Source organism: Lontra canadensis, unplaced genomic scaffold (genome assembly GCF_010015895.1).
Source record: "Lontra canadensis isolate GAN:19392208 unplaced genomic scaffold, GSC_riverotter_1.0 scaffold125, whole genome shotgun sequence".
Lineage (NCBI taxonomy): Eukaryota > Metazoa > Chordata > Mammalia > Carnivora > Mustelidae > Lontra > Lontra canadensis.
In genome coordinates, this window is record NW_022631119.1 from 2,747,789 (window position 1) to 2,992,226 (window position 244,438).

At 38.9% G+C, this 244,438-nt stretch overlaps 3 protein-coding genes, 2 long non-coding RNA genes, 1 other non-coding gene and 1 pseudogene across 9 annotated transcripts; 5 read left to right on the forward strand and 2 right to left on the reverse strand.

The window, feature by feature from the left end:
* The first annotated feature begins 11,227 nt into the window (after positions 1–11,227).
* On the forward strand, positions 11,228–108,554 carry ZNF529 (zinc finger protein 529). 3 transcript variants are annotated; one of them, XM_032842121.1, is made up of 7 exons: positions 11,228–11,342; positions 12,429–12,488; positions 47,104–47,198; positions 48,117–48,243; positions 54,710–56,077; positions 105,932–106,044; positions 106,204–108,554. In XM_032842121.1, exons 3-7 carry the CDS (start codon positions 47,145–47,147, stop codon positions 107,083–107,085), a joined length of 2,544 nt encoding a protein of 847 aa, XP_032698012.1. In that variant the 5' UTR covers positions 11,228–11,342; positions 12,429–12,488; positions 47,104–47,144; the 3' UTR covers positions 107,086–108,554. The 3 variants fall into 3 exon arrangements, with proteins under 3 accessions (XP_032698012.1, XP_032698011.1, XP_032698010.1); XM_032842120.1 differs by lacking the exons at positions 11,228–11,342; positions 12,429–12,488; positions 105,932–106,044; positions 106,204–108,554 and adding an exon at positions 35,462–35,481 and having other exon boundaries at positions 54,710–56,468; XM_032842119.1 differs by lacking the exons at positions 11,228–11,342; positions 12,429–12,488; positions 105,932–106,044; positions 106,204–108,554 and adding an exon at positions 38,589–38,737 and having other exon boundaries at positions 54,710–56,468.
* Positions 59,298–60,090, forward strand: LOC116857750 (annotated as a pseudogene).
* On the reverse strand, positions 70,105–70,213 carry LOC116857794. Its single transcript, XR_004380802.1, has one exon. It is a non-coding gene; the product is annotated as a U6 spliceosomal RNA (small nuclear RNA).
* Positions 93,227–105,604, forward strand: LOC116857754. Its single transcript, XR_004380795.1, has 3 exons — positions 93,227–93,418; positions 96,268–96,476; positions 105,396–105,604. It is a non-coding gene; the product is annotated as an uncharacterized LOC116857754 (long non-coding RNA).
* LOC116857755 lies at positions 108,359–135,813 on the reverse strand. Its single transcript, XR_004380796.1, has 2 exons — positions 135,747–135,813; positions 108,359–108,402 (listed from the first exon to the last, which is right to left on the reverse strand). It is a non-coding gene; the product is annotated as an uncharacterized LOC116857755 (long non-coding RNA).
* Positions 135,814–135,915: 102 nt separating this feature from the next.
* On the forward strand, positions 135,916–163,759 carry ZNF566 (zinc finger protein 566). 2 transcript variants are annotated; one of them, XM_032842132.1, is made up of 5 exons: positions 135,916–135,992; positions 144,824–144,894; positions 147,828–147,954; positions 148,248–148,346; positions 161,706–163,759. In XM_032842132.1, exons 1-5 carry the CDS (start codon positions 135,977–135,979, stop codon positions 162,728–162,730), a joined length of 1,338 nt encoding a protein of 445 aa, XP_032698023.1. In that variant the 5' UTR covers positions 135,916–135,976; the 3' UTR covers positions 162,731–163,759. The 2 variants fall into 2 exon arrangements, with proteins under 2 accessions (XP_032698023.1, XP_032698024.1); XM_032842133.1 differs by having other exon boundaries at positions 148,251–148,346.
* Positions 163,760–170,428: 6,669 nt separating this feature from the next.
* LOC116857594 (zinc finger protein 574-like) lies at positions 170,429–228,242 on the forward strand. Its single transcript, XM_032841838.1, has 10 exons — positions 170,429–170,514; positions 177,580–177,665; positions 178,752–179,117; positions 181,037–181,129; positions 185,343–186,698; positions 211,679–211,935; positions 217,197–217,277; positions 220,957–221,083; positions 222,410–222,508; positions 226,561–228,242. The coding sequence occupies exons 3-10, from the start codon at positions 178,907–178,909 to the stop codon at positions 227,925–227,927; spliced, it is 3,591 nt and encodes a 1,196-aa protein (XP_032697729.1). The 5' UTR covers positions 170,429–170,514; positions 177,580–177,665; positions 178,752–178,906; the 3' UTR covers positions 227,928–228,242.
* Positions 228,243–244,438: the final 16,196 nt, after the last annotated feature.

Genomic DNA, 244,438 nt, shown 5'->3' on the forward strand with positions numbered 1-244,438 from the left:
TAATTTGTTGAAACACTTTTCACTATTACAAAATTTTTGTTACTATTATATTTGTCCTCCTCTTTTATGTAAGTAGAATTTTCTCTGAGGTATATACATAAGGTAGGCATAAATCTAGAAATATGAATATACATAGCAAATGGTTTATTGATATTACAATAAAATACATATTTGATGACATTGCATACATTTAATGAGTTATGTTTCATTACCAATATATAGTTCCAGGTGCTGTACAGAATTGTACTATAACTTAATAGCAGCATTTCCATCAATCCCTTCATGTACCTCTAGTATTTGTTACATTGTCATGGAGGATTTGTGTACCTGATTTTCACTGAGAAAACGTGCACCTTTAGCCTATCACAAAAGTAAAGGATGCAGTTCAGTTTCCAAAAATTATCTGCATTTTTTTCCTTATTGCCATTCTTTACACAGAAGTAGAGTTACCTAATGATAGGGAATAGATACATTAGACTGTATCTATCTGTATCATTCGATTGCTGGTTGGTGCTGTGGTTTCATCTGGAGGTAGAGATTCTTCTAAGCTTACTAGGGTAGTTAGTGCAATTCAGTTCCCTGAAGGTGTGTGACTGAGGTCCCATTTTCTTGCTTCTTGTTGGCTGAGGGTCACTTTCATCTCCTAGAGGCCACTAGCCGCCAACACCCAACCCTAGTCACAACATGGCTGTGTGCTTTTTTTGAGGACAGCGGGCAGTGTCTGCTTCTGATTCTTATCTCTTTTTGAAAACCTCCCCAGTTAGGTGAGAGCCACTGGGATAGCGTTGACATGGTTGAATTCATGTCTGTCATTGTACATTTGGTTTTCTATATGTGTCATGTCCTTTTTCTTCCTCTAATTTACCACATTCTTTTATGTGAATATTTTCTAATATCTTAATGTAACTAATGATTTCTTGCTATATTGTTATAGTTTATTTTTATTTTTATTTAAGATTTTATTTACTTATTTGACAGAGAGAGACACGTTGAGAGAGAGAACACAAGCAGGGGGAGTGGGAGAGAGAGAAGCAGGCTTCCTGCTGAGCAGGGAGCCCAATGCGGGGCTTGATCTCAGGATCCTGGGATCATGACCCAAGCTGAAGGCAGCCGCTTAACAACTGAGCCACCCAGGCACCCCATATATTGTTATAGTTACTTGAGTTATTTCCTTCAATAATCTTCTGGGGCTTATCAGAAACAGCTTCAGATTTATGCTAACTTAAATCCAATAAGAGAACTGTTACTCCTATGTGTTTATTCCCTTTTCTCCATTTTTGAGGTATTATTATTATACATACTCCATCTGTGTTATAAACTCTACAGTACTTTCCTATGACTATTACTTTCTATAACTATACAGGTTTTAAAGCTAATAGAATAAGTATGTATTTACAGATTTTGTTATATTAATTTTATTATTCTGGTTCTCATTTGTTTCTACGGTTTTGAGTAACCATCTGGCGTCATTTCCTTACCTCCCTACGGTATTATTTTCTCCCAACTCTTTCGTTCTTTTGTGCTGTTACTAGTATAGCAGTATTACATATTAACATTTTGCATTATTTTTCCAACACTTTATATACATGTTTTTTTATACAGTTGCTTTTAAAATAGGACAGTAAAGTAGAAAAATGTGATTTGTACTGTATAATTACATAATTGCTTTCACAGATGCTCCTTGTTTTTAATGTAGATGAAAATTAGAGTCATGGCTCATTTGCTTTCAGCTGGAACTAATTACTTTAGTAGTCTCTTAAAGTGGATTTGCTGGCTACAAATTCTCTCAGTTGTTGTTTATCTTGGAATGTCTTTCTTTAACCCTAATTTTTAAAAAAGATTTAATATTTTATTTAGTTTTTTAAAAAAGATGTTATTTATTTGATAGAGATCACAAGTAGGCAGAGAGGCAGGCAGGGTTGGGGTAGGGGGGAAGCAAGCGCTCTGCTGAGCAGACAGCCCTATGCAGGGCTTGATCCCAGGACCTTGAGATCATGACTTGAGCCGAAGGCGGAGGCTTAACCCACTGAGCCACTCAGGCACCATATTTTATTTATTTGGAGTGTGAGTGAGGAGAGACTCCTAAGCAGACTCCCTGTTGAGCTCAGAGTCAGCCACAAGGCCCATCTCATGACATCTGAGCTTGTGACCTGTGCCAAAAGAAAGACGCTTAGCCAAATGAGCCTCCGAGATGCCCCTAGCCTTCATTTTTGAAAGCTGCTCTTTTATAGGATTCTTGACTAAAGGATTTTTCTTTCAGGATTTGAATTTGTTTCCCCACTCCCTTCTGGCCTCCGTTGTTTCTGATATGAAGTCACCTGTTAATCTAATTTGGGTTCCCTTTTAAGTGATGAGTTCTTTTCTCTTGGTGTTTTTAAGATGTGATGTTCTTGCCTTTGTTTTCAGCATTTTTACTCTGATACGTTTGTGGATTTCTTTGTGTTTCTACTACTTTAATTTGCTGAACTTCCTGGATGCATAAATTGTTATGATTGTTAAAATAACCTTTGTTAATTGAAGCACAGAATGCTAGTGAGTTGTGGTTTGACAACAGAACACAAGAGAAGTTGAAATAGAGAAGTATATTACTCACAGGTCTTGGAGGAAGTATACAGCATGCCTTGAGAGGCCAGATGGTAAGGTCAAGGCAGAGTGCAGACAGAGAGAGGTAGTACCTGGGGTACAGGTCTTTATTAGAATCCATGGATGGAGTGTGTTAGGGTTCCTGGGTAGGACTGGCTTGGTCAATACAAACTGAGAGTGGCGTTTTAGTAAGGCCCACAGGGGTCTTATTTCAGGAGCACATAAGGCACACAGATGCTGGGAGGCAGGGGAGACTTGATCAGAAGGCTTTTGGGAAATCGTATCAGGAGCTTCCACTTGCTGTACCTCTACAGACTGCTATGTAGGGCATGTGCTTTTATGAGGGGCTTAGTGTCAGTTTAATATTTTGGCAAGGCACTTAGCCAGACAAAATGTATGCCAAAGCAGCAATACCATGAAGTAGTATAGCTAAACTCTCATCATTGCTGTCAATAAATTTGGGGAGTTTTGAAGTTAAGCCCTTTTTTCCCTCTCTGCTTATGCTGGTATTCCCATTATGCACATGATGGCACACTTCACTGGTGCCCCACATTTCTCTGAAGCTCACTTTTCTTATTTTTTCTGTCCTTCAACATGTATACTCTCTAATGACCTATTTTTTAGGTTGCTAATTCTTTCCTCTGCTAGTTCAAATATATCGTTGAGCCTTTCTAACGAAATTTCCATTTGGTTCTGAAGGAATTTCTATCTCTTTTTTTAAAAGATTTTATTTATTTGACAGACAGATCACAAGTAGGCAGAGAGGCAGACAGAGAGAGAAAGGAGGAAGCAGGCTCCCTAGTGAGCAGAGAGCCCTAGCCCAATGCAGGGCTCAATCCCAGGACCCTGGGATCATGACCTGAGTCCAAGGCAGAGGCTTTAACCCACTGAGCTACCCAGGCGCCCCAGGAATTTCTATCTTTTTTGAGATACCTTATTTGATATAGCATTGTCATCATGCTTTTATTTCTTTAATATGATTCCCTTTAGTTCTTTGAATATATTTACAATGGTTTCTTTGATGTCTTTGTGTGTTAAATCTGACATCAGGTTGCTCTAACAGGCAGATTTTCTTTTTGCCAAGGTATGGCTCATACTCTGCAGTTTCTATGCATGTCTTACACATTTTCTGTTGGCAGATAGACATTTTATTTGTCAAAGATTTTATTTATTTATTTGAGAGAAGGAGAGCACAAGGAGGGGGAGAAGCAGACTCCCCACCAAGCGGGGAGCCTGACGCAGGGCTTAGTGCCAGGACCCTGGGATCATTACCTGAGCAAAGGTAGATGCTTAACTGAGACATCCAGGTGGCCCACAAATAGACTTTTTAGATAAGATACTGTTATTTCTGCACTTACCAGCTTAGGAAAATGTCAGAGGAAAATGATTTTTCAAGAGGAGATGGAGGAAGGGCCTGAACTGGCCACAAAAACCAGTTAAGGGGTATAAATGGAGCAAAACCAAACCAAATCGAACCAAACCAAAAAAAAAAAAAAAAAAAAAGAGAGATTTTTTTTTTTTTTTTTTACAAAGTTTGATTCTGGGAAACTGTTTGGTTTAAAACTTGCTGAAAAGAACAACATTAGTTTGGTCTTTGTAAGAGTATCTGTTGTATACTGCGCTTTCTTTCTGACCTCAATATGGAAATTAAAGAGGGAGGAATAGGTAAGCCGGGAATATAGAAGGGCTAATCCAATCCATCTCTAAACACTGTCACCCTTAGCTGGTGGGAAAAAGAGAGCAAGGGAAGGGAAAATAGTTTTAAATGTTTGGTCTTAAGTCTACTTTGCAACTTCTCATTATTTTACTGTATTTTAGGGCTTTTTGATATAAAATTTGTATATACTGTATACATAGGTATGAAAGATACCAACTGACCTTATTAAGTACCCCTCAATATGCTCTAGTCCTAGGCAACATTAATTCACTTTGTCTATTTATTTGCCTTTTCTGGACATCTCATATAGATGGAATTATACAACACGTGGTCCTTTGTGACTAGCTTCTTTTATTTACTATAGAGTTTTGAAGGTTCGTGTTGTATATAGCATGTATCAGTATTAATTTCTTTTTATTGTGTGGATATGCCACACTTTGTTTATTCCTTTATCAGCTGATGGATCTTTGGGCTGTTTTTAGTTTGGGGCTATCGTGAGTAATGCTATCATGAACATTCATGTACAAGGTTTTCATTGAATATATGCTTTAATTCTCCTAGATATATATGGAAGAGTAGAACTGGTGGGTCATATGGTAATTCTATGTTTCACTTTCTGAGGAGCTGTTATGAATAATGCTGCTATGAACATATGTGTATGTTTTCGTGGACATATACTTTCATTTCTCTTGTGTATATACATGGGAGTAGAACTGTGGATCTATGTTTAACCATCTGAGGAACTGCTAGGTTATTTTCCACAGTAACTCACCATTTTATATTCTGCCCAGCAGTGTATGAGTTTTTGCTTTCCCATGTCCTTGCCAATACTCATTATCTTTATTTTTGATTATAGCCATCCTTGTGGGTGTGTACTATTTTATTATTATTTTGCTTTGCATAATAGTAGGGCCTGAACTATAACTTTAGCCTGTTGGCTAAAGGAGGTCATGGGATTTTATTATACCTTTATGTATACAGAAAGTAAACAATTCCCTTAACATAAAATCTTATATTTATGGCATTCAGTAAAACACCAATGACAGTTTAAATATTATTACCAGGCTAGCAAACAATGAAATAAACAACTAATTAGGTTTACAGGTTTAGAAGGTAAGGGAAAGGAGAATGAGGCCAATATTCATTTACTGTTCTCAGTTCAACACCTTATTTTATCAGGTTCTTTGAAATAAATTAAGCCTTAGGCTAAGATGTTTACTTTGTAAGATGAAACAGGACTTAAAAGCTCAAAATATAATAGAAAATGCAGAAGAAATTTTTTAAAGACACAATATAATGTAGAGCATCTGATGTTCTGTAGTCAGGATGACATTTCATGTTCCATCTTACACAATCCTGTCTTTGCCTGATTTCTCACTGTTTCATCTTCTGCCTCATGATGAATATGTGAGCCACCTAAACAATGTAGCATGTACATCAAGAAACCATATATACTCATACTCACAAGACGTAAGGTTAAATGTACGACGTTGCTTACAGATCCACAGTTACTGACCCATTTCGGAACTGGGTTGTCTGTACCATTAGCCATCACCAGCCAGGGATGGATTCAGTAAGGATCAAGGCTGTCATTACCTCCTGTCCCACCAAAACTCAACCTCCCATGTTGACACTGCTGAAGGAAAGAGGGCATATCAATACGATTTACTTAGCTAATTAACAAGAATTCATAGCAATCTCTTTTGGTGTGCATAGTGCCTTACATTATACAACTTTCCAGCTGTTTTTTAGTTTTGTGACATACAGGTAGAAAAACACTCATCTACTGAATGATTACACTGCAGGCACTTTATATTCTTTATAACTACCCTTTCATTTACAGAGAATGGGCAGAGCAGCAGCACGTCTATCTTCATTTTTTTTTTTTTAAAGATTTTATTTATTTATTTGACAGACAGAGATCACAAGTAGGCAGAGAGGCAGGCAGAGAGAGAGAGGAGGAAGCAGGCTCCCCGCGGAGCAGAGAGCCCGATGTGGGGCTCGATCCCAGGACCCTGGGATCATGACCTGAGCCGAAGGCAGAGGCTTTAACCCACTGAGCCACCCAGGCGCCCCCTATCTTCATTTTTTATCTGAAGAGAATGAGTCTCAGTGATATTAAAGGATGTATTAATGAAAAATGCTGCAGGTGGGGACTGGAATCTAGATGTGTTTGACCCCAGAACTCATGAACATTAACCTGTATCTGACTCTCTCCACACGAGGTTGGATCTGGGAATACCTGCTGGTCAGGAGGCAGCCCATTTTACTCAAATGATTAAAAAAACTTCACACTCCTACTTTAGCCCCCATAAACCTCTAAACTGGAAGTAATGGGAGGGCAGGGAGTGCAAAGTGATAGGCTTGAATCTTTAACCAATACTTTTTCTTCCTGCAGTCAGCAGGGTTCATTTTCCCAAATACGCAGACTGAGAAAAGCAATGACACTGAACGTTAGCCTTAACAACTGACCTGTTATCCTGCTGAGCCTTCATCTTCCAAGAGCTGTTGCTCAAGCCTCCTTTTAGCACCACATCCCACCTCCCTAATATCTTGTTATTCAAGCTTATACTTGGTTCTTCTGTTAGACTTTGAATTCTACTGGATCTATCAAGTTTTCTTTATTCTTCTTTTTCCTCAACTGGATTAAAAAATATTCTATCGCTTTTAGAGATTACCCTTAAATTTTTAATTTGTATCTTTGATTCGTAATTAGTTGGCATCTCGAGAAACACCTTAGAATGCTTTAAGTACTGGCATGCCTGGGTGGCGCAGTTGGTTAAGCATTCAGCTCTTGGTTTGGGCTCAGGTCAGATTATCTTGGGGTCCTGGGAATGGGACTGCACTGGGTTCTGCGCTCAGCCTGGCCTCTGCTTGGGACTCTTTCTCCTTCTCCTTCTGCCTCTCCCCCTTGCGCTCTTTCTCTCAAATAAATCTCAAAAAAAAAAAAAAAAAAAAAAAAAAGAAGAAGAAGAAAAAAAAAAGGAGAATGCTTTAAGTACATTCTTTGTATTGTTAACTTGTGATTTTAATCTAATTTGTTTTGAAATCCCATTAATCATTGTTACTTAGTATATGCTTAGACTTCACAACATATTTACTAATTTTATCTCATTCTGTCTTTCCAGGTTTAGTTTACTTCTTACTACCATACATCCTTTAGAAATTCCCTAGTGAGTCTATGAAAGAAAAAAGTGGACAGTATTGAATTTATATCCAAAGGCAGGCTTAGGACCCCATTTCCTCTTTTACTGAGATTCAAGGCCTACTCTGTTCCTAGGCACTTGTCATCATGAACCTGCCCCTCTTGTCCTGTTTTTTGTTTTCAGTATTTTGTGTATAGAAAGTAGGCTTTCCGGGCGCCTGGGTGGCTCAGTTGGTTAAGCAACTGCCTTTGGCTCGGGTCATGATTCCTGATTACCAGGATTGAGTTCTGCATCGGGCTCCCACCTCCATGGGGAGTCTGCTTCTCCCTCTGTCTCCTCTCTCATGCTCTCTCTCAAATAAAATCTTAAAAAAAAATAAAAAAGTGGGGAAGAAAAAAATAAAGTAGGCTTTCCCATCTGCTCTTTTAACCATAGACTACTTCCATGCCTTTGGTGTCTATTACCGAGTGGAGGCATATAAACAAGACAAGGCATTCTTGGGATGTTACTACAAGGGAGAGATGCAGAAACATGATCCAGAAAGGTGAGCTGGAAAAGGAAGAAGGACACAGTGTGAAATGGGACCTCCCTTCTCGCCATATACTAATATAGTAATCTGATTTTACCTCTGCCTTTACTTACTGGAAAACCAGGGTCTGTGGACATGAGGAACTCTTTCCTTTGTACGGGTTCTCCTAAATACTCACTACTTAGATATCAAATCACTGTCTAGACAGGACAAGAAGTTTAGAGTTATTTAATTCAAGAGAATATTTTTATGTTTGTGGGGATGAGAAAGGAGATACTAAATGAAATACCCAATTAATAAGTGAACATTATTTAAAATTAGAAGAACATGGAGAAGGCACAGGTTTATCTGGTGAGAATAAAAGGAAATGACCAGTTATGTGAAGGGGAATCATATCTCCACGAAGTTTCAAGATGGGAAAATGCTCATATATTCTAGAGGGAAAAAGAGTATTTCAGAAAAGAGAGAAGAAACATCTTACCTGAGGCATGGCTTTAAGATTTGCAAGAAAGGACCTTTTGCTCTTTCGGATTTTTTATTAGAAAAGTGAACAAGGGAGCGACAAGAGAGGTAAAATAAGCAGTGTTAAACCCTACTTACCATAAGAACTTCCATAATAACTTGGTTAAATCTGCCTAGTTAAGTAGTAAACATTTACTATTAAGAATCACTGTGTTAAAAATTCAGTAATACAGGTCTGAGTAATAGAGAAGAAACTGATTATGTACTTCTCTGCACTGCAGGCTCATCATACAGAATAAATTTTTCCTTTAAATAAAGTTTCAAATATTAATTTCTACAGCAAATTTTTTTTAGAGAATAAGACTGTGACTAGAAGTATTGCAGAGTATTTAGAGTGTCTGAAAAATTATTAAATCACCATGATTTCATCTAGGAAAAGGGGGGGGAAACCTCTCAAATCTGTTAAAAGCACATAGTGATAAAAAATAGTTTAAAAAGTGTTTATCCTGTGTGCTACTACTGAATCCTGGTCATTTCTTTATTATTATTACTATTGTTATTTAAAAATTTTCCTAGTCAGTTCAACACATTAGGATTTGCTAATAGTGTTCCAAGTATGTAATCCTCTCATCTGTAATTTAACCTCTTACTTTCCTATTCTGTTTAAAAAAATAACATGTGTAAGTTCAATGTTTACAATGTGATGATTTGAAACATGTATATATTATGAAATGATTACCACTATAAGGTTAGTTAACACTTCTATCCTCTCATATAATTATCTTTTTTGTTTTTGTGGTGATAATGTTTAAGATCTAATCTCTTAACTTTCAAGTGTATAATATACAGTATTGTTAATTATAGTCACCATTTGTACATTAGATTCTTTAGAACTTACTCATCTTTTGTATCCTTTGACTAGTATCTCTTCATTTCTCCCACCCTTCTAACCCTTCGGCAATTACCAGTTTGGTTTTTTAGATTTCACATGTAAGGGAGATCATACAATATTTGTCTTTCTCTCACTTATTTCACTTAGCATATGACCTCAAGGTCGATCCGTGTTGTCACAAATGGCATGATGTACTTCATTTTAAAGGCTGAATAATATTCTGTTGCATATATATACACATTTGCTTCATTGATTCATCCATCAGTGGATACTTAGATTGTTTCCGTGTCTTGGCTATTGTGAAGAATGTTGCAGTGAGTATGGGACTGCAGATATTTCTTCAATATCTTGTTTTCATTTCATTTGGATAGCTCTATACTGCTATTTTACTTGATTAGAAACAGTCATAATTCCGCAAGCAGAATCAAGATGACACATACCTGACTAGACACAGTGCTCCTCAATTATTCATTAATACCATGTACACAGTTATCTCATTTCACAGTCACCATGGAATATACAAAATCATGATAAATAAGAGTTTGTACAGACACCTTCAGTTTCCTATCTCATCCACTTCACAAAACCACAATCCCACGGACCTTACATAACTCCACTAAGCCCATCTCATAATTCCATACAAGAATACCAAATTTTTGAAACCACTTACTGCATAGACACAATGAGCTTCAAACACACATCACTAACAGTTATTCTGCAAGGTTTATCAACTTCTTAGAAAGCTAAATATAGGGGCACCTGGGTGGCTTAGTGGGTTAAGGCCTCTGCCTTGGGTCCGGTCGTGATCCCAGAGTCCTGGGTTCCAGCCCCGCCATCCAGCCCCTCTCGGGGCACTCTGCTCCGCGGGCAGCCTGCTTCCCCCACTCTCTCTGCCTGCTTGTGACCTCTCTCTCTGTCAAATAAATAAATAAATAAAATCTCAAAAAGGTTAAATATAAACTGACCTATTACCCAGCATTTTTTTTTTCTAGGTATTTACCCAGGAGAAATGGAAACGTGCCAGCTTTATTCATAATATATAAAACCTGGAAATACAACAAGTGTTCACCAAGAGAAAAACGAATAAACAAACTGTGGCATATTCACACAACTGAATGCTATCCATAAATAAAAAGAATGAACCACACAACATTAATAAACCTTACAAAACTGGGATGTGCAAAAGGAGACATATGTAATTGCAGAACTGACAAAACTAAATTACGGCGTCGTATCTCATAACTATGGCTGTTTCTGTTGTGAGACTGACTGGAAAAGGACACCAGAGAACTTCCTGGCAGTGATGGTATAAAACCCGCACCAGGGCAGGAATACACATACGTAGCCTCTGCTGTGTGCCAGATGCCATTCTGGGTGCTAGGGCTTTCTCAAGGGGCAAAACCGACAACAAAACTCGGCACCCTCTAATTCACGACCCCGGACCTGCGGTACCGCAACATGTAGGCCTGAGGGAAGAGAAACCTCCACAGGCTCCCCGTTCTCGTCTCAGCCATTTCCGCCCAAACTGCGGTACCCATTCAGCCTTTCTTGGCCCGATCGCGCTCAGCACGGATTCCCAATTCCTTCCTGGTTCTCCTACGCCAGGTTTCGGATTCTTTCCTTTCTCCTCAACGCTCCGGGATTGGGGAGTCCGCTTCTCTCCTGGTCCTCCCGGACGCAGGTTTCTTCCATCATCCTCTTCGCCCCGCCTCCGCTGGCTTCCGCTTCCCTTTTCCTTATTTCCCCAACCAGGTTTCCAGTTACTTCCTCGGCTGGGGCTCTGGTTCAACCCTGGACCCCACCTCGCTCTCAAAGAATCAGCCGGCTCTTCGGCGTCTGAGGGGCCGCCCGTGGCAACCGTCCTCCGCCCAGGAGGAGCGACCCGCGCACCCTGTAACTCCCAGGACTCTCCCGGGGGTAGCGCGGACTTTGCGACCGTTGCCCTCCCGGCTGCGCTCGAAAACCGGGACATTTTCAGTGTTGGACTACGTTTCCCACAGGCCCCAGGGACACGAATGAACTTCGACTTTTGGTTCCCCTTCCGGTATCGTCGTGGTTATTGGAGTATGCCTGGTGAGTTGAGCTGACCCAGGTTGCGTTGCGGGAGCGGCTCTCGGTGTGGAGGACCTAAGCTCCGTGGGCGCGGGGGGTGGGGCGGGTGGAGCCAGGGGGCGGGGCGGGTGGAGCCAGGGGCCTCGTCCCGGGCGTGAACCCGGGAGGACGTTGGTTTACGGTGTTATTGTCTGTGACGAGTTCATTGTGGGGCGTTAGTGCACGCGCGCGCACGCGTGTGAGTGAGAGTGTGTGACGGGCCCTGAAGTGCCCGGACTGGTATACGATTGGGCTAGTGGGACTATCAGTACATAGTCTCCGGTGATGTGGGTGTCTGATACTGGGACCGAGTGATCTGTGACAGCTCGGTTGTACTCAGTTTGAACGAAGTGGGTGTGGGTTTTTGTTTTCCCCAGTAAACCTGTAGGAGTTTGAAGTTTTGTTGTTGTCGTTGTTGTTTGATGAGCTTGTAAGAGTGTGTAAAATAGTTTTTTTTTTTTTAACATACATATATTACCTTGTCCTCAGTACCCAGCCTGGTGCTCAACACAGAGGAGACATTGGTGAAGTGAGTGTTGCCCACCCAGGATCCACTCTTAAGTTCCATGGTTCCTTGGAACGTGTTTCCCTGGATTCTCCTCTGTTCTTACACCCTAGGGCCAGTTTGATCTAGCTGTAGAGAACTAGGTATCAGGGGAAGTCATTGATTTCATGCCTAGAATGAAAGTTCCAAGCAGGACAGTACATCTGAAGTCATGGGATGAGAATTTAGCCTTGCGCTTGACTTCAAGACAGACTTCTGGAAGACATGAGGGGAGGGGCACAGGGTAAAGGATTTCTTCCTGAGCAAACCTCTTTTGACACACCGGAGGGCATTTACATGTTTCAGAACCACACGTGTGCCCCCTAGAAACTGCTGTGAACTTAGATTCCAGCACTGGTTACAGGTGATGTTGACCTGTTTTTCTGATATTGGTAAAAGCAGTATCCTAGTTACCTCTTACTTCCACCTGGGCGTATGATGGGTAATGGATTATGTCTGATGGTGGACAGTGTGTTCTTACGTAGCCTGTCCAGGGTCTCAAGAGTTTCTTCTTGGTCCTGTAGTTCTGCAAGAGAAGCCCCCTGAAGTGGAGGAGAGCGCTGCCACTTAAAAGCCGGTTCAAGGTCAGTTCATGTTTATTTTTCTGTCATGTATATTTATTTTACAGAACGTTAAATATTTGCTATCGTTCTAAATGTGAAGACCTAATTGTGAGCTGTCCATTTACCTGGTCCCTAGGTTGCTCCTTCCCAATTAATAACAGGACCATAGAGATGAGTCCCCTTCTCTTCTAGTGCCTTTGCAAATGCTTTTTTCCTTCTCAGTTAATATTCACATTGCTGTTGGTTTACTCAATTTCCCCATGTGCTCTTTTCTTTCCAAAGGATGGTACAGAAATAGAACTAGTTGAACTCTTCAAGGATAAACTAAGGAGTTATTTTAGAATGTGTGTTGTCAAGGAAGAGACTGGTGGTTAGGTAGAATAAAACACCAGATAACCTTAGATTTTATTCATAGACTTGATTTTCAAAGTCAGGAAGACATTTTAGGAGTAGGAATATGATTGGAGTTTTGTGAAGAGTGGTTCGTGTGAAGAAGGGCAGGGAGTTTTTCCTGAGAGTCCATGAGATAAGAATGGTGATGATTATGTCTTGAGATTTGGCAGTATGACTCTCTTTCAGACCGCAAAGTGGTATAGACTGCGAGAGGCAGCATCTTCTGATGGAAATACAATGCAGGCCACTTGTGTAATTTAAACATTTTCTTCTGCACACATTTGAGAAAGTTAAAAGAAACAGTTGAAATTAAGTTGGATAATATAACTTATTTTAACCAATATATCTAAAATATCATTTCAACATGTAATAATATAAGTAAGTGGAAATATTTTAAATTCCTATCTTCATACTAAGTTTTCAAGGTCTGATACATATTTTACTGTTATAGCACTTCTCAGTTTGAATGCTAAATTTTCAGTGGTTATGGTAAAGTGTAGTTTTATCAAAACAAGACCAGTGCTCTAACCCCTGAGCTATGGAGCCCAGTTTTATCAAAACAAGTTTTATCAAAACAAAACAAAAAAATAAAGTTGTGTTTAATTGAAAAACATTTTATACTGCTTTTGTATTTGAATTAAAAATTAAAATGGAAAATTCAGTTCCTTGTTCACTCTAGCCACATTTCAAGGAGGTCAGTAGTTATTATTCTTTATGTTTTATAATTTTATGTTGTAAAATGTAGATAATAATCATATTAATGCCTGTTTTTGTAAAGATTGGATACATTGATCTGGGCACAGCCCTAGAGCACTTAATAACAGTCTTGCACTTAACAAGTACTCAAGAAACAAAACTGTTGTTATGTGAAGATTCTAAGTATTCACTGTAAATTTTCTATAAATCAAGAACAGTGAAAATATAAAATTAATTTTGATGAGCATTTATTTATTTTTAAAGGTTTTATTTATTTGACAGAGAGAGAGAGAGAACGAGAGCAGGAATACAAGCATGGGGAGTGGGAAAGGGAGAAGCAGGCTTCCCACCAGGTAGGGAGCCCAATGTGGGGCCTGATCCCAGGACCCTGGGATCATGACCTGAGCTGAAGGCAGATGCTTAACGACTGAGCCACTCCGGCACCCTTGATGAGCATTTAAAAGAATCTTTGAAAATCACATTTGCTGATGTCCTACAGTCGAATTTAACCTAGGGACACCTGGGTGGCTCAGTCCGTTAAGGGAATGCCTTTAGCTCAGGTCATGATCCCAGGGAGCATGGAACTCCCTCCTCAGTGGGAAGTCTGCTTCTCCCTCTCCACTCTCCCCCAGCTCCTGTTCGCTCACTTTCTCTCAAAAATAAATTGGGGGAAAAAAACCAAAAAACAAAGTACTTCTTAACCTAAGGCAAATTGATTCTATTTTTGTTCTCACGGGGACCATAAATCTCTTGAAATTCTATTCAAAATAATTCAATATAATGCCTAACACTTTTTTTTTTGGTTTGTTTTATTTGCAGAGTATCCTTAATTTCTTGGGGTTACATGAAACATATATGAAAGTTAAAAACTAAGTTAATCACATTCCATAAATGTGATATAATACCATATAGGTAAGAAAAACTATGTAGTCTTAAAAAGGAAAATGATGTTAATATTATACAATATATTTACATAGGAAGAAGAATACTCCAAATGGCTAATATTGTATATGAATCAGTTTTACTAAGATTGCATTTGTAAGCAATCTTGTAAAAATATATCTAAAATATCACTCATTGAATAATAAAGGAATGAAGGCATGTATAAGCACATACTCTGTACGAAACACATTTTTGCCTCATTTACACACGTTTTTGTTAGCCTTTTTAATAAAATTCAGGAAAACTGAACCAGAATTCAAGTAAATTTGAAGACCTAATTGGCTTTACTGATTTCATGAATCAGGCAGCATCCCATTTAACAAATAGTAGGGAGCTCCACTGAGCTGAACAAAAGGAAGGTTTTAAAAGGCAGAGAGGGCATTAAAAAAAAATTTATTAGCAAGGAATGCATTGTTTAAGCAGGGTTAACCTCCTCAAGAGAGCTGACGGGGTCCATCAGTAAATTTCATAGTTTTGACCAGAAAATTCCATGTTGACTGGTTAAAGGTTACATTTCTTGGGGGTTGAAATTGCAGTTAGGTTAGGTATTAAGTCTCACTTTACTGACTTAGGGCCTAACCTATGTGATGCTATTTTGGGTCTGTGGCTTTCTTTTTAACAATTCCCCTCCTTTGATCAGCTTAACTGAGAGATCAGAATTTAACACGTTAGCACAATTCGCTACCACTTGTTAGTTCTTGCCGCTTTTGGTGATTCTTTGTGCCGCATTCACAGGTCCTGACTTTTGGCTTTATCTCTGATATTCATAGGTTACAACTGTAGGTTCACAGTTTTTAAGTCAGTCATCCTCTTTTTTCCTTTGTGATATTCATTTGGTTAGTGGTTAGTGGCTGCAAACGTGCACCTAATGCTTTTGAGAGAATATAAAGCATCAAGGAGATTATTATGATGACTGTAAGTGGGATAATTCTCAATGTTAGGGGTGCACTTTGAAGCCATGATCCCCAAGACCCAGACAAATCAAACTCAAATAAGTCAAAGATAGGGACGCCTGAGTGGTTCAGCTGGTTAAGCAGCTGCTTTCGGCTCAGGTCATGATCCCAGCGTCCTGGGATCGAGTCCCACATCGGGCTCCTTGCTCGGCAGGGAGCCTGCTTCTCCCTCTGACTCTGCCTGCCACTCTGTCTGCCTGTGCTCACTCTCATTCTCTCTCTCTGACAAATAAATAAATAAAATCTTAAAAAAAAAAAAAGTCAAAGATAAACTCCTGTGGAGGGGCGCCTAGGTGGCGCAGTGGGTTAAAGCCTCTGCCTTGGGCTCAGGTTATGATCCCACAGTCCTGGGATCGAGCCCCGCATCGGGCTCTCTGCTCCACGGGGAGCCTGCTTCCTCCTCTCTCTGCCTGCCTCTCTGCCTACTTGTGATCTCTGTCTGTCAAATGAATAAATAAAATATTTAAAAAAAACAAAAAAATAAACTCCTGTGGAAGGCATCATCTTTTTAAGTGGCTTTTTTGGTGATCTTATGTAATTGATTTCTACCTCCCCAGGAGTGTTAATCCACGTGTAGCAGGTGGTGTTGTACACAGCACAGATACCTCCTTGCTCAGCTAAAAGATAATTGAGTTATGCCGTTATCGAGAACAACTTTGTCTAGGCCAGCCCTCTCAGGTCCCCTTCCTTTTTGGGAGCTTTTTACTATCACTTTGCTATCCCTCAATAAACCTTGCTTTGCTGCCTGCCTCCCCTCAAAAAAAAAAAAAAAAAAAAAAGAACTTTTTTCTTGAGAGTCTAAAGGTTTTTTTTGGACAGTTACTGCTTTAGCAGCAGATTGTGCAAAAATTTCAAGAACTAAGAAGTTAGCTTCATTTATATCAATCCCTAACCACTAAGGATAGGAACCTGCCAAAACAAGTGAATCTTGAATCATGAGTGCCTCCTTGTAGATCCTTTATAACTTGATGATGGAAATTCAGATGTCTTATTTTACTTATGAAAAGTTAGGGGCACAGTTAGATTTTCTCCTCACCTGAAATAAAAGGGTCTAAATTCCAAAGGTTACCCCTTCTGCCCCCAGTAATGGCCTGGAGATAAAGATGAGGGTGTTCTCTTTCTAGGCCAAAGCCAAAGAAAAGAAAAGGAACAGAAGGAGAAAGGGTTTCATATGTAAAGTATGAAGTATTGATCTGTAGTCTTGGGTGAAAGCAGTCTACCTTGATCTCAGCTACTTCTCTTCCTTGTCAATTTGATTTATAAATCTCCAGCATCTGTATGCCATCAAGTGTCATGTGGAACCTTCTTTAGTTGTGTGATGTATACCCAAGGCTCAGTACCTTCTAGTTTTGCAGCAGTGTTAGTGGTTAGGAGCACTTGGTAAGTAACGCCCTCTTTACAACTGTCTCAGGGCTGTCTTTTTCTGGTGATTGTTGGAGAATACCCAATTACCAGGCTCTGTACTGACAAACCACACCCTTTGAACTGGGATCCAGGAAGGCTTCTTTACCTATAGATGATAAGTGTGAGCCTAAGACATTAGAGACATTAGAATAGCTGGTCATACTAGCATGAGACAATAAAGGATCAGCAGAAGGTTGTATACTGATAGGATTTCAAGAAGTTTATAAGGTCTGGGGTGCCTGGGTGGCTCAGTGGGTTAAGCCTCTGCCTTCAGCTCGGGTCGTGATCTCAGGGTCCTGGGATTGAGTCCCACATCGGGCTCTCTGCTCTGCAGGGAGCCTGCTTCCTCCTCTCTCTCTCTCTGCTTGCCTCTCTGCCCACTTGTGATCTCTCTCTGTCAAATAAATAAAATCTTAAAAAAAAAAAAGTTTATAAGGTCTTTGTTAAGGCTTGTATGATTTGTCCAATGAAGTGGGTGTCTCGATCACTGCAGATCGTGGATTGTATATACCCCAAATGGGAAACACACTTGTTAATAATATTTTTCTTTGCCACTTTGAGACCTTGTGACGTGTGAAGGCTTTAAGGGAAAACACACGTACAATAACAATCCGTACTGACTGGCAGCAGAATGACAGTTACTTGCAGGTGTTGAAAGGGTCCAGAGGGAGGGCATCTGAGGCCTCTGGGGACAAAAATCGTTTTTCAGGATTATGGACCTGACGGATCAGGCATTGACAGACTGTTTTTGCAGTTTTACAGATGTGTCCCCGCCAGTGTCTTATTAATAATGAGTCATCCTAAGTGCCCTGTGGGAGGTAAAGGAAAGCAAAAGACAAAATACAGGGTTTGCCAAGGATTGGGGAAAAACTAAGCAGCTGTTGTGGGTTTCCCATACCACTGAGTGCTCTTTTAATTTATAGCCATTGTGTATCCATCTTGAGTTCTTTGATTTGGGGGAAACTGTTGCTGTGTTTCAGGTACCTCAGGATGGAAAAAGTATGGCAATGAGGGGCCATTTTTGCAAAAGCAGAATTGATTTTTATCCACATGTGTCACAATCTTTATGATGCATTGCTGCTATCTTTGACGAAAGCCAGCTTGAGCACATTATAAAATTTCTTTCCAAGGATTCTTTCCCAACAAATCTATCACTTTGTTTTTTACAGCACTTTGTTTTTTAGATTTTGCCTTATGTTTTCCTTCTTTAAATAACCAGCCTCACTTTAGGACAACTTCTTTTCCTTAACAAAAATGTATTTCCATTACTCATGCTTTTTCTTAGCAAAAACACACGTCTTACTTTCTTTGCATGCAGAGTTGTTGCCCTTATTCTTTCTAGTAGTCTTAATTACATTTATTAGCATTCTTAACTCTTAGAAACCTTAATTTCTAGTGAAAATTAAGTAGTAAGCAAATATGAACTGTCTGGTATACCAGCAATCTTTAGATTTGCAAATTTATGAACGTATTACATAAATTCTCGAGGCATACGCCTTTTAAAATTTTCCAGTGTAGCATTAACACATCCATAGATCTTTTAGTTTCCCCGTAATAAGAAGCCAAAAGTAGCTAAATCTGTTAAGTGATTAATATTTCAGTATTTTATCTTATTTAGAAATGATCTAGATATTTAGTGAATTAAACTTCACTCATTTAACCTAACTAAGCAAAACTTTAATTTTTAGGTTACCATAAAGACTTAAAAACTAACTAGACATTAATATTATTGAAAACTGCATTTATGGGGCGCCTGGGTGGCTCGGTCGGTTTCGTGTCTGCCTTGAGCTCCGGTTGTGGTCCCGGGGGCGTGGGATCGAGCCCCATGTCGGGCTCCCTGCTCGGCTGCAGGCCTGCTTCTCTCTCTCCCACTCCCCCTGCTTGTGGTCTCTCTCTCACTCACTCTCTCTCTCTCTGTGTCAAATAAATAAATAAAATCTAAAAAAAAAAAAAAAAAGCTGCATTTACGAAGTTTATCTTGCTTCCATGTTTAATTCACATGTTTAATTGTTTTTAACTATTATGTTTAGATTACCTACAAAAACTTTATTAAACATTAGACAAAGCCACTGTCTCGAGCTATTATTGTTTTTTATTGTTTTGTATTTTACTTCCGGTAATAGTAACATAGTTAACTATAAAGTGACATATTAATTTCAGGTATACAGTATAGTGATTCAGCAGTTTTGTACATTGCTCAGTGCTCATCCTGGCAAGTGGTACTCTTTAATGCCCATCACCTATTTCACCCATCCCCTCCCTCCCACGTCCCCTCTGGTAACCATCAGTTCTCTGTAGTAAGGAGTTTGTTTCTTGGTTTGTCTCTTAATCTTTTTTTTTTAATTCCTTTGCTCATTTGTTTCTTAAATTCCACATATGAGTGAAATTGTCTTTCTCTTATTTCTTTATCCATTCATCTGCTGATGAATGTTTCCATAATTTGGCTATTATAAATACTGTTGGAGTAACCATCGGGGTGCATGGATCCCTTTGAATTCGTGTTTTTATTTGACAGACAGAGATCACAAGTAGACAGAGAGGCAGGCAGAGGAGGGGCGGGGGAAGCAGGCTCCCTGCTGAGCAGAGAGCCTGATGCTAGACGCCATCCCAGGACCCTGAGATCATGACTTGAGCCGAAGGCAGAGGTTTAACCTACTGAGCTACTCAGGTGCCCCTGATCACTAGTTTTAATCTTTTGAGGAACCTCCATATGGTTTTCCACAGTGGCTGCACCAGTCTGCACTCCCAGCGCAAGAGGAAGGATTCCTTTTTCTCCACATCCTCACCAACACTTACTGTGTTTTTGATTTTAGCTATTCTGCCCAGTATGAGTTGATATCCCATTATAATTTATTGGATTTACATTTCCCTGATGGTCAGTGATGTTGAGCATCCTTTCATGTGTCTGTAGGCCATCTGTAAGTCTTTGAAGAAATGTCTGTTCATGTCTTCTGCCGTTTTTTAATTGGATTATTTATTTTTTGGGTATTGAGCTGTATAAGTTCTTTATATATTTGGGATACTAACCTTTTATACATATGTCATTTGCAAATATCTTCTCCCATTCAATTGTCTTTTACTTTTGTTGATTATTTCTTTTGCTGTGCAGAAGCTTTTTATTTTGATGGAGTTTATGCCTCAAGAGACATATTTCTATTATGATGGCGTTTATGCCTCAGGAGCGGCATTCGATCCTAGAAAAATGTTGCTACAGCACACGTCAGAGAAATTACCGCTTATACTCTTTTCTAGGATTTTTATGGTTTCAGGTTTCACATTTAGGTCTTTAATCCATTTTGAGTTTATTTTTTGTATGGTGTAAGAAGTGGCCTCGTTTCTTTCATTCGCATGTTGCTGTCCAGTTTTCCCAACACCATTTGTTGAAAAGACTATCTTTGTCTCATTGGATAGTCTCTTTTCTCTTGTCGAAGATTAAGTGATCATATAGTTATGGGTTTATTTCTGACTTTCTATTATGTTTCACTGATCATTGTCTGTTTTTAAGCAAGACCATACTGTTTTGAATACTATAGCTTTATAATATAACTTGAAGTCTGGAATTGTGATACTTCCAGTCTGTTGTTCTTTTTCAAGATTACTTTGGCTATTTAGGGTCTTTTGTGCTTCCATTCAAATTTTAGGATTGTTTGTTCTAGTTCTGTGAAAAATGCTGTTGGTATTTTGGATAGGGATTGCATTAAATCTGTAAATTCCTTTGGGTAGTATAGACATTTTAACAGTAATTGTTTTTCCATCATGAGCAAGGAATGCCTTTACATTTCTTTGTGTCATCTTCAGTTTCTTGTATCATTGTTTTCTACTTTTCAGAGTACAAGTATTTTACCTCTATACTTAAGTTTATTACTAGTATTTTTCTTCTTTTCATTGCAGTTGTAAATAGGATTATTTTTAAAATTTCTTTCTCCTGAGTGTAGAGAAGAGTAGCAGATTTCTGTCCATTGATTTTGTATTCAGTTCTGGTAGTTTTTTTGGTGGAGTCTTTAGGGTTATCTATATATAGTATCATGTCATCTGCAAATAGTGAAAGTTATACTCTTTTCCTTACTGATTTGGATGCTTTTTATTCCTTTGTCTGATTGCTATGGCTAAGCCTTCTGTACTATATTGAATAAAAGTGGTGAGAGTGGACATCCTTATCTTGTTTCTGATCTTAGAAAAGCTTTCAGTTTTTTCCTACTGAGTGTGATGTTAGCTATGGGTTTTTCATGGCCTTTATTATGTTGAAGTATTTTTCCTAAACCTAGTTTGTGGAAGGTTATCACGAATGGATATTGTACTTTGTCAGGTGTTTTTTTTAGCATCTGTTGAAATGATCATATGATTTTTATTCTTTCTCTTATTGATGTGATATACCACACTGATTGATTTGCAAATATGGAACCACCTTTGCAGCCCAGGACTAAATCCCCCTTCATCATGGTGAATTATCTGTAATGTATTGTTGGAGTTGGTTTGTTAATATTTTGTTGATGATTTTTGCATGTACGTTCATCAGAGATAATTGGCCTATAGTCCTCTTTTTGTGGTGTCTGGTTTTGGTATCAGGGTAATGCTGGCCTCATAGAAAGAATTTGGATGTTTTCCTTCCTTGTCCATGTTTTGAAATAGTTTGAGAAGTGTATTAACTCTTCCCTAAATGTTTGGTCGAATTTGCCTATGAAGCCATCTGGTCCTGGACTTCTGTTTGTTGGGAGGTTTTTTTCATTCCTGATCCAATTTCATTGCTAGTTATTGTTTTGTTCAGATTTTCTATTTCTTCCTGCTTCAGTTTTGGTAGGTTATATATTTCTAGGAATTTATCCATTTCTTGTAGGTTATCCAATTCGTTGGCATATAACTTTTCATAATATTCTGTTACAATTGTTTGTATTTCTGTGCCATGGGTTGTTATTTCTCTACTTTTATTTGTGTTTGTTTTTTCTTTCTTTCTTTCTTTCTTTTTTTTTTTTTTGAGTCCCTTTTTTTGGATGATTCTTCCTAGAGACTTATCAATTTTATTGATCTTTTCAAAGAAACAGCTCCTGGTTTCACTAATCTGTCTTTTGGTTTTGTTTCTGATTTTAGTTTCTAGATAACTGATTTCTGCCCTAATCTTCATTTCTTCATTATTCTTTCCTCTGTGGGTTTCGGATTTTGTTTGTTCTTTTCCTAGCTCCTTTCGATGTAAGGTTAGGTTATTATTTGGGATTTTTCTTATTTCTCAAGGTAGGCTTGTATTGCTTTAAACTTCCCTCTTAAAACTGCATTTCCTGAATCCCCCAAATTTTGGATCATTGTATTTTTATTTTCATTTGTTCCTATATAATTTTGATTTCTTCTTTGGTTTTTTGCTTGACCCTTTCATTGTTCAGTAGCATGTTATTTAGCCTCTGTGTATTTGTGCTCTTTCCTGATTTTTTTCTTGTGGTTGATTTCCAGTTTCATAGTTTTGTGGTCAGAAAAGATGCATGGTATGACTTCAGTTTTTGTGAAATTGTTGAAACATGTTTTGTGTCCTAATATGTGATCTGTTCCAGAGATTGTTCCATGAGCACTTGAAAAGAATGTGTATTCTTGTGTTTCAGGATGGAATGTTCTGAATATTTCTGTTAAAACCATCCACTCTCCAGGGCATCATTCAAAGCTGTGTTTCCTTTTTGATTTTCTCTTTGGATGATCTGTCCATTGACGTAACTGGGGTGTTAAAGTTCCCTACTATTACTGTATTACTATCAGTTCCTTTATGTTTGTTTTTAGCTGTTTTATGTATTTGGATGCTAACATGTTGGATGCATATTTATAGTTATTATATCCTTTTGCTGAATGGTTCCCTTTATTATTATATAGGTCCTTCTTTGTCTCTTGTTGCAGTCTTTATTTTAAAGTCTGTTTTGTCGATAAGTATTTGTACCTTGGCTTTCTGTTGACATCCATTTACATGATAAATATTTCTCCATACCCTCACTTTCAATCTGCAGGTGACTTTCGGTCTGAAATGAGTCTTGGGGTGCCTGGGTAGCTCAGTGGGTTAAGCCTTTGTCTTCAGTTCAGGTCATGATCTCAGGGTCCTGGGATTGAGCCCCGCATCGGGCTCTCTGCTCAGCAGGGAGCCTGCTTACCCTTCTCTCTCTGCCTGCCAGCTTCTCTGCCTACTTGTGATCTCTCAGATAAATAAATAAAATCTTTATAAAAAATAAAAAATAAAAAAAATAAAATGAGTCTTGTAGGCATATAAATGGGCCTTTTTTTTTTAATTCCATTACCCTATGTCTTTTGATTGGAGCATTTACTCCATTTACATTCAAAGTAATTACTGATAGATATGTATTTGTTGCTATTTTGTTACTTGTTTTGTGGTTATTTCTGTAGGTTTTCTCTGATCCTTCTCTTGCCCTCTTTCATGGTTTGCTGGCTTTCTTTAATGATATACTTAGGTTCCTTTCTCTTTATTCTTTGCCTATCTATTACTAGTTTTTGATTTGTTGTTATCATTTGGTTTGTACATAACATCTTCTGCAAAAAGAAGTCTCTCTAAAGTTGATGATCACTTAAGTTTGAAACTATTTACTCCTCTCCTTCCTATCCCGACATTTTAGGTATATGATGTAATATTTTACATTCTTTTATTTTATAAATCCATTGACTGATTTTTTATAGATATACTTTTACAGCTTTTGTGTTTCATGCTTTTCATACTCTTACTTATGGTCTTCTTTTCCACTCAAAGAGTCCCTTTAATATTTCTTGTAGAGCTGGTTTAGTGGTCATGAACTCCTTTAGTTTTTGTTTTTCTGAGAAACTATCTCGCTTCCATTCTGAATGATAGCCTTGCTAGGTAGAGTATTCTTGGCTGCCGGTTTTTTCCCTCTCTGCACTTTGAATATTATCATGCCAGTCCCTTCTAGCCTAGAATATTTCTGCTGAGAAACCCACTGATAGCCTTATAGGGTTTCCCTTGTATGTAATTGTCATCTTTTCTCTTGCTGCTTTTAATTTTTTTTTTTTTCTTATCACTACTTTTTGCCATTTTAAATATTTTGTGTCTTGGTGTGAATCTCCTTGTGGTGATTTTGTTGGGGGAATCTCTGTGCCTCCTAGATCTGGATATCTGTTTCCTTACTGAGAATAAGGAATTTTTCTGCTCCCTTTTCTCTTCTTCTGGGATTCCTATAATGTGAATGTTATTACACTTCGTGGAGTTGCTGAGCTCCCTTATCTATTCTCATTGCACTGATTTTTCTCTCACTTGCTTAGCTTGATTTCTTTCCATTACCCTATCTTCCAGGTCATTAATTCATCTCTCTTCTTCCTGTAGCCTACTATTTATTCCATCAAATGTATTTTTAATTTCAGTTACTGTGTTTTTCATCTCTGATTTTTTTTTTCTTTAAAGATTTTATTTATTTATTTGAGAGAGAGAGACAGAGTGAGAGAGAATGAGAGGGGAGGTCAGAAGGAGAAGCAGACTCCCCATGGAGCTGGGAGCCTGATGTGGGACTCAATCCCAGGACTCCGGGATCATGACCTGAGCTAAAGGCAGTCGCTTAACCAACTGAGCCACCCAGGCACCCTGATTGTTTCTTTTTTATTTCTGTATTAAGTCTTGTTGAAGTCCTGGATTCTTCTCAAGTGCAGTGAGTCTTTATGATCCTTACTTTAAATTTTCTAAATATCTCCATTTTGCTTAGGTTTATTGGTGTACTTTTTAAAAAAGATTTTATTTATTTGACAGAGATCACAAGTAGGCAGAGAGGCAGGCAGAGAGAGAGGGGGAAGCAGGCTCCTTGCTGAGCAGGGAGCAAGGCTTGATCCTAGGACCCTGAGATCATGACCTGAGCTAAAGGTAGAGGCTTTAACCCACTGAGCCACCCAGGCGCCCCACTATACTTTTTTTTTTGGTTCTTTCATTTGGGACATACTCCTCCGTGTGCTCATTTTGCCCAACTCTCTATGTCTGTTTTGTGTGTTATGAAAGTCAGCTATGTTGCTTTCTCTTGAAAGTAGTGGGTGAAGCATGCATTTTTAAACAAAGTGGTGCTGGTCCTCTTCCAGGGGGTACTTGCAGCCACTCTAGAGACCAGGGAAGCTGGAGTACCCTGCAAGGTCACTCAGGTCAGGGGTGCAGTTGTACCAAGGTGCCCACATCCTCCACAAGAGGTGAGAAGATGCAGTATTGGCAAGGTTTGTGTCAGTCTCTTGGGGAGGGGACCCACAGTTCAGGGACTGAGAGAGACCTGGCTGGAGCGGGCAGGACATAGTGTAAGCAAATTAGGTAGTGAACCTGCACTGCCTGGGTTCCCACAATGCTGGGGCCGGGGGAGGGAAATGGTATCTGCCGGCTCCTTTGTTCCTGGAAAAGTCCCCCAGTGACCCCTGAGATTAGTAACTTGCTCTCCCTCACGTACTGCCCAGGCTTTTCAAACTGCTGCTTCTAGGCTGCACCACAGTGGGCCTGTCTGTGAAACTGACTCTTTAGGGGCAGGGACTCTGCTTTGTATCACCCTCTGGCCTTTCCCAGAGCTGAGCCTGCTGATTTTTGAAGTTCTAGGCTTTAAGTTCTTCTGGATGTGAGAACTCACGATAGTTGGCCCCCTGACTTTCAAAGCCAAATGTTGTGGGGATTCCTCTTCCCTGTGCAGGCCCCCCAGTGTGACAGTATGTTTCTTGCCCTTCTCCGCATCTGCAGCTCCCTCCTTCCTGCGTCCGTCCTGCAGGATTTATCTTCCCACTGTATCTCTGCACTCCCTGCCTTCTTCAGTGTGGCCTCTTCTCTACATTTAGTCATGGAATTTGTTCCGCCAACATTCAGGTCGTTTTCTGGGTTATTTGCACTGTTACCAGTTGTATCCATGGGCTGAGGTGACTTTAGGATCCTCCTGCTCCACGATCTTTCCTGGAAGTCTTCCCCGAACTGTTACTTTCTGTTGATGGAGTTTGTAAGAGTAATATGAACTTACTTGGCTAGTAAACCAGGTAGAATAAAAGTTTTATATTTAATGCTAACTCTATAAAGACTTGCCTATTTTAATTAAACATCAACCTTAAATTAGCTTTCATATAGACTGTTTCCCCAGATAACATAAACTTGAAAAACATTTGGGTTAGTTTTTATCTTTCTGAGAGTTACAGAATGGCCCATACTTTCAAGTGCTTCACTTGAATAGGGCTTTTACAAATTAATTTTAGTAATACCATCTGGAGGTAGACTATCTCATATACATCCATATACATTTACAACTGTATATAGACATAGACACAAACACACAGATGCAAAGACTGTATAGTTACTAATATTTGTGGAGAAAAATTTTAAGATTTGTTTTTGTCCCTGGAACTAATCTTAAAGAGGTTGTACTAAAGTTTGGGTACAAGAGCCCTTTTAGCAGTCTGTATTTTTAAAAGGCCTCTTTCCCTTTTTCTTTCTTTCAGTCGCAGGTTTACATTTCAAAAACATGGTAAGAGATGTAACTTTTAGGGACAGAGAAAGAATATAAATGCTTCCAAGAAGGCCTTTGGTTTCCTAAGGCCAATAATCTACAAGCCTTTTGAGATAAACCAGGGAAGTTTTGGAATTGGTAAAGGATTAGGTGAATTTTGAATTGCCTTTAAAGCTGACTTTTGGGGCACCAGGGTGGCTCTATGGGTTAAAGCCTCTGCCTTCAGCTCAGGTCATGATCCCAGGGTCCTGAGATCCAGCCCTGCATCAGGCTCCATCCTCCCCATCCCCCTCTCCCATGCTCATGCTCTCTCTCTCTCTCAAATAAAATCTAAAAAAAAAAAAAAAAAAAAAAAAGGCTGACTTTTATTGTCCAAAGGATTTGTAAGGATAGTTGCTCTCAGTTCCTTAGAGAATTGGGTTGTAACTTAAATTGACATTGTAGGTTGATCCACCTATCCAACTATATTATCCTCAATTTGCTTCTTTCTTCATGGGTAAATAGTGCCAATTTTAAATATATCTGGCAGTATTGAATAACCTGTCTTCGGTCTAAGACGGTCCACAAAGAGCGTATAAAGGATAGTACCTTCCCCAAATCCAGAGTTACTCCCAAAGATAGCCAATAGTAAGAACTAGCAACTTGCTCATCCCAGGCAGGCATCAAGTGAAGCACTTGAAAGTATGGGCCATTCTGTAACTCTCAGAAAGATAGAAACTAACCCAAATGTTTTTCAAGTTTATGTTATCTGGGGAAACAGTCTATATGAAAGCTAATTCTCAAGCCAAGTCTAGTCACACACAACCAGATAAGCAAGAGGGCAGTAGCTATCCCTGGGAGACAAAGGATCAATATGGATTTGGAAAGAAGGAGACGATGTGAAATTTTATTTTCCTTTCAACTGGGCATTACAGATAGAGACTCAAAAGAACTGATTCTGGTAAGAATTTCCCCCCTTTACTGGCTTCTGCCAGTTTTTCTAGGATCAACTCTGTAGGCTCTGATATCTACCAGAGTTTCCCCTTAAGTGTTTAAAGGAAAGTGTATAAGTTTACCAGAAAATCCCTCACTTCTGTCAACTCTGGCAGGGGCCCTCCTTTGAAGGTGGTAATGGGGTGCCTCTAAGGCCACTAACTTGGCTGACTTTTACTTAGTTATGTAATCTTCACAGTGGATAAACAATTCAGAGGATTGGTAGAATGAGCGCTCAAAGGAGGTTAGAGGGGAGCAGGAGAAGTTAATTTAAGTCTTACAGTCTTTTGTTGTAGGTACCTCTTCCATATTTAATTTTTTCCAGCCTTCTTCAGCCTAATCTTTAAATGACACTATTTTGGAATTTTTAAACTTTTGGGAGGCTTCTGCTTGCCAGTTCTGTTTAATTTGGAAAGCCTTGCTTTCAAGTGCACTTAAATGATCTTCTGCGATTGGATTGTTTCTTGCCATGACCACTGTATTTCTACATTGTATTATTTCCCATGAGGGCTGGCAGAAGTTTGATAGGACCCTAACCACAAATGGAATTAACCCACATTTCTGCCAAACCATGTCTAGATGCAAATGGGGTACAACTCCCATTTCTGTCCAGCCTTATTCTGGGGTTCCCAACTGGATGGTTACCAAGCAGTTCTTTAGGACTCAAACCAAGCTGGTAGATTTTTATAGCTTCCAGGGCCATAGATCTTAGATATAGAATAAGCAAGTGTGCCAGAAGGTAGAATGCTGAACTCTTTGGAATTTAAAGATCCCATTAGCTAAGCCTTTATTTCCATAAACAAGACAAACAAGTGTGTACCTTAACATACCAACAGTAACCAAGAGATGTCATGGTGGATGGGCCAAGAGAAAGTTGTGTGTACCACCAGCAATTCCAGCATGGACTAAACTAGCAGACAGCATATTAGAAATGGAGAAATGTAGTAAATGGGGACTGTGGACTGGAACTGGGGAAGAGAGTCCGACATGGAATTGCAGACTGAACCAAGGACTAAGGAATAGCTCTGTTAGAGCCTCATGTCAGTCTAGACTGACCTATTCAACCTGGATTAAAAGCCAATTAGAGGGGCGCCTGGGTGGCTCAGTGGGCTAAAGCCTCTGCCTTCGGCTCAGGTCATGATCCCAGGTCCTGGGATCGAGCCCCGCATCGGGCTCTCTGCTCCGCGGAGGGCCTGCTTCCTCCTCTCTCTCTGCCTGCCTCCCTGCCTGCTTGTGATCTCTCTCTCTGTCAAATGAATAAATAAAATCTTTAAAAAAAAAAAAAAAGCCAATTAGATCGGTTGCTCAAAAGCAAAAAGAGCAGAGCTCAAACTAAGAAGGGACTTAACCGGCAGGCTTTGGAAATGGCAAGACAGTGAATTTAGGCGGGTTCAGTGCTGCCGCACCTGCGTTCCTTATTTTCCCCAAATGCCAGCAGTTCTCTTTGGACTCGACTGCTGCCACCAAATGCGTTGAAAAAAAACCCCACAAAATTCAAACAAGTAAACCTTGAAGATTTAATTGGCTTTTTTATTATTTATTTTTTATTATTTTTTAAAGATTTTGTTTATTTATTTGACAGATCACAAGTAGGCAGAGCGGCAGGCAGAGAGGGAGGGGGGGAAGCAGGCTCCCCGCTGAGCAGAGAGCCCAACACGGGGCTCAATTCCAGGACCCTGAGATCATGACCTGAGCCGAAGGCAGAGGCTTAACCCACTGAGCCACCCAGGTGCCCCATTATTAATTATTTTTATTAACATATAATGTATTATTTGCAGTACAGGTACAGGTCTGTGAATCATCAGGCTTACACACTTCACCATTTTACATACCCTCCCCGGTGTCCATAACCCAACCACCCTCTCCATACGATTTAATTGTCTTCGTTGAACAATTCATGCATCTGGCAGCATTCCGTCTAGTAAGTAGAGGGGAGCTCTGCTAAGCTAAACAGTTTTTTAAAGGCAGAGAGTGAATTAAAGAAAAGGAAGTAATTCCTTTAATGATTTTTAATATTTTATTTATTTATTTGACAGACAGAGATCACAAGTAGGCAGAGAGGCAGGCAGATAGAGAAGGGGAAGCAGGCTCCCTGCCGAGCAGAGAGACCGATGCGGGGCTCAATCCCAGGATCTGAGATCATGACCTGAGCCGAAGGCAGAGGCTTTAACCCACTGAGCCACCCAGGAGCCCCTCCTTTAATGATTCTTAACTGATAATTTGTCAAGCAGTTCACGCAAGGAATGTACTGTTATGTAAGGTTGCTCTCCTAAGGGGTGAAGGAGGAGTGTATCAGTAAGTGTCCTAGTCCTAGTCCTGGCGAGGAAGTTCCATGTTGACTGGCTGAAGTTGACTTGTTGCGGGGCTAAAACTGCAGTGTGGTTAGGTATTAAGTCTTGGTTTATTGACCGTGGGCCTGAACTAACGTCTAAACTAAACAGACGTCTCTCTGGGCCTGTGTTTTTCTTTTTAACAGTCCAAAATGCTATCTCCCTGAATTTTGTTTGTGAAGAGTCAATGTGCCCTATTGCACTGCTGAGGTTTAGCAAGGGACTTGATCACAGGACCCTGGGATCATGACCTGAGCCGAAGGCAGATGCTTAACTCATTGAGCCACCCAGGCATCCCTGTAATCTAGATATTTTAAAAACTATTTTTCTGGGGCACCTGCTTAGTCAGTTAAGCATCTGCCTTCTGCTGAGGTCATGATCTCGGGGTCCTGGGATCAACCCCCAAATCGGGTTTTCCACTCAGCAGGGAGTCTGCTTCTCCCTCTCACTCTCCCTCTGTGCTTTCTCTCTCAAATCAAATCAAAGCAAACCAAAACAGTATTCTTCCAATCCATGAGCATGGATTACCTTTCCATTTATCTGTGTCTTTCTCAATTTCTTTCATCAGTGTCTTATAGTTTTCAGTGTAGAGTTCCTTCACCTTTTTGGTTAAATTTATTCCTAGGTATTTTATTATTTTTCATGCAATTGTAAATAGGATTGTTTTTAAAATTTCTCTCTGGTCATTATTAGAATATAAAAATGCAAGATTTATGTATGTTAATTTTGTATTCTGCACCTTTACTGAATTTATTAATTCTAAGAGTTTTGTTTTGGTGTGATCTTTAGAGTTTCCTATGTATAGTAGCATGTCTCTGCAAATAGTGACAGTTTGAGGTCTTCCTTTCTGATTTGGATGCCTTTAGTTTTTCTCTTACCTGATTGCTCTGGCTAGAACTTCTAATACTGAATGAAAGTGGTAAGAGTGGGCATCCTTTCTTGTTCCTGATCTTAGAGGAAAAGCTTTCAGATTTTCACCACTGAGTGTGATCTTAGCTATGTGTTTGTCATATATGACATTTATGTTGAAGTGTGTTCTGCCAGTATCCACTTTGTTGCATTTTTAACAAACTGATGTTGAATTTTGTCAAATGTCTTTTTCTGCATCTGTTGAGATGATCATGTGGCTTTAATCCTTTTTTATCCTTTTACCCTTCCTTTTGTTGATCCTTCATTGTGTGTGAGTCATTAATTTGTAGATATGGAAGCATCCTAGCTAGCATCCTTGGAATAAATCTCATTTGATCATGGTATATGATCCTTTTAATATATTATTGAATTCATTTTGCTGTTTTATTGAGGGTATTTGCATCTGGATATGTTTTTTATTTTGTTGCTGCCAACAGGAAATTTGGCACATGGATTTGCCACATAAAAGAGACAAAGTTACAGTTCTATCATATTTCTAGGCAAGTAGTTATAAGTCGAGACTGGCAATGGTCACCGTGTGATTTGACACATCCAAGTATTCAAAACTTTTGGAATTTCAGTTACCAGGGTAAAAAATAGGAATTAAGACTGCTATTCAGAATTTCACATTTTTTAAAGATTGTGGTTTCTTTCATAGGACATAGGAATGATCTGGGAGATCCAAGTGTCATACATACATCATTATACACATTATACTTGAAAGGACAGATTTATAGGAACAGAAATAAGTATGCAATGACTCCTGGGTTGGACATAGGAACAAGATTGAGCCTTTTATTATTATGCTCGAGTTGTTATTAGATCACATTCTTTGAGCTAGTTATATGTGTGCAGCCTTTTGTGGAGGGCAAGAGTATATGTCTTCCTTTGCTTTTTGACAGTCTTTGTGACAAATATTAATGAGGAAGAACTGAAATCTGAAGACTGGACACTGAAATGAGTTAACATGACATGGAAGCACAGACTTAAGAATTTCAAATTTTACTGTAAGAAAAAGAAGCACAAAGGGAATTTTAAAAGATAATGAAACAAGGGACATGAAATATTCTTTACAAGTTCATTAATTAATAGGCAACTTTTACTTGGTGTAATTTGGTGTTTATTATATGCCACTGACAGTGCTTTATGTTTTATTTCATTTGATACATACAGGAATACTTTGAGGTATGTCTCTTGTTTTTCCCATTTTGCTGATGAGGAAATAAAGTCAGTTAAGTATTGTAGTAAAAAGCTACACAGTAACAACCAAAGATAAAGTTAACAACCTGAATTTTGGATGACAGATGCTATGTTCTTCATTATGACAGTATCCAACCTCCAATCTCTTTTTAAATCTGATGTCTAATTCATCAAAAAACATTTTTCATCAACATTTAATATGGATCAATGTCAGAGATCCATAGAGTGATAACATATAGCTCACCATATTTTATTTAACCTATTGCCTAATCTTAGATATTTAGAATTATCATAAACTACTTTGTAATATATATAGATCTTTATAATAGAATTTAATCTGTTTCTTAAGAATTTCTAGAAGTTGCATTTATAAGTCAAACATCAGTGGGCGCCTGGGTGGCTCAGTAGGTTAATAAGCCTCTGCCTTTGGCTCAGGGCATGATCTCAGGGTCCTGGGATCGAGTCCTGCATCGGGCTTTGTGCTCGGCAGGGAGCCTGCTTCCCCCGCCTCCCCGCCTGCCTCTCTGCCCACTTGTGATCTCTCTCTGTCAAATAAATAAATAAATTCTTAAAAATAAAAATAAGTCAAACATCAGGTATTTATTAAGTGCCTACATTAAAGAGACGTAGCTTCCATCCCTTGTTTATACTTGGTTGTGTAAATATAAACTATGAATAGGACTAAGACTCTGCTAGGGCATGGTAAGAACTATTTAAAAAATGAGGCAGTGCACCTTTGTAGTTCTTGAGGAAAGATATCATGGAGACAAACCCAAAGCTGTAAGGTCTTGACTAGGTTACACCAAAGCCATGGTTTGTCAGAGTTCTCCAAAACCATCCTTAAATTTGATGATGTGCTAGGGCTTACAAAGTTAGGAAAAGTGGTGGTTATGAAAGGATATAGTTTCATGTCAGTGAGGAGAAAATTCACATAGGCTGAAGAGCAGGAAAACCCACATGCGAGCTTCCACAGGAGTCACAGTCGTGCTTAATTCTCCCAGAAACAGTTTGTAAGAACACATGTGAAGTTAGCCATGGAATCTCAGCTGAGCTTTGGTGTCCCTGGTTTTTACTGAGGGTCAGAAGCATAGGCAGGGAGCAGCTATGTGGTGTAATTGAGCTATTCCCTTTCAAGCCCCTCTAGAGGTCACATCGAGACAGTGTGGCCCGGGGCACCTGGCAAACTTCTCTTCCCTATTGCCCTCCAGAGGAAATGTCTTTAGACATGGTTTTTTTTCCTAATTGAGTACCCCTATGACAGTTTAGAACCACAGATACATATACCCTGTGTATCTCTTTATGTGTTGTATGTATATTTGTGCTTTATACATAAAAGGAGTAAGACTCTCCCCCCTCCATCAATTTTCACTTATTTGGGGCAATTTTATTCTGATTGAGTGTACATGCTTGAGTGTAAGTAACCACTTAAAAAAATTATATGAGGATGTATAGTGGGAATTTTAATAGTGGAAAGGAATGGGATAATAAATTTGATTAATCCAAAAAAGTTGAGAAAAGAAGAGAGTACTAAGTACAGATGGGACAGATAGAAAACCAAAAGTGTAACAGGCTTATTAAATCCTGTGAAAAGCACTTCAGGGGCGTCTGGGCAGCTCAGTGGGTTAAGCCTCTGCCTTTGGCTCGGGTCATGATCCCGGGGTCCTGGGATTGAGCCCCACATCAGGCTCTCTGCTCATCAGGGAGCCTGCTTCCTCCTCTCTCTCTGCCTTCTTCTCTGCCTGCTTGTGATCTGTCAAATAAATAAATAAAATCTTTTTTTTTAAAAAGCACTTTAAAGGTAAAAGGACTAAATACTTCAAACTAAAGACAGTGTCAGATTGGAATTTTTTTTAAAGCCATTTGCTATTTACAATAAGACTATTTACAATAAGAGAGATGTTTTAAATAAAAGGATTCTGATATATTGAAGTTTAAAAAATAGAAAGGAGCTGCCAGGGTGTCTCAGTTAAGTGTCTGCCTTTAGCTCAGGTCATGATCTCAGGGTCCTGGGATTAAGACCCACATTGGGCTGCTTATGGAGGAGCCTGCTTCACCCTCTCACTCTCCCCTTGTGCCCTTTCTCTCAAATAAATAAAGTCTTTAAAAAGAAAAAATTTTAAAAAATAATAGATATAGTAAACTAATACTGTGAGAAAATTGGTAAAAGTATATTGGTATCTCCAAAGTACATTTTGAAACCAGAGTGTTATGAATGATAAAGGAGCGTATTTCATAATAATAAAGGGATTATTTTTAGAGGAAGATAAAATATTTTGTTTTGACAGAAACTTAACTTCAGAGTATATAAAGCAAACATTAATAAAATTAAGAAGAAAAAATACCAATCCATTTTCATACTTGAAGATCACACCTCTTTCAGGAATATATACAAGGAGTCTGAGAGTCTGTGTGGGGCTTGCATGGTTAGTTCTGTTTTCTACTTTCTGCCTGTGGTAGCCAGGCAAGAGGTTCTACTGTGAATGATGTCATTCCTCCTCAGCTCTAGGTGTTGGAAGAGGGAGGAAGATCTGCCCAGGGCACGTTTGAGTGTCACAATCCCACGTCCAATCTACATCAACCAGATGATGGATTGGCTAGAAACCTTCCTGCTGCATTGTCTGTTACCTACATCAATGCAGAAGGTCCTCTGCTCTGAATCCATTACTGGAGAACTCTGTTCCTAGAGGTCTGTCCGTTGTCCCCTTACTGAATATATTTTGTGTGTGAGTTCAGCAAGAGGAGTTTGAAAGCAGGAAGATAGAAGGAGAAAAAGAATTGTGTCAATTCAAGTAAATTTGGTAGCTGTAAGGCATGTTCAGTGTAATAGTCTCCTTTATCTCCTAGCTCTGGCTTCTTTGGAATCTGCTTCTTCCATCAGTGAACCACTGATGGACTTTTTCCTGCTGTTTCATTTTTTTTTTAATTGATGTATAATTGACATACCATACAATTAACCAGTATACTGTTGTGTTTTTTCAGTATATTCAGATATTTGCACATATCACCACAACCAATATTAGAACTTTCATCACCCCAAAAAGAAACTCCTTACCCCTCTATTTTCCACCTCACACCTGAGCCCCCAGAGAACACTAATCTCTATTTTTATTTTTCTAGACTTTTCATATAAATGCAGTCATCTGATATGCTGCCTTTTGTGTCTGCTGTCTTTCAGTTAACAGGTTTTCGAGGATCACGCATGTTGTAACACGTTATCAGTGCTTCCTCTGCTTCATGGCCAAGTAACATTCCACTGTAGGGCTATACCACATTACATTGATCCATTCATGATATTAAGGACATCTGGGTGTTTTCTACCTTTTGATTATTATGAATAATGCTGCAAAGAATATTGTGTTTGAGTTTTTGTGTAGATGTACATTTTTGTTTTTCTTTTCTGTATCCCTACCATTTGAACTGCTGTATCACATGGTAACTATTATTTTGAACATTTTGGAAAACTGCCAGACTGTTTTCCAGAGTTTTAAAATTTCAGTCAACAACGTATGAAGGTTCTGATTTGCCCACATCCTCCCAACACTTATCTTTTTTTTTTAAGATTTTATTTGAGAGAGAGAAAGCAGAGCAAGAGAGAGAGAGAGAGATGAGGCAGGAGAAGGGACAGAGGGAGAGGGAGAAGCAGACTTTCCACTGAGCAGGGAGCCTGACACAGGACTTTATCCCAGGACCCTGGGATCATGACCCGAACCAAAGGCAGACACTCAACTGACTGGACCACTCAGGTTCCCCATCTAACTTTTTCTTTGTAGACAACCTAGTAAGTATAAAGTAGTATCTCATTGTAGTGTTTTACTCTGCTAAAATATATTTAAATAAGATTTATCATATTAATCATTTTTTAAAAGATTTATTTATTTATTTATTTGACAGAGAGAGAGAGAAAGAGAGAGATCACAAGTAGGCAGAGAGGCAGGCAGAGAGAGAGGAGGAAACAGGCTCCCTGCTGAGCAGAGAGCCCGATTGTGGGGCTCCATCTCAGGACCTGAGATCATGACCTGAGCCGAAGGCAGAGGCTTAACCCACTGAGCCACCCAGGTGCCCCATATTAATCATTTAAGGTTACAGTTCAGTGGCATTAAGTACACTTACATTGTTATGCAATCATTACCACCCATCTCCAGAACTTTCTCACCTTCCTAAACTGAAGCTCTGTACCCATAATGACCCTTTTTGATTTCCTTTTGTTTTCCTTTTGCATATGTTCTATAGTTATCTTGGTTGTGGTTACCGTGGGAAGTATGTATAATATCCAAAGTTTAAAAAATCTATTTTAAATTGACATCAACTTTGATCGTATACAAAATCTGTACTCCTTTTCAGTTCTGCTTTCACCCACTTTAGAATAATGAAGTCGTAAGTTAACATTTTTATGTATTTGTACCCACTAATGTAGATATGACTATTTTTTATTGATATATCTTTTATATTCTGTTGGAAAAAAATGATTACAAACCAAGATTACAAAAATACTGGCTTTTATATTTTCCCCATGTATTTTCCTATATCTCCATATAGCTTTGAGTTACTGTGTAGCTTCTTTTCATTTCGACCTGAAATTCTCCCTTTGGGATTTCTTGTACAGAATGTCTAGTGATAATGAACTCCCTAAGTTTTTCTTTATCTGGGGACAGTCTTAATTTCTCCTTCATTATTCTGAACAACAGTTTTGCCACATATAAAATCCTCAGTTGACAGGGTGTCTTTTAGCATTTTAATTTTTTTTTTTTTTAAGTAGGCTCCAGACCTGAGCTGAGATCAAGAGTCAGAAGCTTAACTTACTGAGCCACCCAGATCCCTTTAATTTTTTTTTTTTTTTTTTAAGATTTATTTGTCAGAGAGAGAGCAAGAGTGAGCACAGGCAGATAGAATGGCAGGCAGAGGCAGAGGGAGAAGCAGGCTCCCCGCTGTGCAAGGAGCCCGATGTGGGACTCGATCCCAGGACGCCGGGATCATGACCTGAGCCGAAGGCAGCCGCTTAACCAACTGAGCCACCCAGGCGTCCCTTTTCTTTTTCTTTTTTTTTTTTAAAGTAATGTCTGTGCCCCATATGGGGCTTGAACTCACAATGGTAAGTTCAAGAGTCACATGTTCTACTGAGTCAGCCACTGCCCTTCTTTTAGCATTTTAAGTGTATCATTCCACTGCCTTCTGGACTTCAGAGTTTCCACTGCAAAATCTGCTATGGAGGATCCTTTGTACAAGATCAATGTCTTTTCTCTTGCTGCTTTTAATATTCTTTGTTTTTCAACATTTTGATGTTAATGTATTTTGCTGTGTGTCTCTTGGGGTTTATGCTATTAGTTCATTGAGGTTCATGGATCTGTAAATCCTTGTCTTTCCTCACACTTGGGAAGTTTTTCCTATTATTTCTTCAGAAAATCACACTGTTCATTTCTCTCTCTCTTTTCCTTTTGTGGATCCCATACTGCAGGTGTTAATCTGCAAGGTCCCATAAGTCCCTGATGCTTAATTGACTTTTATTCATATTTTTCCTTTTCACTCCTCAGACTTGATAATTTCCAGTGAGCTGTTTTCACGTGTGCCAACTCATTCATCAACTTTTTTTTTTTAAGATTTTATGTATTTATTTGACACAGAGAGAGAGAGCTCAAGTAGGCAGAGCAGCAGACAGAGGGAGAAGCAGACTCCTCACTGAGCAGGGAGCCCCATGTGGGGCTCAATTCCAGGACCCTGGGATCACGACCTGAGCTGAAGGCAGACGATTAGCCGACTGAGCCACCCAGGCGCCCCTCATTTATCAACTTTTTTTTTTTTTTTAAAGATTTTATTTATTTGACAGAGACAGCGAGAGAGGGAACACAAGCAGGGGGAGTGGGAGAGGGAGACGCAGGCCTCCCGCTGAGCAAGGAGCCTGATGTGGGGCTCAATCCCAGGATACTGGGATCATGACCTGAGCTGAAGGCAGCCGCTTAACTACTAAGCCACTCAGGCGCCATTTATCAACTTTTTTGAGTGAGCTGTGGAATTTCAAAATTCAGTTATTGGATTTGTCAGGTCCAGAATTTGTTCAATTCTTTATTTTTTGAATTTCTCTTTGAGGATACTCTCATTTTGCTCATGTCATTTTTCTAATTTCCTTTACTCTTTTGTCTATTTTCCTTTAGTTAGCTGAATGTATATAAGACAATCATTTTAAACTCCTTGCCTAGTGATTCTAATATTTCTTCAGTAATGGTTTCAGGGTATTTATTTTGTTCCATTGATTGGATCAGGTTTTCCTGTTTCTTTGCATGCCATATGAATTTTGTTGAAAACTGGGCATTTAATAAAACTGTCTGTGAGTCTTTGCAGACTGGCGGGGTAGGCCTTCACTTATTAGTAGGGTGTGTTCTGAGCCTTGTGTCAGCCCCGGGTGAAAACACAAGGTCTTCTTCGTACCACCACCCACCCCCACGCATTTACTGTGCCTGTATCTGTGCTTTTTGCTCAGTGTTCCTCATACACCACCTGCTTAATTTCTAGAGGCACCTGGGTGGCACAGGCAATTCCCCAAGCATTCAACCTGGTTTCCCTTCAGGTTGTGATCTCTGGGTCCTGGGATTGAGCCCCGCATCAGGCTCTGCCCTCAGTGCAGAAGTCAGCTAAAGTTTCTCCCTCTCTCTTTCTCTCTCTCAAATAAATAAATAATCTTTTTAAAAATAGCAAATATCTTAATTTCTAAAGAATCTTACCCCATCTTCTGTGGGCCTTACAGGTTCTATTGCATTTCTCTCCCTGTGATCTTCTGCCCTAGGCATCCACAGGTCTACAGTCCCCCTGCAGATTTTGTGAACCATGATGCCTGCCACTGACTTCTGTGGTCCGTCCATTACAGCATAACAACTGAACTGTGCCACTACATGTCCAAACTCCAATTCAGGTAGAAGACAGAAAAGTCGATTAGGCAGCCCAAAGACAAACTGGAATGTTGCAAATGAATTGTGTTGCTACTTTCAGCCCAAAGGGGGGAACTGTGAAATAGGACAGTTCTTCCTGATCGTGCCAGCATTGGAGTAAGGGGAAGTAAAAGCCTCACAAAATTTCCTACTTCTTCGGTGTCATTTTACTTGATTGAGCATTTACTTGTTGCTGTAGGTTTTAGATTTCTAAAACGCGTATGAAAATTATTTTGGCCAATTCCTAGAATTTTGTTTTTAGTTTTTATTCTTTGATTCTATAAGGGAATATGGATGGAACCTTCCAAGTCTGACATCCTGCCGCTGTCACTCTTATTGCAGTTCTGATATGCCTTTCCCTGATCATGACTTTTAGAATTTTTGCCCACGTGCTTATGTGTATCTTCTTTGGAGGAATGTTTGTTGAAATCTTTTGCCAGGTATCTTTCTGTTCCTGAGCTGTAGGGGTGTTTACAAAATGTGGCTTTGATACAAATTTTCAGTTTTGATGAAGCCCAGTTTTTCCTTTTCTCTTGTTATATGTGTTTTGGTATCCTATGAATCCATTGCCAAATTGAAGGTCATGATGATTTATTCCTATATTTTCTCCTAAGTTTCGTATTTTTAGGTTTACCTTTGGGTCGTTGATCAATTTTTAGTTAATTCTTGTATATATTGTGAGGAAAGGGTCTAATTTCATTCTTTTTGTATGTGGATATCCAGTTTTCTTAGCACCATTTGTTGAAAAGACTATTCTTTTCCCATTGAAAGATCTTTGTGTGTTTGTCAAAAATCATTTGGGGCACGTGGATGGCTCAGTCAGTTAGGCATCTCTGATTTCAGCTCAGGTCATGATCTCGGTGTTGTGAGATCCCAGCAGGAGTCAGGCTCCCCCCACAGCAGGGTGTCTGCTTGAGAGTCTTGCTCTCCCTGTCCCTCTGTGCCCCCCCATAAATATATAAATAAATCTCAAACAAATCAATTGACTAGAGAGACATGGGTTTAATTTCCAATCAGTTCCATTCTGTTGATTGATGTATCTAACTTTATGGCAATGTTCAGTTGCTTTGATTAGGTTAGAAAATGCTAGTCTTCCAATTTTTTGTTTTTTTTCCAAACTGTTCTTACTATTCTGAATCACTTACAATCTCATATGAATTTTAAAGTCAGCATGTCAGTTTCTACAAAGAAGCCAACTGGGACTCTGATAAGGGTTACCCTGAATGTGTAGATTGTTTTGAGGAATATTACGATCTTACTGTCTAGTAGTCCAGTTCATCAATGTGGGATGACTTTCAACTTAAGTTCACTAGTGTTTTTTTTAAGTACACAGTTTGCATTTTTATTAAATATTTTATTCTTTTGGATACTGTTACAAGTGGAATTATTATTATTATTATTATTTTTTAAAGATTTTATTTATTTATTTGATAGAGAGATCACAAGCAGGCAGAGAGGCAGGCAGAGAGAGAGGAGGAAGCAGGCTCCCTGCTGAGCAGAGAGCCCGATGCGGTGCTCGATCCCAGGACTCCGAGATCATGACCTGAGACGAAGGCAGCGGCCCAACCCACTGAGCCACCCAGGCGCCCCACAAGTGGAATTATTTTTTTAAAGATTTATTTTAGAGAGTGCACATGTGCACAAGTGTGAGTGGGGGTAAGGGACAGAGGGAGAAAGAGTCTCAAGCAGACTTCCTGTTGAGTGTGGAGCAGGAGGCTTGATCCCACAACCCCAAGACCATGACCTGAGCTGAAATCAAGAGTCGGTCGCTTAACCAACTGAGCCACCCAGGCAACTTGGAATTATTTTAATTCAGATTATTATTTCACTGTATAAAAATATAATTGATTTTTGCATATTTATTTGCATCATGTGATCTTGGTGAGTTCTAACAATGTTACAGTCAGTTTTGTAGGGTTTTCTTTATACAAGGTCATGTCATCTATTAATGGAGATTATTTTCCTTCCATCTTTTTACTATTTTTTTTTTAATTTCCTATTTGTCCTTGCTAGACCTAAAGAACAACATTGATTAGAAGAAGCAAGAGGAAGCGGGGAAGTCCACCTGGGTTGCACAGTTGGTTGTGTGTCCAAATCTTGGTTTTGGCTCGGGTTGTGATCTTGGGGTTATGAGATTGAGCCTCCAGTAGGGCTCCGTGCTCAGCCGGAGTCTGCTTAAGATTCTCTCTCCCTCTGCTTCTCCCACTTGTGCGTAGTCTTTCTCTCTCAAATAAAATGTTTTTGAAAGATGCAATAAGGTATATATATCCTCATCCTGTTCTGATATTAGGGGTAAGCATCACTAAGTCTAATGGTAGCTGGCAGTTTTAAAATGTGGATGTAGTTCCCTTTTATTCCTAAATTTACTCTTTTGTCATGAAAGGGTTTTGGATTTTGTCAAATCCTTATTTTTCATGTGTGAAGATGGTCATGTAGTTTTTTTTTTTTATTATAGTGATATAGTGATTTTTTATTATAGTGATATAGTGATATTATATTAGATTAACAATCTAATTTTTAATTCCAGGGATAAATCCCACTTAGTCATATGTTCCCAGGTTCAGGTACTTTGTTTTGTTTAGATTTTTGCATCTATTTTCATAAAAGATATTAGTGATAGTTGCCCCTTTTTTGTAGTGTCTTTTTCTGATATTACTATCAAGTTAATATTGGCTTCATAAAAGGAGTTGGAAGTTTTCTTTCCTTTTCTCTCCTTTTTAGCATCTTGAAAAGTTTGTGGAATTAATATTCTGCTTTAAATGTTTCATAGAATTTAACAGTGAAGCTGTGTAGACCTGGGCTTTTCTTTGTGGATAGTTTTTTAAATAACTAATTCAATTTATTTGTTATGAGATTATTCAAATATTCTGTCTTCATGAGTAAGTTTGAAAGTTTGTGTGTTTCTATGAATTTATCCAGTTCATTTGGGTTTTCTGATTTCTTGTGTAATTGTTCATCTTATTCCTTTGTAATCAATTTTTATTTCTGTAAGGTTGCTAGTACTGTCCCCTCTTTCACTTATGATTATAGTAATGGGAGTCCTGTCTCTCTTTAGTCATTCTAGATTATCTAAACATTTATGAACTTATAAAAACTTTTCATAGAACTAGCTTTCAGTTTTATTTATTTTGGAGTATTTTTCCTATTTGATATCTTTAATCTTTTCCCAGTGACTTGAGGGAGGTTGGATTTGACCTAGATATTTACTTTTAATTATATGCACCTTAAGCTTTAAAAGTTTTCCTCTAATCATTAATTGCATGTCATAAATTTTGATATGTTGTGTTAGTCACAAGATATTTCCAGTTTCCCTTTTCATTTTTGATAACATTATTTAGGAGTGTTTTGTTTAAATTCCACATGTTTTTGAGTTTCCCATTTTTCTTTCTGTTATTTCTAATTTTATTATGGATAGACCAAAAAAAAAATTTATCTGAGAGGGAGAACATTGTGTGTGAGCATGAGAAGCGGCAGAGGGAGGGAGAGAGAATCTCAGACTTCAACTGAGCACAGAGCCAGATGCAGGGCTCAGTCTCACAACCCTGAGATTATGACCTGAGTCAAAATCAAGAGTCAGCCACTTAACTAACTGAGCCATCCATGTGCCCCAATAAATATGTAAGTATTAAAAAAATAAAGAACTTTCTGTTTTGCCCCCTCAGTCCTATCAATTGTTGCTTCATATGTTTTGGGGCTTTGTTTAAGGCATATATGTTCATAGTTGTGTCTTTTTATAGGCAGACCCTTTTATCAACATATGAAAGGTTTCTTTGTCCTTGTAAGACTTAAAGCCTGGTTGGTCTCATATTAGTATAGCCCTCAAGCTCTTTGGTGACTACTTGGATGCAATATACTTTTCCATCCTTTTATTTTCAACCTATTTATATACTGGATTTATCATGTTTGTTGTAGGTTGAGTACAGTTAAACCATATTTTCTATTTATCCTGCCAATTTCTGCCTTTTAGTTGAAAAGTCTAATCAATTTACGTTTAATATGTAGTAACTGAAGACTTGCTTCTACCATTTTTCTACTGTTTTCTATGTACACTCTCTTACTTTCTGTCCCTTATTGGCTTTATGTTCCATTGATTTTTTTGTAGTTTACCATTTCACTCCTTTATTTCCTATTCATTATACCGGTTAGTTATTTTCTTAGCATTTATCCTATAGATTTCAATTAAAAATTTGTATTTATGATGAACTAGATTGAAGTAAAACAGACTTCATTCAAGGGTCCCAAGACCACTCTCAGGTTCAATGATTTGCTAGAAGGACTCCTGTCAGAAAAGGTGTTGTACTCATTCCCCCCACCGCCCCAGTAACAGGATACAGATTAAAATCATTAAGTACCAGATATTAAAATCATTAAGTACCAGATATTCCAGGGACTAGAGGTAATCTACTAGGAGCTGGTTAAGGGCCTAACTTTTGTTTGGAATGGGCAAGGATTAAACATTTCAGATCTACTGAATCAAACCTTGCAATTTAACTTTAATAGTATAGAAAAGTTTAGTTCCAGCCTTCTTTTCCAATGCTGTTTTAGACCCAGATTATATCTTTATACATTGTGTACCCTTTAAATAGGTTTATAATTATATTTTATGCAGGTCTTTAAAGACATTTGAAAAAAGGAGGAACAACAAACACAAAATACAATATTATTGGATTACATATTTGCCTTTCAGTTGCCTTCACCATTGTTCTTTATTTCTCTTAGCTTTATTGAGATATAATTGACATGTAACACATTAGTTTTAGGTGTACAACAGGATTTAATATATGCATATATTGCAAAGTGATTACCAAAATAAATTCTATTAACATCCATCACCTTCTTCTGAGAACTTTTTATTCTCATGGTAACTTTTAAGCTTCACCATCTTAGCCACTTTCAAACATACAATACAGCATCAAGTATAATTACTATGCTCTACATTAACATCCCCTTGACTGTTATACTTGGAAATTTGTACATTTCTTGACCATATTCATCCATTTTGCCCACCCACATCCCCTCTCCCCCCACCCCCCACCCTGGAAACCACCACTATATTGTATCTGTGAAGTTGTTTTGTTTTTTAAATCTTAATTCCAGATATAAGTGAGATCATTGAGTATTTTCCTTTCTCTTATTTCAGCTAGCATAATACCCTCAAGGCTAATCAATTGCAAATGGCATGATTTCCTTACTTTTTATGGCAGAATACTACTCTATTCTGTGTACACATCAAATATTCTTTAACCATTCGTGCATCAGTGAACATTTAGTTTGTTTCCATGCCTGTGTGTTGTCCATAATGCTGCAATGAACATAGGGGGTGCAGAAATCTTTTCAAGAGCTTTCATCTCCTTCAGATAAATACCCAGACGTGGAATTGCTTAGATCATGTGGTGGTTCTATTTTTAATTTTTTGAGGAACCTCCATAGTGTTTTCCATAGCAGCTGCACCAGTTTACATTCCCAACAGTGCAGCAGGCTCCCTTTTCTTCACATCTCACCAACACTTGTTATTCATTGTCTTTTTGATAACAGCCATTCTAACAGGTGTAAGGCAATATCTCGTTGTGGTTTTGAATTGCATTTCTCTGATGATTAATGATATGCGACACCTTTTCATGTATTTGTTTACAATTAGTATTTTTGGGGAAAGTGTCTATTCAGATCCTCTGCCCATTTTTAACTGGATTGTATCTTTTTTTATACTGAATTGAGGAGTCATTTATGTATTTTGGGTATTTAAGCCCTTATGAGATATATGATTCGCACCTGTTTAGTGGTTGATCCAGAGCTTAATGTATACATCTAATGAGAAACAGCTTCCTATATATACTAAAATCCAGTGAGACAGGGAAGTGGTACTTGTCTTTTAAAAAGTATGTGAACAGGGGCACCTGGGTGGCTCAGTTGTTTAAGCATCTGCCTTCGGCTCAGGTCATAATCCCGGGGTCCTGAGATGGAGCCCCGCGTCGGGAAGCCTGCTTCTCTCTTTCCCGCTCACCCTGCTTGTGTTCCCTCTCTGGCTGTCTCTCTCTGTCAAATAAATAAAATCTTTAAATAAATAAAGCATGTGAACAAAAAGGGGAATCCTCCTGCACTGTTGGTGGGAATGCAAGTTTGTGCAGCCACTCTGGAAAACAGCATGAAGGTTCCTCAAAAAGGTGAAAATGGAGCTACCCTACGACCCAGCAATCACACTACTGGGAATTTACCGTAATGATACAAAGGTAGTGATCTGAGGGGGACCTGCATCCCAATGCTTATAGCAGCAGTATCCACAAGAGCCAAACTATGGAAAGAGTCCAGATGTCCCCTGACAAATGAATGGATAAAGAAGATGTGGTGTATATATATATAATGGAATATTACACAGCCATCCAAAAAATGAAAGCTTGCCATTTGCAACGATGTGGATGGGACTAGAGGGTGTTACGCTGAGTGGAATAAGTCAGAGAGATGTATGATCTCATGAATATGTGGAAATTAGGAAATGAAACAGGATCATAGGGGAAGGGAGGAAAAAATGAAGACGAAACCAGAGAGGGCGACAAACCATAAGAGACTCTTAATCATAGGAAACAATCTGAGGGTTGCTGGAAGTGGAGCGGTGGGGGTGGAAGGATGGGATAACTGGGCGATGGACACTGAAGAGGGTATGTGATGTAATGAACACTGGGTATTATATAAGACTGATGAATTACAGGCCTGTACCTCTGAAACCAATAATTTTTTTTTAATTTTTTATAAACATATTTTTATCCCCAGGGGTACATGTCTGTGAATCGCCAGGTTTACACACTTCACAGCACTCACCATAGCACATACCCTCCCCAATGTCCATAACCCCACCCCCCTCTCCCAACCCCCCCTCCCCCCATCAACCCTCAGTTTGTTTTGTGAGATTAAGAGTCACTTATGGTTTGTCTCCCTCCCAATAATATATGTTAATTGAATTTAAAAATTTTTTTAAATTTAAATTTTTTTAAAAAGTATGAGAACAGGGGCGCCTGGGTGGCTCAGTGGGTTAAAGCCTCTGCCTTGGGCTCAGGTCATGATCCCAGGGTCCTGGGATCGAGCCCTGCATCGAGCTCCCTGTTCAGCAAGAAACCTGCTTCCTCCTTTCTCTCTGCCTACTTGTGATCTGTCAAATAAATAAAATCTTTTTTTAAAAAAAGTATGGGAAGAAAAGAAAGCCTGCATATGTCTATAGCTATTGTTACATTAATCTTATGTATAATTTTCAGTAAGCTCTACACCCAACATGGGGCTGGAACTCACAACCCTAAGATCAAAAGTCACATGCTATGCGTACTGAGCCAGCCAGGTGCCCTTTATTTACTGTTTGTTTTGATTTGATATTGTGGATCTGAAGTACCATTTATATTCATTTACTTAGTCCAATTTGGCTTTGCTTTTACCTATCTCCTTTACATTATTAGTGGAAATATTATACTTTTATATGTTATAGGCCCAACAGTACATTATTTTATACAGCTGATATTCAGAATGGTTAAGAGAAAAGTAAAAAAAAAAAAAGTATATACTGCCTGTGAAAATCAAATACTCACCTCCAGTGAGCACTTTCAGTCTTCTCCTAATAGTCTTTTACCAAAATGTCCCTGTTTTTGAGAATGCCCTTAGGCTTAAACTTTTCCATCATAATTTCCTTTGGAGAGGGATATAGAGCACTCTTGTCTGTGGCCTGCTTCTCCCCCTGGACAAAATCCTGAGCCACAGATCTATTACTGCAGTTAGGGGTATTAGCATGCTTCCCTCTGAGTCATACCTCTGCTTTTAAGAACTGAGTGCTTGGGGGCGCCTGGGTGGCTCAGAGGGTTAAGCCTCTGCCTTCGGCTCAGTTCATGATCCCAGGGTCCTGGGATCGAGCCCCACATCAGGCTCTCTGCTCAGCGGGGAGCCTGCTTCTCTTCCTCTCTCTGCCTGCCTCTCTGCCTACTTGTGATCTCTGTCTGTCAAATAAATAAATAAAATCTTAAAAAAACAAAACAAAACTGAGTGCTTGGTAGATTGGCTGCGGGGGGGGAGATGCTTCAGTCAGGGGTCGCAGTTTGCTCTCAGCATGATCCACGATCTTCTCCCATGATCCAAGGCAGACAACTGAACCCCGGTATTCTTACCAGTGCCACATCCAGGGTATATATTTTGTTTGTGGCTCCTAGACAGAAGAAAATCTATCCCTTGGCTGCATTTTCCTGAGCAACAGACAGGTGGGGGAAGGATGAGAAATGTTGATGTCCTGCTCCTCCATGGAGGATGGCCATCTATCTGGGAGCAAGAGCTGACGAGTGGTGAGGAAGTCTTGACTGTACCAGTATAGAGTAATTTTGTCACTAAGATGGGATGAACAAGGAAGGGTTTGGTTCAGATACTGCAGAATTTCAGCTTGTAATAAGTTTTAGTAGATTTTCTTGAACAAATGTTTTTTTCATTTACTATATATTTTTATATATAATTCTCACCAGTTTTGACAGAGGAACATGTCAGCAGAGTTCCTCACACTGTCATGGCAGAAATGGAATTCCCGGACCAATTCTTCACAGTTCTAAGCATGGACCATGTAAGTTGCTGAATCTGTTTCCTTTGTGAACATTTCCTTTTTCTGAACCTTCCTACCAAATAGAGCCCGCCCCACATTCCCATAGTTTTTCACTTTCTAGTGAGAGTTGGAACCATACATAAACAGTATAACTCCTATGTGCCTATCTATTCTCCAGATAATGTTCAGCACTCTTATGTGTTCATTCTTTTGTCAACAGCAACTAGGGTAGAAATGGAATCCCTAGATGGAGGGATTTACCATCCTTTTTCATATTCTTGGATAGTGAAAATGATCAACTATATCCATTTGGGCAAACTCTATACTTCTCCTGAAGAGACAGGAGTTTCTGGGTAGACTGGATTTGATCTTGACTGGTTTCCATTATACATAAACAGATGATTATAGAGTTCCAGAATCCAAGAAGACCTTATCCGATATCAGTGTCTAAATACAGTTAAGCCAATATTTTTTTTCACCAAATAGACTACTCTATAGCCACTAAAAGTTACTTAGTTTATCATTAGAAGTAAAAATTCTGATCCTATCATGTTAAATAATACTTAACATAGTGCTGAATTTGGGGCTGCAAAAAATTAGAGAGTAGTGTTCACATCTCATTTTCGAAGTTAGATATTTCTAACTTCAAGGATGTAGAAACTCACCTTTATTAATTCATGCAGCAGGCATGTAGTATGTATGCAATGTGCATGAATACACTTTGAAATTTTAAAAAATCCACTTTCTGGAAATAAAATGAATTTACAAAGATATGTAGATAGTCTTATATCAAAGCACTAATTTTCTTACTTCTCATACCATAACCTTCTACCCCGGCCTACTAGTTTACTGTTTAGTCTACTTCCCATAATGTAAATTCTTTTCTTTTTTCTCAAAATATTTCCTTCAATTTCACCTATATATGGTTTGTTCTTTCAGGAGCTGGTGACATTCAGGGATGTGGTCATCACCTTCTCTCCAGAGGAATGGGAATATCTGGATTCAGCTCAGAGGAACTTGTATTGGGATGTGATGATGGAGAACTATAGCAACTTGGTCTCACTGGGTAAGTTTATCTGCTTCATATAATTTAGAATACACTGTATTGAATATCAGGTGCTTTTTAGTAAACCCAAGGCTATCTTGAAAGAAAATAGGTACATTTCTTTTTCCTGTTTCCAGAGGCATGGAACTTTGAGTTGGAGAGGATGCCTCCATTAAGCACATTCATTGTTCTTCACGATGTCTGTATCTTCTCAGTCCCTTCATATTTCTACTTTCCCTGATACGCAGGGAGTTTAATTTGAATTTTAGAAGACATACAGCACATCCTTTGAGATAGCTCTTATATTGTGATTGAAAGTCAGAATTGCTATAAATGCTTTGCTATTTTCTATCCCACCTTCTTGAAGAATAGCTAAGAACCTGTGTCTTGATTTATGATTATTAAAAGAATCTACATAATTTATATGTTAGATGGATAAACAGAATTCATGTTCATTGCCTCACATCTGTTGTCTTATACCTGTTCTGTGGTTAAAGAATGTTGCATTTAACATTGTCCGTATTCCAGCAAGGATCTCTTAATGTTTTAGAAAGCTACCTGTTTTCCTGTCAGATCACATAGTTCTTGCCAGGTATCAGGCCCTGTTCTGAGCACTTTTAATCTATTTAATCTTAATTCCTCATCAGCTCTATGCATGAATATTTGTATTATTTTGCTAAGATAAAGAGTATTTAGGCAGCTTCTCCGGGGTTACACAGTTCATCAGTGTCAAAAGGAGGTTTTCTTTTTCTTTTCTTTTTTTTTTTTTTAAGATTTTATTTATTTATTTGACAGACAGAGATCACAAGTAGGCAGAGAGGCAGGCAGAGAGAGGGGGGAGCAGGCTCCCCGCTGAGCAGGGAGCCCGATGCGGGGTTTGATCCCAGGACCCTGGGATCATGACCCGAGCCCAAGGCAGAGGCTTTAACCCACTGAGCCACCCAGGCGCCCCCAAAGGAGGTTTTCTACCCAAAGAGTCTGACGCAAAAGCTGATGTTGTTAACTGGTACAATAAATTGCCTCACAAGACAAAGAGTTGAAATGGGTTTGAGTAAAGAACTCTGTATACTTTGTAATTCTGTAATCACTCTAAGGTGAATGGTTTTTCAGTCTCCTCACATTTCTCTTCTCTGAAATCTATCAGTATTATTTCAACTTTATTTATCAAAACTTAACCAATTCTCTTAAGTGTTTTATATAATTGTAGTTCTTTTTTTAATCCCTTAGGTTACATTTCTTTGTTGTAAGCAGATTGTTCCATTTTTAAGCCATTTCCGATCACCTTACTGGAGGAAGGGAAGTTGTTCTGGAGGGTTGGGAGGGATAGGACAAGAACGGAGGGTCAGGTGAGTGAGGGCTGGTAAGAGAGGAAAAGCCATCACCAGAATAAAAAGCCCAGGTTTTCTGGGAAGAAGTGGGTCCCTGTGATGTTTTTGGAAAACTCCATTCAAAGCCCTGTGGAAAAAAGCTCAACACTTGGGGAAGCCAATTAAGATCTTCCCCCGTACAACCAATGTTTTTTCCATGTTGCTATTTGGATTTCTATAAATTCTCAACAAAAAACCATGTGCACTGAGATAAATACTGTGGTAGCCCTATCAGTACGAGGTGAGAAAAATTGATACTTATTATGGAATTGACTCACTAGTGAGATGTATAATAATAAACAGGAAAACAAATAATTAGGAAATGTATCCCATACAGTGATAAGTGCTATAAAGAAAGGTAAAAATAACAGCAAAGGAATAAAGAATGAGGGAGAAAGTGAATTCACACAGTATGGTCAGAAGGCAATCTCCGTAAGTGGCTGGGTGGTTCAGTTGGTTAAGCATCCTACTCTTGATCTCAGCTCATGTTTGGATCTCAAGGTTGTGAGTGCAAGCACTGCAGTGGTGTACTTAAAAAAAGAAATCTCTGTGGTCTTAGTTGGTCTTTCTATGAATATATAGTTCCTTATTAATAATTTGCCTAATGACTTTTACAATTAAAAATTTTCATTTATCATGCACCTGGGTGGCTCAGTGGGTTAAAGCCTCTGTCTTCAGCTCAGGTCCTGGGATCGAGCCCCGCATCAGGCTCTCTGCTCAGCGGGGAGCCTGCTTCCCACCCGCTGTCTGCCTCTCTGCCTACTTGTGATCTCTGTCTAAATAAATCTTAAAAAAAATTTTTTTTTTCATTTATATCAGTGTTTTCTTCTATCATTCCTTCTTCACTTATTAGTTGCCCTGTTGTTCTGTTACCAGCAAGAGTGTTTATGTTCTTCCTATGATTATAACTAATTAGTGACTTAAAATGGTGCATCTGAAATTTTCTGACTTTCTCTTGTTTGTGTCTCATTATGGAATTATTGATTTTTTATTGCTTCAGTTTATTTTAGCTCACCAGTCTTAATTCTTGATGCCCAGTTGTATGGCTCTTTCTTATGGTGATTTTCGAGTATCTCTGACTCAGTCCTTTTTTTTTTTTTTAAGATTTTATTTATTTGAGAGAGAGAGAGCACGAGATGGGGTAGGGTCAGAGGGAGCCTGATGTGGGACTCAATCCTGGGACTCTAGGATCATGACCTGAGCCAAAGACAGTCAGTCACCCAACCAACTGAGCCACCCAGGCACCCTGACTCAGTACTTGAAATTTATTCTTGCTTTTTGAGACTTTCCCAGGCCCACCCTATACCTTCCCTATCCTAGACCAGACACCTGAATTGGTAAAAAGTGTGTTGTTCTGGTCTAAGTTTTGTAGTTTCTGTTGTATTTTTAAAAAATCAGTACTAGGAGGGCATCGGGTGACTCAGTCATTGAGCATCTGCCTTTGGCTCAGGTCATGATCTCGGGGTCCGGGATCGAGCCCCCGCATTGGACTCCCTGCTCAGCTGGGAGGCCTACTTCTCCCTCTCCCGCTGCTTGTGTTCCCTCTCTCACTGTGTATCTGTCAAATAAATAAAATCTCAATACAAAGTATTAATTTTACTTATTTACTTAACATATTTTAGTTAAGTTTTTTCCCCTTTCTTTGATTTTTGTATTGTCAGATGGTAGTCTCCCTTATCTCCTCCAGGTGTTTTGTGTGTCCCCATGCCTTCCACCCTCACACCGCAGTAGTGTGTATATATTCAGATTTCTTGATTTCTGTCACAATAATCAAGGGCACACGTCCCTTCCCTATACCACATCATGACTTGAATCTTTTAGAAGCCCTAGTTTGTTACTTGTTTTACTACCACAACCTGAGCAATAGGCATGCTTTTGATTTTTTATTTCATGGGAGGTGAGTCAGTTTTCTGTCTCGCAACTTGGTCTTTTTCAATTTTATTTTGGCTTCTGGGGTTTCTAATATCTATTTCCCTGGAAAATAATTCACCCTAAGACAACATTTTCAAATTGATTAGCATAGCAGTCTTAAAACAGTTTAGAAAATACCTTCTCTGGTGGTTTTCTTTCATCATTTTTTAATATTTTTTACTTACTTTTATAGGATTTCTAGCTACATCTGCTTCTGTATTTATTGAATTCACCCTTCACCTTTTCTTAGGTCACTATGTTGTTTCCCATCTTCTTGATTGGGATGTACACCTTATGTTAATAAGGAAAAATGAAAATAAGTAAACATTTAAATCCTTACTTTTTGTGTGACTAATGATGACTTCCATAGACTTTAATATGTAATGCAGTTGACCCTTCAACAGCACAGGTTTGAACTGTGTGGGTCCACTTTCACGTGAATTTTTTGATTAAGGTAGTATAATATGTGAATGTATTTTTTCTTTTTTTAAAGACTATAATTGATTTGACAGAGCGCACAAGCAAGGGGTGCAGCAGGCAGAGGGGGAGAAGCAGGCTCTCCCCAGGCTAGGGAGTCAGATGCGGGGCTTGATCCCACCCTTGGATCATGACTTGAGCCAAAGGCAGACACTCAACCAACTGAACGACCCAGGTGCCCTTCTTACATTTTTAACATTTTCTTTTCTTTAGCTTACTTTATTGTATGAGTACAAGTATATAATATATAAGCATATAAAATATGTATTAATCAACTGTTCTTGGAAAGGTTTCCTCTGTCAATAGTAGGCTATTAATAGTTTGGGGTGAGTCAAAAGTTATATAATGGTTTTTGATGGTGCAGGGCATTGGCACCCTAACCCCAGTTTCGGGGTCAGCTGCATTTTCAATGTGGTCACTCTCTGAAATTATTGTAATTTCAATTACATTTCCACATTTGGTGGAAAGTCATTTTTAGGTAGAAGCATTTTGATTTACTGATACTGGCATTCATTTATAATTTTATTCTAATCAAATAATGGTTGCATTATTATACCTTATTCCTTACAACATAATTCAGTCACAGGAAGTTATTATCGCCCTGTATCATCCAGTGTTTATCATTCATTTTAGATTTCCCTCCGGTTATCTCATCTAATTGCCAGTCTCTAGCCACTGTTCAACAAATTCTTTTTTACAGAGTTCCTTCCATTCTTGCTCACCTATACCACCTTTTCCACATCATTCTATTAGCTTCTTCCCTTTTCAGAATTGCATAAGCCTTATGGTATGATTTATACCTACTGTAATATCTAAAATATTCTGAAACTGCCTTGCAGAGCATAACAATGGTTGACTTTGAGTACAAGAAAATGAAAGAGCATGAAGGAAAGAGAATATCTGGGAAAAAGCATGAAGGAAACATTTAAATACAGACTAGGATTTCAGTAGGATAGATGTGTCACAGTGAAAAAGCTAAATAAAAAAAAAGCTAAACAAAAAAGCTAAATAAAAAAGCTAAAAAAAAAGTAAATAAAATTCTTCATCTTTATTGACATGTAGGGTAAAGAAAATCATGGTTATGCAGAGCAGGAAATGAATAACAGTGATGGAGACAGTATATGTAAGTAAAGAGTCAATTAGAAAAAAATCATTCATAAACACTCACTACTCGTGTGTGTGAATATAGATCACTGCAGTGTAGTGTGAGGGTTGGAAGGCATGGAGACAAATGACTGCATTATTCTTATATGTACCTAACTTTTTTTTTTTTTTTTAAGATTTTATTTGAGAGAGAGAGTCAGAGATAGTGACAGAGCACAAGCTGGGAGGAGAGGGAGACTCTGGCTCCTCACTGAGCAAGGAGCCCCGTGCAGACTCGATCCCAAGATGCTGGGATCATGTCCTGAGCCAAGGGAATACCCTTAACCAACTGAGCCATCCAGATGCCCTTGTACATAATTGTTTTGGTGATCAATTGTGTTACCCAGTGACTGATCCTTATAATATTTTCTTTTTGTCTTATTTAGATTCTTTTCATTCAGTGATTTAATTTCCCTATAACTATCAACTTGTCCTTGGGGCTTGTCATTCAGTGGCATATAATGATTACATCTCTCCGTCTGGAATTTAAGGAATAAGGCTAAACACCCTAACAACAGAAAGTTACCCAATACACAACTGAAAAAAAAATGAAGAGTGTGAGGGCGTGCAGCTAGATACTGGAACAGAAACATAAATATGAACTTAGTCAGTTCGAACCTCATTTCTGAGGGTAGTAACTTTTAGATCTGAATAATAAAATGTGGGTGGTATGTAAAGAACCCATTTCTGAGCCGCGAAACATGTGTGTGGAAATTACGTTTTTTTTAAGAGGTCAGAAAAAGGGCGCCTGGGTAGCTCAGTGGGTTAAGCCTCTGCCTTCAGCTCAGGTCATGATCCCAGGGTCCTGGGATCAAGCCCCACATCAGGCTCTCTGCTCAGCAGGGAGCCTGCTTCCTCCTCTCCCTCTCTCTGCCTGCCTCTCTGCCTACTTGTGATCTCTGTCAAATAAAAATAAATTAATTAATTAAAAAAAAAAAGGTCAGAAAAAGATTAGGTGAAAGGGGATAATGGATTAAGATAGTCTTATAAGCACCTTGTTTCCACAGTAAAGTATTTGGATTCTACTGTTAAAGAAAAAAAAAAAAAAAAAAAAAACCATACCTGGGGTGCCTGGGTGGCTCAGTCAGGTAAGTGTCCGACACTTGATCTCAGTTCAGGTCTTGATCACAGGGTCATGCATTCAGGTCCTGCACTGGGCTCCACGTTGGGCTTGGAGCCTACTTAAAAACAAAAACAAAATTGCTAGTTTGTATAGATTATCAAATTATGATCTGCATTAGCTAGATCTGTACATGATACGGACTCGTTCTGCATCTTTAGATGTTGATCAGTATACCTGGATTGGTTCCCAAACATTAGCACTCTCAACAAGCTTACTAAGTGATGATCAACGCTTAAATGTTAGACCCACTGACTTTATCTGTTTCCCTTATCACAAACGTCACAATTTTACATTATGCTTTCATTATTTTCTGATTTTTCTTAAAACTTCATTGAGGTATTTTAATCACTCACTTGTATCACTTGTATTGTTTGTATTCGCAGTTTTTCTCCTCTGCATTGCATAAATGTTTCATTTTTATGGCACACGAAAACAACAACTGTGTTTCTTTTCCCCTCTCTTCCAGATTTGGAGTCTAACTATGACCCAAAGTGTTCGTCTACTAGAAAGGACATCACTGAAAACAATGGGTCTCAGTGCAAAGTAACAGAAAGTAAATTCATTGGTCTCGAGAGCTCCATTTTCAGAAATGACCAGCAAAGCAAAGACAAGTCTGAAGTACAAAGACCTGAAGTGGGATATTTCAGTCAAATGAAAATCAATTCTGAAAAACTGCCCAATTACAAACATCATAAGTCTCTTATATCACATCACACAACTCATGATAGCCAAAACCCCCATGCATATAAGAAATATGGGAAGGTCCTTAACTGTGACTTAAATTTTGATGAATATGAGAGAATACATACCGGTGAGAAAACATATCATCAATATAATGCATATTGGAAGACCTTTGGAGATAACCCACATACCCTACAACTGAAAATACATAGTGGTGTGAAACCTTGTAAATATATGGAATCTGAGAATGCATTTAGTTTTTATGAAGACCTTAGTATACAGAAAATGCATGATGACCAGAAGTGCTATAAATGTAAGAAATATGAAAGGACCATTAGAAGAGTTGAAGAAATACCTCCACTACAAGTAATTCATGATGCTGAGAAACCCTATGAATGCACTTTCTGTGGTAAATCCTTTAGGGTGCATACGCAACTTACTCGACACCAGAAAATCCATACTGATGAGAAACCTTACAAATGTATGGAATGTGGCAAGGACTTTAGGTTCCATTCACAGCTCACTGAACATCAGAGAATTCATACTGGTGAGAAACCATACAAATGTATACAATGTGAGAAAGTCTTTAGAATTAGTTCACAGCTTATTGAACATCAGAGAATTCATACAGGTGAGAAGCCTTATGCATGTAAAGAATGTGGGAAGACCTTTGGAGTCTGTAGAGAACTTGCTCGACATCAGAGAATTCATACTGGAAAGAAACCCTATGAATGCAAGGCATGTGGAAAGGTCTTTAGAAACAGTTCATCGCTGACTAGACATCAGAGAATTCATACTGGTGAGAAACCCTATAAATGCAAGGAATGTGGGAAAGCTTTTGGAGTAGGCAGTGAACTTACTCGACATCAGAGAATTCACAGTGGTCAGAAACCTTATGAATGTAAAGAGTGTGGAAAGTTCTTTAGACTTACTTCAGCACTTATTCAACATCAGAGGATTCACAGTGGTGAAAAACCTTACGAATGTAAGGTGTGTGGGAAGGCTTTCAGACATAGTTCAGCCCTTACTGAGCATCAGAGAATTCATACTGGAGAGAAACCTTATGAATGCAAGGCCTGTGGGAAGGCCTTTAGACACAGTTCCTCCTTTACAAAACATCAGAGAATTCATACTGGTAAGAAACCCTATGAATGTAAGGAATGCGGGAGTGCCTTTAGTGTGGGTAAGCACCTTACTTGACATAAAAAAAAGTTGAACTGGTGTTTTGTCTTTTGAATGAAAGACATGTACAAAAGCCTTCTGCTTCTGAGTTTCACTAGGGAAGTCCATTCATTGTAATAAGAAGTTACCAAGGGGATTATGTTGCTCTTACTGTTTCCAGACTTCCGGGCAACTCTATTTAGCAGAATTACTCAGTGACAGGTGGTGTATACTTTTTTTGTTAGATATTGCCAAATATTTGTTTTTATTTCCCCTTTTCATACCAGTTAACATTCTGAATATCTGTTTAGATAGGATGGTCCCTATTCATTTCTAATAATTAGTAAAACACATTTTCCACACCTAGTAATTAGAGTCAGTTTCATGTGAATTTCTTTTCCAGACATGTTTTGTTTACAGTTATTTTTCATGTTTGTGTTTTTGTTCTTCTGTCTGTTCATTGTTTTTGGCTTATTAATTTGTACTATTATTCAAATAAATCTTTTGCATTCTAACTTTTTGTTACATATGATGTACTTTTCTTCCTCCAGAGAGTTAAAACTTCTAGTCGCATACTATGTATGTGGTTTAAGATTTTATTTACTTGACAGGCAGAGAGAGAGGGGGAAGCCGGCTCCCCACTGAGAAGAGAGCCCAATGTGGGGCTTGGTCCTAGGACCCTGAGATCATGACCCAAGCTGAAGGTAGAAGCTTAACCCACTGAGCCATCTAGGCGGCCCTATGTATGTGGTTTTAAAGTCTTAAGGCCCTGCCTGATATTTTTGTAGATTTGTTTTTAATTTTCTATTGTTTTTAATGTTAGATAAGTAATTTCCTTTCCATTGCCATCAAGTGATTGATTTCTTTTAAAATTTCTGTTTTGGGGGCACCTGGGTGGCTCAGTGGGTTAAAGCCTCTGCCTTCGGCTCAGGTCATGATCCTGGGGTCCTGGGATCGAGCCCCACGTCAGGCTCTCTGCTCAGCAGGAAGCCTGCTTCCTTCTCTCTTTCTGCCTCTCTGCCTCCTTGTGATCTTTCTCTCTCTGTTAGATGGATAAGATCTTAAAAAAAAAAATTGTTTTGACATGACAGACTTGCCTGCCTACCTACCTACCACAACACAATTCCTTTAAAGAGCCTTTGACATCTAGGCAGTAAGGGCATCCAAAGGAAAGGGGCACTTTTAAATCTTTTGTAAAATTTACTAAGACATTCGTATCTGTCTCTTAAGATTAAAGGAGGAGAAAATCTACAACTATTGTAATGATTATAAACTTAGTAAACTTATATTTGGAGGGTCTACAACTCTATTATTACCATGGCTTCAATTGGGTTTTATGTATTTATACTTTTTGTTCCCTGTTAGTGTTGCCTTGCTGGGTTGTGGCAGCTTAACAATCAATAGAACTTTGATTTTAGAAAGGCAAGGAAAAACAAAAGAAAAAAATTAGTGTACAGAGATAAAATTGCAATTCTTAATTATCCATCATCTCCTTCTTTAGTCAGGAGAGTTGACCTGGTTATGCAATTAATGTTAATTATGAGCTACTGGTTATTAGATGTTTGTAAGAAAATTTACCTATTGTTAGGTACAGTTATATCACCATTAGGGAGATTTTAGTTTTTCAAACTGGTCTTCCCCAGAATTTTTGGACTCTAAAGTTTTTGCATGACCCAGCAATATTCTTATTGGATACACTGAGTTGTTTTGCTTTAAATATTCCTAATTTGTATTTTATTTAAATTAGCAATTTTAAAAAATATATACTTAGGGGTGCCTGGGTGGCTCAGTTAGTTAAGCATCTGCCTTTGGCTCAGGTCAGGATCTCAGGGTCCTGGGATTGGGCTCCTTGCTCAGTGGGGAATCTGCTTCTTCTCCCCAGTGCTTTCTCTCTTGCTTACTCACTCTTTCTCAAATAAGTAAATAAAATATTTAAACTATATATATAAAGATAGATATACACACACACACATAGACACACATATGTACACACACATATATACATAATATACATATATACATAAAGTATGTGTGTATACACACACACACACATTTGGTAGATATATCATGCTACAAAATAAGAATGAGTCTCTGTTGTTAATCTTTTTATTAGGATATATGCTATTTAATGTCTTTAAATAGTTCAACTCTATTTAAGGTTTAAAAAAAAATTTACTCATGAGAGACAGAGAGAGGCAAAGGGGAAGCAGGCTCACCCATGGAGCAGGGAGTCCAATGTGGGACTCGTTCCCAGGACCCTAGGATCATGACCTGAGCTAAGGGCAGATGCTTAACGGACTGAGCCACCCAGGCACCAGTTCAACTCTATTCTATTACAATCCTATTTACTGGGCTATAATGTGATCACACTGCTGATTTGCTCTTTGATCCCATTTTATTTGGTTATTCTGAGTTACCATCAATGCTGATTTCTTTCTCTCTTATTAATACTTTAGAACTACTTGCCTTACACGCCTTTGTGTATTTTATAATTTTCCTTTTCGCTGACCTGAACAAATTACATATACATATACACTTAAAAATTGACAGAAACAAAATAACCATGTACCTTGGCACTTACCTTTTGAAATGATTAATAAGTAAATGAAAATTTGATAAATACAAGATACCCTTATTATGTCTTATTTGTAATTACAGCTGTATTTTTGTCACATTACATTAACATTTTTCTTTGGACTTTGTTAAGAACTCCTGTCATTTCACAGAGTGCTAATACAATAAACCATAATGTAATTATTGCTATTAACTTTTTTTTTTTTTTGGCTACTTCTCTTCGGTGCTCAAATTATTAAAACATCATTCCTTTCCATTTTCATGTGGTACTTTATCCTTTCCACATTTTCTCTAATCTACATACAAGTTTTTGGTTTTTTTCCCCCCAAATATAAGAGATTGTTCCACCCACTATCTTGTTTACTGTTGCAGTGAACCCTGAAATTAGCTTCCAATAATGGAATCCTTTTTCCGTTTAGTGGTGAAGAATTCTAATTAATAAATGTAAAAGGAATGAGGAAGATAGGAAAACACTGTAATAATAGTAATAATTACATACAAAATTCGTTGATGGATACTAAAACATAAAGGCAAAAGTTTAAAGAGAAACAAGCCATTAGAATGATATCAAAGTGTCTACCCCAAATATATATATATATTGGAATATATATATATGGGATATATTACAAGGAGAAAACATTCCATATACCACCTTTTTGAAATGATCACCAGTAGTAAGACATGGGCATATATACTACCCAGAGTGAGGCACTAAGAAGGGCTTACTGTGGGAGTAGTAGTCTGACTTAAGTACGAAAAAAAAAAAAAAGACCCGCTGGAGCAAGTGAGAGCCAGACAGGCACTGGGTGACTCTTGTGCCTCACTGAGGAAAGTAAACATGGGCAAAGGAGATCCTAAGAGGGAAAACATCATCATATGCATTCTTTGTGCCAACTTGCCGAGAGGAGCACTAAAAGAAGCACCCAGATGCTTCAGTCAGCTTCTCAAAGTTTTCTAAGAAGTGCTCAGAAAGGTGGAAGGGAAAGGAAAATTTGAAGAGATGGCAAAGGCGGACAAGGCCTGTTATGAAAGAGAAATGAAAACTTCTGTTCCCCCTCCAGGGGAAACAAGAAGTTCAAGGATTCCAATGCACCCAAGAGGCCTCCATCGGCCTTTTTCTTGTTTTGTTCTGAGGACCGCCCAGAAATAAAAGGAGAACATCCTGGCCTATCCAGTGGTGATGCTGCAAAGAAACTGAGAGAAATGTGGAATGACGCTGCTGCAGAGAACGAGCAGCCTTAGGACAAGAAGGCTGCTAAGCTGAAGGAAAAACATGAAAAAGACATCGCTGCATACGGAGCTAAAGGAAAGCCTGATGCGGCAAAGAAGGGAGTTGTCCAGGCTGAAAAGAGCAAGAAAAAGAAGGAAGATGAGGAAGATGAGGAGGAGGAGGAGGAGGGGGCAAATGAAGAAGATGATAATGATGAGTAAGGCGGCTCTAGCAGGTTTTTTGGTCTATAAAGCATTTAACTCCCCCGTATACAACTCAGTCCTTTAAAAAAAATTTTAACATAGGGCTGTGTAAGATTTGTTTTTAAACTGTACAGTGTCTTTTTTTATATAGTTAACACACTACCGAATGTGTCTTTAGATAGCCCTGTCCTGATGGTATTTTTAATAGCCACTAACCTTGCCTGTTACAGTGTGGGGGTTGTAAATCGGCATGGAAACTTAAAGCAGGTTCTTGTTGGCACACAGCACCAATTAGTTATATATGGGGATGGTAGTTTTTCGTCTTCAGTTGTCTCTGATGCAGCTTCTACGAAATAATTATTGTTCTGTTAACTGAACACTACTTTAATTCCAAAAAAAAAAAAAAAAAGTTGCAGCTGTTTTGTTGACATTCTGAATGCTTCTAAGTAAATACGATTTTTTTTAAAGATTTTATTTATTTATTTGACAGAGATCACAGGTAGGTAGAGAGGCAGGCAGAGAGAGGAAGGGAAGCAGGCTCCCACTGAGCAGAGAGCCCGATGCGGGGCTTGATCCCAGGACCCTGAGATCACGACCCGAGCCGAAGGCAGAGGCTTAACCCACTGAGCCACCCAGGCGCCCCAAGAACAGAACTTTAAAAAAAAATACCGTTTGTGGGGCACCTGGGTGGCTCGGTGGGTTAAAGCCTCTGCCTTTGGCTCAGGTCGTGATCCCAGGGTCCTAGGATCAAGCCCCATATCGGGCTCTCTGCTCGGTGGGGAGCCTGCCTCCTCCTCTCTCTCTCTCTGTCTGCCTGCCTTTCTGCCTAATTGTGATCTCTGTCAAATAAATAAATAAAATCTTTTAAAAAAAATACTATTTGCAGTCAAAATGGAAGAATAGACTGGATTTACCTTCCTGCCCAAAGTAACACAGATAAAATACAAGCAGCAACTGTTTTCAGATACTGAACAATGGACAGCAGAAACCCCTAACCAAGTGTAAACAAATGTGATATCTATATTTTTGACTCTACTTACTTCCTAGTAGATATTTCTACATCTCAGCACAGGAAGGAGGAATACAGGGGGAGCATCGTGATGCCAAGATGGAGATGAGAGTCCAGGGAGGCACAGAAAGCTAGTTTGCAGGCATGACTACTAGAGCAAGTCTTGATCAGTGCATGGAGGTAACCACCTGAAGCCAGCAAAAGAAATGCTTAGAAAAAGCACAGATAACCCTTGGGAGCTCACACAGCCAGGAACAGTTTGTGTCCCCGTCATCCAGAGCAATAAATTTCATGATATAAAGGGCACTGGTTAGATTACTTGAAAAGTTACTGCCTCAATAGAGAAGCAAGTTAGTACTAAAGGCTCTCTGGTCCCACCTAATCAAGTTTAAAGACAATCTTAATAGGAAAAAACTGTTACCAGGTAACATATATATTCCAGAACAAAGCTTCAGTATATTTCTAGAACCATAAAAATACCAACCACATAGAAAGCATATTTTACGATGTGTGTCTGATAGGAAATAAAACAGGAGTGTAAAATTGCAGGAATACATGAGTACAATAAGAAAAATCAATAGAAACATCCAGAAATGACAAAATGATTTTATAATTGATTTGCTAGATTTTATATTTGGCAATAGATACTGTCACTACAACCATCTATTTCATATGCCCAACAAGGAAGAAGAGATTATGTTAAGAAGTGGACAATATTAAAAAGACCTAAACAAAATTCTAGAGGTTAAAAAATATTTAAGATTGAAAAATACAGTCAACGAGATAGAGTAGACACTACGAAAAAACAGTAAGCTTGAGAACACAGCATCAAAAACTACAAGTTGAAACAGAAAATCAGACTTTAAATTGGGTAACAAAACTATGGAATAATTGCAATCAACCTCTTTATTGTAATCGGGGTCTCTGGAAGAGAGCAAATAGAATGAGCAGGACCAAAAAAGAAATTTAAAGAAATTTTCCAAATTTGGTGAAAACTATAAACCCGCACACCCAGGAAGTTCAACTCATCCAAGCAAATCACAGTAAAGGAATCACAACCAAACGGATTAAAATCAGTAATAACAATCTTTTTTTTTTTTTTTAAAGATTTTCTGTATATTTGACAGACAAGATGGGGGAGTAAGAGAGGGAGAAGCAGGCTCCCTGTGAGGCTTGATCCCAGGAACCCAGGATCATGACTTGAGCCAAAGGCAGACACAATGACTGAGTCACCCAGGTGCCCCCATAACAGAAGAATCTTAACATCAGGAGGAAAAAAACCCCAAAAATCCTATGTGCAAAAGAGTAAAGATAGCAAAACATTCTGAAGATGGAGTCAACATATTTTGCCCCATTCCTCCCTACTTATTAGACAAAGTCCATGAGGATAAGTACATGAAACAAACCTAAGAAGAATCTGAAACAGAACTGGGGGCAAACTGTTTATGGACTTTGGGACTCAAGGAACAACCCAGCCCAGTGGTAACTTCCTTGGAGGAGAGTTGGGTTTTGTTTTTGTTTTTTGGCTTCAGACCTGATTACCAGAGAACCCTGCAAATTGGTAAGGTCACCAGATGTAAATAATTACCAAAAAAACAAATCACGCCCTAGTAACAAGAAAACAAAAAACATCCATGATATGACTGTTTTCCTCAGACAAGGGTTGAAAAGGTTGTGGCCTCCAGAACAAAAAGCCCTTTTGACGATGCCAACTCTGTGTTACCTGAATGGTACAAAGAGAAATGCTCCCTGTCTCCCACACCGTTCTGCACACCAACCAGGAGCACCACTCCCTTGCCAGTAAGTTATCTGTCAGCGCTATCATCCCAGCCCAGGAATAAAGACACAATGTCCCTTCTCCCCAACAATGGGTACATTGAGTTGCTGTATGAGCAGAAACCCGACTGCCAATCCTGGCACATCAATAATGTGGGCCCTACAAAGATGTGAGTGGAACACTGACATCATAGCCCAGAAATAAAACCCACCTCATCTTCTCCTGGTGGACAGGTGCACTGGGAAGGTGTGAGTGTGATTAGGGCCTTGACTATCATTGTGACCTGGCACTTACTAGCTGGTGTTCCACCTTCTACTAGTTGACAGGCATCTAAAGAGGCAGTGTATAATCAGAAACTATGACTATTAACACAGCAGGAACAAAGGCCTTTTCCCCTTCCACCGAGTGGTGGCCTCCACAAACTGTGTGTGTGAATAGAGCCATGACTAAATTCCAGCTCATCTACGTAGAAACCAGAATGTCAACACCAAATTACCAGAGTACAATAAAAACTTACTCATCCTAGCAAGAATGAGGAATATTCAACTTAAATGAGAAAAGACCACTAGGGGCGCCTGGGTGGCTCAGTGGGTTAACCCTCTGCCTTCGGCTCAGGTCATGATCTTAGGGTCCTGGGATCGAGCCCCACATCCTGCTCTCTGCTCAGCGGGGAGCCTGCTTCCTCCTGCCTCTCTGCCTACTTGTGATCTCTGTCAAATAAGTAAATAAAAATCTTAAAAAAAATAAAAGACCACCAAAAAACACTAACAAGATGTACAAAGATGTTAGAATTATCTTACAAGTATTTTAAAGCTACTATCATAAAACTGCTTCAGTGACTAAGAATGCACCTAAAAACATAGTTACAAAATACATGAAGTAACAACTGACAATTTAACAGTACTAAGAACATTCAAGCCACTTTCAGTAATGGCTAGAAGAACTAGGAAGATGTTCAACAAAAAGCAGAAGACATGAACAAGACTATAAACTGCCCAGATCAAAGACCTCAATAAAAACGCTAATCTATAATAGCAAAATACACATTCTTCTCAAGTATACAACACATTCTCCAGGATAGAATACATCTTAGAACATGTCTTAGGCCATGTCTCAATAAGTTTACAGAAATTAAAACCACACAAAGTATATTCTAATAATGAATTAGAAGTCAATAACAAAAATGTGAAAAAAATATCACAACTATGTGGAACGTATACAACTTACTTTTTAAAAAGATTTATTTATTTTTGGGGCACCTGGGTGGCTCAGAGGGTTAGGCCTCTGCCTTCAGCTCAGATCATGTTAGACATTTATGGGTCCCAGGATCAAGCCCCACATCAGGCTCTCTGCTTAGCGGGGAGCCTGCTTCCCGCTTTCTCTCTGCCTGCTGCTCTGCCTACTTGTGATCTCTCTGTGTCAAATAAATGAATAAAATATTTAGAAAAATTTTTTAGAGAGCAGGTACTGGGGGAGGTATAGAGGGAGAGTGAGACTCCCAAGCAAATTCCCCACTGAGTGCAGAGTGAGAGCAGGGCTTGATCCCACAACCCTGAGATCATGACCTGGGGCAAAACCAAGAGTCAGATGCTTAACTGACTGAGCCACTTAGGTGACCCTACAACTCACTCTTAACTAACTAAAATGTCAAAGAAAAAATCATGAGGAAAATTAGAATACTTTCAGATGAATGAAAGTGAACATAAGAGATGCATATAAAGCATTGCATAAAGGTATATTTATACCTGTAACTGCCAATATTTTTAAAAGATCTCAAAAGAATAACCTTACTTTGCACCTTAAGAAACTCAGGAGAAAAACTTGAAACAAAAGGAATTAAAGAAATAAATAATAGGTGAAAAATAAGTGAGAGAATAGGGAAAAAAATAGAGAACATACATAAAATGAAACGATGTTTCTTTAAAAGACCAACAAAATTAGAAATGTTTATCTGAAATCATGAAAATAAAAAAGGAAAAGGTTAAAATTACTAAAATCCATAATGAAAAAGTACCTGACTACTGACATCACAGAAATTAGAAGTATTATAAGAAAATGCTATGAAGGGGTACCTGGGTGGCTCAGTGGGTTAAAGCCTCTGCCTTCGGGTCAGGTCATGATCCTAGGGTCCTGGGATCGAGCCCCATGTCGGGTTCTCTGCTCGGCAGGGAGCCTGCTTCCCCCTCTCTCTCTGCCTGCCTCTCTGCCTACTTGTGATCTCTGTCAAATAAATAAATAAAATCTTTTTTAAAAATTGCTATGAACAACTGTATGAAAGCAAATTAGATAACTTAGATTAAACAAAGTCTTAAAAAGTCAAAATTAGTAAAACACACACAAAAAGAAAGATAACCTATGACTGTACCTGTTAAACTGAATCCCTTAAAACCTAAAACAGAAAGCATCAGGCGCAGATGATTTCATCTGGTGAATTCTACCCACCATTTAAATAGGAAGTAATTACAATACTCTATAGTATCTTCCAGAAAATAGAACAAGAAAGAGTTCGTAAGTCATTTTATGAGGCTAACAATACCTTACTACCAAAATTACCTAAAGACATTATAAGAAAGAAAATTACATAGTAATATCTCTCGTGAACATAAAAGCAAACATCTTCAACAAAACAATATCAAATGTAACAATGCATAGAATTATACAACATAATCAACTGAGATTTATCCTACACATGCAAAGCTATCTCAACACTGCGAAATCAAGTAATGTGATCCATTACACATCAACAGGCTAAAGGAAGAAAAGTCGTATTATCATGTCAACAGATGTGGAAAAAGTATTCTTTTAAAAAGAGTCAGTACACATTTATGATTAAAAATCTCACAGCAAACTAGGAATAGAAGGAACTTACTCGTCTTGATAAGAATATCTACCAAAACCTATCCGTTCTCACCACTATTTTCAATATTGTGCTGGAAGTCCTAGCTAATGGAACAAGTCAAGAAAAATAACTAAAAGGAAGACAGATTTAAAAGGAAGAAATAAAACCATCTTTGTTTGCAGACAGCATGGTTGACAATGCAAAACTCCAAAAGAATCAACACAAAGAACTCCTGGAATTAATAAGTGATTATAGCCAAGGTTGCAGGCTACAAGGTTAACATACAAATGTCAAGTTCTTTTCTACATACAAGCAATGAGTATATAAAATTAAAATTAAAAACATATAACCATTTAGCACATTAAAAAGGACAGAATAAATCTTTAAAAATATGTATAACAGAACTAAAAAACTGATGAAAGAAATCAAAGAACTAAATAAATGAAGCAATATTCCATATTCATAGGTAGGAACACTCAATATTGTTAAGATGACAGTTATTCCAACTTGAGCTACAGAATCATTACTATATCGTCCAAATCTCAGCATGTTATTATGTAGATGTTGACTGATTCTGAAGTTCATATGGAAAGGCAAATGACCCAAAATAAGTCCACACTATACTGAAGATAAAGAAGTTGGAGCACTAACACTGATTTCATGATTTACTACAAGGATAAAGTAATCAAGACTATGTACGGTCAAAAGAACAGAAAATCAATGAAACAGAACAGAGTGCTCGGAAATAAATCCGTACAAATAGAGCCAACTGATCTTTTACGAAGGAACAAATACAATTCAATGAGGAAACGTGTCATTCAACAAAAGCAGATGGAAAACTGGATATCCACATTAAGAACATGAATCTTGGGACAGCCTTCAAATTTCTTAAAAAAACTCAAAATTCATTACAAACCTAAATGTATAGTGCAAAACTAAAGGACCTCTAGAAGAGAAAACAGAGGAAAATCTAGGTAACTAGGTAGCTCGGGAATGATTTCTTAAGAAACCAAAAGCATAATCCATGAAAAATAAAACCTCTTAAGTCAGTTGTCATTAAAAATTTCTGCTGTGCAAAAAACATTTTAAAGATTTTATTTATTTATTTGACAGAGAGAGAGAGATCACAGGCAGGCAAGAGGCAGGCAGAGAAACAGGAGGAAGCAGGCTCCCCGCCGAGCAGAGAGCCCGATGTGGGGCTCGATCCCGGGACCGTGGGATCACGACCTGAGCCGAAGGTAGAGGCTTAACCCGCCACAGGGTAGGAGAAAATTATTTGGAAAATATATATATGATAAATGACTTGAATCTAAAATATACAAAGAACTCTTTAGAACCTAACAGAAAGCAAACAATCCAAATGGAAAAAAAAGAAAAGATCTGAACAGAGTGCTCTTGGAAGATTTACAGATAGCACAGGGTGCCTGCGTGGCTCAGACCTTGAAGTGGCTGCATTCCGCTCAGGTCCTGATCCCAAGGTCCTAGGATGGAGCCCCGCATGGGGCTCCCTGCTCAGAAGACAGCCTGCTTCTCCCTCTCTCTCTGCCTGCCACTCTGCCTACTTGTGCTCTCTATTTCTCCATCAAATAAATAAATAAAATATTTTAGAAGTATATACAGATAGCAAATAAGCTTAAGCAAAGATGCTCACCATCTTAGCGCAATTAGGAAATTGCAAATTAAAATAATGAACTACCACTATACCCCTATCTAAATGGCAAAAGTCCAAAATGCTGACAAAGATGTCTAGCAAAACAACACTTATTCATTGCTGGTAGGAATGAAAAGTGGAACCACCACTCTTCCAACCACCTTGGAAGAGAATTTGGCAGTTTTTCACAAAACTAAACTTACTCTTACCATATGAACTAGCAATCTTTCTCCCATATACTTACCCAAATAAGCAGAAAACTTATGTCCACAAAAATCCACACTTGGATGTTCACAGTATTCTTAATTTTCTCTAACTGGAAGCAACCAAGAGGTCCTTAAAAGGTCTTCAAAAGATGAAGACAAACTGTGATACATCTATACAGTGGATTTTTGTGCAGTGATTTAAAAAAAGAAAGTGGGGCGCCTGGGTGGCTCAGTGGGTTAAGCCGCTGCCTTCGGCTCGGGTCATGATCTCAGGGTCCTGGGATCGAGTCCCGTATCGGGCTCTCTGCTCGGCAGGGAGCCTGCTTCCCTCTCTCTCTCTCTCTCTCTCTGCCTGCCTCTCTGTCTACTTGTGATCTCTCTCTGTCAAATAAATAAATAAAATCTTTAAAAAAAAAAATAAAGAAAGAAAGAAAGAAAGTAAACTACTAAGTCACAAATACACATAGAGGAAGCTTAAATGCATACTGTGTAGTGAATGAATAAGTGCCTTTTTATTTTCTGTATTTCTGATTCTTTCATACCAGGAGATTTACGGACTCTGGAGAGTGTGTGTCTCTGTGGCTACCTGTGTCTCCTAGGGCAACCAATTCCTTACAGATAAAAAATTTAAAAATTCACCAGATAAAAATTTACCTGGGAGTATGCCTTTCACATGCAAACCAACCAACCAGAGCACAAACTTGAACCTCCTTTACTAGGCTCATACTCAGGGCCACTATTCCCTTGCCCTAATCACATACACTAGCAACTAGGGACAACGCTTTGCCATAAAGCCTTCTGAGATTGTTCAAACTAATCAATCCTAAGCCCGCTTACCCCATCCCACCCATTCCTTTCTGCAGAAATCAGTGAAGTCTCGTCCTTTTTTTTCCCTTGTTCTACCTCAAAACAGAGGCTGGTGCTTCCCCATGTAAGCCTATGTTGCACACTGTACCTCCTGTAAGTATGAAAACAACTCCCTTCCTGACGGTCATCTCTGTGGCTGTGTCTTACCACAGCTGATTAAAACAAATCCTGGGACAATTTTTTATAAAGCCACTCTGAAGAGGATTCATACTGTATGGTTCCAACTACATGACACTGTGTAAAAACAGAACTGTAAAGACAACGAAATTATCAATGGAGGCCCTGGAATAGGAGGGAGAGATGAACAGTTGGAGCACAGGGGATATTTAGGGCAGTAAAACTATTCTGTGTGATCTTCTAATGGAGTAACATGATGCTGTCTGACACATGACATTATGCATTTTATAAACGCATACAACTATACAACACTAAGAGTGATTCCAAATGTAAATTATGAGCCTCAATTAATAATGTATCAACATTGCTTCATTAATTATAACAAAAGTATCATACACCTATACAAGATACTAATTATAGGGGAAACTGAAAGAAGGGGGTCCACTTCTTCTAAAGGATAGTTCAAGTTCAGTGTTTCCTTGCTGATTTTCTATCTGGATGATCTATCCATGTTGAAAAAGAGGTAATGAAGTCCATTACTATTATTGTATATCCATCTATTTCTCCAGTCATATCTGCTATTCTTTTAATACACTGAGAAGCTCCAATGTTGCATGTATATTTACAATTATTATGCCTTGATGAACTGACCTTCAGTTGATGTCAATTGATGAACTGACCTTCTCTTGTTAAAGCTTTCCACTTAAAGTGTATTTTTTCTAATATAAGTACAGTTACCCTATATTTTGGTTTTCACTTGCATGGAACATCTTCCATTCCTTCACTTTTATCCTATATAGGGGGTATAGCTCAGTTGTAGAGCATTTGACTGCACTTTTATCCTATATATGTCCTTAATACTGAGATGAGTCTCTCATAAGCAGCATATAATTAGGTCTTATTCTTACAATCTTTCAGCAACACTATGCCTTCAATTTGAGAATTTAATCCACTTATATTTAAAGTAATTATTGATTAGATAAGGTCTTATTATTGCCATTTTATTGTTTTCTGGCTGTTTGTAGTACCCTTGTTCCTTTCTTCCTTTTTGGCAGTGTTCCTTTGTGAATTGACAATTTTCTGTGGTGCTATGCTTTGACTCCCTTCACTTTATCTTTTCTGTATCTACTATTGGTTTTGCTGTTTGGTTACCACGAGGTTTACATAAACCAACTTACAGATATAATAGTATCTTTTACACTGATAAATCAATTTAGAATGCATACAAACTCTACTTTTTTTTTTTAAAGATTTTTTATTTATTTATTTGACAGAAAGATCACAAGTAGGCAGAGAGGCAGGCAGAGAGAGAGGAGAAAGCAGGCTCCCTGCTAAGCAGAGAGCCCGATGCGGGGCTCGATCCCAGGACCCCAGGATCATGACCTGAGCCGAAGGCAGAGGCTTTAACCCACTGAGCCACCCAGGTGCCCCAAGAGAGAAGCAGGCCCCCCGCTGAGCAGAGAGCCCGATATGGGGCTTGATCCCAGGACCCTGGGATCATGACCTGAGCTGAAGGCAGAGGCTTAACCCACTGAGCCACCCAGGCACCCCCAAACTCTACTCTTTTATCCCCATGCACACATTTCATTTTTCGTGTCATCCTTTGTGCAGGGGCCATTATAATCTTCTCTGAATCATGCCAATTTTTAAGTATAAGTGTTGCAAAAGTGAGCACACACATTTCATTTTTCAGGTCACCATTTACCATTTTTTAATGTGCATCCATTAACAAATGATTGTAGCCATGGTTATTTTTTAATACTTTTGTCCTTTAACAGTTGTACTAAAAACAAATGGTTATAACAGCACCATATTACAATATTCAAGTAATGGAATTTGAGTGTATATGTACATATACTAATGTGTTTTACATTTTCGTTTTTCATATTATTAGTGCCATTTTATTTAAGCTTGAGTAACTCCTTCTAGCATTGCTTGTAAGGCGGGTGAAGTGGTAATGAACTCCCTCAGCTGTTCATCTGGGAAAGTCTCTCTCTTCCATTTCTGAAGCAAAGCTTGGCTAGAGAACATATTCTTATTGGCAGCTTATTTCTTTCAGCACTAGAATATATACACCCACTCTTTCCTGGCCTACAAGGTTAAATCCACTGATAGCCTCATGTATGTTTCCTTGTAGATGAGGGTTTTTTCTTTTTTTTGTCTTCCTGCTTTAAAATTTTCTTTGTCTTTGTTATTAGACCTTTTTACTATAATGCATCTTGGAGAAGATCTCTTTGGGTTAAATCTAGGGACCTATGAGCTTCCTAAACTTGACTGTCCAAATTGTTCCTCAGATTTGGGGAGTTCTCAGTCATTATTTCTCTAAATAAGCTTTCTGTCCCTTTCTCCATCTCTTCTCCTTCCAGGAGTCCACTAGATATATAAATTGCTTTTCTTCATGGTCTCCCTTAATTCATATAGGCTTTCTTAACCATTTTAATTTCTTTATTTGTTCTTCTTTAACTAAATGGTTTGAAATGGCATGTCTTCGAGTTTACAGTTTATCTCCTTTGGTTGGTCAAGTCTACTGCTGATCTCTGTATTTCACTTTTTATTACTTAATTGTATTCTTAAGTTCCAGTATTTCTCTTTGATTCTTATTTCTAACTCTCTGAAGTAAGTGTCTTTTGTTTGCATATCATTTTATTAATTTCATTGCACTCTATCTGTATTTTCTTGCAGTTTCCTCCTTGCATGTATTTTGAATTCTTCATCAGGGAAAACATAGATCTCTAATTCTTTAGAGTCAGATTCTGGAAAATTGTATTCCTTGGTGGGGGGGGGCGGATCATGTTTCCTTGATTTTTCCGAAGATGTACTCAGAAGACTTACATTGCTTGGTGGGGAGAGACAAAAGAGTCACTGGAGAGAGTGGTGAGTGGATAGAGGAGCAGCAATGGAAATGTTTGAGAACTGACTGGTGTGCTGCTGAATGAAAAGAAAAGTTCTAAATGTTATTCAAAATCCAGATGGATAAAAGAAAAAATTTTAATTTCATTGTGAAGCCATGATGAAAATGGGCATAGTCTTAGAAACAGAGTCTAAAAAATTCCCCAAAAGAAAAGCCTAGGGCTACATGGCTTCTTTGGTGAGATGTTTGTTTGTTTTAATAATACCAATTCTTCACAATCTCCTTCAGAAAATAAAGGGGGGAATATTTCTCAATTCATTCAATGAAGCCAGTATTGCCCCAGTATTAAAACTAGACAAAGTCACCATAAAAGTTAGAGACCAAAATACCCAGGAACATAGAGGTACAAATCTTTAAACAAACAAACAAACAAACAAACAAACAAATGGTGCAAACCAGGAGACCCTGGCTGGCTCAGTCAATAGAGCATGCAACTTTTTATCTCAGGGTCATGAGTGAGTTCTAGCCCCATGTTGGGCACAGAGGTCACTAAAGAAAAAGAAAAAAAAAAAGCAAATCAGGGGCACCCGCTGGCTCAGTCAGTGAAGCATGTGACTTGATCTTGGTGTCATTGGTGCAAGCCCCAGGTTGGGATAGAGTTTACTTAAAAAAAACTGCAAACCATATTTAGCAACTAACAAAAAAGATTATAAAACATGACCAAAGGGATTTATCCCAAGAATGCAAGACTGGTTTATAGCTAAAGGCCAATTAATATAATATTCCTTATTAAAAGAACAAAGGACAAAAATCTCATGATGATGTTTTATCATAAATGATAAAAAAGCACTTAACAAACATTTGAGATTTTTTAAAAATATTCAACAATGGGAGATTAGAAGAGAACTTCCTTATCGTGATAAAGAGTGTTTACAAAAGATTCTACAGTTAACATTATTCTTAACAGTGAAATGTTGAATTCTTTATCCCTAAGATAAGGAGTAAGACAAAGATTTCTGATTCTACACTATTCATTTATCTTCTACAATATTTTCTATCCAATGTTAAAAGACAACAAGATATGAAAGGATTATAAACTGAAACACACACACAAATGGTGTTTATTTGTAAATGACATAACTACGTATATAAAACAGGGATTAGAGAACTACAGCCTGCGGTTTGCCTACAAAATACAAAGAGTACGTAAATTTGTAAATAAAGTACTGATTCACACCCCTGCCCATTCATTTATGTAGTATTGCTGAATAATGCTTTCATGTCAGAGTCGAACAACTGTGCTGACTCTTGCACAGTTGAAAAGCTGTGTGTAACTATGGACTCTCTCCAAACGAATACTAATAACCTACTGTTGACTGGAAGACTTACTGATAAGATGCAATTGATTAACATGTTTGGTATGTTTTATATATAAAATGTACTGTATTCTTACAATAAAGTAAGCTAGAGAAAAAATGTTATTGAGAAAATCATAAGAGAAAATACATTTACAGTACTGTACAGTATTTATTGGGGGGGAGGAATATAAGTGTACCCATGAAGGTTAAACCATTTTGTTCAAGGGTCAACTGTACTTGCAAAGGATACCACATGGCCACAGTCTTGAGATCATCACTATTTGATCTTTTAAGAAAAAGTCTGACAATTGGATGCAGAAAATACAAAGCGACTTACAAAATATTATAAGGCTAAATATTATAAAATTGATAAGCAGGTTTGGGAAGGTCACTGATACAAAGCTAATACACAAAAGTCAATGCTATTTCTATATACTATATGCAGACTATGAAAATGAAAACACTAATCAAACACTGATTTACAACAGAATGAAAAACAATACACCTAGAAATAAATTTAACAACATAGACCTGGGGATCTGGGTGGCTCAGTAGGTTGAGCATCTGCCTTCAGGTCATGATCTCAGGGTCCTGGGATTAGAGCACCACATCAGGCTCCCTGCTCAGTGGGGAGTCTACTTCTCCTTCTGACCCTTGCCCCCACTCTTACACTCTCTCTCAAATAAATAAATTTTTTTTAAAAAATAGTATAAGACTGTACAAGAAAAGCCAAAAAAGGATGCTGAGAGAAAATAAGGATCCAAATAAGTGGAGGGATAGTAGACTTAATATTGTTAAGAAGGCATTTCGACCCAAATTGATATACGGATCCAACAAAAATTCCAGTAAAATCCCAGCAGGCTTTCTTGTAAAAAATGACAAAAGAATCCTAAATTTTATGGGGAAATATAAAGAACCTATAATAGCCAAACACTTCTGAAAGATAATAGAGAACCTACACTACAAGATTTCAAAATTTATAAACTACGGTAATTCAGATAGTCTGGTATTGGCATAAGGACTGCCATATATCTCAATGAAATAGAAAGTTCAAAAAGAAACCCTTGTATTTATGGTAAACTGATTCTTTTTTTCTTTTTAAGATTTTATTTATTTGACAGAGAGAGAGGTCACAAGTAGGCAGAGCATCGGGCAGAGATAGAGGGGGAGGCAGGCTCCCTGCTGAGCAGAGAGCCCGATGTGGGGCTCCATCCCAGGACCCTGAGATCACGACCTGAGAGGAAGGCAGAGGATTAAACCACTGAGCCACCCAGGCGCCCTGGTAAACTGATTCTTGACAAATGTGCCAATGTAACTTAATGGGGAAAGTCTAGTCTTTTTAAAAACTTGTACTCCTACATTTACACATCCACATACAAAAAGAAAAAGAACTAAGATCCATGCCTAATATGATATGTAATAAAACTTAAATAAAATGGATCACTACAAAAGTATAATAGCCAAAACAATAGAAATCTTCTAAGGAAACACAGGACAAAATCTTTGTGACTTGGGATTGAGCAAAAATTTCTTAGTTTGACATCAAAAACAAACATTAAATGAAAAAAATTCCTAAACTGTACTTCATTATAACTCAAAAACCTTGCTATGCAAAAGACATTTTTAAGAAAATGAAAACACAGGGGCGCCTGGGTGGCTCAGTGGGTTAAGCCTCTGTCTTTTGCTCTGGTCATGATCTCTGGGGTCCTGGGGCTCTCTGCTCAGCAGGGAGCCTACTTCCTTCTCTTTCTCTCTCTGCCTACCTGTCTGCCTACTTGTGATCTCTGTCAAATAAATAAATAAATATATTTTTAAAAAAAAGAACAGAAAATGAAAAGACATTCCAAAATAATTACATTGGGAGAAAATATTTACAAATTATAAATCTGATAAAGGACTTCTAACAAACATAAAAGACTCTCATAACTTAGTACTCAATATTAGGAAGGCAAATAACTCAGTTATAAAAATTAGCAAAAGCTGGGGTGCCTGGGTGGCTCAGTGGGTTAAAGCCTCTGTCTTCAGCTCAGGTCATGATCCCAGAGTCCTGGGATTGAGCCCAGCATCAGATGCCCTGCTCAGCGGGGAGCCTGTTTTCCCCACCCTGTCTGCCTGCCTCTCTGCCTACTTGTGATCTCTGTCAAATAAATATATAAAATCTTTAAAAAAAAAATCATAAACAGCCCAACAATGAAAACAGCCCAAATACTTATTAAGTGGAGAATGGATAAACAACATGGGGTAAAACTATATAATGGAATACAATTCAGGAATAAAAAGGAACTACTGATTAGTGATACAACACAGATTTACCTCAAAAACATTATGCTAAGTTGAAGAAACCAAACAAAAGAAGAATATACATTACATTCTCATATACATCAAATTTCTAGAAAAGGGAAATCTACACATATACAATGCACTTCAGGTACTGCCTCTGTGAGAGTGTGAGCAAGGACTGACTGTAAACAGCACATGGATCTTTTTAGGATAATAAAAACGTTTTAAAATCCAATTATGGTAATGGTTACACAACTAATAAATTTACTAAAAATGACTGAAATGGTGTACTTGTGTGTCTCAGTCAGTTAATCATCTGCCTTTCGCTCAGGTCATGATCCTGGAGTCCCAGGATCAAGCCCTGCATCAGGCTCCCCGATGGGGGGGGCGGGGGGGGCAGTCTGTTTCTCCCTCTGATCTTCCTCTCCCACATGTTCTGTCTCTCTCAATAAATAAAATCTTTAAAAGAAAATAAAGCTCCATCGTTATTTTTAATTTTTTTAAAGATTTTATTTATTTGACAGGGAGATCACAAGTAGGCAGAGAGGCAGGCAGAGATCGAGGGGGAAGCAGGCCTCCCGCCGAGCAGAGAGCCCCATGGGGGCTCAATCCCAGGACCCTGGGATCATGACCTGAGGCGAAGGAAGAGCCTTAACCCACTGAGCCACCCAGGCGCCCCCACTGTTATTTTTTAAAAAATGATTGTTATACATTTATAATGGGTGAACTATATTATGTAAATTGTATTTCAAAAACTTTCATTAAGCGTTCATTTTTTTCTTTTCTTTTTATTTATTTGACAGAGATCACAAGTAGGCAGAGAGGCCGGTAGAGAAGGGGGGGAAGCAGGCTCCCCGCCGAGCAGAGAGCCCGATGCAGGGCTCGATCGCAGGACCCTGGGATCATGACCTGAACTAAAGACAGAGGCTTTAACCCACTGAGCCACCCAGGTGCCCCTAAGGGTTCATTTTAATGTTGACGCATATTACTGAACTGCCCTTCAGAAAGCATATACCAATTAACATGAACACCAGTAATGTATGAAAATATTTTCCCTCACCTTGACAAATCCAGTTGATACTAAACTTTTGCTAGGTAAAAATTTTAAGTTTAATTAACATTTTATCCTTATCAGTGAGGATATCTTTTCACAATTTTATGGACTAAGTTGTTTTGCCAAAATTCACATGTTGAAGCCCTAACACCAAAATAACTATTTGGAGACCAAGCCTTAAAGGGGTAATTAAAGTTAAATAATTCAAAAGGGTAATGTCCATAAAAAAGTAGTAAGAGACACCAAACCCCACTCTGCTCTGAGAATGCAAATAATATATATAGTATATATATAATATAGACCATGTGAAGACACAGAAAGAAAGCAGTCAAAAGAGTTCTGGGGGCTCTAGTCTGTGATGGCAAAATAGGAGGCTCCTGAAACAATAACCTCTGGAAGAAATCCAGAAACCAGCTGAGCCATTCCTATACATCAGATTGACAAGAAAATCACACACTGGAAGTAAGGGTCTCAGCACACACAACTACTGGGAGCCACAGTGAACAATAACAAAAACGCTACATGAATAATCAAAAAGGTTTGGAAGATCCGAGAGCTGAAGCAGGATTCAACAGTAAGTTTCATCTCTTCAGTGAGGCCTCTCCTTTAAAACTGGGAGAGGTAACTGTTTTATCTAACGCAAAGAAACTAATAAGGTAAAAGAAAAATGAAGAAAACAAAAGAATATGATTCAAAATAAAGAAGGTAAAACCTGATTAAAAGAACTCAATGTAACAGAAATAACCTATTTATCTCACTAAAAGATAAAAGTAATGGTCATAAAGATGCTCAGTAAGATTAGGAGAGGATACATGAGCAGAGTGAGAGTTTCAGAGGTGCCTGAGTGGCTCAGTGGGTTAAGCCTCTGCCTTCACTCAGGTCATGATCTCAGGGTCCTGGGATCAAGCCCCCATTGGGCGCTCTGCTCAGCGGGGAGCCTGCTTCCCCAGACCCCTCTCTCTGACTGCCTCTCTGCCTGCTTGTGATCTCTCTCTCTGTGTCAAATAAATAAATAAAATCTTTAAAAAAAAAAGGCACTCCTGGGTGGCTCAGTGGGTTAAAGCCTCTGCCTTTGGCTCAGGTCATGATCTCTGGGTCCTGGGATCGAACCCCGCATCGGGCTCTCTGCTCAGCGGGGAGCCTGCTTCCGCCTCTCTCTCTGCCTGCCTCTCTGCCTACTTCTGAACTCTGTCAAATAAATAAAATCTTAAAAAAAAAACAAAAACCAATAGCTGGGGTCTGAAAGAAACGGAGCTCCTGCCCTAAAACACACACCATAACAAACAGCCACACTGAAATACAGCATACAAGCAGTGGTGTGAGGCACCTGGGGTATTTGCTAAGGATTTATTGGTTAATTTTGGAAGGCGTGTTGGAGGGGAGGGATTTTCAGACTTCTCCAGGAACAAAGAAGCTGGCAGCCATCATTTACCTTCCCTGACCCCTGACCTAGATACATGGACACCTGTGGGACCCAATGTAAACACTCTCCACCTAGCATGTGAACAGTGCCTTCCCCCTCACGGCTCTCCTATGGATCTGCCCACTCCAACCTGAGGAGAGAAGCTAACCACACATATCAGTTCAACTGCGGGCCCAGCAGTAGGCTGGGGGCAGACATCTGGTCTGACTGCAGGTTTTGCCCACCAAAAAAGCTTCTCGGGGATCATCACAGGGAGAGTCCCCTGAATTTGGGGCTACCACAGCTCCGGCAAATGCCTGGTGTGCCCAACTCAAGCCCAAGGCAGCCCCAATCTGGCCCATTTACACAGGGACCAAACCCTGCTCACAACAGAGCCATTCCAGATGACTAGATTGAAGGCAAACATGGCTCAGCTACAAGAGTAGGGCACACACAACTAAAGTGTCCATGAACTGAATTCCCCTGAACTTTACTCCCCTGCAGTGCCAGATTCTAATGAACAGGGATGTTATACGGCAGGACTCTACAGCTCTTCTTCATAAGGCCACCACTTTCAAAGGCAGAAGACATAGCTAACTTTCCTAACACAGAGAAACAAACACGGAGTGAGACAAAATGAGGAGACAGAGGAATGAAATGAATGAACATGACAAAACCATAGTAAATGAATGAACATGACAAAACCATAGTAAGAGCTAATGAAGATAAGTAAAACACCTAAGAATTTAAAGTGGTGGTCATAAAGATACTAACTGGACTTGAGAAAAGAATGGAGGACTTCAGTGAGACACTCAACTAAGAGAGAAAACATAAAAAAGAACGAATCAAAGATGAAGAACCTAATAACGGATATTAAAAATACATTACATGATGGGGCGCCTGGGTGGCTCAGAGGGTTGAGCCTCTGCCTTTGGCTCAGGTCATGATCCCGGGGTCCTAGGATTGAGGCCCGCATTGGGCTCTCTGCTCAGCAGGGAGCCGCTTTCCACCCCACCCTGCCGCCTGCCTCTCTGCCTGCTTGTGATCTCTCACTCTCTCTGTCAAATAAATAAATAAAATATTAAAAAAAAAATACACTACGTGGAATAAATAGTAGACTAGGGGAAGCAGAAGAGTGGATCAGCAACCTGGAGTAATGGAAAGCAATAAAGCTGAATAAGAAGAAAAATAATAATAAATAAAAATACACTAAGGAAACTCAGCAACATTATCAAGCATAATAACATTTGCAGTATAGGGATCCGAGAAGGGGAAGAGATAAAGAAAGGAGAAAATTGACTTTAAGAAATAATAGCTGAAAAATTTCTGAATCTGGGAAAGGAAATAAAAATACAGATCCAGGAGGCACAAAGATTCCCCCAGCAAAATCAACCCAAGGAGATCCACACCAAAACACATAATTTAAATGCAAAAGAAGTAGTCAAGAAGAGAGACTCTTAAAAGTAGCAAGAGAAAACAGTTACATACAAGGGAAACCTCTAAGACAATTAGCAGATTTTCAACAGAATCTATGCAGGCCAGGAGGGAATGGCATGATATATTCAAAGTACTAAAAGAAAAAACCTGCAGCCCCAAATATTCTATTCAGTAAGGCTATCATTCAAAATAAAAGGAGAAATAAACTTTCCCAGACAAACGTTAAAGAAATTCATCACCACTAAACCTGCCTTACAGGAAATGTTAAAGAGGATTCTGAGCAGAAAGGAAAGACCATTAACAGGAATAAGAAAAGTAGGAAGCACAAAAGCAGTAAAATTAAGTATATCTACGAAAATCAGTCAAGGGATTTACAAAATAAAAAGATGTAAAATATGACATCATTACCTAAAACATGAGGGGGGGTGGAGATAAGAAAAAATTTAGTAATTTTAGAATGGGTTCAAAGTTAAGTGACTATCAACTTTATATAGACTGCTATACACAATGATGTTATATATAAATCTAACGGTAATCAAAAATTAAAAACTGGTAATAAATATGCAAAAAAAAAAACAAACAAACCTCAAAAACTCACCCAACGAACCAAAGTATATCACTAACAAAAGCCAGCAAACAGAGAAGAAAGGAACATGAACTACAAAACAACCATAAAACAAATATCACTACATAACTTTCAATACTTACTTTGACTATAAATGGACTAAACTTTGTAAGTGGACTAAATGCTCCAATCAAAAAATAGAGGGTGATGAAATATGAATAAATATGTAAGACCCACCTACATGCAGCTTACAAGAGACTAAATTTCAGACCTAAAGACACATTCAGATTGAATATGAAGGGATAAAAAAGCATTTGCCATATAAACAGAATTGACGACAAAGCCAGGGTAGCAATACTTATATTGGACAAAATCAATTCTAAAACAAGGACTGTAACAACAGGTAAAGAAGGACACTACAGAGATTAAGCTCATAGACCTCCTTCCTGATGATTTTTTGATTTGACATCTAAAGCAAAACTAAACAAGTGAGATTAGATCAAACTAAAAAGTCAATATGAAATGGGAAAGTTAAGTTAATAAGGGGTTATTATCCAAAATATACAAAGAACTCATATGATTCAATAGAAAAAAAGATCCAATTAAAAATTTAACAGAGGCTCTCAAAAGACATTTTTCCAAAGACATACAAATGACCTACAGGTAGATGAAAAGGTACCCAACACCCACTAATCATCAGGGAAATGTAAATCAAGACAATGCAAACCACAGTGAGGTATCACCACATCTACTAAAATAGCTATTACCCAAAAGTCAAGAAGTAGCAAGTGTTGGTGAAGATGTGGAGAAAGGGGAATGCTTCTGTACTGTTGCTGGGAATGTAAACTGGTATAGCCACTATGGAAAACACTAGTTTCCTCAAAGACTTAACAGAACCACCATATAACAGAACCACCCAGCAATTCTAATTCTGGGTATTTATTTATTTATTTATTTATTTATTTTTTCAGATTTTATTTATTTATTTGACAGACAGAGATCACAGTAGGCAGAGAGGCAGGCAGAGAGAGAGGAAGGGAAGCAGGCTTCTTGCTGAGCAGAGAGCCCGATGCGGGGCTCAATCCCAGGACCCTGGGATCACGACCTGAGCCGAAGGCAGAGGCTTTAACCCACTGAGCCACCCAGGCGCCCCTAATTCTGGGTATTTATTGAAGGAAAGAAATCACTATCTTGAAAAGATATCTGTACCCCATGTTCACTGCAACGGCATTTAGAACAGCTAAGACAGGGAATCAAACTACACATCCATCAATGAATGGATACAGAAACTGTGTGCATGTGTGCGTGTGTTTTTACGTACACACAAGCGAGTACTATTTAGCCTTATAAAAGAAATTTTGCCACCTGCAACAACATGGATGGACCTTGATATATCTGAAAGCAGCTAGGAGAGTAGACTTGTATTCAAAAAATTTTCTAACGGGACGCCTGGGTGGCTCAGTTGGTTAAGCGGCTGCCTTCGGCTCAGGTCATGATCCCAGCGTCCTGGGATCGAGTCCCACATCAGGCTCCTTGCTCGGCAGGGAGCCTGCTTCTCCCTCTGCTTCTGCCTGCCTCTCTGTCTGCCTGTGCTCGCTTACTCTCTCTCCCTCTGTCTCTGACAAAAAAAAAAAAAAAAAAAAAAAAAAAAAATTTCTAACAATGTGATGGATGTTAAGTAAAGTTATTTTGGCAATCATATATATATATATAATATTATATATATATATATATATATATAATCACTTTGTTGTACATCTAAAACTAATACCATGTGACATGTCAACTTAACTGAATAAAAAATAGAGTTCTCTCCAGAAACCAACTCTGCTGACACCTGGATCTTGGACTTTTACCTTCCAGAAGCATGCCAAAATTAATTTCTGTAAAGTTACCCAGTCTGTATTATTCTGTTAGGACAGCCTGAGAAGACTAATAAACTCATAGTTAAAGTCATTTTTATTTCTTGTTCTATGAACAATCTCTATATATTATTTGTTCAATTTCTTTTGAATTATTTTTTCCTCTTATAGATTTGTGGTATCTCTATATCACTTAAAAAAATTTAGTTCTGGGGTGCCTGGGCGACTCAGTCATTAAGTGTCTGCCTTTGGCTGAGGTCATGATCCCAGGGTCCTGGGATCAAGCCCCGCATCAGGCTCTCTGCTCAGCAGGGAGCCTGCTTCCACCTCTCTCTGCCTGCCTCTCTGCCTACTTGTGATCGCTGCCTGTCAAATAAATAAATAAAATCTTTAAAACAAAACAAAACTTCTCTTTCTGTAGCTCTTTGTGGATTCTCCCTACTCTCTAGATTGTGATTCTGGGCATATATTTCTTTATTCATATAAACTAAACTACTCTGTCACGTATTTCCACACGCCGCACATAGGCATAGTCTTCTACAGCCCTGCAAGAATTATTAACTTTGTTCTTTTTTCCCCAGTACTAGCTACATGAACAGGGGATGCAGGCTGCTTGATAAGCGATCAAGGATAGAAACAGAAAAATGTTCACCTTTAGCCCCGAAGGCTGACTTATAGCCTTAATAGTTCTGATAAGGTTTAAATACATGCTGACTGCTCCATTCTTTTTTTTTAAATTTTTTTTTTTTAAGATTTTATTTATTTATTTGACAGACAGAGATTACAAGTAGGCAGAGAGGCAGGCAGAGAGAGAGGAGGAAGCAGGCTCCCTGCTGAGCAGAGAGCCCGATGTGGGGCTCGATCCCAGGACTCTGAGATCATGACCCGAGCCGAAGGCAGAGGCTTTAACCCACTGAGCCACCCAGGCGCCCCGACTGCTCCATTCTTAAAGGGTTTCATGACTGCCTGTAAATTTCACTGATAGTTAATACTGAACTGAATGATAAGTACCAGAGAAATCATGTGAGTAGAAATGTACAAGTAGAAATTCAAAGATATTTATGATATAATACTCCCTGGATGTCCCCTCCTCCTTGAGTACTAAGCACATAACCACCGGCTTCATAGGGCAAAAGGGCAGATTTCAGGGCTCAGCAACAATGGGATGCTGTCACATTCATGAAGCATTTAATAAAGCTAATTGAATCTTTAAAATGTACTTTGTTGTATTTTTTAAATTTAACAGTAGTCATGATTGATTAAATCATTGGCCATTGGTAACTGATTCAACCTCCAACCCTTCCCTCCACAAGGTTGGAGGGGGGCTAAAAGTTCTTACCCGCCAATCACCTGATTGGGGCCACTAGCAAGCAGCCCAGGCTTTGGTTATCTAATGGTTTCCCAAAGTCACTGCATTAACAAAACAAAAAATATCTTGATAGGTCTCTATGCTTAGTAAATTGCAAGGGTTTTAGAAGCTCTGTACCAGAAAAGGCTGTGAAGAACAAATCCATTTATTTACTATAAATTACAGTATCACACTTAATAAAGTTGCAACTGAACTTTAAACAGCTTAAGGAATTTATACTAATCAAAATTAGTGATTGTTTAAATGCTTTTGAAAAGATGGTTATTGATATATTGTTCATTAGATGTAGAAATTTAATAAAGTAAGCCTTGAAGAAAACATGACTAACAGTGACTATCTTTCGACCACATCAAAAGTCCTGCAGATGCTAAAACATTCATACTCAGTTTGAAGAACACAGGATTAATATATTCCTTAGCACAAGACTGCCCTCCTCTAGAGGCAGAGTTAACACATGTAGAGGATCCTTAGACAGAGTAACACAAACTTAAGGTATTCTGTGTGTTTCTTCTGTGCAACCAGAAAGTAAGTATCACTGCTATCACTTATTAAGTATTTCTATTCTTTCATCAAATAGCTACTGAGCGCCATTCATGTGCCAGTCATTGTGTTAAATGAAGACTTAACTAAACTGACAAGAAACTCTTTTCATAAATCTCATAGTTATAATGGAGAGAAATGCTACTACATATTTCATATTGATAAATATTTTTTTACCAAGTAACTTTCCTATATTTAAATTCTATTCTATAGTTAAATTCCTACCTTTAAATTCTTTATTATAATTTAATATTGTATAATTATATAAAATTTTTGGATATGAGAGACTCCATTTTTAAGAAAAGCTCCCTTTTCTTTCTTTCTTCTTTTTTAAAAATTTCTTATTTATTTGAGAAAGAGAGAGAACAGGGTGTGGGGGAGAGGGGAGAAGCAGGCTCCCAGCTGAGCAGGGAGCCTGTTGCAGGGGCTCGATCCCAGGACCTCGAGATCATGACCTGACCCAAAGACAGATCCTTAACCAACTGAGCCACCCAGGCACCCCATGAAAAGCTCCATTTTCAGGGAGCCTGGGTGGCTCAGTCGGTTAAGCAGTTGCCTTTGGCTGAGGTCACAATCCCGGGGTCGAGCACCGCCTGAGGCTCCCTGCTCAATGGGCAGCCTGCTTCTCCGTCTCCACTATTTGTGCTCTCATGCACACTCTATCTCTCTCTCTCTCTCAAATAAATATATAAAATCTTAAAAAAAAAAAAAAAAAGGAAGGAAGGAAGGGAGAAAAGAAAGACAGACTCCATTTTCCCTTCCAAAACAAATAGCTAGGGGCGCCTGGGTGGCTCAGTCCCTGGGCATCTGCCTTGGGCTCAGGTCATGATCCCAGACTTCTGGGATGGAGTCCTGCATCGGGCTCCCCACTCAGCGAGAAGCCTGCTTCTCCCTCTCCCATTCCCACTCCCCCTGCTGTTCTCTCTCTCTCTCTCTCTCTCTCTCTCTGTCAAATAAATAAACTTAAAAAGACAACAACAAAAAAATCAAATGGCTAATGATCTAATAATCTTGAACTGGGCAAAAAGACCCTTGGTCTGACCCAGAAGCGGCAACAGTTTTACAAGCAATTATCTGTAAAATCAACAGGGCAACGACATCTTGATCAATAAAATTGCTGGCTGTGGACTTTCTGAAGACAGAATAACTAATGCATAGGAGGAACAATTTCATTTATTAACACCAAGAGAACAGTCAATGTGTAACCACATTGGTTCTACCCATGAATAAAAATTAACTTTTTTTCTTTTATCCAAATAGGTAATTGCCCCCCAAATCTTTTCTCATAAAAACCCCTTGCTTTCATCTTGCAGGTGGGATACTTTTCTGGTTAATCCCAGAATCTGTGTTCCATAAACTGACTCTTCAATTCCAAATAACCAGCAGGACTGGGAGAGCTTGGAGGACACTGGAGCTTCTCTTAGAAAGAAGACAGGACAAAGAGCCTGTAAACTTACAGTGTGGAAATAACGATATGGCACCTGGGGCACACAGTGGGAAGGGTAGTTACTCAAAGTGTGTCACAGACAGGTAGCCTTTGCAGTCAGAGACACCCTTCCAGGAACAAAGAAATGGCAATAGCCATTTCCCTCCCTCACCTGTCAGCATAAGCACAGGGCCACCTGTGGGAACTAGTGCAGCGCCCACCCTCCCTACCTAAGTTACTTACACCAAACTCCACACCCAGCCCCAGAACTCCAGAAGATTGGTTCTTCCCACTCAGCTTTCCTCTGTTCCAGCATAGCGAGCTGGCTGCCCCAGAAGACAAGCCCTAATCCTTGGAACACCCGGTCTCCAGACCTGGGAGCTTCTGGTTCCAGTGGCAGCAATGACAGGTTTGATTTCACAAGCAGACGAGAGCACACCTAGTAAAAATGTACCACATTCAGGCCAGGGACCAAAAACTGCCCATAACAGGCAACTGACCTGGAGGATACAGCAGCCTGCACACAATAGCAGAGCATGTGCAGAACACATTGGAAAAACTCCCAGAAGCAACAGGCCCTAGGGAACATGGGACTCTACACAGTAGAGCACTATAGGACCTCCTCTTCATAAAGCTACTACAGTCAAGAGCAGAAGACCCAGCTGACCTTTTTAACACAGAGAAAGGGGTACAGAGACAAAATGAGAAGACAGAGGAATCTGTCCCAAATGAAAGAACAGGACAAGGCCACAGCTGGAGATCTAAGAAATAATATAAAGAAATAATAAACAGAAGAAATAAACAGAAATAATATGCTTGATAGAGAATTTAAAGCAATGATTATAAGGATACTCACTGGTCCTGACAAAAGAGTGGAAGGTATCAGTGAAACAATTAACCCAGGGATAAGGAATAACATAGCAGAGAGAACGGGTTCGATAAACAAAATGAGTCACACATTTGATGGAATGACAATAGTCTATAAGAAGGAGAGGAAGAAATGAATGACATAGAGGACAGTAGTGAAAAGTAATCAAGCTGAACAAAAGAGGGGAAAAAAGAATCATGCAAACCAAGAACAGATTTAGGGAACCCAGTGACTCCATCAATAACAATATTATATAGGAGTCCCAGAAGAAGAAAAAGGGAAGCAGAGAATTTATTTGAAGACACAATAGCTGAAAACTTCCCTAATCTGGGGAAAGGAAACAGATATCCAGATCTAGGAGGCACAGAGAACCCCCAACAAAATCAACAAAAGCAGATCCACATCAAGACAATCATAATCATGTTGACAAAATACAGGAACAGAGAAAAAATACTAAAAGCAGCAAGAGTTAAAAAAAAACAGCTGCATACAAAGGGAACCCCAAGGCTATCAGCAGACTTTTCAACACAAACTTTTCAAGCCAGAAAGGAGTGGCATGATATATTCAGGGCTGAATGGGAAAAAACTGTGGCCAAGAATACTAAACCAGTAAGGTTATCATTCAGAATAGGAGAGAGCAAGAGTTTCCCACACAAACAAAAACCAAAAGAATTCATGACCACTAAACAAGCTCTGCAAGAAATATTAAAGAGGACTATTTGAGTGGAAAGGATAAACTAAAAATGACAGTATGAAGGTAGGAAACACAAAGGTAGTAAAAAGGAATATTTCTATAAAAAAATCAGTCAAGAATCTCACACACACACAAAAGAATGTAAAATATGACACCCTATCCCTATAACGTGGGGATGGGAGGAGTAAAGAATGGGTTCAAACTTTAATGACCATCAATTTAATACAGACTGCTCTATGTAGATGTCCTATATATACCTAATAGAAACCATAAACCAAAAATCACTAATATATATGCAAAGAAAAAGAGAAAGAAACCCAAATATATCACTAAATAAAACCAGCAAACCACGAAGGAGTGAAAGATGAGAAAGTACCAGAGAAAATCTTCAGAAACAACTACAAAACAAGTAATAAAAAGGCAATAAATACATATCGATAATTACTTTGAATGTAAATGGACTAAACGCTCTAATTAAAAGGCACAGGGTGGGGCGCCTGGGTGGCTCAGTGGGTTAAGCCGCTGCCTTCAGCTCAGGTCATGATCTCAGGGTCCTGGGATCGAGTCCCGCATCGGGCTCTCTGCTCAGCAAGAAGCCTGCTTGCTTCCCTCTCTCTCTCTGCCTGACTCTCCGTCTACTTGTGATCTCTGTCTGTCAAATAAATAAATAAAATCTTAAAAAAAAAAAAAAAAAAAAAAAAAAAAAGGCACAGGGTGACATGGGGCATCTGGGTAGCTCAGTCAGTTAAGTGTCAGACTCGGTTTCAGCTTAGGTCATGATCTCGGTCGTAAGATACAGCCCTGAGTCAGAGTCCTCACTCAGTGTTGAGTTGGCTTCGGATTCTCTCTCTCCCTCTCCTTCCGCCCCCTCTCCCCCAACCTGCCTACACTCTTTCTCTCTTTCTAAAATAAATAAAATCTTGGAAAAAAAAAAAAAGACATAAAGTGACAGAAGGGATAAAAAAAACAAGACCCATCTATATGCTGCCTACAAGACTCATTTTAGAGCTAAAGACACAAGCAGATTGAAAGTGAGAGAATGAAGAAACATTTATTATGCAAATGGATGTCAGAAGAAAGCTAGAGTAGCAATAAATATATAACACAAAATGGACTTTAAAACAATGACTTGTTTTAAAAAAAGAGAGGAGAAGGACACTATATAACAGTTAAGGGGACAATGCAACAAGAAGATACAATAATTGTAAATATTTACCTACACAATGTGAGCACTTTAAACAGTTACTAACAAATATAAAGAAACTAACCTATACAATGCAATAATAGTAAGAGACATTAACATCCCACTTACATCAATGGTCATATCATCCAAACAGAAAGTCAACAAGGAAAAAATGGCTTTGAATGACACACTAGACCAGATGGATGTAACAGATATATTCAGAACATTCCATAATAAAATAGTGAAATACACACTCTTTTCAAGGGCATGTGGAACATTTTCCACATCAAATCACATGTTAGGCCAAAAAACAAACCTCAACAAATTCCAAAAGACTAAATGAAGTTGGGGGCACCTGGATGGCTCAGTCAGTTGAATGTTCAACTCTTGGTTTCAGCTCAGGTCATGATCCCATGGGTTGTAGGATGAGCCCCGTTGTGGGCTCTGGGCTCAACAGAAATGTTGCTTGGAATTCTCCCTCCCTCTTCCTCTGTCCTTTCCCCTGCTTGTACTCTCTTTTTCGCTCTCTCTCAAATAAAAAATAAATCTTAAAAATAAAAAATAAAAAAAATTGAATGAAGTTGTACCATGCATTTTTTCTGACCACAACACTGTGAAACCAGAATTCAACCACAAGAAAAAAATATGGAAATACCACAAACATATGGAGACTAAATAACGTGCTACTAAACAATGAATGGGTCAACCAGGAAATAAAAGAATAAAAAAATACATGGAAACAAAAATAAAAACACAGTGGTTTGAAACCTTTGGGATGCAGCAAAAGTGGTTCTAAGAGGGAAGTTTATACCAACACAGGCCTACCTCAAGAAGCAAGAAAAATCTCAAATAACATAAGCTTAGAAGCTAACATAACCTAAAGGAGCTAAAGAAAAATAAACAAAACCTAAAACCAGCAAAAGGAAGGAAATAATAAAGATTAGAACAGAAATAAATGGTATAGAAACTAAAAAACAAAAACATAAAAACCACAGAAGAACAGATGAATGAAACCAGGAGCTGGTTCTTTGAAAATATCAATAAAATTGATAAACCTTTAGCCAGATTTATCAAGAAAGAAAGAGAAAGAACCAAATAAAAACACAAAACAAGAAAGGAAAACAACCAATACCACAGAAATGCAAGAGATTATGAAAAAATACATGCCAACAAACTGAACGTCGTAGAAGAAATGGATAAATTTCTAGAAACATATAGCCTACCAAAACTGATGCAGGAAGAAAATTTGGACAGAAGCAATAATCAAAAAACTTCCAACAAACCATCTGGTCCAGGACCAGATGGCTTCACAGGCAAATTCTACTAAACATTTAAAAAGATTTAATATTTATTCTCAAACTATTAAAAAAAAAAGAGGAAGGAAAGCCCCCAAATTCATTCCATGAGGCCAGCATTACTAGTATCAAAACCAGATAAAGACACCATAAAGAAAGGGGCCTACAGACCAGTATCTCTGATGAGCAGAGATGCAAATTTCTTCAACAAAATACTAGCAAACTGAAACCAACAATACATTAAAAAAAAATCATTCACCATGATGAAGGGGGATTTATTCCTGGGTTGCAAGGGTGGTTCAATATTTGCAAATGATACCCGGATACATCACACATCAATAGGAGAAAGGATAAGAAACATATAACCATATCAATAGATGCAGAAAAAGCACTTGACAAAGTACAACACCCATTCATGATAAAAACCCTCAACAAAGTAGTGTTAGAACATACCTCAACATAATAAAGGCCATATACAAAAAACCCACAACTAACATCATCCTCAGTGAGGAAAAACTGAGAGCCTTTCCTGTAAAGTCAGGAATAAGACAAGGATGTCCACTCTCACTTTTATTTAACATAGTAACTGAAGTCCTAGCCACAGCAATTAGACAGCAAGAAATAAAAGGCATCGGAATCAGTAAGAAGAAGTACAACTTTCAGTATTTGCAGATGACAGGATACAATATGTAGAAAACCCAAAACACTCCATCAAAAAACTGCTAGAACGGATAAATGAATTGAGTAAAGTGTCAGGATACAAAATAAACCTATAAAAACCTGTTGCATTTCTACCCACCAATAACGAAGCAGCCAACAGCATTTTTTCAAAGAAGTAGAACAATCCTAAAGTTGTAAGGAACTACAAAAGACCCTGAATAGCCAAAGCAATCTTGATAAAGAAAAGCAAAGCTGGAGGCACTACAATTCCTGACTTCACATTATATTTATTACAAAGCTGTAGTAATCAAAACAGTATGGTACTGGCACAAAAACAGACATATAGATTAGAATAAAAATGACAGAATAGAACCCACAACTAAATGGTAAGTTAATCTTTGACAAAGCAGGAAAGAATATTCAATGGGAAAAAGAGTTTCTTCAAAAAACAAGTATGGGAAAACTGGACGGCAACATGCAAAAGGGTGAAACTGGACCACTTCCTTGCATCATACACAAAAATAAATTCAAAATGGATTAAAGACCTAAATGTAAGACCTGAAACCATAAAAACAGCAGAAAAGAATACAGACAGTAATTTCTCAAACACTGGGGCCATGGCAACTTTTTTCTAGATAGGTATCCTGAGGCAATGGAAACAAAAGCAAAAATAAACTATTTGGATTACATCAAAATAAAAAGCTTCTGCACTGTGAAGGAAACAATCAACAAAACCAAAAGCAGCCTATGAAATGGGAGAAGATACTTGCAAATGACATATCCAATAAAGGGTTAGTTTCCAAAATATATAAAGAACTTATTAAATTCAACACCCAAAAAACAATCTCAGAAAAAGTGTGCAGAAAACATAAACAGACATTTCTCCAAAGATATACAGATGGCCAACAGACACATGAAAGGATGTTCAACACCATATCATCAGAGAAATACAAATCAAAACTACAAGATCTCACCTCACAGAATGGCTGAAATCAACAACACAAAAAACAGCTGTTGGTAAGGATGTGGAGAAAAAGGAACACTTGTGCACGTTCGTGGGAATGCAAACTGGTGCAGCCACTGTGGAAAACAGTATGGAGGTTCCTCAAAAAATTAAAAACGGAACTACCCTACTATCTGATCTCGAAATCATACTACTGGGTATTTACCCAAAGAATACAAAAACACTAATTCAAAGGGATACATGCACCTCTATGTTTATAGCACCATTACTTAAAATAGCCAAGATATGGGGCACCTGGGTTGCTCAGTGGGTTAAGCCTCTGCCTTCTGGTCAGGTCATGATCCAGGGTCCTGGGATTGAGTCCCGCATCCAGCCCTCTGCTCAGCAGGGAGCCTCCTTCCCCCTCTCTCTCTGCCTGCTGCTCTGCCTGGTTGGGATCTCTCTCTGTCCAATAAATAAATAAAAATCTTTAAAAAAAATAGCCAGGGGGGGCGCCTGGGTGGCTCAGTGGGTTGCAGCCTCTGCCTTCGGCTCGGGTCGTGATCCCAGGGTCCTGGTATTGAGCCCCAAGTCCCCAAGTCGGGCTCTCTGCTCAGCAGGGACCCTGCTTCCTCCTCTCTCTCTGCCTGCTTCTCTGCCTACTTGTGATCTCTGTCAAATAAATAAATAAAATCTTTAAAAAAAAAAAAAAGAATGAAATCTTGCCATTTGCAAGGACATGGAGGGAGCTAGACAGTGTAATGCTAAGTGAAATAAGTTATAGACAAATACCATACGATTTCACTCATATGTGGAGTTTAAGTGAGCAAAGGGGAAAAACAAACATAAACCAAGAAACAGACTATTAACTATAAATAAGAAACTGATGGTTACCAGAGAGTAGGTGGATTGGGTGGGGGAAGAGGAGAATAAATTCTTGGAAACAGGTGATGGGAATTAAGGAGTGCATGTGTGATAAGCGCCCCCACGAGTTTATAATAAAAAAACTATATTCTCAAAGAATTTTCAATTATGTGATGTTACAGTACCACTTAAACGAAAATATGTATATATGTGTGTATATGAATCTACATGTTTATATATGTATTTAAGTACAACCAATATAGTCAGCACTCAATATAAAATGTACTATTTGTGTGGGCCTGGGTTGCTCAGTCTGCTAAGCAACCAACTCTTGGTTTCCCTGGCGTCTTGATCTCAGGATCCGGGATCCAACCCTGCCTCCTGCTCCATGCAAAAAAACGAGAGTAGGCTTGAGACTCTCTTTCTCTCCCATTTGTGCTTTGTGCACACATGCTCTCTCTCTCGAATAAACCTTTTAAAATAAATAAAAATGTACCTTTAGTTATATTAATTTAAAAATTGGGGAGTGCAAGGAAGATATTTTCTAAGAGAAACAAGAGGTTTCAGGTAACTTGATGGGTCTTTGTTAGGCCTTCACCAAGAAAGAAAATCAAGTCTGAAAAAATAAAGCATTCCGGAGATAAAGAGAAAATATTAAGTCACCTTAAACCTAAGTTTTAATTGTCACAACAATTATTTCCTCCTTCAACGGAGACCGTTTTTGGAGAAGGATAGAGACGGGGAAGGAGACAGCAGACCATTCTTGGGGCCCGGATGAGAAAGTCAACTGGTTACACCTGCCGCACGCCACCCTAGCCATGAGAGGAAACCAGAGCTTCCAAATCAATCTCAGGGTCAGAGAAAAGAGTCAAGGCCTTCACCGTCAAGGGCCAGAGTCGTCTTGTCTTGTGGTCCCATATATGATTACGTGTGACACAGTCACCAACACAATCTCCCCAAATTCACACAGTGCTGCTCAGTTGCACACCCACTACTAGACACAAAATCACACTCTGCGTCACAACACCCTCCCTTCCCTTCCCACACGGCGCTCCACAGTTAAAATACCCACGGCGGCTCAGTCACACAGCTCACTATACTAGCACAAAAAGTGGAATACAGGTCACACAGTCACAAGGGCATACCCACTACAGGGAACACAGTCACAGGTAACCCCCAACCACAGTGTTACACACGGTCACACATGAACAATCATACCACGGGGACTCACAGTGTTATGATAAGCTAATCCACCCCCGCACACACGGTATCACACACATTCACAAACGCACAATACACACACCACCTGATAGTCACAAAATTACACCACCGCCCCTCCTCAGCCCCTTCTGCCCTAACAGACTTACTTAACACTCAGTCTCCGTCCCGCCGCCGGGCTCTGGGCTTTTTTCAACCTGAGTCTCCTCTGCAACGCATTCGTGGCCATAGCGCGCGGCTGAGAAACCCCAGCTCCCGTCTAAATACAGCTCGGCTCAAAGCCGCCCGCCTCCCTGTGGGGAGAAGCGATGGACGCGATGCCTCCTGGGAAATGTAGTTAAGCTCCGCACTAGTGATGGAGAAGGTAGCCGGCTTGAGTCGTGCCGGAGAGTCCGCCCGACACTCGCCCACCCTGAACTGCGCCCCGAAATGTTTCGGCCTTAAACCTTGGCTCCTACTTGGAGTAAGCCCGACATGCTTGGACTGAGTTTATTAAACTGCCCTCTCCCAAAGGGAGAGTTAAAAGACGTAGATTAGGGGTGCCTGGGTGGCTCAGTGGGTTAAGCCGCTGCCTTCAGCTCAGGTCATGATCTCAGGGTCCTGGGATCGAGTCCCGCATCGGGCTCTCTGCTCAGCAGGGAGCCTGCTTCCCTCTCTCTCTCTCTCTGCCTGCCTCTCCATCTACTTGTGATCTCTCTCTGTCAAATAAATAAAAAATAAATAAAATCTTTAAAAAAAAAAAGACGTAGATCATTAAACTGCGTCCTCTGACTCAGGGAGACAGTCCTACAAACTCTGGCGCAGGAAAGAAAGCGCGAAAAGCGCGCTCGAACCCCTGGAACTTATGGGAAATGTAGTCCGCAGTCAGAAAAGCGGAGGACCGGCCAATACCGACAGTTTCTGTCCGGTACTGAGCCCGGCGGAGCCCAGGAGACCTCTGGGAGTGCTAGCCAGCCCTAGGAGTGCGCAGGCGCAGACTTTCTGGCTCGCCATAGTCGTCTTTGTCTGCGGGTGAGTGTGGTTTCGGTCTCGCAAGGCGCAGATCTGGGCGTGGGACCTGGGGGTTCTGGGCTCAGAATCCCGTTAGGGAGGCTGTCGGGGAGGATTCTTAGAACCCGCGATAGGGTTGGGTTGGCTGAAGGGGAGGAATCGCTTACTGTGACGTGCAGTGTTCAAAGCCCGTGCGGATGGGGGCAGGGGCACAGGAGGAAACTGGGGCGAGTTCGCGGGTGGGTTACGGAGGGTGTGAGAAGGTTGTAGGGGTACAACTTGCGTGAGAATTGTGTGGTTCCAAGTTTGTGAGGATGGATGGCATAGTGAGCTTTATGGGGTAGCAACCTCAACCTCACTTTTCTCGTTTCTAAAATAATGATAATAAAGACGTATCTTCCCGGAGTATCCGTTTTTCTGAAAGAAAGGAAAATAGCTAAGACATCGAGAGAGAATAATTTTTAAAGCAATTTTTATATAAAGGCAGGCTCATTGAGGAGTAGGAAACAAAATCAGTATTAACAATTTTTAAAAGTAAATATTTCCGAAAAACTTGTTATTGAATTACTAGACTCCCCCTGTGCATGGACTTTTAGTAATTCTTTGGAGGAACTTTGGTGAGGCAGCTTTGAGAAGCCCTGGACTAAGGAGGAGCTTTTAGAGCTAGTTTCTAGTAGTGTAGACAGCACAGAATTGTGAAGGATGTTGTCCTGTCTTTGGTGCATAGATATCAAGTAACTGATTTAAGACTTGTTTCTTAGCGACGTGGCAGTGATTCGTAATTTGACCAGGTTTTCCCCAGACCAAATGGCCTTTGTAAATGTAACGAAACAAATTTTCTTCTATCTAGAACGACACTTTCTTTCAGTATTCTATCACACTTAACGTAATTTTCAATAAAATGAAAAAGTATCACGGTACAAAAACTCATATACACAAATAATATCTTTGGTATATACAAAAAGTAATCAGTAATATTTATGAAGACAGTACTTTATTTACAATAGCAACAAATCAGACAAAGCACTTTAGGATAAACAAGAAATACATAAAATCCATATAACACTAAACCCAAAAGATGACTTGAGCAAATGGAAATATATGTCATATCTTAGATTTAAAAAGTCTGCAAGGTATTTTGTTTCGTGAAGAAAGCTAAGTGCCTGTTTGGTAATATGTAATATACTACCTTTTTAATAAGTGGGAATAAGAATGTATATTTGTAGGTGCATAAAGAAACTTCTGAAGTTTACACAGAAAATAAAAAAGGTTGATGAGGAGGGAGATGGAACAGCTAGGGCAAGGGTTAGAAACACATTTTTGCTTGCCTGTTTGTAGATTCCCATTTTTAACTGGAATGGAGGAATTAGGTTTCTGTGTTCACTCCATTACTTTTCAGATGTTTACCACTGTCTCATTTTTGAATGTTTCCTTGACTTCCAATATACTATTCATTTGTATAATTCCAGTCAAAACCAAGGAATAACCATCCCCCCTGTTTGTCCCTTAATTATTAGTGTTCCTAATTTTCTCACTTTGATATATACATACATATATATATATGTGTGTATATATATATATATATATTTACTTCTAAGAACAAAATTCCATTGCTGTGGCCTCACGTGACAGGTGACTAACAAATGTCCATTCTTGTTTGAGCCAAATCCTGAGCTACTTACTCACATATCCAAATTACCTAATGAACAGCTCCACCTTAAGGTTGCACAGAAACCTCAAACTCTTTATGCCCAAAATGTTAGTACTGATATCTCCTGCCTCCATCCATTTCCCCTTTGTATTATCTGTTTTGTCAGTTCATGACACTGTCCAGCCAGATTCGAAGCCTTTTATATTTGAGTAAGGGAAGAGCTTTTGAGGAAGTCTGATTCTTGTCTGTCATAACCCATTACAAATTGGAGGCCCAGATTTCTTAATTACGCAAAATCAATGATAAATATGTATGTTTGCTGAATCAGTGAATGACCATGTAATTATAGAGCACTTACAATATTTAATTCCTCCTAGAGTAACATAACCTAGGTAAAATATTAGGCAGCTAAAAATTTTAAGAACTCTGACCATGAAGAATACATTAATAACTTCCTTTACATTTTATCCATATCATTTAAGGTTGATGACTTCAGATCTATGAGAAAAATGTTTTTTGTTTTTTTAAAGATTTTATTTATTTATTTGAGACAGAGAGAGAGAGAGATCAGTAGGCAGAGAGGCAGGCAGAGGGAGAGGGGGAAGCAGGCTCCCAGCTGAGCAGAGAGCCCGATGCGGGGCTCGATCCCAGGACCCTGAGATCATGACCCGAGCCGAAGGCAGAGGCTTAAACCACTGAGCCACCCAGGCGCCCCGAGAAAAATGTTTTTATAGGGGAAAATGATATTCAAAACTGTGACTGTTCAATCAGGAGCAAGGCCACAAGTGGTACCTAATCCAAGGTACCTGTTTAGGTTGTGATTCTGTAGAACTCTAACAACTCAGTCTTGTAATTTCTCTGTATCCCCTAAATCCCTGAAAATGACGTTTCCCATTTCTGAAACGTGTGGAGCCTTTAAAAAAAAAATTATTTATTTATTAGAGAGCACACACACACAAGCAGGGGGAAGGGACAGAGGGAGAGGAAGAAGCAGGCTCCTGAAGAGGTCCCAGGACCCTGAGATCATGACCTGAGCTGAAGGGTGGTGCTTAACCTAGAGTGAGCCACCCAGGCACCCCTGTGTGGGGCCTTTAAATGGCATGATGGCTTTGGCCTGGGATGCAGAGTATAAATACTCTCTTTTTCCATGTGCTCACATGTATGCGTATGCACCAGCTTCTAAGCCAAAGGGTCATTATTACTTTGTTCTTTTTCACAGGCCGTCTTCCTCGTGCATCCACAGGAACTGCACTTGCCTTGTCCTTTAAAACTTCCAGAAGTCCTATGGCCTCAACCTGAATTATGGGATGCTGCTTTGACCCTCAACAATAACGTCCAAGTCCTGTGTCACTGTTTAGAAGTTTAAGGTGCCAGTTTAACAAGATCAACAGATGTCTGAGAGAGAAATGTAAAGGAGGTGCTATCCAGGTGAGTAAGAAAGAACCCAACAGGTTCTGGGATAAAGGCTCATTAGAGTTACTCAACCTGCAACCTCTCACAATTTTTTTGAGGCAGTTGTCTTATCAGCCCTTGTCTTTTGGAGTAACAGTTGCTGAAATTCTTTAGATATCTAAATAACATTTCCAGATACACTTGCTTATCAGTGCTCTTTTTCTCTCAGATTCTGGGGGACTGGTTGCCCCTCTAACCTTTCTTCTGGATGCCAGCCTCTTCATTTGTATTCTCAGTTTGATAATACAACTTACATGTTGTGTTCTCCCTTTCACTAACATTCTTTATTTTTTACTTCCCTTTAGATGTCTAGACTCCTTCCCTTAAGCATTCAGTCATCTTGCCAAGGATTACAAGACCTGTATCTTTCAAATCTTAGCATGTAGATTCTTTTCTTTAAAATTAAATGTTCTACGGATGCCTTGGTGGCTTAGGTGGTTGATCATCCAACTCTTGATTTTGGCTCAGGTTATGATCTCAGGGTCATGGGATAGGACCGGCATTGGACTCCACGCTGGACAATGGAGCCTGCCTGGGAGGGAGTTTCCGTCTCTCCCTCTCCCCCTCTAATCCCCTGCTTGCCCTCTCTCTCTTTAAAAAAAAAAAAAAAAAAAGAAAAAAATTCTAATAAAATTTAACATTCTATCATTTCTCCCTACTTCCATTGTTATAGATCTCAGAGTTGAATTTTACCCCTTCCTTTTTAAATTAATTTACTTACTTAATTTTTTTTTTAAATTTTATTTATTTATTTATTTGACAGAGAGAGACACAGTGAGAGAGGGAACACAAGCAGGGGGAGTGATAGAGGGTGAAGCAGGCTTCCTGCTGAGCAGGGAGCCCGATGTGGGGCTCCGTACCAGGACACTGGGATCATGACCTGTGCCGAAGGCAGATGCTTAACAACTGAGCCATCCATGCGCCCCTATCCTATATCTTATTCTCTTTCTACCTCCAACTATCGTTGCACAACATTTCTCCCCCTCTTGCTTTTTAACAATATAAGCAGCCTCAGAAATTTGTTCTGACATCCTATGACTTCACCTCTCTGTTATTTTAAGAAGAAATAAATTTAAAATCCAATACATAAGGGGCACCTGGGTGGTTCAGTGGGTTAAGCCACTGCCTTCAGCTCAGGTCATGATCTCAGGGTCCTGGGATCGAGCCCCACATCGGCTTCTCTGCTCAGCGGGGAGTCTACTTCTCCTTCTCTCTCTGCCTGCCTCTCTGCTTACTTGTGATCTCTCTCTCTCTCTCTGTCAAATAAATAAAATCTTTAAAAATTAAAAAAATGAAAAAATAAAATAATAAAATAAAATCCAATACATATACTTAATAGAAAAGTAAAATAATGGGTATGTCTTCTCAATCCTGGCCCTCACTTCTCCATTTCTGTTCCCCAGAAGCAGCCACTATTAACTGTGTATTCTTCTAAATGTGTTTATGAGTATACAAGGAGGCTTTCAAGAAGAACAATGACATGATTTAACTGTGACAAGAATAAACAGCTGTTGCTGTGTTTAGAGGAGTTATAAAGAGGCAAAGGCAAAAGTTGGAAGAACAATGAGGAGCCTATTAAATAGTCCAGTCAAGGCATGATGTGGCTTACACTTTGGTGGTCCTTGTGAGTGAGGATTAAGAGAAATGGCCAAATGCTAACCATAATTTGAAGATAAAGCCAGCAGGGCACAGAGATGTAATAGGTGTGTGATCTAGAAGACAGTTGTTCAAAGCTTGAGCAAGTGGAAAAATGAGGTTGCTATTTAACGAGATGAGAAGAATTTAGGGGGAATTCATTTGGAAGAACAAGAGTTTGGTCTGGGGCAGGGTAAATTAGACCCCTGTTAGATATCCAAGTGCAGATTTTGAGTGGCAAGTGGATATGTGAGTCAGTTGAGGGAAGAGGTCCAAACTAGTGATTAAATATTTTCAAAATACTATATCAGAATGCAAAAATGTCAAGCAAACTCTTAACTATATTCTGTGGAAATGGTGACTTGTTAGAGTACGGGTTGGCAAACTACATCCTAGTACGTGTTTTTAGGAATACTAAAATATGGCCACCTACACTGCATCTTGTCCATTCATTTTCTTATTGTCTGTGACTACTTTCTGCTACAACAAATGCCTGAGTTGAGCCAGGCTTCTGCAGATACATGATGTTGTAAAGCATGCAACTAAAAAGTGTATCAGTCATGGTAAAGCTAAATGACTATAATAAACCCTAAATATACTGCTTCAAGGAATATAAGAATTGATTTCCAGGTCATATAACAGTTAATGTGGTGAGTAGTGAAGAGCTGCATGGTCACTTTGGTCTTTGTGGTTCTTTAAGGATCCAGATTTCTTCCAGGTTGTCTCTTTTATCATTCAGTTGTGGCTTACACTTTGGTGGTCCTAGTGAGTGCATCAACAGTGCATTCCTGGTTCCAGCCAGGTAGAGAAGGAAGAAATCACCATGTAGGGCAAGAAGCCAATAAACTTTTTCTGTAAAGGTCCAGATAGTAAATATGTAAGGCTTTGTAGACCATAGGATCTCTGCTGCTACTACCCAGATCAGACATTACAGCACAAAAGTAGTTTGCTTAGCATTAGGTTATATTGATTTCTATTTTGAAAATATTTTTTAAACCAAAAGTTAAATGCTATTGAAACAACCATTTTGCCTGTTTTTCAGATGATGTTTCCTAGTTCAGTTCAGAATTTTACAGTATGAGGGGCACCGGGGTGCTTCAGTCAGTTAAGGGTCCGAGACTTGATGTTGGCTCAGGTCTTGATCTTGTGGTGAGTTCGAGCCCTTTGTTGGGCTCCACACTCAGTGAAGAGTCAACTTGAGATTCTCACTCTTCCTTTCCCCCTTACCTCGCTCACTCTCTGTTTTGCTCTCTAAAATAAATAAATCTAAAAAAAAAAATTTACAGTATGAAAAATTCAATTCTGATCAATCCGTATGAAGTATATTGATGTCATCCCTATAAAAATTCAAGGAGTTTTAGTTACCAACAAGATATTATTCCTGTTTTCTTTTCCCTTTTTTTTCTTTGAAGATTTTTTTTCTTTTAAAGATTTTATTTATTTATTTATTTGACAGACAGAGATCACAAGTAGGCAGAAAGGCAGGCAGAGAGAGAGAAGGGGAAGCAGGGCTCGATCCCAAAACCCTGAGATCATGACCTGAGCCAAAGGCAGAGGCTTAACCCACTGAGCCCCCCAGGAACCCTTTTATTGAAGATTTTATTTTTCTTATGTGAGAAAGAGCACATGAGTGAGGGGAGGAGAAGAAGGGGAGGGAGAGGGACAAACAGACTCTGTGCTTGAGCATGGAGTCCCATGCAGGGCTCAATCTCAGGACCCTGAGCTGAAATAAGAGTCATACACTCGACGGACTGAGCCACCTAGGTGCCCCTGTGTTTTCTTTTACTAGGACTACAGTGGGTTATGTCCTGATCTGTTCTGCATCATTCTTTTGCAAATATGAGTTGGAAATTTTTAAATAAATGCTATTACTGTAAAACATTAGTAATGTTGAACCATCTATGTTGGTTGAACCATCTATGGTTGAACCATCTATGCCTTGGTCTTTGCGGTGATCAAATACTTCAAAAATTGTCTCTATTTTTTATTTTTTTCCTATGTTTCCTTTGCTGTTTAGGACTTCTGTCTTTTCTGGTCTCAGGTTTCATAGGTTATATTTGGTTTTCAAATTTATTTGCATGGAGTTGAGCAAATAATCTACAGTCCTTTGCTATCTACTGTTATTTTGAAATAATCATTTTTTATTTTTGTAATTTTGCTTTTATTCAACTCTTTAGTTTTTCCCTAAGAATCAACTTATGAATTTATTATTACTTCTGTTTTTCTGTTTGTAGTAATTAATTTATCTTTAAATTTTTTTCTGTTCTTCTTTTGATTATTTATTTATTTTTTGGAGGAAGTGAAAGAGCCACGTGGTGGGGGTGGGGGCAGAGAGAGGGAGAGAGAACCCCAAGCAGGTTCCTTGCTCAGCGCAGAGCCCTGCAAAACTCAATCTCATGACCTTGAGATCATGACCTGAGCTGAAAATAAGAATAGACACAGCCAAATGAGCCACCCAATTTTTCTGTTTTTATTATAGTTACGTTTCCTTATTGTAATTCCCTAGTTTGAATGCTTACTTTATGTTATTTGTTTTTAAAATAATGTAAATATTTATGTCAAAACTTATATAGGCATTTTTCAAACGTATTCTATGGGCTCTGATACATAGAATAGTAAGTGTATATTTAACTTTGTAAAATACTCTCAGATTGTGTTCCAAAGTAGTTGAACCATTTTTCATCCCCACCTACTACTCCCATCATTCAGAGTTCTAGTTGCTTCACAGTCTCACACTTGGTTTCGCAGTTGTTTTAGCTTTAGCCATATTAGTGGGTGTGTAATGGATCTCACTGAGTTTGGGTTGTTTTTTGTTTTTTTTGTTTTTTTTTTTTTTTTTTTAAAGATTTTATTTATTTATTTTTACAGAGAGAGATCACAAGCAGGCAGAGAGACAGGCAGAGAGAGAGGAGGAAGCAGGCTCCCCGCTGAGCAGAGAGCCCGATGCGGGGCTCGATCCCAGGACCCTGAGATCATGACCTGAGCCGAAGGCAGCGGCTTAACCCACTGAGCCACCCAGGCACCCCAGGGTTGTTTTTTTTTTTAAGATTTTATTTATTGGAGAGAGAAACAGAGGGAGAATGAACTGGGGGTAGGGGCAGAGTGAGAAGCAGACTCCCCGCTGAGCAGGGAGACTGAGATGGGACTTGATCCCAGAACCCTGAGGTCATGACCTGAACAAAAGGCAGACACTTAACCGACTAAACCTCGCAGGCACCCCTTACTGGGATTTTAATACGCATTTCTGATCACTAGTTAAAATGAACGTCTGATGTACTTATTGGTCATCCATATATCTGATTTTGTGAAATGTCTGTTCTAGTCTTTTGCCCATTTTAAAAACTAGATTGCTGGGACGCCTGGGTGGCTCAGTTGGTTAAGCAGCTGCCTTCAGCTCAGGTCATGATCCCAGCGTCCTGGGATCGAGTCCCACATCGGGCTCCTTGCTCATCAGGGAGCCTGCCTGCTTCTCCCTCTATCTCTGCCTGCCATTCTGTCTGCCTGCGCTTGCTCTCTCTCCCTCTCTCTCTCTGACAAATAAATAAAATCTTTTAAAAAAAAAAACTAGATTGTTTATCTCTTTGAGTTTTTTGTTAACTGTGTTTTTGAAGGGCATCAGTTTGTTTGTTTTTAAGATTTTATTTATTTGACAGAGAGAGACACAGTGAGAGAGGGAACACAAGCAGGGGGAGTGGAAGAGGGAGAAGCAGGCTTCCCACTGAGCAGGGAGCCCGATGTGGGGCTTGATCCCAGGACTCTGGGATCATGACCTAAGCCGAAGGCAGACACTTAATGACTGAGCCACCCAGGCGCCCCTGAAGGGCATTAGTTTTTAATTTTGATGAAGTCTACCATTTTTTCTTTTTATATGAATAGTTTTAACACTTATTTGAGGTCTTTGTTTCAGTTTGAGTGAGTTTTTGCATATGGCATAGAGTAAAGGTTGAGGGCTTTTGTTTTCTAATTATGTAAATTATAGCATTGATATGAGGGATAGTGTACTACTAGAGTCGGTTCTTGCAGTGGTTTATAAGAAAATCAGGAGAGGCACCTGGCTGGTTCAGTCCATAGAGCATGGGACTTTGATCTCAGGTTTGTAAGTTTGAGCCCCACTTTGGGTGCATCAGGGTTCCTGCTCAGCAGGAAGCCTGCTTCTCCCTCTCCCATTCCTCCTGCTTGCGTTCCCCTCTCGCTGTCTGTCTGTCTGTCTGTCTCTCTCTCTGTGTCAATAAATAAATTTTTAAAAGATTGCTTAAAAATAAAATCTTTAAAATAAAATCTTTCAAAAAAAGAAAAAATGAAGCTAAAATTTTGAGAGGGACAAGACAGATCAGGATCACATGGAAGATTTCCACTTAGTGGACAGGAAGCAATTATAAAATAAAGAATTCCAAGGGAGGACAAGAAAAGAGCTCTTGACAAAAGAAGAGCTTTGGTGCCACTTATTTCAGGCATAATGAAAGGAAAAGAAATGAAAACTGAAATTGATGGCAGTGACAGTTTCTGTATCTAGAAATGATAGTATCAATCATCAAAATACTGCAGTAAATCAGATTTCAAAGCAAAAATGACTTTTCTGGCCTATTTTCCTTTTTTTCACTAAATCTATGTGTACTTTGTTTAGCCATGTGAAACTCAATTGCAACCAGATAAAAAGAGCAAAGTCTATAGTTACTGTACAATTATAGGTCAGTTCAAGTTGAAAGGCTCAAGTCAAGGACATCTCTGTAGATACAATGAATTGGGGCCTTTAAAAGTGAAATAGGGGGTACCTGGCTGGCTCAGTCAGAGCAGTGTACAACTCTTGATTTCAGGATTATGAGTTCGAGTCCCACGTGAGGTGTAGATATTAAATAAATAAAAGACTTTTTTTTTTTAATGTGAAATAGGATTATAGTTTTATTTGCTCCATCCTTCCTGCCCCACATAGGCAACTACTTTCAACTCATTTAACTGAGTCTACTGGTGTTTATTCCCACATTTTATACAGCTATTTTGCCTACTTTTGATTTAACCATTTTAAAACAATATCAGCTTGGGAGCAACTGGCTGGCTTAGTTGGTAGGGCATGTCACTCATGATCTCAGTGTTGTAAGTTTGAGCCTGACAATGGGTGGAGAGATTACATAAAAATAAAATACTTTAGGGGCACCTGGGTGGTACAGTTGGTTAAGTGTCCAACTCTTGGTTTCAGCTCAGGTAGGGATTGCAGGGTTCTGAGATCAAGCCCCCTGTCGGGCTCTGCATTCAGCGTGGAGTCTGCTTAAGTTTCTTTTCTCCCTATGACTCTCCCCATCCTCTCTTTCTCTCTAAAACAAATAAAATAAAATCTTCTAAAATACGTCATTTATATATATAGTCAGATTGTTAACATGCAGGGATCCAGAAAATTTCCTGCATTCATTTTCCTTTGTATTTTCTCTGTAACTCCTTTAATGTTGAACCTCCTAGATGCCTTTACTAACCCACAAATTTCCAATCATTATTTCTTTCTCCCTTTGTTCTTTCCATTCTTCCTTTTTTGATTCTGGGAGATTTCCTGGACTTTTTTCCCCCAAAGCTATTGAATATTTTAGGTCAACATCATATTGCTTATTTGCAAAAAGCACTTCTTTATAAAACCCTGTTAATATTTTAGTGCTATACAACCTCTTAGCTTTCTGTAATACTAATTATAATATTGTATGTGTGTTCTTTTGTTCCTTTTCTTGTTTTTGTTTTTTTTTTTCCCTGTTTGTTTTGATCTATCTTTCACCTTAGGGCTTTCATCAAATTTTTGTGATCTTTAGTGCTATATTAATATTTAACAATGAGGTACCTGAAATATTACTGTAATCTCTGTGCACAGTTGGGGCTTATAAAATGGTGGGCTTTGCTGTGCATCATTCAATCAGATATTTTGATGTTTCTTTTATATGACTCCATATGTTAATATCTATAAATGTTCTCATGGTCTTCTCATTTTTTCAGAAAAGAACCCTTCCATTGCCTGACACCAGCAACCACCAGCATTTCTAACAAGCAGCAGTAGAAAGGGGTTGGGACCCTAGTCTGCATGTGAACTTTTACTCATTACCTTCTTTTTAATATGTTACTCTGATCTTCTGTGCCTGTCATCACTAAATTTGGAGCCTCCCATTTATACCATTAGTTGCTGCTTTTATAATTTTTATAAGTCTCCCATTCCATTCTCACCCAGTCTCTCCAGTTAGAGCCTTTGTGTTGCCAGCTGTGTCCTAAATTACCTTGGTTCTAGGTGTCATCCCCTTCTGCTGGCTTTCTATTTAAGTCATTCGATTCTGCTGTTACAGTTACTTGCTTTCTTTTCAAAATTTCCTAAAACTTTTCATCCATTGATTATCTCCTCAACCTCTTAATGTTTATGAGTATATGCCCTTCATCTCTTAACTGTCATTTTAATGGAGTTTCAGAAAGATACAGAATCTTATTTAACCACACATCCTTTTTTAATAATAATTCTTTTCCTTTCCCTTCATTCCCTTCAATTCCCTTCATCCTAGGCTCGCCCAATTTTATGTTTTTGTCCTTTCATCCTGTTTGACACCTATTCTTTATGTTTTCTTTACTTATAAAGTGTACGAAGTTACATTTAAAAGCAGTTTAAGGGGGAGCCTGGGTGGCTCAGTCGGTTAAAGCCTCTGCCTTCGGCTCGGGTCATGATTTCAGGGTCCTGGGATCAAGCCCTGCATCGGGCTCTCTGCTTAGCAGGGAGCCTGCTTCCCCCTCTCTCTCTGCCTACGTGTGATCTCTGTCAAATAAATAAATAAAATATTTTTAAAAATAAATAAATAAAAGCAGTTTTAGGGGCACCTGAGTAACTCAGTTAAGTGTCCAACTCTTGATCTCAGCTCAGGTCTTAATCTCAGGGTTGTGAGTTCAAGCCCCACATTGGGCTCCATGCTGTAAAAAAAAAAAAAAAATGTATATATATGTATACACGTGTGTATACATATATATATATATAATAAAAGCAGTTTAAGCTACATGTATCTGTGAATGTTATTTGTATCTATGCTTTCTTTTATAATGGTAGACTAGGTTTGAAATAAAGAGTCTATTTTATAATACCACATTTCTGAAATTATATTAATAATACTGGGGAAAAAAATCACAAGTAGAGTGATATTGATGATGATAACAGCTATTTTATTGAATTTTTACTACATGCTAGGCATGGTATATTATTAGCTCTTTTCAGTGATTCTTTTGTTGTTTGTTCTGTTTTGTATTCCCTTTTAGAAAAGGTCTGAGAAATTTCTAAGTCAATAGACACAACATGGAAGACATGTGAGTTATGTTTCCTCCTTCTCCATGAAAATACAGCTAAGAAGAAATTCAGAAAACCTGGGTAACAGAAAAGTATTTCCTCTAAACACAGACACTAATTTTTTAAGATTATATCTCTGTGTATGGGGTTCAGTTTAAGGGAATTTAGAACATAGTTTATACTTTAAGAGAAGCGATCTAAGAAAGATCAATTAAGAATACAATGATGTCATATACCAATCTGTAATTGTCTAATCTCAGTATAAACAATGTAAAGTCTTTGATCATAAATTCAACTTCATTAGCCACCTGAGGATTAATATTGGAGAGAAAAACACATGAATTTGATGAATGTGGAAAAGCTTTTATCTATGTCAAATGTCAAGAAACACTGAGGAATTCTTGTTGGAAAAAATATCTGTGCATGGTAAGAATGTTGGAAAGCCTTCAGCCTGAAGCAGATCTCCTTCAGCATGATCAGATTCATAATAGAGAGAAACCTCATGAAGGCAGTGAATGTGGAAAAACCTTTAGCCTGAAGCAAAACCTCATAGAGCATAAGAAAATGCATACTGGAGAAAAATCACATGAATGTACTGAATGTGGTAAAGTATTCTCTCGAGTCTCATCCCTTACTCTACATTTGAGAAGTCATACAGGAAAGAAACCATATAAGTGTAATAAATGTGGAAAAGCCTTCAGCCGGAAAAGAAACTTCCTTTCTCACCAGAAACATCATACCGGAGAGAAACTTTATGACTGTGGGAAAGCTTCTATTCAGATGCCAGGTCTCATTAAACATCAGAGAAATAATACTGGAAACAAACCCTATGCATGTAAGGAATGTGGAAAAGCCTTCAGTGGCAAATCATATCTCACTGAGCATGAGAAAATTCATACGGGAGAGAAACCATTTGAATGTAATCAATGTGGAAGAGCCTTCAGCCAGAAGCAATACCTCATTAAACATCAGAATATCCACAGTGGAAAGAAACCCTTTAAATGTAACGAATGTGGAAAAGCCTTTAGCCAGAAGGAAAACCTCATCATCCATCAAAGAATACATACTGGAGAGAAACCATATGAATGCAAAGGGTGTGGGAAAGCTTTCATTCAGAAGTCTAGCCTCATTAGACACCAGAGAAGTCATACAGGAGAGAAACCCTATATATGTAAAGAATGTGGGAAAGCCTTCAGTGGCAAATCAAATCTCACTGAGCATGAGAAAATTCATATTGGAGAGAAACCCTATAAATGTAATGAATGTGGAACAATCTTTAGGCAGAAGCAATACCTCATTAAACATCACAATATTCATACAGGAGAAAAACCTTATGAATGTAATAAATGTGGAAAAGCCTTCTCTCGAATCACATCACTCATTGTACATGTGAGAATTCATACAGGTGATAAACCTTATGAATGTAAAATATGTGGGAAAGCCTTCTGTCAAAGCTCATCTCTTACTGTTCATATGAGAAGCCATACAGGTGAGAAGCCCTATGGTTGCAATGAATGTGGGAAAGCCTTCTCTCAGTTCTCAACTCTTGCTCTGCATATGAGAATCCATACTGGAGAAAAACCTTATCAGTGTAGTGAATGTGGGAAAGCTTTTAGCCAGAAGTCACATCATATTAGACACCAGAGAATTCATACTCACTAAAAGCTCTATGAATGCCTTGAATTTAGGAAAACTTTCATCAGAACTCACACTTTAATGGAATACTGAAAATTCGTTTTACAGTAAAGCGACATGAATGTGGAAAATACTTCAACAACTCAAAATTTAAATACTAACAATTTTAATAAGTATCGTAGTATCATGAAAACCTCTATTCCCAGAACTCCCACAACAGACACTGTTAATGATGTACTTTTAGGAGCAATCTCATTAAGTAAGGATCCAGTCATGAGCACTAAGCAACATGGTTCTGGAAGGCCTCCCTGATGCATTAAGAGGTATAAAGATTTGACATTGAGAGACAAAATTGTCATTTTAAAAGTGTTTCACTACATATGTAATCAGAATTATTTGTTCTTGATTCATTTGTAGAAATCAGAGATTGGGACAGAATATTGTATTCAGAAACATGCATGCGTTTATAAGGAATTGTTCATTGATAGAGGTGGTTTCAAGGTTGGTCGGGAAATGAAATCATGGATGATTCAAAAAATGGTCTCAGGGTAACTGACTCTTCATGTGGAAAAATAATAGATCTCTGCTGTAGTAATACATTAAAGTATTTATTATGAAATCCCAAAGTATTGAAGACTAAAATGCAAAAAGCAAAACTTCATAATATAAGAATTTTATAGGAGAATGTTTTAAAACCTTTGTGGAGTAGGAGGGAATTTCTAAAATAGATTCCAGGATACTCTCAAGTATACATGCATATCCCCAAGAAACCAATACATGTGTCTAGGGAGTCATGTATCTTTATGTTGAAGCATGAATTACATTAGCAGAAAAACTGGAAACAAATGTCTGTTGCTTGTGAAATGGATAAATAAAATGTGTTATAGGCACATAGTAGAATATTCTCTAGTAGTTAAGTATAACAGGTGATATATATTTAAATATATTAACAGAGAAAGACCTGAAAAGTCATGTAGAGTAAAAACAACGAAGGGATAAATATAATCATAACTGTGAATTTGAATTAAATCAACACTAGCAAACACTAGTATTAAGCATTGATTATGGATAAATGTTTTTATATAAAACTGAAGAATAGATTGGAAAGATACACACTCAAATTCCCAAAGGTGGCTGCCTCTAGAAAGAATGGTAGTGGAAAAGAAATGGGACCAACCATGGTAGTTAGATACTTCAGTTTTGTATCTAAACGCCTATCATAGGGGCGCCTGTGTGGCTCAGTTGGTTAAATATCTATCATTAAAAAGATTCTAAGTAAATATAACAAAATGTTAGTTACCTCTGGGTTGTGGTAATATATGTGTTCTTTTCTTTGTGATATTTCTGAAAATTAAAAAACAGAGGTAGGAAAGCTGTACATGGAGTATATGTAATAATAGACTCCCAATCCCAGATAGATATTAATATTTTATAGGAAATATTTCTAAATCATATCTTTACTGTAAGTTATTTCTTAAAATTGGGATGGTAGCTTAAATTTACTCTTGCATGTGACATCACTAATCTGTGTGATCTCTACTTAAAATTATAGCATGGATGTGCTACAGGTTGGTTCAGTTACACACATTTAAGGATCATACCATTTAATATACATGCACAGACTTGATATTAAGAAATGGTTTCTATTGAAAATATTTATCAGAAACTTTTAAAGTACACATAACCAGTATTGGCATTAAGGATTTGGTGTTTTAAAATGAGGAAACCAAGTTACCCTTAAATTTTTAAATATGACACTGAGTAAAATGTCAACTCTTGCATTTCACCTTCAATTTTAACATCACTTTTTCTTCTATTCTGCTAGATATACTCAACCAATCCCCCATTTGTTTCCTTGCAGAAAATGGTGCTAAAAAAGGAGATCTGAGACCTAAACAATATTCTTATATTTGAAGCAAATCTTTTTGAGGGTTTTTGTTTACTTGGTCCCTTTTCACAACAACTTGACATATAAAAAGTTGTTAGTGCTCTTTTCGAATAGTGATAAAAATGTGTAGCCAACATTCAAATCTTAGGCATATTTCAAATATATCAGTTTCTTTTAAATTCAAAATAATGAAATGCTAATAGAACCATACCACTACACTGCTTGTTAGTGGTTTTGATGGTTGGTCTTGAGATAAGATTATAAATGCCTTGAGATAAGATTATAAATATTTGTCTGGGGTAACATACCCAAATAACGTGTATATCTACATGAATCTAAATTATCCTCTATTTTCTTCCTTTCCTCAGTAAGCATTTCTCTCATATTTCTTAAGTGTCTTTGATTGCCTTTGAGCTTGTGCAGCTTTGAAGTCACCAGAGCAACTAAGAACTCTCAGTTCAGACCAAACCAGGATTACCTTTCGGTGCCTGTAGTTAGCTACTGCCAGGGTGGCAACAATGATTAGGATCGTCACGTAGAGTAAGATGAGTAATATCTGTGAGACCGTAACTTTAAATTTACTCTGACATTCCCCTATTGATTCAACTTTTTGGTAGTTACTTGTCACCACAAACAACACTATGGTAAATACTCTCAAAATCAGACTTAAATTTCAGATGTTTTTATTTCTGGGGGATAGTTACAGGCAAGAGATTGTTAGATCAAAGGACATAGGCTATTTTTTTTATTTTTATAGATGCTATCATTTTCAAAAACACAACTTCCTTTAATCCTGGCAACAGATGGTAACATACTAAATTCATGTTTGATGAATGTAACCACTTGTTCCTAGATTTGCTTCTTTGTAAATTTTCATATTATTAGCTCTTTAATAGACATTAGGAATTGTCTAATTTTTGTTATAAAAATGATTTTTCCATAAAAATACTCTAAATTTCTGTGTAACCAGATATGTATTAATTTTTTCTAAGCTTATGTTGGTTAAGAAGATACTTTAACCTCTAGATTGTCTATTTCTTAGGTTTTCTTACAAGTTGTTTATTGTTTGCTTTTTTCAATATGTAAATATTAATCCATTTAGAACTTAATTTTTAATGTCATATGAAATGAGGATTCCTTGTTATTTTCTTCTGGATGGGTTTCCAGTTATACAAGCACCATTTGTTAAAATAACCCATCTACTTAGCAGCCAGTCACACAGTTCTGACACCAACTTGTGATGTCCACCAGCAGCAATCACGGATTTGAACCAGCAATCAAAGAGAACAGGCTTTAACCCAGTTTATTATTAGCCTTGCCCTGACCAAAACAAACAAACAAACAAACAAACAAACAAAAACAAACAAAAAACATAACTGCCTTCACAATACTGCAACTGCCCAAGCAAGCACAAGCTTCCAGGCCCTCAGTGTGGCTCAGGGGAGAAAAGGTCGGCATGGGTGTGGTTCACCTAAGCACTGGGAAACATTAACATTCTCATCCAGGACATCTTATGATAACCCATTACTGCATCCGCGTAGTGTGCCCCCATGCAGCACACCCAGTTGTAAGACTGATACCCACTTGAGCACAGTGAAACTTGCCTTGGTTTCCCAAGACTTATGATGCCTTAGTCACATAGGCTTTCGATGTCTACATGCCAATTCACAGTTCTCCCCACCCCCAACCAGGTACAGGATACAAAGGAGGAATCTACAGTAGCTATTTTCATCAAGGAAACTGGTAGAAAGTCAAATCTAAGGTCATCTTTCCAGATATGGGTCAGTGGGAGAGGCCTGTTCTTAATTCCTCACCAACACACCATCCTTTTCTATTCAGCTGAAACTCAGCTACGTAATCCTTTAAACACATGATTTTTTCCTCACTCAACTGAAACTGCCTTGTACTTTCATTTATACCAAGACCTATTTCTGTATTCTCTTGTTTCACTAATCTATTTTTCTACTTCTATACTAATAACCATATTAATTGATAAGTTGGTTTAACATTAGCCTTACTGTATTTTGATAATGCGTAACAGACCAAGTCCTCCTTGCCATTTTTCATTGTTTTATTGGCTATTCTAAGTTTTCTTCCTATATAACTGAAGACTGTTCTCAAAATACAAAAACTCTTTGATACTCTAGTTGGAACTGCATTAAATTTATATATTTATTTTGGGAGAAATGACATTTGGATTTTAAGTCTTTCTGACCCAAATCGTGTGTGCCTTTGCATTTGTTCAAACTGTAATCATGTCTTTCAGCATGAGGGTCCTGAACAAAGGAATTTGAATGCCATCCCCGCTTAATATTATATTTTAAAAACTTTGTTAGTTGCGTGAATGAGAGAAGTCCCTATTATGGACTAAACGTTTGTAGCCCCCTCAGAATTCATACTTTGAAGCCCTGATCCCTAGTGTGATGGTATTTGGAGATGGGGCTATAAGGAATCTAATTAGATTTAGATTAGGTCATGAGGGTGGGACACTCATGATGGGAACAGTACCCATATATAGAAGTGGAAGATAGAGATTATAAGAAGAGATTTCTTTCTCCATGCATACACTGAGGAAAGGTCACGTGAGTGCAGCACAGTGAGAAAACAGCTGTCCACACCAGGAACTGGACCTTCACCAGGATTTGCCGGCACTTTGATCTTGGAATTTCCCAGCCTCTAGAACTGTAAGAAATAAATGTCTGTTGTTTAAACCACACAGTCTATGGTATTTTGTTATAATGCCTAAACTAAGACAATCCCTTTCCTGCTTAATTCTCCTGTGCTCCTAGTTTATGGTAAGACAAAAGCACTTTTCATTAGGAGAATAAAATCCCAACTACATTATTAATAAGGTCTAATTTTTAGCAATTTGTAAAACTTCCCCTACCTTAGTCATTTAAAAAGAAAAATTGTTGAAACAGGAAAAGTGAAAAATACAGTTCCGGGGGTGACATCTTGAAAATGTTGAACTAGGAATCATCAAGCTATCATTCCCTTACAGAAACTAAAAAAAAAAAAAAAACAAAAACAAAAAACAAAAACTTCCTCTGTAGTACCTCTGGAAATCAGTCAGTGGTTTTACAAACAAGCAAATGCCCAAGCAAGTCAAAAGCCATCGTCAAATGTTAGTATCTTTTGTTGTCATTTTTATTCTTGTCCCAACCCTCCCTGGCGTGGTATCGATAATGGTCTTGAGCAGGTGGCAACCCAGTATCCCCCGCAAATTGGAGGAAGCAGAGTGGACCATGTTTGTAAATTATTGTGTACATCCATTCTAACCTCTCTTGAGGATACATGAAGGAAGGATGCAAGTACCATCTGTTTGACAATACTCAAAATGCAGGTGGGGAAAAGGAGCAGGCACTGCTCATAAAACCTACAAGGTGTACTGCAAATCCACATCTGAATATAAGACTGGGCAAGTTGAGATGCATAGTCATGGAGCAGGGTGAGGGTCAGTGGAGGGAAAAATTCTAAGAGGAAACACCAGGGGTAAGGGTGTTCTGGCTAAATCAACCAAACAGGATTCCTGCTGAAAGCAGGCCGCATGATCACACAGCACCTGGGAGATGGTGGAGGATGAGGAACCTGATCAGATACCAGGGGTGAACATGTATTAAGGGTAGAGGGTTCTAGTTAAACTGAGGATTCTTATTAAATCTTGAGTTTATAAACAAGTACACAGGTCTAGAAGGTTCAGGAGTCTAAAGTTTGGTCAAAGAATCTTTGTCACTGAATTGTTGGCACTTGGGGTTAGTTTTACTAATGTGCTATTAATGACCCATTTCAGAGACTTCTGGAGACAAATTATACCTATCCATTAGCAATTCAAAAGGATGTCCTGGGGGTGCCTGGGTGGCTCGGTCAGTTAAGTGTTTGCCTTTGGCTCAGGTCATGATCCTGGGGAGTCTGCTTCTCCCTCTTCCTCTCCCCACCCCCCAATTCATGTTCTCTCTCAACTATCTCCCTCCCTCTCTTTCTCATAAAAAATCTTTAAAAACAAAAACAAAACAAAACAAAAGAATGTCCTAGGTAGCAAGAGTTAGTATGGAGGCACTGGTCTCAACAAGATGCAGGCAAGGGGCACCTGGGTAGCTCAGTGGGTTAAGCCTCTGCCTTCTGCTCAGGTCGTGATCTCGGGGTCCTGGGATCGAGCCCCGCATCGCTTCGAGCTCTCTGCACGGCAGTGAGCCTGCTTCCCCCATCTCTCTCTGCCTGCCTCTCTGCCTACTTGTGATCTCTGTCAAATAAATAAATAAAATCTTAAAAAAAAAAAAAAGATGCAGGCAAGACTACCAGTAAACTATGGGTTTCAGAGGGTTACAACCAGCCAGATTCACTGAATTAACCAAAGAAAAAGCTTGTGAATGTTAGTGGAGAATGCATCTTCCCCCACTCATCTATTCTTCAAGAGGAGAGATTTTTTTTTTTTCTGCTAAATACTCCTGGCTTCTTGTCCTACTTTTTATTTCTCTTCTAGATAGGTAAATCCAAATAGTTGATTGGAGAATTTATTGCCTCTCTGGTCCAAATTAACCTTTTGTTGCGTGATGGGTGATAACAGATCTTAACTTTTTAAACTTTTTTTTTTTTTTTTTTTTTTTTTTTTACCAGCTGGCATAATGGTAAGCTTGGTCATGAGAGGGTACTGGAGAGATTACAAAAGAAGCGAGTTCTCCTTAGTTCTGGTGTGGCTTCTTTTCCAGGTTTCTGGAAGTAGGTTCTCTTTTCTAAAGTTTTGCCCCATAGTTTACTTCATTAAAAACCCTCTGAAGGCTTTTCTCTAGCTTTTGGCCACCATGTTTTCTCCATTCTTGACCAAGTCAGAGGCATCACAGCAGATTTTCAAACATGCGTCTACACCCCAACTAGGTCTGTACTCCCTGTACCCTCTTCATAGGCCTATACATGCACACTGGGGGGCTCGTGCAAGCAAATATCTGACCTCTGTTCCACATAGCTACCTGGAGCTGTTCTGGCCCAAGCCCTTCACGGATATGTGCTAGGTTCCTGCAAAGAAAGGTCTCTACAGCTCCAGGTTCCAGGAGTGTCCACAGTGGTGCCCCAAAGACCCTCTATATGCCTATGTCTTAGGCTCTGCTCAACTAACTGCCTAATGACTATGAATCACATCTGGCCTGAGCAATCCAGCAAACTTCTCTACAAGCTAGTAGTCTTGGATGAAATGTGAACCTCTTCCCTTCCAAGTTTGTTCATCCTTGGGTACTCTGCCTCAGCTCTGGAGTCCCTTTATAGTCCCCTTCCATCTTAATAGTTACAGTATTATTGCTGCTTAATAATTCTTTAAACATGGGGCACCTGGGTGGCTCAGTGGGTTGAAGCCTCTGCTTTCGGCTCAGGTCATGATCCCAGGGTCCTAGGATCGAGCCCCGCATCGGGTTCCCTGCTCAGCAGGGAGCCTGCTTCCCTCTCTCTCTGCCTGCCTCTCTGCCTACTTGTGATCTCTGTCAAATAAATAAATAAAATCTTAAAATAATAATAATAATAATAATTCTTTAAACATCTCCTGTTTTAACTAATGTGTAGTCTCCTGTCTTCACAATGGATCCAGATTAATACAAAGAGTTTGGAAGAAAAGGCATGAGGTGTCCTGGCCCTACTTCTTTTCTCTTCACTTTAGAATCTGCAAGAAAAGGCATGAGGTGTCCTGGCCCTACTTCTCTTCTCTTCACTTTAGAATCTGCCTGTCTGCATAGAGCATGTATTCCCCAATGCTCTATCTAGATCAAGACACGAACTTGGATATTCAGAGCCTGTTTTTGCTGCTGTCACGATTCACTAGGTCAGGATGTTTATTTCTGGAGTCCAAACAAAGCTCATTGGACTCCCACAGTGACCATACTCCAATTTGCCTTTATCTATAATAAAAGTAGTATGTGGACTCCATACATCTTAACTGTCCTAAATCTCAGTTAGATAACGATTTATGGGTAAAGGGTGGGGTGATGCACATTTGGAAATTCAGAAAGCCCAGCACATAAATGGCCACATGACACACAACACAACATATAAATATTTCAGACTACCCCATACTTTTATGCTTTTTTAAAAAAAGATTTTATTTATTTATTTGACAGAGAGACATCACAAGTAGGCAGAGAGGCAGGCAGAGCGAGAGGGGGAAGCAGGCTCCCCGCCCAGCAGAGAGCCCGACACGGGGCTCGATCCCAGGACCCTGAGATCATGACCTGAGGCAGAGGCTTAACCCACTGAGCCACTCAGGCACCCCATGCTCTTGACTTTTAGTAATTTCGATAAATAACTTTTGAGAGGAGAAAATTTGCTACCATGATCTGTGAGAATCACTTTCCAGGGGCTCCTGGGTGGCTCAGTCAGTTACCTGTCCAGCTCTTGCTTCAGCTCAGGTCATGATCTCAGCGGCTGTGGGCTCAGCAGGCGGTCTGCTTAAAGACTCTCTCCATTTGCCCCTCCCCCCACTTGTGTGCACACATGTGCATGCTCTCTCTCAAATAAAAACACCTTTAAAAAAAGAAAAAAAGAATCACTTCCCAGACCAGGGGCAAGGACTACTTGGACCCAAGATGGTTCAAACCATGGGGGAATGGTTTTTATTTGGTATCAGTAGGATGGGAAGAGTTGGAATTGTTATGAGCAAAGACGGAATGGTAAGTGAGCACTTACTGTTACATTCAAGCCACTACTGCAGTTGTCACATTCTGCTCATTCACTCAGTTCCCTTGGAAGGTGGATTCAGATTAAGAAGCCAATGATGGTTCTAGTTCATGATGGTAAATAAGAGGCTCCTGGACACACACCAAATCTACAACTCCACATGGAATAAATCCCTCAAAAAAAAATCCAGAAATGAGGTGATTGACCTTGTTTTAGGTATACATCAAGCAACAAGAGAAAACCCATTTCTCTATTCCTAGGGTGACACACAATCTTCACAAATACCCCAACCCAGCACAGTGGCAAACCATCGGGAGAGAACTCAAATCCTAGCTTCTCCCTAATGAGCGAAGGGTTTGGACCACATGTACGGTGCAACACTATTAAGGCTTATACCTGAGGGGCACCTGGGTGGCTCAGTCAGTTAAGCGGTTGGCTTGTGATTTAGGCTCAAGGCCTGGTCTCAAGGTCCTGGGATCGAGGACCAAGTTGGGCCTGTGCTCAGCAGGGAGTCTGCTTGAGGGTTCTCTCTCAGTGTTCCTCTGCCCCTCCCCCTGCTCACTCTCTGGCTCTTAGATAAATAGTCTTTTTTTTTTAAAAAAGACATATCTGGGGGCCACATCTTGCACCGGGTCCAGTGCGAGTTCAGGCTTGGGGCACTGCGACTCCTGCCGGTGGGGCCAGTATCTGGTTAAGCGCGTTTGGTGAGGTGTTTCCTGTTCTCTCCCCTGCGTGTCTGCAGCTCAGCCTTGCCTGATCAGCCTGACCATGGCTTTAGCATTGAAGAGCTACAGAAAGATCTAGAAGAGGTGAAGGTGCTGCTGCTCATCTACTCAGAGAAGCAAAAAGAAAAAAAGAAGAAAAAGGTTTACAAGAGATTTAAGGGGCATCATTAAGTACAACAATGTTTGCATTATAGGGGCCCAGAAGAGGAGAGTGAGAGAGAAAGGGGCAAATAATTTGTTCAAAGAAATGATAGCTGCAAATTTCCCTAACATGGGTGAAAAAACAAATGTCCAGATCCAGCAAGCCCAGAAGTTTCCAAAAGAGAACAATTGAAAGAGACCCACACTATGATATATTATAATTAAAATGTCAAAAGTTAGGGGCACCTGGTTGGCTCAGTCAGTTAAGCATCTGCCTTTGGCTCAGGTCATGATCTCAGGGCCCAGGGATAGAAAGCCCCACATCAGGCTCCCTGCTCAACAGGCAGTCTGCTTCTCCCTCTGCCCCTCGCCACCCTCTAGTGCACTCTCTCTCTCTCAAATAAATAAAATATTTTAAAATAAATAAATAAATAAATAAAATGTCAGAAGTTAAAGGCATGGAGAGAATCTTAAAAGCAGTAAGAGAAAAAGAGCTTGTTATGAAAAAAGGAATCCCCCTAAGACTATTAGCAGAAACTTTACAGGCCAGAAGAGAGTGGGACAATCAATATACCAAAAAGTACTGAAAGAAAAGAAAAATCAACCAACCAGGAATACTCTACCCAGCAAAGTTGCCCTTCAGAGTTGAAAGTGTTTTTTGAAGACAAGCAAATGATGAAGGAGGTCATTATCACTATACCAGCCTTACATGAACTGTTAAAAGGATTTATGTAAGATGAAAGAAAGGGCAAGAATTAGTAACTGGAAAACATGAAAGTATAAATCTCACTGGTAAAAATAAATATATAGGTAAATTCAGAATAATCTAATGTAATGGTGGTGAGTTAATCACTTATAAACCTAATTGAAGATTAAATTACAGAATTAGTACAAATAAGAATAATAGCAATAACTTAATAGATATAGGATAAAAGATGAAAACTGTGATATCAAAAACGTGAAACATGGTGACAGAATAAAAAAGTAGAGCTTTAGAAGGCAAATCCAATCATAATTTGTTATCAGTTCAAAAAACACTATTATAACTCCAAGATAGCTTATGTAAGCTTTGGGATAACCACAAAACAAAAACTTACAATAGAGACAAAAGATAAAGTAATCCATGCAAGCCACTATAGAACATCATCAAATCGCAAAGGATGAGAACAAGAGAAAAAAAAAGGAACAAAGAAATTACAGAACAGTAAGAAAATTAACAAATAGCAATAGTAAGTCCAAATCTATCAATAATCACTTTATATAACCCAACAACCCACTTTGGGATATATACCCAAAGGTAATGAAAATAGTATGTTGGGAGATATATGCACTCCTATGTTTATTAAATCTTTATTCACAATAGTCAAGGTATGGAAACAACCCAAGCACCATCCACAATGAATGGATAAAGAAGATGTGAATATACACACATACATATACACATGCATATAATGTGTATATACACACACATACAAATAATATTCAGGCATGAGAAAAAAGGAAATCCTCCCATTTGCAACAACATGGATAGATCTTGAAGATTTTATACTAAATAAGATAAATCTGACAGAGAAAGACAAATACTATATATCACTTCCATATGAAATCTTAAAAAAAGAACAAAAACCAAATACACACACACACACACACACACACACACACACACTGAATTCATAAGAACAGAGAGTAAAATTGTGGTTACCGAGGGCTAGGGGCTGGGGGAATAGATGTACTGTTTAAGAATACAAATTTGCAACTAGTAGATGAATAAATCTCAGAGATGTAGTGCACAGTATAGTAATTATAAACAACAATGTTGTGTTATAAACACTGAACTTGTTAAGAGATGAAATGAAGATTTTATGTATTTATTTGACAGAGAGAGAGATCACAAGTAGGCAGAGAGGCAGGCAGAGAGAGAGGGGGAAGCAGGCTCCCCGCTGAGCAGAGAGCCCGATGCGGGGCTCGATCCCAGGACCCTGAGATCATGACCTGAGCCGAAAGCAGAGGCTTAACCCACTGAGCCACCCAGGCGCCCCAACAAACTGGTTTTTATCTGAGGAATGCAACACTGGTTTAATATATGGAAACTAATTAATGTAATACACCATAGTAACAAACTAAAAACAAAAACAGATGATCGTATCAATAAATGCACAAAAAACATTTCACAAAATTTAATGTCTATTCATGATGGAAACTCTTAGCAATCTAGGAACAGAAATGACCTTTCTTAAACTAATAGAGGACCTGTCACTCATTGTAAAAGACTGAATTGCCTCCCGTCCCAGATCAGGAACAACACAATGATGTCCACTCTCATTACTCCTATTCAATGTCATACTGGAAGTCCTAACCATCGAAATAAAAAAATTTAAAAAAAAGAAGGAGGAACAGGAGTCGGAAGAGAAGGGAAGGAGGAGGAAAGACATCAAAACGGAAATAAGAACTAAAACTGTCTCTACAGACATGATTATCTAACTAGAACACTCCAAACAATCTACCAAAAAACTAAAACTAATAAATGACTTTATCAAGACTGAGTACAAGGCCAACCTATAAACATCAATCTTATTTCTGTATTCCAGCAAGAACAAATGAAAACTAAAATGGTTAATTCTCCCAAACAAAACACTGAGGTATAGATATATATTTAAAACCAAGTTCTGGGGGTCCGGGGGAGGGGGGAATGCCTGGATGGCTCGGCTCAGTCAGTTGAGCATCTGATTCAGCTCAGGTCATGATCTCACAGTCCTAGAATTGAGGCCAAGATCAAGCTCCAGGCTCGGTGGGGAGTCTGCTTGGGATTTTTCTCTCCCTCTCCCACCTCCTGCTCTACCTGGCCACCCACTCCCCATACCCATCTCCCATAGGCACGGCTAGGACCCTCTTACATCCTTCAAAACCCCTTCAGTCGGCCTGACAGAAACTTGGGGCTGACATTTCTCTGGATATCTAGCCCCTCTCCTCCCCCGGAGAGTGAATGAACTCTGTCCTACTTGTTGCTCCACTCTCTGTGCAATTCTTTGCTGCCCTCATCACTGGTCACCCTAACAGCAGGGGAAAAGACTAGAAAATAAGAGGATTAGGGGCACCTGGCTGGCCCAGTCATTACAACATGGGACTCTCGATCTCAGGGTTGTGAGTTCAAGCCCCAGGCCGGGTGTAGAGATTACTAAAAAAATAATAAATAAATTTTTAAAAGAAAAAGAAAAGAAGATGATAAATCCAAATGCTTGCTAATGATCTAAATATAGTTCTCTGTCATTCTGTATATATTTGAAATTTTTATAATAATAAATAAAAAGACAACCAGAGGGAGAATGATAAAAATTGAGTGCACAAAATTTCAAAGAACTAAAGAAAATTTCCTAAACTATACATTATGAATCTCCATATTAAAAAACAAACAGTGTCCTTCCAAACAGTTTTTTTTTTTTTAAAGATTTTATTTATTTATTTATTTGACAGACAGAGATCACAAGTAGGCAGAGAGGCAGGCAGAGAGAGAGGAAGGGAAGCAGGCTCCCTGCCTAGCAGAGAGCCCGATGCGGGGCTCGATCCCAGGACCCCGAGATCATGACCTGAGCGGAAGGCAGAGGCTTTAACCCACTGAGCCACCCAGGTGCCCCCCAAACAGTTTTTTTTAAAGACCCACGATAATGTGTGTCGTTAAATTTCTTAATTCTGGGGATAAGGAGATCATCTTAAATAGAGGAAAAAAACCTATCCTATACAAAAGGACAAGTATCCAAAGGTCATAGACTTCCCAGCATAGACACAATCTTTAAATCTTTAAATAGTACATGCATTCAAAATTCTGAGGGAAAAAAATGTTAACCTAGAAATGTAAAACTAGCCAAATTATTAATCAAGTGAGAAGACAAGATAAAGACATTTTTTTACATGCAGGGGCCCTAATACTTTATCCAGGATATTACTGGAGGATGTATTCCACAAAAATGAAGTACAGTTGACCCCTGAACAATACAGGGGTTAGGGGTACGGACCCCATGCAGTCTAAAATCCTCTGTAACTTTTGACTCCCCAAAACTTAACTACTAATAGCCTATTGGTGACCAAAAGCCTTACTGATGACATAAGCAGTTGATTACACATGTTTTGTACATTATATGTATTATATACGATATTCCTTCAAGGTAAGCTAGAAAAAAGAAAATGCATTTATAGTACCATACTATATATATATTTTTTTTTTTTTTTAAATGCATACAGAAGTGGACTCAGGCTGTTCAAATCAGTGTTGTTCAAGGGACAACTGCAGTAGCTCAAGAGAAAGGAAGAGATGACATCAAGGGCAGAAGGAACCCCACACAGGAAAGAAATGTAGGAAAATGCCCAAGAGGATGATAAGATAATATCCCCGGAGAACAGCTAACTAACAGGTATAGAGAAAATAAAAAACTTGAGAAATGTCTTCAGGAAGAAAAAAAAGCCAAAAACAAAAACCTGAAATACTAGTTTTACTATTGCATTTGACTATGTAACTCCTCAAGATTACTAGAGGATATGTAGTGAAGAATTAACTTTACCTAAAACTTTTGTCTGGGCTCCTAGAAGATAACCTCTAAACCTTTAGAATTTACCAAGTGACAGGAGAGTTTCTCTTCATGGTAGGCCCCAGCCCTGATAGTTTATGATAAGGTGGTGACTTAATGGTGGACCCCTCAACAGTTTATGCTAAGGAGATGACTCAGGGTGGGGACTGGCCACACTGAAAAGCCCAAATGTGTGATCAGACCTTTGGGGCTTTGAGCCATACAAACCCCTGACCTCTAGGGAGTGGAGGGGGCTGGAAATCTACTTTGTTTACATGGATAATGACTCAATCAGTCGTGCCTATGTAACGAAGTCTTGATAAAAACTCTGGACATAGGGGCACCCAGGTGGCAAAGTGGGTTAAAGCCTCTGCCTTCCGCTCAGGTTGTGATCTCGGGGTCCTGGGATCAGGCCCTGCGTCGGGCTCTCTGCTCGGCAGGGAGCCTGCTTCCCGCCGCCCCCCACCCCGCCGCCTGCCTCTCTGCCTACTTGTGATCTCTGTCTAGCAAATAAATAAATAAAAATCTTTGAAAAAAAACAAACAAACTCTGGACATAAAAACTTGAGTGGGCTTCCTGGGTTGACAATACTCCATGCATAATGCCACTCACGGACATCTGAGGGTAATACACCCATGGAGACACAGAAGGTTTGACATTTGGGACTCTAAGTCCCAGATCTTTCTGTGTGTCTTTTCTTTTGGCTGGTTCTGATTTGTATTCTTTTGCTACAATACAACTGTAACAACAAGTACAGTGTTTTCCTGAGTTCCGAGACTTGCTACAGCAAGTTATCAAAACTGAGGGCATCTGTGAGACCTCCACATTTGTAGGGAGCTGTCTAGAAGTGAGGGTGGCCATGGGGAGCCCTGAACTTGCAGTTGATTACAAAAGTCTAGAGGACTGTGCCCTTAACCTCAAGTTTGGGCCCCACTTAGGGCCTTTGTGCTGGCTGTCTTCTGCCTAGAATAGTCTTCTCCCAAATTTCCATGATTCTCTCCCTTCTCCCCTTTCATACCTTTGCCAGATTTGACCTTCACAGTGAGATCATCCCAGACAACTCTATGTCAAGTTTCAACTCTCCTCTCATTCCTTATTGCTTTTTCTGTTTTATTGTTTTCTGTACCATTTATTACCATCTGATCTCATACACAGTTTATGTATTTGATTACTATGTCTTTCAACCCTCTACTCTCTGGCAATACTACACAGAAATCTCAAGGATGGGGATTCCTGTTCGTTTACTGGTGTATCTTGAGTGTCTACTGTATAATTAGCACTCAATATATATTCACTGAATAAATGGACGTTATAGTAGAACAGAAAAAAAGGCCGTTTCATTTATCTTCTTGTAGGACAATAAACTGGGCTAACATTTTTGAATAGCAAGCAACTTTTATCTGTCAAAATCATAAATACATTTAACTTCTGACTCAGCACTTCCAATTTTGGGATTTTTTCATAAACTAGTACATACATGCAAAACCACCTATACAAGTGTGTAGTAAAGGCAAGCTTGGGATGCTCAAACCTTACACATTTCAAAGAATGGACTAGTGCTTGAACAGCTCCTGGGAGACAGCCTCTGAGCACTTGGGATAATCCTTCCTAATAAAGGTGTCTTTGAATCTCTGAAACCTAAAGCCACACCAGATAGTTTATGTTAACAACGTGATTTATGGTGAATACCTGCTTTTGTATGCCTGGGGTACTGACTATGTTGTATCAGTTTGACCTTTGGGGGACTAGAGCCTGAATAGCTAAGGTCATTCATCTGAGTGTTCATCCCCGTGTGACCCACCCCCAATAAAAACTCTGGATGCCAAGGCTCAAGTAAGCGATCCTAGTTGGTAACACTTTGCAGGTGCTGTCACGTATCACTGCTGGGAGAACTGAGTGCTCTCTGCGCAACTCCACTACAAAAGACAACTGGAAGCTTATGGCTATTCTCTCCTGGGTCCTACCCTATGCTCATTTCTCCTTTGCTGGTTTTAATCTGTATCCTTTTCCTGTAATAAACCATAACCATGAATATAACAGTTTCTCTGGGTCTTGTAACTCCTTCACCGAATCATCAAACCTTAGGGTGATCTTGGAAACCCTCAAAACAACCAGGATATTATAAATATGTTAGCATAAGCCTGGAAATAATCTAATGGTACTGGGGAAACTAGATATCCACATGCAAAAGAATAAAGTTGGGCCCTACCTTACACCATATAAAAGAATTAACCTAAAAGGGATAAAGGACCTACACAAAAAAGCTAAAACTATAATCCTCTTGAAAGAAAATATAAGGGAAAATCTTCATGACATTAAATTTGGCAATGATTGAGTCAAGATGGAGGAGAAGTAGCAGGCTGAGATTACTTCAGGTAGCAGGAGATCAGCTAGATAGCTTATCTAAAGATTGCAAACACCTACAAATCCAACAGGAGATCGAAGAGAAGAACAACAGCAATTCTAGAAACAGAAAATCAACCACTTTCTGAAAGGTAGGACTGGCGGAGAAGTGAATCCAAAGCGACGGGAAGATAGACGGGGCGGGGGGGGGGGGGGGCAGGCAGTGGCCCGCTCCCGGCAAGCGGCGGAGCAACGGAGCACAAAATCAGGACTTTTAAAAGTCTGTTCCGCTGAGGGACATCGCTCCAGAGGCTTAACCAGGGTGAAGCCCATGCGGGGTCAGCGTGGCCTCAGGTCCCGCAGGGTCACAGAAGGATCGGGGGTGGCTGAGTGTCGCAGAGCTTACAGGTATTAGAACCGGGAAGCCGGCTACAGAGACAGAGCCGAGGAGTGAGCTCTAAACTCGGATTACCTTGAACCGGTCACAGGCTCGGTGAGCTCGGAGCACGGCTGGAGGCCAGGGTGATGGGAGTAATTGGGCGCTGTTCTCTGAGAGCGCACTGAGGAGTGGGGCCCCAGACTCTCGGCTCCTCCAGGCCGGAGACTGGGGGGCCGCCATCTTCATTCCCGTCCTCCGGAACTCTACGGAAAGCGCTCGGGGAACAAAAGCTCCCGAAAGCAAACCCGAGCGGATTACTCAGCCCGGCCCCTGGTAAGGGCGGTGCAACTCCGCCTGGGGCAAAGACACTTGAGAATCACTACAACAGGCCCCTCCCCCAGAAGATCAATAAGAAACCCAGCCAGGACCAAGTTCACCTACCAAGGAGTGCAGTTTCAATACCAAGGAGAGCAGCGGAATTCCAGAGGAGGAGAAAGCAAAGCACAGAACTCCTCGCTTTCTCCCCATGATTCTTTAGCCTTGCAGTTAATTTTTCTTTTCTTTTTCAATTTTTTTTTCTCTTCTTCTGCTAAAATTTTTTTTAACTTTTACCCTTTTCATTTTTAACGTTTTTTAACTAGTTTATCTAATATATATATACATTTTTTCCTTTTTATATTTTTTCGTTATTCGTTTTCTTTTTTTAATTCTCTTTTTTTTTTCTTTCTGAACCTCTTTTTATCCCCTTTCTCCCCCCTCACGATTTGGGATCTCTTCTGATTTGGTTAAAGCATATTTTCCTGGGGTTGTTGCCACCCTTTTAGTACTTTACTTGCTCCTTAAAATACTCTTACCTGGACAAAATGACAAGGCGGAAAAATTCACCACAAAAAAGAACAAGAGGCAGTACCAAAGGCTAGGGACCTAATCAATACAGACATTGGTAATATGTCAGATCTAGAGTTCAGAATGACGATTCTCAAGGTTCTAGCCAGGCTCGAAAAAGGCATGGAAGGTATTAGAGAAACCTTCTCGGGAGATATAAAAGCCCTTTCTGAGAAATAAAAGAACTAAAATCTAACCAAGTTGAAATCAAAAAAGCTACTAATGAGGTGCAATAAAAAATGGAGGCTCTCACTGCTAGGATAAATGAGGCAGAAGAAAGAATTAGTGACATAGAAGACCAAATGACAGAGAATAAAGAAGCTGAGCAAAAGAGGGACAAACAGCTACTGGACCATGAGGGGAGAATTCAAGAGATAAGTGACACCATAAGACGAAACAACATTAGAATAATTGGGATTCCAGAAGAAGAAGAGAGAGGGGAGCAGAAGGTATATTGGAGAGAATTATTGGAGAGAATTTCCCCAATATGGCAAAGGGAACAAGCATCAAAATCCAGGAGGTTCAGAGAACCCCCCTCAAAATCAATAAGAATAGGTCCACACCCCATCACCTAATAGTAAAATTTACAAGTCTTAGTGACAAAGAGAAAATCCTGAAAGCAGCCCGGGAAAAGAAGTCTGTAACATACAATGGTAAAAATATTAGATTGGCAGCAGACTTATCCACAGAGACCTGGCAGGCCAGAAAGAGCAGGCATGATATATTCAGAGCACTAAACGAGAAAAACATGCAGCCAAGAATACTATATCCAGCTAGGCTATCATTGAAAATAGAAGGAGAGATTAAAAGCTTCTAGGACAAACAAAAACTGAAAGAATTTGCAAACACCAAACCAGCTCTACAGGAAATATTGAAAGGGGTCCTCTAAGCAAAGAGAGACCCTAAAAGTAGTAGATCAGAAAGGAACAGAGACAATATACAATAACAGTCACCTTACAGGCAATACAATAGCACTAAATTCATATCTCTCAATAGTTACCCTGAATGTTAATAGGCTAAATGCCCCAATCAAAAGACAAAGGGTATCAGAATGGATAAAAAAACAAAACCCATCTATATGTTGCCTACAAGAAACTCATTTTAAACCCGAAGACACCTCCAGATTTAAAGTGAGGGGGTGGAAAACAATTTACCATGCTAAAGGACATCAGAAGAAGGAGTGGCAATCCTTATATCAGATCAATTGGATTTTAAGCCAAAGACTATAATAAGAGATGAGGAAGGACACTATATCATACTCAAAGGATCTGTCCAACAAGAAGATCTAACAATTTTAAATATCTATGCCCCTAACGTGGGAGCAGCCAACTATATAAACCAATTAATAACAAAATCAAAGAAACACATCAACAATAATACAATAATAGTAGGGGACTTTAACACTCCCCTCACTGAAATGGAAAGATCATCCAAGCAAAAGATCAACAAGGAAATAAAGGCCTTAAATGACACACTGGACCAGATGGACATCACAGATATATTCAGAACATTTCATCCCAAAGCAACAGAATACACATTCTTCTCTAGTGCACATGGAACATTCTCCAGAATAGATCACATCCTCGGTCCTAAATCAGGTCTCAACCGGTATCAAAAGATTGGGATCTTTCCCTGCATATTTTCAGACCACAATGCTCTGAAGGTAGAACTCAATCACAAGAGGAAATTTGGAAAGAACCCAAATACATGGCGACTAAACAGCATCCTTCTAAAGAATGAATGGGTCAACCAGGAAATTAAAGAAGAATTGAAAAAGTTCATGGAAACTAATGATAATGAAAACACAACGGTTCAAAATCTGTGGGACACAATAAAGGCAGTCCTGAGTGGAAAATATATAGCGGTACAAGCCTTTCTCAAGAAACAAGAAAGGTCTCGGGTACACAACCTAACCCTACACCTAAAGGAGCTGGAGAAAGAACAAGAAAGAAACCCTAAACCCAGAAGGGGAAGAGAAATCATAAAGATCAGAGCAGAAATCAATGAAATAGAAACCAAAAAAACAATAGAACAAATCAACGAAACTAGGAGCTGGTTCTTTGAAAGAATTAATAAGATTGATAAACCCCTGGCCAGACTTATCAAAAAGAAAAGAGAAAGGACCCAAATAAATAAAATCATGAATGAAAGAGGAGAGATCACAACTAACACCAAAGAAATACAGACAATTATAAGAACATATTATGAGCAACTCTATGCCAACAAATTTGACAATCTGGAAGAAATGGATGCATTCCTAGAGACATATAAACTACCACAACTGAACCTGGAAGAAATAGAAAGCCTGAACAGACCCATAACCAGTAAGGAGATTGAAACAGTCATCAAAAATCTCCAAACAAACAAAAGCCCAGGGCCAGACGGCTTCCCGGGGGAATTCTACCAAACATTTAAAGAAGAACTAATTCCTATTCTCCTGAGACTGTTCCAAAAAATAGAAATGGAAGGAAAACTTCCAAACTCATTTTATGAGGCCAGCCTCACCTTGATCCCCAAACCAGACAAGGATCCCATCAAAAAAGAGAACTACAGACCAATATCCTTGATGAACACAGATGCAAAAATTCTCACCAAAATACTAGCCAATAGGATTCAACAGTACATTAAAAGGATTATTCACCACGACCAAGTGGGATTTATTCCAGGGCTGCAAGGTTGGTTCAACATCTGCAAATCAATCAATGTGATACAACACATTAATAAAAGAAAGAACAGGAACCATATGATACTCTCCATAGATGCTGAAAAAGCATTTGACAAAGTACAGCATCCCTTCCTGATCAAAACTCTTCAAAGTGTAGGGATAGAGGGCACATACCTCAATATTATTAAAGCCATCTATGAAAAACCCACCGCAAATATCATTCTCAATGGAGAAAAACTGAAAGCTTTTCCGCTAAGGTCAGGAACACGGCAGGGATGTCCATTATCACCACTGCTATTCAACATAGTACTAGAAGTCCTAGCCTCAGCAATCAGACAACAAAAGGAAATTAAAGGCATCCAAATCGGCAAAGAAGAAGTCAAACTATCACTCTTTGCAGATGATATGATACTATATGTGGAAAACCCTAAAGACTCCACTCCAAAACTGCTAGAACTGGTACAGGAATTCAGTAAAGTGTCAGGATATAAAATCAATGCACAGAAATCAGTTGCATTTCTCTACACCAACAACAAGACAGAAGAAAGAGAAATTAAGGAGTCCATCCCATTTCCAATTGCACCCAAAACTATAAGATACCTAGGAATAAACCTAACCAAAGAGACTAAGAATCTATACACAGAAAACTATAAAGTACTCATGAAAGAAATTGAGGAAGACACAAAGAAATGGAAAAATGTTCCATGCGCCTGGATTGGAAGAATAAATATTGTGAAAATGTCTATGCTACCTAAAGCAATCTACACATTTAATGCAATTCTTATCAAAGTACCATCCATTTTTTTTCAAAGAAATGGAACAAATAATCCTAAAATTTATACGGAACCAGAAAAGACCTCGAATAGCCAAAGGAATATTGAAAAAGAAAGCCAAAGTTGGTGGCATCACAATTCCGGACTTCAAGCTCTATTACAAAGCTGTCATTATCAAGACAGCATGGTACTGGTACAAAAACAGACACATAGATCAATGGAACAGAATAGAGAGCCCAGAAATAGACCCTCAACTCTATGGTCAACTAATCTTCGACAAAGCAGGAAAGAATGTCCAATGGAAAAAAGACAGCCTCTTCAATAAATGGTGTTGGGAAAATTGGACAGCCACATGCAGAAAAATGAAATTGGATCATTTCCTTACACCACACACGAAAATAGACTCAAAATGGATGAAGGACCTCAATGTGAGAAAGGAATCCATCAAAATCCTTGAGGAGAACACAGGCAGCAACCTCTTCGACCTCAGCCGCAGCAACATCTTCTTAGGAACATCGCCAAAGGCAAGGGAAGCAAGGGCAAAAATGAACTATTGGGATTTTATCAAGATCAAAAGCTTTTGCACAGCAAAGGAAACAGTTAACAAAACCAAAAGACAACTGACAGAATGGGAGAAGATATTTGCAAACGACATATCAGATAAAGGGCTAGTGTCCAAAATCTATAAAGAACTTAGCAAACTCAACACCCAAAGAACAAATAATCCAATCAAGAAATGGGCAGAAGACATGAAGAGACATTTCTGCAAGGAAGACATCCAGATGGCCAACAGACACATGAAAAAGTGTTCCATATCACTCGGCATCAGGGAAATAGAAATCAAAACCACAATGAGATATCACCTTACACCAGTCAGAATGGCTAAAATTAACAAGTCAGGAAACGACAGATGCTGGCGAGGATGCGGAGAAAGGGGAACCCTCCTACACTGTTGGTGGGAATGCAAGCTGGTGCAACCATTCTGGAAAACAGCATGGAGGTTCCTCAAAATGTTGAAAATAGAACTACCCTATGACCCAGCAATTGCACTACTGGGTATTTACCCTAAAGATACAAACGTAGTGATCCGAAGGGGCTACAATAGCCAAACTATGGAAAGAACCTAGATGTCCATCAACAGACGAATGGATAAAGAAGATGTGGTTTATATATACAATGGAATACTATGCAGCCATCAAAAGAAATGAAATCTTGCCATTTGCGACGACATGGATGGAACTAGAGGGTATCATGCCTAGCGAAATAAGTCAATTGGAGAAGGACAACTATCATATGATCTCCCTGATATGAGGGAGAGGAGATGCAACATGGGGGGTTAAGGGGGTAGGAGAAGAGTAAATGAAACAAGATGGGATTGGGAGGGAGACAAACCATTAGTGACTCTTAATCTCACAAAACAAACTGAGGTTGATGGGGGGAGGGGGGGTGGGGGGGTGGGGTTATGGACATTGGGGAGGGTATGTGCTATGGTGAGTGCTGTGAAATGTGTAAACCTGGCTATTCACAGACCTGTACCCCTGGGGATAAAAATATATGTTTAAAAAAAATAAAATTAAAAAAAAAATTTGGCAATGATTTTCTGAAGGTGACACTGAAAACACAGGCAACATAGGGCGCTTGGGTGGCTCAGTAGGTTGGGCAATCAACTCCTTATTTCAGCTCAGGTCATGACCTCAGGGTTGTGAGACTGAGCCCAGCATCGAGCCTTGTACCCGGCTCCATGTCGGGTGTGGAGCCTGCTTGGGATTCTCTCTCTCCCTCTACCTCTACCTCTGCGCCTCCCTTCTCACACACTCACTCACTCTCTCTCTAAAAAAATTTAAAAAGAAAAGCAAAGGCAACAAAACAGTTAAATTGGACTTCCTCAAAATTAAATTTTTGCGCAACAAAGGACACTATCAACAGAGTGGAAAGATCATCTACAGAATGGAAGAAAATATTTGCAAATCATGTACCTGTTCAGAATATATAAAGAACTCCTATAACTCAATAACAATAAAACAACTCAATTAAAAAATATAGCAAAGAATTGGGGCGCCTGGATGGCTCAGTGAGTTAAGCCTCTGCCTTCAGAGTCCTGATCTCAGAGTCCTGGGATCAAGCCCCACATCGGGCTCTCTGCTCGGCAGGGAGCCTGCTTCCCCCCGACTCTCTCTGCCTGCTTTTCTACCTACTTGTGATCTCTCTGCCAAATAAATAAATAAAATCTTTAAAAAACTATATATAGCAAAGAATTGAATACACACATCACCAAAGAAAGATATATAGATGGCCTATGAGTACACAAAAAAATGCTCAACATCATTAATCATTAAAAAAATACAAACCAAGGGGCACCTCGGTAGCTCAGTGGGTTGAGCCTCTGCCTTTGGCTTGGGTCATGATCTCAGGGTCCTGGGATCAAGCCCCAAGTAGGGCTCTCTGCTCGGCGGGGAGCCTGCTTGTGATCTCTCTCTGTGTCAAATAAATAAATAAAATCTTTAAAAAATAAAATCTTTAAAAAATAAAAAATACAAACCAAAACTACAGTGAGACACCCTTTATACCCATTAGGATGGCTATTAGCCAAAAAAAAAAAAAAACAAAACAAAAAAAACAAAACAACTCAGGATATAACAAGTGTTGGTGAAATATGGATAAATTATGATGAAATACGAAATATGGAGAAATTAGAATCCTTACGCAATGCTGGAGGGAATGTAAATTGGTGCAGCCACTGAGGAAAACAGTATGAGAATTTCTCCCCCAAAAATTAAAAACTTAATTACCACATGATCTAGTATCTCTACCTCTAGATATACACACAAAAAACTGAAAGCCGGGCTTCAAAGACATATCTTTACAGCCATGTTCACGGCAGCATTATTCACAATAGCCAAAGGATGGAAACAACTCAAATGTCCTTCAACAGATAAATGGATAAACAAAATGTGGTATAAATATACAATGAAATATTATTCAGCCTTCAAAATGAATTCTTTTTTTTTTAAAGATTTTATTTATTTATTCAACAGAGAGAGAGAGATCACAAACAGGCAGAGAGGCAGGCAGAGAGAGGGGGAAGCAGGCTCCCTGCTGAGCAGAGAGCCTGATGCGGGACTCAATCTCAGGACCCCGAGATCATGACCTGAGCTGAAGGCAGAGGCTTTAACCCACTGAGCCACCCAGGCGCCCAAAATGAATTAAATTCTGATATAGACTATAACAAGGATGAACCATTAAAATATTGCATGCCAAGTTAAATAATCCAGACACACAAAAATATTGTGTGGTTTCACTTCCATGAGCACTACCTAAAACAGTCAAATTCATAGAGACAGAAAGTAGCATAATGGTTACAGGATGAAGGGAGGGTGGACAGTTTTAAGTTTAGGGTGATGAAAAATTTCTAGAGATGGATAGTGGTGGTGATTGCACAATAATGAGAATGTACTAATGACACTGAACTGTACATTTAAAAAGGGTTAAAATGATAAATTTTGTCTTTTTTTTAAGATTTTATTTATTTATTTGACAGGCAGAGATCACAAGTAGGCAGAGAGGTAGGCGGGGGGTGGCGGGGGAGGGAGCAGGCTCCCCAATGAGCAGAGAGCCAGGTGAAGGGCTCGATCCCAGGACCCTGGGATCATGACCGGAGCCAAAGGCAGAGGCTTTAACCCACTGAGCCACCCAGGCACCCCATCTTTTCTTAAGATTTATTTATTTATTTGTCCAAGAGAAAGAGAGAGCAAGCACAGGCAGACAGAGTGGCAGGCAGAGGCAGAGGGAGAAGCAGGCTCCCTGCTGAGCAAGGAGCCCGATGTGGGACTCGATTCCAGGACACTGGGATCACAACCCGAGCTGAAGGCAGCCGCTTAACTGACTGAGCCACCCAGGCATCCTCTATCTTTTCTTTTTTAAAGATTTTATTTATTTGAGAGTGAGGGAATGTCAGAGAGCATGAGAGAGGGGACGGTCAGAAGGAGAAGCAGACTCCCCACTAAGTAGGGAGCCTGACCTGGGACTTGATCCCAGGATTCCAGGATTATGAACTGAGCCAAAAGGCAGACACTTAATCGACTGAACCATCCAGGCTCCCCAATGGTAAATTTTATCTTATGTATAGCTTCCATAATAATTAAAAAAAAAATGATTGGCCCATAGTGGAAACAGACTTGTTGCTCATGAGTCAGTAAATGTTGAAGCCATGGTATGGATACGGGTGCTCAAAAAAAAAAAAAAAAAAAGTACAAATTAGAAGAAGATGACCAAGGACAGAATCTAACTTTAAAAAGATAAGGGGAGGGGCGCCTGGGTGGCTCAGTGGGTTAAAGCCTCTGCCTTCGGCTTGGGTCATGATCTCAGGGTCCTGGGATCGAGCCCCGCATCGGGCTCTCTGCTCTGCGGGAAGCCTGCTTCCTCCTCTCTCTCTCTGTCTGCCTCTCTGTCTACTTGTGATTTCTGTCTGTCAAATAAATAAATAAAATCTTAAAAAAAAAAAAGATAAGGAGAAAAGATGACAATGAATAAAAACATATTTATCTTCATAATATTTATACATAATATAAAGAATATGTCCCAAAAAAGTACAGTGAAAAATAAATGCCCTTCTTTGTCTCTACCTACCTTCTTGCCCTCAATGGCTACCACAGAAATCACTTTTATTAGTTTCTCTCGTAAATTTCAGTTCTTTATGCAAACACAAGTATTTATTCTTATCCATTTCCCCCCTTTCTTATACAAAAATTAGAACAGAATAACATAAGGTTCTGCATCTTGTTTTTGTTTTTATTTAATATATTTTGGAGGTTTTTTGTATCAGGCCATAGACAGTGTTCTCAGTTTTTCTCCAATTACACAATGTTGCATTATGTTCAATGGTTTATTTATGGCTGATTTTCAATATTGTAAAGACTGCTATATGAATAGTCTTGGATATACATCACCATAGCTATAGGATAAAAATCTCAGAGTGGGATTGCTCAGTGAGAAGTTAAATGCAATTGGGATTTTGAAAGATGTTGCCAAATTGCCTTCCAAAAAGTTTGTACCAATCTGCAGGCCTCTAGCAATATAGGTTTTCAAACTGGGGGAGTTTTTGCCACTCTAGTCTGTAAGAATCAGTATCTCTATACCGTTTTAATGGAATTTATCTGATTATGAATGAGGTTGAGCATACTTTCATACATTTGAGAACCTATAGACTATGTTCTGTATACTATTTGTTAATCTCTGTTTCCATTCTTACTGGGTTATTAGTCTTTCAATCAATTTTTTTTTTTGGTTCTCCTTATTTATCAGGGAGGTTAGCCATTTGTTTGCTACATAAAATGCAAATGTTTCCAGTTTGTCACTTTAACTTTTTTTTTTTTTTCATCTAGAAGGGATAATTAATCTTTTATGTTTTGATTTTTAGAATTTGAAGTAAGAAAGGCCTTCTTCCCTCCATGGTTATAAAGTAATTCACTCAAGTTTTCAGTCTTTGTAATTTAAGTTTTCAGTTTTGAATTTTGACCCATTTGGAGTTAACTCTGCATTCAGTACATGGCATAATCCACTCTCTTTTTCCTAGAAAGTCTATCAGGTTGTTCCTATTACCTTTATTGAAAAATTCACCTTTTCCCCAATCACCTGAGGGGGTATCTGAGCTGCCCCGTTCACCATACACTAAAATTTTTTATTTGGTTCTATTTTTGGATTCTCTATTCTGTCCCACTGGTCTGACCAGTCAGATGACAAACCCATATTATTTAAATTTTTGAATTTTTACAATATGTTTTATCATAAGATTAGCCCCATGTGCCCCACATTGCTTTTTTTTCCTTCCAGCCTATTCTTGCCTTTATTTTCACATTTGAACTTTACTTCTTAAAAAAATATTTAAGTAATCTCTACACTCAATGTTGGCTTCAACTCATGACCCCAAAATCAAGAGTCATATGCTCTTCCGACTGAGCCAGCCAGGCACTCCCCAATTTGAAATTTACCTATCTAGAGAAAGATATTATTTTCAGTGGGAGGTTAAATTCATAAATTAATTTAAATGACATTTATAACAAAGGATTTCTATTCAAGAAAATGGTATAACTTTTCATTTAAGTCTTTATCTTCATAAGGTTTTAAATTTTTATTTAAATAGGTTTCATTTATTTCTTGCTATGATTATCCTGAAGAATTTTATCCTATTCCAAGGTTTTGTCTATATATATAAAACTTACTTACATGAATTTTAGACTTTCTCCTTTTATTTAAAATTATGTTGGGCACCTGCCTGGCTTAGTCAGTGGAATATGTGATTCTTGACCTCTGGGTTTTGAGTTCAGGCCTCACGATGGGTGTAGATCACTTAAAAACAAAATCTTCAAAAAAATAAAATATAATAAAACTATGTTAAAAGCAACTGTAGTAAATTACTTGGAGAAAGCACCTTTGCAATTAGGAGCAACCTATTTTTATAACCAACAAAATCCACCTGGCCGAGGGGTAACCAGAGGTAATTATTAGTTTAACTGAGCAGGCTCCTTGAGAAACTTTAAACTTACATTCCTTGATCTAAGACCAGTTTTTTCTTAAGAAAATGGGAATTCACCTCTCTGCTATTTGCTGTGGTCGACACTACCCTTCCCACTTGACTCCTTAGTCCAGAAATTCACAACTCAGCTCGCTTAGACCTACACCCCTCCCTCAGGACGCTCAAAAGAACACAAAAACCTGAATTGCTTTGTCTCTAAGGTCTGTACTCTAAGCAAGAGCAAGCACCCCATTAAAAAAGAAAAAAAAAGTTCCTTTCAAACAAGACTTTCTCTTTTAAAAAAACAATGCTATCTTTATTTCAATTCCATAAAAATGCTAGTTTATTACAATAATGACAATACATTATTACAATAATGCTATTGTTTTTACACAAAAGTCAAGCTTTAGCTCAATTATGTAAACTTTCTCCCATCAAATTTAAAAAAAAAAAATGTCCTAGGAAAATCTATCCTTATTACTGTTTTACCATTGTGGCTCAGCGATTACTCTCCAAGATACCATCCCAGTCATACGTACAGTGACACTTATTTAAATAACCCATTACATTCTCTCTCTCTCTCTCTCTCCCTCCCTCCCTCCCTCCCTCCCTCTTTCTCTCTCGTCCCGTTTCTCCCTCTTTCTACGACCCGCAACATTCTAAATCACACACACCGTGAATCTCACTACTTGCTTCCTGCAAAGGCTGTCTCATCGCCCCAACATTGTCCTCAGGCCCTGACTTTCATACAGAAATTAGTAGCACAGAAAAATAACAGCCCTCTTCGCATCCTCGGAAACCTCTCCCTTCTGGCCTCCACAGCCCCGTTTCAAGTTTAGCAGTCCCGCCCTCTCCTCCCCAATCCCACCGTAAGTTTCTAATCGCCTTCTTTTCGGCCACCCCAGCTTTCAGTCTCCGAAGCTCCGGTCCCACAACTCCTCCGCGCTGAGAAACCGCAAGCCGAACTCACGCCCCAACAAAGGCCAAAAAGGCGACCCAGGCCGCCTGCGCACTCTTTGGACGCAGAGACACTCCCTGGAGTCTCTTGGGGGTGCAGCCAGGCACAAGCTGTGAAGAATCCAGATGAATTTCAAACCGCCCATCCAACGCTTTCTCCGCTCCGAACTACATTTCCCAGAAGGCTCAATGAAGCGCGTTCTCTTACCTAAACCAAACTAGCCCTCCTCTTCCTGAGCCCGTATCCTGGGGATATTACGGTGGGTCGGAGAAGGAGCCCGATTTCAAACACGTCGGAGTGGCCTTCCTTGGAAGCCACTGCCTAAAGCTGAACCAGGCTCTGCGTGGCCTCCGGTGCGCGGTTCCATGAGGGGGTGAATCCTTTAAGCAAGCGGGGCTGCAGCTAACTCCTGATAGAAAACCAGGCGACCGGGAGCCATGTTGCTCGCCACAGGTAACTTTCTGACTACATTTCCCAGAAGACGCTTCAGCGTCATTGCGATTCTCGCGTGAATTCAGCCTGCAAGTCACGCGCTGGCTGGACCCACAGGTCTGCAACTGTTGCAGCACTGTGGGGCGTGCTGCTCTTTTTGGAAGCTTGGAAGGCCTGAGGTGAGGATCCGCAGGAGAGGGCGGAGCGGGAGGCTCAGCTTTGTACTGCGGGGTAAGTTAGATTGAAATTGTAGGATTGTATCTGGTGGTATGTGGTGAATGATCGTATGGTTGTGACTATCTGTTCCTATGGTGAGTGTGTGCTTCCAGTGATTACCAGTGTGCAGCCCAGTCTGGGAGCCCGTGACTGTGCTGGTATGATTGGAGGGGACCCGGTGGTGTGTGTGTGTGATTTGGGACCACGTGCGGCATTGTGTATGAGGTTGTGGGGAGTGTGTGTGACTCGGTGGATGTGATACAGCGTTTGTTCCCGTAAGGGTGTGCGATCATGCGACATCGACGGTGTGCTGCAGATTACAGGTGGGGGTACCCGTGAATACTATGTGGTTTTATCTGTGGTTAATGTGATTGTGACTGTGCGACGATTTGCAGGTGTCATGTGCTTGTGGCAGTGCGGTTGTGACTGAATGTCCTCTTGGTAAATGTGTGATCGTGCTCATGTGACCATTTGAGGCCCTGGGTGTGTGGTCCTGTTGCTTTGGTAGTGGGTTACCTCTAGCTCTATGTCCCCTTGGTGGTCGTGTGATTATGATTGGGTGACTGGATAAACGTATGAGTTTTTTTCATTTAGTGGTCTACGTAAGTATCATACTGTAGTTTTCCCTCTTTAAAACTTTCACAAATGCTATCATATTGTCTTTTTTCTTTTGTTTTTATTTGTAGAACTATGTTTTCGGGAATTATCATATATAGTAGTTGTTCATTTGTTTTCTTTGCTATATTATATTCTGTCCTTCGAAGTATACCAGTTATCCCTTCAACTAACCATAGGTGTTTGAGCTATTTCTAGTTTCTGACTTTATAAACAGTGCTGCCACAGCATTCTTTTACAGATGATACATGTGCATGAATTCATCTACCTGACAATGGAATTTCTGGGTCATATGACATCTTGCACTTTACTAAATAGTACCAAAATGATTACCTAAATGGGTGCACAAATTTATGCTTGCACAGCAATGTTTGAAACATCTCATTGCTCCATGTCCCTAACAAAACATGGCTCTGATAGTTTTTTAAAAACACTTTATGAGATATAGCATATATAAAGTACACAAATCTTAAGAATAGAGCTCTATCACAATTTCCTAAATGAACATTAAGAACTTTGCCAGCACCCGAGAAGATTACCTCATGCCCCTTCCCAGTTATTTCTCCCACAATCCCTGTTCAGAAGTCACCATCAATTACCCATCCTGAACTTCTATATAAATGGAATTGTATAGCATGTGCTCTTTTATGCCTGGTTTCTTTTCTTCCACTTTATGTCTGAGATTCATCCATGTTGTTGGGTGTTATACTTAGTTCTCATTACATATGGGGATATATTGTAAATTATTAATTGCTTACACTATGTCCACTATGATGGACACATGATGGTTAACAGTTTTTGGCTATTACAGACTGTATTGCTGCTATGAACATTTTATGTTTTTGGTGAACATGTAAACACTTTTCTCTTGGCTAAATACTTAGGAGTGGAATTGCTAGGTCATACCGTGGGCATATATTTAATAGATACTACCAATCTGTCATGTGGTTGTACCAATTCATCCAGCAATATATGAGAGTTTCAGCTGCTCCTCATCATCTCTGTTTGATATTGTCAGTCTTTTATTTTAACTATTCTGGTGGTTGTATAGTGGAATTTCATTGCACTCTTAATTTGCGTTTCCTGATGGGTAATGATGTTCAGCACCTTTTCAGAGGTTTATTGGCCATTTGGATATCCTGTTTCTTAAAGTGTCTGTTTAGGTCTTTTTGTCCACTGTCCTTTAAAAATTTTTTTCTTCATTTAAAAAACTTTATTTTCATATTAAAAGTATAGTATAAAGAATTCCTATATATTCGTCACTCAGGTGCCCTTGGTACAATGATGAAAATTGGAAAATTCACATGGATATAAGACTTTTGACTAATTTACAGACCTTATCGAAATTTTGCTAATTATCTTCTCAGCAACCTCTTCTTTTCCAGGATCCAACAGCAGATTCCCACATTGATTTAATTGTCTGATCTCTTCCTATCAGACATAGTTCTTTAGTGTGTTTTATCTTTCATGACCTTGATACTTCTGAAGAGTACTGGCCAGTTATTTTGTAGAATGTCTTTCAATTTAGATTTGTCTGCTTTTTCCTCAAAGTTAAATTTAGGCCAGACTTTTTTGGCTAAAAGATCACAGAAATTATGTTTCCATTCTTCTCAGTGTGTTATATAATGTTATCAATATATTTCTTACTGGTAGGTTAACTATGATCACTTGGTTGAGGTAAAACTACCATTTTTCTCTTTTTAATTAGTAAGTATCTTGTGCAGAGATGCTTTGAGACTATGCAAAAATACTGTTCTCATGGGGGTTTCTGGATGGCTGAGTCAGAAGAACATGTGACTCTTGATCTTGGGATCATGAGTTTGAGCCCCATGTTCAGGGTATAGAGATTACTTAAATAAACTTTAAAACAAAATACTTTTCTCATCAAACTTTCACCCATTAATTTTACCATCCATTGATCATTCTTGTCTGTAACAATTATTACTGTGATGTTTATCTAGTGGTGATCTTCTCTTTTCATCATTCTTTCTATATTTATTAATTTAAATTCTATAAAGCGCTATCCTTTATTCCTTGTGTGTTTATTCAACTATTTATTAACTCCTGGGTATTTATTGTACTCTGTGAGTTTTAACCCATTATTACTGTTATATATTTTGTTGTTCAAATTGTCCCAGATTTGGCCATTAGGAACTCCTTCAAATTAGCTCCTGTGTCCTTTTAACATGGCATCATTTTTGAGTACTTTCTTATGCTTATGTGTATCTTTTCCCATTTTCATTTTCCTAGAAGGTTTTTAACCCTTTGTCCTTTGTGATTAGTGCTTTTTTTTTTTTGTATCTTAAAAAGAAATCTTTATTTCCAAGTTCCTGAAGATATTCTATTTTCTTTTAGAAGCTTTATCGATGTGGCATTCATATTTAAGTCTGTGGTCCACCTTGAATCAGTTTTTGTGTATGGTATTATTGAAAACACCGTCCTTGGCCATCTGAAATATGGGAGGCTTTTATTGTAAGTCAGGTGACATATATGCGGCCCTCTTTCTGTGCTATATTCTATTTTATTATCTTTTGTCAGTGGCACTGTCTTGAGATCTATAGTATTAGTCCTTCAACTTTTTTCCTTTTCTTTTTCAAGACCATGTTGGCTTTTGTAAGTCCTTTTAAGGGATGTCCGAATCAACTTGTTGGGGTGTCTGGGTGGCTCCGTCACTAAGCGGCTGCCTTCGGCTCAGGTCATGATCCCAGGTTCCTGGGATCAAGCCCCACATCTTGCTCCCTGCTTGGAAGGAAGCCTGCTTCTCTCTCTCCCACTCCCCCTGCTTGGGTTCCCTCTATTGCTGTGTCTCTCTATGTCAAATAAATAAATAAAATCTTAAAAAAAAAAAAAAAAGAATCAACTTGTTAATTCTCACAAAAAATGAAAAATCCTTTTTGGGGTTTTGTGTGTGATTCTTTATGTTGAATTGGGGAGAACTGCCATCCTATCAATATTGAATCTTCCAATTAATAAATATGGTGTATGTCTACATTTGTTAAGGTCTTTAATTTCTCTCAATGGTTTGTTGTAGTTTTTCGTGCACATCTTTTGTTAGATTTGTACCTGGGTATTTGACATTTTTTGTTGAAATTGTACATGGTTTTTAAATTTTTCTTTCATTTTCCAGTTGTCTGTTGCTAGAAGTATGGTTATTTTTTTGTATATTGTCCTTGTATCTAGCATCTACAAAAGACCCACTGTATATGCTATTTATCAAGCTGAGGAAGTTCTCTTTCTCGTTTGCTAAGATTTTTACATTAATGAGGGCTGAATTTGGCAAATGCATTTTCTTGATGATATTTTTTTTTACTGTTATCATCAATGTGGTAAATTATCTTAAGTTTCATATCTTGAACCATTCTTTCATTCCTGAAGTAAAACCTACTTGTCTGTAACGTATTAAACTTTTCAAGAATTTGACTGGGTTAGATCTGATATTTTATAGGATTTCTGCGTGTATGTTCATGAGAAATACTGGCCCATAATTTTCTTTTCTTTAATGTCTTTGTTTTCTCATCAGGCTTATATCAGCCTCATAAAATGAGTTGGGAGTTCACTGTGTTTTACTCTTCACTACATATAAGACTAAAGGTTTTCCTTAAATTTGGAAGAATTTGCTGGTGAAGGTGTCTGGGCCTGAAATTTTCTTGATAGGAAGATTTTTATTTACTTACTTTATTATTACTTTTTAAAGATTTTGTTTATTTATTCGACAGAGAGAGGGAACACAAGCAAGGTTAGTGGGAGAGGGAGAAGCAGGCTTCCCTCCAAGCAGGGAGCCAGATGCGGGGCTCGATCCCAGGACCCTGCGATCATGACCTGAGCCACCCAGGTGCCCCAGTTTATTTATTAATTTAGAGAGGCTTAAGCAGGGGGAGGAGCAAAGGGGGAGGGAAAAAAGGGGGAATTCCAAGCAGAATCCCAAGAATCCCAAGCAGACTTGGGCACACTGGGGCTCAGTCTCAGGACCCTGAGATCATGACCTCAGCTGAAACCAAGAGCTAAATGCCTAACTAACTGAGCCACCCATGCACCCTGGAAAAAAAAAATTTTTTTAAGATTTATTTATTTGACAGACAGAGATCACAAGTAGGCAGAGAGGCAGGCAGAGAGAGAGGAGGAAGCAGGCTTCCTGCTGAGCAGAGAGCCCAATGCCCCGCTGGATCCCAGGACCTTGGGATCATGACCCGAGCTGAAGGCAGAGGCTATAACCCACTGAGCCACCCAGGCGCCCCTCACCCTGGAAAATTTTTAAACTATGGAATCAATTCACTTCTTCAGATGTTACAGGTTTTTTGTTTTGTCCACTTTGGAATTTTTTTTAAAGAATTTATGTGTTTCATATAAGCTTTTAAATTTAATAGCATAAAGTTATTAGTATTCTTTGATTATGTTTTTATTTTTTATTTTATTTTATCTTTTTAGATTTTATTTATTTATTTGACAGACAGAGATCACAAGTAAGCAGAGAGACAGGCAGAGAGAGGGGAGGAAGCAGGCTCCCCACAGAGCAAAGAGCTCGATGCGGGGCTCTATCCCAGCACCCTGGGATCATGACCTTAGCCTAAGGCAGAGGCTTAACCCGCTGAGCCACCCAGGTGCCCCTATTATGTTTTTAATGTCTGTGATGTGTATGATGTTCCCTTTTTCATTCCTGATTTTGTTATCCCTTTCTTTCTTTCTTTCTTCCTTTCTTTCTTTCGTTTTTTTGTTTTGTTATCCTTTTCTTTCTTTGTGTCTTTTCTTCTCCTGGGTACTTTCAAGACTTTTCTCTGATTGTGGCTTTCCTTTTTGTTTTGTGTATTTTCCTTTTTATTTCTTATTTAAGTTTGCTGAGCTTCTTGAAACTCTTGCTGAGGCTTTTTATCAGTTAATCAGTTCAGATATTAATTATTTTGCGATCTCTTTTCTTCTTCAGAGGTTCCACTTACATATATGGTTCATCTTTTAGTTATGTCACTTCTGTTCTTTGTGTTTTGTTTTTCCTCTGCACTTCGTATGGGGTTTTTTTGTTTTTGACTTGTCTTTGAGTTAGTTCTGTCTTTTGCTTGTCTGGTCTCATGTTAAAGCCATACAGTGACTTCTTAATTTCTTTTTTTTTTTAAGTTTATTTTATTTTATTATTATTATTTTTTTAAAGATTTTATTTATTTATTTGACGGAGAAATCACAAGCAGGCAGAGAGGCAGGCAGAGAGAGAGAGGAGGAAGCAGGCTCCCTGCTGAGCAGAGAGCCCGATGCGGGGCTCGATCCCAGGATTCTGAGATCATGACCTGAGCCGAAGGCAGCGGCTCAACCCACTGAGCCACCCAGGCACCCCTATTTTATTATTATTTTTAAAGATTTTATTTAGTTGTCAGGGGTGGGAGAGAGCACACAAAAAGGGGGAGCAGGAGGCAGAGGGAGAAACAGACTCCCTGCTGAGCAAGGAGCCCAATGCGGGACTCGATCCCAGAACCCTGGGATCATAACCTGAGCTGAAGACAGATACTTAACCAGCTGAGCCAGCCACGCATTCCTATTTTATTTAATTTTTTTGGTAATCTCTATACCCTATATGCAGCTCAAACTCACAACCCCAAGATCAAGAGTTGCATGCTCTTCCCCCTGAACCATCCAGGTGCCCCAACTTCCTGATTTCTTAATTTACTGATCTAGTTTGTCTATTTGATTCTTTTTTATAGATTTCAGTTCTGTTTAATTTTTTCATTTTATCCATTTGCCTATATTTTTAAATTTTTTTTAACATTTTAATTATAGCTATTTTAAATTATTTGTTTGCCAGTTCTAATATCTGAATTGTCCATAGTTCTGCTTCTGTTTTCTGGTTTTCTCTCCAACCATGTCTAGCAATTTATACTTGGATGATAGATACAGTGTCTAAAACAATCCTGGAGGCCAGGGGCAACCACTACCTACGTCTAGCCTTCTCATTATATAAGAAAAATTAGTGCTTTTCAGGTCTCTGTTAACTAACAGACAAATGCAATTATTAACATACAGGAAATTTTCAGGATATGTTGGAAATAATTTAGACATATTTTATTAAAAGACCGGCTTATTTGTAAGAGTACAAAATTCTCAAAAATTTTATTTACTAGATTTCAAAGGACTCTCTTGTCTGTAGTATTGTCTTTTGGCGGTGCTCCATACCCGAGGTATGGTTATTTTGCAAGCATATTCCAGTCTTGGCCACAGAGATCATTGGCTTTACAAGGGAGGAACAGATCTCCAGATGGCAAGAATTCAGCCAGAGAGGATCTACTGTAGGAGCAAACATGAAAAGGGTTGGGAGTGTAACAAACAGTATGGACTATTGAAGTAAGAATGTGCCTGCCCATTCTACCTGGAAGGTGCAGCACTTGAGGATGTCCCTTTAACCAAGGAAAAGCCATTATGAGAGACCAGAAAGGGGGACTTAAAGTGAGAAGTATGGGAGAAGGAGTCCTGTTTCCAGGTCTTCCTGGATTATTGTTGATTCTTTAGTATCTAGCACAATGCCTGCCACACAATAGATTATGTTGGTTTATTTTTTAAAAAGTACTAAGAGCTTAATAAATAGTAATAATAATAAAAATATTAAAGGAGTGCTTTCAGACTTTAAAGAAGAGACATTTGTGAATTACTTTGGTTTTTGTTTCCTGAAATAGATACATCCCTGAGGGAATGCAGTGAGTGTTTGGGGGTAGAAGTACCCATTAAATAATTGATAACAAGGTTCTACTTCCTGGGCAGTGGATTTTACATGCAATTACTCTTTTTTAAGATTTTATTTATTTACTTGAGAGTAAGCATGCACAAGGAGGGTGGAGCAGGGAATGGGGGCGGGGGGGCTGGAAGGAGCAGGGGAGGGGAGCAGAGGGAAAGGGAGAAGCAGACTCCCCACTGAGCAGGGAGCCCAATTTGGGGCTCGATCCCAGGACCCTGGGATTGTGACCTGAGCCAAAGGCAGATGCTTAACCAACTGAGACACCTATATCTAATACATATCAATTAAAAAAAAACCATATTTTATTAAACATTTCAGTATTGATCTCAAATTCATTTACTCCCCTTAAACAATTTAGACTTTTATTAGTATTTTAGTATAACATTCTTTAGGACATTGTAAACATCTTAAACATACAAAATATATGCAATTATTACAGATTCTATTACTACACTTACAATTAAAACATTCTAAAGCATCAGTGATAAAGATTTAGTCAATTTCTACACTTTTTAATTTCTTCCTATTGCTATACTTATTTAAATGTGTTCCTAAAGTTTTTGTAATATTGCTTTGTTTGCTTTTCTGCATTTCACTTTTATTAAGGTAAGATTCATTAACCCCAAAAAGTCTTCTCAAACTGGGCAAGATTAGAGGATCTGGTTCTTCAACGAGTTGTTTCTTGGTCAGGACCGGAGACCTGACTGTCCAATCCAAGATCATTAACAACTGTTTTGACAAGTGTATATCCCAACTAAAATGTATATGAACAACTTTTAGGAGTTATTCAGAATTCATATAAAGGTAAATGATATATATACAAGGATATTTATTACCGCATTGTTTGTTATAGTGAAAGGAACCAATCCAAATTGTCCTGGGCAGCAGATTGGTTAAATAAATTAAAGTGTATCCATTTAATGAAATAAATGTAGCTTAGGGAATTATGTAGCTCTGAATGTACTAGTTGGGATCCAGGTCAGGATACATTAAGTAAAAATAGCAATATGTGTAACAGTGTGTATAATATGCTATCATTTGTGTAAAAAAATGTGTATCTTTGTGCGTATATGTACTCTGTATTCTCTAAACCATCTCAGATTATTAAAATCTGTCCTCCTCCAGTCAGACTAAGGTCTCTAGAATAGGGGATAATGAAAGATTTTTCTCACTGATTCCCCTCACTGAAAGATTTTTCATTTTTCTTACTGATAGCCCTCAAGTGTTTGTGCGGAGTGAGCAGAGGGAAATGATCATTCTGGGAGCTATGACGCAAGTGGGATCTTAATGTAGCTTCTTTTGTCTTCTCCAGCTTTGCCCTTTTCCAAGAGGAGCCCAGAGGACGACCGGCCTTTTTCTGCAAATACCAAAGCCATGTCTCAGGTGAGGTGCCATTTCCTTTTGCTCAAATAGAATCATTTTACCCCTGGTATATGTAAATATTTGCTTCCCTCATCATGATATTTTTGGTGCTTAAAAAAGAAAACAACTTTCAGACAGTTTAGTTAATAGTAATGTCTATATCAAAGTTTTCTTACCCTTGCTCTAAAGAAAAAGGTCTCCAGTAAGTCAATTAAAAGAATGTCTTTCAAGGAAAGGAAAAATGAAGCGGGGGGAATCAGAGAGGGAGACAAATCATGAGACACTCTGGACTCCGGGAATCAAACTGAGGGTTTTAGAGGGGAGGGGAGTAGGGGAATGGGTGAGCCCAGTGATAGCTATTAAGGAGGGCACATATTGCATGGACCACGGGGTGTTATATGCAAACAATGAATCATGGAACAATTCATCAAAAAACAATGATGTACTGTACGGTGTCTAACATAACATAATAAAAAATATTTTTAAAAATGTCTCTCTTGGTGGAGATATTTATAGAAAAAAAAGTGGTTCTATAACCATTGTTGGAAAAAATAAAGCCTGCTTAAAGATTTTTATACTCTTAAATTACATGTAACAGAGGACCAAGTGGTTGGATAACAAGTCTCTCTGAAGAGGTCTTAATCAGATTAAAATCCATCAGAAAATTGCTTATGGATTCCTTCAAGAATCCTTATTTGTTCCTACAAAGAGATTGCTAATTACATAATGTAGAAATGGTCTGGCTGAGACCAGGTTTGGAAAAAACTTTTACCCTGGTTAACATGGTCCCCATTCAGGAACCTGATCCCCATTTCTTCTTAAACAACCCCAAGGCCCTCCTCGGTTCCGTATTCTTTTAAGCAATTTACACACTCATTTAGTAAGTCCTTCAGCATCTTCTGTCTTAGACTTCTGCCAGAAATCTTGATAGAACAGAAATCTGTTCTCCATTTGTTAATGAATCTAATTTGCTTGGACAGTGATTAGATAGGATGGAGATGAGTAATTAGGGACACCTCATAGGGAAAAGCCCTGATCACCACAGACCTAGGTTTTCAAAGAGGAAAACATTAGGAATGGTTTTGCTTGATTTCAGTCGTAATATGTGGGAAAATCTCCTGGTGTATGGGCCTTTCACATTTGGGGCGATGACTCCTGGTTAGTAGAAAGCTCTGACACCTCACCAGATCATCACGATAAACAGACTTCAGTAATGTTGTTGTGTGAATCTGGATCATCTTCCATCACTTTCCTATAGCACAGGAACAAAGGGAATTTGGAGCAACGGGTAGTTATGAGTAAAATTGGGCCAATCTGGGGAGCTCTTTAAAAATCACCTTCAACCTCAGTGTCTGAAAACAAAAGAAAACTTGTCTTATATCCATATAATAGAATATTATTCAGCGAAAAAAAAAACATGCTTATAAAAAGAATTTGTTGGGGCGCCTGGGTGGCTCAGTAATTAAGCATCTGCCTTCGGCTTGGGTCATGATCTCAGGGTCCTGGGATCGAGGCCCACACTGGGCTCTCTGTCATTAGGGAAGCTGCTTCCCCCCCTCTCTCTGCCTGCCTCTCTGCCTACTTGTGATCTTTCACTCTCTGTCAAATAAATAAATAAAATCTTAAAAAAAAAAAAAAGAATTTGTTGTAACAAGGAATTAGCTCTTATATAATAGTGTGATATGAGAAAGGATCAGTCTTGAATTTCATGCAAATTTAATTTTCTAAGATAAAATAATTTTTAAAGTCATTTTACACATTTTACAAGTGAAGTAATCCTATTCCAATCTTGCCCCATCGCCAGTCCTACCCCTAAAAGGCAACTCAACTCTCTTAAATATGGTTTAATTGCTATCTTTTGCTGAATCAGTTTTACTCTCATGACTTACTGCAGAGTGGAAGGGACATTGTACTCTTGTATTGCACCCTTCATTTCCTCTGAGTCTGTTATTAATTATATTACAATTTGTTGTGAAAATTAGTAGTATACAGAATATTATGACTGCAAATATTGCTCATTGCTGCACCAGCTCATACCGCTGTCCTATTACAACCTTTCATTTTTCCTGGAGTTCCAATTGCTTTTTTTTCCCCTTTTGCTTAGTTGTCTATGTTTCCCCTCTGGTCAGACACATGATTTGTTTTGAGTGTGGAGACTGCCACCCTCCTTTGCCCTTTTCCTGCTCCCAACTGGTTCGCTTACTCTCTGGACCTGCTGCATAGCTTTCCCAAGACTTCCCCTTTTTGTTTACCTGAGACACTTATTTCTTGAATACTACGTCTTCCTCTTTTTTGGTTTATTCCCATCCTTTTGGTGGAGAACTTCCAGTAGTTTCCTAAGAAATTGTGCTGCAGTTCATAAATTTTATGTCTAGAAATGTCTTTTTCAACCCTCACAACAGAATGATAGTTTGGTTATGTAATCTAGGTCAGAATTTCTTTTCTCCATCACCATATTGAAGAATTGTTCTTGTCATTTCTTGTTTTTAGGAGTGTTCTTGAGAACCTCATTGCCTTTCTGACTCTTGATGTCTTTTATATGATCTACGGTCTGGGTACTTTTAATATCTTCTCTTTATCCCTTATTCTGAAATTTTACTCTTAGCTATTGGGGAAAAGATGAGAGAGAAAGAGGCTCACATGTGTTGATGACTTATTGTATGGAAAGTATTATGCTATCCATTTGTATATACTATTTCATTTAATTGGGATACCCCTCTTAACAGGATTTTGTACCTTCCCAGTTTTATCTGGGGGAAACAGAATGAACATGGAAACACAAGATCATTCTGGCTGATAGGTTCACAGTCCTCCAGTTGTGTCCCAAACATCCAGCCCTACTCTATATGCTTGTTGTTTTTCATTTCTACCTTTATTCTTTTCTTTTCTCCTCCCTTCACCAAAAAACCCACATTTTTTTATTAATCAAGTCATATACATGGTTGTTGTTCCAGGAGTCAGTGATGTTCAGTGATGTGTCCATAGACTTCTCTCAGGAGGAGTGGGAATGCCTGAATGATGATCAGAGAGATTTATACAGAGATGTGATGTTGGAGAATTACAGCCACCTGGTTTCAATGGGTAAGGACGTCTGTCCATAATAATTCAGATTCTGCCCTTAGAAGATCTACTTTCTCCCGACTGAAATACCCACCTTTCAAGTAGGTATTTCGACATCCTGTGCTTAGAAGAATGTTTTTAATATTGTAGCATTAGAAAAAAGAAGCTGTGTTGAGTTATGGGGGAACTGTCAAGTCCTCTGTTATGTTTCATAAATCTGATATACCTTTCTTTGACTCTTTCTTAATGAAAGGACTAAATTTAAATCCTGGGATATTCTCATCATAAACTTATCTCGTTACTTCTTTTGTAAGCAGGACATTCTGTTTCTAAACCAGATGTGATCTCCTTCTTGGAGCAGGGGAAGGAGCCCTGGTTGGTTGACAGAGAACTAACAAGAGACCAGTGGCCAGGTAAGTGAGGCATAGCAGGTAATGAGTTGGTCAGTGGAAAGACTGCACCTTTGAGGTGTTATCTGGGAATCTCCCCTTAAAAGCTTTAGGCCCCTTGTATGCAAGTAAGCCTTTTCAGCATGAGCTTTCAAATGAACTTTACCTTTTCCCCTTACTTAACACTCTACATGCTTTTCTCCTCTTATACCTCTTTCCAGTTCCTCTTATTCTTGCCCAGTTCTAACCAGCCAGTGACCTCCTCTACCCCCTCTAGTAATATTCCTTTCTGTCCATATTTTGGATCTAATTCCTCATCACTTCTTATCTTCTTTTGTATTTAATCTTAAAAAAGCACCACTGTCTCCTGACATAGATTTTTATTCTATATTGACAAAGGCTTATTTTCTTTAGGGTTTTTTAGATAAAGGAGCTCATACTTATAACAAACTTTTCATACTTATAACAAACATTTACTGTTTTTTGAATGTATGAGGTACTCTGCTAGATACTGCAGAGATTAAAAAAGGAATAAGCAATTTCAGAATGTATAGCTTAATAGGGGCACGAGAGCACGTCTATATATAATTTCTATAAAGTAGAACCATCATAAGAGAGGTTGGGAGTAGGGAGCTCAGAAAAAATAAGGGATTAGGATATAGAAATTAATCTGTATAGATGTCATAGAGGGAGATTTGAGTGTGCCTGCCATTAACTTTAGAATATTGGAAATAAAGGCTCTGTGCCTCCATTGAGAACTTAGAGCTGGCAATGATAAACAGAATTGGTATAAAGGAGTTTAAACAGGAGAGCACATTCATTCATTTAGTATATGTTTATTGAGTACCTGTTGTATGCCTAGCACTATTCTCAACACTGATATTACAGCAATGAATGCAAAATCTCTATTCCCAGAGCTTACTCTCCTATGCGGAGAGAGGTACAAAAATAAATGAATATATGTCATGTAATAGTAAGTGCTAAAAAGGAAGAGTAGGGGCGCCTGGGTGGCTCAGTGGGTTAAGGCCTCTGCCTTCGGCTCAGGTCATGGTCTCAGTGGGTCTCTGGGATCGAGCCCCACATCAGGCTCTCTGCTCAGCAGGGAACTTGCTTCTTCCTCTCTCTCTGCCTGCCTCTCTGACTACTTGTAATCTCTATCAAATAAATAAAATCTTAAAAAAAAAAAAAAGGAAGAGTAGAGAAAGGGGATAGAGGATGCTACTTTATAGGATAGGGAAGGAGAAACTTCCAATTAGGTGACATTTTGACAGAAACTCAAAGAAGTATAGCAGTAAATCATTGTATGTGGTTACTGGAAGGAAGAACATTCCAGAGGGAGGAAACCAGACAGTAAAAGATCCTGAAGCGGGTGTGCATTGGCTTTATTCAGGGAGCAGCCAGGAGGTCAGTGCTTTGCCATGGTTGTTTAAGTATTTTGGATAAATCCAAGACTCCCATGTCATTTCACCTTTGCATAATCTCAGTATATAGTTCTAAAAAATATGGACTTTTTATCCTGTATGTAACTTTAATGACTTTATCATCCCTAATAAATTTCTTGGTATACTGGATTGTTTTCATGTCATTATATTGAATACTAGTGAGAATGGACATTTTCATCCTAATGGTGCTATTGTCTTTAACTTGCTCACTACTGAGTTTTACCCTTTTCATCTACTACTATCCTTATTTTTTCACTCAGTTTTCATGGATTTTATGAAATAAAAAATCATTTACCCATTTCCAGAAGGTTCTTTTACTTTTTTAATTTTAATTTGTGTTGGCGTCTTTAGTATGTATTTTCCATGTGTTTGTAGCTCCTTAGTGATTATTGTGATTTCCGATTTTAGAAAATTGATGGTCCTCTACAAATTTTATAATACTTTATTCTGTTTTTTAAAATCTTCTGTAATTTGTTTTATACCATTTAAATCCATTTTAAGTTTCTTTTGCAATAAGGTATAAATTGAGAGTCTAAATCAATTAACCTCCCTCCCTCACACACACACACACACACACACACACACACACACACACATTTTAGCGCCATGTCGTCATTTAGCTGATTCATCATTGTTTTATCTGCCTATTCAATAATAAGTTCTGATTTATGTTAGTTTGTATTTCAGGGCCTCTTTTTCTATTTCTTTTATTCATCTGTCCACTTACACCTAGAGAGATAGATACACCTAGAAGTTACTATTTTGTTATTATCACAAATAATGTAACAAACTGCAGGTGCACATTCCAACGGTGACCTTTTCATGGAACCATTACCCAGGTCAAGAACTACAGCACTACCAACACAGATCTCTTTGTATCCACAATATCTTCGTGTCCTTTCATAGTTTTACTATCTAAGAGTACCGTCCACCATACAGTTTAGTTTTACTTGAGTTTGAATTTTATATACATGGAATCCTCACTATATATATTCTTTTAAGTCTTTTTTCTTGAGCATTTTGCTTTTAAGATTCATACGTAGTGTTGCTTGTAGTCAGACTTGATTCATTTCATTATATGAATATACCACAGTTTATTTAACAGTTCTATTGTTCATAGACATTTGGGTTGTTTACAGTTTTTGACCATTACAATCAGCTACTCTAAACATTTTCTGTGTTTTAGGACTAGGAGAGGAGTGGATCTTAAGACATCATGTCTTCAGCTGCCAAATTTTCAACTTTTCTTTAAAGTTGACTAATTTACAATCCCACCAGCAGTATATGAGAGCTCTTATGATTGCACATTTCCTAACATGTGGTATTGTCATGCTAGGGTTTTTTCCAATTGATGAGTGTATAGTATAGGCCAGTATGGTTTTAGTTTGCATCTCCCTTTTTACTGATGAGTTTAACACATTTCATATCATTATTGGTCTCTTGAAATTCTTCTTTAGTAAATTGCCTATTCAGGTCTTTTAAAAAGGTCTTTCTGTTGGATTCTTTCTATGTTTCTTAATGATGTGTAAGGATTCTCTATATATTTTGCTTATACATACATTCAGTGTTCTAAAATTGTAAATATCTTCTCCCATTCTGAAATGTCTTTTAGCTCTGTGGTTTCATTTGTGAACAGAAGTTCTTAATTTTAGTCAAATTTATCAGTCTTTTGTGCTTCACATAGATTGTATGTGAGAAATTCTTCCTCAGCTTGTTTTTGATTCTTACATAACCAAAATCACATTATCTGTATTTTGTTTGTTTGTTTGTTCTCTTTAAGAAGTCTTTGCTTACCATAAGACCATGAACAGAACATATTCTCTATTATTTGGGGTTGTAATTAGACATTAGAACATACGGATCATCCTTAGTGTCTATTACTTTTTAATCCTTTTTTTTTTCCAATTTATACTGCCTTTACATGGAATTCCTTGACTTATTTTGTATTAGTTCACTAATACATTCTTCAGCTATGACCATTTGGCTCTTCATAGTTATTTATTTAAAAAAAAAATACTGTAGGGGTGTCAGGGTGGCTCAGTTGGTTAAGCATCTGCCTTCAGCTCAGGTCATGATCCCTGGGTTCTGGGATCAAGTTCCACCTCAGGCTCCTTGCTCAGCGGGGAGCCTGCTTCTCCGTCTGCCTGCCACTCCCCCTGCTTGTGTGCTCTCTCTCTCTCTCTCTGACAAATAAAATATTTTAAATAAATATAAATAAATAAATAAATAATGTATACAAAAGAGGCCCTTGGGTGGCAAAGTCAGTTAGGCATCCAACTGGATTTCAGCTTAGGTCATGATCTCAGGGTCCTGGACCAAGCCCGGCATCTGGCTCTGGGCTCAGACAGGAGTCTGCTAAAGTTTCTCTGTCCCTCTCTCTCTCTTTCTGCCATTCCCAATACACACCCTGTCTTTCAAATCAATAGGATATATATAACATAATGAACATAAAATTAAAAGGTAATAATATATAAATCTCTAGACTTGCATATGCAAGAGATTTGCTAAGAAATATAACTAGGAATGTAATTGCTGGGTCTTGGCATACATACTTGCTCAGCTTTACTAGGTAATACCAAACCATTTTCCAAGTGTTTCTATCACGTCTTTCCCTGTAAGTGATACTGAAAGTTTTTTTTATTATTTTTTAATGATCTGATGAGTATAAAATCTTATTTCATTGTTTTAAATTAAATTTTCCTGGTTACTATTAAAGATGATTGCCTTTCCTTATTTGGCCATTATTGCCCCTTCTGTGTAATGCCATTTTGATCATTTTTGTATTAGGTATTTGTCTTTTTCCTAAGATGGAAGGAATTTCTTATATATTTTGTAGATACTAGTTTTTGGTCAATAACATATTTTGTAGACATCTTTTCCTGTTGTAGGTTCTGTATTTATTTTATGATATCTTTTGATGAATGGTAATTCTATATGTTAGTGTGTTAAATTATATTTTTAATGGTTAAGTTATATATAGTTTATAAAACAGTCTACTTTTTTTGCTATATGTTTCATATTTTCGGATCTTCTTTAAAATTTTTTTTCCTTTTAAAGATTTTATTTTTAGGGGTGCCTGGGTGGCTCAGTGGGTTAAAGCCTCTGCCTTCAGCTCGGGTCATGATCCCAGGGTCCTGGGATCGAGCCCCGCGTTGGGCTCTCTGCTCAGTGGGGAGCCTGCTTCCCCCTCTCTCTCCCTCTGCCTGCCTCTCCGCCTACTTGTGATCTCTCTCTGTCAAATAAATAAAATCTTTAAAAAAAGAGAGATTTTATTTTTAAATAATCTCTGTACCCAATGTGGAGCTCAAATTCACATCCCTGAGGATCAAGAGTTGGATCCTCTACTGACTGAACCAGCCAAGTGCCCCCATATCTTTGAATCTTAAATCTTTCCTCCTATTTTTTCTTTCAAGAATTTTTATGTTTTGACTTTCTTATTAAAGCCCTATTAACATAACCAAAATTGATTTTTGTAAATGGTTTGAGGTGGAGATCAGTTGTAATTTTTTCCCATATAAAAACAAATTATCTTACCCTCATTGAATGAAAAGTCTATCCATTTTCCACTGATCCACCAATCCACAGATTCCTTCTGCACATATTAAAATTCTGTGTATATATAGGTTTCTCTTGTCACATTGGCCTTTTTATCTATCCCTGTCCTAATTAGTCTTACTTATATAGAAAGTCCTGATCTCTAACAATACAGAATCCTCCACCCTTTCCTTCAGAAGTGTTTGGTTATATTTTATCTTCCATATAAATTTAAAAACTTACATTAAGTAAGTTTCATTAAAGATGTTTTTTGGGGGCACCTAGGTGGTTCAGTGGGTTAAGCCTCTGACTTCGGCTCAGGTCGTGGTCTCAGGGTCCTGGGATCGAGCCCCGCGTCGGGCTCTCTGCTCAGCAGGGAGCCTGCTTCCCTTCCTCTGCCTGCCTCTCTGCCTGCTTGTGATCTCTGTCTGTCAAATAAATAAATAAAATCTTAAAAAAATAAATTAAAAAAAAAAAGTTTTTTGGTGGGTACCTGAATGGCTCAGTCAGTTAAGCATCCAACTCTTGATTTTAGCTCAGGTCATGATCTCAGAGCTGTGAGATTGAGCCCTACATCTGGCTCCCTGCTAGGCATGGAGCCTGCTTAATATTCTCTCTCTCTCTCTCTCCCTCACCCTTTGCCCCTCCCCCCTTAAAAATTTTTTTTTCCCCAAAATGCATCCATGAATAAAACTCAACAAAGTGGGTTTAGAGGGAATGTACTTCAAGATAATAAAGGCAATATGACAAGCCCATAGCTAACATACTCAACTGAAAGCTTTTCTTCTAAGATCAGGAATAAGAGGGGCACCTGGGTGGCTCATTGGGTTAAAGCGTCTGCCTTCGGCTCAGGTCATGATCCCAGAGTCCTGGGATCAAGCCCCGCATCCCGCTCTCTGCTCAGGAGGGAGCCTGCTTCCTCCACTCTCTCTCTGTCTGCCTCTCTGCCTACTTGTAATCTCTGTCTGTCCAAAATAAATAAATCTTTTAAAAAAAAAAAAAAAGATCAGGAATAAGATGCCTACTCTCACCACTTTTATTAGCATAGTACCAGAAGTCTTAGCCAGAATAATTAGGCAAGAAAAAGAAAGCAAAGGCATCCAAATTAGAAGGAAGAAGTAAAACTTTCTCTATTTGCAGGTGACATGATACTTATATAGAAAACTCTAAAGATCAACTCCTCCAAAAACCTATTAAAATTAGTAAGTGAATGAAGTGTGTAAACCTGGCAATTCACAGACCTGTACTCCTGGGGCTAATAATACATTACATGTTAATAAAAAATTTAAAAAAGAAAAAAAAGAAAAAAGTATATAATACTACCACCTCAAGGCAACTATTGATCGTATTTTAGTATTTCCTTCCAGTTTTTCAATGACCTTCTCTTACCCTTGAATATGCAAGTTTTTAGCCTACTTTTAAAATTTAAGATAACATAACTATTTCCCCAGGATATCAAAATTTCTATCCTATCATTACTTTAATGGCTATAATATTTCTTCAAACCATGAATAAACTTAACAAATACCTTAAAAAAATTAATAAATGAATTAAGTGAAGGCCCAGAATACAAAATCAATATACAAAAATCAGTTGCATTTCTATATACTAATAATCAATACTCAGAGAAATTAAGATAGTTCCACTTAAAATTACATCAAAAAGAATAAAATACATAGGAATAAATTTAACCAAAGAGGTGAAAGACCTATACACTGGAAACTGTAAGACACTGATGAAAAAAAGTAAAAAGACACAAATAAATAGGTATTTCTGTTCATGCGTTCAAAGAATTAATGTTATTATAATGTCCATGCTACCCAAAGCAAGTTACAGATTCAGTGAAATCCCTATCAAAATTCCAGTGGCAATTTTCATAGAAATAGAACAATCATAAAGTTGTATAGAACCACAAAAGAACCAAATAGCCAAGAAAGAACGAAGCTGGAGGCCTCACACTTCCTGATTTCAGACTATATTAAAACCTATCAAAACGAAAACAGTATGGTACTGGCATAAAAACAGACACATCAATCAATGGAACCAAATAACCCAGAAATAAACCAATACACATATGGTTAATTAATTTATGACAAAGGAGCCAAGAATATACAGTGGGGAAAGGACAGTCTCTTCAATAAATGGTGTTGAGGAAACTGGACAGCCACATGCAAAAGAATGAAACTAGACCATACCCAAAAATCTTACACCATACCCAAAAATCAGCTCAAAATGGATTAAGCACCTGAACATAAGACTTGAAACCACAAAACTTCTGGAAGAAAATATAGGCAGTAAGCTCCTAGATCCTTGATATCAGTCATGGTGATGATTTTTTTGAATTTGACATCAAAACAAAGACAACAAAAGCAAAAATAAACAAGTGGAACCACATCAAACCCAAAGTCTTCTGCACAGCAAAGGAAATTGTCAACAAAATGAAAACGCAATAACCTACATTATGTGACAAAATGTTTGCAGATCATATATCTGATAAGGGGATAATATCTAAAATATATATGCAGATCCCATAAACTCTTTAGCAAAAAATCCAATTAAAATATAGAGGATAAGGGGTGCCTGGGTGGCTCAGTGGGTTAAAGCCTCTACCTTTGGCTCAGGTCATGATCCCAGAGTCCTGGGATCGAGCCCTACACTGGGCGCTCTGCTCAGTGGGGAGCCTGCTTCCACCTCTCTCAGCCTGCCTCTCTGCCTACTTGTGATCTCCACCTGTCAAATAAATAAATAAAATCTTTAAAATATAGAGGATATAAAAAGAAACATGGAAATTTTAGAATTGAAAAATACAGTGGCCAAATTTTTAAAACTCACTGGATAAGCTCAATAGAATGGAAATAATGGAGAAATCAGTGAACTTGAAGGTAAGTCACAAGAAATTGGTTCACATAAATAACAATAAAGATTGAAAATTCAAAAAAGAATGTAGCCTCAGAGGCATGTGAGAGAATAACAGAGGTTTAACATGTGTCATTGAAGTCCCAGAAGGACAAAGTTCAGGACTGAAAAACTATTTGAAGAAATACTGGCTTACCAAATTTGGTAAAAGATACAACAAAGCAATTCAGGAATCTCAACCACCCCAAACAAGATAAACAAAGAAATCCATACCAGACACATAGTAATCAACTTGCTGAAAATGGATGACCAAAAAAGTAATGAAAGAACCATAGAAAAAATAATTCATTATTTATAGGGAAACAATTACTCGAATGACTGGATTTCTCTTTCTCTTAGTAAATCACAGAGGCCAGAAGAAAGTGAACAGTATTTTATTGTGCTAAAGAATTGTTAACCCAGAATTCCAAATCCAGCAAAAATGTTTCAGGAATGAAGGTGAAATTAAGAAAAGCCATACTGTAAAAGGTTCATGGCAACTGAGACTCACCTGAGGGTCCCTGTGGAACCAGGCAGTAGTGAGGAGACTGGCTGATGAGAGAAAATTTATACCATTTTAACATCTTAAAGGAGTAAGCACTTGTTAAGTCTAGGACAGCTGTCGTATGAGAATGCAGGCCCAGTGCTTCCAGATAATGTTGTCTTTCAGGAAGTCAGCAATCCATATTTTCATATTAAATCTGATATCTCAAGGCTAATAACTAATTCAAAACTTTAGAGAACTGCTGGGGGCAACATCAAACACAAAGGCATGAATAGGCTACAACCGGATTCATCAGGTTTTTACTTCTGTGGACTTGGCTTTTTCTTTGAATCTCAGAAATTCTGCCAAGGTATGTCTGGTTAAAACTCTTCATAAATTCTGCTCGATACAGAAAGGAGCTCTGTGATCACTAACCATTTTGTTCAACGCTGGAAATTTGTTTCATTGTTAGATCTGCATCATTGCATCATCCAGAACTCATATTTTACATTTATTTGATTTCCTGTTATAATTTTCTTTCCCCATGACTCCTACTACTTTTTTGTCATTATTTGTATCCTTTCTCTGAGAGTTTTTTTTTTCGTGAATTCTTGTTTTAGTGATAATTGGCTTTTCACTGTGGAATTTGAAGATTTAGCATACACCTTCCTTCATCCTCCAAGTATCATGATTTTTAAATAATTATTCAGTTCACTTGATGACTATGTAAAGTGTTTTTTATTATTGAGCTCTGTAGTCACATTTCACTTCCTATATGATTTGTTCTTTTCCATGCAGTTAATCCTTGTCTTAACTGAGAGTTGCTTAGTTTTCTCAATATCTCTCATTATTCTCTTTTCAAACACATCAGATAACTGGCTTATTTTTTAAGAGACATTTCTCCTCTAACCCTCTGTTCTTCCATCCCAACTGAGACTGTTACATAGCTATTATTTTAGAATTTCTCTTCATTATCCCACTGATTCCCTTCACTATGCTCCTTTGAATTTCTTTTGATTTGCTTCTGTATTTGGATACCTTGGATACATTTATATACCTTGACTCTTGGATCTCTTGCCATCCTCTTTCTTAGTTTATTCCTTCATTATTCTGAGGCACATGTTCCAAAACCGAGGAAAGTATTCAAGAAAAGTAAATAGTATATTTTATGAAATCTTAAATGTCTGAAAATGTTTTCATTCCACCCTCATTTTTCATTTATATTTACTGGAGATGTAATTTTAGGTTGAAAAACTTAACTTCAGAATTTCGATGGCATTGTCCCATGGATTTTTAGAATTAATTTAGCATCTAGTGTCATGGAGAAATCCAAAACACATTCAGGTTCTTAAGTCTTTTATGTGATCTGTTTAATCTCTTTGGAAACTTTTAGAATTTATTTATAACATTCTAATATTTCAAGTTGAGGTATATAATGTTGATTTATTCTTTCATTTGAGCACCCACTGAGACATTTCATTCTGGAAACAAAATATCTGAAGTTTTCTTGTATTATTTTCTTATTACTTATTCCCCATTATCTTCTCTGTTCTCTGTGTTTCAGACTTTGTTCACTTTTTATTTCCAGTGCCTGGCACCATTTCTGACATATATTATGGGCTCATTAAATTTTTTGAATGATTAAACACTCATAATTCAGACCTTGAATTTCTTGTCTCAGCTCTAGAATTTCTTTTTTTTCTATTTTTCATATTTTTATTGTACTTTCTGTGAGATTTTTATTAAGTTCTAATTCTCATTAGTTGTTCTTTGAGTATTTTTTCTGACATTGTTCTCTTGAGATTGTTTATGTTTTTAGAAGCATTCTTTTTCTGAATTTTTAAATTTTTCTCCATTGTCTCTCTTTCCTGAGTTTTTTTTTTTAAGATTTTTAATTTATTTATTTTGACAGAGAGAGATCACAAGCAGACAGGCAGGCAGAGAGAGGGGGAAGCAGGCTCCCCGCTGAGCAGAGAGCCTGATGTGGGGTGTGATCCCAGGACTCTGGGATCAGGACCTGAGCCGAAGGCAGAGGCTTTAATCCACTGAGCCACCTAGGCATCCCCCTGAGTTTTTTCTTTGTTCATTTTAATCTCTCATGTTTAAGATTTTTCCTGAAATTGTTAATGACTCAAGGCTGTCTGCTCATATAAAACTGTTGTACTAAAAAGCTGATCTGAGCTTGTTCGTATCTGAGGATGTGTAGATTTATTGGTGGTAGTCACTGTAGAGTGATCTGCCTAGAACAGTTCAGTGGCTCACACCACTTAACACATATTTTAGGCTTGTTTTCTCCAGAATAGAATCCTCTACTTTCTCTCTAGGAATCAATAAAATGAGCTTGATTGCCAGATTCTGAAAGTTTACTGAGGATATCAGGCTGGGGAATCAGCCTGCTGTATGGGGTAGATTTGACAATCTGAGGTCTATCTGTTTCTTACAGATTTTCAATTAATCTTCCTTTTTGCAGCCCACCATGCACCCTACTTTCAAAGATACCTGTTGATTACAGTTCTTGGAAATAAGTAGATTGTATAGTAGGACCAATCTGCAACCTAGGTTTCAGTGTTTATTTGACACTTTATTTGTTTGTTTGTTTGTTTGTTTATTTTTGGCACTTTGTTACCATTACCTCTATTCTAGCTTCCAAAATTTTGTTGCTGCTCTCCCCTCTCCTATTCTTTGTCCTCATGGAGTTTCTTCTTTCATTTAATCTCATCACTATCACTTTAATGGGAGTTGAAGGAACAGTAAAATAAATATATATTCACTGTGTGGTGTTTGAAAAGAGTATGTCCTTTTTTTCTAGAGGAATTTTTTAATACACCTTTTATTAAGGAGTATATATTCAAATACTTGCTGATCAAGTCAGTTAATAAATATTTGTTGATCTTCCAGTATGTACCAGATACTGTGCTTAGAACTGGATACACATTGATGAAGGCAATAGACATTTTACTTTTAAAATGAAGTAAACACAAAGACCTTAATACCTATTCAAGGGAAAAGATATTAAGTGAACCTGACTAAATATGTAATTACAAATTGTGATTACAAGGAGGGTATAATTTGGTCCTGGAATCAGGGAAGGCCTCAAAAAGTATGACCTTTAGAGATTTGGAAAACGGGCAGTAGTTATCAAGGCCAACAGTGGGGGAGGGGGGTGGGAATCTACGAGACTTAAGGAAAAATTGCTGGAAAGACCCTAAGAGGAACTAAAAACTGGGAGCATCTGAAGACCTGCAAAATGGGGCCAACATGATGATGGAGCTTAGCAACCAAAAGGGAGCATAGCTTGAGATTTGTTTGAAGAGGCAGGCAGCAACTAGGTCATTCAGAGCTTTATAGACCATGTTCAGCAGTTTGGCTTTTATTGTAGGAGAAATATCATAAGGGATGGATTCAGGATTGTAAACCTCAAGTGGGGAAATTAAAAAAGAAAGAGGCTGTCCTGATGTTCAAGAGATGTATTAGATATTTTACTGACAATAGGAGGAAGAGTTTCAAAATATATTTAGGAGCAAGATTAGGGGATATTTGCTGAATAATTATATGAGAGAAAGAGACAATGGTACTCGAATGATTTTCTTTTTTTTTTTTTTTTTTTTTTGGTCCCTAGTATGGTCTTCAAAACACTTCACTTGCCTAATATCCCCATTTTTCTAGAGAGATTCTTTTGTATTATCTCTCAAATATTAAACACTTTATGACAAATACTTTTATATATTATTTACAATCCTCATGATGATTATAAGAGTTATTACTTCTATTGTATAAATAGAGAATTGAGGGCTCAGAAAAATGAACAACTTTGGCCAAGAAAACAAAGCTTGTAGTTAACTTGAGTGTGAGTTCAAAATTCATGACTTAATCTGGTAACTCTGAACTTCCAGTAGAACACTGCCGTTATAGTCTCTTCCTTCTCTTAAAACCCACAAATGCCTTTCCTGTCAGTTGGTCAGAACTCTTAGTGCTTACATACTTGTTAAGTACTTTTCTCTTCTCCTAACTAAGATCAGCATCACAGAATTCCAGGCCATAAAGTATTTTCATCAAACCCCAAACATATTCCTTTTTTAGCTCCAAAAGAACCCTCTTTATCTACCACTCATACTAGATTCATTCATGCTCCCATCTAGATTGCCACCCTCTATTTCCTTATCATTTGTTAAAGAGACCTGGAGTCTCCAGTTGCAGAATCTAGACCAGTACTGTCCAATAGAACTTCCAGTGATGATGGAAATGTCCTATGTTTGTCATTTCCAACATGGTAGTCACTAGCCACAATTGGCCACAGGAAATGTGGATAGTGCCACTGAGGAATTAAATTTGAATTTTTATTTAATTTTAATTATGTTACATTTAAATACACACATATGGTCATGGCTACTGTAATAGACAACGTAAATCTAACCTGGGGGCTGGCAACATTTCCTAAAGGGCCAGGTAATAAATATTTTTAACTTTGTAGTTAATATGGTCTCCATTGCTACTACTCAACTTCTGCCCTTGTAGCTTAAAAGCAGTCATAGATAATGTGTAAATAAGTAAGTGTAGCTGTCTTCCAATAAACCTTTACTTATAAAATTTGTTGCAGTGCTGCAGGCCTTAGTTTGCCAACCCCTGGGAATTTTTTCTTAGACATATTCATTTAAGCCTGATAATAACTCTATTAAGTAGGCATGATCATTTCCCTTATTTTACAGTTCATCTGTGGGATGCTCTTATAGCTGTGTGTGCATATGCTGTGAGATTTTATACATGTATTTATGATTAAAGTCATTTTGTAACAAGGGAGATAAGACTTAAGTCATCTTTATGTTCAGCAAGTTCCCGTAAGTAATTCTGATCAATAGCAATGTTTGGAAACCAATGGCTTACTTAGTGCCCTCATCTTACTATATGATCTGTCCTTGCTCTTTTCTTGTCTATTTTTTTAAAGTTCACTTTAATTCTTCCCTTTTAATTGAAGTTTTATTTCTCCCAAACAAGAAAAATGTGAGTGATTACTTTCATATTTTCTTTCAGTCCTGGAATCAAGATGTGAGACCAAGAAATTATTTCTGAAGAAGGAAATTTATGAAATAGAGTCAGCGCAGTGGGAAATAATGGAAAGACTTACAAGACATGACCTTCAGTGCTCTAGTTTCAGAGATGATTGGGAATGTAATGGCCAGTTTGAGAAACAACATGGCTCTCAGGAGGGACACTTCAGTCAACTGATACTCACCCATGAAGGAATGCCCACTTTCAGTCAGCATCCATCCTTTACATTACAGCAAATCATTAATAATAAAGAGAAATATTGTACAACTAAGGAATATAGGAAAACCTTTAGACATGACTCACAACTTAGTACACATCAGATCATTCATACCATTGAGAAACCCTATGAATGTAAGGAATGTGGAAAGGCCTTTAGACATCCCTCAAGACTCAGTCATCATCAGAAAATTCATACTGGCAAGAAGCCCTTTGAATGTAAGGAATGTGGGAAAACATTTATTTGTGGTTCAGACCTTACTCGACATCACAGAATTCACACTGGTGAGAAACCGTATGAATGCAAGGAATGTGGAAAGGCCTTTAGTAGTGGCTCAAACTTCACTCGACATCAGAGAATTCACACTGGTGAAAAGCCCTATGAATGTAAAGAATGTGGGAAGGCTTTTAGTAGTGGCTCAAACTTTACTCAACATCAGAGAATTCATACAGGGGAGAAACCCTATGAATGTAAGGAATGTGGCAATGCCTTTAGTCAGAGCTCACAACTTATTAAACATCAGAGAATTCATACAGGTGAGAAACCCTACGAATGTAAGGAATGTGAAAAGGCTTTTCGTTCTGGTTCAGACCTTACTCGACATCAGAGAATTCATACTGGTGAGAAGCCCTATGAATGTAAGATATGTGGGAAAGCCTATTCTCAGAGTTCCCAACTTATTAGTCATCATAGAATTCATAGTGGTGAGAAACCATATGAATATAGGGAATGTGGAAAGACCTTTAATTATGGCTCACAACTTATTCAACATCAAAATTTGTACTGGTGATAAACCATAGAATATATGAAATCTGTAGGAAGGCTTTTAATTACAGCTCAAAACTATTCAATATTAGAGAACTTATCTTGATAATAATCCCTTTAAATAGGATAATGTAGAAACATCTTATTTGTTGACTCTAGCTTATTCAACCTGAGAAAAATCATGTAGGAGAAACATCCTATGAGTAGAATATATTTTGGAAGCCCTTTGATAAAAGCATATATTTCTTTTGACATTAGATAATTCAAGCTAGCAAATACTGAAAGTCATAGCACTTTTGACACCTTTTTAATCTTATTTTAAACCTCAGAATTCATGTTAAATATAATCCTAATTTTCATTTTCCCCTAGATTGTCTATAATTGCTACATTCTTAATATTTTAACCAATTTTAAATTATGTGACTGTGAAGTTCAGTTTCTTTACATCACAGTTTGTAAGACACCTTAAAGACCTGAAAGAAGTGATCTCTTTATTCTAAGATGGCTTATTCTTTTTGTTATTTACAAAACTTAGGCTTTCTTCTTGTAAAACATAGATGAACAACTTTCAACAGAGTAAGGAGAGATCTTTTCATAGCTTCCTAGTGTTTCCTTATGTTGCTGTGATACCATTTTATCAAATTCCTATTGATAGACATTGTAGTTTCCCAGCGATTTTGCCATTATTCATGGTGTCCTGATGGAAATTCTCCCTAGGCATATCTTTGTATCATGTATTTTAATTGCAGAAATAATGCATAAACATATTTTCCTTTTAAAAGATTTAAAAATTGCAAATAAGGCAAACATGCCCATGGACTACCATCCTTGTACCCATTCCCCATTCTGAAGGATAGTCATTATGTGTTTAGTATTTATCCTTCCTGAGCATTTTTCTGTTTTTATACATATTTGTCTCAGTAGAAATTATAAAATGGGAATAATTACACCTACCTCAAAATTTTGTGTGAGGATCAAATAAAGACACATAAAGTGCTTAGAACTGTGCCTGTCATATAATAAATACTCACTGAATGTTGGTCATTATTTTATTCATCATTGTCATTAGTGTTATTTGTTGAAAAACAACAGTTTCTACAGACCTTGCTGAACATCAGGCAGGACATAAAGTAGAATAAAGACACACTCAGGGTAATGAATTCAAAAAATTTTCCATCATCACTTACTTCCTATGGAACATGAAATAATCCTAAGTGTTGGTGGTAAAAGTAATGTGTGTAGCATATGGGAAGGACTTCACTCAGACTGGCATCCTTTTTAATACATCATATAATGCCTAACATAAAAACAAGAATATAAACAAACCATTGTGACACTGATGAAAAAGTATGAAAAGACAAAAAGCATTATGTTTGAAAAATGGATAAATACACAAAACAATGCTTAATAGTTACTGATTTAAAATGTTTTATTAGGGTGCCTGACTGGTTTACTAAATGGGACATGCAACTCTTGGTCTCAGAGCTGTGAGTTCAAGCCCCAAGTTGGTTGTGGAGATTACTTAAAAATAAAATCTTAAAAAAAAAAAAAATAAACGGGCACCTGGGTGGGCTCAGATAGTTAAGCATCTCTGGGTCCTGGGATCGAGGCCCACATTGGACTCCCAACTCAGCGACGAGTCTGCTGCTCCCCCCCACCCATGCTCTCTCTCTGTCTCTCAAAGGAATGAATAAAATCTTTAAAATTTTTAAAAATAAATAATAAAAATAAAATGTTAAATACAGTGCTTCTTTTTGATACATTTGAAAACCTACACCATTTTTTAGGAAAATAAAAATTACAGCATTGACTCAAAGAGAACTCTTGGAAGACTTATAAACACACAGAAAAAAAGCAATTTAATGTGATATAGTAGCTATTACTGCTAATGAAGCATCAAGCCAAATTCTTTTCAGGCAAAACATTATCAACTGGTTTGGGGTTGTTTTTGCTGTTGTTTGTTTGTTTGTTTATTTATAGAGGGAGAGAGATGGGGAGATGGACAGAGAAAGAATCTCAAACAGGCTCCACACCCAGTGCAAGCCCAAGTTGGGGCTCATTCTCACAACCCTGAGATCATGACCTGAGCCAAAAACTAGAGTTGGACACTTAACCACCAAGTGCCTCTAAAACATCAGGTGTTTCACTATTTGTTATACAGAGTTAGACATCTCTTACTCAGATACAATCTTACGTTAGCACCATCTTAGGACACCCAAAAAGGAAAGCTATTTTTTGGTGTCATCCATGAAGATACAAGCAAGCATACTAAAGAAATGAACAAATTATAGGTACCTATTAAAAGAATAATAGAAATGAGCCTGGTTGTGACAGTAGCTAAAGAAGATGATACCCAGTCCCCAGTTGCAACTAACCAACATCAGGAAACAGGCGTTTTGCCAGCTCTTCTGATTTTTTGAGAGAATCCAGATATTTTATGTTTTACTTATTTTTTTAGTGTGTGATAGCTCTTGGGTTGTTTTTTTTTTTTTAAAGATTTTATTTATTTGAGAGAGAGTGAGAGAGCGCAAACTGGAGGTGGGGGGAGCAGACGAAGAGGAAGAAGCAGGCTTGAGAACCTGATGTGGGTCTCGATCCCAGGACCCTGGGATCATGACCTGAGCCAAAGGCAGATACTTAACTGACTGAGCCACCCAGGCACCCCAATAGCTCTTGATTATTAAGTGGTAGCTCAGATTTTTATTTAAAGACACCATGAGGGCCAAAGGAGTTATATGGACTGCACAAACAGCCCATGAATTACTTTTGTTCTGGAGACTAGAGCAGTGAGTTTTTAATAGTGCAGACACCTTGGTCCCAAGGAAATTTAAGTGGAGAAATGGTACAAAACAAGATAATTTGCCCAGAATTTCTTAGATGTGAACAGAATTTCTTAGATTAAAATATTTCCAGGGAGGGGCACCTGGGTGGCTCAGTGGGTTGGACTGCTGCCTTTGGTTTGGGTCATGATCTCAGAGTCCTGGGATCGAGCCCCACATCGGGCTCTCTGCTCAGCAGGGAGCCTGCTTCCTCTTCTCTCTCTGCCTGCCTCTCTGCCTGCTGTGATCTTTCTCTGTCAAATAAGTAAATAAAATATATAAAAATATATATATTTCCAGGGATAGGGGAGATCTGTCCTTCCATTCCCCACTTCCTTTTTTCTTAGATCCCATATTAGAGGGTTTGGATTTTTTTTTTTTAATATTGAGTTATTTTATTTGTTACAGGCATATGCCCATAAAATATTTTATAATCAATTTAAGAAAAGTTGAGTGGGGATCCCTGGGTAGCTCATCAGTTGAGCGTCCAACCCTTGATTTCAGCTCAGGTCATAATCTCAAGGTTGTGAGACCAAGCCCCGTAATGGGCTTCACACTCAGTGTGGAGTCTGCTTGGGATTCTCTCTCTTCCTCTGCTCCTCCCCCACTTGCACATGAACTCTCTCTAAATTTAAAAGTCTCCCCAAAAAAAGAAAAGTGAAGCCAATTAGAGAATTAGTAAACAGGATATTTTGTTCAAATATTTTGCATTACTATCAAAATGAGGACTGCTAGGTGAAATTTTGTATTCTTTTATGAGCCCATTTTAAGTCATTTGTTAAGTGCTTCATCAAAAATTACAGAAAGAGGGACGCCTGGGTGGCTCAGTTGGTTAAGCAGCTGCCTTCGGCTGAGGTCATGATCCCAGGGTCCTGGGATCGTGTCCCACATCGGGCTCCTTGCTCGGCAGGGAGCCTGCTTCTCTCTCTGCCTCTGCCTGCTACTCTGTCTGCCTGTGTTCGCTCACTCTCTCTCTCTCTCTGACAAATAAATAAACAAAATCTTAAAAAAAAATCTTAAAAAAAATTACAGAGATAATGCATTTGCACCCAAACCAATGAAGCAATACCAATAAACGAAAAAAATTCTGTCCTTTGTTATTTCTCACTCCTTTCCCCTCAATTCATTTCCTTCTGCATAATGTTCAAACCTTGTGTATATCACCCATATATTTATTTATGCTTAAACATTAACACAACAATTTTAGTATATTTTTACCAAAAAAATGGATACTTTATACATTTCTCTGTAATTTGCTTTTTAAATTCAACTACATTTTGAATTTCCTGGTTAGTAAATAATGATTTAACTTAGTTCTTATTTTTACTTTTTAAGATTATTTATTTATTTGAGAGAAAGCAGAGCATGGGAGAGAGAACATGAGTTGGGGCGGGGGGCAGAGGGAGAAGAAGAAGGAGGCTCCCTGCTCTGCTGAGCAGGGACCTGGATGCTGGGCTTGATCCCAGCATCCTGAGATCATGACCTGAGCTGTAGGCAGACACTTCAACTGAGCTACCCAGGCACCCTTAACTTAGTTTTCGGAATGGTTACATTATATTGCATGCCCAGTATGCTTATACCAATGCCTATTCCCCAACTTTGATATTTCAGACTGTTTCCTCTTTGCCACTTAAAAGTAGTGCTTCAAGGGTGACTGGGTGGCTCAGTCATTAAGCATCTGCCTTCAGCCCAGTCATGAGACCAGGGTCCTGGGATCGAGGCCTGCATCAGGCTGCCTGCTCAGGGGGAAGCCTGCTTCTCCCTCTCCCACTCCCCCTGCTTGTTTTCCTTCTCTTGCTGTGTTCTCTCTCTGTTAAATAAATAAAATCTTTAAAAAAAAAAAAGTAGTGCTTCAATAAACATCCCTATTTTATATTCCTCTCTATTTCATTTCTATAAAATAGGTTTCCCAAACCATTTCCAGTGTTTTCTGTTCCTTAGGAAGGTACTGCTTATAGAAACTTTCAGAGGGAAGAGGATAAAGAATAGAGTGTACAGTTTTTCATATATGTGGGTGTATAGACACACAGATTTTAACATTTTAAGCCATCTGGAATTCATTATCGTATATGGTGTGATACAGGATGTCAGCTCTGTTTTCATTCAGAAATAAACCAAATTATGCCGAATCTGACTATTGAACTAGTCCTCTTTCTCCTACTAGATTAAAATACTTTTTATCATATATTAATGCTCATATTCTCAGATTTATTTCTGGGCTTTTACAGCAATCTTTGACTTAGACCTTTTAGTAACTTGTTACTCAGAAATAGAGATATGTATATTATTAATATATTGGTTTTATTTGGAAATAAAGACAAAGTCTTCTTTATTAGATTTTTAGTTTTCTCCACTTTCAATTACTGAGCAAAATAAGATATCAGAGAAAGTAAATTATCATAGATCTTCCTGATAAGAGGAATTTGAGAGGCAGAGTGGGGGGCTTGGAGGTAGGGAAGGAAAAAATGAAACAAGATGGGATTGGGAGGGAGACAAACCATAAGAGACTCTTAATCTCACAAAACAAACTGAGGGTTGCTGGGGGGAGGGGGTGTGTGGAGAAGGTGGTTGGGTTATGGACATTGGGGAGGGTGTGTGATATGGTGAGTGCAGTGAAGTATGTAAGCCTGACAATTCACAAACCTGTACCCCTGGGGCAAATAATACATTATATGTTAATAAAAATAATTAATAATTAAAACATTTAAAAAGGAGGAGAGCCTGGGTGGCTCAGTGGGTTAAGCCTCTGCCTTCGGCTCAGGTCATGACCTCAGGGTCCTGGGATCGAGCCCCACATCGGGCTCTCTGCTCAGCGGGGAGCCTGCTTCCCCCCCCCCCTTGCCGCCTACTTGTGATCTCTCGGTCAAATAAGTAAACAAAATCTTTAAAAATATATATATCTTTTTATTTGAGTAACCACCTGTTCACACCGTTTTTCCATTGCTATGTTCAACTATTTTTTTATTGCTGTCACTGTATTAAATGATATATGAATACATTATTGTAAAGATACAAATACATTTGCAATTTCTCATAGGCTTTGAAGTCATTAAGAGAATGCCTTGGCCTGCCACTACTGAGGAGCTCTTCACATTCAGAAGCCCACCTGCTCATGACAGAGGTGATGGGAGAGTAAGTGTGATATTCTGATTTATAATAAGAAATATATATTTGGTCTTCCTCTTGTTTTTGGCACAAAGCTCCTAAAATAATTGGAATTTCCTGTGATGAGAACAATCAAAATGTCTTTTGATGGGTTGATAAAGTGACTTTTGGAACATCTAAGGATCAGGGTCTATGCTTTAGAGGCCCTAATCTTCTCTTCCCCTGTCTGTTCCTGAGTTGTAGCTTTTTATAATAAACTGGTACTCAAGTTAAGTAAAATGTTTCTGTGACTTCTGTGAGACACTCGAGCAACTTATTGAACCCAAGGAGGAAGTCACTGGAACCTCGAATATATAGCAGTTGGTCACAAGAACAGGTGATAACTTGGACTTACGACTGGCATCTGAAGTAGCTGGGGGATGTCTTGTAGGTCAGAGCTCTTAAACTGTGAGCTCTGATGCTGTCTCCATGTGGACAGTGCCAGAATTGAGATGAATTGTAAGATCCCCAGCTGGTCCCTTAGAATTGTTCGGTAGTGTGGAGAACCTCCTCTCGCTGACAAACACATTGGAATTGGGTGGAGGACCCTTTGGTAAGCAAGTATGAGTTTTGATCTGGCAATAGACACCCAAGGAGTGACCCAATGCAGCAGCACACTCCCTCCCTGGACAAGTACCCAGCAACCATATAGGCTTAAGCCAGCACACCAGTAGTAATGCATTTGCGGGTGTACACAAGCTACCAGCACTGCTTCTATAATTAGAATTCATTCACCCAACTTTTGCCCAGCTTTGTAAAACTATTCCCTGGGCACCTTGTTTCTACCAGTGCAAGCGGCACTGTGAGTTTCAAGGCTGTGTAAAGAAGCAAAAGAGTTGGTCTCTAGCAGGGAAGGCAAATACGAAGCATTGGAAGAAATCAGAGAGAGGCTGACTTCAAAGAAAATTCAGTGTTGCCTGATAAATTGTTATTACCTCACCAGTGGCTAGCCTTCATGATAAGATGTATCCATACTAATAATGTTGCTCTTTTTTGTTTGTTTGTTTTTTAAAGATTTTATTTATTTATTTGACAGATCACAAGTAGGCAGAGAGGCAGGCGGGGGGGGGGGGCGGGGGGAAAACAACATTCATTTCTCTATTTCAGGGTTGAGGAGAGGGATTATTCTGGCCCCATCCAATCATCCTACCGCGTCACAGTCCCGCGGAACACACCAGAAGCACACACCGTCGCCACACAATCAGCGCACACTGAGTGACTCCCATCCACGGTCAGTAGGGAAGGACCAGGGGGAAAAAAATCTACCAAAACCGCGCGACCTAAATGTTCCGTCAATTACAGACACGTTCACAGACACTGTCAAACCCATTATCTCACAGGCTACCACAACATTCTGGGTCCTGACACACAATTCCAGTCAAAATCTACACAAACCACAATCCGGTCCGCGAAGTAGCACCGCTCAAACACAAACCCGCCACACCCAGTGAAAAAAAATCGCACCCCAAACCACTCCAAAGACAGACGCACAGCGCCGTCCGAGTAGGTCCTAGGAAGAGTCACGTTAATTCGCATCCCCCTTTAGTGCGCCCGCGGTTTCGACCCTGCCCCGCTCTTGAACCTGCCGGGATCCTCGAGACAAAGAGCTGGGAACTCCGCCCCGACTGAAGCCCGCCCAGACCTCCGCCTTATTCAGCTACGGGCGGGGTAGATGCTAGACTCCCAGCGGCCAGCCGCGCCGGCGCACTCAGTGCCTACAACGCGAGCTCCCAGCAGCCTCCGCGCGCGGCCGCTTAAGCCGCGGGGGGGCTGTGTGTGGACCTGCCGGTTCCGTCCTGTTCTCGCTTACACCGAGCATCACCGTGAGGCAGGCGCGACGCCCCAGGTGAGCAGTCCTGGTTCACAGCATTGGTTCCAAACCTCTGTAGGAAAGGCGCTGCGGCCCGGAGATGAGAAGAGGGAAGGGAAGCGCGGCAGCACCGCAGAGCTTTGCGAGCCGCTCATCTCAGGCCCGAGCTTTCGTGAGAACGGCGGGGGTGTAGTTGTGCATCTGGGTGATTGTGGGCGTGACGGGGCCCGGGTGTGACATCAGGACTATGTGCGGTTGTGAGGTCGGGACTCGTGGCTGATACCGTTTGTGTGACTGAACTGGGTGCAGAGCCTGGGCTGTGTGACTCCGACCTTAGCGTCACCCCTGAATATTCTGCTCTGTCGCCGCACGAGCCCGCCCGCGGAGAAGACCCCCACCCCTCCGCACTTCCTCAGTCAGATATCTGAGCGCCCGAGAGAAGACTCCTAGCAAAAAGCCTCAGATCCCATCTTGGGAAAGAACGTTAGAACTGAATGTGCCTCCCAGCCTGGCTCCTGGGAGTAACCCCAGTGCACCGCATCCTCGGGCGCGCGCGCACGCAGTCGGGCGCGCACACACGCCTCTCAGAACTCCCAACTGTAGGTTTCAGAACGACGGAGTTTTCTTCTAGGAAACTGCTGTGAGGTCCCATTCCCGTCCCCCACATCCGTGATCCTGACCTTTCTCTAATACTAGGAAGGGTCAGTAATAATCTCCCTCTTACTCAGTTTATGTGTGGGTGGTTGGTGGGGACAGATGGGGTCTGGGCATGCCCTAATTTAGCCAGGCTGGGCTGGGCTCCAAGAAAGGCCTGTTATCCATAGCTTCCCTTCTTCCTCAGTCTTGTCAGACTCCACGGAAAGGGCTCTGAGAAGGAGGAATGAATTGCTATTGCCCATTTTTTAAAAAGTCGAGGTCAAGGGAGTGGGTATTTCCTCTTATAATGTGAAATGCATTTTTAATTTTTAGGACATAGGGACATTTGCTTCCTTCTTAAATGTCCTGTACACTTAATACTTAGGTTCCCTACCTAGTGCTTATATGCACATATTCGTTTGACAGATACTTCCCATTACTTCCATGAGCTTTTTTTTTAAATGTGTAAAACCCCTAGAACAGTGCGCCTGGGTAGCTCAGTTTGTGAGGCTCCTGCCTTTGGCTGGAGTCATGATTCTGGGGGTCCTGAGGTCGAGTCCCTGGTTGGGCTACCTGCCCAGCAGGGAGCCCGTTTCTCCCTCTTCCTCTGCCTGCTGCTCTCCCTATCTGTGTGCTCTCTCTGTGTCAAATAAATAAATAAAAATCTTTCAAAAAAAATCTTTGAACAGCTCCTGATACTTGATAAGTATTTAATAAACATTAGCTATTTGTTGTGTAATCTGGGGCAATTCCCTATCCACCTCCAATATCAGGAAAAATGAAAATACCAAGTTAATTGTGATGGGCATTTCCTAGTTTAAAAAAAAAAAACTCAAATGGTCTAAAATTCTTTTTCTTTTTTAAGATTTTATTTATTTATTTATTTATTTGATAGAGAGTACAAGCAAGGGGAGCAGCAGGCAGAAACAGAAGGAGAAGCAGGCTCCCCACTGAGCAGGGAACCCAAGTGGGACTGGATGCCAGGACCCTGGGTTCATGACCTGAGCTGAAGGCAGTTGCTTAATCGACGACAAACCCAGGTGCCCCTAGAACAGAAATTGTTAACCAGAGGTAATTTAAATCCATTTGGGGCTTTCAGAGAACCAGAAACCCCTTGAAATTGTATTTAAATTGTTGTAGGTATTTGTTAATATGCCATTTTTCTCGGGAGGAAATCCATAATTTAATGAGATTATCAAACATGATCCTAAAAAGATTTAGACCCACTGGCCTAGTATCAAAGACTGTAATAGCTGAGAATGTTCTTTCAGATAACAAAATTAGTCTGTAAAAATGGGGAAATTTTTAAAAAATTTTTAAAGTTTTTTTTTTTTTTTTTTTTTTAATTTGACAGAGATGCAGTGACAGGGAACACAAGCAGGGGGGGAATGGGAGAGGGAGAAGCAGGTTCCCCCACCCCCAGAGGGAGCCCAATGTGGGGCTTGCCTGGGATCAGGACCTGAGCTGAAGGCCCATGCTTAATAACTGAGCCACTCAGGTGCCACTAAAGATGGGAAATTATTCAATAAATCACACTCCATCCATGTGATGCAGTTTTATGTCATTAAACATGTGAATCTTGAGAAGGAAAATATAAATGATAAATTTTAAGCAAAGTCATATTTTTGAGCAAGATGACTCAGGAAAATTTAATTTTGTATGAAACCCTTTTAGTATACTAAGGATTTGTAAGATATTTTGTAAGAATTATATCTAATGTGGAGTTATGCAGTTATGCAGAGATAAAGCCTGTACTTTTGTATCTGCTATGGTATACTCTTACTAAGTTTAAGAATGCTGCTTACCTTGATTGTGTTCAGTTAGAGAAGAAAGTGAAGGCAGGTCATTGTTTTGGAGAAGAACTATTCTGATGTTTGTTTTTCCAAATATTTTTTCTGTGCACTTTTTACATTTGTTCTGTAAGACAGAATCACAAAAAATGATTATTTAAGGAGATAAAGACTCTAACACTTTGAAAAGAAATCCAGTACAGTTAGAAGATTTATTATATTGCTGTCTGTACAGAGTAAAGGGGAGTACAAGATTGCCCTCTACTTTGAAAAACCTTTGAAGACTTTACACCTTTTAGGATTATGAAAATATTTACTAGGTATCTTTTCAGAATCAGAAACCTTTTTTTTTAAAAGTGATGTAAGGTTGCTCCTAAGTAGAGATTTATAATAACAGGGGGGAGAAAGTGGTAGTAACAATAAATATTCAGACATGTTATGCAGAAAAACTTGATCAAATGTTTTTAAAGTGTTCAGAATGATTCCTTATCAAATCAAATTTAATGAGTCTTATGATGCCAAATGGTATCTCTTTGGAGCTGCTAGGGATGGAGAGCAAAAGGGGCTTTGCTGTACTTCTTGATTTTTTACGAATCTTTTTTGCTAATATTATTATTATTATTTTTTAAAGATTTTATTTATTTATTTGACAGGCAGAGATCACAAGTAGGCAGAGAGGCAGGCAGAGAGAGGAAGGGAAGCAGGCTCCCCGCTGTGCAGAGAGCCCAATGCGGGGCTCGATCCCAGGACCCTGGGATCATGACCTGAGCCGAAGGCAGCGGCTTAACCCACTGAGCCACCCAGGCGCCCCTTTTGCTAATATTATTAAGAAGAATTACATTCTCAACCTTAGTTCTAAAATTTAGTGATGTTGCAAGAAAGAGCAGTCCTTAAAATCTCAAAAAAGTTAACTATAGGAGGGGTTCCTGTGTGGCTCAGTTGGTTAAGCTCTGGCTCTTGGTTTTGGCTCTCGTCATGATCTCAGTGTGGTGAGATTGAGCCCCACATTGGGGCTCAGCACAGAGTCTGCTTGAGATTCTTTGCTCTACTCCCTCCCTCCCTCCCCCTTTGCTCCTCCCCCTGCTCTCACCCTCCCTGTTTCTAAAATAAATAAGTAAATAAAATATTTTTCTAAAAAAGTTTTCTGTTGGGGCGCCTGGGTGGCTCATTCATTAGGCGTCTGCCTTTGGCTCAGGTCATGATCCCAGTGTGCTGGGATCAGGCCCCATGTCAGCAGGAGGCCTGCTTCTCTCTCTCCCACTCCCCCCTGCTTGTATTCTCTCTTTCGTTCTCTCTCTCTCTGTCCAATAAATAAAATCTTTAATAAGAAAAAGTTTACTGTAAGAGCAAGAGAAAGGGCATCCTAGTATTAAAAAATTATTAAAGATAATTTATCAAAGAATTAAAGTTTTTTTAAAATTGAAGATACTTTTTTAAATACAAGGAATATGGGGGATATAATGGTCTCATTTTATTTTATTGCTGATAATAAGGTCTTTTAAGTGCTTTATATGCATTATATTACTTAACTTTAATAACAAGTAGATACTGTTATTCTCCAGTTTATCTATGAGGAAACAGTGGCACTGAAAACTAACAGGTCTGAAGTCTCCTAGTTGATAAATGTCAAACCCTTAGATATCCTGGATCCTGACAACAAAGCCTGCGTTCTTCACATATGAGAGTCAGTCACCTCCCAACATTGTGGATATTCTTCTTAGTCTACCTGTTGTACTTGGCAATTTATCATGGATGTTTTCCTATATGCATTAGTATGAACTAGTACCATCATTGTCAATAATTGTGTAATATGCTATCATATTGTGGAACCTAGTTTTTTTAGCTGGTTTACTGTTAGGTACTCTGCTTTTGGTTATAAAATATTCTTTGATGAACTTCCTTGCATGTATCTCTTTTTGTACTTTTCTAAAATGTTTCTAAGGATAAATTCCTAAAAATGGAATTTCTAGGTTGAAATTATCAGACATTTTATAAAGTACTCATAATATGTCTGATCCTATGCTAATACTTGGGGAATATAGAGTGACTAAAATGATATGGTTGTGATTCTTAAGTTGCTAATTATCAATTAAGGTAGATAAACCTCTAGAGGAATAAGACTAAGTGTCGACCCTGAAGAAGACAGATAGCATAGCTTAGGAGTTCCTATGAAGAGACATCATCTGATTATAGCAAATATTATCAGGTTGTGCCAAAAAATAACCAAATCCAGAGGATTTCTGTGTAGGTAAAAGGATTTTATGTAACAACTGTCATGCCTTATGGTTTCTATTCTCATGATGTTGATGCAAAATGAGACCAACAGGACAAGAAGATTCAGCGCTCTTTGGAGGGCATCATGGAGGGCTAAAATGACTGGTCAGAATCAAGACAAATGTATCAGCCACGAATTTAAGTGAGAAAACAGCAGTGAAACAAGGCATTAGTTGGGGATGTTTAACCATTCTTTTCTAGGCAAAACTCCAACATAAATGAACAAATTTACAAATCATAAAGTTGAATCAGATATTGGGAGCTAGGAGGAAAAAATATAGCAGTTTTTTTCCTTCAAGAGATGACGGCTTTAAAAGTGAGTCTCTTTCACCTATTTTAAGAAAAGCTTCCTACTTACAAAATTTTAAAAATGTATTTCAAGAGTATATATTGCCATAGAAAAATATGAAGTAAATACAAGCAAAAAGAAGAAAATTAAGATCACAGTGGGGAAATGAACAATCTTTGCAGATATTTTTCTGTTGATGCCTCTTAGTGCCTCTTTATGTTGATTTATATGTATACTTTACAAATGTATTCACAATGTTCATTTTATTTTTCTGAAGACTACACATCTTGAATATTTTGTATGTCCTTACATATTTTTAAAAGCTTAGCATTTAGTGGTTATTATGCACAAATATATAGATATGCAAATATATATGTGTACACACACACACACACACAGGTCTTTTTGCCCTACTATAACAGGATCACAGTACTCACAACTGTTACTACTTACATTCTTCACTCAGCAATATGTGATAGACATATTTCCATCTTTCCAATTAAAGACCTGTATTATCATTTTTTAAGTGACAAGCTTTTTCACTCTGTGGGTGCTTTATAATTTATTTAATCTGTTTCCTACTGCAGGATATTTAGGTTCTTTCCAGCTTTTTTCCATTATGATTAATGTCTGTCAGCACACTCTTATATCTTGTGCACATATACAGAGTAGAATTAATCCCCACAGTAGAATTACTGAGTCAGAAGATGTGCATGGTTTAAATGCTTGGTTTGGACATACTTTTAAATGTCCAACAAAATACTTTGTGCATACAAAAGTTTGGACGTACTTTTAAATTTACACAATCTACAGGTTAGAATATTCATTTCCTTACAAACTTGCTAATATGGGCATCAGTACTCTTAAAGTGAGATTTAATGTCTTTGCGGGGGAGAAGCCTGCTTTTCCCTCTGCCTGCTGCCCCCCCCACCCCGCTTGTGCTCTCTCTCTCTTTCTCTCTCTGACAAATACATAAAATCTTTTAAAAAATTGTCTTTGGGGGTTTCATGTGTTATTTCTGCTTTTTTTTAAATTTTTTAAGATTTTATTTATTTGACAGAGATAGATCACAAGTAGGCAGAGAGGCAGGCAGAGAGAGAGGAGGAAGCAGGTTCCCTGCTGAGCAGAGAGCCCGATGCAGGACTCGATCCCAGGACCCTAAGATCATGACCTGAGCCAAAGGCAGAGGCTTTAACCCACTGAGCCACCCAGGCGCCCTATTTTTGCTTTTTTAATGAGTCATGCATGCTCATGGAACAAGAGATTCTAGGTTTCAAAGACAAGAGAGTTGATTGAGAGCTGACTTTGGTTAGAAAAATAAGGATTCCAAATTTACCTTTGCTACTTAACTGAATTTCTGCAAGTGGTTTTACTTCTTTAATGTAAATGTTCTGGTCCATCACATAGGTAATTATTATACTATTATACATCACAGCAATCCTGAGGATCCACTTAATGTGTATAAAATATCCATCCTATGAAAGTCTTTGATAAATAGATATGTGTTGTCTACCTGTACCCATACCTTTTCAGCCTAGGTTGTAAGAAAGAGAATAGCAAATAAGGCATACAGGAAAGCAGTGTGGTTGGTTCTGACTGAAAAGTGTGATGAGCCCAGAAGATTCTGGAAGTTATTATCCTGGCTGCAGGCTGGCAGTCCAGCAGGGCAGCCAGTGCAGCAGTTTGACAGTGGTTAATGACTGCCAGGGTTGGTTCTAATCAATTTGTCTCTTTGTATCTGATGAATCCAAGCAGGCCTATGAGGCTGTCAGCCCTGGAATTTCTTTCTTTTTTTTTTTTTCCCTAAGACTTTTTTTTTTTTTTTTTAAATAATCTGTGCACTCAATGTCGGGATCAAACTTAAAACCCAGAGATCAAGATTCTCACACTATACTGACTGAGCCAGCCAGGCTCCCCTAGCCCTGGAATTTCTGAGGAGGGAATGTGATTTGTCCAGACTCCCTCAAGTGTGTGTGTGTGTGTGTGTGTGTGTGCACGTGCGTGCGCGCACGTGTTGGGAAGGTCAAGGGAGGGGAAAGAACGTATGGACTCCAGCCATTTTGGGAGTTCTGAGGCCTATCTGATCTCACAGCCTCCTTTTCCTCCCCCTAGCTCTGGCCTCTGTGAACTCTGCTTCTCCAGACAAGTAAACCCCAAGGAGGACTGACCAGTGCTTGAATTTCTAAACCATGGCCCATGTAAGTTACTGTTTCTTTCTCCTTCTGAAAATACTTCATGTTAATGTCCTATGAACATTTTTTTATCCTGAAATTTCCTACCTATCAGAGTCTAGGAATCTTCTCCCAGTCCTCTAAGTCCAGTGAGGGATGAGGCTACTTAGCACAACTATCTTATGAGTCCCCTTTTCCCCAGTCATTATTCATGTATTCTTTGAAAAAAAAAAAAAATCATTCAGCATCTCCTATATGTGCTCGGTCTTCTGCTAAGAGCTATAGTGGGGCAGAAATTAAATCACCCGTGGGAAATGTTTGACCATCTCTTGTGAGTTAATGAGAGAGAATGAGTCCATTTGACTACTCATAGGGAAACTGGAGGTTTCTGGATTTGAGTTTTCCAAGCATGTAAGATAAGATTTGCTGTTGGTTGGCCTCAACCTCAATATATGGTCAAATCTCATGTTTTGAAGACTTTCAGGACTGGGCAGAGATGTTGTTGGGTCTTGCATGCAGAGAGACCAAGGATCTTCTCTGGGAATCCCTAAGAGTTACACACTAGGAACAAGGTTCCATTTGTAGTTGAACAGGATATGCTGGTCTAGAATGATAACTTTGTGATTCTGGATCACCAGTATCCAGAATCTATGTCCATATCTCTAAGTCAGGAACAAGGAATGCATAAAGTGAGGGATGGAAAATAATAACAAGTAGGAAGAGTGAGCAGTTACATAAGTAGTTGTGGACCTTCAGAACTGAGGAGTACCTTAAATATTTTGTATAGACCAAAATGGAAGAATGATTAAGTCTCCCATATGCCTCACATAGACTATTATACAGTTTCTTTAAATTTCATTAAAGAATCTGTATAAATGGGAAAATGCTTACAACATGATCTGATTCAATGATGAACTTGGAAGAAATTCTTTAACTGTATTCAGATTCCTTTCTAAGAAATATTGTAAGGAAACTTACCAAAAAGATCTGTTCTTTAAGGGGAAAGAGTGGAAGAACTCATATTTTTGAGAGTTTATGAGGGAGACATGTAACAGGCAGAGGCTTATCTACAATATTTTATTTAATTGGAAAACTGATTTTTTTCTTTCCCAGACATGTTTGGATGATCAAGATACGCCAGAGTACTCAAGAGGCTGCACCTGTAGCAACAGGATTCTTCAAGAGCACATAGGCATGCTGCTTCATGCACACTCATTTCCTAACTCACTACGTTAAAGGCTTCTAGCCTAAGCCTTTTTGTTTGCCATATGGTCCATTTCCTGCAGTATCTCTTCCATCTTAAAAACAAATTTTCTTTAATTTCAAATGTATTATATGGTTTGTCATTGCAGGGATCAGTGATGTTCAATGATGTGTCCATAGTCTTCTCTCAGGAGGAGTGGGAATACCTGGACTTGGCACAAAGAGACTTGTACAGAGATGTTATGTTGGAGAATTACAGCAACTTGGTCTCATTGGGTAAGGTTCTCTGCTTCTAGTAATTTAGACCTGTTCGTTGTAGTATCTGCTTTTCTCTTTGGCAATTTCAGGAATATCTTTCAAGAAGCTATCTGAATGCTCCCTGTTCTCAGTGAATGTTTTGAGCTTTCTTTAAGTGAATACCTCATTTAAGCAAATTCATCTTCCTCATCCTTAAGTGGCCTTCAGGCCTTCCTCAATGATGAAAAGGGGCTGAATATGGCCTTACTTGTGTCAAATCAGGTTTTACTTGGTGTGTGAACTCAGAATTGCTATGGGTATTTTATTTGTTGGTATATATATAAGGAAAATACTAGACCCTGTATCTCATTGTCTGTTTGTTTTTAAGATTTTATTTGTTTATTTGACACAAAGAGATCACAAGTAGGCAGAGAGGCGGGCGGATTGGGGGGAAGCAGGCTCCCTGCTGAGCAGAGAGCCCCATGCAGGGCTTGATCCCAGGACCCTGAGACCATGACCTGAGCTGAAGGCAGAGGCACAACCTTCTGAGCCACCCAGGCACCCCTGTATCTCGATTTTTAATCTATCAAAAGAACACAAAATATTTGCAGTGATATGTTGGACCAACAAGATTTATTTACAATTCAAGAAAACTCATTTCTTTTGTTAATAAACTTCCTCACTTTTACCTACTTTATGATTGAAAGTTCAAAATCTAAGAACTTTGCACTTAACATTGTGTGAATATCCTAAGAAATAAGAATCAATGCCTCCAGAAGCTTTTTGTTTTCCTCCCAGCAAAACAACAATGGTAATAAATAATAGCTAATAAAATACATCCAACCCTTGAACAACATAGGGGTTAGGGACAACAACCCTCTACATAGTCAAAAAGTTAAATGTAAGTTTGTTTTTTTTTAAGATTTAATTTATTCATTTGAGAGAGAGAAAGAGAGAGAGAGCACAAGCAGTGGGAGAGGCAGAGGGAGAGGGAGAAGCAGACTCTTCGCTGAGCAGGGAGCCGGACGCTAGGCTCAGTTGCAAGACCTTGAGATCATGACCTGAGCCAAAGGCAGACACTTAACCATCTGAGCCACCCAGGTGCTCCAGCATGTAACTTTTGACTCCCCAAAAATTTAACTACTAATAGCTTACAGTTGATCAGAAGTTTTACTGATAACATAAATAGTTAACACATATTTTGTTTGTTAAATGTATTCTACTGTATTCTTATAAAATAAGCTAGAGAAGAGAAAATATTAAGAAAATCATAAAGAGGGTGCCTGGGTGGCTCAGTGGGTTAAAGCGTCTGCTTTCAGCTCAGGTCATGATCTCAGGGTCCTGGGATCGAGCCCCACATCAGGCTCTCTGCTCAGCAGGGAGCCTACTTCCCCGCCCCCCTCTGCCTGCCTCTCTGCTTACTTGTGATCTCTCTCTCTCTCTCTGTGTCAAATAAATAAATAAAATCTTAAAAAAAAATCATAAAGAAGATAGCTCTACAGTATTATACTGTATCAAAAAAAATCCACATTTATTTGGATCCAGGCAGTTCAGTCTTGCAGAGTTCAAGGGTCAAATGTATATTTAGCACTGAGTACATATTCTAGGCAATGTTTAGATATGGATATATACTAATATAACTGTCACAACAATTGTGTATGATAGGTGCTATTACTTGTCTTAAAATTGGGATGTGGCAGAGACAGGATCTGAACTCAGGCAGACTGTGCTCTCAACCACTGTTGCCTCTCAAGGATTACTTGTATGAATATAAATTAATCTATTTATTATGTAACCTTAATGTGAATATTTTTTAACCATCTTACCATTCTTTGTTCTAAAGGCTTTATCAATTACCATTTGACCTATAGTCACTTAAAAACTTAAACTAAGACTAAAAGTAATTTTGAATGATTTTTTATTTTCATATCACCTTACATCTCTTTTCTTCTAACCAGGATGCTTCATTTCTAAGCCAGATGTGATTTCCTTATTGGAGCAAGGAAAGGAGCCCTGGAAAGTTGTGAGGAAAGGAAGGAGGCGATATCCAGGTGAGTGAGAGCCAATTGAGTAGGAGGAAGCCATCACAGAAGAAACCACCCAACTAGTTAGGAAGAGGCACACTCTACTGATGTTTAAAAAGTCCTCTTTCAAGGTCCAAGGCCTGAGGCACCTGGCTGGCTCACCTGATGTGTGCAGATCTTGATCTTGAGTTTGTAAGTTCAAGCCCCACACTGGATATAGAGATTATTTAAAAATAAAATCGTTTTCTTTTCTTTTTTTTTTTTTTAAGATTTTATTTATTTGAGAGAGCAAGAGACAACACAGGCAGGTTGAGGGGCAGAGGAAAAATAGACTCCCCACTGAGCAGGGACCCCAGGGAAGTGGGGATCGATCCTAGGACTCTAGGATCATGACCTGAGCCAAAGGCAGACACTTAACTGACTGAGCCATGCAGGCATCCTTAAAAATAAACTTTTTTAAAAATTTTAAAAAATAAAGTTCCAAGGCTTGAAGAGCAAATTAAGATCTTAGGGATACTAATAGAACTATTTCTTTATCTCATTTACCACTCTTGTTGTTGTTTCAAATTTTCCTCCCCTTTGAAAGGGGCATGGGTGGAGAGGTGCTCTCTTTGTTTCCTATTGATAATCATTCTATATATATTTTGATTCAGCTGCTTTCTTTTGCACTTTTTAAAAAGATTTTATTTATTTATTTGACAGAGAAAGATCACAAGTAGGCAGAGAGGCAGGCAGAGAGAGGAGGGGAAGCAGGCTTCTTGCTGAGCAGAGAGCCCGATGTGGCGCTCAATCCCAGGACCCTGGGATCATGACCTGAGCTGAAGTCAGACGCTTTAACCCACTGAGCCACCCAGGTGCTCTTCTTTTGCATTTTTAATAGCAGATAAATTGACTGACTGACTGACTTATCTACCTACCTCTGAGCTGGGCAGTGTGCTAGGCACTATCAATATACCGGTAAATAAAACCAATAAAGTATTTGTCTCCGTGGAATTTACCTTGTAATAAGAGACACATAGTAACTGTAAATAAATAGAAACCATAATTTCAGGTAATAGAGTACTATGAAGTAAAGTAAGCAGAGTAAGGGAAGAGAAAACGGTGTGGGCTGAAAGGCTATTTTAGGTATGGTCTAAAAAACCTTTTTTGGGGAAAGAAAAGACTATAGAGAAAAATATGCTTGACATTGTAATTTATATATGTTTTATCAGCAATCAGAGTTTCATATGAATTACTCTAGAAGACAGATCCTTAGATCACAGAATATCATTCTTTGCTTTTTTCCATGTGTATGTATATATATCTACCTTCATATTAGGAAGTAACATGAGTGTAATAAGGTATGGAGAGAATGATCCTTTGGTTTAGCTGCTACCTCTTTGCTGTTTTCATCTCTCTTTGAAAGTCTTCCTAAGAAAAGATCCTAGAGGCGCCTGGGTAGCTCAGCCAGTTAAGTGTCTGACTCTTGATCTCAGTTCAGGTCTTAATCTCAGGGTCATGAGTTCAAGCCCCATATTGGGCTCCACGCTAGGCATAAACCTTCTTAAAAAAAAAAAAAAAAAAAATTCCTCAAAATTCTCTATAGAGAGACGTATGTTTTGTATTTTGCTCTCTATACATTCAGGTCTGGCTGAGGAGACTCATTTTAGGTTAAGAGTTCTTTTGTTGCAGGGCCATTTCAGTGCCCACACTGTCTGTAATGTTATATCCTCTGACTCACTTTCTACCACAGGAAGGAGAAACACACTTTTTGTTCCAATCGTAACTTATTTTCTTTTTCACATTTAGGTAATTAAATGGCATTTACCACTGTTAATACTGAAAAAAAACAATGAAATGCAGAGGTTCCAAATGAATAAGATAATATCAGTTTAATTAGGAAGTATTTAGCCAAAATGACAACTGTTGACTCAAAGTTAGACATCTTAAACAAAATTATTTTTTTTCTTTCATTTTCTTTCCTTCCTTTGGTTCTTTCTTCCTTTGAGTAACTTTCATTGAAGTATACCATGCATACAGAAAAATAGACAAATGAGGGAAAGGTTTTTTGAGGGGAGATATGGAGGTTCAAGCCATGTGATTCTCTAGGGCAAGAGCCTTCTGAACCAACAGAAAAGACCTAAGGAGGAAGTTAGCTTTGCATGTTTGAGAAGTAAAAAGAAGGCTCAGGTCTGTTTCAGGGTCTTGAGATCAAGCCTGGCATTGTATTGTACTCCCTGTTCAGTGGGGCTGGGGGTGGGAGAGTGGGGGTGGTGTCTCTAAAATAACTAAATAGGGTCACCTGGGTGGCTTAATCCATTAAGCCTCTGCCTTCAGCTTGGGTCGTGGTCTTGGGGTCCTGGGATCAAGCCCCGCATCTGGCTCCCTGCTCAGCGGGGAGTCTGCTTTTCCCTTCATATACCTCATAGGTATATGAACATAGAGAAGGGATTAAAGCAATGAAAGGATGTATGAGAATAAGAGTGTATAACCACCATTTTCCATTTATATATTTAGCTCGACGAGCTTGGATGAATAACTGGAATTATTTAATCATTGTTGTAATATGTGAGAGATTAGAGACAGAAATATATTCAGAATAAGTATATAACAATGGGAATTCAGTGAGTGAAACTCATTTTGTGCTAGGCATGTATTATTTTTTTAATTTTTTTAATATATTTTTTTAAATTTATTTTCAGCATAACAGTATTCATTGTTTTTGCACCACACCCAGTGCTCCATGCAATCCGTACCCTAATACCCACCACCTGGTTCCCCCGACCTCCCACCCCCAACGCTTCAAACCCCTCAGATTGTTTTTCAGAGTCCATAGTCTCTCATGGTTCACCTCCCCTTCCAATTTCCCCCAACTCCCTTCTCCTCTCTTAACTCCCCTTGTCCTCCATGCTATTTGTTATGCTCCACAAATAAGTGAAACTATATGATAATTGACTCTTTCTGCTTGACTTATTTCACTCAGCATAATGTCTTCCAGTCCCGTCCATGTTGCTACAAAAGTTGGGTATTCATCCTTTCTGATGGAGGCACTCATTTTGTGCTAGGCATGTATTACTTATTTTTTTAAAAAAGATTTTATTTATTTATATGAGAGAGAGAGAGAGAGCACAACCAGTGGGAGGGGCAGAGGAAGAAGGAGAAGCAGACTCCTCACTGAGCAGGGAGCCCGATGTAGAGCTTGATCCTAGGACCCTGAGACCATGACCTAGTCCAAAGGCAGATGCTTATAATCAACTGAGCCACCCAGGCTCCCCTGCATGTATTCTTTAATGAAGAGTAAAGTAGAGATTGTTTTTGTCATTGAAGAGATCTAGGGATAGGGAAAGGAGAGCAACAATCAGAAACATTTATAAATATATAATTTCAATGCAGACATATGCTGATATGTAATACCTATATAAGAACATAGGTTTAGATCCTGACAGTAGAGTCAGCCTTAAAGGAAGTGACTTTTATTTAACCTAAGACCTCAAGATGAGATGTAGCCAACAGTGCAAAGAACCCAAGCAGAAGATTTGTGGAAGATAGAGCAGAATGAGAAGATGCATTATAGGTAACCAGAGGCCTTTTAACCACAGCAAGGTTTATTTTAGTCTTAAGAATAAAGAGAAATTATTGAAAAAAGTTAAGTGTGAATTTTTAACCTTTCATCTCCATCAGAATTGCATGAAGAATAAATACAGTACTGGCCATGACTGTAGAATCTGATCCAGGTGGTTTAGGAGGTATCTAAACCACAGTATTTAGGGGCACCTGGGTGGCTCAGTCAGTTGAGCGTCCAGCTCTTGGTTTCAGCTAAGGTCGTGTTCTCAGGGTCATGGAATTGAGCCGCAGGTCAAGCTCTATGCTTAGAGGGGAGTCTGCTTGGGATTCTCTCTCCCTCTCCCCCTGCTCCAGCGTGTGTGTGCACACGCACACATGCACATGTGCACTCTCAAATAAATACATCTTTAAAAAATAAACCTCAGTATTTATAACAAGTTCTCTATGATTCTACTCTACATCTCAATTTGAGACCCACTGCCTTAAAATGTTTACTCTTCACCATTCTCACTTTCTTAACATGAACTTTCATTATTCCTGGTGTTACCTTAGGCTTTTTTTTTTTTTTTCAAATTGTATAATTGATTTTTAGAATTTAATTGAGTATTACTTTAGATGTTTTTTATTTCCACTGTAGAAATTTTACTTCTTTAAAAAAAAAAAAGGAAACTGTGTTTGCTCTCTTACTTTCTTTCAGATTTAGAGACCAGGGATGAGACCAAGAAATTCTCTTCGGAAAATGACATTTATGAAATAAACTCACCCCAGTGGAAGATAATGGAAAGAATAAAAAACCATGGCCTTAGGGGCCTAATTTTAAAAAGTGATTGGGAGTCCAAAAGAAAATTTGAAGGACAGGAGGGATATTTAAGTCAAATTAAAACTGTATCTCAAAAAGTGTCCTCTTATCAAAAACACACATCTCTAACTCCACAACAGAGAATTCATTTTGTAGAGAAACCCTATGAATGTAAAGAATGTGGGAAAACCTTTAGAGTACGCCAACAACTTACTTTCCATCACAGAATTCATACTGGTGAAAAACCCTATGAATGCAAGGAATGTGGAATGACCTTTAGACAAACTGCACATCTTACTCGACATCAGAGACTTCATTCTGGTGAAAAGCTGTATGAATGTAAGGAATGTGGAGAATCTTTCATATGTGGCCCAGACCTCAGAGTACATCAGAAAATTCACATTGGTGATAAGCCCTATGAATGTAAAGAATGTGGGAAGGCCTTCAGAGTGCGTGGACAACTTACTCTCCATCAGAGGATTCATACTGGTGAGAAACCCTATGTATGTACAGAATGTGGAAAGGCCTTTAGACAGTATGCACACCTTACTCGACATCAGAAACTTAATATTGCTGACAAACTCTATGAATGTAAAGAATGTGGGAAGGCCTTTTTGTGTGGCTCTGGCCTTAGAGTACATCACAAGCTTCATACTGGTGAGAAACCCTATGAATGTAAGGAATGTGGGAAGGCCTTTAGAGTGAGACAACAACTAACACTCCACCAGAGAATTCATACTGGTGAGAAACCCTATGAATGTAAGGAATGTGGGAAGACCTTTAGTCGTGGTTATCATCTTATTCTTCATCACAGAATTCACACTGGTGAGAAGCCTTATGAGTGTAAGGAATGTTGGAAGGCCTTTAGTCGTTACTCACAACTTATTTCGCACCAAAGTATCCATATTGGTGTTAAACCGTATGACTGCAAGGAATGTGGGAAGGCTTTTAGATTACTCTCACAACTTACACAACATCAGAGTATTCATATTGGTGAGAAACCCTATAAATGTAAGGAATGTGGGAAGGCCTTTAGATTACGCCAAAAACTTACTCTACATCAGAGTATTCATACTGGTGAAAAACCTTTTGAATGTAAGGAATGTAGGAAGGCTTTTAGACTTAATTCATCCCTTATTCAGCATCTGAGGATTCATTCTGGTGAGAAACCCTATGAATGTAAGGAATGTAAGAAGGCCTTTAGACAACATTCACACCTTACTCATCATCTGAAAATTCATAATGTAAAAATATAAAATACTTTTTCAATCCTGTCTTGTAGAACACTCTGAATGTAGTAAATAATCCTTTTTGCTTCCGTCATACAGGCACCTGACTTGGCACGAGAGGTTTTATATCATTAAAAGGATATGTTAATTTAATGTATTACACCATCACTTAAACCTGATAAACTTCACATTTTTCCTAAAAACTAATCCTATCAATGTAACAAATGTGGGAGACACATCATCTCTGTCCCGTCACTTTCCCATTTGTATTATGTTGATAAGATGCTTAACAGCTCTGTGCTATAATTTTTTCATTTGTAAAATGGTAATACTCTGGCAGAATAAAGATTGCTGTAAATTCTTTGACATTTCTCCCTTACTGTCAAGAGCTTGGAATCTACATCCCTTTCCCTTGAGGCTGGGCAGACTGACTGCTTTGACTAGCAGAAGTACTGCTCTGCCAGTTTCTGGACCCAGGCTTTACTGGTAGACTTCACTTCATCTCTTGGGATGCTCTCTTAAGCTGAGGCCCTGAATTATGTTAAAAGGTCTGGCTGCTCTGCTGAAGAGACCACATGGAGAAGAAGCCCTAAGACTACATAGGAAGGAAGAGCACCCTTCTTAGCCCAGTCCTCCATACATGCCTACCAAGACACCAGACATTTGAGTAAAATAGTGTTGGATCCTCCAGACCAGCCAGCAGCTGAATGCCAGACTGACTTCAGTTGATAGCATATAAAGCAGATGAATCTCCCAGCTGAGCCCCTGCCCAAATTCCTGACCCATAAGATGATGAGATATAATAAAATGGTTGTTTTAAACCACTAAATTTTGCTTTATTATTATCATTAATATTACTTCTTTGAAAATTCAAATGAAAGACTATGGGTGCAACAAAGAAAGAAATGCCTTCCACTAACATTCACCCTTACCGAACCTCAGATAACTTACTCTTTAATATAGACATTCTTTTTCAATGTGTCCATTAAAAAGGAAATATTCTGGGGTGCTTGGGTGACTCGGTTGAGGGTCAGCCTTTGGTTCAGGTCATGATCCCAGACTTCTGGGACTTCTTTTCTCCCTCTCCCTCTGCCTGCCACTCCCTCTGCTTGTGCTCACTCTCGCTCGCTCGCTCGCTCTCCTTCTCTCTGTCAAATCAATCAATCTTAAAAAAAACAAACATATTCTGGGGCACCTATGTGGCTCAGTCAGTTAAGTGTCTGCCTTCAGCTCCCATCATGATCCCAGGGACCTGTGATCGAGTCCTACATCAGGCTCCCTACTCTGTGGAGAGCCTGTTTCTCCCTCTGCCTCTCTCTCTCTGTCTCTCATGAATAAATAAAATCTTAAAAAAAAAAAGAAAGCAGATATTCTATAATCTACACTCTCTGGCCTCAGTCTAAATTTAATTTAAAATCAACAGTCATATAAAAAGAAATATTTGGAAATTAAAAATAGCTTGTATTATAACTCCCATGTTGATTATTTAAAATATATTGTAGCCTTTTTATGCTCAGATTGGCCTATTTTTGGCCAATGGGATTCCCCCCAAATTGACTGCTGTGTCCTTTTGTCATGACCACTATAGGCTTTGATAGTTTCCTTTTTTCCTGATCAAATGCACTGATCAGGTAGGAAGCATTTTAGGGCACTTATTGATAAATAAAGAGGGAAAGTGGAGCATTTATTTTGTCTTTCCTTTATTACCTATATTTTAAGACAACCAAAAGTTGAAGAAAAGCTATTATGAGAAATCTAGCTAATAAAGTTCAAAGGAATGACAATTTGAAAAATCACTTTTTATGAAATAATGGATCTTGGTGGTGATATTGATGGATGCAAAGATCATTAGGTGAAAAAGATTGACAGTAACCTTTTAATGGAGCAGAATGACAGAACACACGAATCTATATCAACATTTCAATTATATCTGCCAGGCTGTGTGCATCTTGATGTTATGCAATGGCTAAATGTAGCTTCATTTGTTAAGTGCTCTTGCCCCCAAATGTTGACCCAGATGTATAAATTAGTCTCTAAATCTAATTATCAGTTTATAGGAAACTTGGGGAATAAAGGAATAAATTAATGACACGAGGAAGGAACAACCAAACACAGAATATACAAAATTTCACAGAATAAATGGTCTTTTAATGAATATATGTTAAGATAAAAACAATGTTGCAAATTAAAAGACATAAGATACCTATCAATTAAATGCCGTGTATGGAATGTTTTGGGATCCTTGTGTTAAAATGTGCCCAGGATTTGTTCTAATCAAATACGGTAGGATATGCAGACATGGTAATGACTGGCATGAAGGAAAAAGTTTATATGCAAAGATCTCTAAAAACAGGAGGCATAGCATGCCTGCAGAGCCACATGGGAAAGTACCCAGTTCTCATGGGAGGCAGAAGGTGGGAGAGGGTAGAGTGTGGCACAGAGCCTTTACTGAAGTTTTCCCCATGAATGGGTGACATTGGTAAGTACACTAAGAAAGTTTGGGATTGAATAGTTTTAATAATTTTGGCAGGCTGAGTTATAGAGGTGGTCCCTAGTTGTCTGGTACCTGGCCCTGGGGTGATTTGGGCAAGAGGACTATTGGCTTAGTTTGAGAGTTTGATAAAGGAAACACTTGGGGATTTGGATTGGTTGGTTTGTAAATCAAGGGCATGATCTCAGAAGAGTTGTTTGGGGCACCTGGGTGGATCAGGCAGTTAAGCATCTGGCTCTTCTAGGGCTGGGAGTGCTCCTGTGGGGTGAACAACCCAGGATGCTGTGGTTTTTAGCAGCAAAGATAAAAACAGAGTCAATGCGACCTGGAGGGCTTTCTGGAGAACAGACTGCAATCTCTCTGTTCTGAGAGGTTTGAATACTGTCATTTCTGCTCTGTTGGAAGGGACGTAGACACCCACCAAGGAAAGCCGCCAAAGAACAAAAGCCCCCCCCAAACTGGTTTTCACTGAGCCCATCCCACCCCCCCACAGGGGGCAAGGCAATTCTGCTCAAACAGGGTTGCCTGAGTAACAGCACAGCAAGCCCCTCCCCGCAGAAGATAAGCTGAAAGAACAAGAGGCCAATAACTCTAAGGTCCCAACAGGTGCATCTTGTTTGGATTGTAGTCAATAATCTGGACTCTGTACATTCCCTCAACCACATCTCACCAGAATGACTAGGAGGAGGAACCCCCAAGAGAGGAAAAAATTCAGAGACTGTGACCTCTGCCACAGAACTAATGGATTTGGACATAAGCAAGATGTCAGAAATAGACTTCAGGGTAACAGTTATGTAGACAATAGCTAGGCTGGAGAAAACCATTAATGGAAACATAGATTCTCTAAGGGCAGAAGTGAGAGCTGATCTGGCAGAACTTAAAAATGCTATCAATGAGATCCAATCTAATCTAGATACTCTAACAGCTAGGGTAAATGAGGCAGAAGAATGAATTAATGATCTATAAGACAAACTGATAGAAAAGAAGGATCAGGAGGCCTAGAACAAATAGCTTAGAATCCATGAAAACAGAATTAGAGAAATAAATGATGCCATGAAACATTCCAATGTCAGAATTATTGGGATCCCTGAGGGGGTGGAGAGAGAGGACTAGAAGATATAGCTGAGAAAATCCTAGCTGAGAATTTCCCTGATCTGGGGAATGAGACAAGTGTTTGTGTCCTAGAGGCAGAGAGAACACCCCCCAAGATCAAGGAGGGCAGACCGATGCACGCCCCACCCCCACCCCCAGCATGTGATAGTGAAACTTGCGTATCTTAAAACCAGATAAAACATCCTAAGGGTAGCTAGGGGTAAGAGATTCCTTACATACAGGAGGAGGAACATCAGAATAACGTCAGACCATCCACAGAAACCTGATAAGCCAGAAAGGACTGGCAAGACATATTCAGAGCACTAATGAAAAGAACATGCAGCCAAGAATATTTTATCTGGCAAGGCTGTCATTTAGAATGGATGGAGAGATAAAGAGCTTCCAAGACTGGCAAAAACTTAAAGAATATGTGACCACTAAGCCAGCCCTACAAGAAATATTAAGGGCGGGGGGGTTCTATAAGAGAAGAAAGACCCCCAAGAGTAATATAGAACAGAAATTTACAGAGACAATCTATAGAAACAGGGACCTCACAGGCAACATGACAACAATAAAGACATATCTTTCAATAATCGCTCAACATGAATGGCCTAAGTGCTCCCATAAAATGGCACAGGGTTGCAGATTGGATAAAGAAAAGGACCCATGCATATGCTGTCTACAAGAGATTCATTTTGAACCTAAAGATACATCCAGACTGAAAGTGAAGGGATGGAGAACCATCTTTCATGCCACTGGACATCAAAAGAATGCTGGGGTAGCAATTCTCATTTCAGACAAATTAGATTTTAAGCTAAAGACTGTAGTCAGAGATACAGAAAGACACTACATCATTTTTTTAAAAGATTTTATTTATTTATTTGACAGAGATCACAAGCAGGCAGAGAGGCAGGCAGAGACAGAGAGAGGGGGAAGCAGGCTCCCCGCTGAGCAGAGAGCCTGATGCGGGGCTCAATCTCAGGACCCCAGGATCATGACCTGAGCCAAAGGTAGAGGCTTTAACCCACTGAGCCACCCAGGCGCCCTGACACTACATCATTCTTAAAGGGTCTATCCAACAAGAAGATCTAACAATTGTAAATATCTATGCCCCCAACATGGGAGCAGGCAATTACATAAGCCAACTGTTAATCAAAATAAAGAGACATATTGATAATAATACATTAATTGCAGTGGATCTTAACACTCTACTCTCAGCAATATACAGATCATCTAAGCAGAAAAATCAACAAAGAAACAAGAGTGTTGAATGACATACTGAACCAGATGGACCTCACAGATATATACAGAACTTTTCACCCTAAACAATAGAATACACATTCTTCTTGAGTGCACATGGAACTTTCATCAGAATAGACAACATACTAGGTCACAACTCAGGTCTCAACTGATACCAAAAGATTGAGATTATTCCCTGCATATTCTCAGAACACAATGCTTTGAAACTGGAACTCAACCACAAGAAAAAGTTTAGAAGAAATTCAAACACTTGGAAGCTAAAGACCATCCTGCTCAAGAATGTTTGGGTCAACTGGGAAATCAAAGAAGAACTTAAACAATTCATGGAAACCAGTGAGAACAAAAACACATTGGTCCAAAACCTATGGGATACGGGAAAGATGGTCCTAAGGGGGAAATATATAGCCATCCAAGCCTCACTCAAAAACACCAGAAAGGGGCGCCTGGGTGGCTCAGTGGGTTAAAGCCTCTGCCTTTGGCTCAGGTCATGATCCCAGGGTCCTGGGATCGAGCCCCGCATCGGGCTCTCTACTCAGCAGGGAGCCTGCTTCCTCTCTCTGACTGCCTCTCCACCTACTTGTGATCTCTGTCTGTCAAATAAATAAAATCTTCCAAAAAAAAAAAACAAAAACAAAAACAAAAAAACAGAAAAACCCCAAATACACAAACTCTCTTTACACCTTAAAGAACTGGAGAATCAACAACAAATTAAGCCTACCCCACACACAAGAAGGGAAATAATTAAGATTAGGGCAGAGATCAATGAAATAGAAACCAGAAAAGAGAAAGGACCTAAATTAATAAAATTATAAATGAAAGGGGAGAGATCACAATTAATAGCAGGGAAATAGAAACAATCATCAGAAATTATTATCAATAGCTATATGCCAAGAAGTTAAGCAACCTAAAAGAAATGGATGCATTCCTGGAAGCCTATAAATTTCCAAGACTGAAACAGGAAGAAATTGACAACCTGAATGGGCCAATAACTAGTAATGAGATTGAAGCAGTGATCAAAAACCTCCCAAAAAAACAAGAGTCCAGGACCTAATGGATTCCCTGGGGAATTCTATCAAACATTCAAAGAAGACATAATACCTATTCTCTTGAAGCTGTTTCAAAAAATAGAAACAGAAGGAAAACTTTCAGACTCTTTCTATGAGGCCAGCATCACCTTGATCCCCAAACCAGGCAAAGACTCCATCAAAAAGGAGAATTTCAGACCAATATCCTATATGGATGCCAAGATTCTCAACAAGATCCTAGCTAATAAGATCCAACAGGACATTAAGAAGATTATCCACCATGGCCAGGTGGGATTTAACCCAGAGATGCAAGGGCGGTTCAACATTCACAAATCAATGTGATAGAACAAATTAATAAGAGAAGAGAGAACCACATGGTCCTCTCAATTGATGCAGAAAAAACATTTGACAAAATATGGTATCCTTTCCTGATTAAAACTCTTTAGAGTATAGAGATAGAGGGAACATTCCTCAACTTCATAAAATCCATCTATGAAAAACCCACAGCGAATATCATTCTCAATGGGGAAAAGCTGAAAGCCTTTCCCTTAAGATCAGGAACACGACAAGGATGCCCACTCTCACCACTACTGTTCAATATATTACTAGAAGTCCCAGCAACAGCAATCAGACAACAAAAAGAAATAAAAGGCATTCAAATTGTCAAAGAAGAAGTCGAACTCTCTCTTTTCACCGATGACATGATACTTTATGTGGAAAACCTAAAAGACTCCACCCAAATTACTAGAACTCAGTAATGTGGCAGGCTACAAAATCAGTGCACAGAAATCAGTTGCTTTCTTATACACTAACAGTGAAACTGTAGAAAGGGAAATTAGAGAATCTATTCCATTTACAATGACACCAAAAACCATAGGATACATTGGCATAAACCTAACCAAAGAGGTAAGAGATCTATACTCGAGGAACTACATCAAATTGTCTGATTTCAAGCTTTATTACAAAGCTGTGATCACAGCATGGTACTGGCACAAAACCAGACACATAGACCAATGGAACAGAGTATAGAGCCCAGATATAGACTCTCAACTCAATGGTCAAATAATCTTTGACAAAGCAGGAAAAAATATCCAATGGAAAAAAAGACAATAAATGGTGCTGGGAAAATTGGAAACTACATACAGAAGAATGAAACTCGACCACTCTCTTACACCATACACAAAGATAAACTCAAAATGGATGAAAGACCTCAATGTGAGACAGGAATCCGTCAAAATCCTAGAGGAGAACACAGGCAGTAACCTCTTCAACATCAGCCACCGCAATTTCTTTCAAGACACGTCTCCAAGGACAAAGGAAACAAAAGTGAAAATGAACTTCTGGGACCTCATCAAGATAAAAATCTTCTGCACAGCAATGGAAACAGCAAAACAAAGAGGCAACCATGGAATGGGAGAAGATATTTGCAAATGACAGCACAGACAAAGAGCTGATATCCAAGATCTATAAAGAACTTCTCAAACTCAACACCCAAAAAACAAATAAACAAGTCAAAAAATTGGCAGAAGACATGAACAGACACTTCTCTAATGAAGACATACAAATGGCTAACAGACACATGAAAAAATGTTCATCATCATTAGCCATCAGGGAAATCCAAATCGAAACCATATTGAGATACCACCTTACACCAGTTAGAATAGCAAAAATTAACAAGGCGAGAAATGACAAATGTTGGAGAGGATGTGGGGAAAGGGGAACCCTCTTACACTGTTGGTGGAAATCCAAGTTGGTGCAGCCACTTTGGAAAACAGTGTGGAGGTTCCTCAAAAAACTAAAAATAGAGCTACCTTTACCCTATGACCTGACAATTGCATATTCTTTCTCAAATTAAAAAAAAAATCTTATTTTAAAAAAAAAAGAACATTAAAAAGATCAGTATGGGACAAAATGACATCCTGTACCTCAGTTTTGTTAAATAACAAAAATTCAACTAAGTATCAAATTGGCCTTAATTCAGTGATTGGGCAGTATCCCACCTAGCAATAGAAAGGAACTCCTATGAGCTATAGAAAAGGAAAGGTTTTTATTTATTTTTTTTAATATTTTATTTATTTATTTGACAGACAGAGATCACAAGTAGGCAGAGAGGCAGGCAGAGAGAGAGGGGAGGGAAGCAGGCTCCCCTCGGAACTGAAAGCCCGATGCGGCGCTTGATCCCAGGACTCTGGGATCATGACCCGAGCTGAAAGCAGAGGCTTTAACCCACTGAGCCACTCAGGTGCCCCAAGGAAAGGTTTTTAAAGACAGAAAGGGAGTGGAAAATAATTATCAGCAAAGAATGCACTGTTTCCGGTAAGACCAACTTCTAAGGGGAATTGAAGGGGTCGAAGAGCAGATTGTCACCAATGCTGACAGGTAATTTCACATTGACTAACTAAAGGTTACATTCCTGGGGGTTGAAACTGTTAGGTTAGGTTAGGTATTAAGTCTTGGTTTGCTGACATGGGTTTTAGCATAAATAACTACATTTTGGGCCAGGTGTCTCCTTTTTGACAGGTTATAATGCACTAAGAAGAACAGAGCAACTCCTGTTCTATTTCTGCCAAATGGCATTATCAGAATCTAATCATAAGGAAATCGCAGAAATGCAAATTCAGCAATATTGTACAGAATAACTGGCCTTTTCTGTTCAAAAACGTCAAGATCAGGAAACACAAAGCTTGAGGAATTATTTCAGATGAAAGGAGACTAAAGAAACAGGCATCTGGGTGGCTCAATGGGCTAAGCCTCTGCCTTCGGTTCATGTCATGATCTCAGGATTGAACCCCCGCATTGGGCTCTCTGCTCAGCAGGGAGCCTGCTTCCCCCCTCTCTCTGCCTGCTTCTCTCCTACTTGTGATCTCTCTCTCTGTCAAATAAGTAAATATAATCTTTTTTTAAAAAAGAGAGACAGGACAATTAAATATAATGGATGATCCTGGATCAGAAAAAAATTTCTATGAAAGCTTTATTGGAAAAATTGTGAAATAATAATAAGGTTTATAGATCAAACAAAAGTATTATATCAGTGTAATTTTCCAATTTTGATCATTGTCCTGTGATTATGAAAGAGACTGTATATATTGAAACATTTAGAGGTAAAGGAGCCTCTGTGTGCAACTGACTTTTCTGAATGACAACTGTTCAGAAAAAAAATAATCATAAAACAAATGCAATAAATGTTAGCAACTGCAGAATCTACATGAAGGGTGGAAATTGTAGCATTCTTGCAACTTTCCTGTAAGGGCAAAATTATTTCAAAATTAAAAAGTTTGTTTTTTTTTTTTTAAAGATTTTATTTATTTGACAGAGATCACAAGTAAGTAGAGAGGCAGGCAGAGAGAAAGGGAAGCAGGCTTCCTGCCGAGCAGAGAGCCCGATATGGGACTCGATCCCAGAACCCTGGGATCATGACCTGAGCCGAAGGCAGAGGCTTTAACTCACTGAGCCACCCAGGCGCCCAAAAAGGTTTTTTTTTAAAAAGAAAATGCATTCTGCCTCCTCCTTTACTCTGTGGTGTTGTGCAAGCTACTTCACCTCTCTGTGCCTCTCTGTGTCTGTCACATGAGAATCAAAACCAATTATGAGGAATAATTAATATATATAAAATTCTTAAAACTAGCCTGGCAAATAGAGCTAAAGTTTAACTTTTTACAAGTCTTACTTGAAAATATGTATTTTTTTCACCTCCAAGAAAATTTCTTTGTCTTTTTTTTCCTTCAAAATTCCCTCTTCTTCATTATTATTGGTGTCTCCTTCTAGAATTTCTATTAGACAGACATCAGAATTTCTGGAGCTGCCTTTTATATGTCATTTTTCCTCTCAAGTTTTCAAGAACTCAAGAGAGTTCTGGGAGCAACTCTGAGCTTGTTTTTTATTTTTATTTTTTTTAAAGATTTTATTTATTTATTTGACAGAGATCACAAGTAGGCAGAGAGGCAGGCAGAGAGAGAAGGGGAGAAGCAGGCTCCCTGCTGAGCAGAGAGGCGGATGCAGGGCTCAATTCCAGGACCCTGAGATCATGACCCGAGTGGAAGGTAGAGGCTTTAACCCACTGAGCCACCCAGGTGCCCCTGAGCTTGATTTTTTAAAAAATATTTTATTTATTTGAGAGAGAAAGAGCACAAGAGAGCACAAGTAGGGGCAGAGGGAGAAGCAGACTCCCTGCTGAGCAGAGAGCCCGACTCATGTTGGCTTGATCCCAGGACTGTAGGATCACAACCTGAGCCAAAGGCAGATGCTTAACTGACTAAGCCACCCAGATGCCCCAGCTTGATTTTTCTATTGTTTGTGCCACTGTCTCCATTTCCTTAGGAAAGAAAAAGAAGACATAAAACCAGATTAAGGGGGCACCTGGGTGGCTTAGTGGTTTAAGCCTCTGCCTTCAGCTCAGGTCATGATCCCAGGGTCCTGGGATGGAGCCCCACAGGGGGAATCTCTGCTCAGTGGGGAGACTGCTTCCCCCTTCTCTCTCTGCCTACTGCTCTGCCTACTTGTGATCTCTCTCTGTCAAATAAACAAATAAAAATCTTAAAAAAAAACCAAACAGATTAAGGTTTTAGAATAAAAAAAGCCCAGTCTGCTCTCTTGAAGATTAATCTGATTTTATGCATACATTTTCTTTTTTAATATTTCAGGGATTGGGGAACTGAGGTGGGGTGGGAGATTTAGAGGCTTAATTAAGTGAGCTTTGTTCCAAATTCCTGAAGTCTGGACACTTTCTGCCATTAGGTTCCTTGAAATACTCTGGTGACATTATAATAAATTCAACTTTTCATTTGTTATTAATAAAAATTAAGATTTACAATTAAATTACAATTAAAGATTTAAAATTAAAATGAACAATTAAAGTAATTCTTTTGTAGCCTCAGACTTTGTTTTAAACAATCTTTTCCTTTTAGAATGGTTTTAGGTTGGGGCGCCTGGGTGGCTTAGTGGGTTAAAGCCTCTGCCTTCAGCTCAGGTCATGATCCCAGGGTCCTGGTATAGGGTCCTGGTATCGAGCCCCGCATGGAGCCCTGCATGGAGCCCTGCATGGAGCCCCGAATGGAGCCCTGCATCTGGCTCTCTGCTTTGCAGGGAGCCTGCTTCCTCCTCTCTGTGCCTGCCTCTCTGCCTGCTTGTGATCTCTGTCTGTCAAATAAATAAATACAATCTTTAAAAAAAAGTAGAATGGCTTTAGGTTTACAGAAATAGCAAAAATCATTCAGAGTTTCCAAACAATAAGCACCCAGTTTCCCCTTTTCTTAACTTCTTACATTCCTATGGTACATTTATCACAACTAATGAACCAATAATGATACATGATTAACTAAAGCCCCATACTCCAGTCAATTTTCCTTAGTTTTCCTAATGTCCTCCTTCTGTTCCAGAATCCTACCCAGGATACATATATTTAGTCATCCTGTCTCCTTATGCTCCTCAAGATTGTTTCTCTGAATTTCCTTGTTTTTGATGAGTTTTGAGAAGTACTGACTGTCACTAAAGTTGGGATTGGGATTGCTTAATGTTCTCCCCCTAGTTAGACCGGGGGTTTGGATTTTGGGGGAGGAAGACCACAACTAACATTCTCAAAAAATCATATCAAAGGCATGCTATTAACATAACTTATCACTGAATTGTTAGCCTTAAACACCTCGCTGAGGAAGTGTTTGCCAGGTTTCTCCACTGTAAAGTTTACTTTTTACCCTTTGTAGGGTATTTTACTATTTGGAAGGAAGTCGCTATGCACAGCCCATAGTTAACGTGTAGGAAGGAATGCTCCAAATACCTAAGGAGGAGTAACGTATAAAAATATTATCTAGAATTCTTCCATATGGGAGATTTGTCTATTTTCTCATCTATTCTTTTCCATTTTTTAAAAAAAGCAAACTCTACACCTCCTGTGGGGTTTGAATTTGCAACCCTGAGATCAAGAGTTACATGCTCTACTGACTGAGCCAGCCAGGTGCCCCAACTCCAATTTTTTAAATTTATTCAACCATTTATTTATATCAGGATGGACTCATGGGTATTTATTTTATTTTTTTCCTCAAACTGTTCCAGCTCTGACTATTGTAAGTTCTTTCAGTTGGCTCCTATATTCCTTTGACAAATCTTCATCATTTTGTTTTTGAGCACTTCCTTTACTTTCTGGTACTACAAGATATTCCAGGCTTACCTTGTATATTCCCTGCCCAGTCCTATTATCAGCCATTTCTCCAAGAGCTATTATTCTTTTCATTTTAGAATGGTATTAGAAACCAAGATCTGGGCAAAGGGATTGCTCATTCTCCCTGGGATATCATTGCTTCCAGGCCCTCTCAGCAGACAACACTAAAGAATATATTTGTATATATACATATACCCAAGTATACACATGTATCTATAATTATATATGTGTGTTGTTAAAAAACAAAATTCAACATGAGTGAACTTGAAAGTCTATTGGTTTTATTCCATGACTCCTGAAGCTGGCAGCATCCCATCTTGCAGGTAGAAAGGAGCTCTGGAACTACATGAAATAGGAAGGTTTTAAGGCAGAAGTGGGGTGGGACAAGGAAATTAAAAGAATGGATTAGGAGGGAAAGATGGTGGTGGACTAGGAAGACCCTTGGCTCACAAATACAACTACACACCTATCATATCATCCTAAACTGATCATGAAATCGATCTGCAGACTGGCAGAAAATACTCCACAACTAAAGGTAGAGAAGAAGCCACACTGATGAAGGGAGGAATTGTGGAGACACCGCTTGGGAGAGAAACAGATCGTGGTTGCAAGCAGCAGCAAGGGAACCATGGTTGCAGAGAAGGGTGAGAGACAGCACACAGGGGAATGCATAGGGAAAATGAATCCCCATAGCAACTGGTTTGGAAAGTGAGAGGGTCCAAATTTCGTGAGTTCTTGCAACCAGCGGGGCTTAATGCTTGGAGTTTTAAAGGTCAGCGTGCTTGGCTCTAGGAGAGCTTGGAGGGCATCGGGGCCGTTCCTGGGGAAAAGGCAGGGCATTCAGCCCACAGACATAGAGCGTGGAAACAGCAATCTGAAGAGCTCCTGGGGTACTCAGTGGGGAGGCAACTTGCTTATCTTGGAGAGTCCCAGAAAGGTAGCGTTCAGAGAGAGCCCTCTAAGAAGAAAGGAACTGGGAGGCACCATTTCCCTCAGCCATTGCTCAGCATAAGCACAGGGCCACCTGAGGAAACCACCAAAGGGCCCATACTCACTACCTAACTTCTTCTTTTTTTTTTTTTTAAAGGTTTTATTTATTTATTTGATAGAGTAAGAGAACATAAGCAGGCAGAGCAGCAGAGGGAGAGGGAGAAGCAGGCTTCCCACTGAGCAGAGAGCCCGATGTGGGACTCAATCCCAGGACCCTGGGATCATGACCTGAGCTGAAGGTAGTCGCTTAACCAACTGAGCCACCCAGGCATCCCAGTCACCACCTAACTTCTTTACACCAAGCCCCACATCCCTGCACCGAAGAACCACCCTTCCCAGTCGCACTGTCCTCAGTCCCAGCTTGGCATGCCCCCTCCCCGAGAAGACTGACTCAATACCATGTCTCCTGACCCGGGAGTTTTGTGAGGCCTCACTTCCCATGGCTGCAGTGATAGGTCTCATTTCACAAGCAGACCAGAGCACACCTAGTTAAAATGTACCACATTCAGGTCAACTCGTGCTCTCTCTCTCACTCTTTCTCTCAAATGAATAAATAAAATCTTTAAAAATAAATAAATAGGGGCACCTGGCTGGCTCAGTGGGTTAAAGCCTCTGCCTTCAGCTCAGGTCATGGTTGGTCCTGGGATCAAGCCCCACATTGGACTCTCTGCTCAGCGGGGAGCCTGCTTTCCCCCTCTCTCTCTGCGTGCCTCTCTGCATACTTGTGATCTCTGTCTGTCAAATAAATAAAATCTTTAATAAGTAGATAAATAAGTAGATAGATAGATAAATACATAAAAGTATTCACTGTCCACAACAAGCAGAGAGTCTCTGCAGATGACTGACCTGAAGGAAAAAGTGGCCAGCACAACACAGTGGACTGCATGCAGCACACATTGGAGACACTTCCAGAAGTGCCAGGTCCAGTGGACAGGGGACACTACATGGCATTACTCCTCGTCATGAAGCTATTACCCTTGAAAACAAGAGATGTAGCAGACTTCCTAAGACAAAGAAACAGGTACAGAAACTTAGACAAGATGAGAAGACACAGAAATTTTTCCCAAATAAAAAAACAGGACAAGGCCACAGCAGAGAGCTAAGTGAAACAAATATAAGTAACATGCCTGATGGAGAATTTAAAACAGTGATTATAAGGATACTCACCGGACTTAACAAATGAGTGGAGGACATCAGTGAGACCATTAACATAGAAATAAGGAATAACATAGCAGAGATAAAGGACCAATAAATGAAAAGAGAAACACTCTTGGTAGAATGACCAGCAGGTTGGAAGAAGCAGAGGAACAAATTAATGACCTAGAAGACAGAGTAATGAAAAGTAATCAAGCTAAACAAAAGAGAGAAAAAACGAATTACACAGAATAAGAATAACTTAGGGAACTCAGTGACTCCATCAAATGTAATAACATTTATATTACAGGAGTCCCAGAAGAAGAAGAGAGAGAAAAGAAGGGGCAGAGAATTTAAGAAACAATAGCTGAAAACTTCTGTATGTGGGGGAAGGAAACAAATATCCAGATTCAAAAGGCACAGAAAACCTCCAGCAAAATCCACAAAAACAGATCCACACCAAGATATATTGTAATTAAGCTGTTAAAATACAGTGATAGAGCAAAAATGTTAAAAGTAGCAAGACAAGGGGCCCTGGGTGGCTCAATTAAGAGTCTGCCTTCAGCTCAGGTCATGATCCTGGAGTTTTGGGATTGAGCCGCATATCAGATTTCCTGCTCAGTGGGAAGTCTGCTTCTTCCCTCCCTCTGTCCCTCCTCCTGCTCATGCGCTCTCTCCCTCTCTCTCTCTCTCTCTCTCCCCGATGAATAAATAAAATCTTTTAAAATAAATAAATAAAAGTATCAAGATAGAAGAAGACAATTACATACAAAGGAAACCCCATAAGGCTATCTGCAGATTTTCCAAGCCAGAAAGGAATGGCATGATATATTCAAAGTGCAGAATGGGAAAAGTCTGAAGCCAAGAAAACTCTGTCCAGCAAGGCTATCATTCGGAATACAAGGAGAGATTAAGAGTTTCCCAGACAAGCAAAACTAAAGGAATTCCCCACCACTAAACCAGCCCTGCAAGAAATATTAAAAGGGACTCTTCGAGGGGAAAGGAGAGACCAAAAACGACAGTATGAAGGTAGGATACCCAAAAGCAGTAAAAATGCTTTCCTTTGAAAAATCAGGCAAGGAACTCACAAAATAAAAAGATGTAAAATATGATACCATATACCTAAAATATGCAGAGGAGAGGAGTAATGAATGGGTTCAAACTTAAATGACTAGCAACTTAATATAGACTGCTATATGTAGAAGAGGTCATATATAAGCCCAATGGTAACCACAAAAGAAAGCCAGCAAACCACGAAAGAGAGAAAGACAAGAAAGGATCAGAGAAAATCTTCAGAAACAACCACAAAACAAGTAATAAAATGGCAATAAATACATTTCTATCAGTAACTCTATGAATGTAAATGGACTAAATGCTCTAGTCAAAAGACATAGGGCAACAGAATGGATAAAAGAACGATGCATCCATTAGAGGCGTCTGGGTAGCTCAGTGGGTTAAAGCCTCTGCCTTCAGCTCAGGTCATGATCCCAGGGTCCTGGGATCAAGCCCTGCATCAGGCTCTCTGCTCAGCAGGGAGCCTGCTTCCTCCTCTCTCTCTGCCTGCCTCTCTGCCTACTTGTGATCTCTGTCTGTCAAATTAAAAAAAAAAAAAGAACGATGCATCCATGTTTCTTTTTTCTTTTTTAAGTCATTTTTAAAAAAATATTTTATTTATTTATTTGACAGACAGAGATCTGCAGAGAGGCAGGCCGAGAGAGAGGAAGGGAAGCAGGCTCCCCACTGAGCAGAGAGCCTGATGTGGGGCTCGATCCCAGGACCCTGGGATCATGACCTAAGCCAAAGGCAGAAGCTTAACCCACTGAGCCACCCAGGCGCCCCTATCCATATGCTTCTTACAAGAGACTCATTTTAGACCTAAAGACATCTGCAGATTGAAAGTGAGGGGTTTAGTTTGGTTTTTGTTTGTTTGTTTGTTTTAGATTTTATTCACTTATTTGACAGAGAGAGATCACAAGTAGGCAGAGAGGCAGGCAGAGAGAGAGAGGAGGAAGCAGGCTCCCTGTTGAGCAGAGAGCCCGATGCAGGGCTCGATCCCAGGACCCTGAGATCATGACACGAGCCGAAGGCAGAGGCTTAACCCACTGAGCCACCCAGGCATCCCTGAAGTGAGGGGTTTGGAAAATATTTGTCATGCAAATGGATGTCAAAAGGAATCTGGAGTGGCAATACTTATAATGGGCAAAATACACTTAAAAAAAAAAGATTTTATTTATTTGAGAGAGAGAGTGCAATCGAGAGAGCACAAGAAGGGGGAGCAGCAGAGGGAGAGGGAGAAGCAGACTACCTGCTAAGCAGGGACTCTCCCCCCCCACTCAAGGCTTGATCCCAGGACTCTGGGATCATGACCTGAACCAAAGGCAGATGCTTAAAGGATTGAGCCATTCAGGTGCCCCAACAAAATACACTTTAAAACAAAGACTATAATAAAAGAAAGAAGGACACTGTATAATAATAAAGGGAAAAATCCAGTAAGAAGATATAACAATTGTAAATATTTATGCACCCAACATGGGAGCACTCAAACATAAAACAGTTAATAACAAACATAAAGGAACTAATTGATAATAAATACAATAATAATAATAACCCCACTTACATCAATGGACAGATCATCTATGCAGGAAGTCGGCAAGTTAACAATGGCTTTGAGTGAATCGCTGGACCAGATGGATTTAACAGATATGTTCAGACCATTCTATTCCAAAACAACAGAATACACATTCTTTTCAAGTGCACATGGAACATTCTCCAAAAGAGATCACATATTAGGCCAAAAAACAAACCTCAAAAAATCCAAAAGGATCAAAGTTATACCATGTTATCTTTTCTAATCACAATGTTAGAAGTTAACCACAGGAAAAAATCTGGAAAGATCACAAATACATGAAGGTCAAATAACATGCTACTAAACAATTAATGGATTAACCAGGAAATAAAAGAAGAAATAAAAAAAGTACACGGAAATAAATGAAAATGAAAATACAATGTTTCAAAACCTTTGGGATACAGCAAAAGCAGTTGCCAGGAGGGAAGTTTATAGCAATTAAGGTCTACTTCAAGAACCAAGAACAATCTCAAATAACCCAACCCTACATCTAGAGGATCTAGAAAAAGAGTAACAAAATCTAAAACCACCAGAAGGAAGGAGGAGCGCTTGGGTGGCTCAGTGCGTTAAAGCCTCTGCCTTCAGCTCAGGTCATGATCCCAGGGTCCTGGGATCGAGCCCTGCATCAGGCTCTCTGCTCAGCAGGAAGCCTGCTTCCTCCTCTCTCTCTGCCTGCTTGTGATCTCTGTCTGTCAAATAAATAAAATCTTTAAAAAAATAAATAAATAAAATAAGGGCGCCTGGGTGGCTCAGTGGTTAAAGCCTCTGCTTTCGGCTCAGGGCCCTGGGATCGAGGCCCGCATCGGGCTCTCTGCTCAGCGGGGAGCCTGCCTCCTCCTCCTGTCTCTCTCTGCCTGCCTCTCTGCCTACTTGTGATCTGTCAAATAAATGAAAAAAAAAAAATCTAAAAATAAATAAATAAATAAAATAAAACCATCAGGAGGAAGGAAATAATAAAGAGTAGAGCAGGAATAAATGATACAGAAACTAAAAACACAATAGAACAGATCAATGAAACTAGAAGCTGGTTCTTTGAATATATCAATAAAATTGATAAACCTCTAGCCGGATTTAGCAAGGAAAAAAGAGAAAGGACCCAAATAAATAAAATTACAGATGAGAGAGTAGAAATAACAACCAATACCACAGAAATGCAAAAAATTATAATAGAATGTTATGTAAAACTGGGGCGCCTGGGTGGCTCAGTTGAGCATCTGCCTTCAGCTTGGGTCATGATCCCAGGGTCCTGGGATTAGCCCCAAGTCAGGCTCCTTACTCAGTGGGGAGACTGCTTCTCCCTCTGCCTGGTGATGCCACTGCTTGTCCCTTGTCAAATAAATAAATAAAATATTTTTTAAAATTATTTACAAAAAATTATGAAAACTACATGTCAATAAATTGAACAACCTAGAAGAATTGGATAAATTCCTAGAAACATATAACCTACCAAAACTGAAGTAGGAAGAAATAGAAAATTTGAACAGACTGATTACCAGCAATGAAACGGAATGCGAATCAAAACAAACAAAAATCCTGGACCAGATGGTTTCGTAGGCAAATTCTACCAAACATTTAAAGAAGAGTTAATACCTTTTTTTCTCAAAATATTCCAAAAACTAGAAAAGGTAGGAAAACTTTCAAATTCTTTCTATGAAGCCAGCATTACCCTGATACCAAAACCAGATAAAGACACCACAAAAAAAGAGAACTATAGGCCAATAAATTTGATGAACATAAATGCAAAAATTATCAATAAAATACTACAAACCAAATACAACAACAGACTAAAAAAGTCATTCATCATGATCAAATGGAATTTATTCCTGTGTTGCAAGTGTGGTTTAAGATTTGCAAATGAGGGACACCTGGGTGGCTCAGTGGATTATGATCCCAGGGTCCTGGGGTTGGCCCCGCACTGGGCTCCCTGCTGAGCAGAGAGCCTACTTCCCCGTCTCTCTGTCTCTGTCTGCCTCTCTGCCTACTTGTGATCTCTGTCTGTCAAATAAATAAATAAAATCTTTAGAGAAAAAAAAATATTTGCAAATGAATCAACATGATACATCACATCAGTAAGAGGAAGGATAAGAATCATATGTTCATTTGAATCGATGCAGAAAAAGCAGGTGACGAAGTACAACATCCATTCATTTTAAAAAACCCTCAACAAGGGGCGCTTCGGTGGCTCGTGGGTTAAGCCTCTGTCTTCGGCTCTGGTCCTGATCTCGGGATCCTGGGATTAAGCCCCGCATCAGGGTCTCTGCTCAGCGGGGAGCCTGCTTTCCCCTCTCTCCGCCTGCCTCTCTGCCTACTTGTGCTCTCTCTCTGTCAAATAAATAAAATCCTAAAAAAAAAAAACCTTAACAAAGTAGATTTAAAGGGAACATACCTCAACAAAATAAAGGCCATATATGAAAAACCCACAGCTAAGATCATCCTCGATGGGGAAAAACTGAGAGCCTTTCCCCTAAGGTCAGGAACAAGACAAGGATGTCCACTCTCACCACTTTTATTCAACATAATACTGGAAGTCCTAGCTACAGCAATCAGGACAACAGTAACAATAAAAAAGGAATCCAAATCAGTATTTGCAGATGATGTGATACTATACATAGAAAACCCAAAGGATTCCACCCCAAAACTGCTAGAACTGATCAATGAATTCAGTAAAGTGACAGGACACAAAATCAATCTACAGAAATCTGATGCATTTCATACACCAATAATGAAGAAGCAGGAAGAGAAATTTTTTAAAAATCCCATTTAAGGGGCGCCTGGGTGGCTCAGTGGGTTAAGCCTCTGCCTTCAGCTCAGGTCATGGTCTCAGCGTCCTGGGGTCGAGCCCCTCATTGGGCTTTCTGTTCAGCAGAGAGCCTGCTTCCTCTTCTCTCTCTGCCTGCCTCTCTGCCTGATCTCTCTCTCTCTGTCAAATAAATAAATAAAATCTAAAAAAAAAATTTTTTTAAATCCCATTTAAAATTGCACCAAAAATAATAAGATACCTAGGAATAAACCTAACCAGAGGTGAAAGACCTGTACTCTAAAAACTATAAAACAGGGGCGCCTGGGTGGCTCAGTGGGTTAAGCCGCTGCCTTCGGCTCAGGTCATGATCTCAGGGTCCTGGGATCGAGTCCCGCATCGGGCTCTCTGCTCAGCAGGGAGCCTGCTTCCCTCTCTCTCTCTCTCTCTGCCTGCCTCTCCATCTACTTGTGATCTCTGTCAAATAAATAAATAAAATCTTTAAAAAAAAATAAATAAAAAAAAATAAAAACTATAAAACATTCATGAAAGAAACTAAAGACGACATAAGGAAATGGAAAAACAATCCATATTCATGGATTGGAAGAAAAAATGTTGTTAAAATGTCTATACGACCCAAAGCAATCTACAAATTTAAAGCAATCCCTATCAAAATACCAACAGTATTTTTCACAGAGCTAGAACAAACAATCCTAAAATGTGTATGGAGCTCAAATAGCCAAATCATCTTGAAAAGGATAGCAAAGCTGGAGGCATCACAATTCTGGACTTTAAGTTAGATTACAAAACTCTCTGGGAGGGGCGCCTGGGTGGCTCAATGGGTTAAAGCCTCTGCCTTTGGCTCAGGTCATGATCCCAGGGTCCTGGGATAGAGCCCTGCATCGCATCAGGCTCTCTGCTCAGTGGGGAGCCTGCTTCTCCTCTTCTGTCTCTGCCTGCCTCTCTGCCTACTTGTGATCTCTGTCTGACAAATAAATAAATAAATAAATCTTTAAAAACAAAACAAAACTGTGAATGCCTAGGTGACTGGAATTTATGGGGTAGGATCAAGAAAATAGTTCTCTGCAAAGAAAGAGTCCCAGAACTATGCATAGGCATCTTCTTAAAATCTTAATACTAAGGGATGCATGTACAGGGAGACTCTACATAACCTAACAGAGAACAACTGCTGGAGAGCTGTGAGCCGAACAGTGATTCTAGAAGTTACACAGTGCTGGGAAACAGGAAATTCAAAACACGCAGAGTGGATAAACACTTCTGCACACCCTCATAGTTGGCTGATACCCTAGAAAGTCAACATTTTAAGTGTAGGGCTATGTTAGACCTAAAGGAAAGGCTACTCTAAAGCTACCGGAAGAAAGCTTCAAAGTAGGCCTTGAAAGGATCAAACTGATTTACCAGAAAATTTACCAGCCACTATAAAGAAAATCAATATTCTTTAAAGTAAGATAACAAATTCCAAGCTCTCAACAACATAGTATCTATGATGTATAATATACAATAAAAAATGGCTAGGCATTCAAAAAAGCTGGCAAATGTGATCCTTAAGCAGGAAAAAGGCAACCAGTAGAAACAGAACTTGAGATTACCCAGATATTAGAATTAGAAGGCAGTATAAATATGTTTATTAACTTAATGGAAAATATGGTCATAATGATTAAATGGACAATGACGAGAGACAAACTCTCTAGAGGCTAGATACACAAAGGAAGCCATTTTAGATTTCTTTCTAAGTCAGCATGACTGTATATAAACTTTGTTCAAACCAAAAACCTGATTTATGGTCTGTCATGCTTGCATTGTACATCTGCTTTGTGAATGAGTAACTAAAGGAAAACCATCTTCTCCTTGAGATACTTATTGATAAATGTTCCTAGTCCCTGCATTTCTTGACTTTAAAATTTATGATTTCTGCCTATATGGTAATTATAATCTTGTGAGCTTTTACAAGATGTGAAAAACTATATAACCCTGTAAAAACTGTTCATTCTCTGGAGCACTATCTTTGCTGTGAAGAGCACGAAAAAACATTTCCTGGGCAGCTGTCCTAACCTGGGGTCAAATAAAACTCTCTTAGAGATTCCAAAAGGTTTGTTCATTTTGCATCAACAATAGGAACTCTAGCAGAAAAACAGAATGTATAAAATAGAACTAAAAATGGAAGTTTTATGGGGCACCTGAGTGGCTCAGTCAGTTAAGCACCTGGCTCTTGGTTTCAATCCAGGTCATGATTTCAGGGTCCTGGGATAGAGCTTTTATGGGCTCCCCACTCAGTGGGAGTCTGCTTATCCCTCTTCCTCTGCCCTGCCTCCCACTTGCACTCTCTCTCTCTCAAATAAATAAATAAATCTTAAAAAAAGAAAATGAAAGTTTTATAGCAGAATAAACTGAAATGAAAATTTCACTGAATGAGCATAAGAAGAGACGGGAGACATCAGAAGAAATAGCCGGTAATCACCATGATAGATCAATAATAATCCAATCCGAAGTACTTTAAAAATGAAAAAGACTGAAAAAACAAACAGAGGCACTTATGAAACAAGACTTATAACTAAAGTTCTAGAATGAGAGGAGTAACAGAATGTGGTAGAACAAAAATTATGACCAAAACTACCAAAATTCAACAAACAGAAAATCTTATAATCAGATAGAGAAAAACAATACATAAAATATTGGAGACCAAAAGTATGAATAATGCTGACTTTTAATTAGAAACAACGATAGCAAAAAGACAATGGAATAACATCTTCAAAGAATTAAAGAAGGGGCGCCTGAGTGGCTCAGTGGGTTAAAGCCTCTGCCTTCATTCAGCTCAGGTCATAATCTCAGGGTCCTGGGATCGAGCCCTGCATCGGGCTCCCTGCTCAGTGGGGAGCCTGCTTCCCTCTCTCTCTCTCTCTCTCTGCCTGCTCTCTGCCTGCTTGTGATCTCTGTCTGTCAAATTAAAAAAAAAAAAAAGAATTAAAGAAAAACATGTCAATTCAGAATTCTGTTTCCAGAGAAAATATGCTTTTAAAATGAAGATGAGACAAACGATAAGAGACTCTTAATCTCATGAAACAAACTGAGGGTTGCTGGGGGGTGGGGAGGTAGGGATAGGGTGGCTGGGTGATGGACATTGGGGAGGGTGTGGACTATGGTGAGTGCTGTGAAATGTGTAAGCCTGATGATTCACAGACCTGTAGCCCTTGGGCAAATAATACAGTATATGTTAATAAAAAATTAAAATGAAGATGAAATAAAGATATTTTCAGATAAATTAAAATTTAGATTATAACTAGCAGAACAGCAGTTTAGAAAATAGTAAAGGAAGTTCTTCAGGTTGAAGAGAATTGTCTTTAGATGAAAATATAGGAAGGAGGGGCACCTGGGTGGCTCAGTGGGTTGGGGCCTCTGCCTTCGGCTCAGGTCATGATCTCAGAGTCCTGGGATCGAGCCCTGCATCGGGTTCTCTGCTCAGCAGGGAGCCTGCTTCCCCCTCTCTCCCTGCCTGCCTCTCTGCCTACTTGTGATCTATCTCTCTGTCAAATAAATAAATAAAATCTTAAAAAGAAAAGAATAAGAAGTGTAAATGAAATGATACTGTTTACAAGGTTCTTATACTTTACACAGAGTGGTACAATATTAATTCTAAGTAAGCTATATTTAATAAGGATGCATATTTTAAGCCCTATAGCAACCTCTAACAAGATGCATAAGGTATAGTAAAGATCCAACAGAAAAATTCAAATATACCAGAAAAAATTAATCAGTTCTCCAAAAAAGAGAGGAAAGGATAGTTAATTTTAAAAATGTGGCAAATAGAAATCAACCAAATAGTAAATATAAATCCAATCAAATTAATAATTACATAAATATAAATGGATAAGTATTTCAATGAAAAACCAGAGACGATCATACTGGATAAAAAATGTGAAACTCAAATCACATGGTATCTACCAGAAACATATTTTAAATATAAAATCACAGCTAGATGCAAGGAAAAAAAATGGAAAAAGATATACCAGCCAAGCAGTAAGCATAGGAAAACTAAAGTGACTATACTAATACTAGACAAAATAAACATTAAGATGAGACATAAAGAAATGTTTCATAATAGAAGGATCAATTCATTGGGAAGACACACAATCATAAATGTGACTATACTATATAATAGAGCTTCAAAATACACGAAGCAAAAACTGAACCAACTCAAGGGAGAAATTGACAAATCTAAAATTGTAGTTTTCATGTATCTCCTACTTCAGATATATTCTCCTATTTGCAAAATGAGAATAAGATTGGCCTTGACATTTTCAAATAATTTCTAATTTTTATATTCTTTTTTTAAAAGTTTTATATTCTTGAGAGAAGAACAAATTCTTCCATCTATTAACTACTGTATCAAAATATTTGAGATGGGGAGGATGCTGCAGTAGTAGATAAATCCTAGTGGGCTTATCCCATTCCTTTCCTGAATGAACCCAGGACATGACAAATTCAATGATTACTCACCTGAGCTTTCTTCTGAAGATACTCTTCCTAATGTTCACTTTTCAATCCTCTTCATCAGGAAGACAAAAACATTATAATATGCACTTTGTAACAGAGCTTGATAATACCTGAAACAAAACCCGATGGAACTAAAGGGAAAACAGAAATAAACACATTTTTCTCATACCTCTAATTACTAGATTTTTAAAAATCAGTAAGAATAAAGGACATCTGAATGACAACTCATTAGTTCCCCCTTACTCTCAGAGGGCACTTTTCAAGACCCAAAGGGGATCCCTGGAAGGGTAGATAGTACTGAACCCCATATATACTGTTTTTTTTTTCTATACATACATACCTATAATAAAGTTTAATTTATAAATTAGGGACAGTAAGAGGTTAACAGAAATAATAATGAAATATAACAATTATAACTATGTTGTATGTTGCAAAGCTTTTGCAATATAACAAAAGTTATGTGAATGTGTTCTCTTTCCCAAAATATCTTATTTGACCTACTCACCTTGTGATGTGAGATGATAAAATGCCTAATAATGCGAGGAAGTGAGGTGAATGATGTACACATTGTGACACAGCATTAGGCTACTGTCGATCTTCTCCCCAAACGAGGAGTGTCTGCTTGGGATGGCCTTTGAGGGCTGGGAACTGAAACTGAGGAAAGAGAAATGGCCGATAAGCGGGGGGAGGGCAACTTTATCGATCACCTTAACCCAACAGAATTTATAGAACAATTTGTTCACAACTGCCAAGAAGGAGAAAAAAACCGAGAAGAGGAAGAAAGGGAAGGAGAGAGCTCGAGCAAGCACGAGCTATCTTCCTGTGTCGTCCGCTCCCCGTTCTGATACGGTTTGAGGATATTTTTATTCAGAACTTGACATATATCCACATCCTACTTGGGCATATATACTGAGCACCTGCTGTGCGCCTAGTAGGTACATTATGTGTTTGCTGGTGTTAAGACTTCTTTCTAAAACATACCAGTGCTTCTGCGACAAGCACTACAAGCTCCCAGAACGCGCTTCCTGGTCCCCGGCATCCCTGAAACACCTACCCTGGTAGCCCACCCTCAAGCCCCAAGGGTTTCCCAGCTATCTCCTCAGCAACAGCTAGCACCCGCGCTTGCGCACTTCGCTCAGCAATTTGGGGCGGGGCGGGCCCTCCCTACCGAAGACTACATTTCCCACAGGCCTCAGCTCCTTGTTGCCTTCCGGCTTTCTAGCTGCTGTCGGCTCGGAGAGGTGAGTTGGTCGCGTGCATTGAGGAAACGGGCGCGGGGGCGGCGCGGGGGCGGTGCGGGCCTCTGTGTGAACCGGGTTGTACTGAGTTGTGGAATTTGAGACGCTGACTGGGCATCGGGTACCCTGAGGCGTCCTTTCCCTTTCCGCGTAAGGGCTGCACATATCCCTCGGCCCAGAATGGCTCCGAGTTAGATGTATGAACCCCAGAGTGAAGGCCCCCAACAAAAAGACGCGGTCTTGAGAATTGCAGCTCTGAGAACCACAGCTTAATCAGAGCTCCCTCGTAAGGAAACTACCATGACTTCGGAGACAGATTCCAGACTTGGCCTTTGTACTCGGCCTTTCTCTGATACCGAGAAGGCTGAGCTTAACCTCGGACTCCCTCTTAGTTCCATCGGGTTCTGTGCGTGGTGGCTGGTGGGAGCAAGTGTGATAGCGGGGGTGTGTTTTGAGTTAGCCAAGGCGGGCTGAGTTCCAAGAAAGGCTTAATGTCTCAGGATTCCCGTGTCTTTTCCCCAATCCTGCCGGTCTTCAGGAAGGAGCGAGAAAAGAGAAGATAACCATTTGTATGTCTATATCCTTTGTTCGTGAAATGTAACTTTTTTTTTTTTTTTCTGGACATGGAAACCTTTGCATCTCCTGGGAAAGAATGAAAAATGCGTGCGGACTGAAAAGAGAAAAAACAGCCCTTGCATTAATCCGGCTGGGAGAGAAGAGACAGATAAAGCCAGCTGCAGAATTAATAGAAAGTTATTATTCATGCAGCAGTTGTAAAATGCTATAACAACTCCCTTTTTGAGAGATTACAGCTGTTTTACCAATGATGCTCCAGACTTGCTTTGCCATTTTTTATTTTATTGCTGGAGATACCCAGTTGCTAAACTGCTCTCCCTTCCAGATAATACTTAATCACCAATTAATCTCTGCCTTCTCTAGTCTCACCACAGAAAACAGGAACCATTCCGGAATTGTTCCCTACTTCCCATACATCCTTCAAAATCCTTCCGTAGGAATTCAGCCCTTTACATAAGATCTTTTCTTCTCCTCCTCCATTGCATTCCAACCCTTCCTATGGAATTTCCTCCTTCTCTTAAGTCAATAAATCTGATTTTGTTGGACTGTACAAGCTTGTTCCAGGTGGTCTTTTGCTAGTTAGGTTTTAACGCTGGAAATATCCTATCCATAGACATGGTACTTTGCTCTTCTTTCCCAGTGAATGCTAGGGGCGATCTGGTTACTCCTGCCTCCTCTCCAGTGGGTATTCCCATGAACCTTTGGCAGTCATATAATTCCTTCTGTGAGCTGTTTCTTTCAAATCGTCTAAATGGCTAGCAAGTAAACCTCCTGAAGGGAGGCCAACTGCAGGGCTTTATTTTAGGCTTTGATTTGTTGAGAGGATCACAGTTTAGTTGGAATCATATGCTAAATGTCTTTGATCTTTACCACTGTCCTGAATTCAAAAGCAGGCAAAGGTAGGAGATAGTTCGATTGGTGACAGGGTTTTCTGCTTTTGAGGCTTTTAAGAAGTTGTAATGTGACAGGGTTTTTAATGGAGAGGTCTGTGTTAACGAGGGAAGGGAATGGAAGATGTTAGTAGAAATTTGAGAAATGGTTTGAAGTTTTTGACAGCATGAGTGGTCTTATATTTATGTGGTTTTAGGAGAGGCAGTTGAGTTGTGGAGCTAAATTACCAGTGTCGTAGTCCTAAAACTGCCACTTAGAGCTAGGTGGAATTGGGGTAATTTATTTCATCTTTTTGTGCCACAGTTTCTTCATCTGTGAAAGGATAATGATAGAAACTGCCGTATAGGATTGCTATGAAAAGATGAATTAATTATATATGAAGTCCTCAGAGAGTGCTTGACACATAATAAGTGCTCAGTAGATTTAATTGTTACTATTATGTTGTAATTCCATCTTTTTTCTCATCACCCAGATCCAAAAATTGTATTTTCCCACTTTGGCTTCATCCATCCTTGAACCCCCTTTTGTAAATTGTTGTTAATCAGGAGGAGTTGCTTATCAATGTGAAGTTTGAAATTTATTAGCTAGCATTCTAAGAGCAGGGCTGAGAAGCTCAAGTTTTTTATGGAAAATGTATGTAGTATTCTTCATTTTCAGTGATATAACTGACTTTTATTTACTGTTTATTTGCTATTTTAAGTGATTTATTATATGTGAGGTCTTATTTAATCCTCATAACAGCCTTTTGAGTTAGAATCTATAATTATCACCATTTTTTTATGGGAGGTGACTAAGGTTGGAAAGTTAAGTGACATGTCCAGAATCATAGTTAATAACTGTCAGAGCTAAGATTTGTATCCTGAAAGTGGTACACAAAAGCCTGTATCAGTAATTAATTATAACAGTATGCCAAGTCTCATCATTATGTATACTTTAAAAAAAATTCCTCTTGATTTACTCAGTAACCTATTATGATAGAAGGAAGAGATATTAATCTGATGACAGCAAGTACTATCAAGTTATGTCCATATTATACTGAAGCTATGGGGTCTGGAGGTAATGGATTACATACAGTAAGATTTATGTCTCATAGGTTTTCTGTGTGGGTGTGTTTTGTTTTTTTTTTTTTTAAGATTTTATTTATTTATTTGTCAGAAAGAGAGCGAGAGAAAGCAACACAAGCAGGCAGAGAGGCAGGCAGAGGCAGAGAGAGAGGCAGGCTTCCCACTGAGCAAGGAACCCGATGCGGGACTCGATCCCAGGAATCTGGGATCATGACCTGAGCCGAAGGCAGCAGCTTAACCCACTGAGCCACCCAGGCGTCCCGTGGGTGTGTTTTTTAAAAATTTTATTTTAATTCCAGTATCGTTAACAATGTCTCACAGTTTTTATTTGAATGGTATTTTATGCAAAGTGAGATTAGTAAAACAAAGAGATCCAGCAGATCCAACTGGAAGCTTCATAGGCATCTTAGCCTAAAGCATCAGCTCAGAAATAAAATAAATTTATTTCTCAGTAAAATGTGAAAGGAAGCAGCCATGAGATTGCTGTTGTTACTTAAAAGGCATTAGTCAAGGATTTTTTATCATTCATTTCTAGATAGAACTCCAGCTTGGTTCATGAATTAGAAGGTGAAGTAAATTAAAAAGAAAAAGAAAAGTCCCTCGAGGCCCATGGGGGCTCAGTCAGTTAAGTGTCTGCCCTAGGCTCAGGTCCCAGGGTGGTAGAATTGAGCCCTGAGTCAGGCTCTCCACTTAGCAGGGAGCCTGCTTCTCCCTCTCCCTCTGCCTGCTGCTCCCCATGCTTATGCTTTTGCTCTATGTCAAATAAATATACAAAATCTTTTTTTTTTTTAAGATTTTATTTATTTATTTGACAGAGATCACAAGTAGGTGGGGGGGTGGGCGGCGGGGGAGCAGGCTCCCTGCTGAGCAGGAAACCTGATTTGGGGCTCGATTCCAGGAACCTGGGATCATGACCTGAGCCGAAGGCAGAGGCTTTAACCCACTGAGCCACCCAGGCGCCCCCAAAATATAAAATCTTAAAAAAAAAAAAAAGAGAAAGAAAGGTCACCCAGGAAAAACAACAGCTGTTCTTAGAGTATCCTGGGCTTTTTTCTCAGTTCAACAGAAGACTTAAAACCTTGAAATGGGGAAATTTTTGCCTTATTTTGAGTATTTGTGTATGTCAGGGTCACACTGTGTTTAATATGGTGGTGAGTGTTGCTGGCTATTCCTGTAAACATTTTAACTAATCTTTCTAGGTGTACATGTGATTTTTTTTTTTCTGTTACAAGAACTTAATGCCACACGTGTTGGGATTTATTTATTTATTTATATTTTTATTTATTTAATTCTTTTTTTTTTTTTAAGTGGAGCCCAACTAGGGGCTCAAACTTATGACCCTGAGATCAAGACCCGAGCTGAGATCAAGACCCGAGCTAAGATCAAGAGTCTGACGCTTAACCAACTGAGCCACCCAGGCACCCCATGGGATTTTTTTTTTTTTTTAAACACAGTGGCTTTACCCATTTTATCAAAATTAGGGCAATGTCATCACTTTTTTTATTTTACCTCATCACCTTTTAATATGTGCCTGGTTTTCAGTACTATAGATGCAATACTATTTAACCATTTCCTAGATTAGATTCTTTTCAGCCTTTATTCACTGTAAACCATACCTGTCTGCATACCTCTGCAGACATCTTTATATACGTGTGCAAATAGTTCCTTTAGTCTTAGAAGTGGAGTTCTGGGAACTGGTTCTTAGGGTTTATAGGGTTATAATGTTTAAATGCTGCTTCACATAGTTATAAATTTGGACCAACACTGTGTCCATTTCCTCATGACCTTACTGCTCTGGGACATCATCAGTCTTTTAGATCTCCCAGTCCCGTCACTGTAAAAGTATAATTTTTGTGTGTGGTTTATACACATCTCCTTAATTAGTAGTGAGGCTTAGTATCTTTTGAAAGATTCTTTTTTTTTCTTTTTTCTTTTTTTTTTAAGTGATTTGCCCTTGCTCAGGTTCTTCTCAGTGAAGTAGAAATCTAGTCTTCAGAGACAAAAACCAAAGTTGAAAGATGACTTTATAGTTAGAGAAATGTGAACTCAGAACAAAGCTTTGCCACTTCATAACTGTGAATTTGGGCAAATGATTTCACCCCTGAGCATCGGTTTCCTGATCCGTTGAGAGATGACAAGAAATACATAGAGCAATGCTGAGGGTCGCGGGGTGATGTACGTAAAGCACCTATCATGTAACAGTTCTCTATGAATGTTTGACTAGCTGTGGTGCTCATGGTATGAGAGGAGAGAGGTGCAAAGGATGTCATGGTATGAGAGGTTCTGATTGGGAAACAGAGTAATGAGTTGTTTGGGGTGGGGAAAGGCCCATGGCAGCCACTGCTAGGCTCAGTCTATGTGGTTTTCAGGCTTTGTATTTAGGAAGTTCAGGCAGGATCCTGGGGGCTCGAGAGACGGTATATAGGTGGTATGGCCCTTTCTCAGCCCTGAAAAGTTGTACTGGAGGAAGGAGGAGTCCGTCATCAGGACCAGATATATATTGCCAGATGGGGAATCCTTCTCCAAAGTATTCAGGCTTTTGTTCAGCTGTATTTCCTCAAAGCTTGGATTTCTTCAGACATCTCCTCTAGTTTTTATGAGTATTGCATCAGGGTGGTGGGTATAGTGGTGGAGAATAGTTAAGAAGTGGGAAGGCAAAAGAAAAAAACTCTAACGTAAGTCATTTTGGGATCTGAGTTACATTTGGTTTCATGGTCTCTTTTTTTCTTTCAGATCTGGCTTATCAGGGCTTTGCAGTTCCCCAACAGAGAAATCTTGAAAAGGACTGACCAGCATTTTGAAACCATGGCCCATGTAAGTTGATGTTCTTTTCTCCTTTTTGAAATGTTGTTGATCTCTAGGTTATGTGTACATACTCATTCCCTTAACTTGAACTCTGCCCAGGAACTTGCTTTGGTAACTCTAAGTCCTATGAGGGTTGGAGACAAATAGCCCAGTGTCCTTTCTAGGTGCCCTTCCCTCTTCTCCACAAATGTGGACCGCCTCCAAGCTCCAAAGTCTTCTGTCAAGAGCCATGAGGGAGCGAAAGTGAAATGCCTTGAGAAAAATGCAGGCATTTTCTGCAGAATGACCCCTTGCTAACATTTTCCAATAGAACAGCTTTTGATTTTAATATTTAAATTTCAGAGAGAGTATGTTTCTCTGAGCACAGTGATTTTTTTTTTTAAAGATTTTATTTATTTATTTGACAGACAGAGATCACAAGTAGGCAGAGAAGTAGGCAGAGAGAGAGGAAGAGAAGCAGGCTTCCCGCTGAGCGGAGAGCCCGATGCAGGGCTCAATCCCAGGACCAAGGAATCATGACCTGAGCTGAAGGCAGAATCTTTTTAACCCACTGAGCCACCCATGTGCCCCTGAACACAGTGATTTTTAGTCTAGTTTTATGTAGGAAATATTTGTGTCTCCAGTAGACAATTTAACATCTTTTCAAAGTTTTTGAGCTTTTTATTGACACATAACACACATAGAGAAAAGTACACGAGTCCTAAGTGTGTAGCTGAATGAATTTTCATGAATTGAGCATATCTGTGCTGTCAGTACTCAGGTCAAGAAAAGAATATTGCTAGTACCTAAGATGCCCCCTTTTCAATCACTCCCTGCCCACCCAGCCCAGATATAACCACTATCCTGACTTCTTTTTGTTTGTTTGTTTACGATTTTATTTATTTGAGAGAGTGAGACCTCGTGAGCAGGGGTAGGGAAGGAGGAAGAGGCGGACTCCTTGCTGAGCAAGGAGGTCCAATGCAGGGCTGGAACCCAGTACCCCAGGATCATGACCTGAGCTGAAGGCAGCTGCTTAACAGACTGAGCCACCCAGGCACCCCCCACTATCCTGACTTCTAACATTATAAATGAATTTTGCCTATTTTTAGAACTTTATAAATGCGAAATTGTATAGTTCAGTACAACCTTTTTTAACAAAAGATAATTGCAGGAGAGTCTCCTTATATTTCACATATAATTCCTAGACCGTCAGAACCATCTGTAGGTGTTTTGAGATGCATGCAAATATCATTAAAGAGGATGTGTGTATCTGGTGCTGTTGGTGAGAATGGAGGTATCAGAGCTTCATACTGAGTGTGAGTCATAACTGCGTGTTATGTTCTTGCTGAAATGCGTTTTCATAGTGCACTTAACGTATAGCTCTTGTGTAGTACAAAATAAGTCTTTAAAAAGTTGCAGAAGTATTGAAGAAATTGTGGGGAAAGACACAAAGCAAGTGAGAAACATGAATTCAGTAAAAGAGACAATGAAAATACTAAAGCTAAAGATACGTGTACAATAACTAACCCTTGTGAACTCTGGTTCTGTGCTGGAAGGAGCCGTTAGGCTATTTGGAGGCTTGGAATTGATGTATAATGCCGTGGAGTTCTTTGCTTTAACATGATGGGAAAATAGGTAATTTTAATAATGTAGTCTAAGAATGTCTGATATTCAGGAATGGGTTATTGATATTAAGTGGGAGATCCTTGTTTTGAAAACTTTCCTTGAAGATCTGTGGAGTGATTGAAGAAAGAATTGGGTCCTGTTTGACTACTAGAAGGGAAGACCCCAGACTTCTTCACAGACTTGAGTTTTCCCATACATAAGATGAGATTTAGTGTTGGCTGGTTTCAGTCTCTGTATGTGTTGAAATCTTATGGTACATATGTAAGGCTTTTAGGACTGGGTTGATTGGGTAAGAATGTAATTGGGGTCTTATATTGTAAGGCCTAAAATTTCATATGCTTATTTGATATCTTTATCAGGGCTCCAAAGGCCTAATCATGAGTTCCCCTGCTCTTGCCAGATGTGCTCCCCATCCAGCAAAAAGACTCCCACCTGGCTAGTTTTCCTTTCAGGAAGATGACCTAAACCCCTCCTGGTCCTCACTCTAAAGGGTTTCACCTCCTTGCTGGACCACAAAATTATTCAAACAAAGCAGTCACATCCTCCTGCGGGAATTAGGGCCACCTTACCCTCTTTTTACTACAAAGCCTGCCTCCCACAGACCCTGCTTGTTCACTCCATTCCTGAGTGCAACCCCTGTGTGGCCCTGCATGACGTGTGGTGTTCTCCTCCCCTGGGCTGTGAGTATACATGTCTAATAATGCTGTCAATCTCATCTGTCCAGTGTCAGGAATTGAGCCACCTCATACTGTTTAGGCCAAGGGATCTCTCCCTCACCAGTGGGCTGATTAGGAGGTAATCAGAACAGCACTGCAAAGAGAGAGATCGAGAATCATCTCCAGCAAACCCTGAGAGAATAGTACCAGGAGCAAAGTGCACTGTGTAATTTTACAAGATGTATGGGTTTACAGCAAGGTGTCTCAACCTTGGAACTATTAATATTTTGAGCCAGAGAATCTTTTATTGTGGGGACTTGTCTTCTGCATTGCAGAATATCTAACAGTGTCCCTGACCTTTACAAATTAGATGCCTGTAACACCCGCACCTCCTCCCCCCAGGTGGTGACAACCAAAATTGTCTCCAGACATGGCCAGATGTCTTCTGCAGAGTAAAAGCACTCCTTGTTGAAAACCACTGGTCCAAAGTGACATCATCATGGTTGAGTATCCTCTAACTCAGGAATGAGGAAGAGTGTTCAGTGAGGGATAATGGATGATAAAGACTAAGAAGGTCATCCAGATGCACACGTAATAGATAATGTAGGCTGTGAGAGCTGAGGAAGATGTTTGAAATTGAGCTGAATTAAAATATCTAAATAGGAAAAGAAAAAAGACTGCATCTAAAATATTCAAAGCATGGACTATCATGTAGCAATTTCTATAAAGTTGACTAAAAAAATGGTCCTTCTAGAGGAAATGTTTGTAAGAAAATATGACTTTATGATGAGCTTGAGTCTGTTTTCTTAGAAGAGCTGTTGTAGTACATTTGGGAGAAGTTCTTATCAATATTTTTTCACGATCATTTAAGGGAAAAGAAGGTGGAAGACGTTTCCCATGAATTTGTGGTAGAGAAGCAGAGCTTGTAGGAGGCTTGTGTGTAGTGTTTCATTTAATTGGGACTTTTTGATTATTTTATTCATTTCCAGATATTTCTGGGTAAAAAATTAATCTTATCTGTAGCCACAGAACTATTCAAGACATGTAGAACTCTCCTTCAATGATACTAATTTTCTTTTTTTATTTTAATATTTTATTTATTTATTTGACAGAGAGGTCACAAGTAGGCAGAGAGGCAGACAGATAGAGGGGGGAAGCAGGCTCCCTGCTGAGCAGAGAACCCGATGTGGGGCTCGATCCCAGGATCCTGGGATCATGACCTGCGCCGAAGGCAGAAGCTTTAACCCACTGAGCCGCCCAGGTGCCCCAATGATACTAATTTTCTTACTGCCACTGATACATAAGCCCTACCTCATTTGCTTGTTATGTGAACCCTTCTCTGCATTGCAGTCCTTGATCTCCCCCCTTTTCATTTAAAAAATATTTCATTTATTTTCACAGGTAATACATGAGTCTTATTTTTTCAGGGTTCAGTGACATTCAGGGACGTGGCCATAGACTTCTCACAGGAAGAATGGGAATTCCTGGACTCAGCTCAGAGGGACTTATATAGGGATGTGATGTGGGAGAATTACAGCAATTTCATCTCACTAGGTAAGGCTATTTATCCCAAACTATGTTGGCTTTCTCTGCTGTCAACTTCAGGACTATGTTTTGAAAAACTAGATAAATTTTTTCTCTCTGTTCCAAAGGAATGGTTTTAGCTTCATTAGGTTGGAAAAAGGCTCCTCCGTTTAATGCGTCATCACTTTCTTCTAGCTCTGTCCTTCACATTTTTTTTTAAAGCAATTTTTTTTTTAAAGATTTTATTCATTTGACAGAGAGAGATCACAAGTTGTTAGAGAGGCAGAGAGAGAGGGAGAAGCAGGCTCCCTGCCGAGCAGAGAGCCCGATGTGGGGCTCAATCCCAGGACCCTGAGACCATGACCTGAGCCAAAGGCAGAGGTTTAAACCCCTTGAGCCACCCAGGCACCCCTGTCCTTCACATTTTCTTCAGACTCTGTAATTTACCTGTTTCACTGCTATCCAAGGGCTGGGCTTCAATTCTGGCTTGAATTCTACCATTGGAGGCATTGTCCAAGAAATCAGATTTTACCTTATATTTGAGTCCAGAATTGATGCAAATACTTAACACTCCATTCTAATCCACCTACAAGGAAAGTACCTAAACACAGGGGCTTTGAGTGTCTCTAAAAATCAGGGGAACCTATAGAACTTACAAAGTATGAAATGGATCCACAAAGTTCATTTAAAACTCAAGCAAACACATTCTGTTTCCTATAACAACCATATTTAGTTTTTCCTGCTTTGTGGTTGAAATTTAAAATCTAAGAACTTTGCATTTAACATTGAGTAAATAATCCTAGAAAGGATCAGAAGATGTCTCAGTTAAGACACTATCTTGTCAGCAAATGGATAACAATAAAAATAGCTAACACATATATAGGTGTGTATATATATATATATGTAAATATATATAGCTTCATATATTTGTACTTAGATACTATTCTGAGCATTGTGTGTTATTAATTCTCACAACTCTGTAAGAAATATACTATGATTATCCTCATTTCAGATGAGAAAACTTAGGGATAAGAGGTTAATAATTGGCTGAGGTAACACAGCAACAAAGGTAGGATTTAAACTCAGGCAGTCTGGATCCAGACTGTGTTCCCAACCACTACACAAGACTGCCTCTCAATGGAGCTTGTATGGGTTTAAATTATATTAAGTCCTGTTCTTAACCATCAATTCCTTGTGCTCCTGAAGTTACCCTAATATGAGTGCTCTTCAGCTCCCTTGCATTTATTTGCTCTTAGGCTTTATAAAGTACCATTTCGATCTGTAGTTAATTATGAACTTAACCAAATTTGAACCTGGCTTTTGGAGTTATAATTTCATGTCACATTATCTTTTAAGCAGAACCTTCCATTTCTAAACCAGATGTGATTACTTTATTGGATGAAGGGAAGGAGCCCTGGATGGTTGTAAGGGAAGGGACCAGAAGACACTACTCTGGTGAGTGAGGGCTGAGCAAGATGGGGAATTAATTACTGGAGGTAATCAGCCAAGCCTGTTAGCCTTGAGATGTTGGAAATCTCTCCTCAAAAGCCCATGGCCTTTGGAGGAAAGGGTTGAGACCTGGGCAGCAAATTAAAATCTTTTAAATCTGACCACCAAAGGAACTTCATGTTCACCTTGATTACAACTCTCTGGTTTTCTTAGTACTCATATTTTTCTCCTACTTCAGAGAGAGGAGCTTTTCTCAGTAGGAGAAAAACAGTTGATAATAAACATAAGAACTGAAATCAACAAGATAAGAAAAGTAGAGAAAATTAATAAAGCCAAAAGTTGATTTCTGGAAAAGATGCAAGTTGATGAACACCTATGGGGCGCCTGGGTGGCTCAGTGGGTTAAAGCCTCTGCCCTTGGCTTAGGTCGTGATCCCAGGGTCCTGGGATCAAGCCCCGTATTGGGCTCTCTGCTCAGCCGGGGAGCCTGCTTCTTCCTCTCGCTCTCTTCCTGCCTCCCTCTCTGCCTACTTGTGATCTCTGTCTGTCAAATAAAAAAAAAAAAAATTTAAAAAAACATTATTTTGACAGATATAAGGTTACTCATATTTTCTTTTCTTTCTTTTTTTTTTTTTTTTACCTTGTATTGGTTCTGATAATTGTGTTTTTCAAGGAGTTTTTCCATTTTGTGTAAGATGTTGAATTTATTGGCATAAAATTGCTCATGGTATTCTCTCATTATTCTTTTAATGGCTATAGGGTGTGAAGTGATAACCCAGTTACTCTTTCATTCCTAGTATTAGCAATTGTTGTCTTTTTTTTTCCTTGATGAATCAAGCTAGGTGTTCATCAACTTTTTTTTTAATTTTTTTTTTTTTTAAGATTTTATTTATTTATTTGACAGACAGAGATCACAAGTAGGCAGAGGCAGGCAGAGAGAGAGAGGAAGCAGGCTCCCTGCTGAGCAGAGAGCCTGATGCGGGGCTCGATCCCAGGACACTGGGATCATGACCTGAGCTGAAGGCAGAAGCTTTAACCCACTGAGCCACCCAGGCGCCCCAAGAGTGCATTATTTTATAAAGTAGTGGGAATTGACATCTTTTTCTGTGTTTATATTTTCAAAATATCTTATAAGCCTGGCTTATTCTAAAATATAATTTAGGTACATTAAAATTCATTCTTTTTAGTATCTAGGAATTTTGACAAATGCATAGTTATGTAACCACCACCATAATCGAGTTTAGAATAGTTTCAAAGTCTCATGTTTTATAGTGATGAGGTTTTTTGAGTCATTTTAGCAGCTTTGTACATTTGTACTGTAGTCATAGAAAAAACCTTTCTTATCACTCCTGTCCCACTGTCCCCCTATCTTTGCTTACTTCATTCAACATTTAGATTTTCTCATTCATGTCCCCCATCTGGATCATTATCTTTGACCCTATATCTAACATAGCCTTTATTTTTCCTCTTTTGCACTCAGGTGATCCCAGGTACCATTCCATATTTGACTGTCATTCTGCTATCCTCAGTATCTGCCCATGTCTTTTTGCTAAGGATTTCATAAACCTTTCAATGTTAGGATAATTGAAAGATATTTGAGGTAGTTTTCTGGGACGTACAAACATTGCTTTAGCTATATGGAATGGGAGGGAACACCTAGAAGAGGTATGAAGGAACAAAAATTTGAATAAATGTAGCACTGGTAAGTAATAGTATAAACTCTAGAGGAGAAAAGTAAATCATTGTAGTACTTTTTTTTTTTTTTTAGTTAAACTCTGTTCCCAATGTGGAGCTCAAATTCAGAACCCCAAGATCAAGAGTTGCATGCTCCACTGACTGAGCCAGCCAGGCACCCCTATTGTAGTGCATTTTAAAAAGAATAGAAACATGTACATATTCATTAGTGATGACGTAATTATGGGAATTAAATGAGTAACATCCATTGTGTATTTGGGGTTTGTTATTTAATGGTAAATGGACTTTAGAGTTTGTTTCTGCCACTAGGGAAGCTTAGGGGTAAGAAACTAACAGAATAACAAGTGAGAAAATTAATAAGTATTCCAAAATTGGGACAAAAAAGAAGCAACCAGTTGCTGGGATAGAATATACAGTGCATAGTTTTATGTTTTATTAAAGATTTTATTTATTTGATAGACAGAGATCACAAGCAGGCAGGGAGGGAGGAGGAAGCAGGCTCCCTGCTAAGCAGAGAGCCCGATGTGGGGCTTGATCCCAGGACCCTGGATTCATGACCTGAGCTGAAGGAAGAGGCTTTAACCCACCGAGCCACCCAGGGGCCCCTATGGTGCCTAGTTTTAAACAGGATCAGCAGGAATGGCTTTTGGAAGAAGTGATTTTTGATTGAGATCTGATGGTGAAGGGAAGCCAGCCATGCAGGCGGAGGATTTCTCAAAGAAGGAACAACCTGTGAAGGGTCCTATTTAATGGGAACAGTGCTAGTGCCTTTTGTGAGCTGAAAAGAGGCCTTTGTGGCATGAACGGAGAGAGTAAATGAGAGAGGCACTGATAAGCAGATACCAGCTTATTATCTATATTCAGGTATTTATATTTGATTCTAATTATAAAGAGAAATCATTAAAAACATTTAAGTGGAGGGCACCTGGGTGGCTCAGTGGTTTAAAGCCTCTGCCTTCAGCTCAGGTCATGATCCCAGGGTCCTGGGATCGAACCCTGCATCGGGCTCTCTGCTTAGCAGGGAGCCTGCTTCCTCCCCTCTTTCTCTCTGCCTGCCTCTCTGCCTACTTGTGATCTCTGTCTCTCAAATAAATAAAATCTTTAAAAAAAAAAAACAACATTTAAGTGGAGAGGCTAAAATATTGATTAGCATCAGAATCATTTGCCGGAGAATGTATATAAGTACAAAACAAAAACACGCCCAGGACTTAATCCTATAGATTATGTTTCAGTCGGTTAAAAATACTTCTGTATATTTTTAAGAAACTTTCAGATGATTCTCATCACTGATTTGTTTCTGTAATCACCAACCTTATCTCCAGTCCTGTACTACATTCTCTGTTTCCTTTGCTTTTTTTTTTTAAAGATTCTATTTATTTATTTGACAGACAGAGATCACAAGTAGGCAGAGAGGCAGGCAGCGAGAGAGAGAGAGAGAGAGAGAGAGAGAGGAGGAAGCAGCCTCCTGCTGAGCAGAGAGCCCAATGTGGAGGTCGATCCCAGGACCTTGGGATCATGACCTGAGCTGAAGGCAGAGGCTTTAACCCATTGAGCCACCCAGGCGTCCCTCCTTTGCTTTTTTTTTTAAATGTGTAAAGAGTAGTCTGTTCCTTAATTAATAACCTGCAATACAAAAATAAAAATAAGCTCAATAGTGATAGGGAATAGGGAATGATAGCAATATTAATGTGTGAGTTATTTGGTACAGAGTACAGGTCATTTTCCTATTGGAATGAAGCCAGAATAGAAGTAAACTTAAAACATTCATCAGGAAAGGCTAAGTGTCCAACTTGATGCTTTATTGTCGGTTGCCCTTTCACTTCTATATGAAAAAAATGAATAATAAGTTTCTGCATCCAAGACTGTCTCCCAGAGGCAGATACCGTCAACCTCGCATGGCTTCTAGCTGGAGACAGGTTACATATTACCCTGTTCCTATCTTAGGAATGGTAGCCTTGCTGGCTCAGGGCTTTTTTTTTTTATCATCAGAGTGTCTCAGCACCTGAAATTTAGCATTTCCACTTTTTTGTGTGTGAATTTTAGTATCTGTGAAGTGGCCTTCAGCTGGCCTTTTGACTCATCTCTTGAAATATCAATTGTTATATTTGTTAAGGCTCTGCCAATAAAGTTGCATAAGGTTTGAGTGGTCTTCTCCAGCCCTGTTTTCTTCATAAACTCTTAGTTTTTTGGTGTGTAATTTTGCAGAAGATAAGGGGTTTTTTAGGTTCAGCAGAAATGCCCATTTTAGAGATATCTAATCCATTTACTTGTAAGAGACATTATTTTAGGTGCCTTTTATTTCTCTATAGAAGTTTTCTTCTGTCACAGGAATATAGTGTGTGTTTGCCTTCTGTTTTCTTTCAGATTTGGAGTCCAGATACAGGACCAATACTTTATCTCCAGAAAAGGACATTTATGAAATATATTCATTCCAGTGGGAGATAATGGAAAGAATTAAAAGCTATAGTCTTCAGGACTCCATTTTTAGAAATGATTGGGAATGCAAAGGCAAGAGCGAGGAGCAAAAGGAATCACAAGGGGGATATTTTGGGCAAGTGAAAATTACTTCTGAAAAAATGACCACTTACAAAAAGCATAATTTTCTTGCTGAATATCAGAGAGTTCATAATGGAGAAAAGTTATATGAATGTAAGGAATGTAGGAAGACCTTTATTCGTCGCTCAACACTTAGTCAACACCTGAGAATTCATACTGGTGAGAAACCTTATAAATGTAAGGAATGTGGGCAGGCATTTAGACAGCGAGCACACCTTATTCGACATCACAAGCTTCATACTGGTGAGAAGCCCTATGAATGTAAGGAATGTGGGAAGGCCTTTACCGTGCTCCAAGAACTTACTCAACATCAGAGACTTCATACTGGTGAAAAGCCCTATGAATGTAAGGAATGTGGAAAGGCCTTCAGAGTCCATCAGCAACTTGCTCGACATCAGAGAATTCACACTGGTGAGAAACCCTATGAATGTAAGGCATGTGGGAAGACCTTTAGGCAGTGTACACACCTTACTCGACATCAGAGACTTCATACTGCTGAGAAACTCTATGAATGTAAGGAATGTGGGAAGGCCTTTGTATGTGGTCCCGACCTTAGAGTACATCAGAAAATTCATTTTGGTGAGAAACCTTATGAATGTAAGGAATGTGGAAAGGCTTTTAGAATATGCCAACAACTTACGGTCCATCAGAGTATTCATACTGGTGAGAAACCCTATGAATGTAAGGAATGTGGGAAGACTTTTAGACTAAGGCAACAACTTGTTCGCCATCAGAGAATCCATACTCGTGAGAAACCCTATGAATGTATGGAATGCTGGAAGACCTTTAGTAGTTACTCACAACTTATTTCACATCAGAGCATTCATATTGGTGAAAGACCTTATGAATGTGAAGAATGTGGGAAGGCCTTTAGGTTGCTCTCACAACTTACCCAGCATCAGAGTATTCATACTGGTGAGAAACCTTATGAATGTAAGGAATGTAGGAAACCTTTTAGACTGCTCTCACAACTTACTCAGCATCAGAGTATTCATACTGGTGAGAAACCTTATGAATGTAAGGAATGTGGTAAGGCCTTTAGACTTTATTCATTCCTTACTCAACACCAGAGAATTCATACTGGGGAGAAACCCTACAAATGTAAAGAATGTAAGAAGGCCTTTAGACAACATTCACATCTTACTCAACATCAGAAAATTCATAATGGAGTGTAATACAAGAAAGCTTTCAATTATACATTATGTTATAGGATCTCTAAATCATTTTTGAGAATTCTGCTTCATGATTCAGCTAAGCATAAGAAATTTTATATTACTGAAAAAAAATATGTTGCTTTAAAAGCCTTCTATCACCAAACATTGTTTATCTTCCACAAATTGGTATGAGGGAATAACACAATGAATGTAGGAAAATCTTCAGCCTTATCTATCATTATCCCCATTTCACTCCTTTATTACCAGTGTGTTATTGGACAAGGTACTTAAACTTCTGTGCCTCATTTTGCTCACTTGTAAATGGTGATAATAGTACCTATGTATATTAGTTATTTATTGCTGTGTAATAAATTGCCACAAACTTAGTAGCTTAAAATAATACACATTATCTCACAATTTCTATGGGTCAGGTGTCTGGGCATAACTTTGGTGGGTCCTCTGCTTCATGGTCTCTCAAAAAGCTAAACTAAAGGTTTTAGCTGGGGTGGGGTCTCATCTGAAGGCTCAACAGGGGAAGGGATCCATTTCCAATCTCACATGGCTGTTGGTTTCTAGCTGGCTGAAGGCTGACCTTAGTTCCTTGCCACATGGGCTTCTTCAACATGGCTGCTTATTAAGTGTGCAAGCTAAGAGTGCAGTAGTCTACTAGCATCATAGAAGCAGTAATCTTATGTGACCTAATCACCAAAATAATACCTTTTAATCACCTTTGCTGTCTTCTACGGGTTAGAAGTAAGTTACTGTGTCACCCCACATTCAAAGGTAGAGGATTACACAAGAATATGAATACCAGGCTGTAGGGACCATTTCAGAGTCAGCCTGCCACACCGTGTAATAGGATTGTCTTATGGATTAAGTAGTTAATGCTTGGAAAAATAGCAGCTACATAGCATGTTTTCTGTAAATATTACCTACAGTTGTTATCATTAGTATTAGTGAATTCATATGAAAGGAATTTACTGTAGAAGTAGAAAATGTAGAAATGCCTCACGTCATTGCTCAGCACTTACTAAACTTAAGATAATTTATTCCAGATAAAATCTAGGTTTTATTGAATGCAAAGATTTCATCATTTGAGCTGCATCTGTCATTTCATGCTGAAAAGAAACCTTACAAATTTCATGAATGTGAGGTTAAGCGTACAACTATTAAAGAATCAGAAAAATATGAAATTATTTTCCCGTAATAAATTCCAAAAAGTAAATGTTTTGGAATTCCTGTTGTGTGACCACTGTTAAAGATTAATTAGAAACATCAAAAAGATGGCAGAAACTAACCAGTTGGAAATTTAATATTGTGTGTATATGTGCACCTATGTGTGTATGTTTGTATGTAAAAGTCATATGAAAGAAAGATCATTCCATTACAGGCAGTATATGGTTTGATGCTCAAATTGCCCCATCATCAACCAGTGGGAGTTGAGTCATTTGCCATGACCCCACTTGTAGTTTGATAGTTTACTTGGTTACAGCTGCACTGTTTGGTCAGCAATCGAAGATGCTTGGGCACCAACTCATTCTGAAAATTGATAAGGGGGAAAATAAGCATTTCTTTTGCTTTTTCCATGTGAACCAACTTTCAGGGCCACCAAAAGCTCCTCAAATTAAAATGATTTTTTTTGTTTCATTTGTAAGAAATCAGTAAATACAGAAAGAATGATAGGATCAGAAAAATTACTATTTTCTAGTTCCCTAATGGAATAATGGGTCCAGAAAATTATCTTTGGTAGATATTAAAACTATTGGGTGAAATATTTTATAGTGAGAACTTTGCAGTGGATTTATCAAGCTGACCACCTCTGAATCCTTTGATCAATTTTAACCTCTATAAAAGTGGGACTATCAGATAATATCCACATCCTGATAAAATGCAATAGGAAATACCACTGCCTACGAAGGCTTACTGCCAAAACAGTGAACTGAAGGAAGCAAACCTTTGAATCAAACTCTTTAAAAATGAGAATTGGGGGGATAGAGGAACAGAGTTAATGGCACCAAAAGGAAGTAGCCAAGCAGATCCAGAATGTGTAAAATTCTACAAAACAAGTGACCCTGATTTCTTCAACTAATGAGTGGCATGAAAAAGAAAAGGGGAAGAGCAACAGTTACAGATTGAGAGACTTCAGAGATCGATCAACTAAATTCAGCATGTGGGCATTGCTTGGCCCTAATTTGAACAACATGTACAAAGACATTTTGGAGACAGTGGGGAAAATGTGAATGTGCATTGAATATTAGTTGATATTTAGAAATACTAATTCTGTTAGGGATGATAATATCAATGTGGTTAAAAGAGAAGAGGTTCTATGTGTTAGAGATACATATACATTTAAGAAATGGTAAGACACCAGATTTGCATTTGAATACTCCAGGAAAAGAAAAAAGAATTGGCAAAGGGAGCTGAGAAATAGATTGGCAAAATGTTGATAATTATTGAAGCAGAGTATTGGTTTTTTTTGTTTTGTTTTTTGTTTTGGGGGGAGTTCATTGTTCTAGTATTTCTACTTTACGTGTTTGAAAGTTTCAGTAATAAAATGTTTAAGATCAAGACTGAAATTTATAGACTGCTTAGAAATGATTGTTGTTAATGAGATGTGTGCATCTAAACTTGTCAGATGTCACCAAAGTTCTGTTCTGTGAGAAATTTGTCCCCTTTAATGCATTGTAAGGAAGTTTCATTTGTGGACCTAGTCTTCATCTTCACCTTATTCATAGCAGTCAACAGGGCCTGTCACATAAATACATGTATTAAGGGAGAGTGAATACTTAATGTCAAGAAACCAGATACAGAACAGAATAAAACCTACAAAAAAGAAGCAAAGCTCAACTAAAAGCAGAAATTAAGGACTAGACAGTAGTAGATTTAATCCAGTACTAATAATGATTGGATTTTGGGAAATCTAATCAAGAAGAAAATGAAAGATAATGCATTTAGAACATTGACCATGATAAAGATGATTTAGCTACAGATTATTAAGTTTTAATTGCAATGCAATACTATATATCAATATCTATATAGATACATATATGCTATATGTATTCCAATACCTAAAATATAGGGGGTTACTTTTTTTTTCTGTAGGAATAGTTTATGACAATGACTTAAATAGACCCAACAAGCAAATGTGTGTGTGTATATGAACTCCCTGCTTAAGAAAAAGTTTGATAGTTGTGCAGGTAAAAGCTTTAAGAAATAGATAATCCTTCACAAAATTCTACCAGTTAATTCTGCACAGCTAAAATAATCCTGATACAAACCTAAGTGAAGATAGCTCCTACAAAGCAAAATCTAGACCAGCTTCATTTATGAAGATTCATCTTAATTCTAAATAAGATATATTTAGAATTACAAAATCAGTCTTCACTAATAGATCCATGTGTTTGCCTTTCCCAAGTCTCAGATATCTCCAGAAGAGCTGTGTTTAACAGAGTGTAAGGCCTTAACCCAATGTTCTCCACAAACTTGTTTTGGGGTATTCTAGTCCTTGATGATATTTGGGGGAAACAAAGATTTCTCGAGGAAATGTGTAAACGCAGCAAAGCATTTGGTTGTAGGAAAATCCAAGTACACATCATCAGCTTGTCAAAAGATACAGTAAAGAGATTTTTTTTTAAAGATTTTATTTATTTATTTGACAGACAGAGATCACAAGCAGGCAGAGAGGCAGGGGAAGCAGGCTCCCCGCTGAGCACAGGGCCGATCCCAGGACCCTGAGACCATGACCTGAGCCGAAGGCAGAGGCTTTAACCCACTGAGCCACCCAGGCACCTCAGTAAAGAGATTTTTATTTAACACAGTGTATCTCGAACTTACTTCATTGTGGAATTCTCATACCCAGTATCTCTTACCATCTTTAGAATGTGAACCACTTTGATAGATGCTTCCATTACCACAATGGAGGTCTTCAAGAACATCATTTCAGACATTATGGTGAGATTGCTAGCATTGGGGTGAGGAAAGGGCATTTTTCTTCGAAGCTCACGTCATATTCTGAAAGCTTCCTGCTTGGATCTTGAGGGTTAGTGCTTTTCTATAGAATGTGAAAGATTCTAGTTTGGTCCTTGATATGTACATATTAAACATGCTTAAATATTCTGTTAAATAGTAATTAGGACATAAACGATTTTTCACTGTAATAAAAATGCTATATTGAAATTATTTTGTGTATTTTCTGATTTATTTGAAGACTCTAAGGTGCATATCTAGAAGTCTCTACATACTCTGCTTTACATGTTGCCAGATGGTTGCTCCATCATTGCACCAATTTTGAATCCCTCTAATCCCCAAAATGAGCATCCAGATTTTCCTGCTTCTGTTATTAATTTCAATATTTCCCTGATTATAAGTAACTAGAACATCTTTTTCATATGTGTTTATTGGCCAGTCATGTTTCTCTTAGTGCTTTTTTTATTCATGTATTTTCTCTGTTTTTGGGGGGGTATCTCATTGGTTGGTCATGATTTGTAAAATATTCCAGGTACTACACATTTATAAATATTGGTTATTTTTTCTCAAGGTGACAAGTTATAACTAAGTTAGGGCATTTATTGTTTTGCTAACATTTTAAATTTAGATATAGTTGTCTTTTTTTTTTTTAAACCTTACAGATAATCTTACTCTTTTTATTTCTAGTGTTAACTTTTCTGCCATGTGGTCATGGCATTTCCAAGTAGAAAAAGGTTCCCTCAATATTTATATTTTATATACATTTCTCATAGCAGTAGCTGGTATTATCAGAATAAGGTTGAGTATTGGTGGGGATACATTCTCTCATTTTTTCCATTTTGATGGAAATCATGTATCTATTTAAACATTTAGTGTAATGCCTCTTGATTTAAATAGTCTTTGTTATACATAACCATTTTCATTCCGTCCCTGTTTTTCTTAATGCCTGCTAGATTTTTGTCAGAAGTCATTTTGTCGTACACTGGTGTGAACATCATGTTTTTCCCCTATTTAATTTGCTGATGTGATGAATAATACAAATCTTTTGTCAAATTCAGGGGTTCCTCTGACCACTCTTAAGTTTCCGTAATTCAGTAGAATAGTAGAACAACTCCCAACTCAGGAAAACAGTGCACCGGTGATTATTTTTACAGCAAAAAGATACAAATTAGAATCAGCTCAAGAAGAGATGCATAGGGCAAACTGTGGGAGGGATCAAAATGTGGAGCTTCCAGTCATCCTCTACCCATGGAGTCAGGAATGTTGATACCTTTTCTTGGTTTTGACAGGATAATTCCCGCAGGAAGCTTGTCTGAGGCTTTGGTTGCCAGAGTTATTCCTGGGGCTCAATTACATTCTTCCGATGAGGCTGATCTTTAGTCTCCAGCTCCTTCTGAAGGTTCAAACTCTTAGTCTCCAGTTCCTCCAGAGGTCACAGCTGGTAATGGTGTGTCCTAAAGCCCCCATCATAACTCTAGACAGTCTAGACGGGCTGGTGGCCAAAGCTCCCAATCAAACAAAAATACTCCTACCAAGGGGCACCTGGGTGGCTCAGTGGGTTAAGCCGCTGCCTTCGGCTCCGGTCATGATCTCAGGGTCCTGGGATCGAGTCCTGCATCGGGCTCTCTGCTCAGCAGGGAGCCTGCTTCCCTCTCTCTCTCTGCCTACCTCTCTGTCTACTTGTGATATATGTCAAATAAATAAAATCTTAAAAAAAAAATACTCCTACCAAGCAGATCATTCCAGGGTCCCAGAGATCATCTACAAGTCTAAAAACATGCTCTTGTTGTGAATAAAATCCTGTATGTTCAATGCTCAAATGCTTTTGTTGAGAGAGTATTTGATATCATCGCATTGGGCTGACACCAAGAATCTGGAATGTGGGCTTGATGAGAGCAGAGCTACAAGTCAAAGGGAATTTTGTTTTGCCTATATTCCTTTTTACTAATATACATGAAAAATGATGTCTTAGTCCAGAAGTATTATTGGAAAAGAAGATGAGTAAAAATAACCTGTTACACCAAAGGATAGAAGGAAACATGTCCTTAATTTTTCTTGTATATAGGTAATATATGCTCAATTGGTTCTATTATATTTCCGTTTTTTTTTTTTTTTAAGATTTTGTTCATTTATTTGACAGAGAGAGACACAATGAGAGAGGGAATACAAGCAGAGGTAGTGGGAGAGGGAGAAGCAGGCTTCCTGCTGAGCAGGGAGCCCAATATGGGGCTTGATCCCAAGATGCTGTCAAATAAATAACTAAATAAAATCTTAAAAAAAAAAAAAAAAAGAAAACCAGTAATGTGGAAGTGCCTATTCATTAAATAATTCTATATTCAGGCTTCTTTTTCAGTATATGTTCACATTTTAAAAAAAATTTTTTATTAACATATAATGTATTATTAGCCCCAGGGGTACAGGTCTGTGAATCACCAGGTTTACACACTTCATAGCACTCACCATAGCACATACCTTTCCCAACAGGCTTCTTTTTAATTGATTCTCATCAATTCCCTAAGTTTTGTGTAGGTCTCTATTGAAGCAAGTCTTAAGGTCAAATCTTACCTATGGAAAAGATGTCCCTCCTCTCTAAGAACTTTGTCTTATAGGTCATATATTTTTTTAAAGATTTTATTTATTTATTTAACAGAGAGAGAGATCACAGTAGGCAAAGAGGCAGAGGAGGAAGCAGGCTCCCCGCTGAGCAGAGAGCAGGGCTCGATCCCAGGGACCCGGGATCAGGACCCGAGCCGAAGGCAGAGGCTTAACCCACTAGCCACCCAGGCGCCCCATAGGTCATATTTTTTAAAACAATAAGTTCTTCTAGCTTTCCATTATTCAGGTGTATTGTCCTTCAGACTTCTAATTCTTTGGTATCCCAATGCTACTCATGATTTCTCTGCTATAACCAATACATTCATAACCTCATCCTCTAGGCCCTATGTGCTTTTTTTTTTTTTAAGATTTTATTTATTTATTTGACAGGCAGAGATCACAAGTAGGCAGAGAGGCAGGCAGAGAGAGAGAGGTGGAAGCAGGCTCCCTGCCGAGCAGAGAACCCGATGCGGGACTCGATCCCAAGACCCCGGGATCATGACCCGAGCCGAAGGCAGAGGCTTTAACCCGCTGAGACATCCAGGATGGCTATTTTTGCTTTTTTGAGGTAAGTACTGACACGCAACAAAAACCTTCAGTCTTATTAGATATTTCAAACAGTAGATACAAGAGTGGCCAATAAATGCACACAAAAGGATGCTCAACATCATTAGTTATCATGGAAATGCCATTTAAACACAATGAGGGGGGTGCCGGGGTGGCTTAGTCAGCTAAGCGTCTGACTCTTGGTTTCACCTCGGGTCCTGATTTCATGGGTCATGAGAACCAGCACCATGTCAGGCTCTGTCTGGAGTCTGCTGGAGGGTTCTCTCCCTCTGCCCCTTCCCCCACTCATGCATGCACATGCTATCTCTATCTCTCAAATAAATAAATCTTTAAAAAATAAAAAGGCACAGTGAGCACCTGGCTCAGTCAGTATTGCATCCAACTTGATCTCAGGGTCATGAGTTCAAGACCCATATTGGGCATGTAGCCTATTAAAACAACAACAAACCACAATGAGACCCTGCAACTAAGCAATAGAATAGCTAAAATTAGAAAGATTGACAGTACAGGCTGAGGGTGGGGGAGGGAAAAAAAGATTGACAGTATGAAGTGTTGGTGAGAATATAGAGTAACCAGGACTATCCAATATTGTTTGTGGGAATGTAAAACAAAATGACCTCTGTTGAAGACAGTTTAGCAGTTTCTAATAGGGTAAAATACAAATATAATGACTAACTGAGGAATTCCACTCCTGGGAATATACCCAAAAGAAAACCATATGCCCAAAGCACTCTAAGTGAAAGAGCCATACACAAATGAATAAGTACTGCATGATTCCTTTTTGCAAAATTCCAGAAAACACATGCTAATCTACGGTGACCGAAACAGATCATTGGTTGTTTGGGACCAGGTGTGGTGGGAGAGGTTATAGTTAACCTCTATAAAGGGCCATGAGGAACTCTCAAGCGATGGAAATATTCTGCATCTTACTTGTCATGGTAGTTACAGGGGTATCACCTTTTAAAATTCAACTGTAGACTAAGTGTAATTTATTATATATAAATTAAATCAATAAAGTTGATAAAATGACATCAAGCTGTGCACTTAAGATTTATGCTTTTGGGGTGCATGGGTGGTTCAGTTGGTTCAGCGTCCAACTCTTGGTTTTGGTTCAGGTCATGATCTCAGGGTCCTGAGAGAGCCCCATGTGGGGTTCTGTGCTCAGCGTGGAGTCTGCTTGGGTTTCTCTCCCTCTGCCCCTCCCCCTGCTCATGCACACTATCTTTCTCTTTCTCTCTCAAATAAAATCTTTGGGGGAAAAAAGATTTATGCTCTTTATATAGTTGAGAAAGAGAGAAGCTGCTGCTGACATGTAAGAACTAGCCTGGTACTGTCAACAAGATCTTGTTTTAAGTTCACATAACAGCAGCAGCAGGTAGGCAACTCTGTGATCCTGGTGGATCAAGACAAGAACAAGGTCACCCTGTAATCATATCTAAATACAGATAAAACATGAACATTATTCAAGCCACAAAATCCTAAACACCCCTGGATACTATCAATGACTGCTACTTCTTTACCAATTACAATTTTAGCCTTCCTTTAGTCTTTCCTCCTTATGGATAAAATTAATTAATATATGCAGTTAAAGAATTGCCCTGATTCCTGACAACATCCAATCCAGAACAAAGCTCCACTTCCTTTTTTTTTTTTAAGATTTTATTTATTTATTTGACAGATGGAGATCACAAGTAGGCAGAGAAGCAGGCAGAGAGAGAGGAGGAAGCAGGCTCCATGCCAAGCAGAGAGCCTGATGTGGGGCTCGATCCCAGGACCCTGAGATCTTGACCTGAGCCAAAGGCAGAGGCTTTAACCCACTGAGCCACCCAGGCGCCCCCAAAGCTCCACTTCCTTAAACCTTCTCTAAATCAATAACCACAAACCCAATATTGTATGTCCCCTTTGCTGCAATGAGCAGTAAACCCAACTTGTCTGACTACAAGGAATGTTCCTAGTGGTACTTGGCTGGAAGACACACATTTTACTATAAAAAACCTCAAAAATGTTAGCATGAAGATAAGCAGGGTGTTTCTTAGGGTTCATGTTTTGGGGGAAGAAAGTTTTGAACTGACCACAAGCTAATTTAGATTTAACACTAAGGAAGATGTTCCTTTTTCACTTAAAGCCTTAAGATCACCCGTGACAGTGTCCTTTAGTTCAATCAGTGAAAGGAGGGAACGACTAATTACTTTTCATTTTTGCTGTAAGTCATTAACAGATTATTTCAGGCTGAAGAGTCAGTCCTTCATTCTCTAAAAATTCAACAATTCCCTTAATATAATGTGTCTTCATGTGTGAGTTCTATATGAACTCTAAAGATCCCCCTACCCTGGAATGAGTGCAGTTATGGTTTAGAAATGAAAGCAAAACCCGTTATACTAAATAGGTAAATTAGCACAGGTGATCTTTTTTTTTTTTTATTCATAAGGGATGAATGAGTCATCTCAGGAATCTCCTTAATTCCATGAACAATGTATTATACAGATGTCAACTGTATTTCAATTTTAAAAGAATATATTACACATTTGTTATACCCAAAAACTGGAAACAAAAGAGGTAAATGTATAAATAACTGAGAGGTGAAAATCAATGTAATTATAGTATCCACCCAGTTTTCTATGTTGTCACTTAAAATTTTAATATGGCCTGTCACGTCAATTATTTCTCTTATAGTGTTACTTTTTTTTTTTAAAAGATTGTATTATTTTTTTATTTTTTTTAAGTTTTTATTTCTTTCTTTGACAGAGAGAGACACAGCGAGAGAGGGAACACAGGGGCGCCTGGGTGGCTCAGTGGTTAAAGCCTCTGCCTTCAGCTCAGGTCATGATCTCAGGGTCCTGGGATCGAGTCCCGCATTGGGCTCTCTGCTCAGCAGGGAGCCTGCCTCCTCCTCCTCTCTCTCTCTGCCTGCCTCTCTGCCTACTTGTGATCTGTCAAATAAATAAAAAAAAAAAATCTTAAAAAAAAAAAAAAAAAGAGAGAGGGAACACAAGTAAGGGGGAGTGGTAGAGGGACAAGCAGGCTTCCTGCCAAGTAGGAAGCCCAATGTGGGGCTCGATTCCAGGACCCTGGAATCATGACCTGAGTGGAAGGCAGACACTTAATGACTGAGCCACCCAGGTGCCCCTAAGGATTGTATTTTTAAGTAACCTGTACACCCAGTGTGGGGCTTGAACTTACAACCCCAAGTTCGAGAGTTGCATGCTCTACCGACTGAGCCAGTGAGGTGCCCCTTTAACAGTTTCAGTTTGGTTCAATTTCATCCATTAGCTTACCTCTTCCATTGGAGTAAGGCATTATCTTGAATTTTTCCTGGATTCTTCTCATATAACTGAATGAAAGACAAGGAGTGGGAGTTGGAGTGGGAGTAGGGAATAAACTGCAATGTAATCAGAAGAGCACATCCTGTGATTAAAATAGTAAAGTCCTGGGTCATTGCATTTAGGTGAGAGTGGTAGATGGGGAGAGAAAGCCCTTTTGCCTTAGTACATGTGTACTAATATGTTAAGTAAGAACCAATATAAAATGACCCAACTTATTTTTACACTAAAAAAAAAAAGAATTACATTTTTCTCTTACCTAAGTTTGTTTTCATTTCTTCATTCCCAACCACAGAATAGTACATCCTTTAAAAGAGTATAAAACTTACAAAGAAATATTAAAAAGGAGAAATCAATCATATTGCAACTAAACTATTACAACCTTTTGTCACTTTCTAATTTGCGGCCACCTTCATAAATGTCAGACATTCACAGTACTAAAATTTTAGTTTTTTCTTACCTGGTGCTGTGGTAAAATAATTACACTATGATACAATGATGATTTTCCATGATTTTATAAGTGAAAATTTTAGGTTTTCAAATGTTCTACTATTTAAGTAAGTTAAAGTGAACATCTTTAGGAACATGATTTGCACTGGTTTCCTTTAGATAAAAGGAAAAAAATTCCTCCATTTACAAAATATCTTTTACTAAATTCCTTGCTGTTGAAAATACATAGAAGGGGGGAACTTGGGTGACTCAGTCAGTTAAGGATCCAGCTCTTGATTTCAGCTCAGGCCATCATCTCAGGGTTGTAGGATTAAAGCCCCAAGTCAGGTTCCACATCAGGCATGGAGCCTGGTTGAGGTTCACCCTCTCCCCCTCACTCTGCCCCTCCCCCACCCAGTGTGTGCGTGTGCTCTCTCAAAAATAAATAGATTCTTACCTGCGATTTGTTTTTCTCTATTTCATGAATAAAAAGACATATAAAACACAGCACATAAAAAAAGATATTTTTCAATAGTTTTAGATCCTACATATTGTCAATTAGAAAAATTAGAGAGATCTATTACTATTTTGCGTTACTTAGAAATCTGGGGCACCTGGGTGGCTCAGAGGGTTAAGCCTCTGCCTTCAGCTCAAGTCAGGATCTCAGGGTCCTGGGATCGAGCCCCACGTTGGGTTCTCTGCTCAGCAGGGAGCCTGCTTCCTCATCTCTATTTGCCTGCCTCTTTGCCTACTTGTGATCTGTCAAATAAATAAAGTCTTCAAAAAAATCTATAGTCATATGTACCATGTGTGTACATTATAGATACTACTTGCACTTATTGCCTCTGCAGACACAGGGAGAACAGGACTGAAGGGGTAAGAGAAGGCTTTACCTATTTCTGCAATGATTTGCTTCTTTTATAAACATGTTTTTAAAGATTGTATTTATTTACTCGAGAGAGAAAGAGCATGTGAAAGCAGGGGAAGGAGCAGCGGGAGAGGGACAGACGCTACCCTAAGTGCAGAGCCCGATGCGGGGTGCAATCCCACAACCGTGATATCATGACCTGGTCTGAAATAGAGCGGGATGCTTAACTGACTGAGCCACCCAGGCACCCTTTTATAAAATTTTAATAAAAAACAATTAGATGCCTAGTTATAGGCAGCAGTTACACAGGTGCTACTGTTCTCCTGAATTATTTTTTAGTCAAGAAAATTTAAAAGCATAAAACAGAAGAAAATTTATAAAAATTAGGAGAAAGAGACAATTCAGGAACAAAACCAAAACAGTAGATATCAAACAGCAAGAAAGAATTATTTAAAACAGGAATGGCCTGTTGCTTGTTTGTGTAAATTTTTTTTTAAAGATTTTATTTATTTACTTGACAGACATAGATCACAAGTAGGCAGAGAGGCAGGCAGAGGGGGAGGGGGGAAGCAGGCTCCCAGCTGAGCAGAGAGCCCAATGTGGGGCTCAATCCCACGACCCTAAGACCATGACCTGAGCTGAAGGCAGAGGCTTAACCCACTGAGCCACCCAGGCGCCCCTGTGTAAATTGTTTTCTTTTTTATTGGAACACAGCCATGCCCATTTTCTTACACTCAGGATTTCTCAACGTCAGCACTTAATGACATTTTGGACCACGTAATTCTGTTGGGAGGGGCTGTACTGTGCTTTGCAGGGTGCTCAGAGCATCTCTGGCTTTATCTACTGGATGCCAGCAGCCCTCTCCCTCAAAGTGACAACCAAAAATGTTTCTGGACACTGCCCAATGTCTCCTGGGGTTAGAAGGAGGAAAGGCAAAATTACCCCTGGTTGAGGACGACTGGTTTATGTATCTTTTCACATTACAAAGGCAGAGTATAGACTCTAAGACCACAAAGCCTAAAATATTTACTATCCAGCCCTTCACAGAAACAGGTCTGTTGATTTCTTTTGTCATTAGAAAAGGCAGAAAATACATGCTAGACTAAGAAAACCAACTGCAAAGTATATGACAAAACAAAATTTCTATAAACTGCTTTAAAAACTACTCCAATTTAACAAAGGGAATACATAAAAACAAGCAATTCACAGAAATAAAATTCAAATAACTCTTAGGCATGATACATACTCAACCTGACAATTAAGAAAATGCAAATTAAAGGCACTCTTTTCTTCAATTTAACAAAAGGTTCAGTCCTTGTTGAAATTGTTGGGAATGCACATAATTGCTAGATTAATGTCGAATTTCAGAAAATAAGGCATTAACCACTGCATTTGAAATATACTATGCTGTGGGGTCCCTGAGTGGCTCAGTGGGTTAAAGCCTCTGCCTTTGCTTGGGTCATGATCCCAGGGTCCTGGGATCGAGCCCTGCATTGGGCTCTCTGCTCAGCAGGGAGCCTGCTTCCTCATCTCTCTGCCTACCTCTCTGCCTACTTGTGATCTCTATCTGTCAAATAAATAAATAAAATCTTAAAAAAAAAAAAAAGAAATATACTATGCTGTAACGCAAGGGATCCAACTGGAGGGAATCTACCCACTCAGCAAAAATATAAACACCAATATGAAACAGTACATGAGTAGTAAAATTGTACATTTGTCTGTAAAATAATAAAGCTGAACTTTCACTGATGAAAGTACATATATTATGTATGAAAGTACATATATTATGTATGATGAAAGTACATATATTATGCTTTGTCTTTATGATGAGTGAGTCTAAAGCTAAAAAATTACACCTGTAGGTACTGACTGGAAGGAAGACCAGTTATGGTATGTTACCAAGTGAGAAAAGGTGACTGCACTTCAATATGTAGGCGCAGTCCCATTTCAACCATGCTAAACACACACACGTACACCACCACCACCACCACCACCACCAAAACAAACTTTCTAAACACGGGCATGCTTCTTGAGTATGGCAGAAAGTATGGAAGGCTATTGGTATTGGCAATTCAGAGAATAAGTGTAGTTGTTTTTTTTTTTTAAATTTCATTTATGATCTCTACACCCAGTGTGGGGCTCAAACTCACGACCCCAAGATCAAGAATTGCATGCTCTTTGGGCTGCCTGAGTGGCTCAGTTGGTTAAGCATCTGCCTTAGGCTCAGTTCATGATCCTGGGGTCCTCAGCAAGGAGTCGGCTTCTTCTCCTCCCTCTGAACCTCCCCCCTGCTCATGGCTCTTGCTTGTTCTCGCTCTCAAATAGAAAAAAAAAGTTGCATGACCTTCAGACTGAGTCAGTCAAGCACCCCAACAGGTTTTTTAAAAATCTTTTCAATATACCCCCTTTTTTTGGTAAAATATGTTCTATAAAATTAGAATACAACTTTTAAGTCTTGAAAACAGAAATATGTATACATGGACAAAAACTGAAAGAAAACCATCTAACATTGTTATGACTGAAAAAAAAATGTTTTGAAGTTATAATGAAACCAGTACCATGATCATGCCTAATTTTGCCTACCTTTATAGTCCTTCAGTACCTTCTATGGGCATAACTTGTCCTCTTAGAACAGTATACAACTTCCAAGAAGAGACTTATGAAATAATTATGCCAGTGCAGATAAAATTTAGCAATCATTTCCCACCTTTAAAAAAATGTTTAGGGGCACCTGCCTGGCTCCATCGGTAGAGCATGCGACTCCTGATCTCAGCATCTTGAGTTCAAGCCCCACGTTGGGCATAGAGCCTACTTAAAAAAATAAAAATTAGGGGTGCCTGGGTGGCTCAGTGGGTTAAGCCTCTGCCTTCGGCTCAGGTCATGATCTCAGGGTCCTGGGATCGAGCCCCGCATCGGGTTCTCTGCTCAGCAGAGAGCCTGCTTCCTCCTCTCTCTCTCTGCCTGCCTCTCTGCCTACTTATGATCTCTGTCAAATAAATAAATAAAATCTTTAAAAAATAATAAAAATTAAAAATGCTTGAATTTTTATTGTAATTGTCCTCCAATGGGCTGACATTCTCTATGACTGATTTAATGTACCACATAATACATGTTTACATTAAACTTATTTGAAGTATGTATCATTTTCTGAAGTGTGAAGCTACCATGGAATACACTGGATGGTGATTATTCCAAATATGTCTGCAGCCCATGAGGTAGGATTAAGTGGATAACTGCAGTGACTTCACAGCAGTTGAATATATATACGCTGTAATAGTTTCTCATTTGCTACTTTCTGTGGGAAATCATAATATTAGGGTCTAGTTTTCAATGTGTAAATGCTACCTTTATGTGTTACATTAAAAAACAATTGGACAGGTCATGACCCATTTTATTCCAAACAAGACAAAAACAAACAAAACACTACTTTCTTCAATAGGCTGCTAGATTTGATTTGCTATTTTAATTGGAATATTCATATACCGTTAAGTACAGTAGATTATTTTTAGAGCTGATTTGATTTGGATGTTGTCCTTTTCCAAGTTTCTTTATAGGGTTATGCTAGCCTCATAGCTGTGACTGTATCTTGGAAACTTAGAAGATTTTATCTGTTAGATACGCTGATAGTAGAGGAATCACGTATACCTCTTTAATCAGTTTTTTTTTTAATTGGTTCTTACTTTATTCAGAAAAATACTCTCAAGATTTCAGCCATGCTTTAAAGAGCTGAATATAAACACACACAATACAATGCTGAATGTAAAAAGAAAACAAAAACCATTTCCCATGTCTTACTAAAGCAAAGTAGAACATATGTGTACCCATTTAAAAAATATTTAATAATGCTCTTCCACATTTTCAGATACAGTATAAAAAGCTGAATATAAACATTTCCTCATCTTACTAAATTAAAGGTGTACACACACACACACACACACACATATACTTTTTTTCCCCAGGACTCAGGTCTATCATAAAAAATTGAGTATAAACTTAAAACAGATATGCATGAAGTTTGTTATTTTACTCAAAACTCAGGGGCAGAGCAGCTCTGCATCGTTTCCTCAGTTCAACAACGTCAAGGATGCAGGTAATTCCAATCTATCCTGCGTATCAATCTCAGCCTTTCACCCCTCCGGTAGCAAAATGGCCACAATTCTGGTATCACACAGACATACAGACATGCATCCTGTATATAAGAGGACTATTTCCTCTTATTTTGTTGGGCAAGAAAATTTAACCTGAAGCCTACTTGCAGAATTTTGCTCAGCTCTTGTATGGCTAGGACTGTTACATATATGCCCAGATGCAAAGCAAACTAGGAGAGCAAGACCTAGACTTTAGATGAGCAGCAGGCAGTCCTGGCAAAGGGAGAATGGCTAACAACTGATAGGCAACCAACAGTGTCTGCCACAACAACATTGCCTTTTTTCTTTAAAACTCCTTTTTTGTAGTTACAGTTCCTCTCATTCATGATGCTTGAGGGTTTTTTCCTCCCATCTCAGGAAGTTTTCAAGGTTTGTTGTTGTTGTTGCTTTGTTTTTGGCTTTGCTCTTAACTGGTTAGAGCTTTTCTACACACTAGAGCTGACTGCTTATTCATTCACTCTCTCATTCCTCGGATTTCAACAAGTGTTTCCAGGGAACCTATTAGAACAGCCTGCACACCAAGTACAGTGCACTGACAATGAATTGTGGCCATTAACTGTCCATATTTTCTACACATATTAAAAGAAGTTAATATTCCTAAGGATAGCTCTGTTGCATCCTACAACTGTCAACATGGAG

Bases quoted from the DNA above. Each gene is read 5' to 3' on its own strand.
- LOC116857594 (XM_032841838.1), top strand. From the start codon at position 178,907: ATGGTCCATTTCCTGCAGTATCTCTTCCATCTTAAAAACAAATTTTCT. The intron at 186,699-211,678 runs AAAATACTTTTT...AAAACATACCAG, and splicing joins AATTCATAATGTAAAAATAT to TGCTTCTGCGACAAGCACTA. The intron at 217,278-220,956 runs GTAAGTTGATGT...TTATTTTTTCAG, and splicing joins ATTTTGAAACCATGGCCCAT to GGTTCAGTGACATTCAGGGA.
- ZNF566 (XM_032842132.1), top strand. The intron at 144,895-147,827 runs GTGAGGTGCCAT...TTGTTGTTCCAG, and splicing joins ATACCAAAGCCATGTCTCAG to GAGTCAGTGATGTTCAGTGA. The intron at 147,955-148,247 runs GTAAGGACGTCT...TTCTTTTGTAAG, and splicing joins CAGCCACCTGGTTTCAATGG to CAGGACATTCTGTTTCTAAA.
- ZNF529 (XM_032842121.1), top strand. From the start codon at position 47,145: ATGGCAGAAATGGAATTCCCGGACCAATTCTTCACAGTTCTAAGCATG. The intron at 48,244-54,709 runs GTAAGTTTATCT...CCTCTCTTCCAG, and splicing joins TAGCAACTTGGTCTCACTGG to ATTTGGAGTCTAACTATGAC. The intron at 56,078-105,931 runs GTAAGGAATGCG...AACCTCATGAAG, and splicing joins TGGTAAGAAACCCTATGAAT to GCAGTGAATGTGGAAAAACC.